This window comes from Callithrix jacchus, chromosome 2 (assembly GCF_049354715.1).
Source record: "Callithrix jacchus isolate 240 chromosome 2, calJac240_pri, whole genome shotgun sequence".
Taxonomy (NCBI): Eukaryota; Metazoa; Chordata; class Mammalia; order Primates; family Cebidae; genus Callithrix; species Callithrix jacchus.
In genome coordinates this window covers 161777021-162023864 of record NC_133503.1, presented here as the reverse complement: position 1 = coordinate 162023864, position 246844 = coordinate 161777021, and the positions used below count along the sequence as shown (strand labels likewise).

Genomic DNA, 246844 nt, shown 5'->3' with positions numbered 1-246844 from the left:
AGGAGATTGACTTTATACTTGGTGATTGAACCTGTGGGTAAGGGAGGGGTGAATCATAAGCAATGCCAGGGTTTCTAGTTGGGACAAGTGGATTGGTGGCAGTGCTACTAATGAGAGGGGGATAAGAGGAAGAGCAAATTTAGTGATAGCATGAATTTTGTTAGTCCACCTGGTGCAAATGGTAAATCAGTAAAGGTCTGCAATCAGGAGATAGAAACAAATCTGGAGGAACGATCCAAGATGGCCGATTGCTAACATCCCGGGATTGCAGCTCTCAGGGAAGGCGCGGAGAACTAGAGGACGCCACACTTTCAGACAAATACTGGTCGCTCACAGAGCAGAAGATCCCCCAGTGGAGGAAACACACGGGTGGCCAGCGCAACTCTCGTGGCCGGCGCAGTGGTTCCTCCGGCACCTCGGCGCAGCAGCTCTCTGAGCAGAGTAAACAGGTTCGGAGGACCCGCACAGGTCCCCAGCAGGACACCAGAGCCTGGCGCAGCAGCTGTGATGGCACCTCGGCGCGGCAGCGCTCGGCGCAGAGGAAACGAGACTGGTTCCCCTTCTGACCGAGGTTTGGAGCCCTGGGAAGGCAGAGTCGCCTACTACAGACACAAGAAGGAAGCCCGACAGGAGAATCCTGGGCAGAAAAGCACCATCAGTTTTAACGCTGCTGCTCTGGCCCTGGGAACTAACAACCTGGACGTCCACTCGAGAGACCTAATCTGAAAGTTGGTAATTTCAAAGACGACAGGAGGATAAATTTACAATGACGGGAAGAAACCAGCGTAAAAAAGCTGAGAATACTCAAAGTCAGAACGCCTCTCCCTCCAAAGATGATCACAGTTCCACATCAACAATGGAACAAGGCTTGATGGAGAACGAGCGCATCCTGATGACAGAATCACTCTTCAAGGAATGGATAATAACAAACTTCGGTGAGTTAAAAGACCATGTTGTAGCCCAACGTAAAGAAACTAGGAACTTTGAAAAAAGGTTTGATGAAATCCTATTGAGAATAGACAACTTAGAGAGGAGTATGAGTGAATTAATGGAACTGAAGAATACAATACAGGAACTCCGAGAAGTATGCACAGGTTTAAACACTCGAATTGTTCAAGCAGAAGAAGGGATATCAGAGGTCAAAGTCCAACTTAATGAAATAAAACGTGAAGAAAAGCTTAGAGAAAAAAGGATAAAAAGGAATGAGCAAAGTCTCCAAGAAATGTGGGACTATGTGAAAAGACCAAATTTACGTTTGACAGGTGTATCTGAATGCGACGGAGAGAATGAATCCAAGCTGGAAAATACCCTTCAGGATATTATTCAGGAAAATTTTCCTAAACTAGCAAAGCAGGTCAACATTCAACCCCAGGTAATACAGAGAACACCACAAAGATATTCCTCAAGAAGAGCAACCCCAAGGCACATAATCGTTAGATTCACCAGGGTTGAAATGAAGGAGAAAATACTAAGGGCAGCCAGAGAGAAAGGTTAGGTTACCCACAAAGGCAAGCCTATCAGACTTAAAGCAGATCTCTCAGCAGAAACCCTACAAGCCAGAAGAGAGTGGGGACCAATATTCAACATCCTCAAAGAACAGAACCTTCAGCCCAGAATTTCATATCCAGCCAAACTAAGCTTCACAATTGAAGGAAAAATAAAATCTTTTATGAACAAGCAAGAACTCAGAGATTTTATTACCACCAGGCCTGCTTTACAAGAGCTTCTGAAAGAAGCATAACACACAGAAAGAAACAACCAGTATTAGCCTTTCTAAAAATATACCAAAAAGTAAAGAGCACCAACATAAAGAAGAATTTACACCAACAAATGGATAAAACAGCCAGTCAACATCAAAGGGCAGTAACCCTAAATTTAAATTGACTAAATCCCCCAATCAAAAGACACAGCCAAAACCCAATGGCATGTTTTTTGTGTATCCAGAACTGTTTCACATGCAAGGATACACAAAGACTCAAAGGGATGGAGAAAGATTTACCAACCAAATGGAGAACAAAAATAAATAATAAATAAATAAAAAGCAGGAGTTGCAATTCTTGTTATCGGATAAAATAGATTTTAAAGCAACAAAGATATAGTGGTAAAAGGATCAATGCAACAACAAGAGCTAACGATCCTAACACCCAGATACATAGAGACTTGGATTCAATGAGACAGAAAATTAATAAGGATATCAAGGACTCAAACTCAGATCCGGAACAAGTAAACTTAATAAATATTTATAGAGCTCTCCACTTCAAATACACAAAATATACATTCTTGTCAATACCACATCACACCTACTCATAGGTTTAAATGAAACATTGATTGGCCATCATTAATACCGAATTTTTTTCAAAATAAAGCATTATTTCCATTTACTCTCCCTCTGTCTTCCTCTCCTTTACTTATTATTTTTTTCTTTCCTTCTCTCAAAAAAAAAAAATCAACTTGTGAACCCCTAGATCCAGGTCGGCAATGTCTCTCATTGCTTGATTTCCTTCCTTCCCTTCCCTCCCTCCCTCCCCACTTCCTCCCTTCCTTCCTTCCTTCCTTCATCCCTTCCTTCCTCCCTATCGTCCTTCTTCCCTCCCTTCCTGACTTCCTCCCCCCCCCAAAAAAAAAAAAAAAAAGAAATCTGGAGGCCACTGGCTGATAGCTGCTAACTGAAGCTACAGGAGAGGATGAAATAGTTCAAGAATATCGTGACACGAGAAAAGAACTTAGGACTGAACTTTGAAGAACGCTATTATGTACAGAATAGGTAAAGGAAAAGAAGCCCACAAAAGCAGTGAGGAAGAACAGCATAAAGATTGAAAGTAAGTTAACTGTGTCCTAGATGCCTAGAGGTTTTCAATTTTAGTGTCACTTAACAATGTCACATATTGCCATAGGAAAAGCTAAGAACGAAGTCTCTCCAGGACTTAGGGACATAGAGGTCACTGGTGACTCTAGTGAAGGCCACTGTATACAGTGGGGGCAGTTGCCATAGTGGGTTTTAAGCGCAAATAGGAGGTAAGGACATGGAAAACATGGCAAAGCATTTGAGAAGTCTGACTGTAAAGCAAAGATAGGACTGTGATTGGAGAGAAATATGAGAAGCAGATTTATTCTGATGAGAATGGCATGTTCAACGGTCCGTGCAAAGAGCAAAAGTATAGAGGAAAAATACAGACCAAGTAACAATAGACTCCATGAGAGAATGAGAGGAGACAGGATTCCAGCACATGTTAAGTAACTGGTCTTTAATAAGAGAAGGGATTTTTCCTGTATAGGAAGAGGAGGGATGAAGTGAATGCAGATGCATTTGTGTATCATGTTTCAGTTAGGGGGTAAAAGGGCCTTTAGAGTGAAGGTTTGAAATAGTTCCAGAAAGATAGAGGAGAAACACATTGATTTTTGTCAGCACTGACAGCCTAACTGAATGTGCTAAGCATGAATTTACAGTGATAAAAACCAGAAACATGACCTCCAGCTGCAAGAATGCAGAAGCAGTGTTGGGTTTATTCAGGGTTGGTGTTTTGCCAGGCTAACACAATAGAGCAGCAGCATACATGAGTTTAAATTATTTATATCTGCTGAAGTTTAATCAGCCAAAGACCACTAGGCTCACGCCTGTCTTCTGACAAAACTGTTTACTGATTTGCAAGCAAGGGAAACACAAACAGCGAAGATGGTGCATTCCACAAGAAAGCAAGGTTTAGTAAGGTTTGAATTCCTACTGTAGGGTTCTGAGCAAGCTCTAAGGAAAGGGAGACCAGTTCTGGGTTGGACCCTATTTCTGCAGCAAGCTTAGAAGTGAGAATGAAGTAGGGATTGGTGCTGCATTAGATGAGGGCAGTTTAGCAAGTAGACAATCCCATTAATAGATGAGTATAGCAAAGCAGGTCTAAGGGTGTCACAGGTGACAAAGCAGTGGTCACACAAGGAGGGAGTCATGATGGTATTTTATAGCTGCTGCAGGACCTAATAGTTTCCTGTTAACTTTGCAGCTGTCTTTGTCTGTCCCTCTAACCTGACAGTGGTTGAGCTGCTTTTGTTTGAGCCACTTTGAGTCCTAGTTTACTTTCATGCCAAACACCCTCCTCTCATTACATGTGATTTTTCTCCCTTAAGTACAACTTAATCCATATTCATCTGTCCTCCCTAAAGATTTAATGAAGTACCTAATTATAGAATTAAGCTTGCTTTCTAACAAGACCCAGCCTAGAGTGAACCTCATTTCTTAGACCATCCCCCAAATTACCCAACCAAAGCCCAAATCCTATCATAGGTTCTAACACACTCTTACTGATGTACCCCATAACTCCAAGGTGTGTGTTCTCCTTCACTGCAACAGTAAGCTCAACATGTGTGTACAGGTGTGTTCCTGGTAATCTATGTCTATAAAGACAGAGGGTCAGAGCTGATGACACAACTTCTAGGTTAAGACCAATATTTGTGTTTTGTTGCCAGAACACAAGACTATGATATTTACTGGCACCTGTATCTTTGCTCACTGGAGAATGATCTTTCCTCAAGACTTGCTGACATGTTTCTGTTGAAGGCATGGCAATCCTAAAGGCCAAAACTTGTGGAAAGGGGCAACTCTTCCTTTCATTATGTACTTGTGTGGTCAATTATGCAAAGTCTGGTCAACCAAAGATCACCAGGCTCAAGCCATCAGTTTTAAAATATGGCCACATGCTACTTGATGGGCTCCTGTCTGAATATGGTTTTGGTAACTCCCTCAGAACCAACAGAATATAGAAGTTAATGCTGTATGACTTCCAAATGCAGCTTGTTTCTGAGTCTTTTGAAATGGCCCCTCAGAATTCAGCCAACATGCTGAGAGAAGTCCAAGCTACATGGGCAAGTGAAGTGTAGATGGTTCTGGTGAACCATTTCAATCTAGTCTTGGCTTTAAGTCATCTCAGTACCATGACTTCAGATGATTATAGCTACCAGATGTTCAAATTACCCACAGCCCTATTTTCCTTGACTAGGCCTCAGACATCACAGACTAGAGAAAAGCGATCTCCATTGTGCCCTCTCCAAGTTCCTGAACCACAGAGTCCATGAGCATAATTAAAATGATTGTTTTAATACACTAGGGTTCTGTGCTTTTTTATCAAGAATCACTAATACTGGGAATAGATACTGATCTTGTTGGTAGCTACTGTGAATAGAGCAATAGTTGGTGACAATAAGCTAGTAGGTAAATACTGGATAGTTATTCACAAAACAGCTGCTAAAAGTTTCAAGTATATGCCGTTAGCATTCCTTGTCTTTGGTCTACTGTATTGCCCCTTCTCAACACCTCCTCCTCTCCCTCCAATATTTGTAGTCAGTGCTATCTTTAGAACTGCAGATTATTTTAATAGCTGCCATGTTACAGGAGCCATTTTGAAAAAAGAATTCTTACTACTACAATGTCCAAGAACTCCAATTATGTACAAACTTCCCCTTTATGAAGGCATTTTAAAGTTTTAATGTTTTGTTTGTTTTTCAAGGTAGACTTGTTACTGAATTCTTTAGAGAATGAACAAAATATCTTCTAATATGATTTCTTTGATTTCAAACCATTAAGTAAATTCATTATGTCATATATACAAGTTCAACAGCAAATTATTTAAAATACCAGATGCCACTGCAAAAATTTACAGGAAACAGAACTATTTAAGGTTTATTTTCAAAGTCTAACTTTAATTCGGACTGAACAAACAAGCAGAAAAGTGAGAAAGCTAACTGTATTAGCAGACACATGTACCAAATGTAAAACAGTGGGTTATTAACAGAACTATTTACATGCATATTTACAAGCAATCCTTTTGTACATAAGTTTTATTTTTAGTTAGCTGGAAAAAGATTTGACATTAGGTAAAAATATTATTTATTAGGGTTGAGGTGGTACCACGTTATAGTAAAAGTATTAGAAAAGTGACCCTGAAGGTGTATCAATTATAAAGCAGATGAAAACTTGAATGACAAATATCTAGTAAAATTCTCTAGTAAAAAAGTTGATGCAACCCATGCTACAAAATAAAAGTGAGAAAGCCATATAAATAAAGCAGAATCATGTTCTAGGCCTTAAGGTAATGAAGTTAGTCAGTTGAAAAAAAAAAAAAAAGAACAATTCTAGAATTGAAATAAATCTTCAGTGAAGTCTTGGTTGTTTAACTGGAGTTCACCAAGTAGTTTTTCTTCCCCCATGACATTTAAAAAGCCCTTGGTATCAAATAGCATCTGCATATATAAGTCAGTTGTTAATGATATATTCCAAGACTTTAGTTTTAAGATTTTCAAGATTTGATTCATATTTGAAATTCAATTCACTGGGACACTAAACCTCAAACAAAAATGAAAGCTGTAATACTCCTACCTAAAAAAGGATGCTACATTTCTGCAGTAATATGTATTTCCAGACTAAGACTTTTTCCCCTCAAGAAAAGTAGAATTTAAAGGATAAGCATCTAACCAACTAGCAAAATTTTCAACATTTCATTTATTTCAAAATCGATTTTATTGCAGCCAAAACAGTAGAATTAACTGTACATAATAAACTATTTTATATATATACACATTTTAAGTTATAGGGAATAAAGTTTATTTTGGCAGATAGTGTTAAACAAAATTAAAGTTGCATACATTAGTAATATAACTCAACATCCTTAATTTGGTATAAGTATGACACATTTTCTTGCTTTCCTGTGTTTTGCTAAATCACCATACCTAAACTGCTTTATAAAACTGATATGCTGTAACTTAACTTTACTGTTTTCGCTTACGCTCTGATTCCAAACAAAACTTTTCATAAGCTTCTTCTATCTCTGGGTCCATCTCATCATCAATATCATCCAAGTATCTGTAAGAGCAAAGATGATTTGTAAGTGTAAGGTTTTTCAATTCAGAAAATGTCTAAGATGCTAAGTCATAAAAAAAAGAATGTAATACAACTTTCCTAGACTGAATTATAATAGAACACAAGACTAACCTGAGAATTACATTAATGGCAGTCTTTGGACAACCAAATACTTAATTTGATAATCTACTTTTAGACATAAGTTAATTTCGATAATCTGAAAGTTAAATCAAAGGCTTGACATATAAGCTTGGGGCTCAAGACTGATATTAATAAATTTACCTTACCAATAAACAATTACACTATCACTATTAATATAACATAATTTCAAATATGCCATTCACCTCTAGTGGTGCACTAATATTTTATGTCTACTTAACAACAGAAAGTGTTATTCCTCCTTTGATTTCTGCTGGGTTATTCCCATAATGACAGTTTAGTCACATTCCCATTTATTTGGAATCAGACTTTCATAGAAAGCTACTTTTGAGATCATCTATTCCAGATTTTCTTCCAACTATTAGGTAGTTTAAAATGGTGGAAAGCAAGGCTTCCCATAGTTAAGTATGGGGGAAAGATTTAAAGTGTCGATTAAGGATTTAATCTACACATTCTTACTGAATGCCCATAGCCATCTTAAAAAGATATGCATTATGATCATCTTCATTTTGGAGATGGAAAATAAAGACTCTGGAAAGTTAAAATAATCAATGTAAAATTTTAAATATGTGGCAGGGCCAGAATTTGTCTGACTCCAGGTCTTACCCCTTTTTCTACACTTTTCTTCCACAACATGATTCTAGCTACACCCTTCCCTACCCCTCCAATAATCCAATCCTTTCCACCTACAAGTGTGAAAAAGCAATCTTGCCAATCCTACTAACTGCTGATGGGTCCTTTTCTGTTTCTTCCCCATTTCCAATACAGGGCCATGTGTTGAAATAACCATGAGCTCATTAGGACAAGAGAATATGATGCTTACCCAAACAAACTTAAGAGGATAACCTGAAGTTCAATGCCATGAACAACTTTATCTTCCAGTGGTACACCCAAGTAGACTGAACTTTTCTAGTTCTGCCTGGGTCCTTAAGTCCCTATATTTTTTTGATTCCTATTAAACTAGGATATAAATATATGGCAACATTGTATTTCTAGATCTCAAACTGACCCATAATTAAAATATCAATGGAATAAAAGTGGTTCACTTTTTAAAAAATCTACAACACAGGAGATGAGGTATAAAAAAAAATAAGTTCAAGATATTTATTCTATCCCATCCCCTACTTAGGAAGAAAAGAAACTAAGTAGCTTGTCCAAATATACACAAGTTAACAGATTTGGAATTAAATCTCACAAGTTCCTGGTCCTTTTATAAGAAAATGTATTGCAATCTGATGATGAGTAATATGTTAAAGATATCTTTAATTACGAAGAGTGGCAGGTGAAGAAACAGATAAAAGATCTTATAGTAAGTTTTAGAGCTTCTTATTTTGAAGTCTAGGTACAATAGAATCTATTTAATCTCAAAAAAAAAAAAAAAAAAAAAAGAAGAGATACTACTATTCTTATTTTATAGATGGAAAAGCAGACACAGAAGTTGCCCAAGATCTTACAGTAAGTTTTAGAACTTCTTAAAGTCTAGATACAATAGAATCTATTTTTTAAAAAAATTATGCTTCAGTATATTTTAATGGTTATCTTCCTCAACTATAGATTTTCCAAACGAATCTGTGAGTTAATACAATTTTCTGAAAAATTTTAGTACATAAGCAGTACCACATAACACCATCAAATCAAAATACTGAAATGCATTTTTTTTTTTTTCCTGAGACAGAGTCTAGCTCTGTCTCCCAAGCTGGAGTGCAGTGGCACAATCTCAGCTCACTGCAATCTCTGCCTCCTAATTTCAAGTGATTCTCGTGCCTCAGCCTCCTGAGTAGCTGTGATCCTGTGATCCTGGCTAACTTTTTGTATTTTTGATAGAGACAGGGTTTCACCATGTTGGCCAGGCTGGTCTTAAACAACTGGCCTCAAGTGAGCTGCCCTCCTCAGCCTCCCAAAGTATTGGGATTACAGGTGTGAGCCACCATGCCTGGCCCCAAACACCATTATTTTATGAGCTACTTTTTCTAGTCTAATCTCCACCTACAAATTAGACACAGAAATTTCATGAAGAATGTTAGTAACTAAAGAAAACTTACGGATCACCAGCCCCTGATAAATCTGTTCCATTTTCTTCATAATCTGGAAAAAAGTCCTCTCTTTCAAGTAACTCTTGATATTTCTCTTGATAATCTGTAAAACAACATAGGAGAAAAACTAAATGCTGAAAAAATGTCACATGAAATGACCAATTACCCCTAAATGTTTTTTAATATTATGACTTTTAAGTAGATCCAGTGTCTAAGTAACAGTAAATTACCAATTATGTGAAAAAACAGCTTTTATAAAACCTATTTTCTAATTGGCTTGCTTTTGTCCCCTGCATGCTCAGAAATCTTAGTGACATATAGTACTATAAATATAAGCTGGAAATCAAAACCACTGTAGGTGATGTACATTTATGGCTAATGTATACTGTGTACATTCTCTACTGCTGCTTTCCATCAGTTCTGAGAATGGGGGATTTTCTTTCCCTTTCTTCCCAGAGAGATGGGGAAGGCAGCTAGCTACCAGCTAGATGTTTCTGCTCTGCCAACTTTCCCTTCATTGAGTCCTTCAAAGTAATAAAGGTGACATTAGAGCTCTGTATCTGCCTTGTCTTAGGAAGAGTTATTGGATATCTTTTAAGTTTCGTACTTTTCAATGAAGTCCTAATCTCGGAATTAAAAAATGAATCAGCATCTATTAAGACTTAAAATTAGTTTCTTATGAACAGAAGCCAACAGAAATTTTGAAAGGCTATTGTAATTATATTAGACTGGGTAAAAGCCAAGTTTTTCCAAAATTGTGTCAGTCTGTATAAAACTCTTAACTCCAGCTTCAAGGGCTGGGGATATTTTGATACCCAATTTTGACAATTTAGAGATAGTTTTAACAATAAAACCTTTCTGCTACAAATGCTTGAGGTACTAGGTAACACAGACTTTTTTTTAAATGTATGGATGAGAGTTCACAGAAGAGAAGAACCAAGTCATCAGGTCACAAATGAAGAAGGAACTGAAAGCCATATACGAACTGCAGCTGCTGCAGCTGGGAGATTGACAGATGGTGTTGGTCTTAGTAGCTAAGGGGCTTGGATTTAAAAACCCACAGAAAGTCAGAATGCAAGGTATTGGGCCCATGTGAAACAGGAAGATGGAATCCATGCTCCGCACCCATCTCACCTGCACGAACCTGGGACCCTCAATGGGCTGGTATCGTAAAAGTTGCATCAGGAAAACAAAAACAAAAACAAAAAATACCTCAGTGGTGTTTTATCTGAGAGAGATAGCAGGGAAGCTTAGTTGTGTCTACTTGGGTTTGGAGTTGGGACAGAGCACTTCGCAGAAACTGGTTTCCCAGAGAATTTTTAACAATGGGCCTCCACCTCAAATTCCTACTACCTACATAAAGAACCCCTATGACAAGAAAATAAAACATTTGTCCAAATCAGTGATACCCACTCTGGCTCCTGGCAGAAGCAAATGTAAAACTATTTTGGATAGGTTTCTATAATTCAATCAGGGTCATATTATGAAATTTAAATGGTTTAAGAAAAAAGTGTAAAAAGAGCACAAATGATAAATAACTGTTAACAAAAAGTATACCTGGGTAAAAGGTATTCCTTGTACAATTTTACTTTTGCAATTTTTCTGTAAGTTTGAGTTCATTTCCAAATGAAAGTTTAAGAATGACAGTTAAGGAAACAATTTTATGTGTGATAAGAAATAACAGAAGGGTTATAATTAATAGATAAAACAAAAAAAAACAGAAGTAAGCATGCTGAGAATGATGAGAAAAAAATTTGAAACTCTGAGAAAAGGTCAACATTATTTGAATAAAATGCAGAAACAAAATGCAGCTTGATTTTTCTGTAAAACTCTAAGATTTCATTTACTTCCTTGAAGTATAGCAGATTTAAAAACAACCCCTAAGAAAAAGAAACAGATCTACTGGCTGTCTTCATTACTTCTTTTCCATGAAAAGAAACTGAAAAACCAAACTGAATTTCTATAAAACCAGACAGTCACTAGAAATAATTAAACCGGTTTGACAAAGGTAAAAAACAATCAAAATAAATCAAAGTAATTTTTAAGAATAAGAGGAAAGATTTGTCTTACCAGACATAACAAGACTCATAGTAAGGTAAAAAATAATTAAGTATAGTAATGGCATAGAAAGATATTAACAGAAAAAAAGATTCACACAAACACAGGAATAACACACACAATTTTATAGAAGAATTACACAGTATACAAAAGAGGGGGCTTAATATAACTAGGAAAGGAAGGATGATTTAATAGCTATTGTTGAGACAATAGTCAATGGAAAAGATTTAATTCCTACGATATCATCCTATATAAAAATTACTCTGGTAGATTAAAGACCTAAATATGAAAAGCAACAATGATTTTTAGAAGAAAACGAAGTGGTAAGGAAACTTTCTGAAACCACACAAAGTATACCCAATTTAATGTAAATTTTGTTTACATTGAAACTCAAAGGTTCTACATGACAAAACATTATAAACAAAATGCCAAGACAGCCACATACAGAGAGAGAGAGGATAACCAAAACCCTCAGCTGACTAAGAATCACTTTTTTCTAGACTACACAAGGAATTACGAATCAGTAAGACAGACAAATAATCAAACAGAAATATGAGCGAAGAGTATAAGCAGGCAATTCTCAAAGGAAGAAATCAAAAAGGGCAACAGGAACAAGAAAAATTTCAGTATCACTTATAAGGGAAATAAAATATTAGCAAGAAATAATTTCATACAATCCAACGGACAAAAATTAAGTTTAATAAGTATTGCCAAAGATGAGGAGCAGAAGCCCTCATATGCTGCTGACTGTAAGATTAAATGGCATAATCATGCTGGAAAACAATTTAGTAACATTTAGTGAAGTTTAAGATGCCCACAGCATGTAACTTAATTCTACTTCTTTTCCCTAAACAAACTTCTTTGTGCTAGAGGCACAGGACAGTTAATGCTTATAATTCAGAGGAAACATATGGAAAAATTCCAACCATAAGCTGGTTGCAGTTCGTACCAAATGGGAAAAATTTCTCTTCCTCACCCTACAGTCCCATCTATTACAATTAAGACAATCTTTCTATGAATGGTCCTCTTCTGGAAGAGGAAATGTGCAGTGATTTGGATTTTAATTAACTCTCGCCCACCAAGAATTAATAAAATGTGTAATTCTTCGTGTCGACAAGTATTAATCCCTATTAGTATACGTTGCTGACTATGCAGTGAACTAGAACCATATTTCCCCTCCAATCTAATCAACTGAAAGCTTAAGAGTATAAAAACAAGTATCAGAGGAAATATAAAATCACAATAGTTGCATTTAATTGAGAATTCTTCCCATCCTCTGTTAAGTGACAAGACACTATATGTGGAATCAGATTTTCATTTGAAATGGTTCAAGTGGTCACTATGAAAAGCATTACTATATTAGACAAACCATTACACTGGTATTTTAAAATGATATGAAGGCATCAAAAAGTTACAATTTTGTGCTGGTAAGGATGTGGTTTTCTATAAAATTACTGCTTTACCAAACAACTGGGAGGAGGGAATGATTGTGAGACAACATACCTGGATCAGCTGCAGTGAAAGGAACACCATCAGACGTATAAAATGTTGGTTCATTCTAGAATGAATCAAAGTGATACAAATATGTAATCATTTCAGAATTGATTTTTTAAGTACAGTAATGATGCATGGCTGATGTCACTCATCTGCACCTGATAATGCAAGAACAAGCAAAAGAACCTAACCCCTAATAGCCATTTTCATTTCACTGAGAAAGTCTATGGTTTGAAACTATGGGTTTCAGATTTCCATTCTATTATTTCAAGTTCTTGTGGTTCTAATGGTGCTGTCTGTTGTCTTTTAGTGAACTGTTCTGTTGTGCATTGTAATTTAGTGTCAGCTCATTTTTAGCTGTGGTTCCCCCCAACCCCACCATTTCCTTTTTTAAAAATTTCCAACACCTGGGCTGGAGGAACATTCCTCCACAGCTGCTTTATGTTTGATCATGTGAGAAGCTTCAGGGCATCATTGGAATAGTAACCATTTTTATTTTCTTATTTTTCTTTACTACAACATGCAAAGTAAGAGTCTGAGGTGCAGGTTCTTGGTTACGAATTCTCTGGAAAAGCTGCTTCCTGGTATCCCTGTGCTCACTTTATTCCAAGCCTTGTCAACCTCTCTTGCCACTGGATAGATCTTTCTCTAGTCCACTCTTTTACTGGAGAATTCCAGGTCTCTTCATTTTTTCAGTCTGATGGCTCTGAGGGCTGCAATGTCACTCAAAGCCAGTGAAGAGAGTTATTAGGCATCAAATACTGAGAACAGCTTTATGTAGCTCTTCTAATTTCCAAAATCGAATTCAAGCAATAAGCAAAACTTAAAATACGAACACTGGCATACCATAAAGTAGTTAGGATCATTTTCTGGTGTTGCTTCTCTGTATGTTGAAGTTGCATGGACTCTACCCCAGTTACTTGACCGGAGTTCCACAAGCTTCAAGAGCATCTGTTTTACATCTCTGAGACAAAATTGAAAATAAGTTAGTGTATCCACCATAAGGACTGTCAGACCCTAAAATATCTCAGATTCCTAAAACTTTATTTCCTGAATTTAACATGTACATTTGATGCCTTGACTTTCTAGATATTTCCTATATGACACAAATTCATTTAAAAAACATCCTTGCATTATGTTCCACATAACTATGACTATATGGGCCTTAAAGGCAGTGGCTATCCTTCAAACATTTTTATGGGTCCTACTATACTTACACCAGTACTTTTACTTGTTGGACAGTTAATAGCTGGATCATTTTTTCATTTAACTCATATCTTAACATAAGAAAATTAAGTTTTTCAATTTCGAAATGTAATTGAGCAAAAATGTCCAGTGAGCAGAAACTGTAAATAAAATATTATTCCTTGAAAGAAATTATTTTTGCATATCCGTTAGATATCAACTACCCTTCTGAGGTATAGCAGATTAAAAAACAATCTCCAAAGAAAAAGCAAGAAATTGACATGTACTGGCTATTTACATTACTTCTTTTCCTACCTACTGCAGTTTGCATCTAGGACAACATTTTCAATTCTCTGAATAATTTCTTCCATATCCATCTTTCCTTTTTCCTTCCAAGCATCTTCCAAAACTGATCCTGTCAACTAAAAAAGCAGGTGTCAGTAAAATAAGAAATCCAACAGTGTATTACAGAAATTCTAAAAGGATATCAGTTTATTCCTTAAGATGAATTTAGGAAGTTTAATATTCCTAATTATTCTCTAATATTCAGTTATCTCCACACCCTCTATGTTTCCCTTGACTGAGAAAAACTAAAGAATTAAACTACAGCAGAACTTTAATCATGGGTTTTATGTCAACGACTATGTTATAATCCCTATGACTAAGATAGGCCACTAGATTTTTTTAATGAACATATCATTTTTTTTTTAAATATACAACATGCAACAAAGTTAGAAGCTTTGAATTTAAAAAAAACACAAACACATTTCATCAGGAAATAAGTGAGTTAAGGATTTAAACAGGTAATTTATAGAAAATAATATCCAAACGGCTTAATAAACATGAAGAAATGCTTAAAATTATTAGAGATCAGGACAATGCAAAGTAAAATGAGGTTTTGTTGTTAACTCGTCATCTATGACAAAACAAAAACCAAGATTGATTATATCCATCACTATAAGAATGTAGGAAGAGATGTACTCATTTTGTTGATGGAGATATACTCTGGTTCAGCATTTGGAAGACAAGCTAGCCATTATCTGTCGTAAAGTACATATGCTCATTGACCCACCAAATCCACGTTTACGAGTTTAACCTACAAAAGTATCTGCACATATAAAGATAAGAGGAAAGATAACTAGCAATGCTGCAGTGGCTAAACTGAAGATAATCCAAATATTCATCAATAAATCTTGATAGGTCTTATGCAATGGATAAACGATGCATACAATGGAATACTAGGAAGTTATTCAATAAACTGGTAAATCTGTGTGCTATGGAAAAATCTAAGATGCTTCATTAGATGGTTAAAAAAAAAAGCCAAAACAGATTTTATTTAATAAGAGCACACACAGGGATAAGAAGGGAAGATAACAGAATTTGCAAATGGAAATGGGGTAAAGGACTTCCATTTTTCACTTCTGAATCTTGCTTCATATATTAAACAATAAGTATATCTTGCTTTTCCAAAATATTTGAGAAAAAAAGTAAAATGCCAATATTTACCTTTAAGTAATAATCTTGAATTTATCTGTATACTATACTTCACTCACTTCTCTAAATTATAAGTAAACAGGTAAAATAGTCAAATAAAAAACAAAAAACAACCTACCTTCAATAATTTTACTGCACAAATTAAATTGTCATCCATAGGATTAGAAAAGAGGGCATTCAGCAGCTCTCGAAGACCAACTTGAAGAATATCTGCTCTCGTAACCTGTCCATTTGTTCCCTTGATCTTTCAGGCCAAAAAAAAAAAAAAGAAAAAGAAAAAAAAAAAAAAGATGCTAAAATATAATACAGATACATAAATGAACTAACAAGGTGTTGGCAAAATAGGTGTTTTAGCTAAATCACAAAAGTCACAGGAACGCACTCTGATATCTTCACAGAATTAGTTAGAATTACTTTATATGTAACTAAGACCTCTACTAAAACTGATAAGCTATGGGTAAAATTTGATTTTCATTTATCACACATATAATAAGCATAATTTAAGTCTACTTTGATGTTACTGCTTCATAAAGCTTTCTTTAGTTTGTTCACCTACCACTTTTTTTTTGAACACACAGCAACTGTATTCTGCTTTTAAAATATTGTATTTTGCGTCAGAGTGGTATACGTATCTTATCTCACTGGGTAGAAGAATTTTAGGTACAGGAACTAAGCCTTGTCTTCACTCCCATTACAGACCTAGCATCACTACCTCCATATAGAAAATGGTCAACAGTATTCTTATTTTAGATTGCTGTCCGTATTTTGGCTTAAACAAAAATTAGACTGAAAAAGAACATGGCATACAATTTTCAAAAAATTAAGTCCACCTGTGGTAAAAAGGGATAGTTAATTAGGCTCTGAATTTACTATCCCTTTTAGATACAATGACTCAGATACACATTAGATGGATCCACATTGTTTTATGATGTTTCCGATATTATGACATTTATGATCTTAAGTTCTCAAATCACGGTACAAGGTATAAACTTGTATCTACCTGAGATTCGCTAATTTAAAAAATCAGGCAGAGGCCAGGCGTGGTGGCTCATACCTGTAATCCCAGCACTTTGGGAGACTGAGGCAGGTGGATAACTTGAGGTCAGGAGTTCAAGACCAGCCTGGCGAAAATAGTAAAACCCTGTCTCTATTAAAAATAAAAACATTAGCTGGTCATGGTGAATCATGCTTCTCAGGAGGCTGAGGAAGGAGAATTGCTTGAACCTGGGAGGTGGAGGTTGCAGTGAGCCAAGATCGAGTCACTGCACTCCAGCCTGGGCAACACAGTGAGTCCATTCCCCATCAAAAAAAAAAAAAAAATTGAGCAAATCCATTACATAGTAATAATGCTGTGCTGAATGCAGCACTTCTACCTACAAACAAGCATATAACTAAGTATACCACCCAAATTTATAAACATGTTTAGCTGTAGACTTTGTACAAATGCATTTTTATGTGGAAGATTAATATATAAAATAGGACAAAAAAACAATTATTCTTAGGGGTTGGGGGATTGGGGAGATGTTGGTCAAAGGACACAAAATTTCAGTCAGGGGGAATAAGTTCAAGAGATCTATTGTATGTCATGATGACTATAGTTAACAATATATTGTATACACAAAAACTGCAAAAATTTTAAGTGTTCTTCACACAAAAAAGTATGTAAAGTAATGCAAATGTTAAATAGCTTGATTTAGCCATTCTACAATGTATACATATATCAAAATGTTGTGCACCATAAATGTGTAATTTTGTCAATTAAAAAAATACATATTTAAAAAAAACAATTTGAGTGAATTAGAGTGAAAAGCCTAGAGAGACTCGAGTCTCTCTTTTCACTCAGAGTTCTGCAAACTGCTTTGAGCCACCATCTGAAAGTCAACCTACTAAAGATATTAACATATAATATGCAAGAACTCAAAAACGTATCACTGTTGATATCTCAAGAGCTTAAATTCACATGTAAACCACACCTTCCTAAAAGTATGCAGACTTTAAAAACCTCAGTAATTATTTCCCAACATCCTGTCCATGAGCAAATGTTATGGACAGATGGTCCAGTAAACCACAGACACTACCATGAGTAGGTGCTGAAACATGTTTTCTTTCCTTCTCTTTCATTTTGCTCTTAATGTTGTGAAAGGACACTGTGAACACAAATTCCTCACTGAGATCAATTTATGTTCTCAGGCCTTGTTAGTACTTAACAAAAGAAAAACTTCTCACCTCCAGGTTAAGATAAAGCTCTCCCAGAAAGAGTACAAATGCATGAAATCGTTTTCGAGTAACTTCATCCCCTTTTGCAGCTTGATCTTTAACTTCATATTCAGTCCGACATCTAATTAAAGAAATATCTTTTATAATCTCACATTGCTTTGCTTTTTAAATAGTCAAACAAGATGACCATTTTTGTCAGTTAGGCTGTCTACAGCAAGAGGCAAGTACAATGTCCCAATACTCTTTCTGCAATAAAGGAACAGTGTTACTGCCTATTGAAGGGGCTAGAATATATACTCCATCTTTTCATACTAAGACTCCCAGTTTTAAAAACTGATAGTTTTATTCTCAACTATTTTTATTAAATTTGCAATATGTAATTAGATATCAAATTTGATATCTAATTACATATTGCAAATTTAATAAAATAGATAGTATTTTTATCTATCTAAATAAATAGATAGTATTTTTATTAAATTTGCAATATGTAATTTGCAATAGGTGTAATTAGATTCACAGCATACTGGCAGCACCAAAAAAGGGGAGGAGCCGCCTTACCTTATTTGTCTCATAGGTTTTTTGTTAAGAAAGCACTGATTTTACCCAAATTGTCTGTGTAAATTTTTTTTTGAATACAACTTTGAAAAGGATCTTTAAATACACACACACACAGCCTCCAACTAACTGAAAATCAAATGAATTATTTTAAAGTCCAGTATTCTTGTGATTTTTATTATATGTGTCAGGAAAATATTAATGTAAGGAAAAAATTATCCCATTAAAACTACAATATAGAAAGCAACTGTCTTATTCTCTATTTCCAATGAGACTGACAGCTTCAAAAAACTGATTTTTCCTTGCTCTGTTTGTCCATGACTTGACTTGACCAATTTGCTTCACACAGATGACAAAAAGAAGAAATCCTCTTCTTGGAGCTTATGGTCAGTCACAGTTCCTACAAGGTAACTAAAAACTAATCACAGTAAGCCTGGCACTGCCTTCATAAGTGAATATGGTGTCAGATAATGGACTTTGAAAATTCATCATTTTGTTATTAAGTATTTTTAATCTTTATTGATAAGGTGAGAAAACTCTGGGAAAGTCACTTGTTTTGTAAAACTGGTTTTTAACAGTTTTCCTTTTAAAGACAAAAGGAAGAGCTATGGATACTGAATGGTTTCCATGCAGCCAGTTTAGGTTGACTTTGAAAAAAATTTTTAATAAAGAAAAAATAAATTACCTCTTGTTCAATAATTGACAGTTTGTCAACCACGGAACTCCAGCATAGCTTACTGTGCATATGTGGCCAAACCCAATGTTTATGAGGTACATTAACTAAGCAACATCTTCTGTTTGAATCAAACGTAGTAAGATATTTGTTACCATCTTGTACATATTAAATTCCTCATCAGCAAAAAGTTGGGATATTTATACACAGTACATTCTGGTTAATGTAAGAGACCAGTTAATTAATGCCAAATCAGTTATTTAAAAACACATGTTGGCTGCTTTTCTTTGTTACAATTTTGTTGGTAAGAGTTGATGAAATAACTTGCTTTGTTTCATAAAATGCTATGACAGATTGCATGTTAGGATATGATTATGTACATGCAAACATAAATACCTATATGGTTGACTAGGTGAAAAGACTAAAACTTTTTAAGCTAAAGATTTTCTATTATAAAAGCAATGTATGTTTATTTTAGAAAGGTTAAAAAAAAAAGTATAAAGAACAAAGTCACCAGTAATATCTCTAAAACCAGGAGGAAACTGCTGTGAAGGTAACTTCCATTCCGTCTTTTCAAAGGATGTATATATTTTTAAAAGAGGTAGCAAAATTATGCTCTGCTTTTTACTTGTTAGATCACTAGCATTTCTCCACATTAATATCTTTGACAGGATTACGGTACTACAGAAGCACATAAGGCAGGTAACAGTCAATGAGAATCAAAGAGTGGGTCTTAATCATAGCTACACAGTAGAATCATTTGGGAAGCTTTAAAAAACCATGCCCTAGCTCTACCTCGTCCAGAATTTCCTAGGGTTCAGATAGGGTCTCAGCCTTGTGTTACGTCTCTAGGTAACTCTAAGGCACAGCCAGGGGTGAGAAGCACTGAAAAATACGACAGTGAGCCTTTCTGGCAACCTACCTCCTATAAGTACTCACTCTGAATCTTTCCAGAAGCTATAATTTGTGTTGCTTTAAGTATGGTTAGAGATCTTTTTATAACTTTGTCATTTGTATTTTTCCAAAATGTATCTCTATCTATTTATTTGAGGCCATCCCAAGTATTTCTATAAAGATACTGGTCTTTTTCTTACTCATTCCTAAGAGGCTCCTCTTTTTGTATTAAATAAATAAGCTTGGCTGGATGTGGTGGCTCATGCCTGTAATCCCAGCACTTTGGGAGGCCAAGGCGGCCAAGTCACAAGGTCAGGAGTTCGAGATCAGCCTGGCCAACATGGTGAAACCCTGTCTCTACTAAAAAAACAAAAATAAGCCAGGCGTGGTGGTGCACACCTGGAATCCCAGCTACTAGGGTGGCTCAGGCAGGAGAATCACTTGAACCCGGGAGGCAAAGGTTGCAGTGAGCTGAAACCGTGCCCTTGCACTCCAGCCTGGGTGACAGAGCAAGACTCCATCCCGATTTTTACTTCATAAATATATGCCTTCCCCCCAAAATGCTATAATTGATATGCAACTAAATGTATAATCGCTTGTTTTAGGGCCTGTGGGTATCATATCTTGTTTAAAAGGGCTTTACCAAGCCAAGATTTTGTTTATTTGTCAATTTCCTCCTTAGCATTTATCGTTTCACTTTTTGGGATTTATTTTAGCATAGAGTGAGACAAGAACTCATCTTTTTTTCCCAAATGGCTATCCAGTTATGCTACCAGCACAATTTATCTTTATATCAACAGCTTGAATTTTCAAGGGTCTCTGGGGTCTACTTCTAGAATTTTTACTCTGTTCCACTGCAGTTTAACCACACAATGGAATGCTTCACAACCATTACAAGTATCTTAAAAAACTAATGGACAAACTATAATAAACTTGAAGACAACCTTGTTACTGAAGACATCAAATTATAAGAAAACTAGTTTTCCCTAAATTAGCTTATAAATTCAATATTATCTCCAAAATATCTAACATATTCTAATAAGACTTGTGAAATTTAAAACAATGATTCTGAAGTTCATTGGGCAAAACAAGCACAGCAAAGAATATTCCACAGGCCAGGCATGGTGGCTCATGACTATAATCCCAGCACTTTGGGAGGCTGAGGCAGGTGGAGGTCTGAGGTCAGGATTTCAAGACCAGCCTGACCAACAAGGTGAAACCCCGTCTCTACTAAAAATATAAAAATTAGCTGGGCGTGGTGGTGAGCGCCTGTAGTCCCAGCTACTGGGTAGGCTGAGGCAGGAGAATCACTTGAACTTGAGAGGCAGAGGCTGCAGTGAGCCAAGGTCATGCCACTGCAGTCTAGCCTGGGAGATAAAGTGAGACTGTCTCAAAAAAAGAAAAAAAGAAAAAAAGCTTTTTAATAGCTATTGTATGGTAATAAAAAGGAATAGAGTAAGTAGCAAATGGAATGAAAATCCATAATCAAAACTCAAATAATGCAGTGTGAAAAAGTGGCAGTTCAAATCAATAAGGAAAAATGGATTATTCACTTTTATTCTAATCTAATGAAATTAGATTTTTATTAAAACCAAAGCTACCAAAGTACTACATAAGTGTTCATTTTTAAGATCCTGGAAAAGAAAAGCCCCTTCTAAAAACAAAACCAAATGCACAGACCATTACAAAAAAAAGACTGGTATACTGAACCATAAACTTTAAATATTATGCATGTAAGAATGGGACACCCTATTCTTTCCTGTAGCTTTCTGTGACATATGGTCTGAGGAATGGTCAAATTCTAGTATATTTAGAAGTAGTTTTTTTTTTAAATTTTTACATTTGCACTGACCTTTGAAGTAGCAATTGGCGGAAGTTGCCACTCTGTGGGCTAATTGTCAGATGATGTGACAGGTAATTACACAGGCGAGCTCCCATATAAGAGAAATTCGGGATAGATGTGGCCTTTAAAAAAAAAGAAAAGTTTCATATGACATAGATACATCATTATTAGTGCAAATACTTAACAACAACATTCTAAAGTGGAAAAAATTGACTCCCCAAATTGACCATATGCAAGTATTTTGTCATTGTTAGGCATAAGGAAATTAAGTCCATTTTCCCTCCCAACCTTACAGCAAGAACCACAATAAATACAAAAAAAGAAAAAAAGAAAAAAACTCATCAGTTACCAGAGGCTACCAGAAAGCAGAGCATCAGAGTCTCCTGATGCTAACCCATTTTTTGCAGAAAATCTGTACATGCACTCAACTGCACAATGACAATTATGAATGAGAATATCAACTGCTGACCAGTGGGGCTTCTTGGGAGCAGGAAAGCACAGACTTTAGTGTTTAGCAGTCCAGGACAAAATTCCCTCACATTCTGCTTCATGACTCTGGATCTCAGTAAATCTCCTTGAGTCAGCTTGACTCTCTAAAGAGGTGATTAATGGCACCTGGCATGAGCAACTAACACTTAAAGAACACTCCAAGAATGACTGGGTAAAGGGGAAATGAAAACAGCTAAGCTACTTTAAAAAAGAAAAGAAAAAAAAGTAAGAAAACACTGCACATCAAAGATTATGTGATATAGCCAAAGCAGTGTTCAGCAAGTTTAACTTTAATTGCAATTTCTAAAGAATAGGAGAGAACATAGTTTACCATCCAATACTAGGTAAGAAAACGTACATTAAGAAGTTAAGAAGCTGGGCGCAGTGGCTCATGCTTGTAATCCTAGCACTTTGGAAGGCCAAGGCAAGAGGATCGCTTGAGGCCAGGAGTTCAAGACCAGCCTGGTCAATATAGTATGAAACCATGTCTATAAAAAATGTCAAAAATTAGCTGGGCACATAGCATGCACTGTAGCCCCAGCAGCTTCTCTGGAGGCTGAGGTGGAAGGATCACTTGAGTGAAAGAGTTCAAGGCTGCAGTGAGCTGTGGTCGCAACCACTGCACTTCAGTCTGGGTGACAGAACAAAGCCCTGTCTTTTTTTAAAAAGAAAAGAAAAGAAAAAGGCTAAGGGACTTGGCCACAAAGGTAATTGAACATAGAATCTAGATTTAACAAATGTCCTGATGCCCATCTGACCCTATGTTGGGTCTACTTACTAATATTTATTTCCAATTATTTCCTTGCTCACATGGGGCCAAGTACATGTCACATTAAGGGAGAAAGAGTGATTTCTCCTGACATCATACACGTTTAGCTGATACCCAAAGACTTAAAATTCAAACTTATACTTTTCCCATTATTGGCAATGCATGTTTTCCTTTAGCTTCTTTTTAATGTTATAACACATGATTTAAAGATAAGTTCTACAAGGCTTGTCATTCAACAGTTTCCTTCTTCCCTGCCTACACACTGTTTTTACTCCCAAAGACAACCACCTTTGATTTCTTCAGCTAAAAACATTTTAACCTCTGTACCTCCAAACTACATGATTTTTCAATTTAGATGTTATTTCTTACTGCAACTTGAGCATCCCTAGTACAAAAATCCAAAATGCTCTAAAGTTGGAAAATTTGAGTGCCCACATAATGCCCCAAGTGGAAAATTCCACATCTGACCTCATGTGATAGGGTCACAGTCAAAACACAGGTGTACAACACATAATTTATTCAGCATCCACAAAGGAAAAAAGACCCTGTCAACTCCCTTCAGCTGTAACATACTTAGGCACCCTTCCTGAGATGTCTCATTATATACTGTATATGCTAAATACGAAAAAATCCAGTATCTGAAATGCTTGATTTCCCAAGCATTTCAGATAAGGGATACCTGACCTATCGTTTCCCATCATGGAAGATGAGCTTTTACCTTTCACCCTGCTTAATTTCACCCCACTCTACTATTTCCTACTATCACAGTATGGTTTTACCATAATTTTATTCATTTGTAGTGTTTTCATTCATAGCTGAACCATGTATCACACTGATTTTACCTTTTTTGCACAACTTTGTTTTCCCTAGACTCAGTTTTTCCAACATTTTTATATCCTTCTCCTTAATTTATCCCTAAACTCACTAGTTTGTAAATTTCTTCTCAGATCTAACAGCAGGCATGCTCGTCTTATCAGGGAAGTCTTTCCTGGAGCTTTCTGAGCTAGTCAGTGAAGCCTGGCTGCTCCATACCTACTATGCATGGTGCTATTGTTTAGAGATCGCCTTTGAACCATCATCTGGACAGTTCACTTAGTCTCTCCAGTAGAGTTCCTTTTCCTGGTTCCAATATCTTCATCCGTGGCATAATTCTTCTTTTTGATAGAGTACCTCCTCTGTTAATTTATTTAGGGTGACAACAAAATTTCAAACTGGCTGGTCAGTGTAAAAAGATCTAGATGGTCTAACTTCTTATCTTCTCAAAAATCTTTTAGATTCTCTTTTAGCCTCATTCCATCCTTATTCTAGAAACTTTTAGGTTCTGCATTGTAAATCAGGGTGATTCTCAAGCTTTAATAGCACTGGCTTGGAATTCAACTTTAGATCTGCCAGGTCAGGTACCACTCACCCTCCTTTCTAGTCTTCGAAACTAGTGCTTTTATTTCTTTTCCTATTCTCTGACCTTATGGGTGTCTGCCTTTAAAAAATCCCTATAGTGTCATTTTAGTGGTGTTTGGGAGATATCAAAGTTGAGTATCTGTGTTTAATCTGTCATCTTTTACAATATGTCCTCTTTCGTTAGTTGCTCTGAATAAGTTTCTGTAAATTACCTCAATGAAATTAGGCAGCTGTTGATAAACCTATGCATCACTGATCACAGAATAATAAATGTTAAATATATTGACTGCATATTTGACAAATAGAGAAATAGCTGAAGCATACCAGGTTACCGGCCCTTTGTCCAGCCCTAAATAACTATAATAATGCAGTCGAATGAATAACTGAAGTTTCTAGAATAGTTTCTAGAATAAGAGGAGGAAGCCAGAAGAGCAACAAGAAATATATTTCTTTCATTTTCTTATCTCACATTCCTTTTCAATCCATTTGTTGTCAAAAAGCAGAAATGAGGACCAACAGTGCAGTTCTATCTTCCTAACATTTTAGGCACTGCCTAAAACCTGAGAGTCGGCTAGGTAATCTTGGGGTCCAGTAACCATCCAGGATAACTTGGAAAAGCAGCCAAATGAAACATTAGAATAGGATATAATAATTAACTTGCATTATAATCTCCCTTCCATGTATTCCAAAATTGAGTTGCTTTTGTAGCAAAGACTTAAAAGAACCTAAAGTTTATATTTCTGTTCATGGCCCTTTTTGACCAGTCTCACACTAAGAAATTGTGTTAAGCCAGTGTTGTCCACTATATTTTTACTCTTAAAACAGCATTAACAAGGCCCGATGTGGTGGCTCATGTCTATAATCCCAGCATTTTGGGAGACCAAGGCAAGCGGATCTCTTGAAGTCAGGAGTTGGACACCAGCCTGGTTATCATGGTGGAACCCTATTTCTATTAAAAATACAAAAATTAGCTGGGCATGGTGGCGCATCCCTGTAATATCTCAGCTACTTACTTAGGAGGCTGAGGCAGGAGAATTACTTGAACCTGGGATGCAGAGGTTGCAGGGAGCTAACATCATGCTACTGTACTCCAGCCTGGGAGACAGAGTGAGATCAGCGGGGCGGCAGGGACAGGACCAGTATACTGGGGATCAAACAATTTTAACTGACTAAATTAGACTTTCAAGGAATTGAGATGTAAATGCTTAAAGTTTTAAAGAAAACAAAGATATGTAGAAATGTTAAGACTCAAGACAGGTTGTTTTATGGTTTGGCTTTCTTTTTTTCAAGACCTATTTATGAGGTAAGCAAATTCTATCAATTTTTTTCCTCCCCAACTCTAATAATGCTATTCAATTCAACATATAGGGGAAAAGAATTGTAGTCTTTTCTGGTACTGCTAATTTCAGAGCCTATAAAACAAGGGGTAGGGTTGGGGTGGATGGTAGCCTTCCTTTTAAGTGCCCATATCACCTTCTATACTAAACTGCCTGTATAGAGCTTTGGCAAAACAGGTGAATACTGCTTATATAGAACATTGACTACACAGGTGAACTTGGAATCCAGCCTGGCTCTATCCTTGGATCCGTAACTACAAGAATTTTATATAAGACAGACTTAGAACTCCCATAAACTATAAAGAGTTAAGTGTGGAGGCAGATGATCATGAATCTGGTCTCCCTCAAGGAGTTGCCACCATGTTTGGGCTTCAAGGAAGCTATCCAAAGATCATTCCATGCTATAAGCCAACATACCTGTTGATATATGAGTTCCACAAGTTCTTGCAAAGCATCATCTGTTGTAACCCAACCATTCAGGGTCTCCGCAAACTGTTCGATTTCAGTTTCAAAACTGCCAGGCTGCTCTGTAAGATGATTCAAAAAATCCTGAACATATTCAGATAGAGTGGGATAATCCTCACAACCATCCTCATAGGATTCCTATGGATCAAAAAAGAAAAAAAAAAAAATTTAATCTATGCAACTGGCTAAAACACATGAGGTGGTATATTACTAGCACAAATGCTTTTTTAAAGATCTTTCACATGATAAAATTTATGTTCATCAATAAAATTGTCAATTGAACTATCTTTCTTTCTTGCCTAAAAGCTGAAATATTACAATATTAACAGCAGAAAGGTTCTGTTTAACTGAATAGGGAACTGTCTTCTCTTTCTGGGTGGACTTATAAGACGGCTGAGGAATGAAGTTTAAACCAATATTTCACTATAACACCAATATCAAAATTAAGAATCTGATCTCCTTACAAATGAAATAAGATCTACGATTCACTTCAAAATGGGAGGGGAAGTATGGACTAGGGATATAAAAACAAGAATGGCCAATGTAGCTTACTGTTGAGGCCATGAGGATTAATCATACCACTCTATTTCTGCAAATGTTTGACAACTTTTTTATTGAAAAACAAAAAACCAAACAAAAAAAACCTAATAAGGTTTATCATCTGTCAATCCCCAAGAGCAAAGAAATACAGAAAGCTCCTCAAGTATCTAAAATTTCATCATAGTGTGGAATGGTAGGAGACCTTTTGGCAGCTACATCCAGGTTTCTAACAAACCGTGATAGCAGCAGTAGTTTCCAGCTAATGTTGCTTCCACCACTGTCACCTTTGGCAGTTCCCAACCTTTTCATTAATGGCAGGAGACTGAATGGGCGAGTTTTACAAAAGATAATAGACTTGGGCAGCAATTTTCACATCTCAATGCCTGAAATACCACCCAAAGCACTTTAAAGTTGACTAAACAGTTATGATCTAATAATAACTATATTACTTAACGAAATTTAACCTTCTCCAAACAGAGTCAAATGAAAAACCACATTAAAAAGTTATGACTACAATACAGAAACATTTTGTAAAGGGGTTAAGTTCTAAAGTCAGCGAGAACATAGAGAAAAAAGTTACGCATGGTCGAAACACCCTTAGAAATCCTCCATAATGGAGAAAGACAGTCTTTTTTTTTTTTTTTTTTTTTTTTTGAGACAGTCCTGCTGTTGCCCATGCTGGAGTGCAGTGGTACAATCTCAGCTCGCTGCAATCTCCACCTCCTGGGTTCAAGCAATTCTTGTATCTCAGCTTCCTGAGTAGCTGAGATTACAGGCATGCACCACCCCACCCGGCTAATTTTTGTATTTTTAGTAGAGACAGGGTTTCACCATGTTTGCCAAGCTGATCTCAAACTCCTGACCTAAGGTGATCTAGCCGCCTTGGCCTCCCAAAGTGCTAGAATTTCAGGCGTGAGCCACCATGCCAAGCCCAAGACACACAATCTTAGGAGAAAGACCAACACTGCCAATCGTCCAGTTATTCCTCTACTGTTGGTGCTTGATATGGTTTGGCTGTGTCCCCAACCAAATCTCAACTTGAATTCTAACTCCTAGAATTCCCATGTGTTGTTGCAGGGACCCAAGGGAGAGGTAACTGAATTATGGGGGCCAGTCTTTCCCACGCTATTCTTGTGATAGTGAATAAGTCTCATGAGATCTTATGGGTGTATCAGGGGTTTCTGCTTTTGCTTCTTCCTCATTTTATCTTGCTGCTGCCATGTAAGATGTGCCTTTTACCTTCTGCCATGACGCTGAGGCCTCCTCAGCCATGTGAAACTGTAAGTTCAATTAAATCTCTTTTTCTTCTCAGTCTCAGGTATGTCTTTGTCAGCAGCATGAAAATGGACCAATATAGTGCTACCACTTCAACTGACCATTATTTAGAGGTCATGCTGTATACTTTTTATGTATCTTTATTTATTTATTTTTGTTTGTTTTTTGAGATGGAGTCTTGCTCTGTCACCCAGGCTGGAGTGCAGTGGTATGATCCTGACTCACTGCAACCTCTGCCTCACAGGTTCAAGCAATTCTCCAGCCTCAGCCTCCTGAGTAGCTGGGACTATTGCACCACCCAGCTAATTTTTTTGTATTTTTAGTAGACACGAGGTTTCACCATGTTGGTCAGGCAGGTCTCGAACACCTGGCCTCAAACGATCCAACTGCTTTGGCCTCACAAAGTGCTGGGATTATAGGGATGAGCCACTGTGCCCAACTTATATATCTTTACAGACCAAAGCGATACTTAGCAAAAGTTGCATGTACTATGAGAGGCACTCAGGAAGTAAGACCAGCTGCAGAAATGGCAGATTCATGTGCCCCTTTCATTCACATATAGTGTTCACTAAATAGAAAGGCAGATAAACTCTAACACATTAAATTTTTGTCACACATTTGAATCCAAGTTAAACACTCTCAGGATAAAGTAAATTAATAAATTTGCCTATACTTGTGAAGAACAGATAGTAAAGCACAAAATGTTCAAGAAATGAATTATATTTTAAATTTCTAGGGGAATACTGAGTCATACTCCAAATGCAACAGCCATGTACTCATAACATAAAGGGGCTAAAGTATGAAAAGCATCCAAAAAGAATGAGAGAAAGCTGTATTTCTTGGCACCTAGAATGGTACTTTAATTAATAAGCTAATAGCCACCAGCTGCATATACAATATATGATAGACACTGTAAGTGCTTTGCCTGCATCTTGTTTAACCTAGAAAACTTTGAGGTAAGCATTATTATCCTCCCTGCATAGAAGAAACAGACACAGAACAATTAAGTCACTTCGGTCATTCATTTAAAATGGTGTGACTGTGGGAAAATCAATTCAGGCTAGGAGGTCCCCCATCTCTACAAGTGCTAAGTGCTGAAGACTGTCTTAGGGGATGGGGTACTGCTATGACATGAATGTCTACCATGAATAAAGCAGACAAGGCTCTCTTCTCATGCAGCTCATTCCCCACGATGCAAGACACATTCCAAGTTGAAACATACAACAATAAAGAAAGGCCAAGGAAAAATTCTTAGTGTTAATATCTAAACTGAGGAAGAAAAAAGATCCAGCCATACAAATATCTAAGGAAAGATACTCTATGCTTTCTATGGAAAGCAGCACACAGGCCCCAAGTAGACCTAATGGGTTTGAGAAACAGACAATAGCTAGAATACAGAAACTGGGGATGGGTGATAATTAATGAGGTCAATGAGGCAGTTAAGAAAATCTTACAGGGCTCTGGGGGCCAAACTAAGAAAACAGGCTCTTAAGGCAGTATGAAGAACAGGATGGGGGAGAGGGTGAGCAAGGAAGGGTCATGCCAACTTACGTGATTGTGCATGGTCACACAACTAGTTAGAAGAATTGAGCGCAGAACAAAGCCCATACTTGTAACCTCTATATTACACTCAAAATATATGTCAAAAGCTTAAAACCCAACTTTGATTTTATGTACAAAGATGCTCATTGCCAATAAACCCATGTAACAATCCATTAACAAGGAATTGGTTAAATACATGACTATGTATCTGTAAAATGGAATACCATATAGCCATTTAAGAAAACAAGATATAGGGCTGGGCGTGGTGGCTCAAGCTTGTAATTTCAGCACTTTGGGAGGCCGAGGCGGTCGGATCGCGAGGTCAAGAGATCGAGACCATCTGGCCAACATGGTGAAACCCCGTCTCTACTAAAAATACAAAAAAATTAGCTGGGCGTGGTGGCGTGCGCCTGTATTCCCTGCTACTCGGGAGGCTGAGGCAGGAGAATTGCTTGAACCTGGGAGGCAGAGGTTGCAGTGAGCCGAGATTGTGCCACTGTACTCCAGCCTGGCGCCTGGCGACATAATGAGACTCTGTCTCAAAAAAAAAAAGATATATTTACATGTATCAATATAGAAATATCTCCAAGATAGTGTGCTAAATGAAAAGGATACAGAATTGCATCTTAGTACAGTAGTAATAAAAAAGTCAGATGTGGTGGCGCATGCCTATAATCCCAGCACTCTGGAAGGCTGAGTGAGGTGGGAGAATCAATTTGGGCCAGGAGGTCCCCAATCTTTAAAAAAAAAAAAAATGTTTTAAGTAAAAAATAAGATTTACTTGTTTAGGCAGAGAAAATTTTTGGAAAGAAAAACAAGAGACAACAGTACTTACCTCTAGAGTGAGGAAATGTTCCTATTGACTCTATTATAAAATTGTGAAAGCAGTTAGGCATAATTGTACACATTCATATACTTAATGTTAACTACATACATGTGTGAATTTTATAACTAAAAACTATGTTTTTAGTTTTTGATATATAGTTGCTAGTTTTACAGACTTGCAGTATCCTACCACTATTAATGACAAGAAACAGCAGAAAGGCAAAAGTATGGGTCCCAGCTGAAGGTACTAATTTCCTGTTTCTATCAAATGTCATTCTTTGTGGCTGCTTAGAACACTGACTTGCAGTCTTTTTTTTTTTTTTTTTTAAGTCAACAGAACTCGCTTTTAAGAAAATTTAAAATCTGATCAGTAGAAGAAAGTAGAACTGCTCTGAATATAGAACAGAGGATCCAGAGCCTGCCATTTTAAGTAAAAAAGGAGGCATGGAGTATTCAGAACAGACAGGCACTTTAACATGTTTGAATTAAAGCCTGCATTACTTCTCTAGCACCAGATTTTTTTTTTTTTTTTTTTTTTTGAGATGGAGTTTCTGCTCTTGGTACCCAGGCTGGAGTGTAATGACGTGATCTCGGCTCACCGCAACCTCCGCCTCCTGGGTTCAGGCAATTCTCCTGCCTCAGCCTCCTGAGTAGCTGGGATTACAGGCACACGCCACCATGCCCAGCTAATTTTTTGTATTTTTAGTAGAGACGGGGTTTCACCATGTTGACCAGGATGGTCTCGATCTCTCGACCTCGTGATCCACCTGCCTCGGCCTCCCAAAGTGCTGGGATTACAGGCTTGAGCCACCGCGCCCGGCCTCTAGCACCAGATTTTTTAAAGCCACAAATTTCTTCAGTCTTCAATGTGGAGTCAAATGGCTTCCAAACAGGGATATTTTCAAGTTTTATTTTTCTTAGAATTCTATGGGAGATTGGGAGAGGTATCAATTAGAAAATATACTTTTCATGGTAGGTACTCTATATACATTGTTGAGATAAGTGAGAACCTATTACAAAACAGTGGGAGTAAAAGAAAACTGACCAGACACTACAGAGAGTGAATACAGTCAAGACTGGTTAGCTGGATTGAACTGGGGCAACGGTGTGCAGGATAGGTGAGTCAATATGCCACCAAGTTCTTCGCATAAGCAGCTAGTTAGAAAGAAGAGATCTGCAGGAGACAAATAATTCTTATACTTCCATACAGATCTTAAACTTGCATTTGAATGTGAGGTCTTCAGGAAGTGGTCAAACAAATGAACATAGGCCTAGAGTTCAAAGGAAGAATTAGATGTCAGGTTTATTAGCACACAAGAAAGCGACAGATTCTACAAAATAGGTGGGATTAGCAAAGGAGGTAATAAAATGGAAGAAAGAACCTCACCCACTGTCATCTGAGGGGAAAAGGAATGATCTGAAAGTTGGGAGGATCAAGTACTGCTGCAGAAGCCAAAGAAAAGGTAGGGGAGAAGAGGTGCTCATAACAAGAAATGCTACAAAACAAATTCACACGATGAAATCTAGAAGAAAATTATCATTGCAGAGTCATGGGAGTGAAGGAGATCACGCTCAGAGACAGAAAAAAACCAATTAGTACCTTAAATATTTAGTTCTTATAAAAATGAGAGGAGCTTCTGATAAACTAAAAAGGTACCTTTGAACCTAGCACAGGACCTGGCACATGAGGACTTATAAACTGAGTAGATCCTACTGTGCTCAAAGTTTCAAAATGAGATGTAGGAGGATAGATTTAAAAATCAGAAGAGCATCAGTCAAAAAAACAGTATCAATATACTTAGGAAGATCAGACTGCAGAGGTCTGAACAGTCAGTGAGAGACAGTGAATAATTTTACATATTGGAGAATGTTCCTACTGAAAGGCAGAAGAAAAAATGGGAAGTAACTTGAAGGGGGATTCTCAGGAAAAAAGCTGGTTGTTTTGCAGGGTTGGGGGGAACTTCTATTTCTTAATCATGCTCTATGAATTTCTATGTTAAATTTTTGGTTATGGTAAGTGAACTGTGATGAAATATTCAAGGCATAATGGTTTGAGAAGAAACAATGGCCAGAAATAAATGCATATAGCAATTCAATGGGAATAAGGCATGAAAAGTAGGAGATTCTGCCAGGCGCGATGGCTCAAGCCTGTAATCCCAACACTTTGGGAGGCCGAGGCAGGTAATCACGAGGTCAAGAGATCGAGACCATCCTGGTCAACATGGTGAAACCCCGTCTCTATTAAAAATATAAAAAATTAGCTGGGCATGGTGGTGTGTGCCTGTAATCCCAGCTATTCAGGAGGCTGCGGCAGGAGAATTGCCTGAACCCAGGAGGTGGAGGTTGCAGTGAGCCAAGATTGCCCCATTGCACTCCAGCCTGGGTAACAAGAGCGAACCTCCGTCTCAAAAAAAAACAAAAAAAACAAAAAAAAAAAAAGAAAAAGAAAAGTAGGAGATTCTAGCAGCAGGATTAGAGGAAGGACCAAACATAAAAGGGCTTGGTGCCTTAGAAGAGTTAAGAAATCACAGCGGAAGACTAACATAAAGCCTGTTAGAAAAAGGATACCAGGCAATAGATTTTCATATGCAGACTCAATAAATGTCTGGAAACTCAGCCAGGAAGACTACTAGAATACAGACTCCCTGAAGACAAGAATTTCTATCCATTTTGTTTGTCGCTGTATCACCGGTGCTTGACTCATGATAAGTACTTGACTATTTGTTGAATAAGTGAGTGAATGCAGCTAACTTTAAGAAAAAGTTTACTTTGCAACAAGAGCTTATCCTAAGAGTCAGGGGGAAAAAAGGATTCTGCTGTTCTGTGACAAACTGGATTGAAAAAAACTCTCTTAGCCTTAACCATGGGTAAAGATTAGGGTAAACTAGTAAGGCTAGAGAACATACTAGAACAGGGGTAGTAAGCCTGAAAGCCTGTAGAATTCAGGTATATTACAAATGAATGAAATAAGCCAGAAAGCAAATTATAGCTTACAGACTCCATCTAAAGAGAATGCCTTGACTCTGCTCCAACCAATCTTTCCTCTATCAAAATGCCAGTCCACTATAGCTAGATCTTGATTTCAGGACAAACCAGAACATTCAAGTTTCTAATATCTAATTTAGGTTTGGTAATTAATTAAAACAACTAAAAGAAAAAAAAAACAAACCCATTCAGGGCCAGAGAAGACACCTGCATGCCACACAGGTTTTGAGGTGCCTGGTTACGATCTGTTTTAATAAACTGAGCACAGGAAGGCTCATCTATTAGAGGATGGCATGGAATGCCTAGAAGATGACAGTGGCTCAAAATAAGTGGATTAACATGACTATATTCTGCTCTACAGCCCCAAAGTCACTTGAACCATGTAAAAATAGTTGATACACACTTGTATCATAAAACAGCCCAAATCAATAGGTAAGAAAATAAATGGAAACCTGCTTGTGGCTGCTAGAATAAGCATCCTTAAGCGTTTATTCAACTACTTACAGCTCTCTACCATTAGAGTAGAGTAGTTTATTCAACTACTTACAGCTCTCTACCATTTTCTTCTGTGAGCTGAATACAATTTTCTGGCAAGAGCTCACAATGTTCTCATTTCTACTTTACAAGATAGATGGCCTTTTTCACCTCACATAAATTGCTTTTCCTGTTATGCCTGTACCTTTCTCTTTCCAACCCCAAAACTTTTTTCTATACAGTGTAAGAAGCATGGAGTATCTAAAATATGCAACACAGCTTTTCCACACTTTTACTATCAAATATGGAAGGAGCGCTTATCAGTGATAAGGGAAATACAAATTAAAACCACAACTAGATACTATATTCTCACCAGAATGCTTAAACCTAAACAGAAAATATCAAGTGCTGGCCAGGAGGTAGAGCAGCTGGAAATCATATACTACTCAGAGAGTACAGTGGAACAATCTGTGGAAAACTACTTGGCATTCTCTACTAAAGCTGGCTACCCTAAGTTCCAGCAACTCCACCTTCTGGTATACACAAAACAGAAATAAAGGCATATAGCCACCAAGACACAGAGTATGCCCTATTCATAATACAAAAGTGAAAGTTACTAGTGTTCATCAACAGATAAATGGGATATATTCATGCAATGGAATGTTATAAAAATAAATCACCTCCAATTATATGCTACGATATGCAGTAATCTTGATATTGAGTAAAAGTGAAAAAGGATAAATATATTCTGTATGATGACTTCATTTATATAAACTTTGAACACAGACAAAACTATTCTGTAAAGTCAAAAGAGTGGTTATCCTTGGACATCATCAACAATTAGGAGAAAGAAGGGGCTTTTGGGATGTTGATAATGTTCTATTTCCTGACTGGTATGCTGGTTAGTTGAGTGTTCACTTTATAAAACTGAGCTAATACTTAGGTACATTATTCTCTGCTATACGTCAATACAACTAAGAAGATAGGAAAGACAGGACTTAAGCTAAAGTATCATCAATCATTTCTTCAATGATTCCCTCCCACTTTTCTACAATTAATCCTTCTGCATTTACTCATCTGGGTTTATCCAGTATAACAAATTCCTTTCTACATATTCTAACTGGGCTTTAGGAAAAAAGTGACTGTTTTTTAAAGTTGTTATATAACTGACAAAGAAAAACTGAAAGTGTAAACATTCTTTATAACCACGTAAACACTTTATCACAACCCCCGTAGGACATTTCTGCATACAATAATTAGGACCAAAACTATGCCTAATTTAACTTAATGGAATAACCACGAGAATCAAGAACACAGATGTGCTCTCTCAAGCTTACATTCTAATACCTTGAATATAACTACAAAATATATTCCTGAATCAACTTTCATTCTGAGTTCAATAAAACAAAACATTCACAATAAAATGGTTTTTGTTTTTTTTTAGGTATAGTACAGAAAGCACAAACATACTCTGATTAACAAAGCAATAATCACATTATTCTAGTAAATTAACCCAGAGTTGTAGGAAAAGGGTGTACTTACTGTGTAATTGGAAGAATAACCTGACGGATAAAATTCAGGGGCATTCACAGACAGCTTAGACATTAATACAGGTGCTACAACCACCTGGGGTTTAGCCATTGCTGACTCCGAATTCTGCTGTGGGATTTTATCCTGTGAACTAGGTGGAGCTCTCAGGGGCTTCGTTTGCTCTGCGAAAAAAAAAAAAACGGGGTGTTAACATGCATTCATTCCTTTGTACAACAACTTGCTGTATACTGAAAAACCATCTGAAAAGGGCCTGTTTTTAAGAGTTAAACAGGAACCATCATGAAATTTATGGTTATCACCCGATGCGTACAGCCTACAAAAAAGAACAATAGACTTGTGGTGGCTCATTTATGGACATACCTGCCTCTCAAATGAGTGCTTGCGAGCTTACCCCCCCTCTATTTTTAAAGGGGTCGGTGGAAAAGACGTGGTTGTGCCCGCTAGGGTCTCGCTTTAGAGGGCTGCGGAGGGGAGGATGATTTTTACTTCCTCCCGGGACAGCGAACTCCGAGACCGCGCACCCGGCCCCTCCCCCAGCCGGGCGCACAAAGGATTCCAGCAGACACCTTCCAAACCCGGTTCCAGGCCGTCTCTACCCGGTCACGCGGCCCTCTCGGGGAATGCTTTCGGGGAACTGGGGGCGGGGGCCGCAGACAGCGCACCAGGCCTCAGCACGCGTGGAGGGCCGTGGGGAAGCGCTGGCCAAGGAGGACTGGGGCCCTCAGAGCTGCTCCGTACCTGGGAGCGCCCCAGGCCGGGAAGGCCGCTGGGGGCTGGCGGGGACCTCGCACTGGGCCCCTGGCGGCGGGGCCGTCCTGGGCTGGCGCAGCGGCGGTGGCTGCAGGAAGCCCGGGGCTTTGGGTTGCGGCGGCGGCGGCTGGTGCCGCGCCGGCTCAGCAGGCCCCGCTCCGTTCGGGAAACCGCCGCCCTCAGGCCCGCCCCCTCCGCGGCCCAGGCCCCGGCTCCGGCCCCGACCAGCACCTGGGGCCCGATCGAAACCGTCCGACATGCTCCTCCTCCGCCCCCTCCTCCGGGGGCCGCAGCCGCTGCGCTAGCGATAGGACGCCGGGGGTAGGCGCCGCGGGTCGGCTGTAGCCGCCGCGCCTCACTAGGGCCTCATGGAGGAGGAGTGCGGCGGGCCCCGGATCGGCTTCTCCGTGCTTCGGGCGGAGCGGACTGCAGCCAGAGCATCCGCCCCCCTCGGCTACCCTCGGCTTTCCAATTCTCCCCCAAAACCCGGCTCCCCGCCTTCGGCGCGGCAGGGGCGCAGGCGGGTCACAGCGGCCCCCTGCGGCCCGGAGGCCCGGGACGCGCCGGAGCGGCTCCTCCCGTTTGCCGCTGGCCGGCCGCCGGGCCCAGCAGGCCGCCAGCCGAGTGGCGTCTCCGCCACTGGTCGGCCGACAGCCCGGCTCGGGCGGAGACATCTCGGTTCCCGGGGCCAGGCTGTGGGGGGGATGAGGGATGAGGGGAACGCTTACCCTAGGCAGGCCCGACTTACTGGATAGTTCTCAGGAGAGACGTGCGAGACTGACGGTTGACGTCCGGAAAATAAAAACACGGGGGGAGGGGGAAGGGGGCGTGGACCCTGCGCCAGCGTTCGCGGGTGCCCAGGTGTGTTCAGTGACCCGGCTCCGGCCGAGCCCCGCGGACTGCTGGAGACGGGTCCCTGGGAGACTGCCACCTGCTCCGCTAGCATCGGGGGAGGGGAGTAGAAACGGAATCAAAATATGCGCCCCCCCCCCTTTTAATTTACACTAGGTGTTTATCACAGTAGGTCACACCTAGGTTTACCAAGCTTCGTTCTCTTCCCTTTTCTCTTCCCCTCCAGAAATTTCAAGAAAATGTGCTACCTTTCAACGTAACTCTCCCCTCTTTTCCGTCTTGTACTAGGGCTGTCCAATGAAAATATAATGCGAGCCACAAATGCAAACCACTAATGTAATTATACATTTTCTAGAAGCCACATTAAATGATTAAAAAGAAACAGGTGAAATTAAATGTACTTAATCCGATATGTTCGAAATGGTATTTTAACGTGATTTAAAATAGTATTTTTTCTGTTTTTTAGATACTAATTGAAATCAAGTGTGTATTTTACACTTATGTCACATCTTAGTTGGAATTAGGCACATTTCAAGTGCTCAAGAGTCGCATGTGGCTAGTGGCTACTGCGTTGCACAGCACAATTCTAGACTTAAATTAATATGTAAATTATTGTTTTTGTCAGACCTGACAGTGTTAATGCCAAATGAAGGATGAATATAAGTAATGATTAGGAAGGGAAAATTGATTACTGTTCGATTGATCCATTTCCACAGATGCTGATTTTAGCCTTGTGTTTCAAGCAGGATTTTGTGTTTTTCAATCTTTTCATCTTAAGAATCATTTCAATTAGGGACAGAAACTCTTCTTAACCGTTCTTCTCCTCTCACTAATAAGGAAAATAATGTCGTGGCCCGGCGCAGTGGCTCACTCTTGTAGTCCCAGCACTTTGGGAGGCCGGGGTGGGCGGATCACGAGGTCAGGAGTTCGAGACGAGCCTGGCCGACATTGTGAAATCTCGTCTCTACTAAAAATACAAAAATTAGCCGGGCGTGATGGCTGGATCTGTAATCCCAGCTACTTGGGAGGCTGAGGCAGGAGAACCGCTTGAAACAGGCGTAGGTTGCAGTGAACCAAGATCGTGCTCACTGCACTCCAGCTTGGGTGAGACTCCGTCGCAAAAAAAAAAAAAGTGTCTTCACCTAAATGAATGAGAAAATGGATTTACTGGGAGCAATTGTGAATATGATTTATGCTATTGATGTTAGGCAAAAATAATGAAGTCAGGGAAGGAAGCCAGTAGTACGTGTGGTTCTTTAGCGTAGGGAAAGTATAGGATACAAGGTCAGACAGAGCTTAGTCGGGATTCCAGCCTTTACTATTGCTGGCTGTGTGATTTTGAATAAGTAAGGGGCTTAGACTCTCTCAGCCTCACTTTCCTCATCTGTAAAATAATAACTGTTGTAACACTGAGCATATATTACGGAGACAAGATTAGAATTTAAAAATTACAATTTCAACATTTTAAAATTAATTATTGTATGTGGTCACCAGTCGTTTCTTGCCTGGGCTTTTCTATCATATAGAAAAGACCCATAAACTGTGCTAAAAAACTAACAATGAGTTATGTTCCACTGAAGTAGATGCCCCAGTTTTGTCCCAAGCTTTTGTTCGCACTTACCACCCTTTTGTTTCTCCTTACAACTTTTATAATGAATAGCACCTTTTCTAACACCTGGGACTTTCCTATATGAGGTAAGGCTATTCTTCATCCATGGTAATGTCAGGGCATCTTCACAGCCTCTTGTTAGATAAGTTAGGTAAGATGTCCTTTGCCTTCTCCCTCTTTGTTATTATATAACTTTTGCCTTATTATTTTTTTTTTTTTTTTTGAGGCAGAGTCTCATTCTGTTGCCAGGCTGGAGTGCAGTGGTGCGATCTTGGCTCACTGCAACCTCTGCTTCCCAGGATCAAGCGATTCTCCTGTCTCAGCCTCCCGTGTAGCTGAGATGCCACCATGTCCCGCTAATTTTTGTATTTTTAATAGAGATGGAGTTTCACCATGTTGGCATGGATGGTCTCAATCTCTTGACCTCTTGATCTAGCTGCCTCGACCTCCCAAAGTGTTGGGATTACAGGCGTGAGCCACAGCGCCCAGCTGCCCTATTCTTTTAATGTGTCGAGGGTGGACTTGGAGATAACATGAATGGATTTTGCATCATGATAACAATAGCTAATATTATTATGTGTCAGTCACCTTTCAAGAGCTTTTATCATTTTATTTTAGCCTCATACCCTGTGAAATAGACATTCCTATATCTTCATTTTACAGAAAAGGTGCCAAGATACCACAAGGACTCAGATCCATCTTGGGACTGTTTTAGAGCTAACTGGCAAGTATTGCAAAATAGCCATGCACATGAACATGTGAGCGCCATGTGGAACTTTCTAAAAAGAATCATCAAAGTGCTCCTCATCCACATGTATGTCTTTCTTATTAATTTATGGTGAAAGGAGATTAGAACTAAATTTGGACAGGCTGGAAAATATGTTGTAATATGGGAAAAGGACCTGCTGTGAACTACGAAAAAGATGTTTCCTTAAACTGTACTTGAAAGGCATTCTCCAGTAAGACTTCCCAAGCTACCTAATCTTAGATTCTCTCCCTTGTGATAACTGCACCCTGGGAAAACTATCTTGGTAGTTAGCATGCCAGCTTGTTATTGTTAGTATTTGGTTTACTTAAATGCCTCCTTCACTAAAGTAGTGCTTCGAAGACAGAGGATGCATTTTAATCCTTTAGGTCCTAGCCCAGTACTTAGTCCATAATAATCTTTTAACAGAAATAGATCTCACCTGCAATGGTCCTGCTTTTCCTTAGGTCACCAGTCTAGTGATGGTAAAAAAAAAAAAGATTGGTTTTTAGAACTTACTGACTTCAGGATCATCATTTGACTTTGTAGGAGTAGACAGCCTTGTAGGCTGTAGTGCAGCCTTTCAAGATCAGCTAACAGGAGAAAATTTTCATAAATATGCAAGAGGAAATATTTCCACACCACATGATATAGTTTGTATGTTCGACCCTCCAAGCCTCATGTTGAAACTTGATCCTGAATGTGGGGCCTAATGGGAGGTGATTGAGTCATGGTGGTAGATTCCTCATGAATGGCATGGTGCCATTCTCACAGTAATGAATGAGTTATGGTTCACTAGTTCTCAAAGAATTTCCCCAAGAGCTGGTTGTTGAAAAAGACCCTGGCATCCTCCACTTTTCTCATGCTTCCTCTCTTGCTGTGTGATCTCTGCACACTGGCTCCCCTTCACTTTCTGCCAAGAGTAGAAGCAGCCTGAAGCCCTCACCAGAAGCAGATGTTGGTGCCATGCTTTTAGTACAGCCTGCAGAATAGTGAGTCAAATACAGCTCTTTTCTTTATAAATTTCTCAGCCTCAGCTATTCCTTTATAGAAAAAAAAAAGGATGAAGACACCACATGTTTGACAAAAGACTTATATCTAGAATATGTAAAGTACTCTCAAAAACTAAACTGTATTGAGAGTACTCTAGCCAGGCACAATCCCAGCACTTTGGGAATACTTTATGTTAGGAGTTCGAGACCAGCCTGACCAACATGGTGAAATCCTGTCTCTACTAAAAATACAAAATTAGCCAAGCATGGTGATGTGTCTTTGTAATCTCAGCTGCTCGGGAGGCTGAGGCAGGAGAATTGCTTGAACCTGGGAGAGGGAGGTTGCAGTGAGCTGAGATTGCATCACTGCACTCCAGCCTGGGCCACAGATGGTGACTCCATCTAAAAAACAAAAGCAAAAACAAAACCCTCAACTGTAAAAGGACAATTACAAACATACATGAAAGAACATTTCACTGATGATAATATACAAATGGCATAGGCCTATGAAAAAGTGTTAATATAATTAGCCATTAGGAAAAGTTTTAAAAAACCAGTGAGATTTTACTACCTACTTATTCAAATAGCTCAAATAAACAATAGTGACAATACAAATTCAAGGATGTAGAGAAAATAGGAACTGTATTGCTCAGACATTGCTGGTGAGAATGTAAAATTCTGTAGTCACTCTAGAAAACAGTTTGATAGTTTCTTTTTTTTTTTTGGAGACAGAGTTTCGCTGTTGTTATCCAGACTGGAGTGCAATGGCACGATCTCGGCTCACCACAACCTCCGCATTCTGGGTTCAAGCAATTCTCCTGCTTCAGCCTCCTGAGTAGCTGGGACTACAGGCACGCACCACCATGCCCAGCTAATTTTTGTATTTTTAGTAGAGACGGGGTTTCACCTCATTGACCAGGATGGTCTCAATCTCTTGACCTCGTGATCCACCCACCTCGGCCTCTCAAAGTGCTGAGATTATCAGAGTGAGCCACCACGCCCGGCCGGATAGTTTCTTTAAAAAAATTATACACGTTAAGTACTGTACGACCCAGCAATTGCATTACTGGACATATCTCACAGAGAAATTAAGATTTATATTCACACAAAAACCTGTACCCAAATATTTATAGTGGCATTATTAATAATAGCCCCAAATCAGCAACAACCCAAATATCCTTTGATGAATAAACAGTGGTACATTCATACCACAGAATACTACTCAGCAAAAAAAAGGAACAACTACTCATATAAGAATGTTGATAGATCTCAAGATAATTGTCCTGAATAAAGAAAATTCAGTCTCAAGAGTAATTGTATGATTCAATTTATGATAAAATTATAAAGATGGAGGGCAGTTTAGTGGTTGCCAGGGATTATGGAGGGATGTGGTTATTAAAAGTAGATGTGGTTATTAAAAAGTAGGTACTATGAGAAAAACCATGTGATGGAACTAGTTTGTTCTTGACTGTAATGATGGTCACATGAGTCTATACATGTGGTAACATTGCATAGAAATAGGTGTGCACACATACACACGTACACGTGTGGATATAAAACTAAGGTTGGTGAACTGTATCATTTATATCGTGTTAAGTTACATAAGATGTTACTATTGGGGGAAACTAGGAGAAGAGTAAACAAGATCTCTCTGTATTATTTCTTACAATTGTATGTGAATCTACAGTTAAGTTTTAGAAACCTAACATATAAATAAACTTTGTCCCATATTATTCCATTACTCCTAATTTTCTCCTAGCTAGTTCAGTTCATTCCTCCCTGCACAAATCATCGTGGCAATTTACACATCATTATAAAGGAGTGGGAGGCATCATTAAGAGAGAAAAAAATTAGCTGATGCATTTGTCCTTGCGTGTCTCATCTGTGTAAATTATCTTCCTCTGGCCGCTATTAAACATAACCCCAGGCAGTCAGCTCTTGAGTCTCCCATCTGGATTAGGGCTCCAATTAATCTTAGAGTCTGAGATAACCAGAAATGCTGCGTGGAATCTCCTTAATATCAGCTGATACCTGTTTAGTGTTGATCACTTAGCTAGACTGTAAATTCCATGAGGTTAATGAAGGGAAACATTGAGGTTAAGGAAGGAAAAATTCCTTGACATAGTTCAAGGTGGTTATTTGGATGGGCTGTAAATAAAAGAATAGCTTAAAACCTGTCTTTGGTGGGGAAGATTGAATCTGTACAGAAAATCCGCACTGATGCAGTGAGGCTTTCTCTGAGACTCTCACTTGTCCTGTCTAGGAAGGTTAACTGAGACCCTGATAACCTTAAAGGTCTATAAAAAAAATTCTCTCTGAGGGCTGCTACCTGTGAGATTTCATCTGCATAATAAGACCACCTTTGCTAGCCAGTTCTCCTCTCTCTCTCTCCCCTAACCTGTCTTGCTACTATAACCCGATTTAACACCATAATCTGGTTATGGCTATGCTCCGAGCTTCCACTCTTTCTGTAACTTCAAGATAGTAAGTATATCAGCTTCTTGAACCCATTTGGGCAATTACTTTATGATTCTCCTCTGTGCAGTCATTTCTTTTAATCTACCTTTTGTCAGGTGATTTTTTCAATGAAACTTTGGAGGTAAAAGGGGACGTTTTTCTTTGGCCCCTACAATAGGAATTCATTCATTCACTTGTTCATTCAACAGATATTGATTTTGTGTCTACTTTGTGCCAGACACTGTTCCAGGTACTGCAGATATGCAGGGGTGTGAGATTAGTAGGTTTGAGGCATATGAAACATGAAGCAGGAAGACAAATTCAGTGATTATTTCAGAAATTCTGGTGAGGAATGATGGTGACTACTAAGGTAGTGGTAGTGGGGTTGGAGAGAAGGGCCACACTGAAGAGATGTTTAGGAAGAAGTTGACAAATTGTGTGTGAAGCCAGAGATCAGGATGACTTCCAGGATTCTGGCTTTGGTGCCTCAGCATGTAAGATAGGAAATACCAGAAGGAATCAGATTCATGTGTAGATGCCAAGGGAAAGTTTCTGCTTTGGCCTCTGAAGTTTCACTGAAAAATTTGCTGACAAAAGGCAGATTAATTGGAGAAAAGGCATACAAATTTCTTAACATATACATGGGGGAGAACCATAGAGTGATCACCTCAACCCCAAGTGGATTCAGAAGCTTATATACCATATTGAGATTACAGGAAGATTGGGGGCTTAGATTGTGACAAAGCAGTTTACAATGGCAAAACAGGTTATGGGAGAGAGAGATAAGAGGAAGCCTCGCTAGCAAAGGTAGTCTTGTTATGCAGATGAAACCTCACAGGTAGCAGCCCTCAGAGAGGCCAGATGGCGAATACTTTTTTCAAACCTTTAAAGTCTTCAGACTCTCAGTTAATCTTTTCTTGTATAGACAAGGGAAGGCCTAAGAAAGAATCTGACTGCATCAATACAGATTTTCTCTACAGATGCAAATATCCCCCACAAAAGGCAGCTTTGCAGGGATACTTCTATTTGCCAGCCCTCTGAACAGTCATAGCAAAATAAGAATGGGTTTGGCATCACGGGATGTTAACTGCTATGTTCTTTGTGTTAATTCGCCTTGTCTTCTTTGCTGCATGAATCAGTTTCTTGGTTGTTGTCTCTGTTTCACTGTGATTTTCAGGAAACCATTTAACTTGTCTTAGGGATTTGAACTTTCTCTTCCCCTGTGTACCTCCAGATTTTCGTCCACTTGCTTTTGAAACATTGAGAACAAAAAGCACTGCAGGATTTAGTTTTATTATATTTGGCTTATTTTAAGACTTTAGCTGCTAAGGCCCCATCTCTAAAATTATTGATTGAGATTTGGTATTCAACAGCTATGAGCAATAAGATTGGATAGATGTGGTTATGTTTTGCTGCACCTATGCTCACTAGGTGTAATAAAGAAGCACTGGGATGGTTATATAGTTTGGCTGTGTCCCCATGCAAATCTCATCTTGAATTATGGTTCTCATAATTCCCATGTGTCATGGGAGGGACCCGGTGTGAGGTAATTTAATCATAGGGGTGGTTACCCTTAGGCTGTTTTTATGATAGTGAGTTCTCACTGGATCTGATGGTTTTATAAGGGGCTTTTCCCTCTTTTGCTCAGCATTTCTCCTTGCTGCCGCCATATATGGAAGAATGTGTTTGCTTCCCCTTCTGCCATGATTGTAAGTTTCCTAAGGCCTCCCCAGTCCTGCTGAACTGTGAGTCAATTAAACCTCTTTCCTTTAAAATTACCCAGTTACAGGGATGTCCTTATTAGCAGCATGAGAACAGACTAATACAGATAGAAATCATGGGACTTTTTACCTTGCTGTTTTGTTTCATTTGCACACCAAAAAATGAATTCAAGCCAATAGGGTTTGCTACCAGCAACCTGTGCTACCAGCCCAAGAGTGATGGGGCCCAAGACCTTCCACCATAGCTCCCATTGAACAACTAGCCATATCTTTGGAGGAGCCTCAGGTAACCCTTGAAGTGGCAGGTAAGAATATTAACTTCCTCCTGGATACAGATTCCTTCCTTCCTTCCTTCCTTCCTTCCTTCCTTCCTTCCTTCCTTCCTTCCTTCCTTCCTTCATTCCTTCCTTCTTTCTTTCCTTGTTGCCCAGAACATGCTTGCTCTGGTCATCCCCATCTAAATCTTTTTCATTTCTCTTGCCTTATTTGACATTTATTCTGTCAGATTCCATGTTATGCTTTATTTAAGATGCATGGCTCAGTTCATTATATTATATGGCTTGTGTGAAAAAGAGAATTCAGTTTTCAGCAGGGATCTCCTCATTAATGCAACTGGCCTTAAATACCTCCCTTAACCTTTTCAGTGGAACTTGTCCAGTGGCAAAATAGTCTTCTTTGGAACTTTTCTTCCAACATCACCTGCTTCCTTCATGGGAACCGTGGTGTTGATCCCAAAGGACTCAATGTTAGAATGTATTCTTGAATGTTGGGACCAGTTTAAACTAAATGGGCTTAAGAAGAGGAAATTCATGTTTGTATGTAATACTGTTTGGTCTTGACATTATTTGGAAAAACAAGAAAAATGGTCACCTGCTGGAACTATGGCCTTTAGTAGTATACTTCAACTTGATTTGTTTTGTAAGAGGGAGGGAAAAAATGGGATGAAATACCACATGTTCAAGCATTTTTGTTGTTTAGTCAGGAGAAAACTCTGGATTGAGCATGTGTATGTTTGATGAGAAGAAAGAAAGAAAAAGAACTAGGCATAATAAATGATCCCCTGATGCAAGCCCCCCAAATTCAGTGGGCATTTTTGGGTGGAGCAGAACCTCCTCCGTCAACTCTGAACATTCAGTGAATCGGCCCCTTCTCCCTTTTGTCAACCTGGAAGTTCTGTTGAAACCCCCTCATCCCCTTCTCCTTACTTGTCTAGTCCTACTTTATACCCACCACTTCCTGAAGAACCCAGCCTTGCTGGTACTACTTGTAGTGGAGCCTCTTATTAATCTCCAAAGGAAAATTTTTGTCTCCACTTAGGTGACAAACAGAGAAGAAGTCACTGTAATACCTTCTTTTCTATGTCTGTCCCCTTTTCTATGTCTAATGTGGCCCTGTGTAAAGAGAAGTTTGGCCATTTTTCTGGAAATCCAGGAAAATTCTTAGGTGAGTCTGAAAAATTAATTCGGATCTACAGTTTAACTTGGCAGAATCTGCAGGTTTTGTTGTCTCTGTGTGGTACAGTGGAAGAGAAACAAGGCATTCTGGGGACAGCAAGGACCCGTGCAGATGAGTCATTGGCTTGCAACCCTAATCATTATATGTATCAGGTAGTGGGAGTAGCTCTTTTGGATCAAGGCCCAGAATGGAACTATTAAAGAGGCAGTGAGGACTTGGGGAGGAGAGATCATACAGTCTCTTGTTTGTTGGAAGGGATGGAGAATTATATGAAAAAGCATTAACTATGAAAAGATAAATTTCTTAGGGTAAAAACAAGAATTCAGCTTTGTTGCAAGGGCATTTAGTCAAGGCAGTTAGGAAATATACTGACGCTGATCCTGCCTCAAGGGAAGGACAGACCCTTTTGGGAGTACATTTTATAACCCAGTCAGGCCCTGATGCCTGTAGGAAACTATGAAAAGCAGCTATGGGTCCCTAGACACCTATGAATCAGCTTTTGGATATGGCATTTATGGTTTCTAATGTCAGTGACAGAACAGAGGAAGCAGAAAGAGCAAAAAGAAAGTACAGCTCTTTCTGCTTCCCACAAAGTGCAGCTCTTGGCTGCAACCTTCAGCTCGCCTCCCACATTGAGTCATCCTTCTGGCTCTTGGCTTGAACAAGGAAAACACAAAGGTGAAAAACCCAGAACTAGGCACCTGAGACACCATGCCTTGGTCATATATCAGTGTGCATACAATACAATAAGAAAACTGTCCATTAGAAGAGGAAATGCCCAGCACTCCAAGGGGAGCTATTGGCACCCGAGCTAATGGTGACCAAAATAGCCAAGCAAGCCCAAGAGTGATGGGGCCCAAGACCTTCCACCATAGCTCCCATTGGACAACTAGCCATATCTTTGGAGGAGCCTCAGGTAGCCCTTGAAGTGGCAGGTAAGAATATTAACTTCCTCCTGGATACAGGTTCTTTCCTTCCTTCCTTCCTTCCTTCCTTCCTTCCTTCCTTCCTTCCTTCCTTCCTTCCTTCCTTCCTTCCTTCCTTTCTTTCTTCCTCTCTTCCTGCCTTCCTCCCTTCCCCCCTTCTCTCTTTCTCCTTCTCTCTCTTTCTTTCTTACTCTGTTGCCAAGGTTGGAGTACAGTGGCACGATCTCAGCTCATTACAACCTCTGCCTCCTGGGTTCCAGCAATTCACCTGCCTCAACCTTCTAAGTAGCTGAGATTATAGGCACTCCCCAACATGCTTGGCCAATTTTTGTATTTTTAGTAGAGATGGGATTTTTCCATGTTGGCCAGGCTGGTCTTGAATTCCTGACCTCAAGTGATCCATCTGCCTCGGCCTCCTAAAGTGCTGGGATTACAGGTGTGAGCTACCGTGCCCTGCCTACGGGAGCTACTTTCTGTTTTGATCCATTACAATGGGCCTCTGTCACTTCAAAGCTGTATGATCATGGGGATAGATGAACAAGCTCATAGATGTTGTTTTACCTATCCTTTAAGCTGTTCTTCAGGGACTTTTGTTTCTCATGTGCCTTTCTTATCATGCCTGAATGCCACACTTTCTGGTTGGGAAGGGATCTGTTGACTCAAGTGCAAACAGTGGTACCTTTTGGAAATCACAAGGCAGATGAGGAATTGTTCCTACTCCTTTCCTGTGGTAGGGGAGGAAAGTCAGTGGGGGACTTATATAGCTTACCTATTGAAATAACCTCCCAAGTTAATGCTATGGTGTGGGACACTGAAGTTCCAGGCAAAGTGTTAAATGTTCCTCTGGTTTGCATCCAACTCAAGTCTGGTATCCTGTACCTCTGGAAGAGACAATACTCCTTAAAGCCATAGGCACAAAAAGGGATCCAATCATTAATAGCCAAGTTTTTGCAATTCGAGTGGTTAAGGCCCTGTGAGTCTCCTTGTAATATGCCAATCTTGCCTGTTAAAATGCCAAACGGAGACTATAGAATTGTTCTAGATCTTCAAGTTGTCAAAAAAGCTGTCATTTCCATACATCCTATTGTGCCCAATCCCTACATGTTGTTAGCTCAGGTCCCTGAGGATGCTAATTGGTTTACAGTCTTAGATCTTAAAGATGCTTTTTCCCCCCCTCCCAGTACACCCTGATTCACAATTTGTCTTTGCTTTTGAATGGACTAACCCCAATAGTCATTTGGTTTCTCAATTAACTTGGACAGTTCTTCCCCAGGGGTTTAGGGACAGCCCTCATCTGTCTGGAAATGTATTGGCTAGAGAATTAAAAATGTTACAGTTAAATAAGGGCATTATTATTCAATATATGGATGACTTGTTGGTTGCTAGCCCAATCAAAAGATGGAAATGCCATTAAGTTGCTAAATTTTCTGGGAATGAATGAGGTCTTGCCACACAAGGCCCAGATTTCAACTAAGAGGTTAAATACTGAGGATATGTTCTAACTCCACATTCTGCCATTTATGGGTGCCTGGATTTGGGTACATGACCAAGTCTTTATATGAGGCCCTAAAAGGAGCAGATATAGATCCCTTTGAATAGGATAGCAATTATAAATATGTGTTTAAGGCTCTGAAGGAGAAATTGGGATCAGCTCTAGTATTAGGGATTTCTAATCTTGATAAGTTGTTTTTCCTTTAGGTGGCTAAAAAACAAGGAACCACCCTGGGTGTCATTGTCCAGAAACTGGGCGATATCCTCCAACCGGTAGCATATTATTTTAAACAATTAGACCATGTAGCTTCAGGATGGCCTGGATGTCTCAGGACAGTTGAAACAACTACTTTTGGTAGATGAAGCCAATAAAGTGTCTTTGGGACAACATCTGGGGGTTTTAACCCCATACCAAGTATGAAGAGTCCTAGAAGTTAAAGGACAGAGCAGATGACAGGGGTATGCTTATTGAAATATCAGGTTTTGTTGCTACACACTCCTGATGTAACTCTTAAGTATGCCAGACTTTAAATCCAACTGCCTATCTGCCTGATCCCCCAGGCACCCTAGATCATTCTTGTTTACAAGTTATGGAGCAATTTTATTGCAGCTGGCCAAATTTAAAGGACAAGCCTCTAGATAATCCTGAAATAGAATGGTTTAAGGATGGATGTAGCTTTGTGCACCAGAGAAACAGAAAAGCTGGGTATGCAGTTATTAGTCAACATGAGGTAATTGAATGGAAGCCTTACCAGCTTCTACTTTGACTCAAAAAGCAGAATTAATAGCTCTTTTTTTTTTTGAGGCGGAGTTTCACTCTTGTTACCCAGGCTGGAGCGCAATGGCGCCACCTGGCTCACCGCAACCTCCGCCTCCTGGGTTCAGGCAATTCTCCTGCCTCAGCCTCCTGAGTAGCTGAGATTACAGGCATGTGCCACCATGCCCAGCTAAGTTTTTGTATTTTTAGTAGAGATGGGGTTTCACCATGTTGACCAGGATGGTCTCGATTTCTTGACCTCGTGATCCACCCGCCTCGGCCTCCCAAAGAGCTGAGATTACAGGCGTGAGCCACCGCGCCCAGCCATTACTGGCTCTTACTAGAGCCCGGCAATTGGAAAAGGGATTAAGAATCAACATTTATACTTTCTGGTACTTCATGCTCATGCTGCTATCTGGGAGGAAGGCGGACCCCTAACTGTTAAAGGCTCCCCTGTGAAACATCACTAGGGAAACTTAAATCTATTAGATGTTGTTTTGCTGCACAAGAAGTAGCTGTAATCTGTTTCAGAAGGCATCAAAAATGAGACTATAGTGTGACAAAGGGAAACTCCTTTGCAGATGCTGCAGTTAAAGCCGCTGCATTAAAGGAGCCAGTTGGACTTGCAGGCATATTAGTACCCACCAGCCCGGTAATGACAGAACCGAAATATACTGAGAGAAATAAGAATGGGCTAAAGATCAGAGTTTAATTGAAGATCTTTCTGGCTAATCAATGACAACAAACTGTTGATACTGGGTGCTAATCAGTGGAAAAGAGTTAAGCATTTGCATGATTCTACTTATTTGAGAAGAGATTCCCAATTTCAGTTAATGCCTCATATTTTTATAGTAAAAGGTTTATTTAAAACAGTAAAGCAGGTAACTCAGGCCTGTGAACTCTGTGCTCAGAATAACCTGAATAACCAATCTTTACCTCCTTCTTCAGTAAGGCCTGTTCAGCTTAGGGGAACATACCCCAGTGAAGATTGGCAAGTAGGCTATACTCAGATTACCCTGTGTAAAGGGTTTAATATTTAGTTATTCACTGACACCTTTAACAGTTGGATCAAGGATTAAATAAGGGCATTATTATCCAATATATGCATAATATATTACCTATATATTAACAGACCCTTCCCAGTCTGGAAAGGCAACTGAAGTTTCTAAACTGCTGTTTAAGGAAACAGTTTCTAGATTTGGGTTGCCTAAGGGATTGCAGAGTGATAATGGCCAATCTTTCACAGGGACAATACTCCAAAACACATCTTCAGGCCTAGGAATTCAGAACTGCCTTCCTTAAGTGTGGAGACCACAGTCTTCAGGGAAAGTAGAAAAAGCCAATCAAACACTTAAAAAAAAAATCTTGATGGCTGGGCACGGTGGCTCAAGCCTGTAATCCCAGCACTTTGGGAGGCCGAGGCGGATGGATGATGAGGTCAAGAGATCGAGACCGTCCTGGTCAACATGGTGAAACGCCATCTCTACTAAAAATACAAAACATTAGCTAGGCATGGTGGCGCGTGCCTGTAATCTCAGCTACTCAGGAGGCGGAGGCAGGAGAATTGCCTGAACCCAGGAGGCGGAGGTTGCGGTGAGCCGAGATGGCGCCATTGCGCTCCAGCCTGGGTAACAAGAGCGAAACTCTGTCTCAAAAAAAAAAAAAAAATCTTGCTAAACTATAACAGGAAACATCAGCAACCTGGCTGTCTTCGTTGCCTGTAACCTTGTTATGGGTTCCAAATCTGCAGCTCTGTCCTTTTGAAATAATGTATGGAAGGCCTTTCTTCCTTTTTTTTTTTAAAGACGGGGTTTCACTGTGTTGGTCAGGCTGGTCTTGAACTCCCGACCTCAGGTGATCCACCCACCTTGGCCTTCAAAGTTCTTGGATTACAGGCATGAGCCACCATGCCCGGCCCAGTCCTTTCTTAACTACAGACTTCCTGATAGACCTAGATACTTTCAAGCACAAAATTATGTAATCAATTCAGGACAAGTGCAAAAGACACTCCTTGAATATGGAAACCAAAGACTCCTTCTGCTATTAAGGAAGAGAATTCTATTATAACCCAGCTGGGAGATTGTGTCCCATTGAAAGCTTGGGAGGAAAGATCCCCAGCAGACCAACTTTCCCCAAAATGGAAGGGACCCTAGAAAGTTCTTAGTATTTCAACTGCAGTTAAACTTCTAGGAATAAACAAGTGGATCCACTTATCTCAAATTAAACCTGTCTCTTATGACATCCCACAGTCCAACGGAACACAAGAGACTAATCCCACTTATTCCTGTGAATCAACCAGTAACCTCCAGCTCTGGTTCAGAATAAATAAAAGGGAGTGGTAACACAAAGATATGGATTGGCATCCTACTTTGGAGTATAAGTTGGAATCACACAGAGAGTAACTTATTTGCTGAAAGGGAACAGACTTTAACTTCTCTACATAATCAGACAAACTACTGGGTATGTGGAGAATTGCCACTTTCCTCTGCTTCTGGGTTCCCCTGGCATATTCAAGTGGCCAAGCTGAGTTTATGGGACTCTATTATGATTGGGAAATGGAATATTATAGACATAGTCTCTCTTTTCCTGTGTACCATAGCCACAGAGGCCTTGGACCTTTCCTCTCTTATGGAGAGACAAAAAGCCACTTTTTCATATAATTAGGAAACAGCTAAACTCCACCCCAACTTTAGGTTATACTATACCTGACGGGCTTAGGCAGATGATGGCTGTTCAAGTACTGATACCATGCAAAACACCTCTATGTTTTGAAAGGTGCAATAGCCGGGTGCGGTGGCTCACGCCTGTAATCCCAGAACTTTGGGAGGCCGAGGCGGGTGGATCAGGAGGTCAAAAGATCGAGACCATCCTGGTCTACATGGTGAAACCCCGTCTCTACTAAAAATACAAAAAATTAGCTGGGCATGGTGGCCCGTGCCTGTAATCCCAGCTACTCAGGAGGCTGAGGCAGGATAATTGCCTGAACCCAGGAGGTGGAGGTTGCCGTGAGCCCAGATCGCGCCACTGCACTCCAGCCTGGGTAACAAGAGCGAAACTTCGTCTCAAAAAAAAAAAAAGAAAGGTGCAATAATAGTCACCACCATAATGGAACACATTATATAGGATGGTTACTGCCTCAACAATGTAATAAGACCCTTCTTTTGACAGACCATGGGCAGGCCCGGTGGCTCACCCCTGTAATCCCAGCACTTTGGAAGGCCAAGGTGGGCAGATGACCTGAGGCCAGGAGTTCAAGACCAGCCTGATCAACATGGAGAAACCCTGTCTCTACTAAAAATACAAAATTAGCTTGGCGTCGTGGCACATGCCTGTAATCCCAGCTACTTGGGTGACTAAGGCAGGAGAATTACTTGAACCTGGGAGGCGGAAGATACTGTGAGTAGAGGTTGTGCCACTGCACCCCAGCCTGGGCAACAAGAGAAAATCCCTGTCTCAAAAACAAAAAAATGAAAAAACAGACCATATTTGGTTGGGATGGCAACATAATTCATGAAAAATGGTACCCTTCCCCTTGGGGATGGTTATGGGCTGTGCAGCTCAAGGCTGGCCATCCTTATCTCCCAAGTCATATCCTCACTAAATTGGACTCTGCCTTGTCTAACTGGGAAATTGTAAAGGCTCGTCATACGTAACAAAAATGGGCATTTTTTCGTGGTTCTACCTGATGGCTATATTTTCCCCACAGGCAGCCATGATGGATATTGAGCTGCAAGTTGAATCCCTAGCCACGTGCATGGCTGCAACTTTCAATATTACTTACCATGCCCTTATCTTCCTAACTTAGGAAACTTCTCAGACTAGGCAGGTGACCTTACAAAATTACATGGCTTTAGACTTTTTAACAGCAGCCTAAGGGGAAACTTGTGCTTTGATCAAAACCAAGTGTTGTGTGTATGTTCTGGACTATATATGTAATATTACCAGTCTATGAAAGCTTTAGACACTCATCTCTCTGCCATCAATGTGCTGTCAGCTGACCTATATTACCTTGGTTCCAAAAACTGCCCAGTTCTTGGCAAGCCTTTCTGTTTAGTTTACTTGGGATGATTTCGTTTGTTTTCTCTTGCTGTTGTAAAATATATTGTGGTTGTACTTTTTGTGTAGGAATGCAAGATAAACTTACTCGACGATTTCTTAAATTGAACACTTGTTAATTTTCCAGATATAACCTTTTGTTGGGATTCAGAGATACAAATGACCCTCACTATACTGACGCTTTCTTTTTTTCTTTTTTTTTTTTTTTGAGACGGAGTTTCGTTCTTGTTACCCAGGCTGGAGTGCAATGGCACGATCTCGGCTCACCGCAACCTCCACCTCCTGGGTTCAGGCAATTCTCCTGCCTCAGCCTCCTGAGTAGCTGGGATTACAGGCACGCACCACCGTGCCCAGCTAATTTTTTGTATTTTTAGTAGAGACGGAGTTTCACCATGTTGACCAGAATGGTCTCGATCTCTTGACCTCATGATCCACCCACCTCAGCCTCCCAAAGTGCTGGGATTACAGGCTTGAGCCACCGCGCCCGGCCTACTGACACTTTCTGACTGAGCTTCTCTCTACCCTGAATACAAGAGATCCTAATAGTTGCATAGGAATATCATTGCCCCTGTTCAGCATGAAGTTACAGAAGATGGATCTTCATTCCATTGCAACCCTTAGGATTACTGGTCTTCTTGTAAAAGGGATGGGGGAAATATGTCAGAAGCATTTGAAACAGAGTGACTCCATCTTGAATGAGGGGTCGGAATAATAAGGCTGGGACTTGCTGGGCTGCATTCCCAGGAGGTTAGGTATTCCTAGTCTCTAGATGTTTATGGTTAAGGGAACAGATTAAAAATGTTTACTAAACAGACCCAGACCCAGGAATGTCTGATATCCTGATATATTGAAAACAAAGACATTCCCAATTTTGCTTTAAACATAATAATATCAATTCTTGCAAAACATAGTAATTTAGAAAATTAGTCATTTTTCATAAACCCTTGTAGTAGAGCACATCTCCCTGTGATTTTTTATTGTTGTTGTTATTCTGTATATAAACTAGCATTGTATCTAGAGTGGGTGCATTCCTCCTCTTACTTTTGGGAATGCCCTGCTCTGCCTATGGACTATTTCACTCCTTCACTTTCTTAATAAACTTATTTTCACTTTGCACTGTGAACTCACCTCAAATTCTTTCTTGTGCAAGATCCAAGAACCCTTCTTGAGGTCTGGATCAGGACCCCTTTTTGGTAACTGCAGCAGAAAGAGCAAATTTAAATATATTGTTCTATATCCTCTTCTTTTTTTTTTTTTTTTTTTTTTCCTGCCTCAGGTTTATTTGTACAAATAGCACAGGAGGACCCCAGCCCCATGCAGATGGCAGCCCCAGGGGAGTTACACCAGTCCTTCTGTCCTCGCATTGGCAGACAAAGATATCTATTCTGAAGCCTTTGTAGGGGCCTGGGCACCTTTGAGAGCCTGAGCTGGAACTGAAACTGGAGCTGAAGCCTGGGCCTTGGTTTGATCCTTGGTCTTGGCCTTGACCTTGACCTTTGGCCGGCAGAGCCTGAGCCCCTTGGCAATGCGTGCCCGAGCACGCTTCCCAAGCTTGGGGTGGGCAATGTAGGCAAGTCGATCGAGCTTGCGGCTGACACCCTTTGGGATCTTGGGCTTAACCTCCTTGGGCTTTACGAGGGCCTTGATGGCCTCAGCTCGTGCACTCATGGCCTTGGCATTGTTGGCCTGCATCTTCTTTAGGCCCTTCCTGTTGTGCTTCTTGGCAAAGCGCATGTTCCTCAGGAACTTGGGGTCCACCCCCTTAAGAGACTCATATCTTTGTGATCGGGGTTTCTTGATACCATTTCTGTGCCATTTTCGGGACTGGTTGTGTGTGGTGTGGTTCTTGGACTTGGCCATGTCTGCACCCAAGCCGCGGTTCCCGAAGCTCCTCTTTTTTTTTTTTTTGAGATGGAGTTTCACTGTTGTTACCCAGACTGGAGTGCAATGGCACAATCTCGGCTCACTGCAACCTCCACCTTCTGGGTTCAAGCAATTCTCTTGCCTCAGCCTCCCGAGTAGCTGGGACTACAGTCACGCACCACCATGCCCAGCTATTTTTTTGTATTTTTAGTAGAGATGGGGTTTCACCATGTTGACCAGGATGGTCTCAATCTCTTGACCTTGTGATCCACCTGCCTCGGCCTCCCAAAGTGCTGGGATTATAGGCATGAGCCCGGCCTATGTTCTTTACCAGTCTCTTAGTTGCAAGAATAGATCAGTTCAGTTAAACAGCTATGTCCCATTCGAGGAGGTGGCATTACAGATGGGCTAGGCCTCTATATACGAGGTGGGCAAACAGATTTTGAATAAAAGGTGTTTCTATGGAAAGAGAAGAAAAACAAAGGTTAATATCTAGTGTAGTCGATACTAGTTTTTTTTGAGACTCTGTAGTTCTTCAGATTGCAGTGTTAATATGACAGAGCCTCTTGGTTATATTTTAAGTCAGGCATTGCAGTGAACTTTCTGCATATTCCGTACATCAACAAGCATAAAGGCTGTTTATATATAAGTTGCTGTGGTGATTTCTCCCATAGTTTATTTAAGTTGTCTAGCTCCAGTCTGCAGGGCTTCAAGAAAAGCATAGTTTTAACTTCTACTTATTCCAAGTCAGAAAAATAGGAGAAAAGAATTTAAATGTTAGCTTGGAGACTTGTAGCCAGGAAAGAATTCAAGATTTAATCCAAATTTAGGCAAATAATTAAAACTTTAAAACAATGGACAAAGATAGAATCTAACAACAGGTATGCTAGCATTTTCTTCTGAAATGTAACTTTTCTCTCTCCAGTCCTCCTTTTCTACGAAAGGCAAATCGTAGTAGGTCCAATTTATTTGCAAAATAAACTTTAGTTTTATCACATTTGGCCTGGTTATTTGCATAAAGTACAGCAAAAATAGTGATTGGCCATATATAGGCTCTTTTAAAGTTTGACTTTGTTGGAACTTTTTCATTAGGAATTTCACATTCAACTTTCTAAACCTCTCAAGACTAAGAAGCCAAGCCAAGGATTCACCATGAGACTGTACTTGTAATACCTGTATAAATTGGATACTCTCCTCTGTTGTCAAAGTCCCAAAAATATCCTCAGCCTCCTGGGTCTGCCAGAGAGTGACATTCTTTACTACTGCAAAGTCAGGAACCTTGTAAGGAAACTGTGTAGACAAAGTACCAGGCTAATTTTTCCAATAGACTTTTTATAGGCTCTATAAAGTCCGTTTCAAATACTCAAAGCAGTCTGGTCATTTAAAAAAATATGCCATTCCAGTGAAAGCCTTGGCAAAATAGTCATTGTGTCCAATTGTGTTCTGTTACAAAATAAAGCAGATTCTTATTGAATTTGTACAAATAACTATATTGACATAAGTGAAGAATACTCAGAAATACTTTCCAAATTTTGGAGACATCAGGTTCAGAGAAAGGTTAGTGTTTCAGTTCTCACAAAGGTGTAATTTATCCATTTACTGTAAGCTGTGAACAGCTCAAAAGAAAAAAACAATTTTCTCAACTCCGAAAACAAAACATAAAAAGTATCAGCAATGTTTCAAACCAAAAAAAGTTTATGAAAAAATTATTTTGGCATTCTATCAGTTCAGTCCATGTAATTAACTCTTATTCTGCTTGACATTGGATTAGCAATATTCATGCATTTATTAGCTTTTTTAAAAATTAGAAGTTTTTAACTAGTACAATGGTGTGAGCTCCAAAGTTATCAGAAAACTGTGTTTAAAAGTACTTGTCAGGGCCCTTTATCTGGATTTTTTTTTTTTTTTTTTTTTGAAGAAGCAAATTTTAGGCTGTAGCTAATTATAAGCCACTTTTTGGAAAAGAATCCAAGTAAAACACTGATCATCTGTGAATGACGAAAGACTTAGAAGAGCCATGGTTACTGATGCAGTTGACAAAGAAGTTTCATTATTTCTGTGGCATACAATAATTTAGCAGGATAGCAGTTATTACTAATAACTTATAACAAGGTATATCAACATTTTAGCAACATGATACAATTTTGGGATGCATATTAATACCAGATTTATACAAATACAACTCAAAGAAAATTAAACAACATTTTCTTATTTGATAATTATTTCTGTATGATTTCTTTTTCTTTCTTTCTTTCTTTCTTCCTTCCTTTCTTTTTTTTTTTTTTTTTTTTGAGACAGTCTTGCTCTGTCATCCAGGCTAGAATGCACTGGCATGATTTCAGCTTACTGCAATCTCCACCTCCCAGGTTCAAGCAATTCTCTACCTCAGTCTCCCAAGTAGTTGGGATTACAGGTGTGTGCCACCATGCCCAGCTAATTTTTGTATTTTTTAGTAGAGATGGGGTTTCACCATCTTGGCCAGACTGGTCTTGAACTCCTAACCTCGTGATCCACCCAATTTGGCCTCCCAAAGTGCTGGGATTATAGGTGTGAGCCATTGTGCCCGGCCTCCTGTATGATTTCAATATACCAAATTAGCCTAATATGTTTCTCTTGGACTTCCAGGGTCCTTATTTGGACTTCTAAGGGCTTTAATATCCATAAGTTAGCTTGAGGTTGAAAACATTTAATTTAGAACTTTAAATTAGATTTTGGAAAATTTGTCAAATATCAAAGGTTTAAAACACTTGATCATAATAAGATCACAGGTTACTGTATGATAATAGTTATTCATTTAGCTAAAGTGATAATGCAAAAATTTCAAAAAGCAAAGATGGCTGAATAGGAACAGCTCTGGATTGCAGCTCCCAGCAAAAAAGGAGGGTGAGTGGTCACTGCATTTCTAAATGAATTTTTATTGCCCACAGACCAGGAGATTCCTGGGTGGAAAAGTGCTGCGAGTCTCTAGCTCAGCTGTTTCAGCTGGTGTGGTGGGTCTTTGCACAAAAACTCACACAAATCTGGGCACCATTTCAACTGGCGACTGGAACACCTGGGAGACAGAGTCGCCCATTCAACTGAAAAAAAAAAGAGGGGGGACTGAAACAGGGAGCCAGGTGATCTGGCTTGGCCGATCCCACCCCCACAAAGACCAGCAATCTGAAATGCTCTGGATTGAGAGGGCCACAGCAAGCACAGCTGAACCCGGGACAGTCCAGCTCTGTGGGGGAAGGGCATCCACCATTACTGAGGCAGCCTGCCATTACCGAGGCAGTCTGCCATTACAGAGAGTCCACTATTACAGAGGTAGACTGCTATTACTGAGGCAGTAATAACTATACCCCTATAAACAAAATTGCAAGGAAGTTTACACAGCAGCTGGGCAGAGCCCATGCAGCTCAGCAACACCTCTGCTGGCAGACAGTGACTAGGATACCTCCTTGGTGGGCAGGGGATCCCTGGAAAAAGGCAGCAGCATGACAGAAACTTATAAATAAAGGCCTTCCTTCCCGGGACAGAGCACCTGGGGAAAAAAAGGTGGTTATGAGTTCTGCTGCAGCAGACGTAAATGTACTTGCCCAGTAGCTCTGAATGGAACAATGGAGTTCACAGCTCTGCACTTGAGCTCCTATAAAGAACAGACTGTCTCCTTAAGCAGCACCCTGACCCCCATATAATCGAAGAGTCACCTTGTAAAGGAGAGCTCAGACTGACATCTGGCAGGTATCCTTCTGGGACAAAGATAGCAGAACAAGAAACTGGCAGCAACCCTTACTGTTCTGCAGCCACTGCAGGTAATCCCCAGGCAAGCAGGGTCTGGAGTGGACCTCCAGCAGTACTATAGCAGAGGAGCCTGACTGTTAGAAGGAAAACTAAGAAACAGAAAGAAATAAATTCATCATCAACAAACAGGACATCCACTCAGAGACCCCATCTGAAAGTCACCAACTACAAAAACCACAGGTAAACATATCCACAAAGATGGGAAGAAACGAGCACAAAAAGGATGAAAACACCCAAAACCAGAACATCTCTCCTCCTCCAACAGATTACCACTCCTCACCAGCAAGGGAATAAGGCTGGATGGGGAATAAGTCTGATGAATTGACAGAAACAGGCTTCAGAAGGTAGGTAATAACAAACTTCTCTGAGCTAAAAAACATGTTCTAACCCAATGCAAAGAAACTAAGAACCTTGAAAAAAGGTTAGATGAAATGCTAATAAGAAAAAATGGCTTAGAGAAGAATATAAATGACTTGATGGAGCTGAAAAACACAACACGAGAAATTCTCCAAGTATACACAGGATTAAATAGCTGAAATGACCAAGCAGAAGAAAGAATATCAGGGACTGAAGACCAACTCAATGAAATAAAATGAGAACTCAAGATTAGAGAAAAAAGAGTGAAAAGGAATGAACAAAGCCTCCAAGAAATATGGGATTTTGTGGAAAAAACATAATCTATGTTTGATAGGTGTATCTGAATGTGATGGAGAGAATGAATCCAAGCTGGAAAACACTCTTCAGGATATTATCCAGGAAAAATTCCCCAACCTAGCAAGGCAGGCCAACATTCAAGTCCAAGAAATACAGAGAACACCACAAAGATATTCCTCAAGAAGAGCAACCCCAAGGCACATAATAGTCAGATTCACCAGGGTTGAAATGAAGGAGAAAATGCTAAGGGCAGCCAGAGAGAAAGGTTGGGTTACCCACAAAGGGAAGCCCATCAGACTCACAGTGGGTCTCTTGACAGAAACCCTACAAGCCAGAAGAGAGTGGGGCCAATATTCAACATCCTTAAAGGAAAGAACTTTCAACCTGGAATTTCATATACAGCCAAACTAAGCTTCATAAGTAAAGGAGAAATAAAATCCTTTATGAGCAAGCAATTGCTGAGAGATTTCGTCACCACCAGGCCTGCCTTACAAGAGCTCCTGAAAGAAGCACTAAACATATAAAGGAACAACCAGTACCATCTACTCCAAAAACATACAAAATGGTAAACACCATTGACACAATGAAGAAACTGTCAACTAATGGGCAAAACAACCAGCTATCATCAAAATGGCAGGATCAAATTCACACATAACAATATTAACCTTAAGTGTAAATGGGCTAAATGCCCCAGTCAAAAGACACAAACTGGCAAATTGGATAAAAAGTCAAAACACATCAGTGTGCTGTATTCAGGAAACCTATCTCACATGCAAGGACACACACAGGCTCAAAATAAAGGGATGGAGGAAGATTTACCAAGCAAATGGAGAGCAAAAAAATGCAGGAGTTGCAATCCTAGCCTCTCATAAAGTGGACTTTAAACCAACACAGATCAAAAGAGACAAAGAAGAACATTACATAATGGGAAAAGGGTGAATACAGCAAGAAGAACTAATCATCCTAAATATATACACACCCAACACAGGAGCACCCAGATACATAAAGCAAATTCTTAATGACCTACAAAGAGACTTAGACTCCCACACAATAATAGTGGGAGATTTTAACACTCCACTGTAAATATTAGACAGATCAACCAGAAAGAAAATTAACAAGGATATCCAGGACTTGAACTCGGACCTGGAGCAAGCAAACCTAATAGACATCTACAGAGCTCTCCACCCCAAATCCACAGAATATACATTCTTCTCAGCACCTCATTGCATCTACTCTAAAATTGACCACATAATTGGAAGTAAATCACTCCTCAGCAAATGCAAAAGAATGGAAATCATAACAAATAATCTCTCAGACCGCAGTGCAATCAAGTTAGAACTCAGGATTAAGAAACTAACTCAGAACCGCACAACTTCATGGAAACTGAACAACTGGCACTTGAGTGTTGACTGGCTAAACAATGAAGTGAAGGCAGAAATAAAGATGTTCTTTGAAACCAAGGAGAATGAAGACACAATGTACCAGAATCTCGGATACATTTGAAGCAGTGTATAAAGGGCAATTGATAGCAGTAAGTGCTAACCAGAGAAGCAAGGAAAGATCTAAAATTGACACCCTAACAGCAAAATTGGAAGAGCTAAAGGAGCAAAATAAAAAAACTCAAAACCTAGCAGAAGACAAGAAACAACTAAGATCAGAGCAGAAATGAAGGAGATAGAGACACAAAAAAACCCTTCAAGAAATCAATAAACCCAGGAGCTGGTTTTTGAAAAGATCAACAAAAGAGACCACTAGCCAGATTAATAAAAAAATAGAGAGAGAATAATCAAATAGATGCAATAAAAAACGACAAAGGGGATATCACCACTGATTCCAGAGATAAACAAATTACCATCAGAGATTACTACAAACAAGTCTATGCACACAAACCAGTAAACCTGGAAGAAATGAATAAATTCCTGGACACTTTCACCCTCCCAAGCCTAAACCAGGAAGAAGTCAAAACCCTGAATAGACTAATAACAAGGACTGAAGTTGAGGCAGCAATTAATAGCCTACCAATCAAAAAAAGCCCAGGTCCAGATGGGTTCACAGCCTAATTCTACCAGACATACAAAGAGGAGCTGGTACCACTCCTTCTGAAATGATTCCAAAAATCCCAAAAAAGGGAATCCTTCCCAAATCATTTTATGAGACCAACATCATCCTGATACCAAAACTCGGCAGAGACACAACAACAACAACAAAAAACTTCAGGCCAATATCCATGGTGAACATAGATGCAAAAATCTTCAATAAAATACAAACCAATTGCAATAGCACATCAAAAAGCTTATCCATCACAATCAACTAGGCTTCATCATGGGGATGAAAGGCTGGTTCAACATACATAAGTCTATAAATGTAACCCACCACATAAACAGAACCAAAGAAAAAAAACACATGATTATATCAATAGATGCAGAGAAAACCGTTGATAAAATTCAACAGCCTTTATGCTAAAAACTCTCAATAAACTAGGTATTGACGGAACGTATCTCAAAATAATAAAAGCTATTTATGACAAACCCACACCCAATATCATACTGAATGGGCAAAAACTGGAAGCATTCCCTTTGAATCCTGGCACTAGACAAGGATGCTCTCTCTCACCAGTCCTACTCAAGGACTTCCAAGTATTGGAAGTTCTAGCCAGAGCAATCAGGCAAGAAAAAGAAATAAAGGGGGTTCAATTAGGAAAGGAGGAAGTCAAATTGTCTCTATTTGCAGATGACATGATCGAATATTTAGAAGACCCCATTTTCTCAGCCCAAAATTTCCTGAAACTGATAAGCAACTTTAGCAAAGTCTCAGGATACAAAATCAATGTGTGGAAATCACAAGCGTTCCTATACACCAATAACAGACTTAAAGAGAGCCAAATCAAGAACAAACTCCCATTCACAATTGCTACAAAGAGAATAAAATACCTAGGAATACAACTAACAGAGGATGTAAAGGACCCCTTCAAGGAGAACTACAAACACTGCTCAATGAAATAAGAGAGGACACAAACAGATAGGAAAACATTCCATGCTCATGGTTAGGAAGAATCAGTATTGTGAACATGGCCATACTGCCCAAAGTAATTTATAGATTCAATGCTATCTCCATTAAGCTACCTATGACCCTCTTCACAGACATGGAAAAAACTATCTTAAACTTCATATGGAACCAAAAGAGAACCTGCATAGCCAAGACAATTCTAAGCAAAAAGAGCAAAGCTGGAGGCATCATGCTCCCTGACTTCAAACTATACTACAAGGCTACAGTAATGAAAACAGCATAATAATGGTACCAAAACAGAGATATAGACCAATGGAACAGAACAGAGGCAGCAGAGGCAATGCCACACACCTACAACCATTTGATCTCTAGCAAACCTGACAAAAACAAGCAATGGGGAAAGGATTCCCTGTTTAATAAATAGTGTTGGGAAAACTGGCTAGCCATGTGCAGAAAGCAGAAACTGGACCCCTTTCTGACACCTTACACTAAAATTAACTCCAGATGTATTAAAGACTTAAACCTAAGGCCTAACATCATAAGCATCCTAGAAGAAAACCTAGGCAAAACCATTCAGGACATAGGCATAGGCAAGGACGTCATGAGTAAAACACCAAAAGCATTGGCAACAAAAGCTAAAATAGACAAGTGGTATCTAAGTAAACTTCAGAGCTTCTGTACAGCAAAAGAAACAATTTCTTGAAGGGTTTTTTGTGTCTCTATCTCCTTCATTTCTGCTCTGATCTTAGGAGGAGAGGTGTTCTGGTTTTTGGTGTTTCATCCTTTTTGAGCTGGTTTCTTCCCATCTTTGTGGACTTTTCTACCTATGGTCTTTGTAGTTGGTGACTTTCAGATGGGGCCTCTGAGTGGACGTCCTTTTTGTTGATGTTGAAGTTATACATTTCTGTTTTTTTTTAGTTTTCCTCTAACAGTCATGCCCCTCTGCTGTAGGATTGCTGGAGGTCCACTCCAGACCCTGCTTGCCTGGGGATTACCTGCAGTGGCTGTAGAACAGTAAGGGTTGTTACCAGTTTTTTCTGTTATGTTCATTCCAGAAGGGTACCTGCCACATGTCAACCTGAGCTCTCCTTTATGATGTATCTCTTTGGATATACAGGAGTCAGGGAGCTGCTTGAGGAGACAGTTTGTCCCTTATAGGAGCTCAAGTGCTGAGCCGGGAGCTCTGTTCTTCTGTTCAGAGTTTCTGGGCAGGTACGTTTAAGTCTGCTGCAGCAGAACTCATAAATGTTTTTTTCCCAGGTGCTCTGTCCTGGGAAAGTAGGGCTTATTTATAAGTTCCTAACATGCTGCCTGTTTTCAGAGATGCCCTGCCCAGCAAGGAGGTAGTCTAGTCACAAAACTGTGACCAGCGGAGGCTCTACTGAGCTGCTGTGACCTCTGCCCAGCTGCTGTGTGAACTTCCTTGTGGTTTTGTTTAGAGGTACAGTTAGAACTGCTCGGTAATAGCGGTCTGCCTCAGTAATGGTGGACTGCCTAGGTAATGGCAGAATTCTTCAGTAGAGGAGGATTGCCCTGGTAATGGCAGACTGCCTAGGTAAATATATATAACTATATATTTAATATAACTATTATATAAATATAATATATATGTGTATTATATATTTATACATATAAGTGTATATATTCAACATATATATGTCGTATATTAGCTTTTAATTAAGCTGACTTCTGATCATAGAGCTTTTTAAAACTATATTTTCAGATCTTTTATTATCAGATTTTTGGTGGGAAAAATAACTGATATTCCTGACTTTAAAGTTTTTTTGACAAAGGTAACTTTGCAAGTGACTCAACAACTTAACCAAGGACACATGAGCTATCTCCAAAGACGTGCAAAGCAGTCCTCGCAAGATACAGGTGCACTCAAAGACAGCTCAAAGAAAATAAAGTTTCAGTAGCTGCAAACGGGATTCAAACCACATCTGTCCAACCATATTCTCTAGTATCTCAACTTCTCAGCTGACTTGTGCACACACAAAGGCCTAAAAGCCTCATATGCCCCCACAGATGGAAGGGGGCAGAAAATCAAAAGCTGTCCATGAAAGGGAAAAGAATCAACTACAAATGGGTACCCCAAAAAGCCAAAAGTCACACAAATATCAAACTAAAACCAAAAGGTATTGGTTCCCTGACTGGTAATCAAGCCCAGACCACAGTAGTGAAAGCACAGAATTTTGACTACTGGACTGAAAGATGGAGCAGCTTCATTGTGAATCCTACAGACAGTTTGAGCATATATATGATTTTCACTTTGTTTTATGTCAGATTTTTTTGCTTTTTAACTTTGTCAAGAGAATTTCTAAGGTTAGTCATGACACTATTATGTATCTTTAATTTGTTCTGTCTATAAACACGAAGAAGGCAATTATTTAGAACTAGGCCACCAGGGTTGAGATGACAAAAGCCCACAGTGATGGGACTTTTTAAGACATACTTCCCTGAAAGCTTGACATGTTCAGAACAAAATGTGTGCTGCTTAAACTCTTACATGTCTCATGTCCCAGCCATTTTCAGGTGGGTCACCTTATATGACCTGAAAATCATGCCTCTTAGATGGTGGAGACCAAGAGAGAGTGCTCCCACTTCATCACCAGCCACACTTTCAAGGATATAAAACAAGATGAAAGGGGAATCTCATATGGTGTTTATTTTGGGGGCCCACAATGAAGTTTATATGTTATTCTGATCAGAACCCCAATACTGACCAAGTGTGCAAGGCTGGCTGGAACAATGGGTGTATAAAAGCTTTAGGCCTGTGCTCTACCTCATGAATGGTTTCCTTCTTTATGACATAACACAGAAAGACAAAGAAAGAAAAAGTTGATTTCTGGGACAAAAAGGATCACATAATATGAATACTTAAACCAAAAAGTACACCGGAGTCACTATACCCAAGACTACTCACTCAAATCCTGTTTTTCCATTAATCAAGATTTAGCAGAGCAAAAAGAGGCAAATAGGGATTTTAAACGTCAGCTTGACCAGATTCCATAGAGAGACTAGAAGCTTGGCTGATAAGAAATTCTTATTCTTTCGACAGCTAGTCAGGTCCTGGGTTCCCTTCACTGTGGCTTCTAGAAGAGCAGAGCAGGTTTGGTATACCAAAACTGTAGGAGCCAGCCAAAAACTTCCCCTTTGCCCTCTGAAGGTTCACTGAAAAATCAGCTGATAAAAGGTAGCTTAATAGGAGAAATGGCACATAAATTTATTAACATACACACAAAGGAGAACCACAGAGTGATTATTTCTCATATCATTTCTTCATTTAATCTGCCTTTGTCAGTTGCCTTTTCATCAAGCCTTCAGAGGGCAAAGGGGAAGTTTTTCCTTGGCCTCTACAAAAGGAATTCATTCATTCACTTGTTCATTTAGCAAATATTGATTTTGCGTCCACTTTGTGCCAGACGCTCTTCCAGGTGCTGAGGATATGCAGGGGTGTGAGATTAGTAGGTTTCAGGCATATGAGAAATGAAGCAGGAAGACAAGTTCAGTGGTTATTGTAGAAATTCTGGTGAAAATTGGTAGCTACTAAGCTAGTGGTAGTGGGGTTGGAGAGAAAGTTCACACTGAAGAGATGCTTAGGAAGAAGTTCACAGATTGTGTGTGAGGCATTAAAGAGAGGCCAGAGATCAGGATGACTTCCCGGATTCTGGCTTTGGTGCCTCAGCCTTTAAGATTAGGAATACCAGAAGGGAGCAGACTCAGGAAATGAGGGGACTTTTATTTTTTCCATTTTGGATATTTCATTTGTCACCTGGAGCATCCAAGTAGGGTTATTCAGAGGAGAGTTAAATGTATGGTGTTGGCACTCAGAACAACGTTGCTCGAGTTAGAGATTTGATAGCTGAAGCCACAGGAAGAAATGAGATTACTTAGGAAAAGTGAGACAGAAGAGAAAAGTATCAAATTTAATGGCTGGGTTGAAGAAGAGAAATCTGTTTTCTTTGTTTGCGTAGCACTAAAATGAGAGAAGCCAGCGGAGAATAGAAGGTTAAAGAAGAGCTTAAGAGTACCAAATGTTGGTTAGGGGCCATGGGAAAGCTTGCCTTTTGCCTTCTGAAGTTTTGCTTAAAATCACTGACAAAAGGCAGATTAATAAGAGAAAATACATACAAATTTATTTTGTTAGAGTTGTACATGACACGGGAGCCTTTAGAAAGTGGACCCAAACATGTAGAGGAAACTATCCATTTTTAACATTAGGTTCAACAAAGTATGGGCAATTGTGTAGGAATATGATTGGACAAAAAAGGTGTGATCTAATGCTAAAGACTGAGTGGGAAAACCCAGCAAGGCCTGTCTGTCTAGATTCTTCGTGGCATCTCTGAGCATGGATTTCTTCATTCTGGGTACGGGGCAGGATGCTCTCTGGAATGAGGGTCTTTAGACCTACGATCAGACAAGGTAGGTCAAATAAATTGTTTTATGACTGATTTTTACACAAAAACATTGGGGGAGAGTTAGAATAATACTGTCAGGTTTTATGGCTGGTGTTGGGGAAATGAGGTTCTGGTTTCTATGACCTGCCTTGAGGAAGAAAATTCTAGTTTCTATGGCTAGCCTTGGGAGAATGAGGGGCCAGAGGCAGGAGGACAGAAGGTGAAAGAGAGCTGCTTTTGAGGGCTTCCTATTTGAGTCTTGTTTTTCTGGGACCCTACAGTTTCAGAGATGTGAAATAATAGTAGGATTCTGAAGAGTTCATGAAAGTACAACCTCTCCTGAGATTGAGCACTCTAGATGCTGCAGTGGGTGTATCCTGCCCAAGGCCATTAAACTAATGAATAAACAACCACTTCTGGGAATCTAGTGCCCAGCAATATTCTGATTATAATTTTATTATCCATCTAAATTTGCATATTGGGAGGAAAATAAGAACAATAATAATGGCTAATATTTAGCACTTACTGTGTTCCAAATAATCACGTTATGTGGATTATCTTACTTAATTATCTCATATTGAGGTAGCTTGGCAGGACTTGTTTTCTAAACACTGGTCACAATCTTACTGATCAAAACAGGAGGTATTAAAGAAATTGGCCAAATCAGCTAAAACCAAGATGGCAATGACAGTGATCACTAGTCGCCCTTGCTCTTTGTTATACACTAGTTATAATACATTAGCATGCTGAAAGATACCCACTGGTGCTATAACAGTTTACAAATGCCATGGCAGTGTCGAGAATTTACCTCATATGGTTTAAAACAGGAGGAATCCTTGGTTTTGAGAACTCCTTACCTTTTCTAGAAAATTTATGAATAACCTGCCCCTTATTTAGCATATAATTAAGGAGTAGCTACTCCTTAATTATATGCTAAATATAGTTAGTCAGCAATCCATGAGTGTTACTCTGCCTATGAAATAGCCCATAGATCTGCCTATGAAATAGCCCATAGCTCTACCTATGGAGCAGCCATTTTCCTATACTCTGTTGCTCTTAATAAACTTGATTTGCCTTCACTTTACTCTGTCAGCTCACCTTGATTTCCTTTCTGCATAAAGCCAAGAACCCTCCTGGGCTGAGCCCCAGTTTTGGGATTCACCTGCATCATCTTTCCTGGAGCCTATGAAGGGATTAACAAGCTGAAAGGACCTGTGGGAGACCTTAATCTGGACCCCACACTAACATCAGTTGGCACCATTTGCCCTCCACATGTAGCTGAGTGTCTCCTTTGCTCTCCCTGCTATTTAGGCAATTGTTTATTCTAATGAGGTAGAACACTTTCCTTGTTTGTTTTGCATTTTTTCTTTTATTATTATGAGTGATTCCCCCATTGTGCTGACTTTGGGATGTTGGAGTCATGTTGTTCTGTGTCCCCAGTTGTGTTGGAATTGTCCCCATAGGATGGTGGGTGAGAATCCCACTTTTGAGGAGTTTGGTCTTGGGCCTTTGGGGTTCATTGTTGTCTGCCTCTGGGATGTTCTGGGATGTGTGGCATTTAGTCTGGGGGATTCTCATTGGCTGATGCCAGGATGCTCCAGGTTTTTCAGCATTACTGGTTTTGACTCTCTAAGATCATGGATTAGAGTCCCACTCCAGAGGGATCTATGTATCTTCTCTAGGATTGCTGGTTAGAGTCCCATCCTTGGGGGATCTTGGTTTCTATTATCATTTTTTGTTGTTGTCTTTGTCATCTCACTTTTTCCCCAAACCAAAATGCTTTCTTCCCTTTTTGTGGAATTCAGACTATAAGAATCCTGTCATCTTATTTTCATCTCTCCTTCAATACTTTCTTATTAAAATATCTCTTTTGTTGCATTCCACTTGCTAGTGGATGCAGTTTTCACTCCATTGTCCACTGGTATCTCATAATTCACTTTTGTCATGCCATGCTGACTGTACTTATGCCTTCTTTGCAGGAATTGGTGGTGATTGCCCTACTGACCTTTCTGGAGAGAAAAGGGAGGTAGGCATTTGAAAGAAAAATAACTAGGCTCTTGGTAGATTTAGAAGTTCTGTTACTGGAGATCATTGTTAAATGTGGGGACAATGGCAGACATCTCAAAGGACTTGTTGCTAGGGTGCCAACAACAATTGGATCAAATTCAAAGTAATGGCTTAAAGAGAAAGAGATCCATTTTTTTTTAATGGAAGAAAAACTTTAATTGCTGTTTCTAAAAACATCTATATGAAGTAGAAATTGGTTTGAATAACATTAGTAAAGAATATGTTCTAGAAAGTGGAGGCAAGTGGATGTAAAATTCTGGCAGCCATTTAATAGAACAGACCCAGATGGTTAGGCTGAGGCCAACACCTAATGAGGATGAAAGCCTTGTCCTTGGGGAATTTTGGTTGATACTTGGAGAAATATTACAATGTGCATAAGCCAAGCTGAGTTGCTTTCACAAGTGTTATAAAGTTTCATATGGTAAAAGGTTTTTTCTACATGCATTTCAATTTCACAGCAAGAGTGGCAGAGAATACCTAAACACAGAAGATAGCATTCATGCAAGATATCTAATTCCATGATATAATAATGCATATAAAAATGATTAAACTATCATAAAATCTAAGGCTTTCTGCAACTACACAGTGGTGGTATGGAAAGCATTGCCCATGGCATTGACATCTAGAAAGCATCCACCACCTATGTGTGTTCTCTTTTTGCATTTTTTTCTTCATTCATTCATTCATTCTTTCTTTCTTTCTTTTTTTTTTTTGAGACAGGGTCCCACTCTGTTGCCCAGGCTGGAGTGCAGTAGCACAGTCTTGGCTCACTGCAACCTCTGACTCTCAGGTTCATGCAATTGTCTTGCCGCAGCCTCCTGAGCAGCTGGGATTATAGGTGCTTACCACCACATCTGGGTAATTGTTTTGTATTTTTAGTAGAGATGGGATTTTGCCATGTTGGCCAGGCTGGTCTCGAACTCCTGACCTCAGCTGATCTGCCTGCCTCTGCCTCTCAAAGTGCTGGGATTACAGGCATGAGCCAGCACACCTGGCCTCTTCATTTTTCTTAATGAACTCTGCTGTTGTTGCTGCTTCTTAGCAAAGCTGGTAAAAACAAAATTGTAATCATTGAACATAGCACTCTGTCAATCAAGATGCTTAATACCTTTAGTCTTCTGGGGTGAAGAAAACAGTGTGTGACATTTAGAACTTTGATTAACAAACAAAGTGGTCACAAATTTTCCTGGCTTGAAGACTTCCACAACTTTCCCGATCAGGTCATCATAGGAGTTGACTTAAGTTTGTTTCAAAGCTAACATAAGAAAATTCTAGTTCTGAAGTGATGTGAATAGTGCAATAAGTTCCATCTGATTTCGTTCCATTCATCGAATACCCATAAGGATTGAACATTGTGGCATCAATGACAGAACCTGGTATCAGGTAATGAATTCCACTCTCATGAGTGACATCCTTTGCAGTAACGCCATCTTTCATGTAGAACTGGTCCATAACTGCTGGGTCAAGCTCACTCATCAGAATTTCCAGGGTTTGATTTGGCTGACTCTGGGAAATCCAGAGTACATTAAGTACCAACAGTCAGAATTCAGACATCCTATACAATATGCTGCTCTATTTGGGAAAATTGGATTAAGAAACTCTTTTTCTTCCTGGAAATTCCGGTGTGGGTACCCTTTCAGGGGAGAAGGCTTCATGAAATTCTTACAACAATAAAAGAAGCTTTAAATTGAGTCAAACCCACTGTAATCCCTAGCAAGCTTAAACTGGGGAACCAGTGCTTCCAGTAAGAGGGTGCTACCACATGTCTTCAAAATGAAATGTTTCTTGGAGACAAACATGCTACTCTCACTGAGTACATAAGCTTCTTGCTTGTCCGTTTTTGTCACACTTATGATTGAACATTGCACATCATTTGAAAGTATATCCCACTCAGATCTTGGGATAGTTAGAAGATCCCCTGATCCTTGATTTGCATCCGGGCTCCTGCAGGAGAACCAACCCTCTAGCGGCTTCTCGATCGTTTAAAAAAACTGCACAGCTTCCATCACCATGAGACTAGTGAACAACCAACAACCACAGAAAATCAACTAAATTAAACCTCTTCTCTTGCCACTGTGGCTACGGCTGCTATGGATTGTTCCAGCTGTGTTACTAAAGTTCAGGTTCCTTTCTTTTGCTGTAATTTTATATTAACTTTTTTAAGAAAGACTAATAAAATAGCCAGGCATTGTGGCTCATGCCTGTAATCCCAGCACTTTGGGAGGCCAGGGTGGATGTATCACAAGGTCAGGAGATCAAGACCATGCTGGCCAACATGGTGTAACCCCATCTGTACTAAAAATACAAAAGTTATCTGGGCGTGATGGTGTGTGTATGTAATCCCAGCTACTCTATTTCAACTCCTACAGGATAGTCACATTGCTTTCTTCCTTTTAACAAGTATTTGTTGACTGCCTAATAAAGCCAGACGCTCTCTTAGGTGTTGATGACGTTCCAATGAACAAGACAAAATATTCATCCTCAAGCAGCTTGCACTTCAGTGCAGGAATTATACAAATAGGAAATAGTACAGAATGCAATGTACCAAATGTTTATGTACCCCCAAAATTAATATATTAAAATCATAACCCTCCTACATGATGGTATTAGGGGGCCTTGGGTATTGGGAAGCGATTGGGTCATGAAGGCAGAGTCCTCAGGAATGGGATTAGTACCCTTATAAAAAGAGACCTAGAGAGATCCCTTGCTTTTTCCCTGCGTGAGGTTATAGCTGTCCTTGAGGACACAGACCCTCAGCGACAACATATCTGCTGCTACCTTAGTCTTGGACTTCCCAGCCTCCATAACTGTGAAAAATAAATCTCTGTTGTTTATCGATGACTTAGTTTAAAGCATTTTGATATAGCAGTCCAAACAGACTAAGATACAGAGTGATTAACACTATAATAATGTTAAAACTTGAGTGTTATGGAAGGGAACTTAACCTTGGATGGTCTGGAAAGGCAGAAATGTGAAAATGTCTCATCTCAAATAAAATTAAGGATTAGTAGGATAATCCAGGAATATGAATGGGCAGGGAAAAATGAGAGGGACTTGATGTTCACAGAGTACTCCCTCTTTCTCTCCAGAGGGGTTTCTGTTTTCCTTGTTTCTCTTGGTACATTCACTCCCACAAGGAAGTCATTTTATCATCCCCTCCCAGAGGATATGCTGTCCCACTGGAATCACTGAACTTAGAACCAAAAGACCTACATTTAAGTCTCAGCTCTAATTCTTGTTTGTGTGACTTCAGATGTATCTCCTCAGTAGCTGGAACTACAGGCACACTCCACCAAGCCCAGCTAATTTTATTTTGGATTTTTTAGTAGAGATGGGTTTTCACCATGTTGGCTAGGATGGTCTCGATCTCTTGACCTCATAATGTGCCCGCCTTGGCCTCCCAAAGTGCTGGGATTACAGGCGTAAGCCACTGCGCCTGGCCAGGTCTCTAATTATTAAAAACGACTTTTAAGCATTTGTGACTAAAAACACACCTGAACTTTGTTTAAATTTTGGTGTTTATCCTAATTTTTAAATATTTTAAAAATTATTCAGTAATAGAACAATCTGTAATGAAAGCTTACACATATGTGAGAGGTACTAACTATCCTGTGAGTTTGCAGGTCAAGATAAAGAGGAAGGAGTAGATAGCAGAATGGGAAAGTCACTTACAACTTAATAGGTAATATCAAATCTCTACAAAAATTTTATTCAAGATAGTGTCTAAGACTTAGAAGCAACTAATTTAAAAGCAAAATTTGGAACTTAATCCTATTTTCTTTGGAGACTCCCTTTATGAATGATATGCTGTAATTATATGTAGAAGCTTAAGGACTGAAACAGAGCATTCCAAATGACAAATGTTTTCACCTGAAGGAATGACACCCAAATTATGTTGTACAAGTAAGCAGAATAAAATAATCATATGCTTGTTATTAAACTTATTATATGCTTTCCATTCACTATTTTCAAAAGTGAAAAACAGTATGTTATCTTTGAATTTGTTTTCATGTGATTTAAACTTATAAGCAAGTCAAATTAAATAATGTACTGAGCATTAATCCAGGATTTCTCAGCCTCAGCACTGTTGACATTTGGGGCTGGATAATGCTTTGTCACGAGGGGCTGTCTTGTGCAGTGTAAAATGTTCAGTAATATCCCTGGCCCCTACCCATTAGATACATTCCAGTTGTGACAACCAAAATGTCTCTAGACATTGCCAAATGTCTCTCAGAACTAAATTGCCTCCAGCTGGGACCACAAATTCTTAATCCTTGAAAGAGAAGGCAGCAACTCCTGACCCCTACCAAAAGTGTTTTAAATCAATAACTTAGTTTAAAATCCTTATCCATTACTACTACAATTTCATTGTACCTTCAGTATCTGGAAACTATACCATGGCTTATTATTTTAAAACATGGGACTGTGGCCTTTCCTGTCTGTGAGTTTGGACTGCGGTGGGAATCCATTAGTTGAATGACCTTCTATGTAGGTTAATCACAACACAAGTTCTCAAAGTAAGGGATTCTCTGCGGTTCATTTCTTTTTAAACATATGGAATACCTGTCTTGCCTTATGACTTTTAGATTCACAATTCTTTTACTTGCATCAAAATTTCAACTCATAGAAAGAAATGAAGTTACTGTCACTTCATGATGATTAAGTGTTGGGCAAGTGAACCATTTTACACTGTATTTTTTATTCCTCCCACTCTCACTTTTAGTCAGAATACACCTGCAGAATAAGTAACAGAACCGCGTGAAAAGAACGGCTATGTCTTTAGGGTTCGGAGTCCGTTAACAGTTTTAGGAAAACAGCCGAGGCCTGGTCAGGAGAGCTCACAACGTCCACCGAGGGTGCTTTCCAGCCTGGGGAAATTCGTACTAGCAGTAGCACGAGCCAGCTTCTTCTAGGCTGGCTCTGATGTTAGAAACAAGCACGCAGATGTGTATTGGTTTTCAGGCCTGGACGTCGTCTCTGAGGAATTTAACTCCACCTCTCCTGTCAGAATGGAAAGTCAACGCCCCCATTCCCGCCCTTCTCCAATCCTTCTCTGTCTGCCCATTTCCCTTGGGTTCTTTTCTGTTACAGAAGTTCTGATTTTTCCTAGAGAGCTAGAGGAAAGGCAGTACCCAGAGTGGAGTTATATTATCTGTTTCTTTGTTCTGACGGAACCCCAGAGAGGAAATCACGCTTTGTAACTGGTTCTTCACGAGAAGCAAATGTGTCCCTGAAAACTTTAGCGGCAGCATTTGGCACCAGGTTTGATTGACAAGGACGAGCGGAGGGAAAGCGCGGAAGAGGGGCGGGGGCCCGCGGGCAGAGGAAGAGACAAAGAGGTTTTGGCTGCCCCTGAGGGCAGAAGGGCCTCTTGGGGTAACCAGCCTTTGAGCTCAAAGAGGGCGTTTCGTGAGGTCACCTTCTGGTCCGGAGAGCGCGCGGCGATCGGATGGAGGGGACCTGGAGGGAAGAAAGCTGGGGCGGGGAAGGGGCGCGAGCCGCGAAGAGGGGGGCAGAGCTCCCGTCACGTGGCTGCTCGCCGCCGCGGAGTTGGGGCTGTTCTTCCGGGTTGGAAGCGCAGTGCCGCGGGGCCCAAGCCCTGGTCTGCCTGCGCGGCGTCCCCTCGCGGCCCCCAGGGCACAGCCCAAGGCTGCCAGCCTCCTGGCCCAGGTGAGCGCGGCGGCACTGGCGGTTGCAGTTAGCCGGGCGCACGCCTAGGGCGCAGCTGGGAAAGGGGCTTCGGCCTCCCCTGATGCCCACGGCCCTAGCGGAGAGAGAGACCTGTTAAAGAGCAAAGGGGGACGGGGTCGACGGGGCCCCGGGGGCGGGGTGTACGGGGCTGTCCGAAGGCCGCAGGCTTGGGTGTGGAAGAAGAACCGTGCTTCTTGGGCCCCCTTTCTCGTCTCCTGCTGGGGCGACGTAGAAGGGAGTGGGCGGGTGGATTCGGGAACTGGGTCCCGGCTGTGGGCAGGGAACGAGGCGGCAGCTGTGCAGGTGCAGCTATTTGCAGCTTTGGGGGTCAGCGAGAGTCGTACGGGGTCTTTTCGGCCTGCAAGATTGGGGGTGGTGGAGAGGGAGGTCATAGAGGACTTTCAAAGGGCAATTCAGCCAGAGAGGTGGCAGCTGGACGCCCCTGAGGTATGCTTGACCTTTAAGGAAGTTCAGAGAGGGTGCCCGGCTGGGGACAAAGGAGATTTCGAGCACAAGTTGTGAGTGTGCATCGGGGCGGTCTGGCGATGTGGGTGCAAGCTTCTGGAACCCAGGCTGGTGAGGAGGAAGAGACAGCCGAGGGGGCGACCTGGGCAGAGCTAGTTCAAACTCAACAGCCGGAATGACTATTTGCAGCCTCGGCCAATCGGCTTCTGAGGGAGGTTATAAATAGCGGTCCCGCGCAGATGCCAGAGGGTGGCAGTTGCTGAGCATGGGGCGGCACTGCTGGCAGTAGCCATGGCACCTGTGGCTGTGGGAGAGGTCAGGGTGCCTGCCAGCCGAAGCTGGCCCAGTCGGGTATTTTGTCCTTGCTGGTATGTCTCGCTTTTAAAAGCGTGACTTGCTTATGGTTGCCGGTGTCCTTTATTCACCCTGCGGTGCTGGCCAGTCCTTAGGTGGTCTGTTTGTCAAGAGTCTTGTAGGACAGACTTATTCGGAGCAGCGGGTGGGGCTTAAGAGCCTACCTACTCTTATTCTTTCAAGTATACCCCTCTTGTTCACTGCGCCCCTTTTATTTGCAAACCTTGACGTTTTATTAACGGTTTAGGGTCGCCTTCTTTCCAGCAGGCACGCTCAGGCCGCTTATCTTTGCTGATAGAATCAGTTTTCCACAAGGCTGCACACACATTTCCTTTTCATTTTTTGAGACAGTCTTGCTGTTTTGCCCATGCTGGAGTGCAGTCACGATCTCGGCTCACTGCAATCTCCGCCTCCCGGGTTCAAGCAATTCTCCTGCCTCAGCCTCCCAAGTAGCTGGGATTACAGGCATGTGACACCATGCCTGGTTTTTCGTATTTTTAGTAGAGAGGGGGTTTCACCATGTTGGCCAGCCTAGTCTCCAACTTCTGATTTCTGGTGATCACCCGCCTCGGCTTCCCAAAGTGCTGGGATTACAGGCCTGAGTCACCACGCCTGGCCAACATTTCTTTTTCAAAGGAAAATTTCTGAAACTCTTTGAAGAATTGCTCAATAGGTACTTAGGCTAAGGTCACCTAGCCCTATTCATTCATTCACTTAAAAATACTGACTTCCTCTGTGTTGTGCAAAACACCGGGTGAGAGGTAATACCATGAATATAACAGCTCATAAAGATATTGTGTTCTCAATCCTGGCAACAACCCTGTGAGGTAGGTGTCGTTATTTTATTTTTTCGAGTCTCACTCTTTTGTCCAAGCTGGAGTAGAATGGCACAATCATGGGTAACTGCAGCCTGGAACTCCTGGGCTCAAGCGATGCTCCCACCTCAGCCTCCCAAGTAGCTGGGACTTCAGACTTGCACCACCATGCCCTGCTCATTAAAAAAACAAGTTTTTTATTTTATTTATTTTATTTTTTAGCAATGAGAGTCTCACTGTGTTGCCCACACTAGTTTTGAACTCTTGGCCTCAAGGGATCCTCCCACCTAGCTCCCAAAGAGATGGCATTATAGGTATGGGGCCACCACCCTGGCTGGGTGCTGTTATTCCCCATTTTAAAGATGAGGAAATAAAGTACAGAGAAGTTGGCCGGGCGCGGTGGCTCAAGCCTGTAATCCCAGCACTTTGGGAGGCCGAGGCGGGTGGATCACGAGGTCAAAAGATCGAGACCATCCTGGTCAACATGGTGAAACCCCGTCTCTACTAAAAATGCAAAAAAAATTAGCTGGGCACGGTGGCCTGTGCCTGTAATCCCAGCTACTCAGGAGGCTGAGGCAGGAGAATTGCTTGAACCCAGGAGGCAGAGGTTGCAGTGAGCCGAGGTCGCGCCATTGCACTCCAGCCTGGGTAGCAAGAGCGAAACTCCGTCTCAAAAAAAAAAAAAAAAAGTACAGAGAAGTTAAGTGACTTCCCAAGGTCACACAGCCAGTAAGTTGTAGAGTGGGGACTTTCAATCCACAGATCCAGAGCTGACTCTCTTAAACCTCTGTGCTACCCTCCCTCTTTAGGTTGGGCACTTGCCCTCAAGGATTTTAATATCTATCAGGGGAAATAACCCACATAAGTTACATTAAACAGCCATATGAATGCCATGCTAAAAAAGTTGTGGGTTTTTTTTTTCTTCCCAGATTTTGAGTCGTAAAGTTTTTTTCTTATTGCTTCAAAGCCACAGGAGCACATGGATAAATGAGAGCTTTACAGTAAAGATGGAGGAAAATGTGATGATTAAGACCGAGTACTATCTTTGGTATAAACTTGTACAGGCCAATGATAAGATGGCATAAGAATTCTCTGTCTTTCAGGGCCATTTGTATTCGGTTTAGACTTAGTGATATGTACTGCTCTTGCTAACAAAGGACCTCCTGATCTCCGCCCTGTATGTTCATAGTTGAATCAAGTGGAATTTTTCACAGAAATTGGCTATGAAGGCTTTGGCCGTACTGATGTCTGATGCCCCTGCCAGGGATCAGCTGAACTCAAATTACCATTTTCCAAGTAGTTGGGACAAATTTTCCAGATTTCAGGCCACAAAATGGGACTTCAGCTTTAAAGCATTACAAAATTTCATCTAATCGTAAAATTTCTAGAGCCTAAAATGGCCTTAGAAACCTGTGCTCTTTTTATAGTTGAGCTAACTGAGGTGCGGAAAGGTTCAAGTTAAACAGTGAGCGAGTGGCAGATTTGGACAATACAGGGCTCTGTTAAAGCTGATTTCATTCTTTTACTGATGAGGTCTGGGAAATGTTTGTCAGCCATATAAAAATGGTGGTTGTTGGGGAGTTGGGATGATCCAAGTAGAGAAACTTGGGTACATGAAGAGGTTTGCATAGAAGTAGGTTATTCAGTAATGGTAGGGGGAAAAAATCTTCCCCAAGACAAGAATAATCTTTTAAACGTCTTTGCTTCTCCCTTAGGTCTTGGCATAGATTCAGTAGAGGTTTTGAATGTGTAGCTGAATTTTGAAGTAATTTTCTCTTTATTCTCAAGTCATGATAACCCTAGATGTGACCCATAAATGAATGAGTAGGGTACTTATGGGACATGAGAATACTTTGGAACTGAAATGAAAGGACATGATATGTGGAAACACTTTGAACATGTAAAGCTGTTCGTCCAAATGCAAAGAATTATTCATACACATTTTTAATTGCATGCCAAAACACATCTGGCATTCTTTCTTCCTTAGCTATTTTTGATTTTATTCTCTTCATCTCAAACGGCTTTCCCTTCCTTTTCTGAGCTCTTGAAGAAGACACAGTCTCATTCTTTGATCTCTCAAAGGACTTTGAACTTGTGTTATTCTACTTTGTAGTGTTATTATTTATTGACTTCTTATCTCCAACAAAATTCCAATTTGATTTGTCTTAATGGCCAAACTCTGCTGTTGGTATATATTTGTCGAATTAAGGGACATATTACAAATAAACATTCCCTGGATTAAAAATTTCCATTACCAGTGTTGCTGTCTGGTATTTTGAAGACATTTCTTCAGGGAGTTGTGCCAGCAGGTTTTTTTTTTTTTTTTTTAAAGACAGAGTCTTGCTCCGTTGCTCAGGTTGGCAGGCTGGAGTACGGTGGCATGATCTCGGCTCACTGCAAACTTTGCCTCCCGAGTTCAAGCGATTCTCATGCCTCAGCCTCCTGAGTAGCTGGGACTACAGGTACACACCACCATGCCTGGCTAATTTTTTGTATTTTTAGTAGAGGTGGAGTTTCACCATGTTGCCCAGGCTGCTCTTTGAACTCCTGAGCTCAGGCAAACCACCTGCCTTGGTCTCCCAAAGTGCTAAGATTACAGGCATGAGCCACCACTCCTGGCCAGTGGCAGCAGTTCTAAAATTAAAAATGAGCTAAGTCCTTCCCCTTCTGGAGTCTGGAAAATCACTTACAGAGCCCACTAGGATCAGGTGCTCAGTCCTGTGAGGGTCCACATGATGCATTAGAACTTACAGGCATAGTTAGCAGTGTTAGCTGAGTTTGGCTGATAAAATTCTAAGTCCTCAGCTTCTTTCCATTTTTGAAAGAAAGAAGAGAAAGGTATGGAGGACCATTGGGAATTGTGGGTACAGTGGGAGTGCCTTTCATGCATTGCTGGGGATCTGTCGAGGAATGTGGCGGAAGTAGTTACTGAAGCCTTAGTAACAGCAAAGCCCACACACTTTACCCAGCCTGGTTAGAATTGGCAAAAAGTGGCCATCTGTGAAGACCACTGACAAAAGAGTTCATAGTTATGGCCACTTCTGCAAGCACAAGCCTATGTGATAAAGATACTATGGCATTTTTCTTTCTTTTTTTTTTTAGAGTCACATATCATGCATGTTTAATTTTCTTGAGGGGTGCTCTTGGCAAACATGAATCTTGTGTTCATTCACTCAGTCAGCTTCAGTTCAGAGGTCTCAGTGAATAAGCATCCTGCTGCAGTGAATAGGATGTCAGTGTGTTTGGTATGACCTGGTGGCTAAATGTAAGTCACCATTGTACTGTACAGTATTTTAGGTAATTTAAGAAAAATTCAAAATTCACTTTTTGCTGGACATGCTGACTTAGAAGATAACTTTCATTTCAGATATGAATTGATTCTGTAGCAATATGTGTGTGTGTATTTAACCTTTCCAGCTACATTAAGGATCAAATAGATTATATGACCTAGCCTTGGAATTGAATAGTGAGTTTAGACTCCAATTTTAGTGGGAAAATGGATTAGAAGTTTTAAATGCCTGAACTGGAAGTGAATTTTGAGCAAGTGAATTTTGAGCATTTTCTATAAGTAAAGAACTTGGCAGATAAATTATTTGCAGACGTTTATATATAACTTATATTTCCAGCTCTTTAGATTAGTGTTTTTTAATGTTTTTCATGTTTAAAAGACAAAGAGTTTTTTTTTCTTGGCATGTAAACATCCTATTTTCTTTTTTCTTAGTGATTTGCCTTCAAGGAAATTGGAGAGTCTGAAAATTGGGAACACATATCAACATGGCAAACCTACTGAAAACAGTGATGACTGGCTGCTCGTGTCCTTTACTTAGCAATTTGGGGTCCTGTAAGGGTCTACGTGGGAAGAAGAATTTTTTACGGACATTTCATACTCACCAAGCCCTGTGGTGTAAAGCCCCTATAAAACAAGGTAAGGTCTCACTTCAGTGATTGTAAATGAAACCTTAAGTCATAGGAACTAATAGGTCTGATAATAGATAAAAGGAAAAGCCTATTATCAGTTTTGTGAGGAACAGTTTTGTGGTCTGATGCTTGTGAGTGATCATTATAATAGGAGGAACAGTTTTGTGGTCTGATGCTTGTGAGTGATCATCATAAATAAAAACAAAGTAAGTAGTAAGTGCTGTCATATTTTCTATGTACTATAAAGGTTCCTGATTCACAGTGCTAACAGAAGACAAGGTAATAGAAAAAAACAAACAAAAAAGATAAACCATTTGAGTTGTCCCTGGAGCCTATTGCTCATAGTAACCATTTTTCCTAGAAGTCCTTTCTAAGTCCCTGTTAGTATTGGAGAATTGTACCATATACACCTCATCTATGCTCAGGAATTAGGAATTAACTATATTAATTGGTCTACAATTTAGTAAGTGGCAATTTGATTGCAGTTGCTCAGGTGAGAAACCCTGCAGTCCTTCAAACCTCCTAGTAGGTATAGGTCAGCTCTCCTTATATCTATAATCTGTCCTCTTCTTGCCATTGCTACATTTATCATCTTGGTCCAAGCCATCATCATCTGTCACCTGGATTGATGTACCAGCCTTCTAAATGGTCCCTGTGCTTTTTATCTCTGCCTCCTATAGTCTGTTCTGAACAAACAGTGAGAATAATCTTTTTAAAATGTACAATCATGTCACTCCTCAACTCAAAATTTGCCACTTGTTTCCTAGTTCTTACAGAGAAAGATCTGAAGCCGTCCAGTGGCCTACAAGGCCTTCCCTGATAAGGATGTCTACTTGCTTCTGTTCTGGGGTACCGGCCAGGAAGAGGAGAGGCTAAATGGAGCCCTTCTAAACCAAGTCAACTCTCTTTCATTAGTCTTGCCCAGAGACCATCCCAGTACTTCTATCACTTCACCTCACTGTGCAGAGCTCAGATATGTAGCTGTTTATAGCTGTGAGGGACACTCAGACATTTTGTCTTTTATTCTAGATGGCAACATACCCAGCTAAAATGACATTGTCTTACTAAGGTGGAGGAACAGGATGGATATTTGAGGGGCAACCTTTATGACACAGAATAATGCCTCTTTTGTTTTTTTAAGTTTGTAGGACTATTTGTCTATTCATTAAGGACCCCTAAACTGCTAGGTGTTGTGAGATCTTATGTCTGCTTTGAATAGATTTTATAGCCTCTTTTCTTGTTCTCAGATGACAAGTCACAATTGGCAGGGAACCTGTCCCTACGAGCTTCCAACTTTATCTTCAGGTGCTTTCTTTTAAACTGCTCTGGAAAGCCAAATTATCCTGTGTATTAAAATTGTGTATAAAATAAAGGTAAATAACTGCATTGAAGACATGAAAATTGTCCTTGAGAGTAAATCCATGGACATCAAGATCTCACTGAATATTTCCTAATTATTTTTTATCTCTGAAAGATAAGCAGTCTATTTTTTCCTTAATGTAACCATAAGTTCATTATCATATTGAAAAGTGTAGTAATTCCAGTTACAGTCAGTATTCATATTTTTTCAACTGTTTTTCCCTTCCTTCATCCCTCTGTCCTTCTTTTCCTCCTTCCCTGCCTACTTTCCTGCCTTCCTTCCTTCCTGGCTTCCTGCCTTCCTGCCTGCCTTCCTGCCTTCCTGCCTGCCTTCCTACCTGCCTTCCTGCCTGCCTTCCTACCTGCATTCCTGCCTTCCTGCCTGCCTTCCTGCCTGCCTTTCTGCCTTCCTGCCTGCCTTCCTACCTGCCTTCCTGCCTGTCTTCCTGCCTTCCTGCCTGTCTTCCTGCCTTCCTTCCTTCCTGCCTTCCATCCTTCCTGCCTTCCATTCTTCCTTCCTTCCTTCCTGCCTGCCTGCCTGCCTGCCTGCCTTCCTACCTGCCTTCCTGCCTTCCTTCCTTCCTGCCTGCCTGCCTTCCTGCTTTTCTGACTTCCTTCCTTCTGCCTGTCTGTCTGTCCTCTTTTTCTTTACAGTTGGATTGGTCCAAGAGTGATCCGAACAGGGGCCACATAATATATTTGCTATATCTCTTTTGTCTCTTTTTATCTATAAGTTCCCCTCTTCCTTTTTCCTTTTAATATACTGAATAATGTCATTGCTGCTCTGTAGAATTTATAACATTCTAGGTTTGGCTGATTGAATCCTCTTGGTATTGTTTAGCCAGTTTCTCTGTCCCTTGTATGTGCTCAAGTTATCTCATATTTGGTCAGTGGAAGCCTTTTCACATTGGCTTCTAAATCCTTTTGACATGACTTCAGTCATCTTTGGTAGCCTTCTTGCTTTTGGCATATAGAGCCTGACAATTCAAGATTGTCAGATAAGTGAACATGAGATAAGTATATGTGATTTAGCTTTGTATGTCAATCTAAATGTTTGCCAGCTTTCTATTATTTTCCTCCCTCTCCTTCAAGTAAGGAGTAAGATTCAGTATTATTTGCCTTTTGTGTACTGTAAATGATTACTATAAAAATAGTGTGGAGTCTAAGACAGTGTTCAAATTTAGGTCTAGGTTGACTTAATCTCTCTAAAGTCTTACTTAATAAGTTTCTCTTTAGGGATAATTTCATTCATTTAAAATTATAAATATTCAGATCTTAGATTGTAAGAATGGATTTCCTAAGCTTTAATAAACCTTATATAGAAACTGATACTCTTTATTAAAAGATGTTTATGCTTGCATGTTAAGTAAAACCTCAGGAGAAACTGATGTCCTGTAGTTAAAGATGGTCTGGACCATAACTAAGTATAGCATTGTACTATATAGGCTTTTTTGGGTTGCAAGGAACAGAATCACATCAGATTATATTTTGTGATGAGTGTTTACTGTGTGGATTCTTGGCAAGTAAGAGAGCCCCATCTACTCCTTGGATAAGTGGAATGTTATTTGTAGATTTCATGGTTGTCACCCAGCTTCTCTCTTTAAATATCTACTACTGATATTGCTGCTACTGTTACTGTTGACTTCCCTTTGATTACCTCATAGCTGTGCTTACAAATAACATTTGCACTGATCTATTTACCTTGTCCCTTTCTGTGGGTTTCCCATTCAAACTCCTTGAGAGAGAACCCAGTGGTTTGAGTAGTCACTGGTCAACATAGAGTGTCCTTGGACAGAGTTCCTGTCTAAGTTATCTCATAAGCTGTGGCTGCTGGTTTTCCTCATCTGCCCTGTAGATGATTATCTTTGGCACAGTTGATGATCCCTCGTCTAAGAGGCTGAGTGTGTAGAGTCTTAAGATATAACACTTAGAAATCTATGAGGAATTGTCTGTGACCAAATTGCCTGAAAGGGAACTTTGAGTGTGGCAGGCCAGCAAAGTGTCTAAGATATAGCTGTTCTTCAAAACAGCTAATCACTTCCATTTTTGTTAAAGATAAGGACAAGGAGGCCACAACCCAAGGGGCTTAGTTTGAAGAGTGGAGTCAGCATGCAGAGGGATCTCTAAACTCATTTTGTTTCCTTCTACAAATAAACTAAGCTTGTTATTTTCCTTGAAGAAAACCAATTGATTAAATAAAGTATTATAAATATTATAAATAAAGTATGAATGAGGAACATCATTCTGAATAGCAGCTTGCACTTGCGGTATATTTTGAAGAAAAGACTGCCCCTTTCAAATTTCTGAAATCTGTTTCTAAACATTTTTTGCTTGTTTTTTACCAAATGTATATATTGTTTGCTTTGCTTATTTGTAGGAATTCCATATAAGCAACTGACTGTTGGAGTCCCCAAGGAGATATTCCAAAATGAGAAGCGAGTGGCATTGTCTCCTGCTGGTGTTCAGAGCTTGGTCAAGCAGGGCTTTAATGTTGTTGTGGAGTCGGGTGCGGGCGAAGCCTCCAAGTTCTCAGATGATCACTATAGAGCAGCAGGTGCCCAAATCCAAGGGGCGAAGGAGGCACTGGCTTCTGATTTGGTGGTCAAAGTAATTATTCCTTTTTCCTCTCCCGTTTATAGCATGCTGACTTTTTGAAATCTTTTCATAGAAAAATTAAATTACTTTTTCTGGAGTTGTACCTTTTCCTATTTTCAAACAGTGACCTTTTTCTCAAAGAAATGATTCCATGTTGTCAATATTCTTCATGCTCTAGTAGAACTTTTATCAGACAAAATGATCTATGTTTAACCATGAGGAGAGAAAAAGTGGTCTTCATTTTTACATTTGCTAAATGGAAATTTTCTTTTAATTGGCTAGGAAAAAATTTGTTTTACATGGTCCATATATATCCAGAATATCCACATGTGAGCATTTACTGCTAGAATGGAAAGAAGGTGTGGAACTTAGTCTGGGACTGAATGTTCAGTGATCTTCTGATACCTGAAGGCACAATGATTTATACTGATAAAAGGGCTATTTCTAGAGAGGGCTTGACTATTTTGGAGAAAGCAGCTTTGGGCTGAGTGGCGAGTAGTTTTAGCTACCTTAAAATAAGTTTTTAAGGTAATATATAACAGAAATCTATACGCTAAAGGACTTCAGAATTAAAATATGAAATAAAAAATCCTTTAGAGAAAGGGAGTGAGACTGTATCAATCATCTAGCACAGATGATAACTAGAGTTGAGCATCAAATTCAATGCTAAGCCTCCTGCAACCAAGGCAAACAGGGAAGTAACTCATTTTTTTCAGGAAATACAAGGTTTTTTTCTACATTAATTTCTAAGAGGTATCGATCACATAGTTTTTAAATTTCCTTACATAAAGCCCACTGAATAACTTGACAGGTGTTTTTTGTGAAAGTTACAAAACCAATTTTTGCTATTTAAAGTTAATAGTAAAATTTGTGGTATAGGGGTTAACTGTAACTCAGCTAAAGCTTTTTAAAGGTTTAGGTTTACAAATACTTGGTGATATAACTAGATATATAGTAAAATAACTTAGTGAAAAAAGAAAAGCATAATCTATTCTCATATATATTCTAGGGATCAAAATCTTTTGAGATGTTTTTAAAAAGGCCTATAAGGGGGTGTTTTACATTTTGGAAATGCTCTGTGTTCTTTTTTAGGAATTCACCATATAAGCAGTTAATGGAGTGTTCAGAATCTATAACATAGAATATTATATGACTTTATACAGTATTAGCATGAATAAACTACATGACCTTGGGGACCTCTCATTTGAGCCAAGTCTGTTAATATCCTGAGGAGCGCATTCAGGGGAACATTCTATTGGCTTGACTTATGCAGATGACAATAGTCTTAGCTGAGCATTTGACAGGGCCAGTAGAATCAATTCAGAGTTGTTCTCTAACATTTACTAAATCTATGTTATAGATTTTCTTGGAGGAAAAGTAGACCTTGTCAGAGAGCCTTAATTAAAGTCCAGAACCTAGAAACATATGCATCACCAGATCAACAACTGAAATGGGAATAGCAGACAAAGGTGTCTCATAGGTAAATTGAGGTGAAATGCTGTGAGATAAACTTATTGACCCAGTGTTTGTGTTTGTATTTAAAACATAAATCCCAGAGGCTGTGTTTTCTGTGTTTACTTGCCTAAAAGCACTATTGCTAACTGGGAACTAATGAAATGGGATATTTTATTTGAAGGTTGATTTTAAACTTGAATATAAAACATTTTAAAATACTTTTATTTATTTATTTTTTGGGGGGTTACATGTGAAGGACATGCAAGATTGTTGTATAGGTACACACGTGGCAGTGTATACCTTCCTCCCCTTCACCTATATTTGGCATTTCTCCCCATGCTATCTCTCCCCTTTTAAAATACTTTTAAAATGGAATTAAAAAAATTTGGCTTTAAAAAATAGACATTGGAAACTTCCAGGGATATGGAGTGTGTATTCATTGACTTATTTCATGCTTATTAACATAACAGAATATATTGTGGCTTTTGGCTTAAACCCAATTTAGCAAGTTTACTAGAGTGAATTGCATTCATCTATAAATAGTCATCCGGAATTTTAAAGTAACATAAATCTATACTTAGTTTTAGTTTACAATGTTTTTCGTGTCTTATCACTCCAAATATTGACGCTTGCCAAAATTAGCAAGAATTAATCTTGCTTGAGGCATTGAACACACAACAAAACTTCCTGTATGTTTATTCTAATGTCTGTTAATTTTACCAGGGTAATAGGTTTTGGGGACTGCAGGTTTGCTGTAGAGCTTCCATAGTTTTTTCACCATTCTGCGGTTAATTGTCAAACCTGTCTCAGTATTTTGTATTTCCCAGGTGTGTGCTGTTTACTCAGAGTAGTCCACGAGTCATTAGGCAGGGGATAGATGGTATACATCTTTGTGTGCCTTAACATTGCTTAAGAATTTAGTCAGAAATTTATTGATGGAAGATTTATTTCTGGAGTATTATTTCAGTCATGACATGTTATCTAAGTTTTCCTGTTTGCTTAAAAATATTAAGATATTTATATTTTTAATCTGTGACTTGACTTTTTTTCCAGGTGCGAGCTCCTATAGTTAATCCGACATTAGGTGTTCATGAAGTCGACCTTTTAAAGACATCAGGAACACTGATTAGTTTTATTTACCCAGCCCAAAATCCAGACTTGCTAAATAAACTTTCCAAAAGAAAAACTACAGTTCTGGCAATGGACCAGGTTCCAAGAGTCACAATTGCTCAGGGATATGATGCGCTAAGCTCCATGGCCAACATTGCTGGGTAGGTTGATTCTTTCCCATTCCAATTGAACAAAAGCATGTTGATGATACAGAAATCTTCACACTGTAGCTCTTCTCTTTTACAGTGATTTTTCTTGTAATTGTTGTTGGAGATTGCAGCATTTTGAGAGTGCATTTAAATTATTTTTGACTCATTTTATTGTTTTATAGTAACCAGATAGGAAATAAACTGTATTATATATTCCTTTTTAATCTTAATGTGTAGCAGAGTAGTATTTCTATCCACCAAAGCAAATAGCTATCAGATTATTTGTATGAGGAACACACTGTATTTCATATGTGTGTGTGTGTGTACATATATATAGTTTTTATAGGTCAAAAAATGGTTGAATAGTGACAATTTCATGTGGCTAAATTAATATACATATATTAGTGGATTTGCCATCTTAATTAGGTTTTTCTTAGGTAAATTTATAAAATATTTAAATAATAGGAAAAAGGTCTGCACTAGAGGAAGTTTCATCTGATGTCAAAACCTGTATTGATAACTGAGGGCTAACCATGTCTTCTGCTTTTAAGGTCAACAACAAGCTTTATTTGCCCACTGGCACTAATACATTCTCTGTTGATTGCCTGGAATACTATGTTGAGAAGGATTCTAAGGCCCATTCTGTTTAGAGGAATATGGCTATGATAGAGTAATCATGCTTGCCATAGGTGAGGATCAGGAATAACTACATGAATGCAGTGTCCTGCTGACTTTGCCTTAGAGGGTGGGAACAATCTGGAAATGGGATAATGCCTATGCATCAGCTTCTCTAAGAAACTAACTGAATTAGATTTTAAGCATGAAAACTATTAGTACTTAACAATTTGCTAGTATTAATGAGGTACAAATAGAGAAAATCTTTTTAAAAAAACAGTGCATGAAAAGAGACTAACATGACTAACATGAATAAAGCCTTTTATAGCTTGACACGTAAATTGAAAGTTTTCTTAGGTTTTATGTTTTAGCACAGGAAATATGCCATAGATTCTACTTTGTGTTTTATCTGCACACTTTTTAATTTATTTAGCCTGTAAGGGAGTTTTATTGTGCAATGTGTGACTTAAAATTTTATCTAGAAAATGTATAATGTAAAATGTTAAGGGTGCTGTTGATTCTGAAATGCACATGTATGAAAGAATATCAAAATTGGTAGCTCTAGATCAAGTTGTTTTAGTTGTAGAATCTTTAGAGCAAATGAAATATTATGAGACAATTTGGGTACACGAAGCATGGCAGGAATGTGCAGAAACATGTTTACTCTCTGTCTCATCCACTCTGGCCCCAGATTTATCTGAAGTTTAAACCTTCAGGGATGCAGGGATCACAATTTGAAGAATCACTCTTTTATGTCCTGAACTGATATATGCAGAGAGCACAGTGTGAAAAGAATCATCTACTATACATATCCATACAGTGTATGAGAAATCAGTATCTGTCTCATTCATACACACAGCCATATTACAGTGAGGATGTGCTGCTTCCGTTTATTACTGTTCATTCTAAACTTTTTTGCCGTCATGAAGAAAATGTCCAATTTATTACTTTTTTCACAATTAATGTTTTCTTGTACATTTTCTGTGTAATCAGTCTCCTTTTGTAATTTATTTTTAAGAATAGCAACTGAATCTTTTAGAACATTAAGTCCACAATTAATTTCTTACCGTAGTTTTTGAATCGGTGTCATATTTGCCCATTGAAAATTTCTATCACTTGCATTCAGAAGACCAACAAATAATGTCATCTCTAAAGTATTGTTTTTCTGCTCCAGTATGATTAACTTAATAATGTTGACTTTACATGTTTTTGCATCAATTATTGTATTAAGTATTATATAAAAATATGATCAGGGAGAGGTTTTCTTGCCATCTAGCAGGGAGGTTTTAATAGTTGCTTTATAATATTGAGCCAGAATATATATTAGCAAGTAAGAATGCAAAAGTGCCTTTTACATATAAAGTGATATGAAAATGAAAGTAATGTAGCATGTTAAAAATATCCTGTTAGGGCTGGGTGCGGTGGCTCACGCCTGTAATCCCAGCACTCTGGGAGGCCGAGGCGGATGGATCACGAGGTCAAGAGATCGAGACCATCCTGGTCAACATGGTGAAATCCTGTCTCTACTAAAAATACAAAAAATTAGCTGGGCATGGTGGTGCGTGCCTGTAATCCCAGCTACTCAGGAGGCTGAGGCAGGAGAATTGCCTGAACCCAGGAGGTGGAGGTTGCGGTGAGCCGAGATGGCGCCATTGCACTCCAGCCTGGGTAACAAGAGTGAAACTCTGTCTCAAAAAAAAAAAAAAAAAAAATATATATATATATATATATCCTGTTAAAGAAAAGATGGTACGTATTATTAGATTTATTGCATAGTTTGTTTCTTTGGCTAAAACACTTAATATTCACTTAGCATTTTCTATGTGACAGGCTTTATGCTAAGTGTTTCACCTGCATTATCTCATTTAAACCTCATGACTCTAAAAGATAGATGCTTTTTTTCTCACTTTATAGATGAGGAAACCAAGATTAAGAAACTTTTAAAAATTTGCCTAAGATCACAAAGCTAATCAGTCATAGAACTAGGACTTGAACTAAGGTCAGTCTGTCTGAAAATCCCATACTTTGAAGCATCAGAGATCAAGGGAAGTGTTTCTTCTGTTCTCTGAGGCTGGAATCTTATTATGTTTAAGCCTATGGCTAACCTAATTTTATTTATTTTAGAGATTTTTCCCCCCATTACCTAAGCCCTACCTAGTCATCAAAGAAAATTTGGACAGCATAGTAAAGTAAGTGTGAAGGATGAATAGTCTTAGCACACAAAGAAAACCAGTGTTAGTATTTTTCTATCTTGCTTTCATTACATTTTCTATTATGTTCTACCATACTTGATATGAAGAGGCTGGGTAGCATAAGGGTTAAGAGAGGCTGCTTGTGTTAGACTTTTGGCTCTCACATTTACTAGCTGAGTGACCTTGGGTAAGTCTCAATCCCTCTATATCTCATTTTTCTCACCTATCAAATGAAGGTAATAATTGTACCTATCCGTAGGCTTGTTGTGAAATCTAAAGGAGTAAGTGTATATATAACACTTAGAACTGTTTTTGACACACAGTACATACTATATAAATAGTAGCTATTATTATTTGACAAAACTTCATTGATGACTTGTGATGATATGTGAACCTGAAATCTCTCCTTTTATGGAATTATCTATTTGTTTCTTTATTTTTAAAGTTATAAGGCTGTTGTCCTAGCAGCAAATCATTTTGGACGTTTTTTTACTGGTCAGATCACAGCTGCTGGAAAAGTTCCTCCAGCTAAGGTAGGTACAATTTTTAGTGTTTCTTTATAGTATGCATTGATTAAAGGGAAGGGTATGTATAGTCTGAAAGTACAGTTATTTAAAAATTCTTTTTTTTTTTTAAGCAAAAAAAATTTCCAATTTATTAACAGAAGTCCATGAAGATTGGTTTGGCTGGCACAATTCAGGAAATGCCCAAAAACCAAAGGCCCTATTGCCTACTCCCCTGAGAGATCTTTGGCTTCTCCCCTTGTTTTTTTTTTTATTGCATTTTAGGTTTTGGGGTACATGTGCAGAGCATGCAATACAGTTGCATAGGTACAAACATGGCAGTGTGTTTTGTTTGCTTTCTCCCCTTCACCCACATTTGGCATTTCTCCCCAGGCTATCCCTCCCCACCTCCCCCTCCCACTGGCTCTCCCCTTTTCCCCCCAATAGACCCCAGTGTTTAGTACTCCCCTCTCTGTGTCCATATGTTCTCATTTTTCATCACCTGCCTATGAGTGAGAATATGCAGTGTTTCATTTTCTGTTCTTGTGTCAGTTTGCTGAGAATGATGTTCTCCAGATTCATCCATGTCCCTACAAATGACACGAACTCATCATTTCTGATTGCTGCATAATATTCCATGGTGTATATGTGCATTTTCCCAATCCAGTCTATCATCAATGGGCATTTGGGTTGATTTCAGGTCTTTGCTATTGTAAATGTGTTAAACTCACACTGATGACTTTTTGGTGTATATAAATATTTCCTAAAGCCTCAAAGCGGAATGTTTAAGATTGCTAGAAAAAAATGAACTTTGACTTTCTGAAAGTTCTAGTTTTTATTTTCTGTTTTTTGACTTACTAATTTTTTTTTTCCTTTTGAGACAAAGTCTCACTCTGTTGCCCAGGCTGGAGTGCAGTGGCACTATCTCGGCTCACTGCAACCTTCGCTTCCCAGGTTGCAGTGATTCTCCTGCTTCAGCCACCTGAGTAGCTGGGACTATAGACATGGCTACCACGCCAGGCTAATTTTTGTATTTTGTAGTAGAGATAGGGTTTCACCATATTGGCCGTGCTGGTCTTGAACTTCTGATCTCGTGATCCGTCCACCTCAGCCTCCCAAAGTGCTAAGATTACAGGCATGAGCCACCACACAGCCAACTAATTTGAATTTTAAAAGGGATTTTGGATAACTTGTTCTCTGTAGCCTATATATTATTAATTTTTTTTCAAAAACCTCTAAGATATGATTCAAAAGATTCTGGGTTTCTCAACAGTTGCAACATTTTGGCACATTTACAAAATATTTTTGGTTTCCTCACTTCTTGTCAATTTTTGGATCAAGAGGACAGGAAATGGGAGATGGTGTAATCAGGGTATTTGGCAGAGAGAAAAGGTGCCAGTTTCTTTTTTTTTTTTTTTTGGGGGGGGTGGAGGAAGGCAGGAAGGGAGGGAAGAAGGACGGTAGGGAGGAAGGAAGGGATGAAGGAAGGAAGGAAGGGAGGAAGCAGGGAGGGAGGGAGGGAGGGAAGGGAAGGAAGGAAATCAAGCAATGAGAGAGACATTGCGGACCTGGATCTAGAGGTTTACAAGTTGATTTCTTTTTTTTTGAGAGAAGGAAAGAAAAAAAAACTAATAAGTAAAGGAGAGGAAGAAAGAGGAAGAGAAAGAGGGAGAGTAAATGGAAATATTGCTTTATTTTGAAAAAAATTGGGTATTAATAATGGCCAATCAATGTTTCATTTAAACTTATGGGTAGGTGTGATGTGGTATTGACAAGAATGTATATTTAGTGTATTTGAAGTGGGGAGCTCTATAAATATTTATTAAGTTTACTTGTTCCGGATCTGAGTTCGAGTCCTTGATATCCTTATTAATTTTCTGTCTCATTGAATCTAAGTCTCCTATCTGGGTGTTAGGATCGTTAGCTCTTGTTGTTGCATTGATCCTTTTACCACTGTATCTTTGTTGCTTTAAAATCTATTTTATCAGATATGAGAATTGCAACTCCTTCTTTTTATTTATTTATTATTTATTTTTGCTCTCCATTTGGTTGGTAAATCTTTCTCCATCCCTTTGTTTTGAGTCTTTGTGTATCCTTGCATGTGAAACAGGTCTGGATGTAACATGCCATTGGGTTTTGGCTGTGTCTTTTGATTGGGGGATTTAGTCAATTTATATTTAGGGTTACTGCCATTTGATGTTGACTGGCTGTTTTATCCATTCGTTGGTATAAATTCTTCTTTATGTTGGTGCTCTTTACTTTTTGGTATATTTTTAGAAAGGCTAATACTGGTTGTTTCTTTCTGTGTGTAATGCTTCTTTCAGAAGCTCTTGTAAAGCAGGCCTGGTGGTAATAAAATCTCTGAGTTCTTGCTTGTTCATAAAAGATTTTATTTTTCCTTCAGTTGTGAAGCTTAGTTTGGCTGGATATGAAATTCTGGGCTGAAGGTTCTGTTCTTTGAGGATGTTGAATATTGGCCCCCACTCTCTTCTGGCTTGTAGAGTTTCTGCTGAGAGATCTGCTGTAAGTCTGATAGGCTTGCCTTTGTGGGTAACCTGACCTTTCTCTCTGGCTGCCCTTAGTATTTTCTCCTTTGTTTCAACCCTGGTGAATCTAACGATTATGTGCCTTGGGGTTGCTCTTCTTGAGGAATATCTTTGTGGTGTTCTCTGTATTACCTGGGGTTGAATGTTGACTTGCTTTGCTAGTTTATGAAAATTTTCCTGAATAATATTCTGAAGGGTATTTTCCAGCTTGGATTCATTCTCTCCGTTGCATTCAGGTACACCTATCAAACGTAAATTTGGTCTTTTCACATAGTCCCACATTTCTTGGAGACTTTGCTCATTCCTTTTTATCCTTTTTTCTCTGATCTTTTCTTCACGTTTTATTTCATTAAGTTGGACTTTGACCTCTGATATTTCTTCTTCTGCTTGAACAATTCGAGTGTTTAAACCTGTGCATACTTCTCGGAGTTCCTGTATTGTATTCTTCAGTTCCATTAATTCACTCATACTCCTCTCTAAGTTGTCTATTCTCAATAGGATTTCATCAAACCTTTTTTCAAAGTTCCTAGTTTCTTTATGTTGGGCCACAACATGTTCTTTTAACTCACCGAAGTTTGTTATTATCCATTCCTTGAAGAGTGATTCTGTCATCAGGATGCGCTTGTTCTCCATCAAGCCTTGTTCCATTGTTGATGTGGAACTGTGATCATCTTTAGAGGGAGAGGCGTTCTGACTTTGAGTATTCTCAGCTTTTTTTTGCTGGTTTCTTCCCATCATTGTAAATTTATCCTCCTGTCGTCTTTGAAATTACCAACTTTCAGATTAGGTCTCTTGAGTGGACGTCCAGGTTGTTAGTTCCCAGGGCCAGAGCAGTGGCGTTAAAACTGATGGTGCTTTTCTGCCCAGGATTCTCCTGTCTGGCTTCCTTCTTGTGTCCGCAGTGGGTGACTCTGCCTTCCCAGGGCTCCAAACCTCGGTCAGAAGGCGAACCAGTCTCGTTTACTCTGTGCTGAGAACTGCTGCGCCGAGGTGCAGTCACTGCCGCTGCGCTGGGCTCTGGTATTGTGCTGGGGGCCCGTGCGGGTCCTCCAACCCTGTTTACTCTGCTCCGAGAGCTGCCGCGCTGAGGTGCGGGCGGAACCGCTGCGCCGGCCACGAGAGTCATGCTGGCGACCCGTGTGTTTCCTCCACTGGGGGATCTTTTGCTCCCTGAGCAGCCAGACTTTGTCTGAAAGTGTGGCGTCCTCTAGTTCTCCGCGCCTTCCCTGAGATCTGCAATCTCGGGATGTTAGCGATCGGCCATCTTGGATTGTTCCAGGTGCCAGTTTCTTTAATCCTCACTGACAACAGAGAGGAGCAGTTAATGGTGAGAGGTGACGATGGCTTGCTGAAAGACTAGGAGGTCATGTTGTGATCCTTCAATACTATGTTCACTAAGTAATAATGGAAACCCTGAGGCTAGGTGTCTTAGTCCGTTTTGTGTTACTAAAAGAGAATACCCGAGACTGGGTAATTTATTTAAAAAACGAGGTTTACTTGGCTCATAATTCTGGTAGCTGTTAAGTTCAAGATTTGGTAGCTGCATTGGGTGAGGGCCTCAAGGCTGCTTCAACTTATGGTGGACAGTGTAAGGGGAGCAGGTGTGTGCAAAAAAGATCACAGTGAGAGAGGAATCAAGAGAGAGAAACTGAGGGAGCTAGACTCTTCTATCAACCCCCAGAGTGAGAACTCAGTCCCCCACTCCCAGGGAGGGCATTAATCTGTTCCTAAGAGATCCACTCTGGTGACCCAAATACCTCTCACTAGGACCCACCTCCCAATATTGCCACATTTGGGGTCAAATGTCAACATGAATTTTTGTAGGGACAATGTACATCCAAACCATAGCACTAGGTACAGGAAACTAACTTTAAATGTGGTCATTTATCTACCTGTAGGGTATAGGTTTAAGTGGTGCTTCCTGCTTTTAAGTACTTTGTTATATAAGCCCAGAGTTCTCACACAAAATAAATCTCCTGGAAAAAAAGTGAGGCAAAAGCTAATAGCAACTTTGAGAAATTATATTGTTTTGAAGAACAGGCCAGCTTAAAAAAAATGGCAAGTTTAAGTGGAGGTCACAATACTTAGTAAGAAAGTGTGAGCAAACAACACAGACATGACATGTTAAATGACTAATTTTTGACTTCTTTCTCAGGATTATAAAACTCTGTCTGGCACTCATAGTGACCAGAAGTTTGATGCTATTCTTAAATTGACTGAATGTTTTGATGCACAAAATCTACTACTGATTTTGGTTATAATCTTTCTAGATATTTGTGGAAGTTGAGAGAAAAGCTGTGAATAAAAGAGATTAAAAAGTGAAACAAAAGACAAGATACAAAAGATTGCTAGCCTTTGAAAAGTGGAAAAGTGACTATCTTTACTGAAAATTTAAATTGCACCTAAGGGACTTGGGTTACATAACAGAAATAGTTTTCTGAAATTGAAGGCACTGGTACAGCTCATTAAGGTAGATTGCATAGTATAGTCTTTTATTTGGATTTCCTTAAAGCGTGGAGGGTTCTTACCTGTCTAGTATAAGTTTGTTCAGGCGGAAGCCTGTGGGCCGCATATAGCCCAGGATGGCTTTGAATGTGGCCCAATGCAAATTTGTAAATTTTCCTAAAACATTATGTGATTTTTGTTGCCATTTTATTTTTTTGACTCATCAGCATTTGTTGGTGTTAGCTAGTGTATTTTATATGTGGCCTAAGACAATTCTTCCATTGTGGCTCAGAGAAGCCAAAAGATTGGCCCCTGGCCTAGAGTGAATAAAAATCAATCAGTTGAAGGCTTACGATATGCGAGGCATTGTTTTAGGACCTGGGGATATGGCATGAACAAGAAAAAAATTCCCGCCGAACAAAACTTACACTCCAGTGGGGGTCATAGTGAGGAGACAAATAAAAGATCAAATAAATGCCTGAGATAATTTAATTGAATTTATTTTTGACTTGGTTTTTTTGGAGGCAAGGTCGCACTCTGTTGATCAGGCTGATCTGTAACTCCTGAGCTCAAACAATCTTCCTGCCTCGGCCTCCCAAAATTTTGGGAATACAGGTGTGAGCCACTGCACCTGGCCATGAGATAATTTCACACAGAAAACAAACGAACCGGATGATATGACCGTAATGGGCACAGGCTACTTTAGTAGGGTGATGGAGAAGCTTCCTCTGACCTTTGAGCTGAGATTTGAAGCATGGAAGAAGAAAACAGGTGTTTAAGGATTCCAAGCATTTGGGATTCCTGTATTTAGGTTCTGGAAAAATAAAGAAGACCATTGGTCTTGGAGTGTGGTGAATAAGATGGAGAGTGATCTGAGACGATGTTGGAAAGGAAAATCTAGGCTGGAGCATGTGGAACCTCTCTTCTGGGTGGTGTTATAGACTTTGGATTCTCCTGCAGGTGGGGGAAATGTTTGGTTTAGGATTTCAAAAAATTGTGTGGCTGTTCTGTTGGAACAGCTAGCAGGGTGAAGGCAAGATCTATTAGCAATTGGTTGCACCTGGGAAGGTGGTAGCACCAGAAATATAGAGAAAGGGGATGGGATTTATTTGGATTAGGGGAGATCTTTGAGAGTTAAAACCAGTAGTACTTGTTCATGGATTGGAAATGGAAATATGTGCAAAGGGACAAGTTGATGAATTCCCTATTTTGGCTTAAACAATTGTGCGTGGTTACTGCCTTTACTTAGATGGGGAAGGCCATGGGAGGAGCAGGTTATATGAGTGAACACGAACAATGTTCTGAAAGTTATTTCCTTTCTCCTGCTCTTTCCCATACAATTTCTTTTTTTCTTTAAGGTTTTTGTTTTTTAATAGAGACGGGATCTTACTCTGTTGGCTAGGCTGGTCTTGAACTCTTAAACTCAAGGGATCCTCCTGTCTTGGCCTTCCAAAGTGCTGGGATCGTAGGCCTGAGCCACCTGTCTGGCTCTATACTATTTCTTGAGTATATAGCTACAGTGTGCCAGTTAGCAGTAAGTGCTTTAGTTAGAGTCCATTATTTAATGTACCAACAGTCTGAGAAGGCACTTTGATTGTTATATTGCAGATGATAAGCAGCTTGCCCAAGATCACCCAGAACTAGTTAGTAACAAGGGCAGGATTTTGACCTAAGCTCTCTGACTCTTATTCTCGGTGTCTTTTTCTTTATTTCATTCTTTAGAGAGAAAAAGTAAATTTCTATGGTAAGATCTGCTGTTTTACTCTTCTGCAATTCTGTTTTTTAAATTATGGGTTTCTTTGTTATGTCTTGATTCAGGGTAACTTGGCTAAGTCCTGTCACTTTTACTTATTTTATTTAATCTTTTCTTTTCTTCCCTCCCTCATTCCCTCCCTCCCTCCCTCCCTCCCTGCCTCCCTTCCTTCTCTTTCCTTTTCTCTTCTTTTCTTCTTTAAGTGGTGATGGAACTTCTGTGTGGAAGGGGTTGGTGCTTTGGAGCCTAGAGCCTGCTTATTCCCTCTGGTCACTCTTTGCTCCCTTTCCTGTAAAGATCCCCCTGTCCCCAAACACACCATCATTATCAAGATCAGTTCACATGACCTCTGAGACACTGCCCAGAGCTCACTGGAGCACAGTCTGACTAGCCTAGTCTTTGTAAAGGCGGAGGAACATGTGGGCATGATGGGTGGGTGGGAATTTGTAAGCTTCACTGATTCTGTGGGTGGCATTTTTTTCTACAGGAACAAAGTGTTGCCTTCACTTGATTGTTTATGGGATATATAAAAGGACTTTGGGAAGGCCCATTCCAGACTGGAGACAATATTGTTCTTCTTTTGTTTCTTAGAAGGTGGGGGAGATTCTTGTTTCTGAGGAATTCTTTGATTTTCTTGTTGCTGATCCTTCCATGATTAGGGACATTAGTTACATTGCCTCAGACTTACATAGAGTTGCTCCAAATGGTTCAGAATTGTGGTTACTCAATAGCTGTTCCTTTCAGAAGCATTTTGGTTCACAATAGATGTTGGGGTAGATGTTTCACCAGTGTTTTACCCATCTTTGAAATGTGTTTTGATGTTTGATGAACAAAGAAAAACCTTAGAATTTGATAGGGTGAAGGTAGGTAGAATGCCACACTGGAACTTTTAGTAGAAGAAACTTTTAGACAGTGGAAAAGAATCTGTTAATCTTCAACATACATAATGCTCATCATGCTTAGGTAGATTTTACATGGACATGCTGATTATTAGGCTGTTTTTAGTGAATGTTGTTGGCCTTTGCTAGCAGTTGTTTCTTTAATAAAATTTTAAGATCAGCGGTGATTCAGTTAAAGAATAGTCTATCTACTCCAACCAGTTATTAAGGGATGATCATCATCATCACCATCAGCACTGCCATTTATTGATGCTAAACTTATTACTAGGCACCAATAATTGTTGGCAGATGATTTTTCAGTATGAGTTGATAATGAACCTTATCTTCTTTTCTAGATTCTGATAGTTGGTGGTGGTGTTGCTGGGCTTGCTTCTGCAGGTGCAGCAAAATCGATGGGTGCAATTGTTAGAGGATTTGACACAAGGTGAGTGACTGATGTTAAGGTAAAAACATTTTGTTTCAGGGGCATGCAATGCATTACTTAAAATTTATGCTTTCCTTAAACTTTATAGATTGAAGTTGCACATTGCTGCTGGTCTATAAGCTCTTTCCACTGAAAAATGTTTCCACTTTTTAAAAGTTAACGCAAAGTGAAAATGTATTACTCAGCAAAAAAAAAAAAAAAATTGAGGAACCAGCCTCAGTACAGCAGAAATTATTTTAAAAATCGCAAATAATTAAACTAACAACTCACAGCTTTGTTTTCTTGGGTGGATTGACAATGGGACCAGAATTCTCTCTAACCTGAGTTTCTAATCTGTTGCTTTACCATGTCCTATTTCTGTTCCGAATGCTTTTAGCACTAGTTAGGGCATGAACAAAGATGTTTGCAAATCTGAAGAGAGTAAAATAGCAGGCTGAGTCAGGGGGATGCCCTACCTTGAATGGATAGAAGCAAATAAAGCTGACTGACACTTCACCTGACATGAATTATTATTACTGCATTATTTATATTCCTGCATTTGATGTTAAGATAGAGTTATAAGGCCGGCGCGGTGGCTCAAGCCTGTAATCCCAGCACTTTGGGAGGCCGAGGCAGGTGGATCACGAGGTCAAGATATCGAGACCATCCTGGTCAACATGGTGAAAACCTGTCTCTACTAAAAATACAAAAAATTAGCTGGGCGTGGTGGCGCGTGCCTGTAATCCCAGCTACTCAGGAGGCTGAGGCAGAAGAATTGCCTGAACCCAGGAGGTGGAGGTTGCGGTGAGCCGAGATGGCGCCATTGCACTCCAGCCTGGGTAACAAGAGTGAAATTCCGTCTCAAAAAAAAAAAAAAAAAAAAAGAAAAAAGAAAACAGATAGAGTTATATATATTTTTCTGATAATTTTCGAGCCCCTGAGTGAAAGTACTTGATTATGTACACTGTGTATTTCTCTAACGCTGACATATACACATTTTACTAGATTGTCTTTAAAGAGAAGTTTGATTAAAATTCTTCATTTCAGAGGACACTAGATACTGGATTTTATTAAATGTCGGTTAAGTACTGCTAATATGTGTTTTAATAATTTTTGAGGTTGAAAAATGTAGTTATTTATTATCAGCGGAGGGTACAGGAGGACTAATACTACTGTTAATCTTGAATTTTGATCAAAAAAGGAAAACAGCCACCATTCAAAGTTGGAAGAATGTGACTTTTCAGAGTAAAGAATGTTCCATAAAATGTGGTTAATAGTCTTTTTTCTGGAGTTAAAGTGATATGCCGATAAAAAGCTGTCCTGCTGAATTGAGAAAATAAGGCATTTCCTAAATAACCAGGACACAAACCAAGGATAGCGAGAGTTAAGCATGCCATTTATCCTATCATTTCATTTTTACTGTTTGTTGATGTGAAGTTTTCTCAAGACCTCCAAGCCCATAGAAAGCAGGTAGTTCAAGTTTTCATTGTAGTGGACAGTAGTAGTAAAATGGAAATGCATGTATTTGACCTAAAGGTAATTTGAAATTTGGTGGTGGGTGACCTACTGAGAATTTAGTATATTGATGTCATTTTTTCAGTTGTATACAGAATAGACAGCTAGTATATGGCTATTGCTTATATTGGAAAAATAAGAAAACTCAATTTTTCTTTATAATTTATTAAGTTTGTTATATAGGTATCTCAAGTATACAATGAAGAAAGATGTGGCTGAAGTGATATAATACTTTTCTAAGAATTATAGCTTATTAGTTACTGTAGTCACTATTTTGAGACAGGGTTGGTTTCATATGATAAATAAGAAATCCATATGTATTGGAAAACACACTTGATTTTAAATTCTTGTTGGAAGATTAAGTAGTATATATTTTCAGTTAAATATTCTAAAAACTTACGTACAGCTCATTGCCCAATGATATTTAAATGATCTAATTTTTGAATTCTTACAAAAAATAACTAGGAGATTCCCCTTTTAGCAAGAGTGATTATCTTGCCTAATGCCTGTGTTATAAAGTTTAAATATATAAAAACCTTGCTTTCTTTCCTATCATAAAATGGTACATGATTATTCTTCCAATTCAGAAAAATATGAAAAAGCACAAAAACAGAAAATAAAATACCTTAAAGTCTCACTGCCTAGAGATAACTTAGTTTTTTCATGTGTTCCTTCTACACGTTAATTAAAAACGTAAATTCACTGTTCCATTTACCTTTCTTCATTTAACAGTAGATCATAAAGATCTTTCCTTACCTGCACATGTTTTTAATGACTGCAAAAGATTGCATCATATAGAAGTACAGTAGTTTATTTTACTAGTTCTCTATAAATGGACATTTTTTGCTATATTTAAACAATACTCTGTAGGTCAATATACACGTAGACACATACAGTAAGCCCTCTATCCAGGGGTTCTATTATCTGTGGGTTCAACCAGATCAAAAATATTCAGAAAAAAAGATTGTGTTTGTACTGAGCTAGAAAAACTTTGTTTTTCTTGTCATTATTCCCTAAACAATATGATATAACAACTATTTAAATAACATTTACATTTATTAGGCATTGTAAATAGTCTAGAGATGATTTAAGCTGCTTGGGAAGATGTATGTAGGCTGTGTGCAAATACTACACTGTCTTTTATAAGGAGCTTGATCATCTGTGGATTTTGATATCAGAGACGTGTCCTGAAACCAATTCCCCATGGATACTGAGGAATGACTGTATATCAAAGAACATGCGTTTATGGAGATATCTCATTTTTCCTTAGATAAATTTTAAGGAAATATTGGGGTCAAAAGATATTCACATTATAATGTTAATATAGTATTTTTAAATGATGAAATTATTTTATGGGCAAAGATATAACAGCAGAGATTTAAAAATAGCTTATGTATCTAATGATACATATTAATTATCAAAAAATACAGAGAAACATAAGGAAGAAAATGAAAATGCCTTTTATAATTCTATCAGCCAGATATAATTGCTGGTGATACTTTGGTATAATTTCTTCAGAGATTTATATATATAACTTTTTTTTTGAGTTGGAGTTTCTCTCTTGTTGCCCAGGCTAGAGTGCAACGGCATGATCTTGGCCCACCGCAACCTTTGCCTCCTGGGTTCAAGCGATTCTCCTGCCTCAGCCTCCCAAGTAGCTGGGATTACAGGCATGTGCCACTGTATCTGGCTAATTTTGTATTTTTAGTGGAGATGGGGTTTCTCCATGTTGGTCAGCCTGGTCCACCTGAACTCCCGACCTCAGGTGATCTGCCCACCTCAGCCTTCTAAAGTGCTGAGATTACAGGTGTGAGCCACTGTGCCCGGCTGTATATAACTTTTGAACAAAATTTGGATCCTCTGATATACATATACATATGTATATATGTATACACACATATATGACACACACATGTATATATATACACACATACATACACATATAAAATTTCGAATTCATCTTATTTCTTATTAATATTGGTAGACATTTCTGAAGCTTTTTAAGAAACTATATCCCTGTGGTTGCCACAAATGGAACACCAACTCAGATTGGCTTAAACCGTAAGAAAATATTTTCTTTGTTCTGAGAATTCAGGGGAAGGACTTCCTTTTCACGTTAGAGTTAGATGCTCCTCAGTGCTATCAAGGACCAGTTTCTGTCACTCCTCTCTGTTGTCCTTGGCTTTGGCTCCCTCCTAAGGCTGATTCCACTGTGGTTGCAACTTTACCTCCAGAGGCCATCTGGGCTACCAGATTCCTTGCTCAAGCCAGCAGAGAGAGAAACTCTTGCTCAACCATAGACTGTATATCCTACCCTTTATGCACACTTTTGAACATGATGGTTGCTAGGGATTTATTGGCTCAGATCACTGTTTCCCAAACTTCCCTGATGACAAAGGAAGACCTGCAGTTCTTGCTAAAAATAATATAGCATCTGGCCTGACTGCTGGAGATTATAATTCAGTGGGTCTGGGAAGGGGCTTGGGAATTTGAATTTTTAACAAGTACCCTGAGTGATTATTGTCATTAGAGGGCTTGGGATTTACCACAGTGGAATGGATATTGGTGAGTTACACGCACTGACCATTACACAGCTGAGGTCTTTGTTGGCTCTGCTTTTCCAACAAGGAGACAATACTTGGGTAGCATTTATTTACTTATTTAAAACTGACTTAGTTTAACATAATTTAAATGTGTTGGCTTTTCACATTTTTCCCTTTACTATATCGTTTATAGGTGACTTTTTGCAAACACAACTTAACGAGGACAGAGTGAGGGGCAAAAAAATTATATTAGAATAATTTTTTGTGGGAAACGTCTCTAATAAGAACAAATCCAGAATATTTACAAGTGAAAAACCTCATCTTGAATGATTTGAATGATATCAAATCCTGATGTATAACAGATATCACATCATCATCCACATTGGGGTCATAAGGAACAGAGTTGGTTACTGGAGTTGGCAATTGTGAAATTGCTTTTGCAACTTAACTAAGTAGAAGTTGGAATTCTCAATAGCTTTTTTTCTTTCAGAAAAGAATATTCTTGTAAAAATGTAACTTGCTTTTGGAAAAAAAAATCAGAACAATTAAGTACGAAATCAAGGGACTCTCGACTTTTGAATATATAGTTTGTTGTTCTTAAAAATGTATATGTAAATGGTAATCTTGACTTCTTTATTAGGGCCTAAAATAATTGTGCTTTCCACTTTAACAATCACCCTAGAGCTGCAGCTTTGGAACAGTTCAAGTCTCTGGGTGCTGAGCCCTTGGAGGTGGACTTGAAGGAATCTGGTGAGGGACAAGGAGGATATGCAAAAGAGATGTCCAAAGAGTTCATTGAAGCTGAAATGAAACTCTTTGCTCAACAATGCAAGGAGGTAGACATCCTTATCAGCACAGCACTTATTCCAGGTATGCCATTAAGTAAATGGTTATTTTAAAAGCACTCTTACTCATTTTTTTTTTTAAATGAGATTGAATAATTGCTTAACATTAGAATTTTCTTAAGGAACTAGTACTTTCTATTACAAAAGTACTAGAAAATGACAAAACATATGACAAAAGTCACAGTCATTAATAGTTTTCTTCAAGTATTTTTTCTGTGAATTTTTAAATTTTTTTGAGATGGAGTCTCGCTCTTATTGCCCAGGCTGGAGTGCAGTGGCACAATCTTGGCTCACTGCAACCTCTGCCTCCCGGGTTCAAGTGATTCACCTGCCTCAGCCTCCCAAGTAGCTGGGATTACAGGCACCCACCACCATACCTGGCTAATTTTTGTATTTTTAGTAGAGTTGGGGTTTTGCCATGTTGGCCAGGCTGGTCTTGAACTCCTGACCTCAGGTGATCCACCCGCCTTGGCCTCCCAAAGTGCTGGGATTATAGGCGTGAGGCACTGCCCCCAACCCTTCTGTGAATTTTAATATAACTTCATAGATTACTGTATGTACAATATTTTTTTTTGGTGAAGAATAAAACACCATTTATTTAGAAAAGATTATTATTTTTTGTTCAATTTTCTTTTATTTCAATAGCTTTTGGGGAGCAGGTGGTGTTTGGCTGCATGGAAAACTCTTTAGTGGTGATTTCTGAGATTTTGGTGCACCTGTCACCTGAGCAGTGTACACTGTGCCCAATGTGTAGTCTTTTATCCCTCACCCCCCTTCCACCCTTAACCCCTGAGTCCCCAAAGACCATTATATCATTCTTATGTCTTTGTGTCCTCGTAGCTTGCTTCCTCTTTTAACAATGCTTCGCTTTTCATTCCTGAGTTATTTCACTTAGAATAATGGTTTCCAACTCCATTCAGGTTGCTGTGAATGCTATTATTTTCTTTTTTATGGCTGACTAGTATTCCGTGTGTGTGTGTGTGTGTGTGTGTGTGTGTATGTTTATCCACTTGTTGGTTGATGGGCATTTAGGCTGGTTTCATATTTTTGCAATTGCGAATTGTGTGATACAAACGTGTATGTAAGTGTCTTTTTAATATAATGACTTATTTTCTTCTGGGTAGATACCCAGTAGTGAGATTGGTGAATCAAATGGTAGTTCTACTTTAGTTCTTTAAGGAATCTCCAATACTGTTTTCCACAGTGATTGTACTAGTTTACATTCCTAACAGCAGTGTAAAAATGTTCTCTTTTCACTACTTCCATGCCAACATCTGTTTATTTTTTGAGTTTTAAATTACGGCCATTCTTGCAGGAGTAAGGTGGTATCTCATTGTAGTTTTGATTTGCAATTTCATGATAATTAGTAATGTTGAGCATTTTTTTCATATGTTCATTGGCCATTTGTATACCTTGTTTTGAGAATTGTCCATTTATGTCCTTTGTCCACTTTTTGATGGGATTATTTATTCTTTTCTTGCTGATTTGTTTGAATTCCTTATAGATTCTGGATATTAGTCATTTGTTAGATGCATAGTTTGTGAAAATTTTCTCCCAACAGTGGGTTGTCTGTTTACTCTGATTATTTCTTTTGCTGTACAGAAGGTTTTTAGTTTAACTAAGTGTCATCTATTTATCTTGGCTTTTGTTGCATTTGCTTTTGGGTTCTTGCTCATGAACTCTGCCCAAGCCAGTGTTTAAAAGGGTTTTCCAATGTTACATTCTAGAATTTTTATGGTTTCAGGTCTTAGAGTTAAGTCTTTTTTTTTTTTTTTAATTTATTTTTTAATTTTTTTTGAGGGGGAAGGGAGGAAGGCAGGAAGGGAGGGAAGGAGGAAGGGAGGAAGGCAGGAAGGGAGGGAAGGAGGAAGGGAGGAAGGCAGGAAGGGAGGGAAGGAGGAAGGGAGGGAAGAAGGAAGGGATGAAGGAAGGAAGGATGGGAGGAATGGAGGAGGGACGGAGGGAGGGAGTGAGGGAGGGAGGGAGGGAGGGAGGGGACGGAAGGAAATCAAGCAACGAGAGAGACATTGCCGACCTGGATCTAGAGGTTTACAAGTTGATTTCTTTTTTACTTTATTTATTTATTTATATTTTTTATTTTTTCTTTTATTTTTGAGAGAAGGGAAGAAAAAAAAAGAGTAAAGGAGAGGGAGAAAGAGGAAGAGAAAGAGGGAGGGTGAATGGAAATATTGCTTTATTCTGAAAAAAAAATGAGTATTAATAATGGCCAATCAATGTTTCATTTAAACCTATGAGTAAGTGTGATGTGGTATTGACAAGAATGTATATTTTGTATATTTGAAGTGGAGAGCTCTATAAGTATTTATTAAGTTTACTTGTTCCAGATCTGAGTTTGAGTCCTTCATATCCTTATTAATTTTCCGTCTCATTGAATCTAAGTCTCTATGTATCTGGGTGTTAGGATCGTTAGCTCTTGTTGTTGCATTGATCCTTTTACCACTATATCTTTATTGCTTTAAAATCTATTTTATCCGATACAAGAATTGCAACTCCTGCTTTTTATTTATTTATTATTTATTTTTGCTCTCCATTTGGTTGGTAAATCTTCCTCCATCCCTTTGTTTTGAGTCTTTGTGTATCCTTGCATGTGAAACAGGTCTGGATGTAACATGCCATTGAGTTTTGGCTGTGTCTTTTGATTGGGAGATTTAGTCGATTTAAATTTAGGGTTACTGCCCTTTGATGTTAACTGGCTATTTTATCCATTCATTGATGTAAATTCTTCTTTATGTTGGTGCTCTTTACTTTTTGGTATATTTTTAGAAAGGCTAATACTGGTTGTTTCTTTCTGTGTGTAATGCCTCTTTCAGAAGCTCTTGTAAAGCAGGCCTGGTGGTAATAAAATCTCTGAGTTCTTGCTTGTTCATAAAAGATTTTATTTTTCCTTCAGTTGTGAAGCTTAGTTTGGCTGGATATGAAATTCTGGGCTGAAAGTTCTGTTCTTTGAGGATGTTGAATATTGGCCCCCACTCTCTTCTGGCTCGTAGAGTTTCTGCTGAGAGATCTGCTGTAAGTCTGATAGGCTTGCCTTTGTGGGTAACCTGACCTTTCTCTCTGGCTGCCCTTAGTATTTTCTCCTTCGTTTCAACCCTGGTGAATCTAACGATTATGTGCCTTGGGGTTGCTCTTCTTGAGGAATATCTTTGTGGTGTTCTCTGTATTACCTGGGGTTGAATGTTGACTTGCTTTGCTAGTTTATGAAAATTTTCCTGAATAATATCCTGAAGGGTATTTTCCAGCTTGGATTCATTCTCTCCATCGCATTCAGGTACACCTATCAAACGTAAATTTGGTCTTTTCACATAGTCCCACATTTCTTGGAGACTTTGCTCATTCCTTTTTATCCTTTGTTCTCTAATCTTGTTTTCTTGTTTTAATTTATTAAGTTGGACTTTGACCTCTGATATCCTTTCTTCCGCTTGAATAATTCGAGTGTTTAAACCTGTGCATACTTCTTGGAGTTCCTGTATTGTATTCTTCAGTTCCAGTAATTCACTTATATTCCTCTCAAAGTTGTCTATTCTCAATAGGATTTCATCAAACTTTTTTCAAAGTTCTTAGTTTCTTTACGTTGGGCTACAACATGTTCTTTTAACTCACAGAAGTTTCTTAGTATCCATTCCTTGAAGAGTGATTCTGTTATTGGGATGTGCTCATTCTCCATCAAGCCTTGTTCCATTGTTGATGTGGAACTGTGATCATCTTTAGAGGGAGAGGCATTCTGATTTTGAGTATTCTCAGCCTTTTTACGCTGGTTTCTTCCCATCATTATAAATTTATCCTCCTGTCGTCTTTGAAATTACTAACTTTCAGATTAGGTCTCTTGAGTGGACGTCCAAGTTGTTAGTTCCCAGGGCCAGAAAAGTGGCGTTAAGACTGATGGTGCTTTTCTGCCCAGGATTCTCCTGTCTGGCTGCCTTCTTGTGTCCGCAGTGGGTGACTCTGCCTTCCCAGGGCTCCAAACCTCGGTCAGAAGGCGAACCAGTCTCGTTTACTCTGTGCTGAGAACTGCTGCGCTGAGGTGCCGACACAGCTGCTGCACTGGCCTCAGCGGTCATGCTGGGGACCTGTGTGGGTCCTCCAAACCTTGGTCCGAAGGGAAGCCAGCCCTGTTTGCTCTGCTCCGAGATCTGCTGCGCCGAGGTGCCGGCAAAACCGCTGTGCCGGCCACAAGAGTCGTTCTGGCGACCCGTGTGACTCCTTCACTGGGGATCTTCTGCTCTGTGAGTGACCTGAATTTGTCTGAAAGTGTGGCGCCCTCTAGTTCTCTGCGCTTTAACTGAGAGCTTCCATCCTGAGATGTTAGCGATCGGCCATCTTGGATCCTCCAGATTTAAGTCTTTAAAGATCCATCTTTGAGTTGAGTTTTGTATAATGTGAGGGGTGAGGGTCCAGCTTCATTCTTCTGCCTGTGGGTTGCCTATTATCCCAGCACCATTTGTTGATGTATGTACAATGTTATATTCATAAGCAGTTTCCTTTGCTCAAACCCTTGATAAATTGATTATTTACATTTTCTTTGTTATTTTTGTTGGAAATTCAAACAGAAGTGATAAATAAGAAAAAAATACAGATCATCTGAAGTTCTACCAAAGAGATGACTGTTACTAATATTTTGATCATTTTTTTCATATATGTGAGAGACAGATGGGGATTTTGTATGTATATGTATTAATGGAATTTTCGGTGTATATTTTTTACTTATGGAAATGACCCTTTGTTAGTTTTAAATTATTTCTTTTGACATGTTTTCAGCCAAATTGTGAGCTCTTTGATGGTAGGAATTACTTTCTAGTCCCTTTATGAATCTACTTCTAAATAGTATTTTGTACTCAGTGCATGACTGAAGTCAAACCACAAGCATTTATTAATCAGTAAGCAGTAGCTTGATCTAGCAAGATTTGGGAGTGAAGAAACTCTTCACCTTTTATAGTCTTACCTCTTCTCTTCACCTATCCTTTCCTGTTGTTATTGAATAATGAATACCATGTTGACTCTAATTTTTTCCTTTCTGAAAGAAAGTGAGCCACATAATGAGAGCTTAAAGGGTTCGTGGTTGCTTATGTTAAAGCCTAGTGAAGGAGGCTTGCTTGCTCTGAGGTACTGTGGATAATTAGAATTTGCTTTCTCATGAGGCTATGAAAGAGGAGAAACTCTCCTCTGGCACCTACCCTGACAACAAAAAGCCAGGCTAATATAAACCCAAGGACAGAGAATCGATTGGCATCAGATCTGTGAGCTTGTGGGGGGAAAACAAGCCTCCCAAGTGTGTTTTTCTTTTTCTTTCTGTCCTCTGTTAACCCAGGTGATAGGTGAGCTGGTCTCTCCAAATACCCACATCCCACCAGGGCGGCTAGATGAAGCAGACAGGCAGGAGGGTGATATGGGGGGGGGGTGTCTCAGCAGGGCTCAGCCAATGGGAGAATCTATAAGTGTAGAAATGAGGCCTGTGGTTGATTCCTGGAGGTGCATGCAGATCAGACAAGCCATGGATCCAGGATACTGTTTGTGAAATCTGTCGGTGAAGACAGAACTCATGCATAAGCAGTGTCAGGATAGCACTTCAAGATTCATCCTTTCCTTATGTGGCAGTGGCTCCTGGTTCAGCTGTTTCACAGGTGGCTCTGAGGAAGAAATGGGGTAACCTATGCTGCAGCCACCATCTGACCTTTGAGAGGCAGCTGCGCATCAGGGAGAAGTTATGAGAGGATTAGATGTAACAAGTGGCCAGTAGAGGGTGCTAAAACATTTACTCATGGAGTAAGCCATGTGGATAGGAAGCTAGTTTTGGTCAACTCATACTCCAAAGAACTAGAGATAATTTGAGCAGAGTATATAGATTTATTATTGATTACAAAGCTAGATGTAGGTGATAGTACTCAAGATTTATTTTATAAAACATACTGACTTTCAGGGCCTTCCCCTCTCCCCATAATATTTTAGTTTTTATAAGGAGCTTATTATAGTCAGTGTACTTTAGCAGGTCAGACTGTATGACAATCTTGATGACTAGTTGAAGAAGTTTTATTAATCTGTTACACTAAGCCTTCCTTGTTTACTGAAGTCACGATCTTCACATTAAACTTTCAGAAGTTTTTGATCAGTACCCCACCTCGCCCTCAAGGGCCTTTACTTTCTTTTGAAAAAAAAAAAAAAAAAAGTTAATTAGAATATTATATGGAAAAAATGTGATTTTTCTAAAGATGTTTCCTATCTCTGGGGCACTGAAAATGGAAAGCACAAGCATTTAACGAAAATGACTGAAAGAGTATATAAAGATAAAAATGCCCTTTGGAAAACAATGTCCTTGGGATTGATTATACCTTTACTGGTTTATGTCCTGAGCCTTTGCCTGGGTCCCCTGATGTATATGTGACTCTTGAGTGACTCTTGAAGCAGAAATTGTTCTGCAGTTTTCCTTGAGTGGATTCAAAGGGAATTACGTGAAATGTCGGAAATTCTCTAAGCTAAGACTGATAGACTGAGATCCCTGGAAGGCTGGATTGAAGACCTGGCATGGATAAGAATGTTGAGAGGCACACACAGGTAAGTAGTTTTAGGGAGCAACTTTATGGAGTTGGTACATTTTTATTGTCCTAGGTATACATCACTTGGTGGGCTTGAAAAAACAATGACCTTGACCTATGTAGACTGTATGTGGAATGAGATGGTTCTGTAGCTAGTTAGCTGTTATGCCTGATACCTTACATCATCATCTCACCCCGCTATTGGGTTGAGTGATGGGTTAAAGGTGAGAATTTCACTGATTGCAGGTAACTTGAGGATGGGGCCAAGTTGACAGTCCCGCTTTGTGGTGCTGTGCACACAAAGGAAAACTCTCTACTTTCCTGTCCAGCTCCTTGACCTTTGGGGCTACGATTAAAAAGTAAGGCAGCCCTGCTCTCTGGTAATGTTCAGGCTGTGCTCATAATCTTTTCTGCTAAGCCTTTTGAGACACAAGATTTTTTAGCATCCCTAATGGTCTGAAACCCTTTTAGAGAGACTTGTCATAGACATAGAATAATAATCAGGAAGGGACAGAACAGAATCAGATTGAAAATCTGATAAGCAGTTAGGGAGGGGACTATGGTGTGGGGTGAGAAGGAATCATGGTGTCTTTGCACTGACTGTGTCTTGGGCAAATTTCACCTAAGTTCCAATGAGAATGAAGAGAACTATGGAGGACATGCTAAGTTTAATCTGACAGAAACCACATTTTCCATTTAAAATCTTTCTTGATGACCACTTAATTAAAAAATCATGAGCATCTTAAAGTCCTATAGCTTTCCAGCTCTCCCTTTTCCCACCTCAGGTCTAGCCCTCATTAATTTAGGGGAACTATAGCTACTCTAAGGCCCGAGTTTTTGTTTAGCAGTGATGACAGTAGCTTGGACGACTTGGGTTCCTAGCATCTTTAGATGAAGCAAGCCATCTAAATTGATCAGAGTTGGATCATAGTCTCCCACTCCTCAATTACCTGTGCTATGAAGTTTGCATTCCTTGGAGGTATTTCTTGGCTTTCATTTTCTGGTCCTGATTTAGCTTTTGTGTCTTGTGTTAAACTAATATCTTGCTTTCTTGGCCTGATTTTAGCCATGTTGACTGCTACTAATGTCCTCAAATGGGCCAACATTTTTTTCTGCCTTTGCACACATATTGCTCCTTCTGTTTGGAATGCTATCCTTGTCCTTCTCTGCTTTTTGAAATTGTACTCAATTTAATTACTACATCCGCTATAGTTTCTATTGCCTCCTGCTCAGCAGTAGTGTTCTTTTTTCTGCACTCAGAGCACTTTGCTTGTGCTTCCTATTACAGCATTGCTTAGTTCCATCACTCCTCAGTTATCTTGTGCCCCTGTGAGTGTAGCAGGAGTCTTTGATTTATGCCACTGCTTGGCATAGTGCTTTGTACACAATGGTGGCTTAGCAAATGTTGCTGAACTAATAATTCTGCATTCTTCCTTAGGTCTTGGTTGGTACAGTTCCTTTCATTTTTTCAGTGCTGTCCACCAATTCTGATAGAACACTGATGGTTCACTTTTGGATAGGAACATTGCAGAGGCTAATTTAAGCATTTAAGCCTGGCAACTTAACATTCTTTTTTTTTTTTTTTTTTTTTTGAGACGGAGTTTCGCTCTTGTTATCCAGGCTGGAGTGCAATGGCTCAATCTCGGCTCACCGCAACCTCCGCCTCCTGGGTTCAAACAATTCTCTTGCCTCAGTCTCCCAAGTAGCTGGGACTACAGGCGCATGCCACCATGCCCAGCTAATTTTTGTATTTTTAGTAGAGATGGTGTTTCACCTTGTTGACCAGGATGGTCTTGATCCCTTGACCTCGTGATCCACCTGCCTTGGCCTCCCAAAGTGCTGGGATTATAGGCGTGAGCCACTGCACCCGACCCAACGTTCTTAAATTATTCAAAACTGGGACACATGTTCAAGTCTGCAGTTTGAGGTGGTTGGCTAGCTAGACCTCTCAGGAGCTAGAATTAGGAAGTAGTGGGAGGGCTGTTTAGGAATTAGAAAGTGTCCTATCAGAGAGGAAGGAGCAAACTCGTTGCTTGACAGTAAATGAAATACCTTACACCTTATGTACTTGTGTCTTTTTTCAGGCACAATCCAGATTAGGGTGGCAATAGTTTTTTTTTAATCTATACTTGTTAGGATCTATAAAGTATATCCCTTAAAGGGTGTGGACTTTTGTGGTGATTTTTCACGTCTCTGGAGAATTGGGTGGGAGGTGTTTTCCTCTAATGTACAAGGTCCTGACATATGGAATCTGAGATGTTGCAGTCTCCTGGAATATCAACATTTGTTCTCCATTTGTCTTGTTGAATTTATCTTTCATATGGAGTGGAAATATAGTGCAAAAGAATGACTTTCCATGGTAATTGTTCAAACTTGAGTGTTCAGGCAAGGGAATAATTGATACTCTCCAGTTGTGTAATTCCACAAAGAAAATATTGTTTTGATGACTATCTAAAGTTTTTCCCAAAAGTAAGGATTTATTATTCTTTCTCTTATTCTGTATGCATTATGATCTTAAAGAACAAAACAGTCTGCTAGATCAGTGATTCCCAACTCTTTTGGAATTACATTATTATTATTTTTTTGCTATCTGATTCATGTTCTGTAATTCCCTCCCTTCAATGTATTTTGTGATTATATAGACTTTTGCAATATTGTTCTATAGTTTCATTTGTTTTGAGAATATTGAAGACATTTTGAAGAACAGAGAGAAACTTAAGTGTTGCGACATCAAGGGTTGGTAACCACAGGCTGTCTATACACCTCTTCATAGCTTTCAATGAAGACAGAGCATCTTGTCATCAAGTGGAGGATGCCAAAACTGTGACATTTTCCATTGTCATTTATTAGTCTTGATTTCTTAGGTTGTATTTGAGCATACTTTGTGAGTTACTGGGCCAAATTTAACAAATGTTCTGTTAGGAAAATTTATAACATAGTTATACTTTGGTTTGGTTTGTTATTTTTCCAGAAGTGTGTTGCAATCTTGGTATGCATTATGCTGTCCTTCCTGGCTTTCCCTGGGTTGTGAAGGATTGGGAGGCTGAGGCTCTTTCTGGCAAAGCAGCACAAATAGCATTACTGCTAATGTACCAGTACTTCCCTACCATACACGTTTCCGTATCTCTTTCCTTCCATTTTTCCTATTCAGTATCCTTCCATTTTCCTATTCAGTTAGGGTGGTCTAGCTCCAAATCTATGATTTTTGTTGAAACAGAGGAATCCAACAATGTATAATGGCTTTGATGTTACAGAAATTTACATCTTGCTTAGTAATAGTAGGTTCACACATTGGTGGGCATCTCTTTTTCATGTGTTCATCTCGGGATTCAGGTTATGAATTCAGGTTATTGCCATCATCATTATGAGGCTATGAAGGTTGCTCTGGCACTCTCTCTATTTCAGCCAGCTAGGGAGAAAGGGGGATGGAGGAGTATGGATGAAAGGCCAGGAAGTGGCACACATCACTCCTGCTTTGCATTCTTTTGCTAAGACTTAGTCATGTGGCCAAACCTAACTACAAAGGAAGCTGAGAATTGTCTAGCTCTGTGCCCAGGAATAAAAGAACATAGTATTAGTGTTCTAGGGCTGCGATAACAAAATACCACAGACCTAGTGCCTTAACCAACAGAAATCTATTTTCCCACAGTTCTGGAGGATAGAAGTTTAAGGTCAGTGTGTCAGTGGGTTTAGTTTTTCTGAGCCTCTCTGCTTGGCTTGTGGATGGCTGCCCTCTTGCTGTGTCCTCACATGGTTTTTCCCGTGTGTGTGTACATTCCTGGTTTCTTTTTTTAATGCTTCATTTTTTTCTTCTTTTAAGGACACCAATTAGATTTGCCTAGGATCCATCCTAATAGGCTCATTTTAACTTAATCACCTCTTTAAAGGCCCTGTCTCCAAGAAAAGCCATATTCTGAGGTACTGGGGGATTAGGGCTTCAACATAGGAATTTTGCAGTGGACACGATTCAGCCCATAACAAATATAAATTTTTGTGTTCAGCTAACAGCCTCTTTTCTCTTTCCTGATTTGTAATTTTAGTTAACGTTTAATGTGTTCATTGGAAATCAGAGGAAGGGTCATAGATTTAGAGCCAGGTAGAGTAGATTCAAATTCTGGTTCTACTGTTTAACAGCTGATTTGTTTCTCTGAACATCAAATTCCTTATCTCTGAACTGTGGATAAAAATTTCTACCTTGTAGAGTTGTTTTGAAGAATACATGAAGAAAAAACCCAGTGTAGGGCTGGGCATAGAGAACATTACTGTAATTCTTTCTTCCATCGGTGATGCCTTGTCTTTTGGATGGTACTCAGGACTACAAATCTTACTGACTTTTGCAAGAAAAGTCTGGACGTTCTCAAGGATTATGTGGAACATTGAAGATGGTCCCTCATAAATCTACCCATAAAGTTACATAATCAATATTTATTAGATGGCAATGTGGCATGGGTTTCCCTGGAGAGAAACATGACTTAATTGTTTTTTATCTGAATTTTCTGAAGATATCCATTTTACTAAGATTCTTTTCCCAGTTAACCTCATTCTGATCTAAGTTGAAAAATAAGAGAAAGAAAATAAACAGCACTATTTCTATTTTTTAAAAACACTTTTAAACTCTTCTGTATTAACAAAATAACAAAATCAGAATGCATAATACAATTTTATTGCTTCATTTTTTAAAATGATTTTGGAGCTAATGTACATCTATACATATCTTGGAGAGCATTCAAAGAATGCTATAGTTTCTATGAGAATATTATATATTGCCTTATTTGTGCTACCATTTAAGTTTGGAGAATTGTAGCCTATGAAACCACGGTAGAATCTTGACCAATTTTGCTTTTCATTTATACAGAATTTTGTAGCTATGAGATGTAAATTATTAAGTTAATCCTTTCAAAATTTTTATAAATACGTTCTTTAATTATGACATAAAAGCTTGTTTTTAGGTTTTTTCTTTGAATAGATCTTCAGGGATTTCTCTAATCTGCTAAAATATGCTGTTGACTAATCATATTTCCTAAGTATTACATTTAGAAATATCTCTAGGCATCCAGTTTATAAAAGCCAACTATTTGCCAGCCTGACTTTCTGTCTGGTTCCTTATACAAATAATTATGCAGACAAAGTTTTCCTGTAGTTCTAGGGACAAAGCTCACATATAAAGTACTCTGCTTGACTATTTAAGCTTGAGCTAGAATCTCTTTAGGTTCATGAACACAGCTTTCATATCTATGATAAATAGAGTGGAGGGGTTGCCCTATGTACTATGGAGCCAGCTAAATTGGAGACTCGTTGGTTAACGGATCAGTAAATTAGATGTTCAGTACTTTCTTGCCACATTCTATCTTTTACATAATCAATTAGCTCTTTTTCTCATATGCATAATATATGTATGAAAACCCTTTTGTCCTTGTCTGTAACATTTTAAAAGCTTAAGACAGTATTTTAATCCCATTGGTGATTTTGAAATGTTAAAAGCGCTTTTGGTATGGATCTGTTAGGATGCCTTTAGCTGCCAGAAACAGAAATTCTAATACAGCCTGCCTTAAGGTGGGTGATTTCTTGGGTTCTGTTAACAGAATGAAGTCCAGTTATAGCTGTGAATAGGTGTGGGCTGGGACACCCTGACTGTGCTCCTTCTTATTCTCTGCTTCGCTCTCCTCTCTGAGTTGGCTTCATCGTCAGTGCTACGCAGAAGTCAGCAACGATTTCAGGCTCCAGTGTGTACAACACGTTATCTAGAGGACAAGGCAGGCCAGTGCTGATGGCTCCCTCTTGAAGAGCAAGGAAACTTCTTTTTCAGACATTTTTAGCAAATATTCCCTCATTTTTATTCACCTTGATTGGTTTATGACCATTTCTGAACCAATCCTTGTAGGTAGGGTAATGAGATTCACCTTGGCTTCCACCTGGATTTCTGAATCAGTCACTAATAAGGTGATAAGATTGCCCTTAGGTCTTCCAGGCCTGCCTCTGGAGCAGTGATATGATTTGGCTGTACCCCCACCCAAATCTCATCTTGAATTGTAGTTTCCACAATCCCCACATATCATGAGAAGGACCAGGTGGGGATAATTGAATCATGGGGACAGTTTCCCCCATCTTGCTCTTGTGATAGCAAGCTAGTTCTCATAAGATCTGATGGTTTTATAAGGGGTCTCTCCCTTCAAGGGGCACTCATTTCTCTCTCCTTCCGCCACATGAAGAAGGACGTATTTGTTTCCCTTTCTGCCATGATGGTAAGTTTCCTGAAGCTTCCCCAGCCTTGTGGAACTGTGAGTCAATTAAACCCCTTTCATTCATAAATTACTCAGTCTTGGGCTGTTCTTTAAGTAGCGTGAGGTCAGACTAATACAAGTGGTTTCTGAGGTCATGTCTCCTGAAGCTTGTGGACTGGGTGTATAAATGGAAATCAGTGTAATGACAAAAGGAGGAAATAGATACTGAGTAGATACTAACAATACTCTGCAACATTATGTGGTTATAATGAAGCTTCTTACTGTGTAAATGCTAAAGTTCAGGGTATCTTTCTTTACCTGCTCTATTTTACCTTTAGTCAATATAGAGACTATATTACATTAAAAACTGTCCTTATCTTCCTAGTACTTGCTCATGAGAAATCTATTTTGGTTTGGATAAATAGTTCTATAGTTCATATTATTTATTTGTTTGCTATTGTGGAGTTAAGTATCTCATGTTATTGTTAAAGCAGAAACTTTTGTTTTTTTTTTTTCTTAGACCCTCTAGTTTGATGCCTTACAGGCCAGGAAGTTAGGAATTTCCCCATCTGATTACATGCGGTTGAATAATTTCAGTAAATCATGCTGAATGCTCCTTGGAATCATTATACAGTTTTGTGGTAAACCCATTTCATCTTCATGTCTTGTTGTTTTTAATATTTTTTGTGGTTTCTTCTTAATTAATTAATTTATTTTTTCTTTTTGGTGTGATTAAAGTGTCTGTGAGGGCTTGGTTCTTTTCCCATTAAGATAGACTCTAAGAATTTATTGATTTCAGATGATCATGTTAGGTGTGATTCATTCAAAAAGATACATTACAAAATTTTTTGGTAAATCTTTAGCATTTGGTATTTAGTTTAAGCTGTATGACTCTTTCTGAATTTAGTGCTGTAAAAAAGCCAATGATATATTCTTTTGCTACATAGCAATGAGTTGTTAAAGCTATTTTTAGAAATTAGTAATCTTTTCTCAAGTCACATAGGAGGAAAAACAAAAAACAAAGCAGAAGTTAGTTTTTCTAGCAGCTCCTCATTTTAATACTTTTAAAACTGCATCTTAGTATTCATTTATTGAGAAAATACATGGTTAGCAAAAGATACTATGAATCCAATAACATTTAAAAATGAATTTACGTGAATCACAGACATATGTGCATATATCAAGAAACAGTACACATGCATGAGGCATTTTTTTTCAGTCTACAGTCAATTCATAGTGCACATGGAGATTCAAGGATGCCTTACACTAATCTATGGCACCCTTACTCACTCCAGATAACTGCCAACCAATTGGGAAACTATAATTCAGATTTATACATGAGTGCTTTAAATACCCAAATCTTTTAGTAATGAAATTGTTGACCAACCTTTGAAAGCAGCCACTTTCAGTTGTAAAATATTAGACCCTAGAGCTCTAAGTAACATTTTTCTCTCTTCATCTACCCTCCACATGGGAGACACTAAGTAAGTATTAGTTATGTCAATGAATGAATGAATATTTGAATGATGACTGAGAGAGCTTGACGTCCTACAATTGTCTTGGCAAAAGTGTGGAAATAACTCCCACTGAGAGGAAACTGAGTAACCCTTCCAGGGGAACTCAATGTCCATGAACCAGAAGGGAGCAAGAAATATTTCACAAAGTTGGATATCATGCCAAATCCTTCAAAAGGGGGAAAAGCCCAATTGGGTCTTAAAAAATACCTCTCATCTGCCTTCTTTTATTAATTTTCCTGTTTCTTTTGCAGTTATGTCCCAAAACACCTGATGTGCTCGTTATTATTTTCTCTTTTATAAGTCTTTGCCAGAACAATGTGTTTATTTTGTCTTTTATATCTAGGTCTTTCAACAAGTTGTCTCTGGGGTGTAGAGGGCATTTCTGTATATTTGAAGGATTTGCAGTACACATTGGATATATTCATTTCCAAGTTATACATGTAAAATATCTGGACACATCTTCCTGTTTATATTCCATGTTTAGTTATACCTGTGTCTCCCTTTCTTAGTGTTTTGGTACACTCCTTGAAAGACTGTCCTAACTGCATAGCTTCATTTGTTGTAGAAGGGAGGGCAGAAGACTTTGAGTCAGGCTTTTCAGTTAGCAAGTTAGTAGGATGGAGTATTTCTAAGTTCTTCTAGTGTTCCTACTACCACCTCTTAAACCACTACTTCTCCTTGACTTAAAGGAGAAACTGGTCGTGATTACCCAGGAGTATTTTATTTTTAAAATAAAATCGATATATGGCTTTTATTAGAGATGCTGTAAAGTACGAAGTAGAAAATAAAGATCACCTGTGATCTCGCCACATCGTACTAACAGTTAACATCTTTTGCTTGTTTTTACTGGTTTTTGTTGAATTTTCCATTTGTATTTATTGTTCACTTATCTATAGGATTATAGTGTTTTGTTTTTGTTTGAATTTCTGTGAGCTTTTCATCAATTTGTGTCTTTTTTGAGAATTGTAATATATACATTTTTCATATTTAAATCTATTGATGCTTTCTTTTGTTATTTTCTTCATTGCTTTAAGCCTGGGAAGTGCTTTTTTAATCCACAGACTGGAGAGATATTCACCAGGGTTTCCTTTTTCCTCTTTTCGTTCACTTTATGGATTAATTATCTTCTTTTACAATTAATTCTTATCTTTCTAGAGTTTAACATATAGTATTAGGTTTGGGTAGATATTTTTTACCCAGATACCTAACTAATTATCTTATGACTTTTGTTCTTCATTGTGTAATGCTGTATTTATTATGCATTAAATTTTATTATATTAGGCTATCAGGGTAAGATAGTATTTTGAAATTGTCTTCTCAGTCTCTCTCTCTCTGGACCTATTCTATTGAAGTTTTGCTCATCTGGAGGTTTTATTTACTACCCTGCTTCTTTTTTGGCTTTATTTTTTTCCCTTCTGTTTTTAATTTCTATTTCTGCACTTTCCAGAATTTTCAAAAAATTAATCCACATGTGAGTGCTTGAAGGCAGCTGCACTGTTACATTTATCATTGTATTCCCTGTAGCCCTTGTTAAATTTTTTTAATTTTAAAATTAAAACATTTGGGAGATAAGGAAAAGCACAGAGAAGAAAATAGTCTCATCACTCAAATATACCCTGGTTTTGTTAAATATTATATGATACAGAATTTACTGCAAACTGTATAGTATATGTAATGTACTATATTATATAATATTAATCTATGTATATATAACTGAGAAACACTCATGTATATAAATATATATCTAAACTTATGTACTATTTTGTTATGTGCATTTTACTTATAATAATTCCATGTCTTTAAATATTTTTGTGCAACTTAAGTAAAATTTTAAATTTGTTATAGTGATATCCTTTAGTCTGTATACGAAATAAATTAACCTATGTGAAAGAATATGCTATTGTTTTAAAAGTGATTGAATTTCTGAGCAATAATGGGGACAAAACACCCAACTAATCTCTGTTAAAATGCAAACCTGTATGTCTGTTTTTCAAAGTTGTGTTAGCCACTGCACAGTTGTTTTGTGGAGGTTGAATGTGTAAAATGAGAGGAGACAAATGGGTTATATATTTTGATGTTTCTAGGGAGCCTAAAAATGGTTTTTGCCACTTGATGTCTGGCATAGTGGTAGCATATAGTTCAGGGACTGATTCTTAGTTATGGATGTCTCAGGAGAAAGAAGGAATACCAAATACCTAGGGCAGGAGAAACAAGTTAGATGCCAAATAAAATGTGTGCAATCATTGGCCAAAGTTGGGTGCAAATAAGGTGGGAGGAAAAGCTGTGGTTAACAAAAGGCTGGTAAATGGAGACGAGGCTCTGGACCAGAGGGTGGGGAAGGTGATGACAGCAAATACCTGGAAAATACAGATTGCCCTTTCAATGTGCCTCTTTATGTGGAGGCAGCCGTATGATCCATAGCTTGAAATCACAGGAGAGCTGAGCAGCATGACCTTTTTTTTTTTTTGGGAAGAGTCCTCAGATGGATATGGTTTGCTTCCTCAAATTCTCATGGTTGAGTAAAGTGTAGTTAGGTATTGAAGGTGCCTTTGTTAGATTACAGAAGGAAGGGTAGAGGAAAGGAATACTTTTAGAGAATTTTGAGAAGTGGTGAAACTACCAGCACTTCAGGATATTGTCTCTGGGGAAAATGTCTCTTGATGCTCTTTATTGGAAACTGCCATATAACAAATCATATGGCAGCGAGCCCAGTGTGGCTGGAATAGAAGGTCCATTGGTGCAGTTTCGAGAGGGCATGCTAGAGAAAGTACTTCACCCAGGGTGAGAGGCATTCAGTCCCAGGAGCCGTAGGATTTGGATTTTATCTCAAAACTATAAAGTTTATGGCAGAAATAAGGGAGTGCTACATAAGCACTTCACTCATATCTTCACAACCTTTTATTTCCACATGTACTACAAAGGTTATCTTTCCTTTTTGAATCATATATATTCTAGTCAAGTGGATTGAAAAACATTTTAGTATAAGGTGCATTTTATTTTTAATCAGTTTTCATTTATAATATTGGCAGTATTTTTACTAAAATTCTGTAAACACAGAATTAAAAGCTTTCAAAAGAAGAGCTTATCAGGCTATTAATACTCTGGTTTCTTTTTATAAAAAAAAAATTTTTTTAAGAGATGGAGTCTCACTCTGTTGTCCAGGCTGGAATGCAGTGGCGTGAGAATATTTCACTGCATCCTTGAGCTCTGGGGCTCTAGTGATCCTCCTGTCTCAGCCTCCTGGGTGGTTAGGACTATAGGCATGTGCTACCATGTCCAGCTAAGTTTTTTTATTTTTGTAGAGATGGGGTCTTGCTATGTGGCCCTACCTGGTTTGAAACTCCTGTGCTCAAGTGATCCTCCCTATCACAGCCTCTCAAATGGTTGAGATTATAGGCATGAGCCACTGCACCTGGCCATGCTCTACTTTAATACTACTAATTTCACAAGTTTATCTTTTGATTTAGGTATTTCCATTGTTTTATGAAATGTGAACATGATAACATGCTGACAGTATGAGCCCCTGTTGAACATATTGATGTATATTAGCTTGAAAAGTCCTAAGGTCTGGGGTTTCATCTTCTATGTAAGAATTAATGAACTTTTAAAAAACACATTGTGAATTAAAAATGTGAACTATTAAGTGAGGAGAATGCACACCATGAGAACAGGTACTTTTTCTGTTTATCTACCACTGTATTCCTAGAACCAGGCATAGCTAGGGCTTGACTCACTATAGACACCAGTACATAGTTGTTCAGTGGGAGTAAGTGTATGAGGGACTCCTAAATCTTTTGGAGTTGTAGGTTTCCACTGTTTTGATCTCTTGGGATTTTCCCGTCTTTCCTCAAAGTTTTCTGTGTTAAATTATGGTAGGTTAATATGATGTATCAGAAAATCTGGTGACATATGTTAAGATAATTGGCAAGATTCTATTTTGTAATTCATGAATTAGTATTAACTGTACCCTTAACACTGGTAACCTTTATGAATTGTTCAGTTGGGTGGATATAGTTTCCACAGTGGTTTATTATTATAAATTTAAAAAAAAAACACTCAAACTGTTTAACTCTTTGTGAATGCTGTGGTGTATAAACCAGGTAGAGAGAGTAGTGCTGAGATTCTCATGCTGAGCAGATGGCAGGGCCTGCTTGCCAGTCGCATAGCTCCCTCCTTCCCACTGCCTTTGCAGCTCACGCTTGTCATATTTTTTTCCTTAGGAGAATGCCCAATCTCCTAAGGTCTTTCCAAGAGAGAGTTAAAATTCATGCTATGGTTTTTCCAAGAGAGAGTTAAAATTTCAGAGGTTAAATTCCTGAATGCCCAGAGACTACTGTAATAATTAGACTTTAAGGCTTTAGAAAATGATAATATAATTTGTGCTGTTTTGATTTTATTAGGTAAAAAAGCTCCAGTTTTATTTAATAAAGAAATGATTGAGTCAATGAAGGAAGGTTCAGTTGTTGTGGATTTAGCTGCTGAGGCTGGTGGAAACTTTGAAACCACAAGGCCAGGAGAACTTTATATTCATAAGGTATAGCAAAATGCATTTTCTCTCTGTGATCACTTGTCATGTCTTCAGTGATTTATGAGGGGATGTTTATTTCTTTAAATATTTAGAGCCATTGAGGCCTGAAACTTTAAAATTAAAAATAGGCATATTTAATGCTCCTTTTGTAATATGTATTTATGTTTATGGGCATATCTGTATAGTTATAAAGATATATAATTTGAAAACAGCATTGAATATGAATGAGAATTGTCCTAGAATGAATGTGAACATAGGGAGATAGACCTTTTTGACTTTAATTTTGTTCATTTAGGGAATTACTCACATAGGCTACACAGACCTGCCCAGCCGAATGGCCACTCAGGCTAGCACCCTATATTCCAACAACATCACCAAACTCCTGAAGGCCATCAGCCCAGACAAAGATAATTTTTATTTTGATGTGAAAGATGACTTTGACTTTGGTACGATGGGTCATGTCATCAGAGGGACTGTAGTGATGAAGGTAAGTAAAGAGATCTACTTCTTCCTGTGCTCTTAATGTAAATTTGTTTTAGGATTTTGTTTATGGGAGAATCCTATTTTAGAATTGAGACATATTTTAATAAGATATTGGTATGCCAGGTTTATGCTGGCATAAACATATTTGAAAATGTTTTGAAATGCAGAATGATTTAAAGAAAAATATTTCAAAGATTTAAAAGTACATGACTTACCAAAAGTGTACACTGCTTTTGAAAAATGGAGAATGAACAAACAAATAAAGTAAAAATTAAATATTTCCCCCACTTACCTGCTTTTAAGGGTTTGATTTGCATTTTTGTGTATATGTCCTATACACATACAAATTACATATTTATGTATGTATGTGTAACACGGATATTAGTATTTATATACACATGTGACATATTTATGTAAAATGATGTTACAAATGATATGAATTTATATAAACTTATATTGAAAAGAACAGGGTTTTAAAAAATAGTAACCTATTGTAAGCAATTTTAAAATGCTGGATTGGCTTTTTAATACGTACTATTTTCTAATATCTATTAGGATGGTAAAGTGATTTTCCCAGCTCCGACACCGAAAAATATTCCTCAGGGTACCCCAGTAAAACAGAAGACAGTGGCTGAGCTGGAAGCTGAAAAAGCAGCTACCATTACACCCTTCAGGAAGACAATGACGTCGGCTTCTGCGTATACAGCAGGTGAGGATACTATTTAACCAGGGTTTAGTCCTGATTGTTTGATTTTGCAAGTAATATATTAATTTTCAAAATTAGTAAATGAAATGCTGTAGTCTTTTTTGGATTCCATTAGTATTGGGCCTGACAGACTTGATTTTTCAGCAGCATGTGACTTGTCCCACCTCTACAGAATTGGAGTTTATTTACTGGACTCAATAAATAGAGGCACTGTGTTAAATATTGGAATGAAAGCATGAAATAATATGCAGGCAATAAACATTTTTCCTTTTATAGAAAACATTTTAAATACAGTCTTTTACATATGTTAAAAATATACCTATTATGTATATGTAGGCACTGTGCTAAATACTGGAATGAAAGCATGAAATAATATGCAGGCAATAAACATTTTTCCTTTTATAGAAAACATTTTAAATACAGTCATTTATATATGTTAAAAATATACCAATTGTGTATATGTATTTTTGAAATAGAGTCTTTCTTCATTGTTCAGGTAGCAGTGCAGCGGTGTGAATATGGCTCACCATAGCCTCAACTTCCTGGGGTTGAGGAAGGAAGCTTCCCACTTCAGCCTCCTGAGTAGCTGGGACTACAGGTGCATGCCACCATGCCCAGCTAATTTCTGTATTTTTTTTTTTTTTGTAGAGTTGGGGCTTCACCATGTTGCCTAGGCTGTTCTTGAACTCCTGAGCTCAAGTGATCCTCCTGCCTTGGCCTCCAGAGTGCTGGGATTATTTTATCTACATCAAATGTATTGAGAAGTGATGTATGCCATATTTTGATGGTGTTAAATGCATATAAGTTTAATTATGTTTTTTTCTATTCTTTGTAAAATATCAGCTGTGATTATCCACACATGGGTAAGACTAAGGAACCAAATGTTTGCCTTAAAGAATATATACTGCAATATAGGCTATAGCCCGTGAACATTTGACTAACATTTTAAGTTACTCAGCTTGTAAACTCAATATTTTCATTTAGATCTCTTTTTTTACAATTTGACATAAATTCTTTGTTTTTAAATTCATCTTCACAAAAACATTAAATAATTTATTATAAAGTGGTGATTAATATTCATCCTGACTATTCATTGCTAGAGGCTGAAATATGGATATTTGATTTTAGATTGGTTTCTGTCTCAAAGAATGAATTAAAAATGTTTAGATCTATTCAGAGCCAAACAAAAACAAAACAAACGCAAACTATAAAGAATTAAGGACCAGCACCAGGCACACAGAAGTCTTGTAGACTCAGCATTCTCTAAATTCCCATGTGAGTCCAGATGTTTTAAAGCGAAACATGTAACTCTCCTTGAATAAAGAGCAAGTCTCAGCAAAATGACTGAAAAAGCCTCTAGTTGTGAATACTGTGAGTAGATGAAGCAGTGTCCTTACTTGCACTCATTTGTTAAAAAAAAAACAAAAGAAATGAGGTTATTGTGTTGTACATGGAGCATATTATGAGTAGGATTATAAATTTCCATTTCTCTTTCAGATTCATCAGGAAATGTAGTGAGGCACACGTAATGATTTATTTTTCTAGATTTCTCTTATATTTCTTGAATCAGGGTATATTGCCTCTTAATATATATGACAGTAGCATAGTCCAGTGAATAAAAGGATAACCTTATATGTGTTTTTCCTTACCTTAAACGTCCTCTTTTATCTTAAAAATAAGCATTTTTAAAATATGTATTAGGAATGTATTTGAGCAGCATTCTTCAAAGAATATGATTTGCTTTCTCTTCTTTCGTCAGCTTTTCTCTTCCTCTGTTATACAGACTGCAGACATACAGTCTGACATACATTACTAAATATATTATAGAAAACACATCAGTTTATTAAATAGTTGATAAGAAGACCTTCAGATGTGTGATACAATTTCTATCATAGATGCCTAACGCAAAGGATTGTGGATTGTGATAAGATAGTGCTTCTTGACTAACATGGCCTTAATAATAGCTAGCATTTAGTGAATCCTAGGCATTGTGCTAAATACTTCACATGCCTTAGCTCATTTATTTTTTACAAAAATTCAGCAAAGTGGGTATATTATTATTTTCTTTTTCAAATTAAGACAGAGAGGGTTGATAAATTTACATATGAAGACACTGAAGCACAGAGAGGTTAAGTAACTTGCCTGAGATGACATAGCTAGGGAGCGGCGGAACCAGGATTCAAACCAGACAGACTGACTTAAGGCAACATATTCTTATTCACAACTCTCTACCACTTTTCTAATTTTTACCTGGAAGGCAAAACAGTGTTGTATCTGACTCTCTTACCACATGGTTAATGGGCTATGCATTGGAACCTTGGATATATGATACGTGTGTAGGAAAATATAAATTAAAACTATAGTCATGTTGGCTGATTTAACATAAAATTAATGTCATTCTCTAGATATTCCAGTGGTGCCACTTCCAAAGTAATAGTTCATACCAAGGAAAAAGGTACCTTCTTCAGGAAAGTTAATTTCTAGCTCCCTGGTCACCCACTGTCATTTTCTTTTTACTGACCACGAGGTAACCCTTTCTTTTGTTGCAGAACAACTGTCCATATGTTTGCTATTAAGGAAGGCGATAATTAAAGATGTATGTTCAGAGCTGTTTGTATTCTGCACATTCTTAACTTAATTTGTATATTTTTTTTCCTTTTCTTTGTAAAATCCTGTTTGCTGACTTGGTGTTGAGGCTAGAGCTGACTGCCCTGGCCAGCAGTCCAGTCCAGATTCAGGAGCAATTGCAAAACTTGTGTCCCGGGTGGGTAGAAGCCATATGTTTTGGGGAGGTGCTGGAGTGAATGAAATTCTTCCTACTCTTTTAAAACCCCTATTCCTCAGCCAAATCTTAGAGTGACATAAAATTGGCCTCATAAAAGTCTTGTCTTATAAAGGTTCTGTCTTGTCCAAGTAGAAAATACCTTGATAGGTCCTCCATAGGCCTGTAATCGGGAAAAAAAATGCTTGTATAAACACATGTGGCATAGTCAATGAAAGTTACAACAGGGAAGAGGACAAACCATGCAGAGGAAAATGTGCAAATTGTTATTAAGGTGACTCATAAATATTGCTAGGTCTTTATAGCTTATTTTTGCGGTGGGGGGGTGGTCAGAAAGTTGAGTTTTGTCCACAGTATTCCTGCATCCCCCCACTTCTCAATTGTCAAATGTCTAAAAAATCTGCTCATTGCTGGCAAGGAAGTGAAATTTAAAAGCATTGACTATTCCACATATTTGTGTGTGTGCTTTTAATCTTGTTGCGATAACTGGATGTCAGCTCAAACTCTTTACCCTCTTTCTCTAGGTCTCACGGGGATACTGGGTTTGGGCATTGCGGCTCCCAATCTAGCCTTTTCTCAGATGGTGACCACTTTTGGCTTGGCTGGCATTGTGGGCTATCATACCGTCTGGGGAGTGACCCCTGCTCTCCACTCGCCACTGATGTCTGTGACGAATGCAATCTCAGGTTTGTTCCTCTCTTGTTCTTCCTCATCTTAGGTTTTCATAGGCTTACTTAGCTCTAGGATGCCTGTCAATGAGGTTTATAAAGTCTGTTTTTTCAAGTTGTTTTGCTTGGCATCTGAGGTATCAGCTTTGGTGATCTAAGGGCTCCCAGACTCCCAGAGGGAATGGATGTGGGCCTGCAAAGTAAGAGGCCGTGGGAGTGTGTCAGCTGTTTGGACTGCTCTCATTTTAAGCAGTGCAGAACCACTATTATTTCTTCCAAGTTTGATTTTTTTTTTTTTTAAGGAAGGGATTCCACTGATAAAATGTGAAAACTGGTGTTCTACAGAATCATAGTTGTAATATCCTATAGTCTCTCCTTGGATTCAACTCAACATTCAGCCTAACAAGGCTACAATAGGCCCTGTGTTACATCAGATTCACCATGAAGCTATGGGACGAGAAAACACAGCTTTCCATTGAGGTGGCATCTGGCATTTCTGTTTGGTGCCAGTCTTTTCAGAGTTCATGCAGCAGTCCACACAGCTGCCCAGTGCTGAGACCAGCTCGGTCGTAGAGACCCCAACCCAGGTGGCGCTGAAGGAATTAAGTAACAGAAACAAAAAGATAGAGTGCAAAAGTGGGATCGAAGTGGGATCGTCAGGGGTCTGCCAGCATTTCCCAGCTGACAGCCCAGAGCAGACGCTGACCCACATATTTATTCTTTGTGAACAAGTGATTATTTTTAATAAGCAGATGCTCAGTGTTTCTTCATAGAATAAAGATAGGCTAAACAGGCAGATAGTACCTGTTCACTACTAAGATAGAAATAAGCTAAAAAACACTCTTTGTGAATCAGCAATGGGGACAAGGTCATATACCCTGTGTTTTGGGAGCTGGTTTAACTAGTGCATGATCAGTACATACTGCTTGCTTATTCTAGCAGTTTCCTGCCTGGGGATGGCTCGGTGTTCCTTGCCATGGCCTCTCAGCAAACAACATATACTCCATCACGCACATGTCAATTCCTCCTCCCAACAGCCCAGGATCTGTTCTTTTTGGCCCCTAGCAATGGTTCAGATATGAGGAAATGACAAGCATGGGAGCTGGTGGCTTGAAAGCCTTAGGGCCAATAGTCATCTTTTATGACATTGCCATAGGCACAGCTTCCAGGATCTCTGCAGGGAACACATCTAACTCCAACAGGTACTGCAGCCAGGAAAATCCAAAGCTAGGCATCACCAGCAGGCATTTACAGTTCATGAAGAGTTTCTTCCAGTTTAGATGCAAGTTATCTACTCGGGTCACTTTTTAACCATAAGCAGTGTTGCCTATAACATTGGTGGATTCCCGTCTGTGTTAGAGGAACATAGCTAGAAAGTTAAAGGAAAGTCCAATTCCTATGCAGAAGGAGAAAAGGTTTCCTTAACCCTTTACCCACAGTAGTAATTTGAGTGAGAATGCTGTGAAGGTGTGTTGTCAACAGTCTGCATAAGGAAAATTGTTTGTATCCTTTTAATGAGGGTATAAGGAAGCTGCCTTGTTTTTTGACGTTGAGAACTTTGCCCTCTATGGATCTATGTATGTGAGGTACTCAGCTATGACATTGGATTTGGTGGTGTCACTATCATTATTCACCATGTTGATGCTTTCTTTCTAGGGCTGACTGCAGTTGGTGGTTTGGCGCTGATGGGAGGACATTTGTATCCTTCCACAACTTCTCAGGGCCTTGCTGCTCTTGCCACATTCATATCCTCTGTCAACATTGCAGGTACAGTGTCAGTGAAAGGCCTCAGAGTACTATTTTTAATGGAGACCTGCAAAGCAAATTTAAATCAATATAAAATAGACATCCTTATTTTAAGAATTTAATTGAGCCTTTAAAAAAGGTCTCACTCAGACCGTAAATGCTCTTCGTGCAGGAAAATTAGTTATTTTGCCCATCTGTAATTTTTAGAAACTCTTGATAAAAGAACAAGCCCCAGTTCTCCAAAACAAACAAAACGATGTCTTGCCACAAGTTAACTTGTTATTGAATGCATAGCTTTGAATTAAGTTGAGTTCGCGATATCACCATAACATCTATAAATGAGTACAATTTTAGATAAAATGTTAAGTCTTTTGCCTTATCCCAGCCAGCCTTTGTTCCTGGAAACTGAAAGCCTAGCCCATCACTCATGTGTGAGACTCATTTGATGCTATTTTGTAGCTAAAAATTCTTTAATGTGTCCAAGAAGCCTGGTAACTGTTGATTTGTTATTCTTTTCTTTTATAATTTATTATAGGGTTTTACAAAAGTAACAACCTACTAGAAAAAATACAATCTTTGATCTTTCACATTCCCAAGCTTTTTGAATGGCTTTTTTCTTTTGGTCATACAGAAATAGCTTTGCATTCCGATAGCAAATTTTCTTCCTGGATATATTTAGTGTTTTTTTCCCCCACCTTTTTAATGGAACTGGCTTGAGTAATAGAATAACTTTAAATTTTGGCTGGGGATGGTGGCTTACACCTGTGACCCATCACTTTGGGAGGTCGAGGTGGGTGGATCACCTGGGGTCAGGAGTTCGAGACCAGCCTGGCCAACATGGTGAAACCTCTCTCCACTTAAAATACAAAAATTAGCCCAGCATAGAGGCACGAGCTTGTAATCCCAGCTACTCGGGAAGCTAAGGCAGGAGAATAGCATGAACTCGGGAGGTGGAGATTGCTGTGAGCCAAAATCATGTCACTGCACTCCAGCCTGGGAGTGAGAATTCCATCTCAAAAAAAACAATTTTTTTTTGAGGTTGCAAAATGTTACTTTATATTTATTCCTAGGTGATAAAGCTGTGTTTAAAATAGAAAAATTATAGCACTTTAAAAAATCATGTTGCTCAGTGAGTTCAAAGAGGTACCTCTTCACATTTTTTATTCCTTTTGCTTTGCTAAGGTGGCTTTCTGGTGACTCAGAGAATGCTGGACATGTTCAAGCGTCCCACTGACCCCCCAGAATACAACTACCTGTATCTTCTCCCTGCTGGCACCTTTGTTGGTGGATATTTAGCTGCCCTCTACAGTGGTTATGACATTGAACAGGTAAGAGGCTCTTTGAAAGTTTTTATATTTACCACAATATTTTCTTCTCTATTAGATTTAACATTGTTAGGTTACCCTAATTCAAATTATCAAGCAAATACAACTGTTTCAAGTAAATACAACAATAACCCTAGAAACATCTTGGTCAAACTGAGCATTCTCTTCCCCTAAGGAACAGGACCCTGGATTCTGGAGACAGATTTTTCTGGTAACTGAGTTTAAATATGGGTTTATACCTTTGTTTCAATACATTTTTCCACATGTAAAAAAGAGTTAAGAAAGTTATCAGTATCTTCATTATGTACCTAGCTAGATTGTGGATTTATAATGAAGCAATTAATAAAAAATTTGAAACATTTTTATTAGGTACTATTAGTTATTTTCCTATTTCTTCCTCTACAAATCCAGCATATCATCTCTTGCTACCAAGAGATGTGATGCCAATTCGTTAAAAAAGAGGATAGTTTAAACTTAATGCTGTATAGGAAAACAGAAATAATCCAGCTGGACTTTGAAAGTTCCAACTTGTAATATAACGGAGCTTCAACTTTGTTCTGAACTCCGCATTTTCTATTTCTTTTCAATGACTGTCTTTTAGTTTCTTCTGTGTTTCCAACATGGAGTATTTACTGAATGAACACATTTTTTCGTTTTTTGAGACGAGTTGGAGCAGTGAGTCAGAAAGACCTTAGTCTGAATTCCAGATTTCCAATTTACTGATCATTTGCCTTGCAGAAAATATATAACTTCTTTAAGCCTTGATTCTCTCTTGTACAAAATGAGGATAATGATTTTTCCCTCTTGTGGATCTTATGAGACTGTTACAATACAAGTAAAATATATGGCCCAGCCCCTGGCACTTACATCAGGGGTTGGCTCTTTTACAGCATTTGGTCAGATTCAGTATTTTTAGATCCAATGATAACTCCATTTACATTTAGGTACTTTTATGTGTTTTTGTGCATGATACCAAATCCAGAGGAAACCAATTTATATAAACAATGTAATTGCAGATACAATTTAAGTATTTAATATTTTAATATTCCTAATGGGTACGAAATATATTAAACTTTCTAAGCTAATAGACCAAAGGTTTTAGTAATCTCTCTATCTCTTCCCTTTCCCTTTGAAAAGATCATGTACCTAGGCTCGGGTTTGTGCTGTGTTGGCGCCTTGGCTGGGCTTTCCACCCAGGGAACAGCTCGTCTTGGAAATGCATTGGGTATGATTGGGGTTGCTGGAGGACTGGCAGCCACCCTTGGAGTCCTAAAACCGGCCCCAGAATTACTAGCTCAGATGTCTGGAGCGATGGCTTTGGGTGGTACCATTGGTAAGCACTTGTGGGCTTCAGCCTTTTTGTGAACTCCAGTTTCTCAATATATATTTCTGTCTAAGGTCCATATTGATGAAATAATTAAATTGCATTCATGGAAGTTGCTTCAGTTAATATTATTTTGGTGAAATTTCATCCCGGATTGTGTAATTCTCATTCAAATACAAACATTTTAAAACACTGAGTAAGTGCATTAACTGAGTCAAAATATCCTGTACCCAATTCTTATTTTACTGGCTGGGTCCCATTAGTTGATAATGGAATGGGGGATTGGAATACTTATATATGTACTGTATATAGGCTAACTTTTGTTCTGCTGGATATCAATAACAGCTGAAGATTCTGCTTCATAGTCCTGTTAAAAATGAAAAAAAAAAAAAACAAAACAAAACATGTGCCAGCAGAAAACCACTGTTTTATTTAGTTTTGTGCTGGATTGTTAAATTTTCAGAAATTTTTAGGCTAGACATGGTGGCTCACACCTGTAATCCCAGCACTTTGGGAGGCTTATGTGGGTGGATCACTTGAGGCCAGGAGATTGAAACCAGCCTGGCCAACATGCTAAAACCATCTCTCCTAAAAATACAAAAAAATTAGCTGGGTGTGGTGGCGTACAACTGTAATCCTAGCTTCTTGGGTGGCTGAGGCATGAGAATCACTTGAATCCGGGATGTGCAGGTTGCAGTGAGCTGTGATCATGCCACTGCACTCCAGTCTAGGTGACAGCAAGACTATTTGAGAAGAATTTTTTTTTTTCCAGGAATTTTGAGAGCTGGTTGTTAAATACAGCCATTATTGAATATTAAATTACATAAACTTAAAATTAAATAAATCATATTAGAAACAAAGGTAATAATATTAAAAACTCATAACTTTCTAATTAATTTACTAGGTTTTATTATCTATGATCTTGAGGTTACTTATATCCATTGTATGTGTATAGAAGAAATGCTATATATCAGTGGGCTGTGGTACATTTCCTCCCAGTTCTACAATCAGTGATATCACATTGGTAGATTGAAATTTAACTTGGTGGGAGTATTGGAGTGTGGAATTATATACCCAAATGCTACAAATGTGGGCTTGATTTATTGTTTTGTTTATTGTTCAGACCTGAGATATTGATGGAGAATATGTTAATGATGCAGCTTAAACTTTAAATGTGCTTTGACTGTATCTATGACATTGTGAATAGCACAAATAATTGAGCAAATAATCTTCCAGTATTTGAAAACTATTATCAGATTCAGCAGTGAAGTCACTCACGTGGTTGATAAATGAAGTTCTTACATACATTCTGTTGTTTTACTTTCATCTTATTTAAGTAAATAAAAATATCAAACAATGTTTCTGTTGGAAGTATGCTTATTCATCAGTTGCAAACACTAGGTGGCTACAGATATAAGAATTTAGCAAAAATCCATAAAAGCATTCTATGAAAGTCAATTTATCCCTATGGAATTCAATAAAGAACACGTATATCTCATTATTTGAAAATTGTGTGCTAGCCACCTTTATATCAGTTAAACCTCATGTATTTTCATGTGCATATATGTTTTCCTTCTGGAACTGGTTATTAAGTGTTTACTAGTGCAACACTGGCTTTAGGCCTCCTTTTATACTTCCTCAGAAAAGCTTTGACTCATCTCTTGATAATCTCTAGAAAGGCACTTGAAAGCAAATATTTGCATTGTAGGTTCATGGCAGGAAAACCTTTAGACATGAGCTTAGCAAATATTCTGATCTCCACTTCTTGCATATTTACTACCCAGATTTTTGCGTTTCTTTACCTTGGAACTTTGATCCCATCTACCCACCTGAAAACCAAGGTTGTCTTCACGTTCCAGGTGTTTCTAATGTGCTCAGGAGCAAGCGCTGGCTATAGAGAACAAGGCCTGGGTTGTAACGCGGAGAATATAAGGGAATTTAATTAGAGCTTTAGGTAGTCTGAAGAAATGTTGGCTGGGGAAGGTTGGGAGTTTGTGAGAGGAAGAGGCGTGCATTGATGCTGCGTGTTTTGGGTTCAATGGAGTTGGGTCGTGCTTAGCTGTGTGGAGAGAAACTGCTGTTTTGAAAGGGTATGCACGGTGAGCATTTTTAATCTGAAAATTCAAAATGCTCCAAAATCTAAAACTTTCTGAGGGCTGACATGACACTACAGGTGGTGAATTCCACACATAAATACTTAATGCAAACTTTGTTTCACATGCAGAATAATTTAAAATGTTTAAAATTACTTTTAGGCTATATGTATATGAAACATAAATAAATTTCTTGTTTAGACCTGGGTACCATTCCCAAGATATCTTATTATGTATATGAAAATATTAAAAAGAATTAAAATCTGAAACACTTCTGGTCCCAAGCATATCAGATAAGGGATACTCAACCCCTTATACAATCAGTGTCCTTACCTTCTGTACAGCCCCCATAGAGAATATTTAGCCCATACTGGGAACTAGATAATATTTATTGGTGACAATGATGGAAATCCTTAAGGGTGATCTTTGTTGTGGTTACTTCTCAGAAGTTTGTCAAATTTTAATTTATTTTTGACCTTCATTTCATAACAGGATTGACAATTGCCAAACGCATCCAGATTTCTGATTTACCTCAATTAGTTGCTGCTTTTCACAGTTTAGTGGGTTTGGCAGCTGTACTTACTTGCATAGCTGAGTACATTATAGAATATCCACATTTTGCTACGGATGCAGCAGCAAATCTCACCAAGATTGTGGCTTACCTCGGCACTTACATTGGTGGTGTCACCTTTAGTGGGTCTCTCATTGCCTATGGAAAATTGCAGGGTAAGTGATTCAGCATAACATAGAGGTAAATATCTATTGTTTATGGTATTTAGGGATCCATTTCAATTTCAGAAAATACATTAACAGGGTAGAGCACAATGGCTCATGCGTGTAATCCCAGCACTTTGGGGTTGAGGTTGGAGGATCTTGAGCCCAGGAGTTCAAGACCAGCCTGGGGAATATAGCGAGACCCTATCTCTGATTTTTATAAAAAATAAAATATTATTATTAATAAAAATATTCAAAAAAGAAAATACCTTAACAGTAAAAACTGTTAGGTGAAGAGTATTCATAAAGCACTCAGAAATTATAAAAAAAATTTTCCCCCATCCTTCTCCTTTATTGATACTTACAAGTCTCATAAAGCTTTGTAGCTGTTTCATTTGCAGACAGCTAATAGAGGAAATTAGTGCACAAAAATTTGCATAGAGGGATTAGTTGACTTTTGATAATACATATGAACTAAATAACATCCTCATAATCCATGGTTAGAGATGGCTATGTAGAATTCACAGAAATGAACTTTATACATTTTCCAAAATAGAAGCTTATTAAATAAATTTATGAGTAGTAAACAGTACTTATTTTGAAACAAATACACGTTTAGGACTCTAGCCTGACAACTTTGCTGCTGGTAAAGTCAGTCATGAAAATGGAAGTGGAGAAAAAACCCTACAGTGGCTGTTGTCAGTGTTGTTACTGAAAAGTCTCTAGAGAGACTAGTTTGTGATTTAAAAACATGGTCTTGCCTCTCAGTAATAAGGTCATGGAAATTAAGTGGGGAACTTCCATGAAACTTGAAAATCATAAAATAACTTCAGTCTCAAACATTCTTACCTCATGCTTTGCTTTTAGGAACAGATAAACAAGGTTTCTTCCTCCTCGGGCTCAGTGGATAAAATCAGAAATACTAGTGTGCTAGGACTTCCTCTTGAAGTTCTGTTTATTTATTTTTACTTTTTATGCTTTAGTTTTGTCAGAAGTCTTGGACGCATGAATTCTTAAATAAATAAAACCACACTTAACAACTTCCATGTTGATCATATAGGAGAAAATCACTTTTTAAGATTTCATGATAAAAAGGAAAGAACTTGTTTTGGTATCAAAGTAGGGAAAAGAATAGTGAAGTCGAACCATAGTTTTTCTGTCTCCATTCATGTTTGTTATGTGTAATAATTCTAATTTGCTTTTGTGTTTCATATCTGGTGATATAAAGTAATATTTTAAATACCATGTTATTCTAATAATAAATTTTGGTAGTTTAGGATTAAAAGACACACTTGAGTATGTGTGAGGGGGTTTCTTACAACACATTCTGAATTCTAAATACTGTGTGCTTGGCTCTAGGTCTCCTGAAATCTGCCCCTCTCCTACTCCCTGGAAGGCACGGACTCAATGCAGGCTTGCTGGCTGCTAGTGTGGGTGGGATAATCCCATTCATGTTGGACCCAAGCTTTACCACTGGCATCATGTGTCTGGGTTCTGTGTCTGCTCTCTCTGCTATCATGGTAAGAAGTCAGAGATTAAAAAGTATATTTTTAGTGAGAGGAACTGGGAATATTTTGTTAGATTAAAGTCTAATCATATTTTTATCTCTTCAAGAACCTTGATAGAATAAAACTGTTTTTAAAATTATGTCACATGTTCATTTTTTTTTGAATCTGGAAAACATAGAAAAGTATAAGAAGAATATTATTCTTTCTTGCAATTTAATCGTTCATTTCAAAGTTGTCACATGAGACCTCTACTGCTCTGGAGTCTCTTCACTGGATCAATGTGTTGGCGAACAGGAGCCTAAAAAGGCCAAGGGTTTCAGTTTCATTTATTAGGTGCCTACTATGTGACAAGCCCTACAAAGTAGTGCTTCAGCGTTTATACAGTACATGTAAGATTGTCTCTGCCCACTAGTTGTTCTCACATTCTTTGGAAGATATGACATGAAATCAAATAATTATAAAATGCAATGCAGTTTAAAAACCCTACATGCTCAGTGAGAGAGTTCAGTGAAGCTTTCATGATAGGTTCAGTCTTCCTCTTTCTCTATTATTTTTACATTTAGTAATTGAAACACATGGTAGTTTTTAGTTGTCTATGTGGTAGTCTGGCATCTTATATCCATGTATGATGCTGTTTCATGTAGCTCTGTTATTTACTGTTATTCACTGTTATTCATGTTCTTTCAGTATGTACTCTGGACAAGATTTATATTTAAGTTAAATCTGCAGTGCCTAACACAAAGTTAGATACATGGCAATTGCTTATGAAATACTTACTGGCTCCTTGATTCAGAAACACCAAAATCATAGTGTAAAAATGATATTTATTTTTGTATGATCATTAGTTAAGTCATGATTGCAACACAAAAACTATAGAACACTGAAAAGCAAATTAAAATCTCATCTTTATATGAACACTCATGGTCTAATTTTATTCTAGCTTTTATAGCACTGATACTTGTTTTATTTTAAACAAAAGAAAAATAGTTTTGATATTTTTAATCTAATAAAGCAGAATAGGTTAAGAAAGTTTCAACATAAAAGATATACAAATGTGGCCAGGTGCGGTGGCTCATGACTGTAATCCCAGCACTTTGGGAGGTCGAGGCGGGTGGATCACCTGAGGTCAGGAGTTTGCGAATAGCCTGGCCAACATGGTGAAACTCCATTAATAAAAAAATTAGCCAGGCATGGTGGCACATACCTGTAATCCTGGCTACTTGGGAGGCTGAGGCAGGAGAATCACTTGAATCCTGGAGGCGGAGGTTGCAGTGAGCCAAGATTGCACCATTGCACTCCAGCCTGGGCAACAAAGCAAGACTCTGCTTCACACACACACAAAAAAAGATATACAAATGAAAAACTTTAAGAATTGTTAGTGAATATGATATTTAAAGTGTTTATTTGTTCTTTGAGAATGTCTAAGACAAAGTATTGTTTTAAATTTATTGCTTTTGGCTTAAATGAGAAATACATGAATATGCTCTCATTGTAACAAATAAAAAAAAGTAAAAATATGTGAAATAAAAAGCAAAAACTTTCTCCCCACTACCTTTATTCCTTTCCTCTGTTTAGTAACTTTGGGTTGTATCATGGACATTGTTAATGATACATTATAGACATTTTGGATTATGTTGTATTCTTTCAAAGAGTATTAATTATCTTTTTTTATGTTTGTGTTTTTGTAACCAACTAACATGGCTAAACTCAAATTTCAAATTATGGTGGGGGGCAGCTGAAATCTATTGTTATTTTATCCTTAACAGGATTGCTTGAAGTCTGTCTCTCATATGTGTAGTTCAAGAATCATCCAGAGATTTGGGTAGAGTTTATATACAGAAACTGGGACTTCCTCTCTATAGCCTGCTCCTTTGTGGGATTCCCTTTTTACTTTCCAGCTGCCTTAGTGATCTTAAATGCTATCTTCGGGATCTTTAAGCCAGTAAGACTGTGGGCTTATATTTTAGTTATAATTTCTTTAATTGGTACCAACAGGGGGCTTGCCGTCAGTCTAAAGCCATAAAAAGTGGGGAATTCACTTAGTGTCATGTTTTTCCAAATATAGACCCCCTCTCCAGTTTCTGTCTGCTTTTCGTTACTGGAAAGTGTTTTCTTAAAATGTAGGGATTTTTTTTTTTAGGGGAGTGGGTGGCTCAGTGTTTATAGCTGTTATACCTGTGGGAGTGTTGGTCAGAGGGGAGACACTTATTACCAGAAGTGGAACTTACATGTAAATATATTAATGGGAAAGCCAGAATAATTAAGGACCAAAATATTAAATGCCAGAGGTTTTATTTTTATGTTATTAATTTTGAGTTCTGCTTTCACTGTTGTTCTAGGGTGTGACTTTGACAGCTGCTATTGGGGGTGCCGACATGCCTGTCGTCATCACTGTGCTGAACAGCTACTCAGGCTGGGCCCTGTGTGCAGAAGGCTTCCTGCTCAATAACAATCTGCTGACCATCGTGGGTGCACTCATAGGCTCATCTGGTGCTATCCTGTCATACATCATGTGTGTGGTAAGAACACATACGTGAAAGAAAAGGAGATGACATTCTGAAAACATGGATGTACTTGTCATTTCTTTTATTAGTCACAGAAATGAGTATGGTAGCTCTGAATTCTCTTCAGCAGAAATAGCAGAGTATTTTATTTGCATAAATTTTCAAGACTGCTTTTAAGGTACCCAACTGTAAAGATGGAAAATTAAATAGAAAGATAAAAATCTTCTAATGCCTCTCTCCATCTGGAGATAAACATGTAAGATTTTAGTTTATTTCCTTATGTATTGCATATCTGTGTATTGACTTGTCTGATCATATTATATATTGTCCTACATTTAAAAAACTGTTATGTACTATATTGTTGACTTTTTTGTCATTAAAAATGCTTGCAGGCTGGGCACAGTGGCTCATCCCTGTAATCCCAGCACTTTGGGAGGCTGAAGCAGATGGATCACCTGAGATCAGGGGTTCAAGATCAGCCTGGTCAACTTGATGAAACCCTGTCTCTACTAAATATACAAAAATTAGCTACTTGGGAGGCTGAGGCAGGAGTATTGCTTGAACCAAGGAGGGGCAGATTGCAGTGAGCCAAGATGGTGCCATTGCACTTTAGAGTGGGCAACAAGAGTGAAAGTTTATTTAAAAAATGCTTTAAAAATATTATTTTAAGTGACTTAAATCTATCATATCCATCATATCTTAATCCATCATATGAATATACAAAATTAATTTCCCATTAATGCTATACATTTGAAGTTGTTTGATTTTGATTTCTCTTTGTATATAAGTATATGTTTGACATTTCAGTGTTTTGTCTTAAGATAGATTTCCTAGAATTTATAGGCTTATTATACTTATTGCCATGTTTCTGGAAAGGTTGTTCTAATTTACACTTCCATTGGTCATCTGTGAGAGTTCCTACCTTAGAAGTTTTGTGATCAGCATGATGATGTTTTCAAAAAAGAATAGAAAAAAGTTACAAGCACGTCCTAGCTTTTTTGTTTGTTTGAAGTTCTCTTCCTGATGGCAAGAAGATGCTCTGCAAATATTACAATTAAAGGTTTGACTAGAACATTTTTTCAAATTATAGATATTATTTCTAAAGAATACTTTCAAATAACTGCTAAAGTGCAAGTATGAAACTAAGTGAAACCAGAAAGTGATTTTAATCACTGATAAATAATTTAGACAAGAAACGGATACTGTATTAGTCCATTCTCACACTACTTTAAAGAACTACCTGAGACTGGGTAATTTATGAAGAAAAGAGGTTTAATTGACTCACAGCTTCACAAGCTTAACAGGAAGCATGACTGGGAAGCCACAGGAAACTTACAATCATGGCAGAAGGTGAATGGGAAGTAAGAACGTCTTATCATGGCGGAGCAGGAAAGAGAGTGAAGGGGAATGTGTTACACACTTTTAAACCACCAGATCTCATGAGAACTTCTAACACAAGAACAGCAAGGGGGACGTCAGCCCCCATAATCCATCACCTCTCACTAGTCCCCTCCCGTGACATGTCGGGATTACAATTCGACATGAGATTTGGGTAGGGACCCAGAGCCAAACCGTATCAGATACTTACTCTACCTTCATTCTGTTTATAATATTTTAAAAACTCCCTTATTTTACAACTCAGGATTTTTCTTATGATTTAATTGAAAACCTCATTGTAATTTGGAAGGCTGAAGTATTTTTTCATAGAAAAAATATTTTTGCTTCTTTGGCTATATTGCAAAACAAAGGATTTGATACTCCAAATGCGAAACAAGCCAAGTAATTTAAAATTAAGTCTCCTAAATTGCTTGGTGAATTTGGAAAGGTGAAGGCTTATGTATCCTATTTGAAAAGTGTCAGGCTTTGTGACAGAAAGAAGAAACATTTGTGAAGAAGAAATATTTATTCAGTGTTACTAGAAATACAGTATTCTGTAAAAGTGAACTTTTAACAATTTGGTTTTGCTTCAGTTGATGAATTTGAATGACCAGCAGGGGGCAGCAGATTTTCATTATTCTTAAACGTATGGTTTGTCAGAAAGTGGCTTTTAAAGTTAAACGGGAGAATTTGAAGGATTTGATTTTAACAAAGCCAATGGCATACTGGTACAGGGAGAGGAGGGAAGAAGAAGACTTGTATCTAGTTCTTGAAGTGTCAACATGAGTAATTTCTTACTTTATCCTTAAAAAGGAAAAAATGGTTTTCTTTAGGTTTTAAAATTTATCTAGAGTATTCCTCACATTTCTGTCTGTGTCTTTCTTATTACTCTTCTCCTTCTTTACTTGCTGTCTTTTACTGTTATTAGTTATGGCAAACATAGTAAGTTTTACAGTAACACATAGTAAGTCTCTAACAGTAACTGGAATAAGATAGTAATAGGTACTTGTTGAAAGTACTCTCTTCTATGTGTTCTGCAATTATATAATTTTTCTCTTATTTTTCCTGTTCTTTTGTATTTCTTGATATCTTTTTCTAGGTCTTCTCTTTATTTTCTTTCCATTTCTACTGCCACAGGCATGCCATTTACCATCAGCATACCATAGATATTTTGTATTCCTGTTCTGTATATATAGCTATCAAATTATTCCAATAGCTGCCTGAGGCCATAAATATATTGGATCAGATTAATAATTTGAATTCAAGAACAGTTGAAGCTTTAATAAAAAAAATTTTGGCCAGGTGAAGTGGCTCATACTTGTAATTCCAGCACTTTGGGAGGCCAAGGCAGGTGGATCACTTGAGCCCAGAAGTTCAAGACCAGCCTGGGGAACATGACAAAACCCTGTCTCTGCAAAAAATACAAAAGTTAGTTGGGCATACTGGTACACACCTATAGTCCCAGCTACTTGGTCGGGGGATGCTAAGGCAGGAGGATTACCTGAACATGGGGCGGTCAAGGCTGCAGTGAGCTGTGATTGTACCACTGCACTGCTGGCTAGGTGACAGAGTGAGACCCTGTCTCAAAAAAAAAGAAATTCCATAGAGATGTTTACTGTAGGAAAGTTGGAAGAAACAGAAAAGGAAAAATAAGAAAACAAAATTACCTAAACTTCCATTACTACTTAACTGTTAACATTCCAGTCTTTTTTATATGCATATGTTTAAATATATTCTATTTAATATATTATATAATTGTCTAAACTTAATGTTAATTAAGATTTAATTAATGATTAATTTTCTAATAATTTTTAGCACCTACCATTATAGCATACAGATATACCATAATCTATTCAAATTCATATTAGTTGTTTTTAACTGTTTTTTGTTTTCTTTGTTGCAGTATTCTTTCTTATACCTCTTTGATTATTTCCTTAAGTCTGGTTTTTGTAAGTGCAATTACATGGTCAAAGGGAGTAAGATTTTTTTGTTGGCTTTTGATATTGTTAAATTGATCTTCACAAAGGATTCACCAGTCAAAGCTCTTATGTGCGATGTGCAATGTGTTTGTTTTACTATATAATCTTGACTCCTAGGCATTGTCACAGAACAAGTCAGAAACCAACAAAGACAAGGGCTGTCATATTTTTTTTTTTATTTTGAAGATAGAAATTATCTTTTCTTCTCATATTTTTCAATTTCTGACTTTTTACATTAACCTTCATTGATTCTTTATGCTTCCTTATTATAGGAGATTATAGGACACTTAATTCATTCTCCTCATGGCTATGCTTAGCCATGAAGGCTCTAGGTAGATCAGAATAATCATAAAAATGAAATAGGTACTCAAAATTGGGCATTAGGGCAACATGGCAGGCATTATGCTGGGTGCTTTACAAATACAGCTCATTTAATCACCACAGAAATTCTAGAGGTATTATTATTCTCATTTTACAGAGAAAGTATTGTAAGGCACCATTGATTATTCACCTTTATGTTTGTGGAGCCTGGCCAAGTACCTGGCACAGTCACACAAGTTGGTTTGTTAAATAAACATCAGATAAATATTTTATTTGTTAGCTTGTTTCATATTTTAGAATCATCTCCAGATAGGTTATGATAGCATATATAATAGAGTTAATATGGCACCAGTATGTTGACCTTCATTGTTGTTTATTGAAGGAAATACACAAGTCCAAACCAGAACAGAGTGGTTTTATTTTGTGCGAGGGAATGGAATGCACCCCAAGTGGCTAACCAGCAGCCCTAAAATTGAATTTCTGTTGGACAAAGAATTCTTTTGGGTGTCCTCTGAGCTCAGTGCTATGGTTACACAATACCCAATATTATAAAAACTGAGAAATGTTGACACTGCCCAAGCAACCAACTCAAATTAACGGTATCCAGTTATTAGATGGACATTAACCTCTTCATCGTTTTACAGTTTCTTTGTGATAGCACCCAGATTGCCTGGGAAATAGAGGTTTTACAAAAATTGAACAGCATTTTCAGACCAAATTTTTTGGTTTTTGTACTTTGCTGCTTGGTTCCAAATAAAAATAGAACAGAAGAAAGTGGATCAAAAGCCAAACCGAAAATGTTTTTCCTTTGTGATTGATTAATTAGTACCTAGAAAGCATTAAAATGAGAGATGCTAGGAAATGATATATATATTATTAGTGCTTTGGCTTTGTCTGTTTTATAACCTTTCCTTTGTTTTCAGATTTATTTCTTACAGTGTGTTCAGAATTATGTGAATTAAGGTTCTCTTTAATGTAGAATGCAATTTTAATTATTGGGCTTAATAGCTTAAAAGGAACAGTCTAAGCAGTGTTGCAAATTCTTTGTCTTGGTAGCTGGGAACTCTTCAATCTCTGGATCAGCGGTCATAGGATAGTCTCATTAATCATTTAAGAAGGCAAAAAAAAAAAAAAGGGAGAGAGAAAGAAACAAAACAAAACCATAAACCCTAAACATTTGTTGAAAATATGATGTTGCAATGGTAAATTTAGAGATGATATTATTTTCGTTTTTAAGAGACCACATGGAATTATTATTATAGCTTAACGGTGATAGAATTTTGGATATGTGTTTAACAAGTTGACTTTGATTGTTCAACTGTTCTGTGGTTCCTTGTTTTTCCTCCCTAAGATGCCATCAGAAATGGGTACACATTAACTAAATGTCCTCAGAGATTCTTTTCTTCTTCCTCATTCAGTTTTATAGAAGGAAATAATGGTTCCTTTTAAGCTGAGTTAGAATAAAGTGGTTTATTTATCCCTCTCCTCTGACCCTCTGCTTCTTCCCCTCTGTTGTCTTCTGCAGGACTGTGTGATACAGGTGATGGAACCTCTTTGTTCACTGGACTTTTTTAAAAGAAAGTTATCTATAACAGAAATATTTTAATGTCCAAAATAGTCATTTAAATCAATTTTTAAGGGCAAAAATTTGGTAGAACATATATTTTGATAACAACTTTAGAATTGTATAATTAAAAACTAGAAAGTATTAATCTAGATCAATGAGTTTAATGTTTGGGAAGTCTTAGATGTGGCTATTTGGGTTTTCCTTAAAAGTTGGGTTTAAATATGGGAGGAATGTGTTAAGAATTTAAAACTTCATGTCAGCTTGGGACTGTGAACTTCATTAAAAGCATTACTTTAGCTGCGCGCAGTGGCTCATTCCTGTAATCCCAGCACTTTGGAAGGCTGAGTCGGGCAGATCACTTGAGGTCAGGTGTTTGAGACCAGCCTGACCAACTTGGTGAAACCTGTCTCTACCAAATACATAAAAAATTAACCGGATGTAATGGGGGGGCGTCTGTAATCTCAGTTACTCGGGAGGCTGAGGCAGGAGAACTGCCTGAACCCCGGAGGTGGAGGTTGTAGCAAGCTGAAATCATGCTACTGCACTCCAGCCTGAGTGACAGAGCGAGACTCCGTCTCAGAAAACAAAAAGGCATTTCTTTAATTCTTTCACCCTTTTATCCATTAATACATGTAAAGATGTTTCAGGCTTTATTTTGTTTGCAATACAGACAAATTTGTCAGACTTTGGGCTCTGTAAAATGTCAATGTTGTGTCTGATAAATGAGTTTAGGTTGAAAGAACAATTATAATTTTGACAACGTTTTGCTTCATCATCTTTGAAATTTACATTATTTATAGGCTTTATTAAAGTATGGCTTCTTGCTCATCTTCTGTGTACCTTTTCCTTCCTATCTTTGGCTGGGCCCTACTCAGCATAATGAAATGTCTCCACTAAGCTGGTAGCAGGCTGGGCCATCATTGTGTGGGGTGGCCATAGTTTTACCAGTGTGGTACTTATTATTGAAGACCTTGGTGCTTTTTTGCTTTTTTAATACTAAAGTGTTGTATTTTTTTTCTTTTTTTTTCCTCCTTTTACTAATGATTCTCAGGTCGAAGTGTTGTATTTTTTAAAAAAGCAATATATTGACACATATAGCTTTTAAGTGGTGTAATGGATCAATAATGTATTCATTACAGCACTTAAAATAAGGTTTAGTAAGTTTTTGGAATTTTTTTCAGAAGGGATAAAGTCAGTTATGACCGTGTAGAACAACTGTTTTGATCACATGCAGTGATTTGAATTCTTACAATGCATTTGATTACTTAGAACAACTAGTTTTTTTCCTTTTCTTTTACTACCCCACCTCCAGAGGTCTGCAAATGAACTGTTTTCAAAACCAGATCAGTTATTGTCATGTATTTCAGCAGTGGCATTCCTATGGTACGTTCTTGAGTGATGATAAATGAGTATGAGAAGTCCATGTCTCATATTTTTCTTTTGAGATTATTTTTCTAGTTAAAAGAGTGAGTATAAATTTTAAAGAGTATATAACCTTATTCTTCTACCTACCTGGAAGTGCAATATTTTAGAGTCCTAGTGATGAACCCAGTTTAAAACTTAGGTATGGGGCTTCGTGGAGCTAAAATTGGTTTGGAATATAAGACAGTTTCAACCCCCACATTTCTATTTTCTTGGTGACAGAGGGCAGCAAAATTCTGGACGAAATGGATCCTTACTGTTCTGATTCTTACCAGTTGCTTCTTCACAGCTGGTATCTGTGAAGATGGACTCTAGCAGAATTCAGCTTAGGGATAAAATTGCTCAATCAGTATTTAGGCAGTAATGAGTAGATATGATTTTTCATTAGTTTATTATTTTACTTATACCTTTTCATTAAGTGTTTTGTTTTCATTTACTTTTTACTGAAAATATATCAGTTTTCAATTAATTTGATAGGGAAGAAATAATCATATATCTCTGTCATTTAAATTTTTGAAGTGATTTTCAGAAGCCAGCTGAAATTTATCTGATTAAAATATTTTAAATGATCAAATAAACCTTTTAAAATGATTCCAAATGTCATATACACAATATTTGTACCATTCTCAAAAAGTTATGTGGATTAAACTCTCACAGCTACTAATTTGGCTCTCTAGGCAATGAATCGCTCCCTGGCTAATGTGATTCTTGGAGGCTATGGTACCACTTCAACAGCTGGTGGAAAACCCATGGAAATTTCTGGCACACATACGGAAATCAACCTTGACAATGCAATTGACATGATTCGAGAAGCTAATAGCATTATTATTACACCAGGTAAAGAGAAAAAGCAAAAAACCAAAAGCAAACAACCTGTAATAGCTATTATAATTGATGATGTTAAAATTTCTTATAATAGGAAAGTAGAATTGAAACTTCTTTAGTTTTGAAAAGATAATGAAAACTTAATAGCAACTCTATGATTACTAAGTGAAAAATACTGAGAATTCTCAATTTTAAGTTAATATTTTGGCTATCTCATGGAAATTCTAGAAATTCTTGCAGTGGATTCTAGCCATGTCTTTCTGTGATTATGTGTACATATTTGCATCATTTTCAGGTCTTGGTTTTTTATTCTCATTGGTAATTTTTGGGCCTATTATCAATATTAAATTAGGTATAGTATATGAAAGTCTTTAGCTCACTCATTAGAGTTGCTCAGTAAATGTTATTCTTTCTTCAAAAATAATTTTAAAAATCATCAAGAATGATGTGGTTTTCAACAAAATGAGGCAATGTGGCCCAGTAGAAAGAGGTTGGTATGGGATTCACGATACTGCACGTTTATTCTTAATTTTGCCTCTAATGATCTATGTGACATTGCCCAAGTCATTTAAACTTTACAGGCCTCAAGTTTCCAATTTTTTGAGTTTTAGCCCAGTTCTTCTTCACTGTTATCACAGAATGCTGTGGTATTATGGGTAATTGGTTTCGGATTAAGATTTTAACTCTATTATGCTGTCAAATGAGTTTTCTATAAAGAAAATCTACTGATTTGACATGTGGGTAGTTTACTAGTTAGTTATGTACTGAAATAAAAATAGGTGACATTAGCTGAATTGAATGTTAAAGTGTAAGCTTTCTCAACTTGGGACAATCTCACTTTTTAGGGGCACTTGAAATATGTGGATTTGGGTTTTTGGTTGTCCAAAGATGGCGATGCTACTGTCAATTAGTGGATGGAAGCAGATAAACTAAATATACTGTAAGGTCTGGGACACTCTGTGTCATGAATTATCACACCCAAAGTGGCATTGGTCTTACCTACTGAGCAACACTGTTCTGGAGTATAAAGGTGTAAAGATGTAGAGGACACAATCTATTTTCTCTAGGCGTTTTCCATCTAGTGATAAAGTGAGATATGTAGATCAGTAATGCAAGGTGGGTTATGATAAGGGCTAAACTGAACTATACACACAATTTTTCTATCACCAGAAACCTATGAAGGTTTGTAGGGAAGTGAGGATTTGTTTTTAGGCCTTAGAGGATAGATGGTGTTGGGATGGGAGAAGCCAGTGGGAATAGCTAGAGTAGAGACTTGGCATTTGAAAAAACAGGGTTAGAAAACTGGGGACAGATGTGAGATACATTGTTGAGCTAGAATGGACAGAAAGGGGGGTGAAGATGGCTGGAGTTCTTGGTTATACCTATAATAACATTAGAAATATGGAAACATCTTTTTGGAGTGTGTGGGGAGAAATTTTGAGTTTTCTTGAGACATTAAATTCGAGGCAGAGATGAGACAAGAGGCATATTATACTGGGGCTCAAATGACAGGTTGAGCCCGCAGACAGATTGGGAATCACCAGATGGTTGTTGAAGCCTTAGATGAGCTGAGGTTTTCAAGGAGAGTGTGAGGGTTCAAAGTTAAAGCCCCTTTGTTATGTAAGGGGAGAAAAGAAGGAGAAAATCTATTCCAGGAACTAGAGGAAGAATAATAACAAAGTTAGGCTGGGACTGAGGTCTGCAGTGTCATCAAAGCCAAGTATGAAGAGAGATTAAAAACATGAAAGAGAGAGAGAGAAAGAAAGAAAGACAGAGAAAGAGACAAGAGAGGGAACACCCAAGGGTGTGTGTGGTGTGGGGGTTGGGGTGCAGCATCAGATACTACAGAAGATTGAGGAGCAGTCATTACATTTTGAATTTCAAGTTTAGGACAATATTTTTAAAAGGTCATCTTATAAGTTTGCTTTCATTTCTAGTCTGATAAATGATTGCCTCTGTTGGCATAGACATGTGTTTTGATCAAGAGAGAAGTTGTACTTATGTAATATCAAAATAAATAAACATATTCTTCTGTGTTCTTAATGTTCCTTGCAGGATATGGTCTCTGTGCAGCCAAAGCTCAATACCCTATTGCTGATTTGGTAAAGATGCTCACTGAGCAAGGCAAAAAAGTCAGGTAAGTGTTTGCAGTGGAGAGGCTTGCAGTGCATGTAAAATGTGTGGGTGGAGAAAAGGAAATACAGTGGACCCTTGAACAAAGTAGGGGTTCGGGCACTGACACCCCCATACAGTTAAACATCCATAGGTAACTTTTGGTTCCCCAAAAACTCACCTACTAATGGCCTATTACTAATCAGAATGCTTACTGATAACATGAACAAAATTTGTATCAACTAACATATTTTTTATGTGTATTAAATACTAGAGAAAGGAAAATGTTACTAAAAAAATCATAAGGAAGAGAAAATATATTTACTATTCATTAAGTGGAAGTCAATCATCATAAAGATCTTCATCCTTGTCTTTATGTTGAGTGACATGAGAAGAAGGAGGAAGAGGAGCTGGTCTTGCTCTCATGAGTGGCAGTGGCAGAAGAAAATCTGTGGATGACCCTCGCAGCTCAAACCCATGTTGTTCAAGGGTCAGCTGTAGATGGTTTCTGAAAAAGATGACTGTTTCTTAAAGTGGTGTTTTACATACATAATCCTAGGTAAAGAGGTTAAGTTGTTAATAAACAAGCTCTATTCTAGTCTTAGCTCTACTATTTAGTTTTTGCTGTCCCTGGATTAGCATCAACTCTAAATATTGTAGACTCATTTTAGAAAAGGAAATTTTGTCATTCCAAATTTCTGGATGTTTATTAATGGGGAAATCAGAAGTCTTGTTTCTCTGTGGTTTGATTTGAGAAAAGAGGTCAAGCAAAGCATTTGAACTGTATCAAGTTGTATCTTCTTGGTTTCTGGTCACACTGAAGAAAAGCAAAAGTTCTTAAAAGAGAGGCCTTGAAGAGCAAGACCAAGTAATAAACCTGTGTGCTGATTACTGTTTTGTTGACTTTGATAGCTCTCATATGCTCAGGGTGGAAAAGACTGCTGAAAGTGTTCTTTTTATAAAGCTATCCACATTTTGAAATATAAATCAGAGCAGCAGCTGGTCCTGCCACATGCCATTTGGGCATTGGCCTGCTCTTAGGAGGATATTAAGCAGAATGGCAAAGTTGAGGACTCTGCGATCCTAACTTATTCTCTATGACGTTGGATAAAGTGTTTGAGGAACGTACAAATACGGCCATTAAGTGATGAACTTGGTGACCCTCAAGGTACTTTGCATTTGTCCTGCTCACCTTTGGGTCCCCATTCTGGAACTCTGATGTTACTTAAGAGTCAGAGAGCCTCTGCAGTTACCTCTGGTAGGACAACTGCTGCCCATTTTGTGGGGTGGCTGTTTCACTAGCAGTTGCATTGATGTGACACTGTAAGTCAGAGAAACAAGGTAACTCATTAAATAGAATTAGTTTGTTTACTAGGGTGTTAATATCTGTGGACAAAGCTGTTAATTTCTGTTCATAAAAGTTTTAGACATCAACCTTATGCTTTTGTCTGGAGACAGATGATGAGAAAATAAGCCAAACATTGTACAGTCAGAGAACTTGTGCTGGACTGGATGTAGAATCCTAATCTCTGGCTGGAATGTCCCAGCTACTAGCAGTGATGAAAGAAACTTAGATGATGAAATCAGGGGCTATCTAAATTGTATTAGTGTCAGTAGTTATGTCAGCTGTGCTTAATTTCTTCCTTTCTTTCTTTCCTACACTTCCTTTCTTCTCTCACTCCTTCTCCACTCCTTCCTCCAAACTGTAGTTTGTCTTTGTCAAATATATAGAATCAAAATACTATTTAGTGGTGGCACCAGCATATCTGTGATATGATTTTCATGTTTATTGATAATCTTAGATGAATTGAAGATAGAAGATGAGAAAAGTCATTGACCCTATTTTAAAATTTTTACATAAGAAGTCTACTTTTTAGTTATGTATTCCAGTTTTTACACAGGATATTAAGCTGTGTTGTTTTAAAGTCATTATTTTGCTACCGAGGGCATTTGTAGGCTTGCAAGGGAAAAGGATGTGTTAAACAATGTTTGATGATTTTCCTAAAATGAAATTGTTTTCTCTATTCAGTCCACATGTGAAAAAGTCTAATGTATTTGTAATACCCTCTTTAACCACATAAATGTTTAGGAGATGAGTGGCAATCATAATAGAGAAAGATGCCTTTCACATCTTAGTTATTCTTAGCAAAGGGAAGGATGAATTTGACATACCTCTCTTCTTACCCGCTCATAAGTCTAGGTTAACCAGATGTCTTGGAAAGCCAGTCCAGTGTTAACTAGGTGCATGTGGAGTGAAGAGCATCGTGACTGTAATGCAGCTTGAAGGGGCAGGACACTAAGGGAAATGTCAAAGGAAATAAGAGATGGGGAAAAATGATCTGAAAAGAAAAGAGATAAGACAAATGAATTTTTTTGTTTCTGATCTGATTAAAATTGAATTTTATCTAAGAGGACATGATATAAACTACTGCTATAGAATGATTTCTGTCATAGTGCTTGGGAAAAGTAATTATTTCATGAAAGGTTTATGAGAAATATTTGATTATACATATACAAATAGTTTTTCAGTTCTACATTTTTTATTGAAGTAATTTTGTGAATAGGACTTTTCATGAGAAAGCTTTGCATTGCCTTACGTAATTGTTAACATAGTTCAAATAATTTTATAAATTAATAATTTATTTTGTGGGATCAGAATAAGATTTTAGTTCGGTCTCTATTTGTAAGTTAGTTATTTATAGTCATCTTTCATATTAAAGGTGAAATTATATATTAATATATCATAGTGGTTTTTTTACTATAGTATGTTGAATTTTCAACACAAAATTTGTAACAAATTATGTAAATCTTCCATTTGAATTAAATCGAAGAGGAGTAGTCTTGCTAAAATGATGACAGTAGATCATATTTTTCTGTGTTAATTTTTTTTTTATTAAAAGAGACTTGTAGAGACTTGTGATTTTGCTTTGTGTGTAGGTTATCTTTTCACAGGAGAAATGCAAATTTTCTTTACAAAGTTAAAAATATGTATATATTTGTAGATGTAGATGTAGATGCTAGCTTTTTCCCTTTTTTTTTTTTAAAGGGGCAAACGTCTATTTGAACAAGAGATGGATGCAGCAGTTACCTCGTATTTTAATGAAATAAATCTGTATTTACAGATGCAGTAATTTAGTCCTTTCATCACTCTGTGGAGCTCCCACGGTGTTCATTGAGTACAGCTGCTGGGCCTCTGGAGTTAGTAGGTCTTTGTGCCTCAGGACCCCAGCATGCCTAGCATCCAGATGTGGTGACGTATTCACACACATCCCCTGTGGAAATGTGCCAGTGTGGACATATGATTGTCATCAATTAGTTACGCCCAAGTGGTGCCAAGAAAAATCGCATCTGTCATACAGTCTGTCTGGCTTCATGGCCCATGATTGATTTAGAGACACTCCTGTTTTCCTTTACTTTGGCCATAGTCATAACATGCTCACAAAGAGCTGAGATTATATAATGAAGCACATGACATTTCATGACAAGAACTCATTTTAGAATGTTATGAAAGTTCACTGGCTTAGGCTTTCTTTAGTGGCCAAAGTTTCATTGCTTCCCAGAATGCTTGTATAGCTTACCTTATTTCTGCTTGACGTCTAAAAGCATTATATGACAACAATCTTATGATGTAAGAGCCACAGATATTTTTCTTTTTCCTCCCCAATTTTTGGATTGAGTATATGATAAGTTTTTCATTATAAAGCAGAGATATATTCCCATTGCATAATTATAAAGGGGTAGAATTTTTTTCTTTTTTTATAATTAATCACTGCTTGATTTTCTTTCTATAAATCATTATTGCTTGCATTATTATAGAAGTCATTTGAATTTATTAAACGCCTTTCAACTTCTTTTTTTTTTCTGAGAAGGAGTTTCACTCTTGTTGTCCAGGCTGGAGGGCAGTGTCACGATCTTGGCTCATTGCATCTGCCTCCTGGGTTCAAAGTGATTCTCCTGCTTCAGCCTCCCTAGTAGCTGGGACTACAGGCACACACCACGACACCTGACTGATTTTTGTATTTTTGGTAGAAACGGGGTTTCACCATGTTGGCCAGGCTGGTCTTGAACTCCTGACCTCAAGTGATCTACCTGCCTTGGCCTCCCAAAGTGCTGGGATTCAGGCATGAGCCACTGTGCCCGGCCTCAACTTGTTTGATTGACTAACTGATGTTATGTATTGATTTCCTGTTAATGTTCTACGATGTCTTTCTAGAAATAATTTACTAAGAAATTTATTGCTAGTTACTGAACATACAAGGTTGCGTAAGTGCAATTCTCAAAAGTTTATAGTTATGAAGAAATCTCTATTAACAGATGAATCAGTGAATGAATTCCATTTAATGTAATAGTATGCTAAGACAAGTAGAGTAGTAGGGTAAGAATCCAAAGAGTAGTTACCTGTCCGGGAAATATTTTAAACTTTTTACAACCTGAAATATTTTGCATGTTTTTAAAAATAAATATTTTTATTTCAAAACTGTAAAACATTATTAGACTGCAAGTATTACAGGCAGCTATATATGTTTAGTCAGAAATACTGTAATACTTGCAGTCTAATAATGTTTTACAGTTTCGTGTAATATGGCTATAGATTTAAATATATATTATTTTTACTAAGAAATTGACTCTTTGAAGACACTTAAAAGTAAAATATTTTGTCCATCCAACTGGATTTTCCTGTTTTTTTTTTTTTTTTTTTTTTTTTTTTAGTCAGAATCTTGCTCTGTCACCCAGCTTAGAGTGGTGCAGTGGCACGATCTTGGCTTACTGCAACTTCTGCCTACCAGGTTCGAGCAATTCTCCCACCTCAGCCTCCCAAGTAGCTGGAATTACACGTGTGCACCACCATGCCCAACTAATTTTTGTAACTTTAGGGGAAACAGAGTTTCACCATGTTGCCCGGGCAGGTCTTGAACTCCTTACCTCAGGTGATCTGCTCACCTTGGCCTCCCAAAGTGCTGGGATTACAGGCATGAACTGCCATGCTCTGCCAGGATTTTCCTGTTTTTCATCGACTAAATGTGATTCAGATAACCAAAGTTAGCCTTCTTGGATTTGTTATGTTTTTTGGTGGAGGAGGAGTCAAAGCTTGCAGATTGGTAAAGCAATGAAGTCACGTATTTCTGATGAGAATAGAAACTAGGCCTATTAAAAAGATCTAGTCGAGTATTTGAGTAATGAGATAGACGTTATTCAGCAGTTTTATGTCAGCTTTGTAATACTTTTAAAAAATAAAGCCACCACTATTCATAACTATTCATTGAACAATAATTATAATATATAATACTCTTTCCCAGGCTACTGTTGTAGGTCCCGGGGATACCTCAGTGAAGACAACAGATGAAAATTCTTGGCCTTAAGAAATTTACATTAATTAATTAATTGATTAATTAATAGGCTTCAAGATAATCTGAATTGGAGATTCTAACTCCATTTGTCTCCAATTTTGACGTTACTTGAAAAACTGGAAAACAGCTATAGCATACGTTATTATATCAGAGTTTCAGAGTTACAGCTGCCACTATTTGGCCTTGAATTAGCCAGCGCCTTTGGTTTTCTTAAAGAATTTGGTGTGTTTCTTTGTACTTTGCTCTGGGGCTGCCTTCTTGAAAAACATGGTGGCAGGATAGTGGGTATGGGTTATTTGTGTAATTGGTCAAATGAGTGAAACTGTTGATGGATGAGAGGAAAACCAAAGAAAATATGTGCATTTCACTCACATCTATGTTCAACCTACTGTGTGGAGTTGCTAGTCATCGCCCAGATCGAAGGTGTCTGTTACGGTCCTAGAAAGTGGCCACCTTTATCCCAGATTGGCTTTATCTTGTCCACAGCATATTGATATGGTGGAAAGAACAAAAGACTGTGTTAAAGCCTGTGCTTTAGGTGTTTTGTCAAGCTTCTTTTGGTCATACCACTCTGAGATGCATTTCTTAGAAACTCTTGTCACAGGTGTTCCTGTGATCTGAGGAAAATATGCTCACTATTGATGAAATCATTGTCACTGACCATCAGGGTGATTTGTAGCTTCTGGTTCTAGTGTTAGTTATAGGAAACTTCATGAGCTGAGTTTTCACAGTGCAGTTCATGTGAACAACTAAATAAGAATCTTGCTTATAAATAATTTTCATTTTATTGAGCTCATCAGCCATTGCATTCCAAGAGCCATTCAATAGCATTATAAAAATTATTCAGACAGAAAGATGACATTGTGTATAATTTTAACTAAATCTCTATAATATGCCAGAATGTAGTATTTGAGAGTTAGTTGCAAACTGAATTTTTTTTTCTAATATCATTCTTCATAATTGTGTTGGCTATTTTAAAATCAAAACAGTGTCAGTAGTCATACAGTTTGTATTCTGGGCCTGTTAGTTGGATTTGGATAAGTGATGGAAAAGCCAGATTTGGGCACAATCTCTAATTAATCTCCTCAGAATAGAAAAGGTAGTTTTGGGACATGGTTTCATAGAGGTCTGCATTGATGTTTCGTCTAGATCATCTGAGCTGATCCTCTTCAGGTGAAATGTCATCTCTTTGGGTGGCCTCAGTGTCACAGGCCACATGTACAGATGGAAAATATGACCGTAGCCTGTCAAACATTTCCTCATTCACGTTCACAAGACAAGGTCTGTTATTCTGCATTAGAAAAATTGTCCCCCTGAGATGTTTAAATAAGCTCTCTGACTTTCATAATTTTTTTTTCTGAAAAAGGGAAGGCCATAGATGAACGACAGAATTCAGACATAGAGTAGCAGTTTAGCCCTTATTTGCCTTTAAGAAAAAGAAAGAAAAGTACGAAGTGTTCTCTAATTCTGACTGTTGGAAAATTCTAGGAAATTGAATGAACACTTTTTTCCCTCACTGGGAATTGTATGAGTGAATTCATCAGAACCACTGCTTCTAAGAAGGACTTTCACAATTTAAAAAAGCTAGGTGTTTATTCCTTTGCCTGAGAAGCTTTGCCAGAGATGTTGATTCTACCACCTATCTCATTCATTAGTTTTTGTGGACAGCAATTGCCTAGTCAGGATGTTTTTTTTTTTTTTTCACTTTGTTACATGTTTCCCTTCAGATGGATAGACTAGCCCTACCCAGTTGGTCCAGGCCTTTTCACCACCAAGGATATAATTTGTCTAACAGGAACATTGCCCTGCTGACACCATGATTTGGAAATTTTTATTCAGAACGATACACTAAAATGATTGCTTAAAAAAAACTCTTTTCCTTTTGCTTTTAATAGTGTGATTTATAACTGTCCACTGGAAGCTCTGATCAGTATGTGATAAACCAAAGAAACCTGCCTTTGCAGTGAGTTTATCATATTTTTCACAGGTTAAATACATAAATGTAGAAAAGTACTGAATATAGTAACAAATCCTTTGATTACCTCCAGAGACCCTCCTGAGAACATAACATTGCCACATACAAACAGAATTTCAAACGTCCTTGAGGTGTAGCCCATTCTAGGGACTCTATTCTCTCCACAGTGGAATTTCCAGCCTGTTTTTGGGACAGAACACTGTGCAAACATTTTTGGTGTAATTTACAAATGAAGAATTCTCCCTTAAGAAGCAGTTGGATTGGAAGATCTTTAAGTTCTATTTTAACTGTTAAAGTTTTATGGATTTATAAATATTTATGGTTTAAAAACAGGAGAAGTTAGTAGACGCTTAACAAACGAGGCTTCTTTTTTTTTTCTGTTTATGTCTTTTGCTTAATTTGTCAACCTCTTAGAAGGTTATCATAACATATTTAGGAAAATTGTGGGATGATAATATTGGGAAGGTAGAATTCCAAAATGCTATCAATGTACATTGTCCTATATCCAGCTTGATTTTAAAATGTAAAGCAGAGTAAATAAGGGAAAGTAACTCTGAACGTCTCGAGTATGGACACAAGTTTTGCATAGTGACTCAAAAAACATGTAAACAAATAGTTGAAGGCTGTAAAGAACTTATTTAAAAAAAAAACAAACTGGTGATCCTTGTCACTATTTATAATAGGAGAGGCTGCAAAATGGGAAAAACACTGTAAATAATTTAGAAAGGGCCCAGTTGTACTTGTGGTTTCTTTGTATAATTGTTGAATTGGAATGCACAATTTAATTAACCATTCTTAATAGTTTATTGCTGAACTAGGTCTGGTATTTCCATAATGCAAGAAGCAAAATGCAGTTTATTTGAACAGTTGTGGTAGGATCCATGTGGTGATGTTTTGTATTCTTTAATAGCCCCACATGCCCAAGAAAACTGCTGTTGTGCACCCTGGTCAGGACATATTGTCTCCATGGTCTATGATCATGGAAATTTCTGTTGTGTCCCCTTTAAACATGTGGTGTCTGAAATCTAATGTAAAGTTGTGAAAAACTCTAAGAATGAGGTTTATGTCACCATATATTATAAAAGAGGGTTTTAAAAATAGTACTTTTTGAATTGCTTCTTTTTCAAATTTTACCCAGTATACTCAGTATTCATGAATAGTTCTTGTATATACTCGTTTTTGTTTTTATTCTTCCTTGGTTAATTTAAAAGATTCTGAAGATCAGGTTGTTTCATTTGAGTAGATTATCCTACTTTTTTTGAACTGTGCCTGGGTCTATTCTTAATTGATGACTGAAGGCTGAGCTTTTTTATTAACTAATGTTCCATGAAAGGCTTTATTGTTTTCATATTTGGGAAAGGAAAATAGTAAATTGTGTTGAAAAAAAATTTTTTTTTGCTTCAAGATATCGAAGAGATTATCCTAACTTGATGACATTTGTTGTATATATCAACCAAGGAAACAGTATTTTTTTGCATCTGTTAAATGGTTAAAAATGGCCCTTTGAAATTTGAATCTATCAGAGTAAATGTGTATTTGAATGTTAGTTTTGACCAAGTTTCTAGGGACCCCAATGTTTATAATTATTAGCCTCAATCTAGATCGACTACACAGTTTTTAAATACTTTTGATGTAGCTACAAATACAAATAATTTCTGGCTTTTGCTGGACTCAATTGATTTTTACCAGCATTATAAGATAAAAATTGGAAAAGCAACCCAGTAAGTGTTGACGTTAAATCAACATTTGTTTTAATGTGAAAATGTGTGCTTCTTTATATTGCTTATTAAAAATATGCACTTATTTGAAAAACACAGAAGAACATTTATATTATTATACAAAAACATATTTGAGCAGGATAATTGCTATGTACATTTATTGAAGACTTATGTCTGCCAGATGTTGGTCTAATGCACGTTGTATGGAAAGCTCTTTACACAAACTATCTCACTTAAATCTCTTAATAGTCCTCTAGATTTTATTATCAATCCCATGGTACCCAAAAAGGAATGGAGATGCACAGAAATAAATTGTCCAAATACTTTGAACCCTGGCAGTGGCAATCTAGAACTCTTAACTGCTACCCTATGTGGCTTTTCTAAATTCTTTCTCTAAAAAGAAACATAGAAATTGTATGAATCAGTATACCCTATTGGGCAAAATACTATGTTGTTTAAAACCCCTTTTCTCCTCTCTCTTTCATTGAGTCCCTGCAGTAAAGTGCCAGGAACTGATAAAAATAAGACGTGGTTCATTCTTATACTCAGGGAACTCTTAGGAGAGGACAGTCATGTCAACCAGTTATGTTATTGTATAGTAGATGCATAAAGGAAGAATTCTGAGAGCGTGCAAGATCTGTCTATGACCTCATTTTAGTAGTTCTTTTTCTTCTGTAGAATCTTGTCATGGTGAGGGATAGCTGACTTTGTTTTTTCAAGAATGTACATAATAAAAGATAATTTTCGTAGTTGAAAGAGAAGAACTAAAAGGTTGGTAGGCTTTGCATGTTGAAATTCTGGATATTCTTCATGTGATGATGGAACATTGATGAACTTTGGCCATCAGTTCCTGGAAATTGCTCATTATGGCCAACCAGTGTCTGATATAATTAATTTTAATACATACTTTGGAAATTAGCCAGTTACATGTGCCAGAATTTTTTATAAACTCACATTGACTCATCAGTTTGCAAATATATATCTCTACACATTTGACTGTATTCTGTTATTTTTCTCAAAACATTGGCATTCTCTTGTAATAATCTTGCATGTGTTTTTCTCTGACTTTAGAGTCATAAAATTTAGTGTAATAAATTACTATGCAAGTAGATATAAAATGATCTGTCCTTTGGGATATTAGGCATAACATGATGGGTATGTTGGTAACTATTTACTCTTTACAACTAGCTCAACAGAAACATTGTCTTTATGCAGTCTGCAGCTAATCAAGACATAAAAAATAAGAACTAACATATTTAGAGGTCCTTAATTTCTAATTTGGTCCAAGATACCTCAGTTTAAGCCTCAAGATGGTAGCCAGATGGATTAATATAAAGATGACAAAAGCACTATTAAAAACATGAAATTAAACAAAATGAGCTGGAATCAAGGAGGGATATAAAATGGAAATCCAAAAGTAATCACAAAGTATATATTGGGTTATTTAGCTAAAATACAAGTCCTAGTTCACTAAATTTTAAGACTGGAGAGCTTTGTGGTAGGCAGAATGGTGGTCTCCCAAAGTGTCTACATCCAAATCCTCAAAATGACTGTGTTGCCTTACATGGCAAAAGCGACTTTGTAGATTTGATGAAGGTGAGGATTTTGAGATGGGGAGATTATCTTGGATTATTGGTGGGCTCAGCATTGTCATTAAAAGAGGAAAGCAGGAGGATCGGAGTTAAAGAAGATGTGACAGTGGAAGCAGAGGTTGGGGTGATGTGGCCCCCCCCACCAAAGAAATAGGGAAGACTGCAAAAGCTGGAAAAGGTATGGAATGGATTTTGCCCTAGAATCTCCAGAAGGAATTTTTAAATTTTTATTTTTTTATTTCAATAGGTTTTGGGAGAACAGGTGGTGTTTGGTTGCATGGAAAAGCTCTTTAGTGGTGATTTCTAAGATTTTGGTGCACCCATCAGCCCAGCAGTGTACATTGTACCCAATTTGTAGTCTTTTATGCCTTGCCACCCCCACCCTTTTCTCCAAGTCCCCAAAGTTCAATGTATCATCCTTATATTTTGCGTTCTTATAGCTTAGCTCCCACTTGTGAGTGAAAACATATAATGTTTGGTTTTCCATTTCTGAGTTACTTCACTTAGAATAGTAGTCTCCAGTTCCATCCAGGTTGCTATGAATGCTATTGTTTCATTCATTTATATGGCTGAGATACCACATTTTTTAAATCCACTCATTGATTGATGGGCATTTGGGCTGGTTCCATATTTTTGCAATTGCAAATTGTGCCACTGTAAACATGCGTGTGCAAGTATCTTTTTTGTATAACGACTTCTTTCACTCTGGGCAGATACCTAATTGTGGGATTGCTGGATCAAATGGTAGATCTACTTTTAGTTCTTTAAAGAATCTCCACACGGTTTACCATAGTTGTACTAGTTTACATTCCTACCAGAGTGTAAAAATGTTTGCTTTTCACTGCATCCACACCAAACTCTATTATTTTTTGATATTTTGGTTATGGCCTTTCTCGCAGGAATGAGGTGGTATCGCATTCTGGTTTGGCTAACATTTCCTTGATAATTAGTGATGTTGAGCGTTTTTCCATATGTGTGTTGGCCATTTGTATATCTTCTTTTGAGAACTGTCTATTCATGTTCTTAGCCCACTTTTAGATGGGATTGTTTCTTTCTTGCTTGCTGATTTGAGTTTTTTGAAGATTCTGGACATTAGTCTTTTGTCAGATGTATAGATTGTGAAGATTTTCTCTCCATGGGTTATCTGCTAACTCTGTTGATTATTATTATTATTTTTGCTGTGCAGAAACTTTTTAGTTTAATTAAGTCGCATCTATTTATCTTTGTTTTGTTGTATTCGCCTTTGGATTTTTGGTCATGAAGTCTTCACCTAAGCCAATGTCTAGAAGGATTTTTCTGTTGTTACAGAATCTTTATGGTTTTGGGTCTTAGATTTAAGTGTTTGATCCAGTTTGAGTTGATTTTTGTATAAGGTGAGAGATGAGGATCCACTTTCATGATTTTACATGTGACTTACAATTATCTCAGCACCATTTGTTGAATAGGGTGTCCTTTCCTGAAAAAAATCTCTGAATTGTCAGAAAAAGAATTCAGAAGGTTGATTATTAAGATAATCAAGGAGGCACCAGAGAAAGGTGAAGTCCAAGTTAAAGAAATAAAAAACATGATAAAGGATATGAAAGGAAACATCGTCAGTGAAATAGAGAGCATAAATTAAAAAACAATCACAACCTCTGGAAATTAAGGACACAGTTAGAGAAATGTAAAAAGATTTAGAGAGTCTCAGTAATAGAATTTAACAGACAAAAGAAAGAACTTGAGAGATCAAAGATAAGACTTTTGAATTAATCCAGTCCACCAAAGACAAAGAAATAAGAATTAAAAAAAATAAACAAAGCCTCCAAGAAGTTTGGAACTATGTTAAATGTCTAAACCTAAGAATAATTGGTGTTCCTGAGGAAGAAGAGAAATCTAGAAATTTGGAAAACGTATTTGAGGGAATAGGGAGGAAAACTTCTCTGGCCTTGCTAGAGATCTAGACATCCAAATAACACCTGGGAAAGCTCAAAGAACACCTGGGAATTCATTGCAAAAAGATCCAGAAGGAATGAAGGCTTCTTGATATCTTGATTTTTTTTAGTCCAGGTGTTTCCAGGTTCAGGGGTTCAGGGGTGCCCTCAGTTCTCTTGAGAGGATGTTTCTCCAGGTTCTTGGTCTACTGCCCTCTCAAGAATGAGAGAGGAGACCATGGCATAAAAAAAGTAAATGTGTGCTCATAAAAGTTAATGCCAGACTCAAAAGTATTTGTAGAAAGTGATTTATTTAAAGCAGAGAGAGAAAAATGAGAAGGAGAGAGAAACAGCTAACTCTTACGCTGAGTGAGAGGAAGAAAAGCCATTCTCACACTGAGTGAGAAGGGTTCCCAGAGAGGGAAAACCAGAGGAGGAAATCTCCTCTCACACTGAGTGAGAGAATCCAGAAGGATGGAATCCAGGAGAGGAAAGACAGCTTCCACACTGAGCGGTAGGGAATTGAGAGAGAGAGATGGAGTTTAGGAGGGGAAAAGAGGCTTCCACAAGAGAGTGATCATGGAAGGGAACCCAAACATGGAGTTCAAAGGGGTGTGGAAGAAGGGGACTTTTAACCTGGGAGGAACCCCCAGCTTCTTTAAGACCCTGGGCCAAGAAAGGAGTTCCTTAGAACTTCCGCTGGGGTGATTGACTCTTAGTTTCTTCCCTCGCCTGAGAAGTTTAAACATAAACCGTTAAATCTCCCGGATGGAGAGACATGGGAGGGCGGCATGGTGCTGGGAAGTTCTTGCCCTTAGAACTATGCCCCCTTGTGGACCCAGAAAGAGAACACATTCTCTCACCAGGAAACTGATTTTGGACTTCTGACCTTCAGAACCATTAAGTGATAACAAATTTGTGTTATTTGAAGACACTAAATTTGTGGTGGTTTGTTACAGCAGCAGTATGAAACGAATACAGACTTTAAATGTCATACGTTAACAGTGATTCTTAGTCTTAAGTTCTCACCAGTCAGGTTTTGGGAAGAGCAGTGGGCCTGGTGGGCCTGGGGGAAGAAAACACTTATTGGTGATCTGGATTGGGAAATTAGGAAATATTTTTGGTGTCCAAGATTAATTTTAACACCTCAAAAGAGCACAAGTGATTAATTTGAGAGGCAGTTAGTACTGTAGGGTTGAGCTAGGGCAATATCATGTAGTTATTCTGGAAATCCTGGGTTCCCTCTAAGCTGCTTCTTGCTCTTACTAGTGGTTAAGACCATTGGTTGAGATCTCTCCCCACCTTCCATAAATAAAAGGCTGTCCCAGCTTCCATAATGGTCTTGATCATGCCCACTGCCCACCGTCCTTTGAGTTATAAGTAAAATACTCTTGGATTCATTTTGGAATGAACTGGGGGTTATGCATGAGGGCAGATTGAGGAGGGCAGATTCTTTTTTGTGGCCCACAAAAAAGAAACCTGAAATTTCCTTACATAAAGTATTTGTTTTAAATTGTTAACAGAAAGCTTCTCTTAAAAAAAATTTCAATTCTTTCTTTTGCATTTGAACATTTTCTTCTTTTCTGTGAAAATAAAAAATATTTGGTAATCTTCTGTGGTTTATTTGAAAATCACAGTTTTGCCTTTTTATTTTCTAGACAATTGATCCAGAATTTTTTTTTTAACTGGTGTGTGCATGTGTGTGTGTGTGTGTGTGTATGTGTGTGTTTTGACAGAATATCATTCTGTTCCCAGGCTGGAGTGCAGTGGTACAATCTTTGTTCACTACAACCTCCGCCTCCTGAGTTCAAGTGACTCTCCCGCCTTACCCTCCTGAGTTAGCTGGGACTACAGGTGTGTGCCACCACGTTCAGCTAATTTTTGTATTTTTAAGTAGAGACAGGGTTTCACCATGTTGGTCAGGCTGCTTGAACTCCTGACCTCAGGTGATCTGCCCATCTCAGCCTCTCAAAGTATTGGGATTGCAGGTGTCAACCACGGTGTCCAGCCAGAGTGTATTTTTTAAGTTGTTAGGTACTTTGTGTTTCTCTTGAACCTTATGCAAGTGCCCTCTGATCCTTTTAATCTACAGTTCTCCGAACTAAATCTAGTTATTTAGTTTCATCATTGGGTCTAGTCAGTGATAGAAGAGTACCTTTGATAACTGGGGGAAGAAGTCCCTGAGTTAATTTGAATGTTGATTTGAAATTGATACAGTTGAAATACAATTTGGCATTAACTTTGAAAGAAAATCAGCTGATTAATAATGCAATACAATACTTTAGATATATTACTAATAAACTCTGTTAAAGTGAAATGACCTTTTCAATCTAAAATTTTTTATTTTAAAATACATTCTTTTGGAAATGATTTTGTTCCATTATTATTCAAAAATAATCACATGCCAGGGCCCTAAAATTTAATTATAGGATCTCTGCCTTTGTTGGGGCACAATCTCTGTGCCTTTCTTTGGTTTGCCCATAAAGTGGTTAGAACATTGAGTTAAAATATTGTCAGTACCAGGCCGGGTGCAGTGGCTCACGCCTATAATCCTAGCACTTTGGGAGGCTGAGGCGGGTGGATCACGAGGTCAAGAGATCGAGACCATCCAGGTCCACAAGGTGAAACCCCGTCTCTACTAAAAATACAAAAATTAGCTGGGCATAGTGGCGTGTGCCTGTAGTCCCAGCTACTCGGGAGGCTGAGGCAGGAGAATTACTTGAACCCAGAAGGCGGAGGTTGCGGTGAGCCAAGATCGTGCCATTGCACTCCAGTCTGGGTAACAACAGCAAAACTTCGTCTCAAAAAAGAAAAAAAAAATATTGTCAATACCTGTGTCTACCAAACAGTGCATTAAAATACAAATGAATAAACTACAGTTTGAATGTAAGTTCTTCTTGGCAGAGATTTGGATGTTAAACCTTGTAAAATCTATTTTGTAAGGAATTTACAAGGATTTATAATCTGGGGATAAAACAAAAATATGGACTCTGTCTACATAATCAAATGTCCATTCAGCAAAGTGTGCAGGTGGTTAAATATTTCTAACAACCGGTCTCTGATTACAGATCAGTTTTCAGTGAAGTAGCTATCAGAAAAAGCATTAAAAGTTTTTAATTTTTTTTCTTTCTCAGTTGAGGTAAGAGTAAGGGAACAGGGGCAAAGCGCTTTGAGCTCTCTTGAAGACCATGCAGATATCTTTCTCTTCATCAGACTTAATTCTCTACATTGAACATGTGCTGCTGATTTTTTTAAATATATGGAGTTTCGCTCTGTTGCCCAGGCAGAATGCAGTGGCACAACTTGGCTCACTGGACCTCCGCCTCCCGGATTCAAGTGATTCTCCTGTCTCAGCCTCCTCAGTAGCTGGGATTACAGGCGTCCACCACCACACCCAGCTAATATTTGTATTTTCAGTAGAGACCATGTTTCGCCGTGTTGGGCAGGGACACAGCCACACCATATCTCTAGGATAGCTGACAGGAATCTGCAAATGAAAGAGGTTGTAGATTCATTATGGTTCCAGATGGCACAACTGCAGACCTCGGAAAACAATGAGATGGAGTTTCTCTTTGGTTAATATTATATTTATGTATATACACATATGTATAATTTGGAGGTAGTACTGGGGTCTCTGTACATTATATATGTATGGCAAATCCTCAAATAATGTCCTTTTGTTTAGTATAATTTTGTTGTCACTTTGATCAGAAAAAAAATCAATTCCTAGCTGGCCATTGTCTCTGTGGCGTTTGCACATTCTCCCCATGTCTGCATGGGTTTTCTCTGGATTCTCTGCTTTCCACTCACATCTTCAAAGATGTCCATGTTAGGTGAATTGGTGTGTCTACATGGTACCAGTCTGAGTAAGTGTGGGTGTCTGGGAGTGCACCCTATGATGAGATGGTGTCTTGTCCAGGTCTAACCAGGTCTTTCTGCCTTTGGTAAATAATTATCTTATTTGATTTTATTAATCTTTTCTAACTGTATGTATAGCTCACATTTATTTCAGTGTTTTATATTAGAAGTGTTTTGGTCATTATTTAGAAGTTTGGTGATTTTTTTGTGGCCAGAAATATGCTGTAGGAACTTAACTCTTATTTATATCAATTAGCCTGAGTAAAATTGGTTTCATTATGTGTTGTTTCACTTAAAGTTGGACTTTCTAAGAAGTTGCACTTTCTAAGAACTTATGAATGATGTTAAGTGAGGACCTACTATATATAAATTAATATATTACTATATGAATATATATGCTTACACACAACACACACACACACACACACACACACACACACACACACACACACGTAGAAGGGAGTAAATTTCTGGTCACCGAAGGTATTTAAGCTGAGGTTGGGGGGATGTCTTCCAAGAAATAGTATAAACTGCATTTCTTTTTGAATTCATTCATTCATTCACTTCCTATGGAGCCCTTCCTGTGTGTCACACACTATTCCTACTATGGTGAAGACAGATAAATACTGGGTAAGAGCTTGGATTAAAAGACTTTAAAAACCTCATTATATCTGTGGTTGAAAGAAGTTGCTTGATACTTTGGTGTCCTTTAACTTAAGTGCGGAGCTCCGCTTGTGTATTACCCACTCTGTGTTTTAGATACTCCTGTGTGTTCCCATCACATGTCTTCTGTGATGTGGAGTAGTACTTTATGTCATCCTCTGAGAAGCTGTAGGCTTTAACATCATGTGTATGACAATATTTATCTCCCTACCCTTTTTTTTTTTTGGTCTGAGACTCTGTCACCTAGGCCGGAGTGCAATGGCATGATCTTAGCTCACTGCAATCTCCTCCTCCCGGGTTCAAGTGATTCTCCTGCCTCAAGCTTCCTGAGTAGTTGGGATTACAGGCACTTGCCATCATGCCTGGTTAATTTTTGTATTTTTAATAGATATGTGTTTTCGCCATGTTGGCCAGGCTGGTCTCGAACTCTTGACCTCACGTGATCTGCCTGTCTTGGTCTTTCCAAAGGGCTGGGGTTACAGGCATTTTTAGCCACCACTCCCAGCCATCTCCCTACCTTTAAAGAAGAAGTTAAAGTTGAATGGGAAGTCAGCTTTTGACAGAATAATGTTGATTTTTCATGGGAAACATTTAATTCCAGGCTAGGTGAATAGGTTTTTCAAGATTCAGGCCGGGTGTGGTGGCTCACATTTGTAATCCCAGAATTTTGGGAGGCCGAGGTGGGCGGATCATAAGGTCAGGAGTTCAAGACCAGCCTGGCCAACATAATGAAACCTTGTCTCTACTAAAAATACAAAAAATTAGCTGGGTGTGATGGTGGGCACCTGTAAACCCAGCTACTTGGGAAGCTAAGGCAGGAGAATCACTTGAACCTGGGGAGGTGGAGGTTATAGTGAGCAGAGGTAGCCCCACTGCACTCCAGCCTGGGCAACAGTGGGAGACTCCATCTCCAAAAAAAAAAAAAAAAAAAAAAAAAAGATTCAAGATTTACCAGAAAGTATAAGAGAACACAATCAGTGCTTTTAAAATAAATGTAAGGTGATATTATTTATTAACATTATTGGAAGTTCACTATACTGAAAACATATATGGAAAAGTCTTGTTCCAGAGTTATGCTTTTATTTTTCTGAAGGAAATTATACTTCCTGCATACTAAGACACCGAATCTTCAACTTCAATATTTGTAAGTTGACTATGTATCTGGACTAATTCTATTTTTTTCCTGTAGAGATCAGATAGTATGAGGAAAAAGCAGAGATGCCAAGAACAAAGTGTGCAGATTTGAAGGTAATACTGGGGTCTCTGTACATTGTGTCCTGTCAAGTAAGGCCAGCTGTTCATTTGTTTCACGTCTAGGTTTGGAATTCACCCAGTTGCAGGCCGAATGCCTGGTCAGCTTAATGTGCTGCTGGCTGAGGCTGGGGTGCCATATGATATTGTGTTGGAAATGGATGAGATCAACCATGATTTCCCAGGTAAGTGATGGGGCAATGGTGAAGTTTAAATATTCTTACTATGAAGAAAGCAGTGCCAGATTTGGGATATAAATTGTAGATTCAGTGAACACTGACTAGTCAGATGGAAAGGAACTTGTAGATAGGCAGTTGAAATTAAATAAGTGAAAGAAAATATTGAATAAGGTACAAAAGAGTCATGAACAGCATAGGTAAATTTTTCTCCTTTGTGAAGAACTGAAAGATGGTGGAAACCTTGGGGTATAGTGCAGAAATGTTGTTGGGGATCTGGGCAGACCTGGCTTTTGTATCCAGATCCTAACTCTCAGTAGCTTGTTATTTAACCTCAGACTCTTCATTTATGAGTGCTTCTGTTGATAATTAAGTGTCTGATTCTTGCCAGTTTCTGAGATTTTACTGGTTTCCAATTGTACTAATGTATGACTGGTGAAGTAGTTTTCTCTTTTTTTTTTTTTTTTAAAGTACTAGAATTTCCCTAGGTGCTCTACTTTATCGCTGTCATAGGGCAGATGTTGAATGGTAATGACATTTGGCCCAAGCTTATGTTTGTTAAAATTAAACCATTTCCCTCTGGCAAATAGCCACTATAAACTTAAGAAATGCTGTTTATTAGAAAAAAAAATAATGAAATTGTGTGTATGTTTAGATTCACGTGGCATTTTTTGGCACCATTCTAAGGTAGTTTATATTGCAGTTCTTAAAGAGAAAACTTAGGCCTTTTTAATTTTATGTCCCTTTTCAGATCCCACTGTTATTAAATTATGTGTAATGCTAACCAGTTCCAGGAATTATGGACATGGCTTTAATGAGGATTTTGATACTATTGTCTATTAGACATCAGATTGTATCTTAAGGGGTTATTTTATTTTTATGTATTTTTTTTAACTTTTATTATAGATTCATGGGTACATGTGCAGGTTTGTTACCTGGGTATATCGTGGAATGCTGAGTGTTGGAAGTAGTGAGCATAGTACCCCACAATTTTTCAGCCCTTGCCCCTGTCCCTCCCTCCTCACTCTGGTCGTCTCCAGGTTCTATTGTTGCTATATTTATGTCCCTGAGTACCCAGTGTTAAGCTTCCACTTATAAGTGAGAATGTGCGGTATTTGTTTTTTTGTGCCTGTGTTTATTTGCTCAGGATAATGGCTTCCAGCTGTTTCCATGTTGCTGCAAAGAACATTATTTCCTTCTTTTTTATGGCCTTATAGTATTCCATGATGTATACATACCACGTTTTCTTTATCCAGTCTACCTTTAATGGACACCTAGGATGATTCTATGTCTTTGCTACTGTGAATAGTGCTGCAATAAACATGTTAGTGAATGTGTCTTTTGGTAGAATGATTTGTTTTCTTTTGCATGGTGGGATTGCTGGGTCAAATAGCAGTTCTAAGTTCTTTGAGAAATCTTCAAACTGCTTTCCACAGTGGCTGTACTAATTTACATGTCCATAAACAGTGTGTAAATGTTCCATTTTCTCCACAGCCTTGCTAGCATCTGCTATTTTGACTTTTTACCGGTAGCTGTTCTTACTGTGTGAGATAGTAATTTCAATGTGGTTTTGCTTTGCATTTCTCTTATGATTAGTGATGGTGAGCATTTTTTCATGTTTGTTGACCACTTGTATATCTCCTTTTGAGAAATGTCTGTTCATGTCTTTTGCCCTTTTTTTTTTTTTAATTTCCTTTTTGAGTTGTTTAAGTTCCTTATAGATTCTGGATTTTAGACCTCTGTCCAGTGTATCATTTGTGAATATTTTTTCTCATTCTATAGCTTGTCTGTTTACTCTCCTGATAGTTTCTTTTGCTGTGGAGAAGCTCCTTAGTCTAATTAGGTCTCACTTGTCAATGATTGTGTTTGTTGCAATTGTTTTCTGAGGACTTAGTCATAAATTTTTTCCGAAGGCTGTTGTCCAGAATGGTGTTTCCTAGGTTTTCCTCTTGGATTCTTATAGTTTGAGATTAAAATGGTCATTTTAAAGGGTGAAAGTGGAATGCAAATTTCACAAAATCATGTGACACTATAGCAAGATCATTTTGAGATCATGAAAGAGTTATAAAGTCAAATTAGGTAGATTTATTGAGAAGGGAGGAGCATAATAATTCAGGGTGTAGTCAAGATGGTCAAGTTCAAATGTAAGACCTACTGCTTTTTAACTGTGTGACACTGGCTGAGTTGCTTAACCTCTCTGATAAAGTTCTTTGTACAGTGCCTGCCACAAGTGCAAATCTATATTTTTATTGTTATTATAAAGTAAGATCACTATAATTTGTCTGAAAATATGTAAAAGTGACCCTTTGAGTTTTATATTCTTTCTTTTTTCTTTAATTATATAGATACTGATTTGGTCCTTGTAATTGGAGCTAATGACACTGTTAATTCAGCAGCTCAAGAAGATCCCAACTCTATTATTGCAGGCATGCCAGTCCTTGAGGTCTGGAAATCAAAGCAGGTAAAGTTTCCGACTTGTATTTCATTCTGATAACCAAAGGTCACTTAAAATATACACACACAAATTTCTTTGATCATTTGATAAGAAATGATGATGTTTTCTAGGAGGCCCAAGAGTAAGAGCATGTTTAGGGCCCAGTTTCCTATATCCAGCTTCTGTCTGTTCTCTGGCCACCAGAGAATGTAAGTGAATGCCCTCATCACAAGTAGAACCAGATGAGATTATGTGGGTAGATTAACAAAATCTGTAACCACAGCTGAGAAAAGAGCTGTGAGCTTTTGGAATGAGTCTGGCTGAATTCCAGATTGAGTCCCATGAAGCAGATGGCTTCCCTCTGGGACAGTGAGTCAGTATCATCGCCTTCATATACCAAGATGAGCATATTTTTTTTCGTATAACTTTTTTTGAAAGGGAATTTGTAAGTTGTTATAGAGTATTTAGCAGAAAGGTGATTTAGAAATCCAAACCATAACGTGGCATAAGGAAGCAAGCTTTGCTCATGCATATTGTTTCTGAAAAAGCTAATTGCTAGATTTTAGATAACTCAGAGGCTAGTAAATTTTCCTCTGCCTCAGCAGCAGGCACATTTTACTACTACTGAGTCACATCTGCATTTAAAAAATCCTAATAACATAATGTACATTTCCATTTAATTTTGTTTCTTTTATTGTAAATATGGGAGTTTAAAACAGTATTTGTGATGAGTGAGTAGAAATAAAATGTCCTTGTTCGTGTGTGTATGAAAAACTATTGTGTCGTAGTCAATATATCAGAGTTTGCAGAGTGCATTACTGTGCTAATGCTATAAGAAAAAGAATGCATTTGCACTTCTTCCATTTTTGGATAGATTGCATGTCCTAGCAGACCACAGAAAGGCTTTTCATTTCATTAAAAACTGACTTGATATTCAGCAGGACAGCAACATCCATAACACATCATTGTAAATATCTATAACACATCAATATTATAGATTGACTTACTTCTTCCATTTTGATTTGTAGGAACATTCTGTTAGTTATTAGCTGTGTCCTTGTGAGAAGCTGGATTGCTCTTTGAGGTTTTGTCCTAGCACTTTCTGATATACTTTGAAGTCATAGAAAAGAATAACACAGTTTTCCCACTCAACCACATCTGTTTTAGAATTTGTAGTGGAAACTTGTGTACTAAATGAATGTACTTTAGCACATTCATAGAAAGATGCTTATTTTGCTGGCTAGAAAATTGTATACATGGTCTTTATAGATAAAAGCATTAAGAAGAAAATCATTGTAATCTTATCACTCAGAGATGAATTGTTAACATGACTTTTTCTCTAATGGATGTAAGAATAAAGGTACATTTAAATATTAAAGTTAATACAGTGCAAACATTCATTAAAAATACTTTTTGTGTATTTTTAAAGTGCCTGTACTAAAGAATTAGTAGTGATACATACCTTGTTCAAAGGTAGTGAAGAGCAATGTTTTTGTGCCTAACAGGTCCTAGGCATGTCTGTTAAATGCTCTCTCTCGTTTAATCTTTGGTTCTCAGGTGATTGTTATGAAGAGGTCTTTGGGTGTTGGCTATGCTGCAGTGGACAATCCAATCTTCTACAAACCTAACACGGCCATGCTTCTAGGTGATGCCAAGAAAACATGTGACGCACTCCAGGCGAAAGTTAGAGAATCCTATCAGAAGTAAATATTAAAGATCAAGCTGTTGGCTAATAAAGCCACCTCTGCAGTTGTGGGAACAGTCAAATAAAGTATCAGTATACATGTACATCTATAACAAGCTCTTGGAAGAAAAGACTGAAGGAAGCAAAGCAAATACTGTATAGAGAGATTTTTCAAGATCAGTAATCCCTCAGTTTTAAAAAAGGATTAAAAATTCTGAATGTCTTTCTGTGCATATTTTTTAGTGTTAGGAATCAAAAGTATTTTGTAAAAGAAGAACAGCCTCATTTCAAATATAATTCTGTTGGATTTTTTATGCCTCCTCAGTAACCAGAAATGTTTTAAGAAACTAAGTGTTTAGGATTTCAGGGCTTACATTATACATGGATCTGAAATATCTGGTACAATGTAAACATTGCAGGCAACTGCATTTTGTGTGTTTTTTTTTTTCCAACAAATGTGACTAATTTGAAACTTGTATGAACTTCTGAGCTCTCCCCTCGCTATTTAACCATAGTCTGAATTAACCATATCAAATTGGTTTTAATTTTTTAAACTGTACTTCAGAGTCTATATTTCAAGGGCGTATTTTCTCACTACTATTTTAATACATTAAAGGACTAAATAATCTTTCAGAGATGCTGGAAACAAATCATTTGCTTTATATGTTTCATTAGAACACCAATGGAACATACAACTTGAAAATTAATGTTAGTTATATTTTTGAAAATTCCATTTCTAATTGGAGATCTCTTCAATTTCAATCAACGTATAATGTGTAGTACTGTATTAAGTGCACTTGAGTGGAATTGAACATTTGACTAATAAAATGAGTTCATCATGTTGGCAAGTGATGTAGCAATGATCTCTGGTGACAAAAGTAAAATCAAGTATTTCTGCCTGCTATAAATATCAGTGGAAGACCTGATACTATGAAATAGATGAAATTAATCTGTCTTCACTGTTTACAATAAGAATGGATTTTGTTTTCAAATCAGTGTGTGTTTTGAGGTCTTATGTAATTGATGACATTTGAGAGAAACGGTGGCTTTTTTTTAGCTACCTCTTTGTTTATCTAAGCACCAGTAAAGATCATGTCTTTTTATAGAAGTCTAGATTTTCTTTGTGACTTTGCTACTGTGCCCAAAGCTCTAAATATAGGTGGATGTGTGATGAATACTCAGGTTATTTGTCTCTGCCTATAATTAATTTGGTACTAAGTTTCTCAAAAAATTAACACATGAAAGACAATCTCTTAAATCAGGAAAAGAAGTACAAATTTTATTACTGTAATACTCGTGTTTAGCGAGTTTAAAACACACAGCATCTGTTGGTTTTATAGTCAATTTATATTTTGCTGTGCCTGAGATTAAGCTCTCTCTCTCTCTCTCTCTCTCTCTCGCTCTCTGTGTGTGTGTGTGTGTGTGTGTGTATGTGTGTGTGTGTTAAAGCATAAAAGACTCCTTTTAAAGTTTTAAGTGACAAATGCAATTTGTTAATAGATCTTAGGTCACTAGTAATCTCAGGACTGAATTATATAATGAATATTCTATTAGAAGAAAGTAAACACCATCTTTATTCATGCCCTTTTCCTTCTCTCAAAATAGTTGTAGCTATATCTAGAAAAAAGCAATTTTGATATCTTGAAAAGGCAGTTGCTACATTCAGTTAAAACTATTAATTAATTTACTTTTCATTGTAGTAAAATTTTTAATGCATTTTTAAAAATTTAGTATGATCTTATTCTTTGCTGTTTGTCAATCCTTGTCATCAATTGTGTTAATTGAATTGAAAATTCATGCTCTGTTGGTTTTATTTTACTTTATTGGTTAGGATATTTAAAGGATTTTTGTATGTATAATTTCTTCTTCTTTTAGTTGCATTTTAGGTTTTGGGTTACATGTGAAGAACATGCAAGATTGTTGCATAGGTACACACATGGCAGTGTGATGTGCTGCCTTCCTCCCCATCACCTATATCTGGCATTTATCCCCATGCTATCTCTCCCCACCCCCCGCTGTCCCTCCTCTATTTCCCCGCTACAGACCCCAGTGTGTGTGATGCTCCCCTCCCTGTGTCCACGTGTTCTCATTGTTCAACACCCACCTATGAGTGAGAACATGTGGTGTTTGATTTTCTTTACTTGTGTCAGTTTGCTGAGAATGATGGTTTCCAGATTTATGCATGTCCCTACAAAGGACACGAACTCATCATTTTTGATGGCTGCCTAGTATTCCATAGTGTATAAGTGCCACATTTTCCCTGTCCAGCCTATCATTGATGGGCATTTGGGTTGGTTCCAGGTCTTTGCTATTGTAAACAGTGCTGCAATGAACATTCATGTGCATGTGTCCTTATAGTAGAATGATTTATACTCCTTTGGATATATACCCAGTAATGGGATTGCTGGGTCAAAAGTAATTTCTATGTCTAGGTCCATGAGGAATCGCCACACTGTCTTCCACAATGATTGAACTAATTTACACTCCCACCAACAGTGTAAAAGTGTTCCTATTTCTCCATATCCCCTCCAGCATCTGTTGTCTCCAGATTTTTTAATGATCGCCGTTCTAACTGGCATGAGGTGGTATCTCAATGTAGTTTTGATTTGCATTTCTCTAATGACCAGTAATGATGAGCATTTTTTCATATGTTTGTTGGCCTTATGTATATCTTCTTTTGTAAAGTGTCTGTTCATGTCCTTTGCCCACTTTTGGATGTCCTTGTTTGTTTTATTCTTGTAAATCTGTTTTAGTTCTTTGTAGATTCTGGATATCAGCCCTTTGTCAGATGGGTAGACTGCAAAAATTTTTTCCCATTCTGTTGGTTGTCAATTCACTCTAATGACTGTTTCTTTTGCTGTGCTGAAGCTGTGGAGTTTGATTAGGTCCCATTTGTCTATTTTGGCTTTTGTTGCCAATGCTTTTGGTGTTTTAGTCATGAAGTCCTTGCCTATTCCTATGTCCTGAATGGTTTTGCCTAGATTTTCTTCTAGGGTTTTTATGGTGTTAGGTCTTATATTTAAGTCTTTAATCCATCTGGAGTTAATTTTAGTATAAGGTTTCAGGAAGGGGTCCAGTTTCTGCTTTCTGCACATGGCTAGCCAATTTTTCCAACACCATTTATTAAACATGGACTCCTTTCCCCATTGCTTGTTTTTGTCAGGTTTGTCAAAGATGAGGTGGTTGTAGATGTGTGGTGTTGCCACCGAGGCCTCTGTTCTGCCGTCGGTCTATATCTCTGTTTTGGTACCAGTACTATGCTGTTTTGATTACTGTAGCCTCGTAGTTATAGTTTGAAGTCCGGTAGTGTGACGCCTCCTGCTTTGTTGTTTTTGCTTTGAATTGACTTGGCTATGTGGGCTCTATTTTGGTTCCATATGAAGTGTAAGGTGGTTTTTTCCAGTTCTGTGAAGAAGGTCACTGGTAGCTTGATGGGGATAGCATTGAATCTGTAAATTACTTTGGGTAGTATGGCCATTTTCATGATATTGATTCTTCCTAACCATGAACATCGAATGATTCTCCATCTGTTTGTGTCCTGTCTTATTTCATTGAGCAGTGGTTTGTAGTTCTCCTTGAAGAGGTCCTTTTCGTTCCTTGTTAGTTGTATTCCTAGGTATTTTATTCTCTTTGTAGCATTTGTGAATGGCAGTTTGTTCTTGATTTGGCTCTCTTTAAGTCTGTTATTGGTGTATAGGAATGCTTGTGATTTTTGCACATTGATTTTGTATCCTGAGACTTTGCTGAAGTTGCTTATCAGTTTCAGGAGTTTTTGGGCTGAGATGGTGGGGTCTTATAGATATACTATCATGTCGTCTGCAAATAGAGACAATTTGGCTTCCTCCTTTCCTATTTGAATACCCTTTATCTCTTTTTCTTGCCTGATTGCTCTGGCTAGAACTTTCAGTACTATATTGAATAGGAGTGGTGAGAGAGGGCATCCTTGTCTAGTGCCAGATTTCAAAGGGAATGCTTCCAGTTTTTGTCCATTAAGTATGATATTGGCTGTTGGTTTGTCATAAATAGCTTTTATTTTTTTTGAGATATGTTCCGTCAATACCTAGTTTATTGAGGGTTTTTAGCATAAAGGGCTGTTGAATTTTGTCAAAGGCCTTCTCTGCATCAATTGAGATAATCATGTGGTTCTTGTCTTTGGTTCTGGTTATGTGGTGAAAAGTGTATTACATTTATAGACTTGCATATGTTGAATCAGACTTTCATCCCCAGGATGAAGCCTGCTTAATCATGGTGGATAAGCTTTTTGATGTGCTGTTGCAGTTGGTTTGCCAGTATTTTATTGAAGATTATTGCATCTATGTTCATCATGGATATTGGCCTGGAGTTTTCTTTTCTTGCTGAGTCTCTGCCAGGTTTTGGTGTCAGGATGATGTTGGTCTCATAAAATGATTTGGGAAGGATTCCCTCTTTTTGTATTGTTTGGAATAGTTTCAGAAGGAAAAGTACCAGTTCCTCTTTGTATGTCTGGTAGAGTTCGGCGGTGAACCCATCTGGACCTGGGCTTTTTTTGGGTGATAGGCTCTTAATTGCTGCCTCAACTTCAGACCTTGTTATTGGTCTATTCAGGGTTTTGGCTTCTTTCTGGTTTAGGCTTGGGAAGATTCAAGTGTCCAGGAATTTATCCATTTCTTCCAGGTTTACTAGCTTATATGCATAGAGGTGTTTTTAAAAATGTCTGATGATGGTTTGTATTTCTGTGGAATCTCTGGTGGTATCTCCTTTATCATTTTTTTATTGCATCTATTTGATTATTCTGTTTTCTTTTTTATTAATTCAGCTAGTGGTCTGTCAATTTTGCTTTTTTTTTAAAAAAAAAACCAGCTCCTGGATTTATTGATTTTTTTGAAGGGTTTTTTTGTGTCTCTATCTCCTTCATTTCTGCTCTGATCTTAGTTAATGTTTGTCTTCTGCTAGGTTTTGAGGTATTTTGGTCTAGCTCTTTCAATTTTGATGATAGGGTGTTGATTTTAGATCTTTCCTTGCTTCTCGTGTGGGCATTTATTGCTATATATTTTCCTCTAGAGACTACTTTAAATGTGTCCCAGAGATTCTGGTATGTTGTGTCTTCATTCTCATTGGTTTCGAGGAACATCTATATTTCTGCCTTCATTTCATTGTTTATCCAGTCAACATTCAAGAGCCAGTTGTTCACTTTCCATGAAGCTGTGTGGTTTGAGTTAGTTTCTGAATTCTGAGTTCTAACTTGATTGCATTGTGGTCTGAGAGACTGTTTGTTATGATGTCCATTCTTTTGCATTTGCTGAGGAGTGATAATTTCCAATTATGTGGCCAATTTTAGAGTAGGTGTGATGTGGTGCTGAGAAGAATGTATATTCTGTGGATTTGGGGTGGAGAGTTCTTTAAATATCTATTAGGTTTGCTTGTTCCAGGTCTGAGTTCAACTCCTGGATATCCTTGTTAATTTTCTGTCAGGTTGATCTGTCTAATATTGACAATGGTGTGTTAAAGTCTCTCAGTATCATTGTGTGGGAATCTAAGTCTCTTTGTAAGTCATTAAGAACTTGCCTTATATATCTGGATGCTCCTGTATTGGGTGCGTATATATTTAGGATTGTTAGCTCTTCTTGTTGCATTGATCCTTTTACCATTATGTAATTTCCTTTTTTGTCTCTTTTGATCTTTCTTGGTTTAAAGTCTATTTTATCTGAAATGAGATTTGCAACTCCTTCTTTTTTTTTGCTCTCCATTTGCTTGATAAATCTTCCTTCATCCCTTTATTTTGAGCCTTTGTGTATCCTTGCATGTGAGATGGGTTTCTTGGGTACAGCACACTGATGGGTTTTGGCTTTTTATCTCATTCACCAGTCTATGTCTTTTGATTGGGGCATTTAGCCCATTTACATTTAGGGTTAATATTGTTATGTGTGAATTTAATACTGCCATTTTGATGCTTGTTGGCTGTTTTGCTCATTTGTTGATGCAGTTTCATCATTGTGTTGATGCTCTTTACCATTTGGTACATTTTTGGAGTGGCTGGTCCTGGTGTTTCCTTTCTATATTTAGTGTCTCTTTCAGCAGGTCTTGTAAAGCAGGCCTGGTGTTGCTAAAATCTCTGAGTACTTGCTTGTTCACAAAGGATTTAATTTTTTCTTCACTTATGAAGCTTAGTTTGGCTGGATATGAAATTCTGGGTTGAAAGTTCTTTTCTTTAAGGATGTTGAATATGGGCCCCCACTCTCTTCTGGCTTGTAGGGTTTCTGCTGAGACATCTGCTGTGAGTCTGATGGGCTTCCCTTTGTGGTTAACCCAACCTTTCTCTCTAGCTGCCCTTAACATTTTCTCCTTCATTTCAACCCTGGTGAATCTGACAATTATGTGCTTTTGGGTTGCTTTTCTTGAGGAATATCTTTGTGGTGTTCTCTGTATTTCCTGGACTTGAGTATTGGCCTGCTTTGCTAGATTGGGGAAGTTTTCCTGGATAATATCCTGAAGAGTATTTTCCAGGTTGGATTGATTCTCTCTGTCACATTCAGGTACGCCTATCAAACATAGATTAGGTCTTTTCACATAGTCCCATATTTCTTGGAGACTTTGTTCATTCCTTTTAACCCTTTTTTCTCAAATCCTGGTTTCTCATTTTATTTCATTGAGTTGATCTTTGACCTCTGTTATCCTTTCTTCTGCTTGGTCAATTCGGCTGTTGAAACTTGTGTATGGTTTGCGAAGTTCTCGTATTGTGTTTTTCAGCTCCATCAATTCACTTATATTCCTCTCTAAGTTGTTTATTCTGGTTAGCATTTCGTCAAATCTTTATTCAAGATTCTTAGTTTCTTTGCATTGGGTTAGAACATGTTCTTTTAGCTCACAGAAGTTTCTTATTACCCACTTCCTGAAGCCTGATTCTGTCAATTTATCACACTCATTCTCCATCCAGCCAGCCTTGTTCCCTTGCTGGTGAGGAGTTGTGATCCCTTGTAGGAGGAGAGGTGTTCTGCTTTTGGGTGTTTTTTCCTTTTTCTGCTGGTCTTCCCATCTTTGTGTGTTTATCCCCCTGTCATCTTTGTAGTTGTTGATTTTCAGATTGGGTCTCTGAATGGACGTACAGTTTGTTGATGATGAGGTTATTTCTTTGTTTCTTAGTTTTCCTTCTACCAGTCAGGACCCTCTGCTCTAGGACCACTCCAGGCCCTGATTGCCTGGGGATCACCTGCAGCAGCTGCGGAAGAGTAAGGATTGCTGCCAGTTTCTTCTGTTATCTTTGTCTCTGAAGCATACCCACCTGATGTCAATCTGAGCTCTCCTTTATGAGGTGACTCTTTGGATATATGGGGGTCAGGGAGCTACTTGAGGAGACAGTCTGTCCTTTATAGGAGCTCAAGTGTTGAGCTGTGAGCTCTGTTGTTCATTCAGAGTTGCTTGGCAGGTACATTTAAGTCTGCTGCAGCTGAACTCATAAACTCCCCTCTTTTTTTTCTCAGGTGCTCTGTCCCGGGGAGTTAGGGCTTTATTTATGAGTTTCTATTGTGCTGCTGGCTGTTTTCAGGGCTGCCCTGCCCAGTGAGGAGGCAGCCTAGTCACTGTCTTCCTGCAAAGGCTTTGCTGAGCTGCTCTGGGCTCTGCCCAGCTGCTGTGTGAACTTCCCTGCAGTCCTGTTAATACAGGTGTAGTTAGAAGTGGCTTGGCAATGGTGGCCCACCTCTGTAATGGCGGACTCTCTCTGTAATGGTGGGCTGCCTTGGCAACAGGGGATTGCCTCAGCAATGGCGAAGTACCTCCATAGTGATGGAGTGCCTCGGTAATGGTGGACCCCCCTCACCCACAGAGCTGGACCATTCCGGGGTCAGCTGTGCTTGCTTTGAACCTCTCAATCCAGAGCATTTCAGATTGCTGTGTTTTTGTGGGGGTGGGACCAGCCGAGCCTGATCACCTGGCTCCCTGCCTCAGAACCTTTTGTTTTTTTATTGTCTCCCAGTGTTCCAGTTGCCTGTTGAAAAGGCACCAGGATCTGTTTGATTTCCTGTGTGGCAACCCACTGCGCCAGCTGAAACAGCCGTGCTGAGATTTGTGGTGCTTTTTTGCCCAGGAATCTCCTGGCCTGCTTCCCTATTTCAGTCCCCTTTTCTATCAGTGGAATGGGAGACTCTATCTTCCCTGAGCTCAAATTGCCAGCTAAAACAGTCCCTGGATCCGTTTAGTTTGTATGGAGAACTGCCGCACCAGGGCGCTGGCTGCTCTGGCCGTAACAGCCGGCCGTGCCAGGCCAAAACAGCTGCGCTGGCCAAAACAGCCATGCTGGCGACCCATTTGGCTCCTCTTCCTGGGAATCCCCTGGTCTGTGGGCAATAAAAATCCATCTGGAAATGCGGCGTCCACTCACCCTCTGCGCTTTCACTGGGAGCTGCAATCCTGAGCTGCTCCTAATTGGCCATCTTGGATCTAAACTCGTATAATTTCTTAAATTGATATTCTAAAAGGTTAGTGGACTTAGATTATTAATTACGGCAAAATCTAAAAACAACCAAAAATGATTTTTATACATTCTATTTTATTATTTCCCTTTTTCCAATAAGTCATAGAATTCGTAAATATGACTTATTTTATTTTTGCATTATTCACTATATCTTTTTGATATTTAACTATAAATAATTTAAATAAATTTATTGTACCTTATATGCTGTCACCAAAAAAAAAAAAAAAATCCATAGGTAGTGAAATGCTAATGTTGATTTGTCTTTTAGGCCTTGTTAACTATCCCTTATTTTCTCATTGGTCTTAAATTAGGAGTTTGTGTTTAAATGACCCATTTAAGCAAAGTAAATGTATAAGTTTTACACATTATATGTATGTTTATATTTCTACCAATGTATCTATCTGGAGAGTTTTCTGGCATGTAGACTCTATCATTTTATATTCTCTGTTTTCTTTCTAAGAATTAGAATAGAGAGGACTAATAGAGACTAGTAGTCTCTTCGTGCAGTAGGGTTTCAGCCCTTTATGGAGCCTGAAAATATCAGCTAAGTATTTGGTAATGAATTCGGAAAGTGAACCTTGGCCTCTCTGATTCTACCCAAGTCATGATGCTAACTTTTAGATTTTGCTATATTCTCTCATCCAACATAAATATAGAATATATTATGTATCAAGAAACTTTAAGGTTTTGTTCAATTTATCCGATTCCAAAGGTTTATTCTTTAAAAATAATAACATGTGACTCATATGCTCATCTAACCTAGGGACAAATTTTCCAGTCCCCTAAGGTATAAGTCTTGTGAATCAAAGCATTTTAGTACTAGAAAGCTCTTTTGTGTAACTAGGAAGAATAGTTCAAATATCTAATTTATAGTTCACCAGTTTTTGAGAACATTTACCAACAAATATTATTGGGTCAGATTAGCAAAAAACAACAACAAAAACCGAAACCCTTCACTCTAGTGGCAGCAACTTGCATAATCCAGCTGCTCTTTAGATTCTCAAAGGAAAGAAGAATTAGGTTAATTAACAAAGAGGAAAAAAGATTTTCTAGGTGAAACTTTTAAAGTGTTGTTTAGTAAAGTAGCAAAAATGGTCACTTTTGAATTTTGAAGCACTCAAGATTCCCGTTCTTAAGCTTTTGTCTCTCGGAAGTTACATATTAGGCTGAGGAATTGAACGGTTTCTTTTTTTTTGTTTATTTTATTATTATTATTATTATTATTATTTACTATTTAAGTGATTAAGGCATTTAGCATGGTGTATGTTCTAATTCTGAATTGAAATCTTTTGGATATTGACAACAAAATGATGTATATGATGAGAACAGCAATTTGAGTGACCGGTATTTGAAACTCCTATATATAATGAATAAGATAGTGGTAGAAAAAAATAGACCATAGAAGATAATTTATTTGGGGGAATAGTAGGGAATCCTATTGGAATGGTAGAGAAAGCTAAGAACTTTAAAAGTTGAAACTCAAAATAGTGGGGAGACATTACATCACTGTCATGTTGATTGTCAAAGCATGTGCCTGCCTTATCCTTTTATAGAAAATATTTATACTTCATATTTTGCCAAAGATTACTACCTCTGCCTTCCAATTCTTGCCAAAAGCATATTTAGGAAGGATAACACTAGTATAAAAATTGCCTAAAAGATTTGGAGTCCAGTTTGTCCCTGAATATTTCATATTTTATTCATAGACAGAACCAGACCTTCAGAGACTGAAAAACAAAGACAAAGACATTGTCAAAGTGATTTTGCTTGCATAAGGTGACTGAATTCAGAGGGGAGTCCACATGGCAGCAATAGGATAGTGGGGAGGAGAAGTGGTTGTCATGGACTTTGAGAGAATTGAGGGAGGGGATGTGGATTTGGGGAATGCAGGTGACACTTAGGATGGTGGTGGCTAGTCCTTTCCCCCTATGGAGACAAGTGAAAAGGAGGTGGGAGCTCAGAGGAAGTGAGTGGGGGTTGCTAAGTTTCCCCTATATAAAGATGGAATATGAAGATCTAATCAACTTTCTTTTCTCATCCTCCTGTTGCATTTGGGAATATGAAAAATACACAGTATCAGTGTGATATGATGTAGGGAATAATAAAAATCTTTGGAAAAGGACCATTTAGAAATTGAAATAAGGCCATTTTTTTTCTATTCCCTTGCTTTGTTTTTGGTTTACTATGGGAAAAGCAGAACTCAGGAATGTCTACCATCAAAGATAGAACTAGATTCCACCAGTGACGTTTTACACTTTATATTTTGCCAGTGATTCCTACCTTGAGCTCTGCTTTTCAGTGCCTTTTTGGAACTGAGTTTTTATTTTATTTTTTTAAAAAAATTTTTATTGCATTTTAGGTTTTGGGGTACATGAGCAGAGCATGCAAGACAGTTGCATAGGTACACACATGGCAGTGTGTTTTGCTTCCTTTTTCCCCTTCACCCACATTTGGAACTGAGTTTTTAAAAGCCAGTGAGTTGTTATCAGCCAGCTTGTCTTTTTTTTCTCCCTCCCAGTTGGGGGTACACTTTTCACAAGAATACAGTGATAAATGCTAATGGAGTAGGGTCCTGTGCCTGGTTAATTCTCTTTAGACTTTGTGATTCTAGTTCCTAGTTATACACATGCAGACAACAGCATCAGTGGGTTAGAACTGAAAAGTCATGTCTAAAACTCCAGAGGAAAGGGAGAATGTGAGACTAGACAACCCCTTTGTGCTATGACAGGAGGGAAATAATTGTTTCCCCAGAGAGATGAAGCAGAATTTCATTTCTTTTCTTTAGGATGTTTGTCACTAGTCTGAGTTTAATTGAACACTGTGCTTCAGAAATCACTCATTCTGGAAAGAGCCTTTTAAAACTTTACTGACTCATGGAAAATTTTGTGTTCTTAAATTATAGCTAATTCTCTGGCTTTGTTCCATTGGGATATATATGGGCACAGAAGCTCACACATAGTTCAGGTCTACATCGTTGTGTCTGATTGGCGGTAACTGCTCCATGAGCACTGAGTATAGTTATAGTTACTAGGAAATGTGTTTTTTTTTAAGGACTAGAATCACCATTTTAAATGAGACCAATAGAACATTCAGACTGTAACACAAAAATCATATGGGGATACTATATGTGTAAGGATTTCCGAGTCTCTGTCCTGGCTTTGGTCCTTATTGTAATACATCTTTCCCGGAATACTGTTTTGTACATGCTGCTCCAAAGGGTGGATTTTAGTGATGAATTCAGGATGAGTATCTAGATGTTAGCCTCATTATGAAAGGTGTTACTGTTTTCTACAAAATTAATTACTTTTGGTTATGCTTACATTTCTAGAGTGTATCACATCTTGATAAATTAAGCACAAAGGCATTTATATATAATATATAAAATATATAATATATAATACATATTATGTGTGTATATATTATGTAAATAAATGTACATATGTAACCATGCAGGATGGAGGAAGCGGAATGTACACTGTGTATGTTTCTTATTGACTTCTGTTCAGGACTCATCTGGAATTTCATTCTGGCTCTATTTATTTTCTTTTCTTTTAAGGTTATAGATGGAAAGACCTTGACTGTTTATTCATTTTAAGTTTTCAGTGGGTGGATAACACTAACAGCATCTACTAGTTAATGAGTACTCATTTTGTGCTAGGCAACATTCTATTAACATCCTATGAGTTTCAGTGCATCCTGTGATAGAAAGTGAGAGAGTTGGAGTTAAACTGATATATGGCTGATAGCGACGTCCACTTAACAATTCAGTTGACTTCTGTAAATTAAAAATAAAGGAAACCATATCAATTATAAAAGGGAAAAAAAACTCAGTTAAATTTTCAGCCAGAAGATGCTATTCATATATAAAATGACAGGAAGAGATGTTTCCAACTTCACAGAGAAAATAACAGCATAATTCTATGCCATTTTTACATAGAATTATGAAAGTTGCTGGTTATATTGTCATAATTTGCATTTCTACACATTGTGTCTGTAAGCAGCTCTTGCCATTTTTTCCCCATACACAAAAGCCTGTATCCTGAGAATGCATCTTCTCAGGAGCAGAAGAAAGGTGACTTTGGAGCACATTCTCCACCTGGTTTTGCTTTCCTGGACAGTGCTGGTCCTCCTCCTCATTTGCTTTGACCTGTTGCACCTTCCTCCCTCACAGCTGGTCAGACAAGAGCTTTTCACTAAGGATTTTCATTTCTCAAAGGTCACAAACGTGGATGTGCCAAAATAGGGCTTCGTTTTTCTATAACTGAAATGAATACTAGTGCTATTTACACAAGGAAAATGGTACGTGTTCTATTTAAATGATCTGAAATGGAGTTGATCTATCTAAACAAAAAAAATGTTGAGGTGCCACTTTCTTCACCTCCTGAGACTAACTCAGTTGGTTCAGAAATCTTTACTTTGAGAAATTTATCGAGACAGTGAATTGTTTAGGGGAAGGAATAAAAATTCCTGCCCTAAGAAGAATAAAAAGTACCCTGTCATTTAATTTCTATTAGTTTTTCAGCAATTATTTGGTATTGAATGTATAGCCAAAAGTTGAACCATTAATTCATAGTTGGAACACATCTAAAACAAACACAGAAAGGTCAAAACACACCTCTTTTGATAAGTATTCTTTTAGGAACACAAGTTAGCATTTCTAGCCCATCTAATTTTTTTGTACTGATGTATTACTCAGGAAAGCTTTTCAAAAAAGTGATTTTTATGTATGTTATTAATTGTAATTCTTACTGGAGAAATTGGAGCACAAACATCACAACCTTTCCATGATTACCCTGTGACAGATGGAACTTCAAGAATTACATTTTCTGCCAATTAAGGATAGTTTTCTTTAATTACAAGTACTTGGTCATTTCAGTAAATGTAATGTCTCATATTTTATGAGTGAGATTTTTGCTCCTGTAGAGTAACATTTTTTATCCCATAGAAATGAAGTTGAGCAAAATGGAACAAAGAAGACAAATGTGTAAAATTGCCATGATTTTAATAGTTTTATACCACTATCTGAGCATAAAATTAGACTATACTACAGGGAGATCATGGAGCAATAACAGCACTGGTGTTCTTGGTGGGCTTGAGCCTGCAGATGAGAGGGCTTGCGGGGGTGGGACACAGATTGAGAAAGGTGAAGTGGCTATTGCTATGCATGGGGACCTTTCATTTTCCATGAGTTGGGGAGGAAAAGCCCCTGGAAAGAAGAGAGACCAAACAAGCATTTGTGAGATGGGGGTTAAACTCAAACTATGATCATTCTTTTTAATTCAAAATAGTGGTAGGGGATACAAAAGGGGAGAAGAATCAGAGAGACCATGAGCATGAGATTTTTGGAAGGGATGTGGAGTAAGGAGTTGTAATTCAAACTAGAAGAAGCTATAAAAGGAACTAATGGTAGCAGTAAATGACATTTTCTAGATTGTAAGGAGATGTGAGAAACTGTTCTGAAATGTTTTGAATTCTGTTCCACTGCCGGCTTGCTTTGGTCTCTCATCTTTAAAATATATAATTAAGTAGCAATGATGTGCCCCAACATTTATTATGTGCCATGTTCCAGGTAACATAAACATGTGACATGGCCCCTGCCTCAAGAAGCTTGCAGTGTAGTATGGGGGATACATATAAAACAATCAAATTATAATTTGGTGCAAAAATCAAATGATTTACAAGTTTACAGTGGTAGCTCACAGAATATTGATTCTCATTGCCTGTGCTAAGGAGTGAAATCTGAGTAGGAGATTCTGGGGAGTTTCTTCCTTCTTCTCCTCTTCCTTTTCCTTCTTATCTTCCTCTTCCTTTATCTTCTTATTTTAGAGATAGGGGTCTCACTATATTGCTCAGGCTGGACTCAAACTTCTGGGCTAAGTGATCCTCCCATCTCAGCCTCAAGTGGGGTAGGACTACAGGCATTCAACACTCTGCCCAGCTAGGAAAAGGCATTTTTAAATGGAGGAGAAAGCATGTGGAAAATCACCAAATTAAGAAATTTCAAATAAAATTGTTCTCCTCAAATATGTAACATGATGTAGATTTTTAGATTAATTGTTATTGTTTGAAATCAAATTATTTTGCTAGAGGACTGAATCATTTTTCAGATTATTGTGAGGAGGCCATGACTCTTGGAACAGTCACTATTTTTTAAATTGCCTTTCAAAAGTTATTTGTCGATTTTGGCATTGACCAGCCTTCCTTTCCTTATGCAGTTATTTCTCAAGCAAAACTAAAATAAAAACTAACACTCCCAGTATTTTCAAAATTGATTTTTTTCTACCCCTTTGTCAGAGCATAAATGAAGAAGGAGCTCTCTGTTCTTTTTGTCTACACATTGACTTCTGACTGGTAGGATCTTCCCATTTTTCTTTCTCCAATTAACTCCTGCTCTGCCTTCAGCTTTTTGTTTTGAGACAGAGTCTCACACAGACCCTAGGCTCTGGAGTGCAGTGGTAGTGGTATGAACGCAGCTCACTGTAAACTTCGCCTCCTGGGTTCAAGTGATTCTCCTGCCTCAGCCTCCCGAGTAGGAGCCCTACAGGTGCTAACCACCACGCCTGGCTAATTTTTGTATTTTTAGTAGAGACAGGGTTATTATATGTTGCCCAGGCCAGTTTTGAACTCCTGGCCTCAAGTGATCCATCTGTCTTGGCCTCCCAAAGTGTTGGCATGAACCACTGTGCCCAGCCCCTTCCTTCAGCTTTTAACTCCCTGAACCCTGTGATTAAATTAATTATCCCATTATAGGCTCCGATATTACCAAATATCTCCTCTTTGAGCACATACTGCAGTGCCAATTCAACCTTTTTAATATGAAATGATATTTATATCTCCTGGAACTATAAGCTCCAAGGGGACAGAGACCTTGTCTATTTTGCCCACTGTAATATTCCCAATACTTCTCATATACTCTGACACACAGAATGTACTCAATATTTGTTTAATGAATGAGTGAATGAATGAACTATGATTCTGAACAATTGTCTCTTTCTTTCTTTAGAAATTCTTGTGCCTGGACTTGATGTTTATTACTGTTGGCAAGAAAGCAGTCACTTGGCATTCTAAAAGCTCTATGAGATGTTTCAAGAAGAGGAAATTAAAGCTAAGAGTGCTATGCTTGAAACAAAGACTTATTAGACCAATGTAGGCTCCCTGACAATGCCTGACCCATTTCAACTGTAGCCCATGAACAAAATTATTCCCAGAAGTGAGAAAACTAAGAGCTAACATGCCTTGTAATAGCAGGCGTGTAAAAACACTGGCATGCCATCAGTATTATTCCTGTTTTTCCATGCAATAATTGTTTAAACTTCCCTTTCTTTTATAATTAAATAATTTCAGATGTATTAAGGAAGAACTATAATGCTTTAATACACTTTGCAGTTCTTGATTTATCTTCACTGAAGCCTATAATAATTAAACACAAAAATTATATATGGTGGTTTTATTAAGTAAAAAGGAAGTGATGGAGCTTTATATTTTCTTTTAATATTGCTATTTTGACTTTGAATGGGTTGACAAGAATAGCAATCATGTTTTAAGCAATGTTCAACTTATGAATAGTATTTTTGTAATTTTCTGAAGAGTGTGAGTCAAAAGCTGTGACTTTTATTTCCCTGGCTATAATTGCTGCTTGTTCTTCAGTTTAGAATATCTGGGGAATAATGGATTTGGAGAAGCACTTCTCAAAGTATGATGCTAATGGCAGGTAAGATAAAAATGGGTTCTAGGGTCACACAAGTTTAGAAAATGCTGCCTTAAATAAAATTAAAGAGGACTATTTTTTTTCTTTTGTAAATCACAGGATTGATAATAATATGCTCTGTAAATCTCCAAAAGGAAGGATATATATAGCATTTCCCATTGTCATCTGATCATCAAATTTTAAATTTAATTAAAAACTTTTTATTTAAATTTTGGGAGACATAACTCAAAATGTTGGTGAGATATAAATAATTCTCCTCTTATGCATATAGAGAGGTGTATAAGGCATACCTTGGAGATATTGCAGGTTCAGTTCTAGGCCACCACAATAAAGTGAATATCACAATAAAGTGAGACACACAAATGTTTTGGTTTCCCAGTGGATATAAAAGATATGTTTACATTAAACTATAGTAAAAAAAGTCAACTATGTGCAACTAAGTGTGCAATAGCATTATGTCTTTAAAAGTGTACATACCTTAATTAAAAATACTTAAATTGCTACCAAATGCTATTATCTGAGCCTTAAATGATTCATAATTTTTTTTTTTTTTGCTGGTGGAGGGCCTTGCCTCGATGTTGATGGCTGCTGACTGGTCAGAATAGTGGTGGCTGAAAATTCAGGTGACTGTGACAACTTCTTAAGATAAGACAGCAATGAAGTTGCTGCATTGATGGACTCTTCCTTTTATGAAAGATTTATCTGTAGCGTGTGATGCTGTGTGATAGCATTTTACTCTCATTGGAGGGTTCCTTTTAAATTGGTATCTCAAATCCTGCTGCTTCCTCAATGAATTTTATGTAACATTTTAAATCCTTTGTTGTCATTTCAACAGTGTTCACAGCATCTTCACCAGGTGTAGATCGCATCTCCCATTCTTTGCTCATCCGTAAGAAGCAACTCCTCAGATGTTAAAGTTTTATCATGAGATTGCAGCAATTCAGTCACATATTCAGGCTCCACTTACGATTCTAATTTTCTTGCTATTTCCATCACATCTGCAGTTTCTTCCTCCATTGAGTCTTGACCCCCTCAAAGTCATTCTTGAGAGTTAGAATCAATTTCTTCCAAACTCCTGTTAATATCAATATTTCTCATGAATCATGAATGTTCTTAATGATATCTAGAATGGTAAATTATTTCCAGAAGGTTTTCAATTGACTTTGCCCAGATCCATCAGAGAAATCACTACCTATGGCAGCTATGGTCTTACAAACTTCATTTCTTAAATAATAAGATTTGGAAGTCAAAATTACTTCCTGACCTATAGGCTGCAGAATGACTGTTGTATTAGCAGGCAGGAAAACAACATTAATCTCCTTGTACACCTCCAGCAAAGCCCTTGGATGACTAGGGGCATTGTCATTAAGTGGTAATTGTTTGAAAGAAATCTATTTTTCTGAGCAGTAGTTTTCAACAGTGGGTTTAAAATATTCAGTAAACCATGCTGTAAACAGATGTGTTGTCTTCTAGGTTTTGCTGTTTCATTTCTAGAGTACAGGAAGGGTAGATATAGCATAATTCTTAAGGGCTCTAGAATTTTCAGTTTTGTAAATGAGCGTTGGTATCAACTTCAAGTCACCACCTGCATTAGCCCCTCACAAGAAAGTCAGCCTGTCCTTTGAAGTTTTGAAACCAGACATTGACTTCTCCTCTCTAGTTATGAAAGTCCTGGATGTCATCTTCCAATAGAAGGCTGTTGCATTTATATTGAAAATCTCTTGTTTAGTGTGATCACCCCCATCCATCATTTTAGCTAAATTGTCTGGATAACTTGCTGCATTTTCTACAAGAGCACTTGCTGCTTTACCTTGCACTTTTATGTTACAGAGATGGCTTCTTTCCTTAAACTTCATGAGCCAATCTCTGCTACCTTTCTGTTTTTCTTCTGTAGCTGCTTCCTCACCTCTCCCAGTCTTCAGAGAATTGAAGAGTTAAGCCTTGTTCTGGATTAGGTTTGGCTTGAGGAAATGTTGTGGCTGGTTTGATCCTTTGTCCAGGCCTCAAATTTTCTTACTTCTCCATATCAGCCGTAAACCTGTTTCACTTTCTTATCATTCATGTGTTCACTTTTAATTTTTTTAAAACTTTTCCTTTGTTTTGAAACAACTTGGTTAACTGGCACAAGAAGCATAGCATTCAGCCTAGCTTGGCTTTCAAGATGCGTTCCTCATTTAGCTTAATTATTTCTAGCTCTTACTGTGAGAGACATGCAACCCTTCCTTTTACTTGAAAACTTAGAGGCCATTATAGGATTATTAATTGGACTAATTTTAATATTACTGTGTCTCAGGGAATAGGGAGGCCAAGAAGGAGAGAGATTGGGGAATGGCTAGTTGATGGAGCAGTCAGAACACATACAACATTTATCAATCCCAAGACAATTACAATAGTAACATTAAAATTACTGATCACAGAGCACCATAACAAATATAAAAATAATATAAAAGTCTGAAATATGAGAATTCCCAAAATGTGACACATTCATGAAATGAGCATGTACTGTTGGAAAAATGACACTGACAGACTTGCTGAATGCAGGGTTGCTACAAACTTTCAATTTTTAAAAAAGCACAATATCTTCAAAATGCCTTAAAGCAAAGCACAATAAAATGACTTATGCCTGTATGTCATCAAATTTCTGGTGACATAGTATTTCTTTCCTATTTTTTCAGATAGCCACAGCCCTATTATCCTCCTGTTCTTCTTTCTATAAGGATGCTAATTATAATAATAGCTAACATGTGTTTAACACTAATTAAGTACCAGGCACTGTCCTAAGGACTTTCAGTATACTACCTTATTAATCACAGCAGAACAATCCTTTGAGTAGCTATTCCATTTTATAGATGTGGGAGCTCAGGGCTCAATTAATTAAGTAGGGGTGGAGTCAGGATTTGAATCTGGACTGTTTGGCTCCACTCTGAACCACAATACTTTGCTGTCATAGAACTGATTTGCCAAATAACATTTAGAAAACAACTTCTTAGTAAGTTGGGAACTACTTGTAATTTGTGAACTCTTTGGGATACTAACCAAAGATGCAAAGAAATACACTAACTGTTCCAATTTGACATTTGCTTAAATTCATGCATGTGTTTGGTAAAGTCAATTTTTCAGAAAGATTTCTTCACCCTTTAGAAATACAGAATCAGTTGTTTTGGTGTGGTGCCATGAGAAGGATCATGTGCTTCACTCTAAGGGTCTATAGTACTCATTTTTAAGAGCACGCTGGTCTTGATAGTTTTCCCTTTCTTCCTCCTTTCTGTTTTCCTCTCCCTCTCCATTTCTCTCTATTCCTCTCTTCTCACCTTCTCCCTCTCTCTTTCATGGTATAGTTGCAGTCTGTATTATCTACTTAAGCACACAGAGCCACATAACAAGCTACAAATTATTCAACTACAAAACCATATTGTGGTTCTGGTGTTAACTATTACTCTTTCTTCATTTGAAAATTATGAAGCTTGTAGTCCAGCCAGGTTTGGGCAGAATTTCTGTCCTTCTATTTCGAGTGCTCCCCATTTTATTATCTGGGTTCTTTGTCATCTTCTGACTCTTTTCTCTCTCCTATGCTGGCCCATGTTTCCTATACAGGTTGTTTCTTTATGGTAGAGCTGATAGAATTTTCCAGAAAATTTTCTTTCTTTCTGCTGTTGCTCACAGTTTAGATTCTTCTTTGCTTTTTACTAGACGAATAATTCTGCTAACCCATATTCTAGTTCCTTGGTATCAGCCAGGGCTGGTCTTTCTGATATGCTTGATTATGATTATCAAATAAATATAAAATTAAAATAAAAAATAAAATTATTGATTTTTTAGACACAGTATAGCTGAAGCTGGATAACTAGGAATATTAAACATATAGTTTTTAAATTTTAATTTTTTTACTCTAAATTGCATAAAATTTCAAAGTTTTTTAAAAAACAAGAGTACTTAACATTAATCTAATGTTAGCTTATCTTCTCTACTTAAAAGTTATTTTCTTCCCTTTACCAATCAAAGCCCTCTAATGGGTAGTTGACTTTTGCTCACACTTTGTTAGCTCCTTAAACACTTTTTTTGTTGGCCCCATCTTAATTATGTAACTGAAATCACTTTGGAAAGCCAACAATAACCAACTTATCACCAAATACAAATCTCAAATGCATTTTCTTGCACATTTCTGTAACATTTGACACCACTGACAGACCATTCTGGGCATCTCCTCTGTAGGCTATTAATTCTTTAATTAATACAGTCTATGAGAACATGAATTCTTTTGACACTTCTTTTTCTTATACTGAACTTAACTAAAACCCTTCACTCTTTTTCTACGTATGTTGCTGATGTGAATTCATTTCTCTCATTTACACATGTAGGTTTTTGTTTTTCTTTAACTTGACCCATTTGAGCCCATTTTCTATCCTTGGAGATCAGGTTTCTGATTCTGTTTCATCCAGTGAGCTGACTGTTCCTTCTAATTTTATGTCACCTGTAGATACAGCATCAATTTTTCTCATTGAATTAATTGAGGGAAAAAGATGTCATCATTTTGTAGGGCTTAGGCTAAAACTGGGCAACATGCATTGCAAACTCTTCTCTAAGGCTGACTCTGATCTGTTAATCTGGATACTTTAGGTACAAACAACAATGTCTATTGAATTCATGTTTCTTCACATTTTGCTCAGAAAAACATCTTTAGAAGCTTTGTCAATATCTTCTAAAAGTATAAAAAATCTGAAACTGACTAACCTAATAAATACACAAACCCAGAAATGAGTCAGTTCTGGTAGGACTTGTTTTCTATGAACTAATTCTGATCCATACTTAACATGGTTCCCTTTTAAAATTCTCATAGTCTAAGAGTTTAATAGTTTGTTCTGGAATGTAGCTGAAGATGACTAACAGCCCAGTCCATCATTTGCTCTATCTTGTTCTTGCCACTTTTGGTCAGGAATATATTTGGAACACTTGTAACACTTTTCTAGTTCGTCTTGATTCTTTAAAGATGGCTGACAACAGATTCTGTCATCTCAAGGCATGCTCTGGAGTTATGCTTGAAATAGCATGTGAAAGTTTCATTTGAGCACTGTTTAGAGGAATTATGAGGTCCTTTATAGAGTCTGTTTTTCCAGCTAAGTTTCACTCTGTTTTACAGCAGACAAAGGAAAATGGGATTTGAGATCAACTTTCTCTCTGCTACTTTATCATGACATCATCTACCATAGTCCAAAGATGTGCACCTCTCATGGTCTCATTTTTCTCTAAATACGATTTTAAGAACTAAGTTTATGTTTCTTTTCCCCCACAGACGAGCTCATTTTGTGCTTTTGCTTTCTTTGACACCATTCTTAAACCTCTGTGTCACTTTTTTATATGGTTCTTGCTTATGAAATCTTTTGGCTTATTGTTCATTTTATTTTAAAGTTAGATACTAGAAATGCTGCACATTTTCTCTCTTGCATAAAACATATCTATAAACATCAGGTACATTTTTTCCTAATTAGTAAAAACCTAAAAACATCTTCAATGCAATTGAATGCAGAATTTCTTTAGATTTTTTATGATTTCCCTCAAATCTTTTACAGTTGTTTCACTCCAACCAGATGCTGACAAAGTACTTAAACTTATATTTTATTCGTTGATGAATTGTTTAATTAAATTGTGTAATTAATATTGTCTGACTGCAAGTAAAGCTTCAGTGAACATATTTGGAAACAAAACCCAATTGTCTCTTGTTAAGTATACAACTAGCTGGTAGCAACGGAAGTCCATGAGTGTTTTAGAGTAGCCTCCTAGACCTAAGCATTCAGTATACAGTGGGAATTAATCAGTATATTTTACAGATGCAATTAAGAGCTTTAGTTAATATAGTGAGTTGGTTAAGTGGAGGTTGGCTAAAAGAGTTTCTGCCTTATAAGATGTGCTTCTTGCTCTTCAATAAATTGCAAAATAGTAGCCAATTCTGAATTGGTTAATTCTACTCTACACTATACTATATCATAATACCTGTTATTTCACTAACATCTAAATCTACTAAACTGTGAACTTCTCGAGGGCAGATATTGTTCTCAATAGATGGTTTGGTGAATATATTTTTAAAAACATAGCACGAGAGGGAAAAAGGATAAGGAAGAGAGCAAAGGGTGGGGCAGTACAGGACAACACATTTCAAAAACCATTCTGCAATATTGGTACCACAAAATGTACCACTTAAATGCTGTCTGACAACTAATAGTCACTGGTAGCAGGAAGGCCTACAGAGCTTGGAAACAGAAAGCAGGCTAGTTCTCAATATCTGCAAATTCAAAACAATAACTTTTGAATGCAAATTTTAGCCATGTCTATAATGTTTTCAATTGAACACATCTCATTCTGTTTTCGATCAACGATAAAATGGTATTGTATTAGGCTTTGTTAATACAAATTAGTGATTCCCATCAGAAACTATTCTGTAATTATTCTGTTTCTTCACTAGATGGTGCTTGTGAGCCAATGAGAAGAAAAAGATTTGCGTTTATCGTTTTTTCACTTAAGGGGAAATGAGAACTTTGTGAATTAAATAGCAAAAGACAATGAAAATTTATAACACTTTAAGACAGACCTTTATAGTTAAGTTAAACTACTTGGAGAAAACCTCATGTTACTTTCTGGTAAAAATGTTAAACTCTTGGAAGAAAAAAATACCCATTAAGACTGTTAGAACTGCCAAATTCTGAATGTTTTGTGGGCTGTCCAATCCTAATGAATTAAAAGATTCTCTTTACTCTCCTTAAAATACAACATTAACCTTTGGTTAGGAGCAAAATAATTTAAGTTGTTACCATGATGAGATCATAGCTTCATTACCTAATGTTATCATGTGAAATGGGTTGTTGTCTAGATTTCTAATCCTGTCTGATAGACAATATTCCTTTAGTTTTAATCAGGGACATTAAAGAGTAGAGGTTAAAGGGAAAGTCTCTGGAGTCGTACTACGTAGGTTTAAACCCTAGATCTGCCACTTACTAGCTGTGTAATCTTGGTAGTTCACCTCCCTAATCTTGCTTTCCCTCATCTTACAAAATTCATTGGTCATAACTTCCACCTTACAAGATTGTTGAGAGTTAATATATGTAACAGACTTAGAACTGTGCTTGGATTTTAGTAGATATTTAAAAAATGTTAGCAATGATGACATTTTTCATGTCTCACAATGAAAACTGATGTATCCCAACTCACAAAACAATCAGTGGAAATGATAATTTAATTAAGTTTGTGCTTCTTTTCTTCCTTTCTCTTAATCTAGTATTCTAATCTATTGTTATTCTGTATCTATATTTGAAACTGACTTATATTTTAAAGTATATCTTTCATTACAAGCAATCATGTTCTAATGCTGGACTTTGGGATAGCCTAAATTCTAAATTCCAGGAAGAAATGGGTGCAAGTGGAACAACTTCTCTTTCTGCTTCTGCTCCTCCTCCTCCTTCCTCTTCCTCTTCCTTCTCTTCCTCCTCCTCCTCCACTACTACTACTTCTTCTTCTTCCTCATCCTCTTCTCCTCCTCTTCCTCTTCTTCTCTTTCCTTCTTCTACCTTCTTCTCCTTTCTTTCTTTTTTTGAGACGGAGTTTCGCTGCTGTTACCCAGGCTGGAGTGCAATGGCGCGATCTCAGCTCACCGCAACCTCCGCCTCCTGGATTCAGGCAATTCTCCTGCCTCAGCCTCCTGAGTAGCTGGGATTACAGGCACGCGCCACCATGCCCAGCTAATTTTTTGTACTTTTAGTAGAGACGGGGTTTCACCATACTGACCAGGATGGTCTCAATCTCTTGACCTCGTGATCCACCCACCTCGGCCTCCCAAAGTGCTGGGATTACAGGCGTGAGCCACCGCGCCCGGCCCCTTTCTTTTTTTTTTTTTAATTGTACTTTAAGTTCTGGGGTACATATGCAGATCTTGCAGGTTTGTTGCATAAGTACACACATGCCATGGAGGATCACTGCCTCCATCCTCTGTCACCTACATCAGACATGTCTCCCAATGTTATCCCTCCCCTACCTCCCCATCCCCTGCTGTCCCTCCCCTAGCCCCACATCCCCCAACAAACCACAGTGTGTGATGTTCCCCTCCATGTACCCAAGAGTTCACATTGTTCAACACCTGCCTGTGAGTGAGAACCTGTGGTGTTTGATTTTCTGTTCTTGTGTCAGTTTGCTGAGAATGATAGTTTCCAGATTCATCCATATACTTACAAACGACATGAACTCATCCTTTTTATAGCTACATGGTATTCCACGGTGTATATGTGCCACATTTGCTTTATCCAGTTTGTCATTGATGGGCATTTGGGTTGGTTCCAGGTCTTTGCTATTGTAAACAGTGCTGCAGTGAACATATGTGTGCATATGTCTTTTTAATAGAATGATTTATAATCCTTTGGGTATATACCCAGTAATGGGATTGCTGGTTCAAATGGAATTTCTATTTCTAGGTCCTTGAGGAATCGCCACACTGTCTTCCACAATGGTTGAACTAATTTATACTCCCCCCAGCAGTATAAAAATGTTCCTATTTCTCCACATCCTCTCCAGCATCTGTTTTCTCCAGATTTTTTAATGATCACCATTCTAACTGGTGTGAGATGGTATCTCAATGTGGTTTTGATTTGCATTTCTCTAATGACCAGTGGTGATGAGCATTTCTTCATATGTTTGTTGGCCTCATGTATGTCTTCTTTTGTAAAGTGTCTGTTCATATCCTTTGCCCACTTTTGAATGGGATTTTTTTTCTTGTAAATCTGCTTTAGTTCTTTGTAGATTCTGGATATCAGCCCTTTGTCAGATGGGTAGACTGCCAAAATTTTTTCCCATTCTGTTGGCTTCCAGTTCACTCTAGTGATTGTTTCTTTTGCTGTACAGAAACTCTTAAGTTAAATTAGCTTTTGCTGCCATTGCTTTTGGTGTTTTAGTCATGAAGTCCTTGCTATGCCTGTGTCCTGAATGGTATTGCCTAGGTTTTCTTCTAGGGTTTTTATGGTGTTAGGTCTTAAGTTTAAATCTTTAATCTATTTGGAGTTAATTTTAGTGTAAGATGTAAAGAAGGGATCCAGTTTCAGCTTTCTGCACATGGCTAGTTTTCCCAACACGATTTATTAAACAGGGAATCTTTTCCCTATTGCTTGTTTTTGTTAGATTTGTCAAAGATCAGATGGTTGTAGATGTGTGGCGTTACTTCTGAGGCCTCTGTTCTGTTCCATTGGTCTATATCTCTTTTGGTACCCCCATGCTGTTTTGATTTACTGTAGCCTTATAGTATAGTTTGAAGTCAGGTAGCGTGATGCCTCCAGCTTTGTTATTTTTGCTTAGGATTGTCTTGGCTGTGCAGGCTCTCTTTTGGTTCCATAGTTTAAAGTTGTTTTTTTTTTTCTCTCCAGTTCTATGAAACAGGTCAATGATACCTTGATGGGGATAGCATTGAATCTATTAATTACTTTGGACAGTATGGCCATTTTCATGGTATTGATGCTTCCTAACCATGAGCATGGAATGTTTTTCTATCTGTGTCCTCTCTTATTTCCTTGAGCAGTGGTTTGTAGTTCTCCTTGAAGAGGTCCTTCACATCCTTTGTTAGTTGTATTCCTAGGTATTTTATTCTCTTTGTAGAAATTGTAAATGGGAGTTTGCTTTTGATTTGGCTCTCTGTTTGTCTGTTATTGGTGTATAGGAATGCTTGTGAGTTCTGCACATTGGTTTTGTATTCTGAGAGTTTGCTGAAGTTGCTTATCATCTTTAGGAGATTTTGGGCTGAAATGATGGGGTCTTCTAAATATACAATCACGTCGTCCGCAAATAGAGACAATTTGACTTCCTCTTTTCCTATTTGAATACTCTTTATTTCTTTTTCTTGCCTGATTGCACTGGCTAGAACTTCCAATATTTTATTGAATAGGAATGGTGAGAGAGAACATCCTTGTCTAGTGCCAGTTTTCAAAGGGAATGCTTCCAGTTTTTGCCCATTCAGTATTATGTTGGCTGTGGGTTTGTTGTAAATAGCTTTTGTTATTTTGAGATATGTTCCATTGATACCTAGCTTATTGAGAGTTTTTTAGCATGATGGGCTGTAGAATTTTGTCAAACACCTCTGCATCTATTGAGATGATCATGTGGTTTTTGTCTTTGGTTCTGTTTATGTGATGGATTATGTTTGTAGATTTGCATATGTTGAACCAGACTTGCATCCCTGGGATGAAGTCTACTTGATTGTGATGGATACGGTTTTTGATGTGCTGTTGCATTTGGTTTGCCAGTATTTTATTGAAGAGATTTTTGCATCTATGTTCTTCATGGATATTGGCCCGAAGTTTTCTTTTTTAGTTGTGTCTCTGCCAGGTTTTGGTATCAAGAGGCTATTGGTCTCATAAAATGAGTTAGGGAGGATTCTCTCTTTTTGTATTGTTTGGAATAGTTTCAAAAGGAATGGTGCCAGTTCCTCTTTGTATGTCTGGTAAAATTTGGCTGTGAACCTGTCTGGGCCTGGACTTTTTTTTGGTTCAGTGGCTATTAATTGCTGCCTCAACTTCAGACCTTGTTATTGGTCTATTTGGGGATTCAACTTCTTCCTGGTTTAGTTTTGGGAGAGTGTGTCAGGAGTTTATCCATTTCTTCCGGATTCACCATTTTATGTGCATAGAGTTGTTTGTAATAATCTCTGATGGTAGTCTGTATTTCTGTGGAATCAGTGGTGATATCCCTTCCATCATTTTTTTATTGCATCTATTCAATTATTCTCTCTTTTCTTATTTATTAGTCTGCCTAGCAGTCTATATTTTGTTGACCTTTTCAAAAAACCAGCTCCTGGATTTATTAATTTTTTTGAAAGTTTTTTTGTATCTCTATGTCCTTCAGTTCTGCTCTCTTCTGAGTTATTTCTTGCCTTCTGCTAGCTTTTGAATTTGTTTGATCTTCTAGCTCTCTAGCTCTTTCAATTTTGATGATAGTGTGACAATTTTAGATCTTTCCTTGCTTCTCATATGGACATTTATTGCTATACCTTTCCCTCTAGACACTGCTTTAAATGTGTCCCAGAGATTCTGGTATGTTGTATCTTCGTTCTCATTGGTTTTGAAGAACATCTTTATTTCTGCCTTCATTTCATTGTTTATCCAGTTGTCATTCAGAAGCAAGTTGTTCTGTTTCCATGTAGTTGTGGTTTTGAGTGAGTTCTAATTTGATTGCACTGTGGTCTGAGAGACTGTTATGATTTCTGTTCTTTTGCATTTGCTGAGGAGTGATTTACTTCCAATTATTTGGTCAATTTTAGAATAAATGCGATGTGGTGCTGAGAAGAAGGTATCTTCTTTGGATTTGGGGTGGAGAGTTCTGTAAATATCTATTAGGTCCACTTGGTCCAGATCTACATCAAGTCCTCGATATTCTTGTTGATTTTCTGTCCCATTGATCTGTCTAATATTGACAGTGGAGTGTTAAAGTCTCCCACTATTATTGTGTGGGAGTCTAAATGTCTTTGTAGGTCATTAAGATCTTGCTTTATGTATCTTGGTGTGCCTATATTGGGTGCATATATATTTAGGATAGCTCTTCTTGTTGCATTGATCCTTTTACCATTATGTAATGTCCTTCTTTGTCTCTTTTGATCTTTGTTGGTTTAAAGTCCATTTTATCAGAAATTAGGATTGTGACTCCTGCCTTTTTTCACTCTCCATTTGCTTGGGGAATCTTCTTCCATACCTTTATTTTGAGTCTATGAGTGTCTGCATGTGAGAAGGGTCTCCCAAATACAGCATACCAATGGATATTGACTTTTATCCAATTTGCCAGTCTGTGTCTTTTGATTGGTGAATTTAGGCCATTTACATTTAAAGTTAATATTGTTATGTGTGAATTTGATCCTGCCATTTTGTTTTTGGCTGGTTGTTTTGCGTGTTAGTTGAGGCAGTTTCTTCATTGCATCATTGGTCTTTACCATTTGGTACATTTTTGGAGCGGCTGGTACTGGTTGTTCCTTTCTATGTTTAGTTCTTCTTTCAGAAGCTCTTGTAAGGCAGGTTTGTTGGTGACAAAATCTCTCAGCAATTGCTTGTCCATAAAGGACTTTATTTTCCTTTCACTTATGAAGCTTAGTTTGGCTGAATATGAGATTCTGGGTTGAGAGTTTTTTCCTTTAAGATGTTGAATATTGGCTCCCACTCTCTTCTGGCTTGTAAGGTTTCTGCTGAGAGATCTGCTGTAAATCTGTTGGGCTTCCCTTTGTGGGTGACCTGACGTTTCTCTCTGGATGCCCTTAGCATTTTTCCTTCATTTCAACCCTGGTGAATCTGATTATGTTCCTTGGGGTTGCTCTTCTTGAGGGGTATCTTTGTGGTGTTCTCCGTATTTTCTGGATTTGAACATTGGCCTTCCTTTCTAGGCTGGGGAAGTTCTCCTGGATAATATCCTGAAGAGTGTTTTTCAACTTGGATTCCTTCTCCTCATCACATTCAGGTACACCACTCAGCATAGATTAGGTCTTTTCACATAATCCCATATTTCTTGGAGACATGGTTCATTTCTTTTCACTCTTTTTTCTCTAATCTTGCCTTCTTGTTTTATTTCATTGAGTTGATCTTCACACTCTGATATACTTTCTTCTGCTTGATTGATTTGGCTATTGAAACTTGTGTATGGTTTGTTAAGTTCTTGTGCTGTGTTTTTCAGCTCCATTAAGTTTTATGTTCTTTGCTAACCTTGTTATTCTAGTTAGCAGTTTGTCTAACCTTTCTTCAAGGTTTTTAGTTTCTTTGCATGGGGTTAGAACATGTTCCTTTAGCTTGGAGAAGTTTGTTATTACCCATTGTCTGAAGTCTGCTTCTGTCAATTCATCAAACTCATTCTCCATTCTGTTTTGTTCCCTTGCTGGTGAGGAGTTGTGATCCCTTATAGGAGGAAAGGCATTCTGGTCTTTGAAGATTTTATCCTTTTTGTGCTGTTTTTTTTCCCATCTTCATGGATTTATCTACCTTTGATTTTGAATTTGGTGATTTTGGATGGCATCTCTGAGTGGACTTCCTTTCTGTTGATGTTGAAGGTATTTCTCTTTGTTTTTTAGTTTCCTTCTAACAGTCAGGCCTCTCTGCTGTATGACTGCTGGAGGTCCACTCCAGACCTTGCTTGCCTGGGAATCACCCAAGGGGACTGCAGCACAGCAAGTATTGCTGCCTGATCTTTCCTCTGGTAGCTTCATCCCAAAAAGGGTGCCTGCTAGTTGTCAGCCAGAGCTCTCCTGTATGTGGCATCCTTTTGGTTATGCAATGGTCAGGGAGACACTTAAAGAGGCAGTTTGTCCTTTGTCTGCCTGTAGGGGTGCTGCTGTGCTGCCATAGCTCAGTTCAGCTGCTGTGCAAACTTACTCTGGCTTTTGTTTACACAGGTAAGATCAGCTATGGCAGATGCCCTTCCCCTCACCGAGCTTGATCATCCCTGGTTGAGCTCAAACTGATGTGCTGGCTGCAAAACTCTTAAGTGAGAGGGCTTCTGTTTGCTGGTCTTTGTGGGGTGGGACCTGCCAAGCTGTATCACCTGTCTCCCTGCTTTCAGCTCCCCCTCTTCCTGGGAAGCAGGGAGTTCTGTCCTGCAGGAGCTCTTGGCACTGGTCTAAGACGTCCATCCACATCTGTGCCAACAGCCTGTGGTACCAGCCATAGCTGCTGCTCAGATCTGTGCTAGTAACTCATGACACTTTCCAGCCAAGTAGGGATCTCCTTGTCTGTTGCAAAGGCAATGGGAGAAGCACGGTATTTGAACCAGAGTACCAGAAGTGAAGAGTCCCTGATCCTCTGTCCTGTTGTATTTCCTGGGTGGGGCTGTGCCCACCCTGCCTCGGCTTGCCCTCCTTGGGCTACACCCACTGTCCAACCAATCCCATTGAAATAAACCTGGTGCTTTGGTTGGAAATGTGGAGATCGCGCACCTTCTGCATTACTCTTGCTGGGAACTGTGCTCCAGAGCTCTTCCTATTTGGCCATCTTGGCAGAAATATCCCCCTTTCTTTCTTTCTTTTTTTTAAATTGAGACAGAGTCTTGCTCTGTCTTCTAACCTGGGATTCAGGGGGGTGAGCATAGCTCACGGTAACCTCAAACTCCTGGGCTCAGGCGATCCTCCTGCATCAGCCTCCTGAATAGCTAGGACTACAGGCATATGCCACCATGCTTAGCTAATTTTTAAATCATTTTATAGAGATGGGGGTCTCACTATGTTGACCAGGCTGGACTCAAACTACTGGCATCAAGCAATCCTCCTGCCTCAGCCTCCCAAATTGTTGGTATTACAGGCTTGAGCCACCATGCCTGACACTCAATGCATCTTCTGTTGCTGACAGATTTCTGACAATGGGTGATCAGTATCACAGCAGAGAAAGAAAAGTATAAGAGGAATAGATTATTCAAAAGAAATATATTTTCTTCTAAAAGTGGTGGTGGTAATATGGGTGTGAGAAAGAGCATAAAAGGACAAATATTTAAATAGATATATTAAAACTAAAGAAATGTTAAATTTACATTGGGGAAGAAGAATCATAAACACATTCATGAGTTACAGTTTTGCTTATAGTTCTATGTTTAGTGCACATGGACCCCTGCACGCCAATTCACAGTTATTAGCATGTGATATGATTGACAAGACATGTGTTATTTCTTCTCAAATATAGGAGATATTATATGAAAATTAAATAAATGATTTCTTTCATGGACACAAAAGGCAGCTAGCATACTCTGTGTTTGGTGTGGAGACAGGAATTCTACCTGAATTATCATAGTTAATCTTCACTGGAGCTCCACAGTGTAGCTCTTATTACCATCCACATTCTAGAGTTGAGAAAATCTGGGTTTGGAGAGGTTAAATAACTTTTCCCAGATGATGCAGTCAGTGAATGGTGGAACTAATATTGAAACCCAATTCTGTCTGACTCCAGATCCAGCATTTAGTTGTTCTTTTGAGATGTCAGTTCAAACAAAAACATTGAGTTGATTTTGGAAGTACAGGCAGTGCCCTAAATGACACATTTCCTAATTGGTCTTTCTGTTGAGACATTAACTTGTCAACATAGGGTATATTGGTTCCCTGCATGCCTGGATAAAGAATCAAATTGTCCTTCATAATTTGAAGATGATACCATCACATGTGAGCCTGTGGCTGAGAAAAACCAGCTTCTGACAAGCAGTTATTTCCACATCTGTATACATGCAGATTGCTCTTTGGTTTGTGGCTCAACCCTCGCTTCTGTATTTTGTTCTGCCAAAGTGTGGTTAGCCGAAGCTTAGTTTGAAGAAGGCTATACTGTCACAAATCCCATATATTCACCAGGGCATCCTCTGTTCTTGTCCTTTGCCATTTCTATCTTTGTCACCCATTGGATTGCAGAATCTTCAGCGATCTTTTGGCCTCCCAGGAGTTATATGGGAAAACTGTTTATTGTGCTATGGTCCATTTTTAATACATGCCTGATCCATTAGACATGAGTTGCATGAATCACTGTTTCAAGACATCAAGCATCATCAAGACTAAATGATGCTGGCACTCATGGTCGGTTATTGGGTCTTGTTATTTATTTTTCTCAGGTCTGGGTTGAGTTTACATGGGACATGAGATGGTGGCTATGTGTTAGAGTTACAGGGGAGTTTGGTCACTCATCCTTCCTGTTTTATAAACTTAGCTTTGGTCAGATGCTTGACTCCCCTTTCAGGGCCCACCAGTTTGTAATTCTTATCTAATCAACCTATGACAAACTGCATATGTAGAATAACTGGTGTCTGGGACTAGGGGGTGCAGTCAATGATAAGCAGGTCATAATGTCTTAGCACGCACCACAGCAGAAAGCAACTGCAGTGAGCTCATCTCCTGTGCACAGCATCACTCCTACGCCTCCTTCCCCATGTCACATTTTCCTTCTCCTTACTTCTTCCTCCTCCTCTTTTCTTATAACATTTATTGACTGCATACTGTAAGTTAGGGTTTTACAACATCAGAACTGTTAATATTTTGGTACAAAAATTCTTTGTTGTGAAGGGCTGTCTTGTGCATGATAGGATACTGAGAACATCTTTGACTTTTACTTACTGGATAACAGTAACAGCCTCCCCATTTCCCCAGTCATGATAATAAAAGTGTCTCCAGACATCACTAAAAGTCCCTTGGGGGCAAAATTACTCCCTGATTGAGAATCACTCGTCTAAGGGAATTATATGATTTAATTTTCATAATAAATCTATGAAGTAAACTCAATTACTATTTTGAATTTTACAGGTAGAGAAATGGAGGTATATAGTATTTAGGAATTTGTCCAGGATCATACAAAGAGTAATTTCTGAAGCAGAGATAATAGTGCAAATCTACCTTCAGAACTGGATATGTCACCAGTATGCCATACTCACTGCTACTATATGGATGTTTGGGTTCTCTGATTTATTTAGGAACTGTATCTTCTGATAATCTACTGTTCAAATTGAAATTATTTCATTCCAAACTTTAGTTTCAATTACTAAATGGATGGCGTTAATAAATTATTCTACACCTTTGCAATTCCTTTGGTGTAGATTAACTTTGTTCCCTCTCTCCATCTAGGAAAAGCAAATTCATCCTTACAGTTTGAGAAATATTGTCACCTATTCTATGATACTAGACCTGGCCACCACTCATATACCTACCCATTCCCATTTCAACAAGTTGCCACAGTATTTTGTACTTATAAGTAGAACGTGGATATAACAGTAAGTGAGCTTGAAAAACACATACTGTATCAGGTTAGAGATTTTGAAAATTACTTTACAGAGACAAAATGGGTCTCTGGTTTAAAAGATGCATGGATATCCTCTTCATCCTACTTAGCTCTTGACCTCTGTACCTGGTCACACATCTGTATGGACAAACTATAGTGTCTTGATAGTAATAGTAATATGAACATACTCCTTCTCTCACTTGCACTGAGCTGTGGTACTCTGTGCCTGGCCACACTGCCTTGGGAACTTCTACCTCTTTCTGCTTGGGCTTTTGTGTTTCATGGTCCATCTCCTATTCCCCTTACTCATCTTGTACAGGCCCCTCCATGATTGGACTCCTTATGCTACACTATTCTATTGCATGAATATCCTTCTCACCACATTTGGGCTCTGATACCCCATGCTGGATTTCTCTCCCACAATGATCCCCTCTTTACCCTGTTGGACTGTGATTCTTATCCTGGGACACCTTTCTCTATGGTTGCCCTCCTTACCCCACTCTGCCCCTCCTCAATAAAGCTCTGACTCTTCACGCTGTATATAAGAGACAATAGTTCAGGGGAGAGTTTGGGACTGGAGACCATGAAAGTATAGATGTAATTTATAGACTTGAGCTCACCTAGGAGAGAGCAGAAGAGGTCTTAGAACTTCTGTGTTTATAATTTTAGAAGATAAGGAAAAACCAGCAAAGGAGACTGAATAAGCAGTCCCTGAGGTAGAAAAGGAACAGAGAGTGGTGCCTCATAAGCCAAGGGAGGGAAGTATATTAAGAAGAAAATGTTACTGACTCAGTAGAGAGAAAAATCTGTGATGGTCAGAAGAGAGTAGGAGCAATGGCGGAAGCAATACCCTTAACTATATGAGAGCAGATGGGAACCATCTACAAGTGGAGGAGTTGGCCTCCAATAGAAACTTTGGTGGTTCATTATTTTTAACTGGCAGAATGGCAGGGTATACAAAGTGGCAGTTGTGGTGGGGAAAACAGAATGTGGAAGCTACACTTCTGAAGGGTTCTATTTTTGGTGAAATTGGAACTAAGGCCAGAGCTGAGAGTGAGGAGTCAGGAGAGGTATTTGTAGTTTAAAGTAAGATGTGTGAGATAGATTTTTAGGAGAGTTGGACAGTAGGGAAGTGAGAATTGCCAGGCAGTAGCAAGAGTCTTTTTAATTTTAATTTTTTTTTTTTAGCTTGCTGAAAGTAAGTGTAAAGTGAGATCTGTTGCATGGTGGTTTGCTTTTCTCCAACAACTTTGAGTTGCTCATGCTATGCACATGGTAGACAGAGAGTTGCATTTAAGTAGAATTGAAGTTTCACCCAAAATTTAGAAAGGAGCAAGGAAATTGAGAACATATGCAAGAGAGTGAATTTAATGATGGGTCCCGGAATTAAAGTTGGACAATGAAGGAAAAGAAGACAGAAGTAGGGTGAGAGACAGTATAAAAGTGCTGGAGTCAGTGTGTTGGAGGTCCTGTATTGGTCAAAAAATTGTTGATAGGGTACTGGATGGGGTGCATTAGAATCATAAGTGATGTTGATTGGAGAAGGGAATGCTAGGAAATTACAGTAATGAAGGTGTTGGAATGATTAGTTATGCTATTCCTCTTGCTTGGAAAACCTCATTACTTTTTATTTGATAGCACTTAATTGTCCTTTTGGATTTAGCCTCTCCTGTCCTCTCCTGCTTTGGTTTACATGCTCTTTTTATATGCTCCTAGTACTCTTGGTGTGCAAAAATTGGGCTTATATATACTGTAAATAGTAGAATAAAAATATAAAGCCAACACACCATCACCTAATTTTGTCTAAGTGGGAAATTTACTTAGATTAATACATTGGATAAGTAAAACACATACCCAAAATATTTTGGAAAAAATATAATACTCGTTTGTGACTTTGGAGTACCAAAAAATATTAGGCTACTAAGTGAGGCTGTTAAAATATTGCTCGTGAATGATTATCAGGGGATTTGCATTAAATTAATGGATCAGAATATTTAACACAATTACTGTGTTAACTTGTGAATAAATGAGTGGTTATACATTCTTCAGAAAACAAAGCAAGAGTTAACGACTTTGAAGAATTTATATTCTTCAAATATATTCTTCTTTGTGTGATATGAGTTGACTTATTCATTCATCAAAGATTGTCCTTGTATGGCAGGAGGTAGGTAAGGTACTGGGGATGCACAGATGACTGAGATATAACCATTACTAATGTGGAGCTTGTGTTTTTATTATTTGATAGATAATATGCTTAAGAGCTTATACAGCAGTTATATTGCAGAACTTTTAATATAAATGAATGATAGAGACTAATGGTTAGGAGGAAGAGTTCGGGAATCTGACCAACTGACCTGTTAAACCAATTCATCTATGTACTAGCTATGTGAACTCCAGGAAGAATTGAGTTTTTTAAGCCTCAGTTTCCATGTTATACAATGCAAATAATATCTTCTTTTTAGGGTTATCAGGATAATACTAGTTAATGCATTTTAGGCATTTATTAATACATGTTGAGTGCTCAATATAGGTCAGCTATTTTTATTATTAATACAAACTTCTACAAAGTGTTTTGAGAATGCCAAAGAAGCAACTAACTAAAGACCTATTTATACTATTAGCTTGTTTCCTAAATGGTAAGTTTGCAAAACAATAGGTAAAGGCCTACCCGAATTATTATACATCATCAATGACTATATTAATAATTTATAAAGTGATACTACATAAAATGACAGTGTAGAATTGGGATATGCAGTGGCTAAAGAGAATCAAGTATGTACATGACTCCAAGGAAAAGGTAAATGTACTTTAGAGTTGAAATAATGGATTAGCACACAAGATGGGCATAGGCCAAGGGAATTGCACACCAGGCTTGGAAAAAATTGATGGAAAGCAATCAAAGTGATGTGGCAAAGGGACTGATAGAAATTTCATGAAATGGTGGTAGGAAATAGAGAAGTGCAATTTTACACTGACCAACTGATTATTCTCTTCACTCAAGGCGTTTTTGGTAGTTTTGCCTTTTGTTTGTAGAGTTAGATATCCATTTCTACCACATTGAGGAGACATGTATTCAGCATTAATAAATGATTTATAAAGTGCTCATGTTTGGCTATGCATCTTAAATTGTCTTAAAATGGTTTGTTGCATTCCTTTTTAGTTTTCTAGCAAAGTAGTTTTGGAGTTTCTTATCTTAATTGGATGGAACATTTTATCAATCTAATTCATGTAACAGTTTCTATTTTTTAGTACTTATGTGTTTTACTAAGCACTTGTATATAAATGTAAAATTTTCTTTAATTTTTACAAAAGTCTTACTAAATAGGCATCTTCATATCCATTTGGCAAATGAGGGAAGTGAAACATAAGGAAGTTTAACAGCCTGCCCATGGGATATACTTGTGGGCAAGAAATAAAAGTAGGACCCTCCACAGAGTTTGCATCTTTAAGAAGTGGCTCTGGTAAAAAAAAGAAAGAAAGAAAGAAAAGAAAGAAAGAAAGAAAGAAAAAAAAGTAGAATCTAAATGCAGGTTTATTTGACTCCCAGATATGTGTGCTTTCTATGATTCTGCAGTCTTTTTTCAGAAGTTGATTTTTTATCATTTATAATGGCATAGTTCATACCTGTGTTCTTATAGCTGATCTTTGTTCACAATATTGTTTTTTTATTCTTTTTTCAATAGCACCAACTTTTTCTTAAAGGGGATTTAAGTTGTTTGGGGATAATTTGATAGTGTTGCACATCCAGCCCAGTAGCCCTGAAGCATCAGAGGACTTCAAAGTCTTCATATGCCCTTTCTGTGTATTGGTCCATAGGAAAAGCAGTGGTGTTAGAAAGGGGCTGTAAATCCGGTTTATGAATCTTGGAAATGTCTTATTTCAAAATCAGCTTTGACATTCAAAGATTGTCATTGTATTGAAACATCTACATTAAGGGTCCTGACAAACAGTTCACATCTGATAAAAGTAAACCCAATATTACATTAAACCAGGCTAGCCCTCACATTGAATAGTTTATGATGTCACTAGCCTATGGAACCAACTGATGCACATAGTCTGTAATTTTTAGGGTCTTACTCAATTGCTTATTTCCTTGGCCTGGAGGCAGTATAGAACTGGGATATGCAATGAGTAAGGAGAATGGAAGATGAACAGAGTGTCATGTAGATATGTCAAACACATGCAATATGAATATGTGCTTCTTAGGCATAATAGGGAAGACTGGTTAGCACCAGTTCTGGCTAGCATTCCTGACAACTGACAGTGTCATATCTGAACTCAACCAAGAGTTTAAAAAATCTTTTTATGATGGAATTTTTCAAACATCCATGAAAGTATAGTTAGTATACTTAATCCCAATATATCCATTACTCAGTTCCAACAATCGTTAACAATTGTCAATTTTATTTAACCTCTTTCTCAATCCCTTGACTTGCTTCTCTTTCCTTCAACAATTTTATCTATAAATTAGCCACTTATAGATAAAACAATATTATTATATCTATAAATACTTCAGTAGGTATTGCAAAAAGATAAAGGCTTAAAAATGTAACCACAATTCTGTTATTAACCAATTCCTTAATATTAATTAGAATGTAAGGCTGTTTAAAATTTTTCCAATTTTCTCAGAAATGTCTTTTCCAGTTCGTTTATTACTGTTTAAAAATTTCCCGAAATGCCATTCAGACCTCAGGGAGCAAAGGGCCCTTCCAGGCTGAAGAATGCTCTATTATTTAATATTTCTCTAAGATCATCTTTCCAACGGTCATTTTCCAGTGAGAATCCTGAACAATGAATCTGAAAGAAGCAGATGGAAGCTTTTATTCACTGAAGAGCATCATCAGTTAAGTGACTTTTACTTTCATCCGATGGGACTACAGTTCAGGGTCTCTGATATCAGACTGATACAGTGCAGTCTTGCTGATACCTTTCAAAGAAAGAGTCTTTATCACCGTCCAGTACAATACCCCAGAATCCAACCTGGAAAATAACAGCCTTGCACCAAAATAACATACATGATGCCTTTGTGCTGAGTTACTGATATTAAGATACTTCAGGGAGGACTCAAGATGGCGCTGTGAGAACAACCCAGGATTGGAGCTCTTCTCTTTGAATCTGCAAACGGTGAGTCAGAGTGGCATTTCCAGACTGATCTTTGTTGCCCACAGAACGGGGAAACTCCCAAGTATAAAAAAGACACGGGACGCCAGGCAGTAGGTCTGCCTGGCGAAGCCGGCAGCCGGGGCGGCGGCGGCCGGCCCTACCCAGCAATCCCCACAGGGCGCGCTTGTCCGGGTGCCCTGTTGAACCGGCAACCTGAGACTTGAGAGGGCTGGACTTGAGACTGAACGAGACTTGGACAATAGGCCAGCCCAGGGGATTGCAGGGATTGGGATACCCAGTGGGACGAACAAAACCGCGATTTCAAACTATCCCGAGCAGACAGTCCGAGATGCTCTGAGGGGGAGGGGCGTCCACCACTACCGAGGCAACCCGCCCCAACTGAGATACAGGCCCACTGCTGACGCAGCCAGCCATTGCCAAGGCAACCCGCCCCAACTGAGATACACGCCCACTGCTGACGCAGCCAGCCGTTGCCGAGGCAACCCGCCCCAACTGAGATACACGCCCATTGCTGACGCAGCCAGCCATTGCCGAGGCAACCCGTCCCTACTGAGATACACGCCCACTGCTGACGCAGCCTGCCGTTGCTGAGGCAACACGCTACAACGAAGAGACTCTGCCGCAGGGCGTGGCGGAGACCACAGCAGAGCCGGCAGGAACAGCGCGAATCACACAACAGCAGGGCGGAGCCTCGGCAGCCAAACAGTGGCTAGTCTGCCTTCTAGCTGGGCAGGACACCTCATCGAACACCCAAAAATAAAGCCCAAACCCCTCAACACAGAGCATTTGAGAAAAAAAAAAAGGGGGTTTTTAATGAGCTCTGTTGCAGCAGAATCAAACATAGCAGCCTAACAGCCCTGAATGAACAACAGAGTGCACAGCTCAGCAATTAAACCCCTATAAAGTACAAACTGTCTCCTCAAGCAGCTCCCTGACCCCTCTATATCCAAAAGACTGACATTAGGCAGGCATCATCCTGGGACAAAGAGAGCAGAAAAAGAAACTGGTAGCATCCCTCGCTGTGCCACAGCTACTAGAGGTGCACCCCAGAAAAGTAGGGTCTGGAGCGGACCTCAGCAGTCGTACAGCAAAGGGGCTAGACTGGTAGAAGGAAAACCAAGCAACAGAAATACTTCATCATCAACATTCTGGGTGTCCACTCAGAGACCCAAACGAAAAGTCAGCAACTACGCAGACGACCAGCGGACAAATCCACAAAGATGGGAAGAAACCAGCGCAAAAAGGAGGAAAACACCCGAAACCAGAACACCTCACCTCCTAGAAAGGACCAAAACTCCTCACCAGCAAGGGAGCAAAGCTGGACGGAGAATGACTGTGACGAAATGACAGAATTAGACTTCAGAAGATGGATAATGAGAAACTTTTGTGAGCTAAAAGATCATGTATTAAATCAATGCAAAGAAACTAAGAACCTTGAAAAAAGATTTGAAAAAAGATTCGAGGAAAGGATAACAAGAATGGATACCTTAGAGAGGAATATGAATGAATTAAAGGAGCTGAAAAACACAATACGAGAACTTCGCGAAGCATGCACAAGTTTCAATAGCCGAATTGACCAAGCAGAAGAAAGAATATCTGAAGTCGAAGACCAACTCAATGAAATAAAACGAGAAACCAAGATCAGAGAAAAAAGTGCAAAAAGGAATGAACAAAGTCTCCAAGAAATGTGGGACTATGTGAAAAGACCTAACCTATGTTTGATAGGTGTACCAGAAGGGGACGAAGAGAATGAATCCAAGCTGGAAAATACTCTTCAGGACATCATCCAGGAAAATTTCCCCCACCTAGCAAGACAAGCCAACACTCAATTGCAGGAAATACAGAGAACACCACAAAGATATTCTGCAAGAAGAGCAACCCCAAGGCACATAATCGTCAGATTCAACAGGGTTGAAATAAAGGAGAGAATACTAAGGGCAGCCAGAGAAAAAGGTCGGGTCACCCACAAAGGGAAGCCCATCAGACTCACAGCAGATCTCTCGGCAGAAACACTACAAGCCAGAAGAGAGTGGGGGCCAATATTCAACATTCTTAAAGAAAAGAACTTTCAACCCAGAATTTCATATCCAGCCAAACTGAGCTTCAGAAGTGAAGGAAGAATAAAATCCTTTGCGAACAAGCAAGTACTCAGAGATTTTGTCACCACCAGGCCTACTTTACAAGAGCTCCTAAAAGAGGCACTACACATAGAAAGGATCAATCAGTACCAGCCATTCCAAAATCACACTGAATGCTAAAGAGCTTCAACATAATGAAGAATCTACAACAACTAACAGGCAAAACAGCCACTTAGCATCAAAATGGCAGTATCAAATTCACACATAACAATATTAACCCTAAATGTAAATGGACTAAATGCACCAATCAAAAGACACAGTCTGGCAAATTGGATAAAAATCCAAAACCCATCAGTGTGCTGTATCCAGGAAACCCATCTCACATGCAAGGATACACAAAGGCTCAAAATAAAGGGATGGAGGAAGATTTACCAAGCAAATGGAGAGCAAAAAAAAGCAGGAGTTGCAATTCTCATCTCTGATAAAATAGACTTTAAAGCAACAAAGATCAAAAGAGACAAAGAAGGCCATTACATAATGGTAAAAGGATCGATACAACAAGAAGAGCTAACGATCCTAAACATATATGGACCCAACACAGGAGCACCCAGATACATAAGGCAAGTTCTTAATGACTTACAAAAAGACTTAGACTCCCACACAATAATAGTAGGAGACTTTAACACTCCACTGTCAATACTAGACAGATCAACCAGACAGAAAATCAACAAGGATATCCAGGGCTTGAACTCAGACCTGGAGCAAGCAAACCTGGTGGACATTTACAGAACTCTCCACCCCAAATCCACAGAATACACATTCTTCTCAGCACCACATCACACCTACTCAAAAATTGACCACATAATTGGAAGTAAAGCACTGCTCAACAAATGCAAAACAACTGAAATCATAACAAACAGCCTCTCAGACCATAGTGCAATCAAGTTAGAACTCAGAATTCAGAAACAGACCCAGAACCGCACAGCTTCATGGAAACTGAACAACTGGCTCTTGAATGTTGACTGGGTAAACAACGAAATGAAGGCAGAAATAAAGAAGTTCTTCGAAACCAATGAGAACGAAGACACAACGTGCCAGAACCTCTGGGACACATTTAAAGCAGTCTCTAGAGGAAAGCATATAGCAATAAGTACCCATATAAGGGGAATGGAGAGATCCAAAATTGACACCCTATCGTCAAAATTGAAAGAGCTAGAGGAGCAAGATCAAAAAAACTCAAAACCCAGCAGAAGACAAGAAATAAATAAGATCAGAGCTGAGCTGAAGGAGATTGAGACACGAAAAACCCTTCAAAAAATCAATAAATCCAAGAGCTGGTTTTTTGAAAAGATCAACAAAATAGACAGACCACTAGCCAGATTGATTAAAAAAAAGAGAGAGAACAACCAAATAGATGCAATAAAAAATGATAAAGGGGAAATCACCAAAGATTCCACAGAAATTCAAACCATCATCAGAGAATATTACAAACAACTATATGCACATAAACTAGTAAACCTGGAAGAAATGGATAAATTCCTGGACTCCTCTGTCCTCCCAAGCCTAAACCAGGAGGAAGCTGAAACTATGAATAGACCAATAACAAGGTCAGAAGTCGAGGCAGCAATTAAGAGCCTACCTCACAAAAAAAGCCCAGGTCCAGACGGGTTCACAGCCGAATTCTACCAGACACACAAGGAGGAGCTGGTACCATTCCTTCTAAAACTATTTCAAACAATCCAAAAAGAGGGAATACTTCCCAAATCATTTTATGAGACCAACATCATCCTGATACCAAAACCCGGCAGAGACCCAACGAGAAAAGAAAACTTCCGGCCAATATCCATGATGAACATAGATGCAAAAATCTTCAATAAAATATTGGCAAGCCGATTGCAACAGCAAATCAAAAAACTTATTCATCATGATCAAGTAGGATTCATCCCGAGGATGCAAGGCTGGTTCAACATACGCAAGTCTATCAACGTAATTCACCACATAAACAGAACCAAAAACAAAAACCACATGATTATCTCAATTGACGCAGAGAAGGCATTTGACAAAATTCAACAGCCCTTTATGCTAAAAACCCTCAATAAACTCGGTATCAATGGAACGTATCTCAAAGTAATAAAAGTTATTTATGACAAACCAACAGCCAATATCATACTGAATGGGCAAAAACTGGAAGCATTCCCTTTGAAATCTGGCACTAGACAAGGATGCCCTCTCTCACCACTCCTATTCAATATAGTACTGGAAGTTCTAGCCAGAGCATCAGGCAAGAAAAAGAAATAAAGGGTATTCAAATAGGAAAGGTGGAAGCCAAATTGTCTCTATTTGCAGACGACATGATAGTATACCTAGAAGACCCCATTGCCTCAGCCCAAAAACTCCTGAAACTGATAAACAACTTCAGCAAAGTCTCAGGGTATAAAATCAATGTGCAAAAATCACAAGCATTCGTCTACACCAATAACAGACTTAAAGAAAGCCAAATCAAGAGCGAACTGCCATTCGGAATTGCTACAAAAAGAATAAAATACCTTGGAATACAACTCACAAGGAACGTAAGGGACCTCTTCAAGGAGAACTACAAACCACTGCTCAACGAAATCAGAGAGGACACAAACAGATGGAGAAACATTCCATGTTCATGGTTAGGAAGAATTAATATCGTGAAAATGGCTATACTGCCCAAAGTAATTTACAGAATCAACGCTATCCCCATCAAGCTACCATTGACTTTCTTCACAGAACTGGAAAAAACCACCATGAACTTCATATGGAACCAAAAGAGAGCCCGCATAGCCAAGTCAATTCTAAGCAAAAAGAACACAGCGGGGGGCATCACACTACCGGATTTCAAACTATACTACAAGACTACAGTAATCAAAACAGCATGGTACTGGTACCAAAACAGAGATATAGACCAATGGAACAAAACAGAGGCACCGGAGGCAACACAACATACATACAACTATACAATCTTTGATAAACCTGACAAAAACAAGCAAGGGGGAAAGGATTCCCTGTTCAACAAATGGTGTTGGGAAAACTGGCTAGCCATGTGCAGAAAGCAGAAACTGGACCCCTTTCTGACACCTTACACTAAAATTAACTCCAGATGGATTAAAGACTTAAACATAAGACCTGGCACCATAAAAACCCTAGAAGGAAATCTAGGCAAAACTATCCAGGACATAGGAGTAGGCAAGGACTTCATGAACAAAACACCAAAAGCATTGGCAACAAAAGCCAAAATACACAAATGGGACCTATTGAAACTCCACAGCTTCTGCACGGCAAAAGAAACAGTCACTAGAGTGGATTGGCAACCAACAGAATGGGAAAAAGTTTTTGCAGTCTACCCATCTGACAAAGGGCTGATATCCAGAATTTACAAAGAACTCAAGCAGATGTACAGGAAAAAAACAAAGAAGCCCATTCAAAAGTGGGCAAAGGATATGAACAGATACTTTACTAAAGAAGACATATATGAGGCCAACAATCATATGAAAAAATGCTCATCGTCACTGGTCATCAGAGAGATGCAAATCAAAACCACATTGAGATACCATCTCACGCCAGTTAGAATGGCGATCATTAAAAAATCTGGAGACAACAGATGCTGGAGAGGATGTGGAGAAAAAGGAACACTTTTACACTGTTGGTGGGAGTGTAAATTAGTTCAACCATTGTGGAAGACAGTGTGGCGATTCCTCAAGGCCTTAGAAATAGAAATTCTATTTGACCCAGCAATCCCATTACTGGGTATATATCCAAAAGACAATAAATCGTTCTACTATAAGGACACATGCACACGAATGTTCATTGCAGCACTGTTTACAATAGCAAAGACCTGGAATCAACCCAAATGCCCATTAATAATAGACTGGATTGGAAAAATGTGGCACATATACACCATGGAATATTATGCAGCAATCAGAAATGATGAGTTCGTGTCGTTTGTAGGGACATGGATGAATCTGGAGAACATCATCCTCAGCAAACTGACACAAGAACAGAAAATGAAACACCGCATATTCTCACTCATAGGTGGGTGATGAAAAATGAGAACACATGGACACAGAAAGGGGAGTACTAAACACTGGGGTCTATTGGCGGGAAAAGGGGAGGGCCAGTGGGAGGGGGAGGTAGGGAGGGATAGCCTGGGGAGAAATGCCAAATGTGGGTGAAGGGGAGAAGAAAAGCAAAGCACACTGCCATGTGTGTACCTACGCAACTGTCTCGCATGCTCTGCTCATGTACCCCAAAACCTATAATCAAATAAAAAATTAAAAAAAAAAAATTTCCCAATTTTCTTAGAAAGGTCTTTTCCAGTTGATTTAATAGAAGTAGGATTTAAATAAAGATCACATTTGTATTTAGTTGATATGTCTGCTAGGTTTATTTCAGTTTGTAACCAGTTCTCTTCCCCTCATCTCCCTTTTCCTTGATGCCATTACTTTATTGAAGAAATCAGGTTGCTGGTGCCATCATTCAACATTCCTCATTCTGGATCTGGCTGATGGCTTCTTCATGGTGTCATCTAGTTTGTTCCTTTATCCCTCATACTTCCTGTAAATTTTCTGTACTAGAGATCTAGATTCTTAATTATATTCAAGTTCTAGAATATAAGAACTATAGACTATTGTATTCAAATTCTAAAATATAAAATCTAGGGACTTAATTACATTCAAGTCCGGTTTTATTGAAACGAGTTCATAGGAAGTTCTGTGTACTTACTCATGACATTATGGGGTGTGTGCTGTCAACTTGTCTTGCTCTTAATGATGGTAATGTTAATTAGTTGGTTCAAGTGTTTTCTGTTTGATCCCCATTTTAAAGATTCCTTTAAAGGTTCCACTGGGTGCAGTGGCTTATGTCTGTAATCCCAGCAGTTTGGTTGGCTGAGGCTGGTGGATCATTTGAAGTCAGGAGTTCGAGACCAGCCTGACTAACATGGTGAAACCCCGTTTCTGTTAAATAGAAAAAAAATTAGCTGGGCATGGTGAATCCCAGCTACTTGGTAGGCTGAAAGAGGAGAATTGCTTGAACCCAGGAGGCAGAGGTTGCAGTGAGCTGAGCTTTCACCACTGCATAGAGTGAAACTCTGCCTGAAAAAAAAAAAAGATTCCCAACAACCTTTCATCTGATGGCTTTAGCAGCCTTTAATGATGATTGTGTAGTTCTATTATTCCTATATTAGAGTAGAAATTCTTTTCCTTATCAATAGTTTGGTTACTCTGAAGTAGAGTTTGCAAAAATAAAAAAAAAACAGAATAAATAATTATTTCCCTTTACTGTTAGTTTATTATTTTAGAATAATGAATTGAACACCTAGAAATTAAATGATGACCAAGCAGGTAATTTTTAGTTTTTTTTCAATACTTGTAAACTTAAAGATTTTTATGTATTTGATATGCATGTGTGTTTTATGCTCAAAATTTCTTTGGTCTGTGAGTCCTCTTCAGCCAGTGAGCTAATTTGAGTTGGTTTCTATGGTCTTACAGTATGACCCTGGTAGTTTCTGATAGCTTTCTTAATATCTGGCATGGCAGGTTCTCAGGCTCATCTTGTACATTACTTGCCCAACTCAAAAGTGGTAGAGATCTGCGTGTTTGGTGTGCTCATTGCCACTGAGTTGTTATTGCTCCCAAGCTCTTTCAGTGGTCAGAGCTACTTAGTAAACATTTATTTTTTAGAAAAAGAAAAGTAGTTATTTTATTGTGGTATTTGATATTCAAATGTAAGATTATAGGACTTTCATTTAATCATTTTGATTTTACAGGTGCATCTCTTTTCTTTTACACTGAATTGTGATTCCTAATGACATGAATATATTATTTATTTTATCCAAATATACATAGTTTTAAGGTTTTAAAAAATACATAGTAGTTTCAAAATAATAATTATATTACTACTACTGATGGTATGACATGTAATGCAGTTTAAGATTTTTGAGGAGTTCTTTGTGTCCTGATTATTCCACTATTGATGTACAATACAAATACTACATTTCAGCTATATCACCAACTTTATATACAATTATGTTTATTTATTTTTTAAAACAGTATGCATTTATCTTGTAGTTTTCATTTTTAGAATATATACTGATAGGGATGTACAAATGATTGTCTTTTAAAGTCACATAAAAAAATAATTATCTGTACAGATAATCTACCAACTTGTTAGTTCAATTTATTTGGTTTCGAGTTATAGTGTACTTATTTTAATTTAATTTTGTTTTAAAAAATTATTTGTAAAAACTGATAAGTAAAAATTATAAATATGTTATATAACGACTTTATATATATAAATGGATTGTGGACTAACTAAGCTATTTTACATGAGCATTCACATGCTTATTTTTTTGTGGTGAGAACACTTAAGTCTACTCACTTAGCAATTTTCAAATGTATAGTATACTGTTATTAACTATAGTCATCATGATATACAGTAGATCTCTTGAACTTATTTCTCCTGTCTAACCAACATTTTGTTTCCTTTGACCAACATCTCCCCAATCTCTCCACCCCTCAGCCTCACTATCTGTTTTTTGTTTGTTGTTTGTTTCAACTTCTGTTTTAAGTTCAGGGGTACATGTGCAGGATGTGCAGGTTTGTTATATAGGTAAACATGTGCCATGGTGGTTTGCTGCATAGATCATCTCATCATCTAGGTATTAAGCCCAGCATCTAATAGCTATTCTTCCTGATGCTCTCCCTCCCTGCCACAGTACCCCTGACAGGCCCCAGTGTGTTTTTCCTTCCTCTCGATGTGTTCATGTGTTCTCATAATTCAGCTTCCACTTATAAGTGAGAACATGAAGTGTTTAGTTTTCTGTTCCTGCTAAGGATAATAGCTTCCAGCTTGATCCATATCCCTATAAAGGACAGGATCTCATTTCTTTTTATGGCTGCATAGTATTCCATGGTGTATATGTACCACATTTTCTTTCTCCAATCCACCATTCATGGACACCAAGGTTGATTCTACATCTTTGCTGTTGTGAAGAGTGCTGCAATGAACATATGCATGCATGTATGTTTATAATAGAATGATTTATATTCCCTTGGTATATAAATCATTGTATATTTGGTATATAAATCATTATAAACTCCAGTGATGGGATTTCTGGGTCAAATAGTATTTCTGCCTTTAGGTCTTTGAGGAATCACCACACTGTCTTCCACATAGTTGAATTAACCTATACTTCCCCAACAGCGTAAAAGCATTCCTATATCTTCACAACCTTGACAGCATCTGTTGTTTTTTTGACCTTTTTCTTACTTTTCCTTTTATTATTATACTTTAAGTTTTGGGGTACATGTGTAGAACGTGCAGGATGGTTACAAGGTATACACATGCCATGGTGGTTTACTGCATCCATCCCCTTCATCTACATTAGGTATTTCTCTTAATGTTAGCCCTCCTCAATCCCCCATCCCCTGCTATCCTTTCCCTAGTCCCCCCACCCCCCAACAGGCTCAGGTGTGTGATCTTCCCCTCTCTGTATCCTTGTGTTCTCCTTGTTCAACTCCCACTTATGAGTCAGAACATGCGAAGTTTGGTTTTCTGTTCTTGTGTCAGATTGCTGAGAATTATGGTTTCCAGATTCATCCATGTCCCTGCAAAGGACATGAACTCATCCCTTTCTATGGCTGCATAGTATTTCATGGTGTATATGTGCCACAATTTCTTTATCCAATCTATCATTGATGGAGATTTGGGTTGGTTCCAAGTCTTTGCTATTGTAAACAGTGCTGCAATGAACATACGTGTGCATGTGTCTTTATAATAGAATGATTTATAATCCTTTGGGTATATACCCAGTATGGAATTGCTGGGTCAAATGAAATTTCTTTTTCTATATCCTTGAGGAATCACCACATTGTCTTCTACAATGGTTGAACTAATTTATACTCCCACCAACAGTGTAAAAGCATTCCTATTTCTCCACATCCTCTCCAGCATCTATTGTCTCCAGATGATTGCTATTCTAACTGGTGTAAGATGATATCTCAATGTCTTGATTTGCATTTCTCTAATGACCAATGCTGATGAACCTTTTTTAATATGTTTGTTGGATGCATGAATACCTTCCTTTGAAAAGTGTCTGCTTATATCCTTCATCCACTTTTTGATGGGATTGGTTTTTTTTTTGTTTGTTTGTTTAAACATAAGAACTAACACCATAAAAACCCTAGAAGAAAACCTAGGCAATACCATTCAGGACGTAGGCATAGGCAAGGACTTGATGACAAAAACACCAAAAGCAATAGCCACAAGAACCACAATAGACAAATGAGATCTAATTAAACTGAAAAGCTTCTGCACAGCAAAAGAAACTATCATTGGAGTGAACCAGCAACCAACAAAATGGGAAAAAGTTTTTGCAATTTACCTATCTGCCACAGGGCTAATATCCAGAATCTACAAATAACTTTTTCTTTTCTTACTTAACAATTTGATGTTATGTTTCTTGACTTTTTAATAGTTGCCATTTCAATTGTCATGAGATGGTATCTCATTGTGGTCTTGATTTACATTACTCTAATGATCAATGGCCTTGAGATTTTTATTCCATATGTTTGTTGGTCATGTGTGTATTCTTTTGAAAAGTGTTTGTTCATGTTTTTTGCCCAGGTTTTAATGGAGTCGTTTTGTTTTTTTTATTAGACCTTTGTCAGACGGATAGATCACAAAATTTTTCTCCCATTCTGTAGGTTGTCTGCTTGCTCTGATTGTATTAATCTGTTCTTATGCTGTTAATAAAGATATATCTGAGACTGGGTATATAAAGAAAAAGAAGTTTAATGCACTCACCATTCCGCTTGGCTGGTGAGGCCTCACAATCACAAAGGAGGAGCAAAGACATGTCTTGCAGGCAAGAGAGAATGTGCGGGGACATTCCCTTCATAAAATCATGAGATCTTGTGAGACTTATTTACTATCATGAGAACAGCATTGAAAAACCCACCCCCATGATTTAATTACCTCCCACTGGGCCCCTCCCATGAGATGTGGGGATTAGGGGAACTACAATTCAAGATGAGAGTTGGGTAAGGACAGAGCCAAATCATATTATTCCATCCCTGGCCCCTTCCAAATTTCATGTCCTCACATTTTGAAAACAATCTGCCCGTGAGCCTGTAAAATCAAAAGCAAGTTATTTACTTCCTAGATACAATAGGAGTGTAAGCATTTGATAAATATATCCATTTATTTATGGATAGAATGGAGAAATTGGCCAAAACAAAGGAGCTATAAGTCTTATGCAATTCCCAAATTCAATAGAACAGTCATTAAAACTTAAAGTTCCAAAATGATCTCCTTTGACCCCATGTCTTACATGCAGGTCATGCTGATGCAAGGGGTGGGCTCCCACAGCCTTGGGCAGCTATGCCCCTGTGGTTTTGCAGGTGAGAGACCCACTCCTAGCTTCTTTCATGGGCTGGCATTGAATGTCTGTGGCTTTTCAAGGTGCACAGTGCAAGCTGCTGGTTGATCTACCATTCTGGGATCTGGAGAATGCTGGCCCTCTCTTCTCATAGCTCCACTAGATGGTGCCCCAGTAGGGACTCTGTTTGGGAGCTCTGACCCCACATCTCCCTTCTACACTGCCTAGCAGAGGTTATCCATGGGGGCCCTGCTCCTGAAGCAAACTTCTGCCAGAATATCCAGGTGTTTTCATACATCTTCTGAAATTTAGGTGCAGGTTTCTAAACCTCAATTCTTGACTTCTGTGCACCGGCAGGTTCAACACCATGAGGAAGCTGCCAAGGCTTGAGGCTTGCACCCACCAAATCCATTGCCTGAGCTGTACGTTGGCCCCTTTTAGCCATGGCTGGAATGGCTGAGACACAGGGCACCAAATCCTTAGCTGCACATAGCAGGGGGGCCCTGGTCCCAGCCTGTAATATTATTTTTCCCTCCTAGGTCTCTGGCCTGTGAGGGGATGGTCTGTCTGGAAGGTCTTTGACATACCCTGGAGACATTTTCCCCATTGTCTTGGTGATTAACATCTGGTTCCTTGATATTTATGCAAATTTCTGCAGGAGGTTTGAATTTCTCCCCAGAAAATGGGTTTTTGTTTTTGATTGCATTGTCAGGCTGCAAATTTTCCAAACTTTTATACTTTGCTTCCTCTCAAATGATTTGCTGCTTAGAAATTTCTTCTGCCAGATAACCTAAATCATCTGTCTCAAGTTCAAAGTTCCACAGCTCTCTAGCACAGGGGCAAAATTTTGCCGGTCTCTTTGCTAAAGCATAACAAGAGCTACCTTTGCTCCAGTTCCCAACAAGTTCCTCATCTCCATGTGAGACCACTACCTCAGTCTGGACTTTGTTGTTCATATCACTATTAGTATTTGGTCAAAGCCATTCAACAAGTCTCTAGAAAGTTCCGAAGTTTTTCACATCTTCCTGTCTTCTGAGCCCTCCAAGCTCTAGGAAACTCCAAAGTTTCCCACATTTTGTGTCTTCTTCTGAGCCCTCCTCACTGTTCTAACCTCTTCCTCTTACCCAGTTCCAAAGTTGCTTTCATATTTTCAGGTATTCTTATAGTAGCACCCCATTCTACCAGAACCTGTTTATTGTATTAGTCCATTCTCATGATGCTAATAAAGACAAACTTTAGAGACTGGGTAATTTATAAAGAAAACCAGGTTTCATGGGCTTGCTGTTCCACATGGGTGGGGAGGCCTTGCAATCATGACAGAAGGTGAAGGAGGGGCAAAGGCATGTCTTACATTGTGGCAGACAAGACAGCATGGGCCGGGAAACTGCCCTTTATAAAACCATCAGATCCTGTGAAACTTACTTACTAGCATAAGGACAACATGGGAAAAACCTGCCCCATAATTCAATTACCTCCCACCCGGTCTTTCCCATGACATGTGGGGATTATGGGAACTACAATTCAGGATGAGATTTGGCTGGGGAGACAGCCAAACCATATAACTGATGATAGTTTCTTTTGCTTTGCAGAAGTCTTTTAGTTTAATTAGATCCCATTTGTCAATATTTGCTTTTGTTGCAGTTCCTTTTGGCATTTTCATCATGAAATCTTTGCCTGTGCATATGTCCTGAGTGGAATCATCTCTATTTTTTCCCAGAGTTTTTATAGTTTTGGGTTTCACATTTAAGTCTTTAATCTATCTTGTTAATTTTTGCATATGGTATAAGGAAGTGGTCCAGTTTCAATTTCCTGGATATGGCTAGCCAGTACTCCCAGTACCATTTATTAAATGGGGCGTCCTTTTGCCATTATTGTTTTTGTCAAGTTTGTTGCAGATCAGATGGTTGAAGGTGTGCAGTCTTCTTTTTGAGTTCTCTATTCTGTTCCCTTGGTCTATGTGTCTGTCCTTATACCAGTATCATGTTGCTTTGGTTGCTGTAGCCCTGTAGTGTAGGTTCAAGGGCTGGTAGTGTGATGCCTCCAGCCCTGTTTTTTTTGTTGTTTACTTAAAAAAAATTATACTTTAAGTTCTGGGGTACATGTGCAGAAAGTGTGGTTTGTTACACAGGTATACATGTGCCATGATGGTTTGATGCAACCATCAACCCATCATCTACATTATGTATTTCTCCTAACGCTATCCCTTCCATCATCCCCAGCCCCCAACAAGCCCAGGTGTGTGATGTTCCTCTCTCTGTGCCCATGTGTTCTCATTGTTCAACTCCCATCTATAAGTGACAACATGAGGTGTTTGGTTTTCTATTCTTGTGTTAGTGTGCTAAGAATAATGGTTCCCAGCTTCATCCATGTCCCTGCAAAGGACGTGAACTCATCCTTTTTTATGGCTGCATAGTATTCCATCATATATATGTGCCACATTTTCTTTATCCAGTCTATCACTGATGGGCATGTGGGTAGGTTCCAAGTCTTTGCTATTGTGAACAGTGCCACAATAAACATGCATGTGCATATGTTTTTATAGTAGAGTGATTTATAATCCTTTGGGTATGTATATACTCAGCAATGGAATTGCTGGGTCAAATGGTGTTTCTAGTTCTAGACCCTTGAGGAATCACCACACTGTCTTCCACAATGGTTGAATTAATTTACACTCCCACCAACAGTGTAAAAGCATTCCTATTTCTCCACATCCTCTCCAGTTTTTGTTTCCTCACTTTTTAATGAATGCCATTTTAATTGGCATGAAATTGTACCTAATTGTGGTTTCAATTTGCATTTCTCTAATGACCAGTGATGATAAGCATTTTTTGATATGTCTATTGGCTGCATAAATGTCTTGTTTTGTGAGGAGTCTGTTCATATCATTTGCCCACTTTTTGATGTTTTTTTATTGCATTTTAGGTTTTGGGGTACACGTGAAGAACATGCAAGATAGTTGCATAGGTACACATGTGGCAGTGTGATTTGCTGCCTCCCTCCCCTTCACCTATATCTGGCATTTCCCCCCATGCTATCTCTCCCTAACTCCCCACCCCCTGCTGTCCATCCCCTATTCCCCCCAACAGACCCAAGTGTGTAGTGCTCCCCTCCCTGTGTCCACGTGTTCTCATTGTTCAATACCCACCTATGAGTGAGAACATGCGGTATTTCATCTTCTGTTCTTGTGTCAGTTTGCTGAGAATGATGTTCTCCAGGTTCATCCATGTTCCTACAAAGGACACGAACTCATTGTTTTTGATTGCTGCATAATATTCCATGGTATATATGTGCCACATTTTCCCTGTCCAGTCTATAATTGATGGGCATTTGGGTTGATTCCAGGTCTTTGCTATTGTAAACAGTGCTGCAATGAACATTCGTGTGCATCTGTCCTTATAGTAGAATGGTTTATAATCCTTTGGATATATACCCAGTAATGGGATTGCTGGGTCAAATGGAATTTCTATTTCTAGGTCCTTGAGGAATCACCACACTGTCTTCCACAATGGTTGAACTAATTTACACTCCCACCAGCAGTGTAAAAGTGTTCCTATTTTTCCACATCCTTTCCAGCATCTGTTGTCTCCAGATTTTTTAATGATCGCCAGTCTAACTGACGTGAGATGGTATCCCAATGAAGTTTTGATTTGCATTTCTCTAATGACCAGTGGTGATGAGCATTTTTTCATATGTTTGTTGGCCTCATGTATGTCTTCTTTTGTAAAGTGTCTGTTCATATTCTTTGCCCAGAATAAGCTTGTTTGTTTTTTTCTTGTAAATCTGTTTGAGTTCTTTGTAAATTCTGGATATCAGCCCTTTGTCAGATGGGTAAACTGCAAAAATTTTTTCCCATTCTGTTGGTTGCTGATTCATTCTAATGACTGTTTCTTTTGCCATGCAGAAGCTGTGGAGTTTGATTAGGTCCCATTTGTGCATTTTGGCTTTTGTTGCCAATGCTTTTGGTGTTTTGGTCATGAAGTCCTTGCCTACTCTTATGTCCTGAATGGTTTTGCCTAGATTTTCTTCTAGGGTTTTTATGGTGTTAGGTCTTATGTTTAAGTCTTTAATCACCTGTTGTGAATTTTAGTGTAAGGTGTCAGAGAGGGGTCCAGTTTCTGCTTTCTGCACATAGCTAGCCAATTTTCCCAACACCATTATTAAACAGGTAATCCTTTCCCCATTGCTTGTTTTTGTCAGGTTTATCAAAGATTGTATGGTTGAAGATATGTTGTGTTGCCTCCGATGCCTCTGTTCTGTTCCATTTGTCTATATCTCTGTTTTGGTATCAGTACCATGCTGTTTTGATTACTGTAGGCTTGTAGTATAGTTTGAAATCCGGTAGTGTGATGCCCCCACTGTGTTCTTTTTGCTTAGAATTGACTTGGCTATGCGGGCTCTCTTTTGGTTCCATATGAAGTTTAAGGCATTTTTTTTTTCCAGTTCTGTGAAAAAGGTCATTAGTAGCTTGATGGGGATAGCGTTGAATCTGTAAATTACTTTGGGCAGTATGGCCATTTTTATGATACTGGTTTTTCCTAACCATGAACATGGAATGTTTCTCCATCTGTTTGTGTCCTCTCTTATTTTGTTGAGCAGTGCTTTCTAGTTCTCCTTGAAGAGGTCCTTTACGTTCCTTCTTAATTGTATTCCTAGGTATTTTATTCTCTTTGTAGCAATTGTGAATGGCAGTTTGTTTTTGATTTGGCTCTCTTTAGGTCTGTTATTGGTGTATAGAAATGCTTGCGATTTTTGCACATTGATTTTGTATCCGAAGACTTTGCTGAAGTTGCCTATCAGTTTCAGGAGATTTTGGGCTGAGACAATGAGATCTTCTAGATATACTATCATGTCATCTGCAAATAGAGACAATTTGACTTCCTCCTTTCCTATTTGAATACACTTTATTTCTTTTTCTTGTCTGATTGCTCTGGCTAGAACTTCCAGTACTATATTGAATAGGAGTAGTGAGAGAGGACATCCTTGTCTAGTGCCGGATTTCAAAGGGAATGCTTCCAGTTTTTGCCCATTCAGTATGATATTGGCTGTTGGTTTATCGTAATTAGCTTTTATTATTTTGAGATTCGTTCCATCAATATCGAGTTTATTGAGGGTTTTTAGCATAACGGGCTGTTGAATTTTGTCAAACGCCTTCTCTGTATCAATTGAGATAATCTCAATTGAGATAATCATGTGGTTTTTGTTTTTGGTTCTGTTTATGTGGTGAATTCCATCTATAGATTTGCATATGTTGAACCAAACTTGCATCCCTAGGATGAATCCTACTTGATCATGGTAAATAAGCTTTTTGATACGCTGTTGCAATCAGCTTGCCAGTATTTTATTGAATATTGTTGTGTCTATATTCATCATGGATGTTGGCCTGAAGTTTTCTTTTCTTGTTGAGTCTCTGCCAGGTTTTGGTATCAGGATGATGTTGGTCTCATATAATAATTTGGGAAGGTTTCCGTTTTTTGGATTATTTGGAATAGTTTCAAAAGGAATGGTACCAGTTCCTCTTTTTGTGTCTGGTAGAATTCGGCTGTGAACCCATCTGGACCTGGGCTTTTTTTGTGTGATAGGCTCTTAATTGCTGCCTCAACTTCAGATCTTGTTATTGGTCTATTCATGGTTTTGACTTCCTCCTGGTTCAGGCTTGGGAGGATGCAAGTGTCCAGGAATTTATCCATTTCTTCCAGGTTTACTATTTTATGTGCATAGAGTGGTTTGGAACATTCTCTGATGATGGTTTGAATTTTTGTGGGATATGTGGTGATTTCCCCTTTATCATTTTTTATTGCATCTATTTGGTTTTTCTCTGTTCTCTTTTTTATTAATCTGGCTAGTGGTCTGTCTATTTTGTTGATTTTTTCAAAAAACTAGCCCCTGGATTTATTGATTTTTTGAGGGTTTTTGTGTGTCTCTATCTCCTTCAGTTCAGCTCTGATCTTAGTTATTTCTTGTCTTCTGCTAGGTTTTGAGTTTTTTTGATCTTGCTCCTTTAGCTCTTTCAATTTTGACGATAGGGTGTCAATTTTGGATCTCTCCATTCTCCTCATATAGGCACTTACTGGTATATATTTTCTTCTAGAGACTGCTTTAAATGTGTCCCAGAGATTCTGGCATGTTGTGTCTTCATTCTCATTGGTTTCAAAGAACTTCTTTATTTCTGCCTTCATTTCATAGATTTTCTGGTCACATTCAAGAGCCAGTTGTTCTGTTTCCATAAAGCTATGTGGTTCTGAGTTAGTTTCTGAATTCTGAGTTCCAACTGATTGCACTGTGGTCTGAGAGACTGTTTGTTATGATTTCCGTTCTTTTGCATTTGCTGAGGAGTGATTTACTTCCAATTATGTTGTCAATTTTAGAGTAAGTATAATGTGGTGCTGAGAAGAATGTATATTCTGTGAATTTGGGGTGGAGAATTCTTTAAATGTCTATCAAGTTTGCTTGTTCCAGGTCTAAGTTCAAGTTCTGGATATTCTTGTAAATTTTCTGTCTGGTTGATCTGTCTAATATTGACAGTGGAGTGTTAAAATCTCCCACTATTATTGTGTGGGACTCTAAGTCTCTTTGTAACTCATTAAGAACTTGCCTTATGTATCTGAGTGCTCCTGTATTGGGTCTGTATATACTTAGGATGGTTAGGTCTTCTTGTTGTATCGATCCTTTTACTGTTATGTAATGTCCTTCTTTGTCTCTTTTGATCTTTCTTGCTTTAAAGTATATTTTATCGGAGACAAGAATTGCAACTCTTGCTTTTTTTTGCTCTCCATTTGCATGATAAATCTTCTTCCATCCCTTTATTTTGAGCCTTTGTGTATCCCTGCATGTGAGATGGGTTTTCTGGATACAGCACACTGATTGGTTTTGGGTTTTATCCAATTTGCCAGTCTGTGTCTTTTGATTGGTGCATTTAGTCCTTTTACATTTAGGGTTAATATTGTTATGTGTGAATTTGATACTGCCATTTTGATGCTAGCTGGCTGTTTTGCCCATTTGTTGATGCAGATTCTTTATTTTGTTTATGCTCTTTACCATTTGGTATGTTTTTGGAATGGCTGGTACTGGTTGTTCCTTTCTATGTGTAGTGCCTCTTTCAGGAGCTCTTGTAAAGCAGGCCTGGTGGTGACAAAATCTCTGAGTACTTGCTTGTTCGCAAAGGATTTTATTTTTCCTTCACTTATGAAGTTCAGTTTGGCTGGATATGAAATTCTGGATTGAAAGTTCTTTCCTTTAAGGTTGTTGAATATTGGTCCCCACTCTCTTTTGGCTTGTAGGGTTTCTGCTGAGAGATCTGCTGTGAGTCTGATGGGCTTCCCTTTGTGGATAACTCAACCTTTCTCTCTGGCTGCCCTTAGCATTTTCTCCTTCATTTCAACCCTGGTGAATCTGACAATTATGTGCTTTGTGGTTGCTCTTTTTGAGGAATATCTTTGTGGTGTTCTCTGTATTTCCTGGACTTGAATATTGGCCTGCCTTGCTAATTTGGGGAAATTTTCCTGGATAATATCCTGAAGAGTATTTGCCAGCTTAGATTCATTTTCTTTGTCACATTTGGGTATACCTATCAAACGTAGATTAGGTCTCTTCACATAGTGTCACATTTCTTGGAGACTTTGTTCATTCCTTTTTGTGCTTTTTTCTCTAATCTTGCCTTCTCGTTTTATTTCATTGAGTTGATCTTCGACCTCTGATATCCTTTCTTCTGCTTGGTCTATTTGGCTGTTTAAACTTGTGCATGCTTCGTGAAGTTCTCGTGTTGTGTTTTTCAGCTCCATCAATTCACTCATATTCCTCTCTAAGTTGTCCATTCTTGTTATCGTTTCATCAAATCTTTTTTCAAGGTTCTTAGTTTCTTTGCATTGAGTTAGAACAAGTTCTTTTAGCTCATGGAAGTTTCTCATTACCCACCTTCTGAAGTCTGATTCTGTCATTTCATCACACTCATTCTCCATCCAGCTTTGTTCCCTTGCTGGTGAAAAGTTGTGGTCCCTTGTAGGAGGAGAGGTGTTCTGGTTTGGGGTATTTTTCTCCTTATTGCTCTGGTTTCTTCTCATTTTTGTGAATTTATCCACCTGTTGTCTGTGTAGTTGCTGATTTTGAGATTGTGTCTCTGAGTGGACATCCAGATTGTTGATGATGCAGTTATTTCTGTTTCTTAGTTTTTCTTCTAACAGTCTGGCCCCTCTGCTGTAGGATTGCTGAGGTCCATTCCAGGCCCTGCTTGCATGGGGATCACCTGCAGCAGCTGCAGAACAGTAAGGGTTGCTACTAGTTTCTTCTTCTGCTATCTTTGTCCCAGAATAATGCCCACCAAATGTCAGCCTGATCAGTCCTTTTTGAGGTGACTCTTTGGATATATGGGGGCCAGAGAGCTGCTTGAGGAGACAATCTGTTTTTTATAGGAGCTAAAGTGCTGTGGTGTGAGCTCCATTGTTCATTCAGAGCTGCTTGGCAGGTACATTTAAGTCTCCTGCAGCAAAACTCATGACCCCCCCCACCTTTTTTTCCCCAGGTGCTGTGTCCTGGGGAGTTAGGGCTTTATTTATGAGTATCCATTGTGCTGCTGCCTTTTTTTTTTTCAGGGCTGCCCTGCCCAGCAAGGAGGCAGCCTAGTCACTGTCTGCCTGCAGAGGCTTTGTTGAGCTGCTGAGGGCTCTGCCCTCCTGTGGTGTGAACTTCCCTGCAGTCCTGTCTATATGGGTGTGGTTAGAACTGCCTCAGCAATGGTGTCCCACCTCTGTAATGGCAGACTCTTTCTGTTATCGTGGGTTGCCTCAGCAACAGCAGGCTGCATCAGCAATGGCAGACTACCTCCATAGGAGTGGAGTGCCTTGGTTATGGCGGACGCCCCTCCTCCACAGAGCCGGACTGTCCTGGATTCAGCTGTGCTTGCTGTGAAACTCTCAACCCTGAGCATTTCCAATTGCTGTTTTTTTTATTTTGTTTTTGTGGGGGTGGGACCTGCTGAGCCTGATCACCTGGCTCCCTGCCTCAGAGCCTTTTATTTTTAAGTTGAATGGTTGACTCTCTCCCAGATGTTCCAGTTGCCTGCTGAAAGACATTTTAAAATTTCCCTTCTGATTTCTTTAATGCATTAGTTGTTCAGGAGCATATTATTCAATTTTTTGTGAAATTTTCAAGATTCTTCCTTCTATTAATTTATAGTTTCATGTCATTGTGATTGGAAGTGATATTAGATACAATTTGAATCTTCTTGAACTTGTTAAGACTTGTTTATGGCTAACATATGTTCTATCCGAAAGAATGTTGCATGTACACTATAAAAGAATGTATCTTATGCTGCTATTGGATGGAAAGTTCTGTAGATGTCTGTTAGGTCCTTTTGTTCTAACATGCGATTTGGAAAAATGTCTGAGAAAAAAGTTGAAAAACAAGTCTTCTGAAAAAAAGACTGAGAACAATTGTTCCTTGAATTTTATTAAATTTATAAATAACTGTAGGGAGAAATGACCTCCATATTATCTGGAGTTCTCTTTAAGAACATGTAACACTCATGGGTCTTAAGAATATGGTGTCTTTGCATTTGTTCTATGTGAGTTTCAGAGAATTTTATAATTTTTCTTACACGGGTTTTGGACATTTTTCTTATAACTTGCTTTAAAAGTGTTCTTTGAAACAAGGATGTCGAGGAAAAAGGAGATGGTGCGGTAGGAGCAACTCAGGATTGCAGCTCTCAGTGAAGATGCAGAGAGTGAGTGCAATTCGCATTTCCAGACGGATCTTTGTTGCCCACAAATGGAGAAATTCCCAGGTGTACAAGAGACACGGGACACCAGCGCAGCTGCTTCGGCAGGCATGGCTGTTTTGGCCGGCGCCACAGCACAGCGGCAGTCCGCACAAACTGCACTGGTCTGAGTGCCCTGTTAAACTGGCAATCTGAGCTTTGGGAGGTCAGATTAGCATGTCCATCTGATTAAATGGGATTTGGACAGTAAGCCAGACCAGGAGATTCCCGGAAAGTGACGTTTGAGTCAGTGCAGTGGGTCGTTGCACAGGAAATCACACAGATCCCGGTGCCCTATCAGCAGGCGACTGAAACACCTGGGAGAGAGTCAACCATTCAACTTATTTAAAAAAAGGCTCTGAGGCAGGGAGCCAGGTGATCAGGCTAGGCAGGTCCCACCCCCACAGGGACAAACAAAATGGTGATTGGAAAAGCTCGGAGTTGAGAGTTTCACTGCAGGCACAGCTGAACCCAGGATGGTGCAGCTCAGTGGGGGAGGGGCATCTGCCACTACAGAGGCATTCTGCCCCTACTGAGGTACTCTCACATTGCTGACGCAGCCAGCCATTGCTGAGGCAACCCGCCATAACAGAGAGAGACTCCACCAACAGGGCAGAGCCCACACCAGCAGGGCAGAGCCCACACCAGCAGGGCAGAGCCCATGCCAGCAGGGCAGAGCCCACAGCAACAGGGCAGACCCTATGGCAGCAAGGCAGAGACTTGGCAGGATAATAGTGACTTGACTGCCTCCTAGCTGGGCAGGACAGTGCAACGGATACTCATAAAGAAAGCCCTAACTGCCCGAGACAGAGCATCTGAGGAACAAAAAGGGGTTTTATGAGTTCTGCTGCAGCAGACTTAAACGTACCTGCCTAACAACCCTGAATGATCAATGGAGCTCACAACTCAGCCCATGAGCTCCTATAAAATACAAACCACCTCTTCAAGCAGCTACCTGACTCCTGTATATCCAAAGGGTCACCTCAAAAAGGACTGATCAGACTGACATTTGGCAGGCATCATTTGGGGACAAGATAGCAGAAGAAGAAACTGGTAGCATCCCTCACTGTTCTGCAGCTGCAACAGGTGTACCCCAGGCAAGCAGGGCCTGGAATGGACCTCAGCAGTCATACAACAGAGGGACTCGACTGTTAGAAGAAAAACTAAGTAACAGAAATACTTCATCATCAACAATCCGGGCATCCACTCAGAGACCCAATCGAAGAGTCAGCAACTACTCAGATGACAGGTGGATAAACCTTCAAAGATGGGAAGAAACCAGCACAAAAAGGAAGAAAACACCCGAAACCAAAACACTTCACCTCCTACAAAGAACCAAAACTCCCCACCAGCAAGGGAACAAAGCTGGATGGAGAATGAATGTGATGAAATGATGGAATCAGACTTCAGAATGTGGATAATGAGAAACTTCCATGAGCTAAAAGAACATGTTCTAAATCAATGCAAAGAAACTAAGAACCTGGAAAAAGATTTGAAAAAGGATTCAAGAAAATGATAACAAGAATTGACAACTTAGGAATATGAATGAATTGAAGGAGCTGAAAAACACAACACGAGAACTTCACGAAGCATGCACAAGTTTTAACAGCCGAATTGACCAAGCAGAAGAAAGGATATCAGAAGTCGAAGATCAACTCAATGAAATAAAATGAGAAGCCAAAATTAGAGAAAAAAGAGCAAAAAGGAATGAACAAAGTCTCCAAGAAATGTGGGACTATGTGAAGAGACCTAACCTACGTTTAATAGGTGTACCAGAATGTGATGGAGAGAATGAATCCAAGCTGGAAAATACTCTTCAGGACATTATCCAGGAAAATTTCCCTAACCTAGCAAGGCAGGCCAATATTCAAGTCCAGGAAATACAGAGAACACCACAAAGATATTCCTCAAGAAGAGCAACCCCAAGGCACACAATCGTCAGATTCACCAGGGTTGAAATGAAGGAGAAAATGCTAAGGGCAGCCAGAGAGAAAGGTTGGGTTACCCACAAAAGGAAGCCCATCAGACTCACAGCAGATCTCTCGGCAGAAACCCTACAAGCCAAAAGAGAGTGGGGGCCAATATTCAACATCCTCAAAGAAAAGAACTTTCAACCAAGAATTTCATATCCAGCCAAACTGAACTTCATAAGTGAAGGAAAAATAAAATCCTTTGTGAACAAGCAAGTACTCAAAGATTTTGTTACCACCAGGCCTGCTTTACAAGAGCTCCTGAAAGAGGCACTACACATAGAAAGGAACAACCAGTACCAGCCATTCCAAAAACATACCAAATGGTAAAGAGCATAAACAAAATAAAGAATCTGCATCAACAAATGGGCAAAACAGCCAGCTAGCATCAAAATGGCAGTATCAAATTCACACATAACAATATTAACCCTAAATGTAAAAGGACTAAATGCACCAATCAAAAGACACAGACTGGCAAATTGGATAAAACCCAAAACCCATCAGTGTGCTGTATTCAGCAAACCCATCTCACATGCAAGAATACACAAAGGCTCAAAATAAAGGGATGGAGGAAGATTTACAAAGCAAATGGAGAGCAAAAAAAAAAAAAAAAAAAAAAAAAAGCAGGAGTTGCAGTTCTCATCTCTGATAAAATAGACTTTAAAGCAACAAAGATTAAAAGAGACAAAAAGGGACATCGCATAATGGTAAAAGGATCAACACAACAAGAAGAGCTAATGATCCTAAATATATATGGACCCAATACAGAAGCACCCATATATATAAGGCAAGCTCTTAACGACTTACAAAGAGACTTAGACTCCCACACAATAATAGTGGGAGACTTTAACATTCCACTGTCAATATTAGACAGATCAACCAGACAGAAAATTAGGAAGGATATCCAGGGCTTGAACTCAGACCAGGAACAAGCAAACTTGATAGACATTTACAGAACTCTCCACCCCAAATCCACAGAATATACATTCTTCTCAGCACCACATCACACCTACTCTAAAATTCACCACATAATTGGGAGTAAAGCACTCCTCAGCAAATGCTAAACAACGAAAATCATAACAAACAGTCTCTCAGACTATAGTGCAATCAAGTTAGAACTCAGAATTCAGAAACTAACCCAGAACCGCACAGCATCATGGAAACTGAACAACTGGCTATTGAATGTTGACTGGATAAACAATGAAATGAAGGCAGAAATAAAGAAGTTCTTCGAAACCAACAAGAATGAAGACACAACATACCAGAATCTCTGGGACACATTTAAAGCAGTCTCCAGAGGAAAATATATAGCAATAAGTGCCAATATGAGAAGAGTGGAGAGACCCAAAATTGACACCCTATCATCAAAATTGAAAGACCTAGAGGAGCAAGATCAAAAAACCTCAAAACCCAGCAGAAGACAAGAAATAACTAAGATCAGAGCAGAACTGAAGGAGATACAAACATGAAAAACCCTTCAAAAAAATCAATAAATCCAAGAGCTGGTTTTTTGAAAAGGTCAACAAAATAGACAGACCACTAGCCAGACTGATAAAAAAGAAAAGAGAGGACAACAAAATAGATGCAATAAAAAACAATAAAGGGGAAATCACCACAGATTCCACAGAAATTCAAACCATCATCAGAGAATATTACAAACAACTCTATGCACATAAACTAGTAAACCTGGAAGAAATGGATATATTTCTGGACACCTGTGTCCTCCCAAGCCTAAACCAGAAGGAAGCCAAAACTATGAATAGACCAATAACAGGGTCTGAAGTCGAGGCAGCAATTAAGAGCCTACCACACACAAAAAAGCCCAGGTCCAGATGGGTTCACAACCGAATTCTACCAGACACAGAAAGAGGAGCTGGTACCATTCCTTCTGAAACTATTCCAAATAATCCAAAAAGAGGGAATCCTTCCGAAGTCATTTTATGAGACCAACATCATCCTGATACCAAAACCCAGCAGAGACTCAAGAAGAAAAGAAAACTTCAGGCCAATATCCATGATGAACATAGATACAAAAATTTTCAATAAAATACTGCAAACTGATTGCAACAGCACATCAAAAAACTTATCCATCATGATCAAGTAGGATTCATCCCGGGGATGCAAGGCTGGTTCAACATACACAAGTCTATAAACATAATTCACCATATAAACAGAACCAAAAACAAAAACCACATGATTATCTCAATTGATGCAGAGAAGGCATTTGACAAAATTCAACAGCCCTTTATGCTAAAAACCATCCATATAGACGGTATTGATGGAACGTATCTCAAAGTAATAAAAGCTATTTCTGACAAACCAGCAGCCAATATCATACTTAATGGGCAAAAACTGGAAGCATTCCCTTTGAAATATGGCACTAGACAAGGATGCCCTCTTTCACCACTACTATTCAATATAGTACTGGAAGTTCTAGCCAGAGCAATCAGGCAAGAAAAAGAAATAAAGGGTATTCAAATAGGAAAGGTGGAAACCAAATTGTCTCTATTTGCAGACGACATGATAGTATACCTAGAAGACCCCAGCGCGTCAGCCGAAAGACTCCTGAAACTGATAAGCAACTTCAGCAAAGTGTCAGGATATAAAATCAATGTGCAAAAATTACAAGCATTCCTATACACCAATAACAGACTTAAAGAGAGCCAAATCAAGAATCAACAGCCATTCACAATTGCTACAAAAAGAATAAAATACCTAGGAATACAACCTACAAGGAACATAAGGGACCTCTTCAAGGAAAACCAGAAACCACTGCTCAATAAAATAAGAGAGGACACAAACAGATGGAGAAACATTCCATGTCCATGGTTGGGAAGAATCAATATCGTGAAAAGGGCTATACTGCCCAAAGTAATTTACAGAATCAACGCTATCCCCATCAAGCTACCATTGACTTCCTTCACAGAACTGGAAAAAAACACCATGAACTTCATATGGAATCAAAAGAGAGCCCGCATAGCCAAGTCTATTCTAAGCAAAAAGAACACAGCAGGGGGCATTACACTACTGGACTTCAAACTATACTACAACACTAAAGTAATCAAAACAGCATGGTACTGGTAGCAAAACAGAGATGTAGACCAATGGAACAAAACAGAGGCATCGAAGGCAACACAATATATCTACAACCATAAAATCTTTGATAAAGCTGACAAAAACAAGCAATGTGGAAAGGATTCCCTGTTTAATAAATGGTGTTGGGAAAACTGGCTAGCCATGTGCAGAAAGCAGAAACTGGACCCCTTTCTGACACCTTACACTAAATATAAGATCTAGCACCATAAAAACCCTAGAAGAAAATCTAGGCAAAACCAATAAGGACATAGGAGTAGGCAAGGACTTCATGACCAAAACACAAAAAGCATTGGCAACAAAAGCCAAAATACACAAATGGGACCTAATCAAACTCCACAGCTTCTGCATGGCAAAAGAAACAGTTACTAGAGTGAATCGGCAACCAACAGAATGGGAGCAAATTTTTGCAGTTTATGCATCTGCCAAAGGGCTGATATCTAGAATTTACGAAGAACTCAAACAGATTTACAAGAAAAAAACAAACAAGCCCATTCAAAAATGGGCAAAGGATATGAACAGACACTTTACAAAAGAAGACATATGTGAGGCCAACAAACATATGGAAAAATGCTCATTATCACTGGTCATTAGAGAGATGCAAATCAAAACCACATTGAGATACCATCTCACGCCAGTTAGACTGGTGATCATTAAAAAATCTGGAGACAACAGATGCTGGAGAGGATGTGGAGAAAAAGGAACACTTTTACACTGTTGGTGGGAGTGTAAATTAGTTCAACCATTGTGGAAGACAGTGTGGCGATTCCTCAAGGCCTTAGAAATAGAAATTCCATTTGACCCAGCAATCCCATTATTGGGTATATATCCAAGGGACTATAAACCATTCTACTATAAGGACACATGCACACGAATGTTCATTGCAGCACTGTTTACAATAGCAAAGACCTGGAAACAACCCAAATGCCCATCGATGAGAGACTGGACTGGGAAAATGTGGCACATATACACCATGGAATATTATGTAGCAATAAAAAATGATGAGTTTGTGTCCTTTATAGGCACATGGATGAATCTGGAGAAAATCATGCTCAGCAAACTGACACAAGAACAGAAAATGAAACACTGCATATTCTCACTCATAGGTGGGTGATGAATAATGAGAACATATGGACACAGGGAGGGGAGTACTAAACACTGGGGTCTATTGGGGGGAATAGGGGAGGGACAGTGGCAGGGGGAGCTGGGGAGGGATAGCATGGGGAGAAATGCCAAATGTGGGTGAAGGGGAGGAAGGCAGCAAAACACACTGCCATGTGTGTACCTATGCAAATATCTTGCATGTTCTGCATATGAACCCCAAATCTAAATTGCAATTAAAAAAATGTGTTCTTTGGATTATTGCTGTTTTGACAAGGCAGAAAATATATCTTATTGGTTTCTGAATAAGTAGAAAATCTGAGTTTTTTATCTGATTTTCTGTCCTTTTTGGAATAAAGAGAGCAGATCTTGTCTGAGATCTCAGATTGTGGGATGAGAGGAATTATACAGTGCAAGTTAGTGGGGTAATATTCTTCAATTCATCATTGTTAGTTCATGTATTTTATAAACAAATTTTCTTTAACATTGTCCTCTCTTAAAGCATGCATTCTTTTTTGAGTTCCCACCTCATATTTCATTGCATAAAATTAATTATCAATAGTACAGAATATTCTGAAAAGTTGCTATAAAATAATATTAAATACAATAGGAAAATTGAGTGCATGCATTCTTAATTACATACAATCAAATGTATATACAACATAAACCCAGCCTAATTTTGTTTGGAGAAATTGGAGCAAGTGAAATTCTATAGAAATTAACCACAGATTACAAGGCTTATAAATGGGTGTTCCTATGAAATAAAGCCACTTTCTGGAACAGATTTTAAAACTAGCAATATAAGTGAAATTATCGTAGGCAAATAGTTGTGGTGTAACCTAATTAATGATATTAACCATTAATATTTTACTAATTTTTTTCAAATATAAACTTTACTCCTCAAGCTAAGCTTTGTAAATGTATTAGATAAGCTTTAAAAATGAAAATTGCAGTTACTTTTTGTTCCCATTTTCTTTCTTTCTTTCTTTTTTTTTTTTTTGAGACGGAGTATCACTCTTATTACCCAGGCTGGAGTTCAATTGCGCGATCTCTACTCACCGCAACCTCCGCCTCCTGGGTTCAGGCAATTCTCCTGCCTCAGCCTCCCGAGTAGCTGCGATTACAGGCACGCGCCACCATGCCCAGCTAATTTTTTGTATTTGTAGTAGAGACGGGGTTTCACCATGTTGACCAGGATGGTCTAGATCTCTTAACCTCGTGATCCACCCGCCTCGGCCTCCCAAAGTGCTGGGATTACAGGCTTGAGCCACCGCGCCCGGCTGCCATTTTCTTTTTTAACTGTTTTCCAAGTAGCTTTTTTAGTTAAAAAGAAAAGAGTTTCAGAAAAGATTTGGTTTTCCTTTCCACACTATCAGATATATGTAACATCATAGGGCAGCATAGTCATGGTTATAAACATGGACTGTAGCGTCAAAGTGTAGGGTTCAAATCCTGACCCTGCTGGCCTCTAGCTATGTGACTTAAATGTCAATTATAAAATAGATCATAGCTCTGGTCTTATAGGATTGATGTGAGGATTAAATGATATAGTATTTAAAATGATTAGAATGATGTTTGGCAAATAGTAAGGTATATAATTCTTTGATAAATTTAAAAGAAAAACTATGGACTCTACTGTCCTTGTTAGCATCTTGATTCAGATGAAATTAAGTCAAAATAAATATCAAAGATGCCTTCAAGTAAAGGTAAGGATGAAGGGAAGAATCAAACCAGGAAAGGCGCTGGCTCCACTATACTTACTATAGTATTGGTGGAGGAATACACAGGCTGCTTGTTCTCCTATGAATCTTAGGTTTCTCCATCATCTGGTGAACCCACTTTCTTCCATCTGCTCGGAAATATCTCTGAGTCTGCCCCATATAAATAGTAGGATTGCACAAAACTTGAAATAGAGTCAATCAACTGAACTTGCTGCCTCTAAAGGAAAGCCCTGGAAGCAGAAAGATCATGATTAGTCAGCAGATAGTTGTCCTATTAAAAATAGAGTTAGGCCGGCCGGGTGCAGTGGCTCACGCCTGTAATCCCAGCACTTTGGGAGGCCAAGGCGGGTGGATCACGAGATCGAGGTCAAGAGATCAAGACCATCCTGGTCAACATGGTGAAAACCCGTCTCTACTAAAAATACAGAAAATTAGCTGGGCATGGTGGCCCATGCCTGTAATCCCAGCTACTCAGGAGGCTGAGGCAGGAGAATTGCCTGAGCCGAGATTGCGCCATTGCACTCCAGCCTGGGTAACAAGAGCAAAACTCCGTCTAAAAAAAAAAAAAAAAATAGAGTTAGGCCGAGTGCAGTGGCTCACGTCTGTAATCCCAGCCCTCTGGGAGGCCAAGGCAGGCAGATCACCTGAGGTCAGGAGTTTAAGACTAGCCTGGCCAACATGGCAAAACCCCATCTCTTCTAAAAATACAGAAAAATGTTAACCTGTAATCCTAGCTACTGGAGAGGCTAAGGAAGGAGAATTGCTTGAACCCAGGAGCAGAGGTTGCAGTGAGCCAAGATCGCACCACTGCAACCCAGCCTGCTCAATGGAAGTGGGACTCCATCTCAGAAACAAAATAAACAAAAAATTAGCTGGGCATGGTGGCATGTGCCTGTAGACATAGCTCTGGGGCAGGCTAAGGCAGGAGGATGGCTTGAGCCCGGAAGTTTGAAGTTAAGTGAACTATGATCATGCTACTTGCATTTCAGCCTGGGTGACATAGTTAAGATGCAGTCTCCAAAACAAAAAAGAGGGCCGGGCACTGGTGGTTCATGCCTGTAATCCCAGCACTTTGGGAGGCCAAAGTAGGTAGATAAATTGAAGCCAGGAGTTTGAAACCAGCATGTCCAACATAGAAAAAGCCTGTCTACTAGATATACAAAATTTACCCAGGCGTGGTGGCACATGACTGTAATTCCAGCCCCATGGGAGGCTGAGGCACAAGATTTGCTTAAACCTAGGAGGCAGAGGTTTCAGTGAGCCCAGATTATGCCACTGCACTCCAGCCTCAGCCTGGGCAACAGCACAAGACTTTGTCTAAATAAAAAATTAATAAATAAATAAAAATAAAAATTAGCTGGGCACAATGGCTCATGCCTGTAATCCCAGCACTTTGGGAGGCCCAGGCAGGCAGATCACCTGAGGTCAGGAGTTTGAGACCAGCCTGGCCAACATGGCAAAAACCCGTCTCTACTAAAAGTGCAAAAATTAGTTGGGCGTGGTGGTGGGCACCTGTAATCCCAGCTATTCAGGAGGCTGAGGCAGGTGAATCGCTTGAACCTGAGAGGCAGAGGTTGCAGTGAGCCGAGACCCCGCCACTGTACTCCAGCCTGGGTGACAAGAGCGAGACTCCATCTCAAAAAAAAAAAAAGAGTTAATCCCGACTACTCATATTCTGCTTAATGGAATAAATCTTCAGCCACTTCCCATTTTATGAAATGTCTGTTCGAAACTAATTAATGTGCTCTGTTTACTGAAGCTCAATTCCATGTGCAAACTATCTTTGTAAATAGGAAATAATGAAGGTTGCCTGTCTTTGTAAACAGGAAAATGAGAATCAACTGGGGAAGAGGTTTCAGGTGGGAAAGACAGCAGGTGCAAAGGCTGTAGCTGAAGAGTTCTTTGTGCGGATGAGGAACAGGAAGAAAGGCAATGTGGTTAGTGGGATGCGAAGAGGTTGGAGAGGAGGCCAGGGGCCATATCACACAGGGTTGCTTGGCTGTGACTTTATTCTTTGCATGAGTGGAAGCTGTTGGAAGTTTCTGAACAAGGAAATGAAATCAGCTGATTTATTATTTTAACAACTCATTGGCTTCTAGTGATGAATGAAAGGCGGAAAAACAGGAGTGGAAGCAGAGAAACCAGATGGGAACTACTTACAGCAGTAACACCAGATCAGAAGAGGGACAAAGCAATTGAAGGTATGTATGTTTAGTGCCTCTTCCATGTTTTACGTGGAGCAAGCCTCATGTGCCATTAGCAGATTAAGCTTTTACATAGATTTCCATTGGTGCTTTACTTCTAACTGGATAGTTTTGTTGTAAGTGGCAAAAGACAAGAAACGGAATGAATCGTAACAGAGGAATGATTGATTAAATTCTTACCATGAATTTATATACAATTCCCATAGACAGAAGAATCATTGATTGAATTCTTACTGTGAATGATTATACAATCATTGAAAAGAGTGAGATAAGTGAATACTGGGAAGGACGTCCAGGATATATTCTTAAGTGAGAAAAAAATATGTATGTTGTATGTATGTATGAATATAGCCTTATTTTTGAAAATCAAAGAAAATTTCCAACTTCTATGTAATTATATATATCAAATTATGTGCATATACTTATATATGAATATATAAGCATGGAAAGGCATACAATTATAAATGCAGGTTGTTAACAGACAGCAAACATTCATTACTTGGGTAAGGCTAGATAGACATTAAGTACTTAAGTTGCATCCATGTACTTTGGTGGCAGAAACCCTGAAGTATAAATGACACATTGCAGTACAAAACAGGTGGAATAAGCCTAGTGTGGGACACAGGAGATGATCTAGAATTGTTCAAGAATTAGGCCTTTATTATCAGTTCCTTAGGGAGGAGGAATTGGAGTTGAATCTTTTTTTTTTTTTTAATTTTTTATTGGATTTTAGGTTTTGGGGTACATGAGCAGAGCATGCAAGACAGTTGCGTAGGTGCACACATGGCAGTGTGCTTTGCTTTCTTTTCCCTTCACCCACATTAGGCATTTCTCCCCAGGCTATCCCTGGCCCTCTCCTTTTCCCCCCAATAGACCCCAGTGTTTAGTACTCCCCTTTCTGTGTCCATGTGTTCTCATTTTTCATAACCCGCCTATGAGTGAGAATATGCGGTGATTCATTTTCTGTTCTTGTGTCAGTTTGCTGAGGATGACGTTCTCCAGATTCATCCATGTCCCTACAAATGACACAAACTCATCATTTCTGATTGCTGCATAATATTCCATGGTGTATATGTGCCACATTTTTCCAATCCAGTCTATTATCAATGGGCATTTTGGTTGATTCCAGGTCTTTGCTATTGTAAACAGTGCTGCAATGAACATTCGTGTACATGTGTCCTTATAGTAGAACAATTTATAGTCTTTTGGATATATACCCAGTAATGGGATTGCTGGGTCAAATGGAATTCCTATTTCTAAGGCCTTGAGGAATCGCCACACTGTCTTCCACAATGGTTGAACTAATTTACACTCCCACCAACAGTGTAAAAGTGTTTCTTTTTCTCCACATCCTCTCCAGCATCTGTTGTCTCCAGATTTTTTTTTTTTAATTTTTTATTTGATTATAGGTTTTGGGGTACATGAGCAGAGCATGCGAGACAGTTGCGTAGGTACACACATGGCAGTGTGCTTTGCTTTTCTTCTCCCCTTCACCCACATTTGGCATTTCTCCCCAGGCTATCCCTCCCCACCTCCCCCTCCCACTGGCCCTCCCCTTTTCCCCCCAATAGACCCCAGTGTTTAGTACTCCCCTTTCTGTGTCCATGTGTTCTCATTTTTCATCACCCACCTATGAGTGAGAATATGCGGTGTTTCATTTTCTGTTCTTGTGTCAGTTTGCTGAGGATGATGTTCTCCAGATTCATCCATGTCCCTACAAACGACACGAACTCATCATTTCTGATTGCTGCATAATATTCCATGGTGTATATGTGCCACATTTTTCCAATCCAGTCTATTATCAATGGGCATTTGGGTTGATTCCAGGCCTTTGCTATTGTAAACAGTGCTGCAATGAACATTCGTGTACATGTGTCCTTATAGTAGAACAATTTATAGTCTTTTGGATATATACCTAGTAATGGGATTGCTGGGTCAAATGGAATTTCTATTTCTAAGGCCTTGAGGAATCGCCACACTGTCTTCCACAATGGTTGAACTAATTTACACTCCCACCAACAGTGTAAAAGTGTTCCTTTTTCTCCACATCCTCGCCAGCATCTGTTGTCTCCAGATTTTTTAATGATCGCCATTCTAACTGGCGTGAGATGGTATCTCAATGTGGTTTTGATTTGCATCTCTCTGATGACCAGTGACGATGAGCATTTTTTCATATGATTGTTGGCCTCATATATGTCTTCTTTCGTAAAGTATCTGTTCATATCCTTTGCCCACTTTTGAATGGGCTTCTTTGTTTTTTTCCTGTAAATCTGCTTGAGTTCTTTGTAAATTCTGGATATCAGCCCTTTGTCAGATGGGTAGACTGCGAAAATTTTTTCCCATTCTGTTGGGTGCCGATCCACTCTAGTGACTGTTTCTTTTGCCGTGCAGAAGCTGTGGAGTTTCATTAGGTCCCATTTGTGTATTTTGGCTTTTGTTGCCAATGCTTTTGGTGTTTTGTTCATGAAGTCCTTGCCTACTCCTATGTCCTGGATAGTTTTGCCTAGATTTCCTTCTAGGGTTTTTATGGTGCCAGGTCTTATGTTTAAGTCTTTAATCCATCTGGAGTTAATTTTAGTGTAAGGTGTCAGGAAGGGGTCCAGTTTCTGCTTTCTGCACATGGCTAGCCAGTTTTCCCAACACCATTTGTTAAACATGGAATCCTTGCCCCATTGCTTGTTTTTGTCAGGTTTATCAAAGATTGTATAGTTGTATGTATGTTGTGTTGCCTCCGGTGCCTCTGTTTTGTTCCATTGGTCTATATCTCTGTTTTGGTACCAGTACCATGCTGTTTTGATTACTGTAGCCTTGTAGTATAGTTTGAAATCCGGTAGTGTGATGCCCCCCGCTGTGTTCTTTTTGCTTAGAATTGACTTGGCTATGCGGGCTCTCTTTTGGTTCCATATGAAGTTCATGGTGGTTTTTTCCAGTTCTGTGAAGAAAGTCAATGGTAGCTTGATGGGGATAGTGTTGATTCTGTAAATTACTTTGGGCAGTATAGCCATTTTCACGATATTAATTCTTCCTAACCATGAACATGGAATGTTTCTCCATCTGTTTGTGTCCTCTCTGATTTCGTTGAGCAGTGGTTTGTAGTTCTCCTTGAAGAGGTCCCCTACGTTCCTTGTGAGTTGTATTACAAGGTATTTTATTCTTTTTGTAGCAATTGTGAATGGCAGTTCGTTCTTGATTTGGCTTTCTTTAAGTCTGTTATTGGTGTAGACGAATGCTTGTGATTTTTGCACATTGATTTTATATCCTGAGACTTTGCTGAAGTTGCTTATCAGTTTCAGGAGTTTTTGGGCTGAGGTGATGGGGTCTTCTAGGTATACTATCATGTCGTCTGCAAAGAGAGACAATTTGGCTTCCACCTTTCCTATTTGAATACCCTTTATTTCTTTTTCTTGTCTCATTGCTCTGGCTAGAACTTCCAGAACTATACTGAATAGGAGTGGTGAAAGATGGCATCCTTGTCTAGTGCCAGATTTCAAAGGGAATGCTTCCAGTTTTTGCCCATTCAGTATGATATTGGCTGTTGGTTTGTCATAAATAGCTTTTACTACTTTGAGATACGTTCCATCAATACCGTCGATATGGATGGTTTTTAGCATAAAGGGCTGTTGAATTTTGTCAAATGCCTTCTCTGAATCAATTGAGATAATCATGTGGTTTTTGTTTTTGGTTCTGTTTATGTGGTGAATTATGTTTATAGACTTGCGTATGTTGAACCAGCCTTGCATCCCCGGGATGAATCCTACTTGATCATGGTGAATAAGTTTTTTGATTTGCTGTTGCATTCGGCTTGCCAATATTTTATCGAAGATTTTTGCATCTATGTTCATCATGGATATTGGCCTGAAGTTTTCTTTTCTTTATGGGTCTCTGCCGGGTTTTGGTATCAGGATGATGTTCGTCTCGTAAAATGATTTGGGAAGGATTCCCTCTTTTTGGATTGTTTGAAATAGTTTTAGAAGGAATGGTACCAGCTCCTCTTTGTGTGTCTGGTAGAATTAGGCTGTGAACCCGTCTGGACCTGGGCTTTTTTTGTGTGGTAGGCTCTTAATTGCTGCCTCGACTTCTGACCTTGTTATTGGTCTATTCATAGTTTCAGCTTCCTCCTGGTTTAGGCTTGGGAGGACACAGGAGTTCAGGAATTTATCCATTTCTTCCAGGTTTACTAGTTTATGTGCATAGAGTTGATAGTAATATTCTCTGATGATGGTTTGAATTTCTGTGGAATCTGTGGTGATTTCCCCTTTATCATTTTTTATTGCATCTATTTGGTTGTTCTTTCTTTTATTTTTAATCAATCTAGCTAGTGGTCTGTCTATTTTATTGATCTTTTCAAAAAACCAGCTCTTGGATTTATTGATTTTTTGAAGGGTTTTTCGTGTCTCAATCTCCTTCAGTTCAGCTCTGATCTTAGTTATTTCTTGTCTTCTGCTGGGTTTTGAGTTTTTTTGTTCTTGCTACTCTAGCTTTTTCAATTTTGATGATAGGGTGTCAATTTTGGATCTCTGCATTCTCCTCATATGGGCACTTATTGCTATATACTTTCCTCTAGAGACTGCTTTAAATGTGTCCCAGAGGTTCTGGCATGTTGTGTCTTCGTTCTCATTGGTTTTGAAGAACTTCTTTATTTCTGCCTTCATTTCATTGTTTACCCAGTCAACATTCAAGATCCAGTTGTTCAGTTTCCATGAAGCTGTGCGGTTCTGGGTTGGTTTCTGTATTCTGAGTTCTAACTTGATTGCACTATGGTCTGAGAGGCTGTTTGTTATGATTTCAGTTGTTTTGCATTTGTTGAGCAGTGCTTTACTTCCAATTATGTGGTCAATTTTTGAGTAGGTGTGATGTGGTGCTGAGAAGAATGTATATTCTGTGGATTTGGGGTGGAGAGTTCTGTAAATGTCTATCAGGTTTGCTTGCTCCAGGTCTGAGTTCAAGCCCTGGATATGCTTGTTGATTTTCTGTCTGGTTGATCTGTCTAATATTGACAGTGGAGTGTTAAAGTCTCCCACTGTTATTGTGTGGGAGTCTAAGTCTCTTTGTAAGTCATTAAGAACTTGCCTTATGTATCTGGGTGCTCCTGCATTGGGTCCATATATGTTTAGGATCATTAGCTCTTCTTGTTGTATCGATTCTTTTACCATTATGTAATGGCCTTCTTTGTCTCTTTTGATCTTTGTTGCTTTAAAGTCTATTTTATCAGAGATGAGAATTGCAACTCCTGCTTTTTTTTGCTCTCCATTTGCTTGGTAAATCTTCCTCCATCCCTTTATTTTGAGCCTTTGTATATCCTTGCATGTGAGATGGGTTTCCTGGATACAGCACACTGATGGGTTTTGGGTTTTTATCCAATTTGCCAGTCTGTGTCTTTTGATTGGTGCATTTAGTCCATTTACATTTAGGGTTAATATTGTTATGTGTGAATTTGATACTGCCATTTTGATGCTAAGTGGCTGTTTTGCCTGTTAGTTGTTGTAGATTCTTCATTATGTTGATGCTCTTTAGCATTTAGTGTGATTTTGGAATGGCTGTTACTGGTTGTTCCTTTCTATGTGTAGTGCCTCTTTCAGGAGCTCTTGTAAAGCAGGCCTGGTGGTGACAAAATCTCTGAGTACTTGCTTGTTCATAAAGGATTTTATTTTTCCTTCACTTCTGAAGCTCAGTTTGGCTGGATATGAAATTCTGGGTTGAAAGTTCTTTTCTTTAAGAATGTTGAATATTGGCCCCCACTCTCTTCTGGCTTGTAGTGTTTTTGCCGAGAGATCTGCTGTGAGTCTGATGGGCTTCCCTTTGTGGGTAACTTGACCTTTCTCTCTGGCTGCCCTTAGTATTTTCTCCTTTATTTCAACCTTGTTGAATCTGACAATTATGTGCTTGGGGTTGCTCTTCGTGCAGAATATCTTTGTGGTGTTCTCTGTATTTCCTGCATTTGAGTGTTGGTCTGTCTTGCTAGGTGGGGGAAGTTTTCCTGGATGATGTCCTGAAGAGTATTTTCCAGCTGGGATTCATTCTCTTTGTCCCCTTCTGGTACACCTATCAAACGTAGGTTAGGTCTTTTCACATAGTCCCACATTTCTGGAGACTTTGTTCATTCCTTTTTGCACTTTTTTCTCTAATCTTGGTTTCTCATTTTATTTCATTGAGTTGGTCTTCGACTTCAGATATTCTTTCTTCTGCTTGGTCAATTCGGCTATTGAAACTTGTGCATGCTTCGTGAAGATCTCGTATTGTGTTTTTCAGCTCCTTTAATTCATTCATATTCCTCTCTAAGTTATGCATTCTTGTTATCATTTCCTCATATCTTTTTTTAAGTTCCTTAGTTTCTTTGCATTGATTTAATACATGTTCTTTTAGCTCACAAAAGTTTCTCATTATCTACCTTCTGAAGTCTAATTCCGTCATTTCGTCACAGTCATTCTCCGTCCAGCTTTGATCCCTTGCTGGTGAGGAGTTTTGGTCCTTTCTAGGAGGCGAGGTGTTCTGGTTTCGGGTGTTTTCCTCCTTTTTTCGCTGGTTTCTTCCCATCTTTATGGGTTTATTCGCTTGTCGTCTGCGTAGTTGCTGACTTTTCGATTGGGTCTCTGAGTGGACACCCAGATTGTTTATGATGAAGTATTTCTGTTACTTGGTTTTCCTTCTACCAGCCTAGCCCCTTTGCTGTATGACCGCTGAGGTCCACTCCAGGCCCTGCTTGTCTGGGGTGCACCTCTAGCAGCTGTGGCACAGTGAGGGATGCTACCCGTTTCTTTTTCTGCTATCTTTGTCCCAGGATGATGCTTGCCAAATGTCAGTCTTTTGGATATAGAGGGGTCAGGGAGCTGCTTGAGGAGACAGTCTGTACTTTTTTGGAGCTCAATTGCTGAGCTGTGAGCTCTGTTGTTCATTCAGGGTTGTTAGGCTGCTATGTTTGATTCTGCTGCAACAGAGCTCATTAAAAAAAACCCTTTTTTTCTCAAATGCTATGTGTTGGGGGGTTCGGGCTTTATTTTTCGATGTCCGTTGAGGTGTCCTGCCCAGCTAGAAGGCAGACTAGCCACTGTTTGGCTGCTGTTGTGTGATTCGCCTTGTTCCTGCAGGCTCTGCTGTGGTCTCCGCCATGCCCTGTGGCAGAGTCTCTTTGTTGTAGCATGTTGCCTCGGCAACGGCAGGCTGTGTCAGCAGTGGGCATGTATCTCAGTAGGGATGGGTTGCCTCGGCAATGGAAGGCTGCGTCAGCAGTGTGCGTTTATCTCAGTAGGGACGGGTTGCCTCGGCAACGGCTGGCTGCGTCAGCAGTGGGTGTGTATCTCAGTTGTGGTGGGTTGCCTCAGTAGTGGTGGACGCCCCTCCCCCACAGAGCGTCTCGGACCGTCTGCCTGGGATAGTTTGAAATCGCGGTTTTGTTCGTCCCACTGGGTATCCCAAACGATCTGTCCCTGCAATCCCCTGGGCTGGCATAGTGTCCAAGTCTCGTTCAGTCTCAAGTCCAGCCCTCTCAAGTCTCAGGTTGCCAGTTCTACAGGGCACCCGGACAAGCGCACCCTGTGGGGATTGCTGGGTAGGGTCGGCCGCTGCCGCCCCGGCTGCCGGCTTCGCCAGGCAGACCTACTGCCTGGCGTCCCGTGTCTTTTTTATACTTGGGAGTTTCCCCGTTCTGTGGGCAACAAAGATCAGTCTGGAAATGCAGCTCTGACTCACCTGTTTGCGGATTCAACAAGAGCTCCAATCCTGGGTTTTTCTCACAGCGCCATCTTGAGTCCTCCCTGGAGTTGAATCTTAAACTCCACCATGTATA

General features: G+C 38.5%; 2 protein-coding genes and 1 pseudogene across 7 annotated transcripts; 1 reads left to right on the top strand and 2 right to left on the bottom strand.

Moving 5' to 3' along the window:
- Positions 1-5664: 5664 nt before the first annotated feature.
- PAIP1 (poly(A) binding protein interacting protein 1) lies at positions 5665-36793 on the bottom strand. 5 transcript variants are annotated; one of them, XM_078365518.1, is made up of 11 exons: positions 36575-36793; positions 35088-35257; positions 25857-26042; positions 21456-21568; positions 17491-17602; positions 15383-15508; positions 14086-14192; positions 13432-13549; positions 12595-12649; positions 9043-9136; positions 5665-6844 (listed from the first exon to the last, which is right to left on the bottom strand). In XM_078365518.1, exons 2-11 carry the CDS (start codon positions 35184-35186, stop codon positions 6751-6753), a joined length of 1104 nt encoding a protein of 367 aa, XP_078221644.1. In that variant the 5' UTR covers positions 35187-35257; positions 36575-36793; the 3' UTR covers positions 5665-6750. The 5 variants fall into 5 exon arrangements, with proteins under 5 accessions (XP_078221644.1, XP_008990342.1, XP_002745051.1 ...); XM_008992094.4 differs by having other exon boundaries at positions 36595-36793; XM_002745005.4 differs by lacking the exon at positions 36575-36793 and adding an exon at positions 35835-36324.
- Positions 36605-70588, bottom strand: LOC100399388 (S-adenosylmethionine decarboxylase proenzyme pseudogene; annotated as a pseudogene).
- Positions 70589-73778: 3190 nt separating this feature from the next.
- NNT (nicotinamide nucleotide transhydrogenase) lies at positions 73779-170837 on the top strand. 2 transcript variants are annotated; one of them, XM_002745003.6, is made up of 22 exons: positions 73779-73942; positions 79727-79930; positions 83660-83889; positions 86386-86603; positions 89844-89931; positions 97880-97968; positions 102688-102875; positions 121537-121670; positions 121960-122151; positions 122703-122856; positions 126160-126321; positions 127960-128070; positions 129232-129377; positions 130512-130707; positions 133284-133517; positions 134865-135025; positions 137353-137532; positions 144861-145020; positions 147064-147145; positions 165502-165620; positions 167957-168072; positions 169603-170837. In XM_002745003.6, exons 2-22 carry the CDS (start codon positions 79780-79782, stop codon positions 169750-169752), a joined length of 3261 nt encoding a protein of 1086 aa, XP_002745049.1. In that variant the 5' UTR covers positions 73779-73942; positions 79727-79779; the 3' UTR covers positions 169753-170837. The 2 variants fall into 2 exon arrangements, with proteins under 2 accessions (XP_002745049.1, XP_002745048.1); XM_002745002.6 differs by lacking the exon at positions 73779-73942 and adding an exon at positions 74258-74350.
- The last annotated feature ends 76007 nt before the right edge of the window (positions 170838-246844 follow it).

Bases quoted from the DNA above. Each gene is read 5' to 3' on its own strand.
- NNT (XM_002745003.6), top strand. From the start codon at position 79,780: ATGGCAAACCTACTGAAAACAGTGATGACTGGCTGCTCGTGTCCTTTA. The intron at 126,322-127,959 runs GTTTGTTCCTCT...CTTTCTTTCTAG, and splicing joins TGTGACGAATGCAATCTCAG to GGCTGACTGCAGTTGGTGGT. The intron at 130,708-133,283 runs GTAAGCACTTGT...ATTTCATAACAG, and splicing joins GGCTTTGGGTGGTACCATTG to GATTGACAATTGCCAAACGC.
- PAIP1 (XM_002745005.4), bottom strand. From the start codon at position 36,105: ATGTCGGACGGTTTCGATCGGGCCCCAGGTGCTGGTCGGGGCCGGAGC. The intron at 17,603-21,455 runs GTCAGTGCAAAT...TTCTTTAATTAG, and splicing joins CGCCAATTGCTACTTCAAAG to ATGTCGGACTGAATATGAAG. The intron at 6,845-9,042 runs GTAAGTTTTCTT...TTGCTCTTACAG, and splicing joins TTATCAGGGGCTGGTGATCC to ATACTTGGATGATATTGATG.